The 264967-nt window shown below is 43.0% G+C and overlaps 2 protein-coding genes across 2 annotated transcripts; both read left to right on the plus strand.

The window, feature by feature from the left end:
- The first annotated feature begins 23775 nt into the window (after positions 1-23775).
- dnah10 (dynein axonemal heavy chain 10) lies at positions 23776-239320 on the plus strand. Its single transcript, XM_034187486.1, is given in 91 exon segments — positions 23776-24075; positions 28141-28250; positions 28355-28463; positions 28548-28663; positions 32448-32664; positions 37543-37700; positions 38206-38436; positions 43683-43873; positions 45310-45505; positions 74763-74957; positions 79557-79727; positions 87257-87433; positions 87536-87694; positions 87791-87954; positions 89716-89867; positions 89996-90160; positions 90235-90442; positions 90581-90737; positions 91956-92435; positions 92544-92702; positions 92787-92903; positions 92997-93099; positions 93177-93355; positions 98330-98541; positions 99696-99852; positions 100134-100367; positions 100446-100568; positions 100785-101018; positions 103594-103817; positions 103887-104156; positions 104276-104459; positions 104593-104727; positions 104973-105125; positions 105282-105470; positions 118357-118503; positions 121530-121721; positions 121858-121976; positions 122068-122226; positions 135236-135371; positions 135477-135599; positions 135686-135817; positions 136085-136301; positions 148635-148754; positions 148866-149011; positions 152653-152805; positions 154139-154348; positions 154350-154399; positions 154929-154947; positions 154949-154972; positions 154974-155090; positions 155092-155105; positions 155207-155234; positions 155236-155301; positions 155502-155634; positions 155637-155668; positions 155765-155947; positions 157964-157975; positions 160318-160371; positions 160373-160485; positions 184166-184233; positions 184236-184361; positions 184364-184416; positions 184418-184442; positions 186294-186491; positions 186637-186697; positions 186699-186801; positions 186912-187025; positions 187027-187053; positions 187055-187083; positions 189650-189831; positions 189947-190083; positions 190177-190394; positions 190804-191025; positions 204306-204450; positions 208152-208431; positions 208523-208752; positions 208861-209134; positions 210263-210367; positions 213738-213892; positions 213990-214144; positions 216270-216453; positions 216574-216774; positions 225509-225718; positions 225816-225911; positions 229111-229282; positions 230713-230844; positions 233308-233519; positions 233610-233777; positions 236316-236496; positions 236569-236714; positions 239070-239320. Coding segments are annotated over 91 exon segments (13707 nt in total). The 5' UTR covers positions 23776-23852; the 3' UTR covers positions 239217-239320.
- LOC117525593 (arpin-like) lies at positions 126497-127280 on the plus strand. The gene has a single exon (XM_034187483.1). The coding sequence runs from the start codon at positions 126512-126514 to the stop codon at positions 127190-127192; it is 681 nt and encodes a 226-aa protein (XP_034043374.1). The 5' UTR covers positions 126497-126511; the 3' UTR covers positions 127193-127280.
- Positions 239321-264967: the final 25647 nt, after the last annotated feature.

The following is a 264967-nucleotide window of genomic DNA, read 5'->3' on the forward strand; positions in this document are numbered from 1 at the left end:
AAAAGGCCTTTGAAAGCAGGGTGGAACAACGGGTTCGCCGTTTCTAGGCGAACCCACATTTCTAGCTGAAGTAACATGAAACCGACCTTTTTTTTGAGCCTGCAAGAGTGTGTTATCCAATGTTTACAATAATTTAATAGCAGCTGGAAACCCTCTTTTTGTTGTCATGTACATTGACAAAATAACAGCATTTTAAATGAGGCTTATCTTCATAATTAACTGGTTTATTTGATCAATCAATCAATCATCAATTTTTTTTATAGCGCCAAATCACAACAAACAGTTGCCCCAAGGCGCTTCATATTGTAAGGCAAGGCCATACAATAATTATGTAAACCCCAACGGTCAAAACGACCCCCTGTGAGCAAGCACTTGGCTACAGTGGGAAGGAGATGGAGAAATGAGATGGAGATGGAGAAAAAATCACATTCGATTTCATTAGCAATGCTAGTAACATTTCAGTTTAGATTTTCTTTTGACCCACAGATGAAGACCAAAAATTAGGATGAAAAAGGCAAATACTACATTATCAAATTTCTTTCATACCTAAAACTTTTGCAGATTAGTTAATGCTAAGTATTTACACATTTAGCCTAATGTTTACAAACATTAAGCTAAATATGTAGCTAAATGTTGAGGTAAACATGCACCCTAATAAAAGAACTAATTGTTCCTCCCTGAAAGACAGATTAATAAAGCATCTAATAACAGACATTTAGCATGTAAGGGCACATTTATACAAATCTACAATTCATGGATGTTTTATATAAGTTATATTGTAGCCTGTAGTCTTTTGGTGTCAATTTTCAATTGCAATTTTAGGGGCACTTCTAAAAATTAAGAAAAATAATAAAATAAAACAAATGGCTGTTCATGCAAAATTTTGCTTTTTGGGGGGTGGCAGGGGGAGTCTCGCCCGTGGTGTACTTCAGTAGAGGTGGGCAATACCGGGAATTTTGGTATTGATCCGATACCAAGTAAATACAGGCCCAGTATCGCCGAGAGATACTTTTGCATATTTAAGCTTCATAGATCCAAAGGATCCAAAAGACCTAGGATAGAATTTCGCCGAACATTGTACGTGACAACAAAATACTTGATTATCACAATCAACATTTTTTGTTTAAAAAAAATATCACTCAACACAACTTAAAACAAAATCTCCTGAGGTAGCGGGCTGACAAACCACAATACAAGGGTGTGCTGCTACGTGTTGTGTGACAGCGCAGCGCTGCTCTTACAGAGAGTAGACTTTGATGAATCTGCGTGCACAGCAGTCAGTGCGTGCAGGAAAAAAGCTTGAGTATCAATCTTTTTACACGAGGATCGTTCAATATCAATACCAGCGTTGGTATCGATATTAGGATCGATCCGCCCACCTCTATAATTCAGTATAGAGCCGCCACTGCCTTGAGTGCATAGGGTGACATCGTGCTGAGTTTGGTACCATACACAATCCAGATGGACTCTGTGCCTTTAACCATGCTGCCAACCCCCCGCTCTCCCCATACTCCAATGTTGAATATCGACGGCGACGCCAACTTCAGTGTGCCAACGTGTTTGAAGCAGCACGCTGTAGTAGAAAGTTGTGGAAACTGACGCGATTACAGGGAATAAAAAGAAACGCAAAAAATACCAGTTTTGGACTAATGCTTAACACATTGAAATAAAGAAACTGATAACGTGGGTTATAGTTTATGAAAATGAACGATTAATGAACAGCCGTGTGGGGTCGCTGGCGCAGCACATAACTGTTCAGTGAACGCATCACACGAGAGCTGCTAACTTTTGTCTTTTCTACCCTTTCCAAACACGTTTAGTCGGACTACATTTTGAGTTCAACCACACAGAAAAATAAACATCGAAATCACAGTTCAGCAAACAAATGATTAGGCAGGCACCAAGACCCGCCTCAAACGAGGTAAAATATAGCGACTTTTCTTTTTTGTCTCGTCCTAAAAGATAGATCTACCGTTAGCCGCATACTCCCGCCTGTAGCCTTACCTAATTAACAGGCCTTCGCCAGTAAACATGCAACGTAATAAAAATAAGTAAATACCCTGAATTGTCGAGAGCCGTCTCTTTCATTTCATAGCGGAAACCATCACAAGGAATGTGCACTCCGTTTTACAAGTGCGTCAAGCTCGCTGCAAACCGGCCCGAAACAGGACAGGAAGTGCGGCAGCTCAGAACCTTCTACGGCGTTTAACGACAGTCGCATCCTATTGTTGCATTGCTGCCACCTTCTGCATCAGTCCGTCACTGCAGTACTGAATCCTCTCGGTGACTCCACTGCCTTTCTCGGATTAAAAAAAAAAAAAACCTTCCCCCTCCCGGTGAACCTTTCTCTAAAATACTTCCTACAGAATCTTCTTTCAGGTCTGTTCTTCTAAATTGGGAGAGAAGCTCTTGCCTTCCTTTGGGGTATTTATTACAATACATGCTGCACTCAGAGGCGTCCAAACGGTTCCAGGAAAGAACCAAGAGGGTGCAGGTTTTTCTTTGCAACCACCCACTCCACCGGGTGATTTCACTGATTAACATCAGTTTGATCAGATGGCATCAATTAATTCAAAGAAAACCAAAGAAAACCCTCCCTCTCTCTGGCACTTTCTGAAACCAGTTTGACACCTACTGCCTCTGGTTGTTGACATTCCTAACATAATCCATCTGATGCTTTCCTATGAGGAAGAGAGTACTGTTCAAGAAAGTATGACCAATTCACCGTCTCGCAGTCCGTCGTGGCTCGTGCGAGAGGTCGGTTCAGCAGAGTTCCGGTAGGGCACAATGTAAACACCCTTTGATGTGTGGACAACAAGACAGCATCGGGGCACAACACAAGTCCATCACAGGTGCTACACCTCCTCTAGATAACTCTCTCAACTTGGAAGAAACATGCCAACATCATAATTGCTGGTGAACTCGCTGAATCAGTGCCATCCACAGCCTGGCCAGCCATGGCTTTAAAACGCCGGAACTCTGCTGGTGCTGCAGTGCATTGTGGGAAGCGCAGGGGGATTATGGGAACATTAAAGTACCCAATTCTCAGTCTAGCAATAATGAATTCATCCTTTTTTTTTCCCACCCTCTTCTTCAACAACTATTTACTCAATCTGTCACTCTTTATAACCTTTATTTAACCAGATAAAACCCATTGAGATCATGGCCTCTTTTACAGGGTGACCTCGCCACAAAAGACAGCACATGTCATAATAGACAACAAACAAACATCAGGATAACCATTAAAATATATAAAATACAAGCAATTAACTAATAAAACTCAATCATTTCAATCACGGTAACAACATTTAAGTTAAAAAAAGACAGTTTAAGATTTAAACACAGGCACTGTTTGTGCTGCTGGTTTAAGAGTGAAGTGAATGTTGGTTTGTGTTGCGCTGCTTGTCCAGCGGACTTGCCGTAGTTCATTCCCACTGAATAAAGTCTTGAAGCAAAACTGCTGCTTTTACTCCTCATTCTCTTCATTTTTCTACGGAGCCCACCTAGGGACATGGTGGTTAAATATTTTTGGGCCCAGATTATTGTGGTCCCTCGCAATAACTTTTGAGTTCATATTTCCAGCCTGGCGACACACAGGTTCATTGAATCGTTTGGATGGATGCACATCATGGATAACCAGAACTTGATTAAGTTTAACTTTAACCTGGGGCTCACATACAATAATATACTGGAGGCTTTGTCTGTGAGACACAATGTGATTATGTGCATGAAGACTCTGAAGTGTATTGTAAGAAAACCGGTCTATGATATTAGGTTATTGTGATGCCATTCTCTTGTGAATCCTGTTGCTGTATGCTAGAGGTGGGCGATACCGAGAATTTTGGTATTGATCCGATACCAAGTAAATACAGGCCCAGTATCGCAGATATCGATACCGATACTTTTTCATATTTAAGCTTCATAGATCCAAAGGATCCAAAAGACCTAGGATAGAATTTTGCCAAACATTGTATGTGACGACAAAATACTTTATTATCACAATCAACATTTTTGTTTAAAAAAATATCACTCAACACAACTTAAAACAAAATCTCCTGAGGTAGAGGGCTGACAAACCACAACACAAGGGTGCGCTGCTCCATGTTGTGTGATACAGTGCAGCACTGCTCTTACAGACAGACAGTAGACTTTGATGAATATGTATGTGAGGCAGTCAGTGCGTGGGGGAAAGAAAAAAGCTTCAGTATCGATCTTTTTACACGAGGACCGTTCAATATCAATACCAGCATTGGTATCGATCTTATCGATATTAGGATCGATCTCACCTCTACTGTATGCTCTGTGTGTGTGTGCGTGCGTGCTCGCATATGCGTTTAGTCTCCCCCCCACCTGATTCCACTCTGTGTGCTCTGATAGGCATGAGCTTCAATATGATATTAGGTTATTGGGAGGGAACGCAATAATCTGGTCCAAAAAAATTAACCACTATGTCCCTAGACGGGCTCCATATTTTTCCCTGCTAAACCCAAAAGAGCATATGTCTTTTCACAGTGATCCTCACAATAAACATCTCAAATTTACCCTGCTGACTCCTGGATGTTACTAATGGACTTGCTTAACTATCTTCTTAAACTATCAAGATAGAAAACTGCTGCATCCGGGTAAGTGCAGAATACTGTCCAAAAGATTTCAATTTTTTTTTTTTTTTTTAATAGAGCTCTACTAGCCGTTGAAAATAAATGTCTACCCTTTGTCTACTCCTCCCAGCATTTTTGACATTCTAAGCTAATTTCCCTCCAAACAATATAATTGCCTAATGCTTTGGAATGTTTGATAATGATGTCAATGTTTTCTTTTTTCACAGCTTTTTTGGCCAACCTATCCACCTTCTCACTTGGGATACCTACAGTGGGGAAAATAAGTATTTGAACACCCTGCGATTTTGCAAGTTCTCCCACTTAGAAACCATGGAGGGGTCTGAAATTTTAATCTTAGGTGCATGTCCACTGTGAGAGACATAATCTAAAAAAAAAAAAATCCAGAAATCACAATGTATGATTTTTTTAATAATTTATTTGTATGTTACTGCTGCAAATAAGTATTTCAGCACCTGTGAAAATCAATGCTAATATTTGGTACAGTAGCCTTTGTTTGCAATTTCAGAGGTCAAACATTTCCTGTAGTTCTTCACCAGGTTTGCACACACTGCAGCAGGGATTTTGGTCCACTCCTCCATACAGATCTTCTCCAAATCTTTCAGGTTTGGAGTTTCTGCTCCCTCCAAAGATTTTCTATTGAGTTCAGGTCTGGAGACTGGCCAGGCCACTCCAGGACCTTGAAATGCTTCTTACAGAGCCCCTCCTTAGTTGCCCTGGCTGTGTGTTTGGGGTCATTGTCATGCTGGAAGATCCAGCCATGACCCATCTTCAATGCTCTTACTGAGGGAAGGAGGTTGTTTACCAAAATCTCGCAATACATGACCCCATCTATCCTCCCTTCAATACGGTGCAGTCGTCCTGTCCCCTTTGCAAAAGAGCACCCCCAGAGTATGATGTTTCCACCCCTGTGCTTCACAGTTGGGATGGTTTTCTTGGGGTTGTTCTCATCATCTAAACATGGTAAGTGGAGTTGATTCCAAAAAGCTCTATTCTGGTCTCATCTGACCACATGACCTTCTCCCATGCCTCCTCTGGATCATCCAGATGGTCACTGGTGAACTTCAAACGGGCCAATCTGGTAATTCTCCTAGTCCAGATGGACTCAATGTGGTGTTTTTATAAAGAATTCCATGATATATTAATTGACCTTCTGTTGAACATGCTTAATGACTCCATAGCTAAAGGCACATTACCACAGTCCCTTAGAGAAGCAAATATTTCCTTAATTTTTAAAAAAGGCAAGATTCCTGAAGACTATGCATCATATAGACCCATCTCATTATTAAACCAGAAAATTCTGAAGTGTTAGCAGTTAGGTTGGAGAAAGTATTACCCGTCTTAATTAAAGAGGACCAAACTGGATTCATAAAAATTTGGAATTCTCATAATAGTATGTGTCATATACTAAATATAATTCGATACTTCCAACATCACTCTAAAAGCGGCCTTGTGCTTTCCCTAGATGCGGAGAAGGCATTTGACCACATAGAGTGGCCCTACTTGTTTAATACATTTTATCAAGTTTGGTGTGGGAACAGTCTTTATAAACTAGATTAAAATTCTGTATAAAAGGCCTCTCTCAGCAGTACTCACAAATGGATTGCCCTCACTCTAGTTTGCTGTATCTGGAGGAACAAGGCAGGGGCGCCCCCGTCACCCCTGCTTTTTTCCACTGCGCTAGAATCTTTGGCTCAGGTCATCAGAGAGAATGATAGCATTAGTGGTCTTCGAATTACGGATAGGGAACATAAAATCACACTTTATGCTGACAACGTTTTGATTGTTATGCCAGATCCAGAGACCTCTATTCCCTGCCTTATTGAGGCAGTCAATGTTTTCAGCAGTTTTTCGGGCTACAAGATAAACTTTACCAAGTCTGAGGCTATGCCTCTGGGCCTTTTTAACTTGCAACAAGCTTTTGTGAGATCTTTTCCCTTCAGATGTTCTCCTGACGGTTTTACTTACTTGGGAAGAGAAGTAACTCCTAGATTTGAGCAGATGTATAAAGCAAACTTTCCTCCTTTGTTTGACCGCATTCGGCTTGACTGAGAGAGATGGAATGCACTTCCTATTTCTTGGATGGGCCGAATTAGGTTATTAAAAATAAACTTTCTCCCCAGGTTACTCTACCCCAGTGATTTTCAACCTTTTTTGAGCCGCGGCATCCTTTTTATATTTACAAAATCCTGCAGCACACCACTATCACGTGTCACGTGTCACGCACCACTAACTCGACTGTCTCTACACGGTGCGTAAGCAACAGGTGCGGTACAGATATAACGTAACATTGTATACTATAGTCATGGAGCTGTATATAAGAACTAGAGAGCGCAATCCCAATGCTGCACACTAAACGAAAACGTCCCTTCATGGACAGCGACATGACGTCTCCTAACCAGGCAAAATATTGATGAAGTACCCGGATGTTAATGCATTTTCAATGGAGATTCGTGACTGAACACACTCAGAAAAATGCTCGCAAAATACGTGTTAAAATGCCATTTTGTCCTGGATATCGAGCCAGTAAAATTAAATTACATTAAATTATGTCAGGAAAGTATTAAACGTACTCTGACACACACACATTCACAAATATTAGTGTTGAAAGTTACACGGATCTGCGCTGATAAGCTGCGCTGCTCGGCTGAGCTGCTGCTGTTCAACGCAGCGCGGCTCCTAAAACCATTACAATACATTTATATATATTATATTTTTACATAATTATCCTTTATTGACCGAGTTTCATTCATGAAGTCAGCAGCACAGCGCGGGTCATTAAATCTCATTATTTTAAGGTGCAAAAAAAACAAAACTCCCCAGTCTTGTCGAACAATTTTTAGTCACTAACGACAAGAATTTTAACTAGACATTGGTCTAGCAGTGGAAAATATCAACTAGACATAAGTGAAATTAATGATCCGTGTCATCGGGCGACACAGGTACGGAGACATACAGCTGTTTATCATCCAAATATCACAGACAAAGTGACAACAATAACTAAAACCACTTACTTATGGAAGGAAATATTGTCTCCCTTGTTCCTCCGTTTGTGACTTTGCCAACATGCGCAGCTTTCCGGCATATTCCACCTGTTTCTTGACGAGACTAAGTGAACTTCTATGCACGCAAATCACTAACTTGCCCGGAATTAAAATGGCGATCACGCCTCCTTGTCGGCACACTGCTCAGCGCTACTGCGCGCTTTGCTGCCATCTACTGGAATAAAAGAGCATTACACCATCTGCCACACTATTACAGCACATACACCCGATAATGGTAATATTTGATAATTGCCCACGGCACCCCTGACGATCGATCACGGCACCCTAGGGTGCCGCGGCACCCCGGTTGAGAATCACTGCTCTACCCACTTCAAATGGTTCCGGTAATGTTGTCTCACAAAACAATTAAACAGTTAAAGAGTTGGTTTAGTTCCTAGACTCTAAAAGAAAGGCACGCCTCAAGATGGCCATGCTATGCCGCCCCGCAGTAGAGGGAGGATTAGATCTTCCAGACATTAAAAATTACCAGCTTCGCACACATTTACGAATCATAGCCGACTGGGTGCATAATAAACCTAACTCATTACGGATGGATATAGAAAGTTCCATGTCTGAATGTCCATTAGCAACCCTACTGTTTCTCAGAAAGATTCGATCCATAAGGCTCACTTGCTGTAATCCGATTACTCTTATACAGCTACAGCATGGCGGACGGTAAGAAGCCTAGAAGGCTACACAAATACAATGTCTATGTTCACACCACTATGGAATAATCCTAAATTTGCACCAGGCGTGACAGATAATAGATTTCAAAATTGGGCCTATAAAGGTTTATCTGTACTGAAGGACTTTTGTGAGGGACATGTTATTATGTCTTTTAATCAGTTAAAAGGAAAATTTGATATCCTGTGCATCAGGACATATTAGACACAGAGGCAAATCTTTTTAACCAAGTCACCTGGCTCCATTATAATTTTTTTTTCAATATCCTTAAAAAGATACTCTACAGTTAACATTTCAGAGTTCACATTTGAGGGAACTGTGGGAGAAGGAACTCAACTGTGTAATTTCCTAGGATGAGTAGAAAAATACTTGGAGCAATGGGAAAACTTTGTGCGTCTGTAATCGAGTTAGAGGAACTCAACTCATGATTCTCCACAGAGCCCACATCACTTCATATCTTTGCCACAAATACTGTATAAGCCTGATTCTTCCCCTGGTGCTCATAAGTACAACATTTCTGGCAGATGATCAGACAGGAACTGAACAAAATATTTTCAACCAATTTGAACTGCAACCCTTTGTTTTGTTGCTTGGATTAACTGACCCTATTGTCACCGACGAATTTCATAAGAAACTCTACCGAATGCTTGCTTTTTGTGCCACATTCCCAATAGGAAACAATGGCATAAGACTGTTTTCAATTATGTTTCCCTGGACTATCGTACCTGTCAGCTACACCTCAAGGATGATGTCTTTCATAAGACTTGGGAACTTTTCATAAAATACATGGGACTGGAAATTTCATCCATTGTTAAACGAGCATTTGTATTTTGAACTGAAAAAGGTCAGGGGCTACTGTTTGTTGGTTGGTTTGTTCATCACTGTACTTATTCTATTATTTCTGTTTATTGTCTCTTTGTATGACAGTGTGGATAAAATAAAAAATGCAATAAACACATTTTGGGGAAAAAAAAACACCACACAGGCAGAAACTGCAAAACAGAACATAATCACAACAAAAACTGAAAGTTACCAGATCACAAGGGGCGGGGTGTTGTGAAGGAACACGGACCCACAACAGGGGGCGTTAAATGAACGGACAATGGATAAGCCAAACAGTAACAATTTAATGTTGTGAAGTGCACAACGGAATACAGACAAACAGTTTTGGTACCACAGACAATTATATGTAGCGTGACGTGTGGGCAGGCTTGAGGATAGGAGACGTCCGTCCCGAACCGAGCCGGATCCCACACGGCCTTCACGCCAACGGATCTGAAGAACACTGGAGCCGCCAAGTCCTGGATCTCCAGGTGGCCACCGTCTCCAGCTGTCAGACCTGGTACTGCTGGCAGAGAACAGAAACAGTATTGATGAGTGTGAGTTCGCACCCTCAGTAATCCCACAGTCTGTGTTCTTTTGGGAGGGAGCACCTCCACCTCCAATCACACACTCATGCAGCTCCTGTCTAACCACTTATCTGGTTGGAGTGTGAAGCGAAGCCGTCGCTGATCACACCAAACGCCAATCCCTCAGATAAGGCACACCACAGGAAAATGGCTGCAAAGAAGTTCAGACTCTAAGTCAGAGTTAAGTGTAGCAGAGAAATTACCTCTCTAGTGGCTGATTTCTCGGCGGGGAGGTGGAGTTGTAGTCCGGCCTTTATGGTGGTGGTGATGAACTATGGATGAGTGACAGCTGGTGCTGATGATGAGTGACAGCTGTCACTCCCGGTTGTTCCGATGCCCTCTCGTGTTTGAAGCCCGCACTTCAAGCAGGGCGCCATCTGGTGGTGGTGGGCCAGCAGTACCTCCTCTTCAGCGGCCCACACAACACGGGGCCCACAGACACTGACAAGATGCCACGTGCAGCCGACAGGCGAAACCAAGATGACAGCGCTCGGCTGCAGATCAGGGGGACAAGACAATTGGGAAATACTCAAGCAAGCACACACCTACGCTCACACACACCCACAGACAACGGGGTGAGGAGCTCATCATGGACAGATGAAACACACACACACACACACACACACACACACACACACACACACACACACACACACACACACACACACACACACACACACACACACATATACATACAAGGACTCCATCCAGAGATGGGTGTGGTGTCTGGTTCTGAAACCCTCCATCCTGTGAACCAGCAACATTTCCTGAATATTCGTTTTGTGAATTGTTTTGTAATTTGTGTCGGTAGCATGGCCCAAGCAGAGGGTCACCCCTTTGACTCTGGTCTGCTTGATGTTTCTTCCTCAGAGGGAGTTTTTCCTTACCACTGTCACCTGTGTGCTTGCTCAGGGAGTTGGTAAGATTAGACCTTACTTCTTGAGGCAAGTTTGTTGTAATATGGCGCTATATAAATGAAAATAAATTGAAATAGAAACTCCACACACACACACACACACACACACACACACACACACACACACACACACACACACACACACACACACACACACACACACACACACACACACACACACGACAGAGGACACAGACAGGGGACAGAGGCTCAAACATGACAGATGACAGGACACACATAAAAACAAACACAGAGACACCTCAGACCCAAACCCCAACAATAATAAAGATAACCATGTCCCTCTTTTCTTACCATGTTTTAATTTCCTTCTCTTTGAGCATTTCACGTCTCTGATTCCATGCAGTGACTGACACAGTTTCCCTTTTGATATTTTCTCCATTAACTTTTCTTTGGTGATTCGACTCTTTTGAGTGCTTCTGCAGATAACATCTTCCACACTTGGCACATTTTTCTCACCCTTACGCACTTTTACCACATGGCCAAACATCTGTCACTTAAAGCACCTTATTGGCTTCTGTGCATACTCCCTTATCGTTTACAGTGCTGTCCAAAAGTATTCACAGTGCATCACTTTTTCCACATTTTATGTCACAGCCTTATTCCAAAATGGAGTACATTATTATTTTTCCCTCAAAATTCTACACACAACAACCTATAAAGACAAGATGAAAAAAGTTTTTTTTTTTTTTTTTTTTTTTTTGCAAATTTAGAAAAAAATAAAAACTAAGAAATCACGTGTAAATAAGTATTCACACCTTTTGCTTAATACTTTGTTGATGCACCGTTGGTAGCAATTACAGTTTCAGGTCTTCTTGAATATGAAGACCTGAATATGAAGACCAGTTTAACCCATTCCTCTTTGCAGCACCTCTCATGTTCCATCAGGTTGGATGGGGAGTGTTGGTGCACAGACATTTTCAGATCTCTCCAGAGATGTTCAATAGGATTCAGGTCTGGGCTCTTGACTGGGCAACCCAAGGACATTCAGGTGTTAAAAGACTTTATAAAAACAATGTAATTTCTTACTATAGTATGCTATATTAGGCTAATTGTTTTTGTGTTTCTTTTTTGTTTATTTGCACATCATATTATTGATCGCTCTGTTCAGCTACGTTATTTTTCTGATTGTTACCTTGTTTTGAGTGTATTTAAATGTGTATAGTAACTGGTGTAGGGGGTGGGCGTTTATAAGCTTTTGCTTCAGCCCATGCCCTTTCGGCAACACCCAATTGGGAAATCGTTTTAGTTATTGTTGTATTTTCTTCTGTTTTTTTACTTATTTTGTTAGTAAGAGACTTTTATGTTGGTATTTTGTTTATGTGTGTGCTGAATAAAACTTGTTCATTCATTCATTCATCCATTCATTCACAGAGTTGTCCTGAAGCTACTCCTCTGATATCTTGACTGTGTGCTTAGGGTCATTGTCCTGCTGAAAGTTGAACCGTCACCACAGTCTGAGGTTGAGAGTGCTCTGGAGCAGGTTTTCATCCAGAATGTCTGTGTACATTGCTGCATTCATCTTTCCCTCAATCCTGACTAGTCTCCCAGTTCCTGCCTCTGAAAAACATCCCCACAGTATGATGCTACCACCACTGTGTGTCACTGTAGGGATGGTGCCTGGTTTCCTCCAAACATGATGCCTGACATTCACACCAAAGAGTTCAATCTTTCTCTCATTAGACTTGAGAATTTTGTTTCTTAAGGTCTGAGAGTCCTTCAGGTGCCTGTTGGCAAACTCCAGGCAGGCTGACATTGTGCCTTTTACGAAGGAGTGGCTTCCGTCTGGTCACTCTACCATATAGGGCTGATTGGTGTATTTCTGCAGAGATGTTATCCTTCTGATATTCTCCTCTCACCACAGGACATATGGACATATCCCTGACTAACGAATTCTCCCCTGGTCACTCTGTTTAGTCAGACGGCCAGGTCAAAGAACAGTCCTGGTGGATCCGAACTTCTTCCACTTATGGATGATGGAGGCCACTGTGGTCATTGGGACCTTCAAAGCAGCACAAATGTTTCTGTACTGGAATTAACATAAAAAAAACTCCACAACAGAAGTCAGACTATGGCAGCCAGTAAACAACATGAGAGGCCGACCGATATGGGTTTTTGAGTGGCCCAGTAACAAATAATGAATGTTTATGAGTTCAATGGTACGAATATTGCATGAGGTGAAAGCTGGAACATACCATTCAATTTGGTTTGCTCCAGCATTTATATATATATATAAACCATATGGATTTGAATCACGTGTGATTACATCAGACATGCTTGAACCCTCGTGGGCATGCGAGAGTTTTTTCACGCCTGTCGGTTACGTCATTCGCCTGTGGGCAGGCTTTGAGTGAGGAGTCGTCCACCCGCTCGTCGATTTTTTTCATTGTTTAGGAATGGCTCAGAGACTGTTGCTTTGTTTGATAAAAAAAATTTCAAAACTGTAAGGCACAACTGAGTGGACACCATTCAATAAATTCAGCTGGTTTTCGGTAAAAATTTTAACGGCTGATGAGAGATTTTGGTCTGGTACTGTCGCTTTAAGGACGGTCCACGGCGCCTGACGGCGATCTGCGCTTCGAGGCGGCAGCTTCTCGCCGTTTCAAGTTGAAAACTTCCACATTTCAGGCTCTGTTGACGCAGTAAGTCGTCAGAGAACAGATAACTTTCAGAAGAAGTCGGCATGAGGAGTTTATTCGGACATTCCATTGTTAACGGTCATTTTGTAATGAAAGAACGTGCGGGCAGAGTCGCATGTCGGGCTGGACCCGACCGCGGGGGGTCGCGACAGGAAAAACACCTCCGTTGGAAATCTTAACGGGCAAGTTGGAACATGCCCAAGCTGTTAAACAATTTCTCAGTTACTCACTTGTTGAAAGCCATTAAAAGCCGCCTGAATTCTACAAATGGTTTTCAACACGGAGGTGTTTTTCCTGTCGCGGCGCACACAGATTTGCCGAGTCGTCACGGAAACGACTCGGCGAATTTGCGCGTACGTCTTTCATTAAAAAAATGTCCTTAAACAGTGGAATGTCCGCATAAATTCCTCATGCCGGCCTCTTCTGAATCTTCTCTGTTCTCTCACGATGTCCTGGGTGAATTAAGCCTTAAATTAGGATGTTTTCAGCTCGAAACAGGCCGACAACAGCGCCTGGAAGCGCTGCAGGACGTCCCGCTCCGTGGGAAGTCCTTACACCGACAGAAACACCCCATAATCTCGCATCAGCCGTTAAACTTTTCACAGAAAACCAGCTTAATTTCTCGAATAGTGTCCACTCGGATATTCCTCACAGGTCCAGAAAAATGTTTGATAAAGCAACGCGCGCCGTCTCGAGCAGCGTGTGAAACAAAGGAATTCAGCCGAGAGGGCGGGACCACATCTCACTCAAGGCCTGCCCACAGGGAAATGACGTCACCGACACGCGTGAAAAAACTCATGCATGCGCACGAGGGTTCAAGCATGATTGGTGTAATCGCATGTCATTCAAATCCATATAGTTAAAAAAAATAAAAGGGTCGGTTTATTATCTAAGAGACCTCGTGTATATATATATATATATATATATATATATATATATATATATATATATTAAACTAATTCACTTTTTCCTCAAAGTTCAACAGACAATACCCCATAATGTGAATGTGAAGGTTTTTTTTTTGTTTACATAATATATATATATATACGTATATATATATATATATATATATATATATATATATATATATATATATATATATATACACTCAACAAAAATATAAACGCAACACTTTTGGTTTTGCTCCCATTTTGTATGAGATGAACTCAAAGATCTAAAACTTCCACATACACAATATCACCATTTCCCTCAAATATTGTTCACAGACCAGTCTAAATCTGTGATAGTCAGCACTTCTCCTTTGCTGAGATAATCCATCCCACCTCACAGGTGTGCCATATCAAGATGCTGATTAGACACCATGATTAGTGCACAGGTGTGCCTTAGACTGCCCACAATAAAAGGCCACTCTGAAAGGTGCAGTTTTGTTTTATTGGGGGGGATACCAGTCAGTATCTGGTGTGACCACCATTTGCCTCATGCAGTGCAACACATCTCCTTCGCATAGAGTTGATCAGGTTGTAAATTGTGGCCTGTGGAATGTTGGTCCACTCCTCTTCAATGGCTGTGCGAAGTTGCTGGATATTGGCAGGAACTGGTACACGCTGTCCTATACGCCGGTCCAGAGCATCCCAAACATGCTCAATGGGTGACATGTCCGGTGAGTATGCCGGCCATTCAAGAACTGGGACATTTTCAGCTTCCAAGAATTGTGTACAGATCCTTGCAACATGGGGCCGTGCATTATCCTGCTGCAACATGAGGTGATGTTCTTGGATGTATGGCACAACAATGGGCCTCAGGATCTCGTCACGGTATCTCTGTGCATTCAAAATGCCATCAATAAATGCACCTGTGTTCTTCGTCCATAACAGACGCCTACCCATACCATAACCCCACCGCTACCATGGGCCACTCGATCCACAACATTGACATCAGAAAACCGCTCACCCACACGACGCCACACACGCTGTCTGCCATCTGCCCTGAACAGTGTGAACCGGGATTCGTCTGTGAAGAGAACACCTCTCCAACGTGCCAAACACCAGCGAATGTGAGCATTTGCCCACTCAAGTCGGTTACGACGACGAACTGGAGTCAGGTCGAGACCCCGATGAGGATGACGAGCATGCAGATGAGCTTCCCTGAGACGGTTTCTGACAGTTTGTGCAGAAATTCTTTGGTTATGCAAATCGATTGTTTCAGCAGCTGTCCGAGTGGCTGGTCTCAGACGATCTTGGAGGTGAACATGCTGGATGTGGAGGTCCTGGGCTGGTGTAGTTACACGTGGTCTGTGGTTGTGAGGCTGTTTGGATGTACTGCCAAATTCTCTGAAACGCCTTTGGAGACGGCTTATGGTAGAGACATGAACATTCAATACACGAGCAACAGCTCTGGTTGACATTCCTGCTGTCAGCATGCCAATTGCATGCTCCCTCAAATCTTGCAACATCTGTGGCATTGTGCTGTGTGATAAAACTGCACCTTTCAGAGTGGCCTTTTATTGTGGGCAGTCTAAGGCACACCTGTGCACTAATCATGGTGTCTAATCAGCATCTTGATATGGCACACCTGTGAGGTGGGATGGATTATCTCAGCAAAGGAGAAGTGCTCACTATCACAGATTTAGACTGGTTTGTGAACAATATTTGAGGGAAATGGTGATATTGTGTATGTGGAAAAAGTTTTAGATCTTTGAGTTCATCTCATACAAAATGAGAGCAAAACCAAAAGTGTTGCGTTTATATTTTTGTTGAGTGTATGTACTGTATGTGGCATGGTTTGTGTTCGGGGTGAACCGCCACAGAAATTAAGCAATCAACACCAAACTTGGTATGGTGACTGGGGGCATCAGGGGCGACGTTGCTGGGGCCCTGAGGTTGAAAGCACATGTGCATGAACACACACACACACGGTCAGCCTTATATATTAGATCAAGACCCGCTCACTGAAGCCCTTACTTTCACAGTGCACATGGTACTCAGGTCAGGTAGCAAGCATCACACTTTACTTACTACATAGTGTAGTGGCTGGTGAGGGTGAAATTTAATTAGAATCTGAATGGGCCAGTGCGCACTGCATGCGAGTTAAGGTGTGCTTTTTTTGACTTAAAATGTACCTGCTGTGTACAGCATGAAGACTGTCGATATGCCTCCCAAGAAGCAGGGGGCGTTAGGTTGTAAAACCCCAAGTGCTAAACGGATGAAATGTAATAGAGCTGGGAAACATCTGCAGAGACACTAAGAACATTATATATCCCACAGCGTTGTAGTGATATGACATGCTACTGCCTTTTTATCATCATTCACTTGAGTGTCATGAATGTCACAAATTGCTCCATGAAAATTAATGATGACAACATACACACAATGCAATGCAACTTACTATATATCTTAACTAAAGTTAGGAAATATACAATGACATAGCTAAAATTCTTCTCTATTAGAGAACGGGTAACTCAGCTAGTACAGTCACTTGCCCAGTTCCGGATCATTGCCAGTTCCGGATCACTGCTGTAGTTTTTGCGCCGCCGTTTCTCGTAATCAGCACGAATAAGCTAATACTTGGTACCAATGGAAAGATTGATGTTTTGTCTACAAACGACCACAAGCTCGACCGGATCCAGCCGTCCTTGTGATCAGCAGAGGAATCAAAACATCCCGGTGTCTGCGGTGTGCGCGCTTTTTCTGACTCACTCATTCCTGCAAGTTTTAAAGTAACGATCTCTAAAACGTAGCAAAGGTGAGTTAGCCGTTTGGTGTTTTTGGTTCTAGAGTGGGAAAATTCTTACTTACTTGGGCAGAAAATGTCAGTGTGTTATGTCTTGCTGTTTAATTGATGCGCGCATTTATCTCCGACGCGAAAATTTGCCAGTTGTGGATCACTGAAGCAGCAGCCTCGTGTCTGTAGTTGTAAGTCATGTGTACTTTGGGGATCATCTTAACATCACGAATGGGCATGAATGTGGGGGCTTTGATTTTTTAATTCGGGAGAAATCTCACCTCCACACTTAATTTTTTTACTCGTAAAAACGTATAACGGTGCTTTTCGAAACGAAGTAAATTCTCATTTAATAAGTATTATTTCTATCATTTTGTGTTCAAAACACATTCTCGGGCACAGTGTGTATCATTCTGCATTAGAAGGGCTCCAGCCAGATGCCAGGAATGACCCCAAAGTGACACAGAGTGTCGTGATCCGGAACTGGCAAAAGTGATCCATTTCTGGCAAATGTTTGCGCCACACATAATGTGGCTTCACACTTTAAGTAGAAGCGCTACTCTACCCAGACTTTTTCAGCTAAATAACATCCAAATACCCAATACAACAATACACAATAAAGGACATTCAGTTGCATTATGGCTCCGTATAGCGGGACTTTAAAAAAGGTGATCCGGAACTGGGCAACCGTAGGTATATTGTAATACAGTGAGACGATCTTGAAGCAGTTTTAACTTGGTCGAGTGAATCAGTTGTTTCCAAATTAAGGTGGGTTAAACAGTTCAATATGAAGTTTAACTTTTTCAGCTTCAACTAAAAATGTTGGGTAAAATCCTGTAAGTCCAAACTGTGGGCAAAAATTACCCAAACGTTTGTCTCAGCAGTTGCCATGGTAGTGTTGTACTCCGTATCCAATAGAAACGGGTAAATGAACCTTTATTAAACATTGTGTCGAAACCTGTGTCAGTGTCATTCATTGCGCTCGTGGTGGACGCCTGCTGTAGAATTAAATGACAAACACCAACAGATTCATATAAAGCGGACTTGGATGTGGACTGGTGTATTGCTGTGCACTTGAAGCTGTCTGATAAGGATTTGGTCATTTTAAATGTTTATACCCCTTTTGAAAGTCAGATAAATGAAGAGGACTATATGAATAGGTTAGCATTTATTAGCTCTTTTTTGTTAAATTAACATTTTACGTGTTTTTATTGTTGGAGATATGAATGCTGATATTTCAGATGGGAGTTCAGTGTTTGCTAACCATCTGAAACATCTATGTAGAGATAATAATTTGATTTTGTCCAGCAGGGAGTTGTTGCCTCCTGATAGTTATACATATATTAGTGAGGCCTGGTAAACCACATCCTGGTTGGATCACTGTCTCGCAACAGCTGATGCGCATTCATCTTTAGTGTATATGGACATTTTATATAACATATCAAATTCAGACCATATTCCTATTAAAATGGTTATTAGATTTGATAAAATACCTGACACCTTTGAATGTGTAAACAAAAACAAATCTAACCCAGATCGAGTGGACTGGTCCTTTATAGTGGAGGAGGATATTGACTCCTATTTTAATTCTAGTGATCTACTGCTGAGTAATATACAACTGCCCAGAGAGGCAATACTCTGCACAAACAGTAGCTGTTCTAATACAGATCATAAAGCTGATATCTCTGCAATGTATAATGATATTGTTACAGCTTTACTTAATGCTGGTGAGCCTCTTCTAAAGCTTAAAAATAAGAGGAGACGTAGACCTGGCTGGAACACACATGTGGCTGAACTCCATGCAGAAGCATGTACAGTTGCTAAATTATGGGCAATGTCTGGTAAACCCAGACGTGGACCTATTTTTGAACACAAGAAGCTTACAAATACAAAATATAAATACGCTATACGGTACATTAATAAAAATGAACAATGTCTCAGGGCTGATGCCATGGCCAATAATTTTTTAGGTAAAAACAACAAAGCCTTTTGGAAAGAGGTACACGTTATTAATAACTGCAAACCATCTTTGCCATGTACAGTAGATGGCGTCTCTGGTGTAAATGAAATTACTACACTTTGGCAACGACACTATGAAAGATTATTTAATTGTGTCCCGTCTGAGTCTTACCAAGTAAACTCTGTTGAAGGTGTGAATATAATAAAGACACATGAGGTGGTTCAAGCTATTAGAAATTTATCAGTTAATAAGTCTTCTGGCTTGGATTCCATCTCTGCTGAGCATCTTAAATTTGCTAGTTTAAGGTTGGCTCCTCTTCTTGCCCTATGTTTCACTGCCTTCATGGTCCATGGCTATCTTCCTGACTCCATGATGACAGTGTTGCTGGTTCCTGTTATCAAGGATAAAGCAGGGAAATTATGCAGCTCTGACAAATACAGACCTATTGCTCTTGCTAATGTACTGTCTAAAGTACTTGAGCAAATTCTTCTGGAGAGAGTTAATACTCTGATTATCTCCTCAGAATATCAATTTGGATTTAAAGCCATGCATAGTACTGATTTGTGTATATATGTTTTAAAAGAATTATTGAGCGATTATAAAGGGAAAAACTCATCAATATTCTTGTGCTTCATGGATGCTTCTAAGGCATTTGATCATGTGAACCATGGAAAACTGTTTAGAAAATTGAGTGATGCTGGTGTTCCCAAATCCATAGTGAGGCTATCAATCAATTCAATCAATTTTATTTATATAGCGCCAAATCACAACAAACAGTTGCCCCAAGGCGCTTTATATTGTAAGGCAAGGCCATACAATAATTACGCAAAAACCCCAACGGTCAAAACGACCCCCTGTGAGCAAGCACTTGGCGACAGTGGGAAGGAAAAACTCCCTTTTAACAGGAAGAAACCTCCAGCAGAACCAGGCTCAGGGAGGGGCAGTCTTCTGCTGGGACTGGTTGGGGCTGAGGGAGAGAACCAGGAAAAAGACATGCTGTGGAAGAGAGCAGAGATCAATCACTAATGATTAAATGCAGAGTGGTGCATACAGAGCAAAAGGAGAAAGAAACACTCAGTGCATCATGGGAACCCCCCAGCAGTCTAAGTCTATAGCAGCATAACTAAGGGATGGTTCAGGGTCACCTGATCCAGCCCTAACTATAAGCTTTAGCAAAAAGGAAAGTTTTAAGCCTAATCTTAAAAGTAGAGAGGGTGTCTGTCTCCCTGATCTGAATTGGGAGCTGGTTCCACAGGAGAGGAGCCTGAAAGCTGAAGGCTCTGCCTCTCATTCTACTCTTACAAACCCTAGGAACTACAAGTAAGCCTGCAGTCTGAGAGCGAAGCGCTCTATTGGGGTGATATGGTACTATGAGGTCCCTAAGATAAGATGGGACCTGATTATTCAAAACCTTATAAGTAAGAAGAAGAATTTTAAATTCTATTCTAGAATTAACAGGAAGCCAATGAAGAGAGGCCAATATGGGTGAGATATGCTCTCTCCTTCTAGTCCCCGTTAGTACTCTAGCTGCAGCATTTTGAATTAACTGAAGGCTTTTCAGGGAACTTTTAGGACAACCTGATAATAATGAATTACAGTAGTCCAGCCTAGAGGAAATAAATGCATGAATTAGTTTTTCAGCATCACTCTGAGACAAGACCTTTCTAATTTTAGAGATATTGCGTAAATGCAAAAAAGCAGTGCTACATATTTGTTTAATATGCGCATTGAATGACGTATCCTGATCAAAAATGACTCCAAGATTTCTCACAGTATTACTAGAGGTCAGGGTAATGCCATCCAGAGTAAGGATCTGGTTAGACACCATGTTTCTAAGATTTGTGGGGCCAAGTACAATAACTTCAGTTTTATCTGAGTTTAAAAGCAGGAAATTAGAGGTCATCCATGTCTTTATGTCTGTAAGACAATCCTGCAGTTTAGCTAATTGGTGTGTGTCTTCTGGCTTCATGGATAGATAAAGCTGGGTATCATCTGCGTAACAATGAAAATTTAAGCAATGCCGTCTAATAATACTGCCTAAAGGAAGCATGTATAAAGTGAATAAAATTGGTCCTAGCACAGAACCTTGTGGAACTCCATAATTAACCTTAGTCTGTGAAGAAGATTCCCCATTTACATGAACAAATTGTAATCTATTAGATAAATATGATTCAAACCACCGCAGCGCAGTGCCTTTAATACCTATGGCATGCTCTAATCTCTGTAATAAAAGTTTATGGTCAACAGTATCAAAAGCAGCACTGAGGTCTAACAGAACAAGCACAGAGATGAGTCCACTGTCTGAGGCCATAAGAAGATCATTTGTAACCTTCACTAATGCTGTTTCTGTACTATGATGAATTCTAAAACCTGACTGAAACTCTTCAAATAGACCATTCCTCTGCAGATGATCAGTTAGCTGTTTTACAACTACCCTTTCAAGAATTTTTGAGAGAAAAGGAAGGTTGGAGATTGGCCTATAATTAGCTAAGATAGCTGGGTCAAGTGATGGCTTTTTAAGTAATGGTTTAATTACTGCCACCTTAAAAGCCTGTGGTACATAGCCAACTAATAAAGATAGATTGATCATATTTAAGATCAAAGCATTAAATAATGGTAGGGCTTCCTTGAGCAGCCTGGTAGGAATGGGGTCCAATAGATATGTTGATGGTTTGGATGAAGTAACTAATGAAAATAACTCAGACAGAACAATCGGAGAGAAAGAGTCTAACCAAATACCGGCGTCACTGAAAGCAGCCAAAGATAACGATACGTCTTTGGGATGGTTATGAGTAATTTTTTCTCTAATAGTTAAAATTTTATTAGCAAAGAAAGTCTAGGTTACTAATGTATTGGTATGCACATCAAAAAATGCAGGTGAAATGGGGTAACTGTATATCCTCCCCTTTTCAGGTCAGCAATGGAGTCAGACAAGGGAGCATTTTGTCTCCAGTTTTATTTAATTTTTATATGAATGGTTTGTCTGAACAGCTGAATGGGTGTAGAACTGGTTGTGTGGTTGGGGATACAATGGTGAACCATTTGATGTATGCTGATGACAGTGTTTTGTTTAGTCCCAGTTCTGCTGGGCTACAGCAATTGTTGAATGTGTGTGTCATGTATGGAGAAAAACATGACGTAAAATATAATGATATGAAAAGTATGATCATGATTTCTAGAACAAATGATGACAAGCATTTGGTTTTTCCTGATTTTACTCTGGCAGGCCATGTACTGAATGTATGTAATCAGGTGAGATATCTTGGTCATGTGATCACTGATACGCTGAGTGATGATGAGGATATTTTTCGTCAGTGTCGTACGCCGTATGTCAGAGCAAACACATTAGTTCGAAAATTTGGCTACTGTTCCGACGAAGTGAAGTTGGCTTTGTTTAAAGCATTTTGTACACCTTTGTATACTGCACATTTGTGGATAAACTATAAGAAAGCGAGCCTTCAGAGACTACAAGTGGCTTATAATGACTCTGCAAATTTTACTAAAAAGGCCTCGATGGGCCAGTGCCACGGAAATGTTTGTGACGGCACGTGTGAACACTCTTCAAGCCATCTTAAGAACGATGATGTTTAGGTTCATCTTTCGTTTAAATAATTCTGACAATAACATTGTTTTTAAACTAATTAACATTTCTTACAGTGCCACACGGTATACGTCACAGATTTAGAAACACTGGTATAAGTGTCTTTTATTCAAGGGTGTTTAGTGTCCCTATTTTATTTATTTATTTATTTATATATTTTTCGTTGTTGTATGTATGGTGTTTTGTTTTGTTTTTTTTTTTATCTGGACCTTGTGTCTGTAATAAAGTATCTATCTATCTATCTATCTATCTATCTATCTATCTATCTATCTATCTATCTATCTATCTATCTATCTATCTATCTATCTATCTATCTATCTATCTATCTATCTATCTATCTATCTATCTATCTATCTATCTATCTATCTATCTATCTATCTATCTATCTATCTATCTATCTATCTATCTATCTATCTATCTATCTATCTATCTATCTATCTATCTATCTATCTATCTATCTATCTATCTATCTATCTATCTATCTATCTATCTATCTATCTATCTATCTATCTATCTATCTATCTATCTATCTATCTATCTATCTATCTATCTATCTATCTATCTATCTATCTATCTATCTATCTATCTATCTATCTATCTATCTATCTATCTATCTATCTATCTATCTATCTATCTATCTATCTATCTATCTATCTATCTATCTATCTATCTATCTATCTATCTATCTATCTATCTATCTATCTATCTATCTATCTATCTATCTATCTATCTATCTATCTATCTATCTATCTATCTATCTATCTATCTATCTATCTATCTATCTATCTATCTATCTATCTATCTATCTATCTATCTATCTATCTATCTATCTATCTATCTATCTATCTATCTATCTATCTATCTATCTATCTATCTATCTATCTATCTATCTATCTATCTATCTATCTATCTATCTATCTATCTATCTATCTATCTATCTATCTATCTATCTATCTATCTATCTATCTATCTATCTATCTATCTATCTATCTATCTATCTATCTATCTATCTATCTATCTAAAGCATCCGCAGGAGATCTTTATTTAAACACCCGTTAATGCTTTCAAAAATCTATTATTTTGATAAATTGACATCAAACTGGTTAAGACAACGTCACGTCATTCTGAGCGATGAACCAAGCTTCGATACGTTACGCCAGTGGAACAAGTTTCACACAAATTCAAGAACTCCGGTGTGAGACGCCGATATCCTGCTGAAGTACACAGAAAACCAGCTGATATGACCTTGTACGCGTTTTGTTAACTTAACGGTTATCTGAAAAGATGGCTCACGACGACTTGCGAGTGAAGTGGATTCGAGAGGTTGTTTCTGCTGGATTCAGTTCACTTGATCCAAAGTGCTTCAATGAACTGCTGAATCGCGGACAAGGCCAGAAAGAAACTATTCTCCGGTTTTTGGACACAGTTTCTGAAAATGACACCGGATTAATCTTAATGTTTTTCAAAAAAGTCATAGAAGAGGAAATTGAGGTTGAAATCCCAGTCGGTAGGCTATGTTGAATACGACTCATGATGCTGAGGGTTTTGTGATGCAAAAGTATTCTCAATTAAATATTACATTTAAAAAAAATGAAGTATTTGTTAAACTCAGCTTGGTGTTAGGAAATGTTAGTTATACCATAAAGAAAATGTTAGTTACACCATTTTAATTTAATATAAACATTAATAATATATGTATATGTCATGGAGATGAACAAGCGAAGCTCTTCAGCATCTCACCATGTCATTTAGTCCCTTCAGACGTTTTTTGAGTAAATGCTTCAGGGGAGCATTAGCATGGCTTAAACCTTTCAGCTTCTTTGCTACCCCAGACCACTCGCCTGTTTAAGCGTTTTTATTTGCCTCTCACATGCCTGGAAGCTTCCTCACCATCTAACCATGTCATTTAGGTCCTTCAGACTTTTTTTAGTAAAATGCTTCAGGGGAGCATTAGCATGGCTACAACCTTTCAGCTTCTGGGGGAGCGGAGCCCCCCAGTCTCCCACCTTTTTGAGCATTTTTCTTTACGAAGTGGCTAAGGATACGTACATCCATATCTTCTGTGGGACTGCTAAAGGTACAGACCGAGGAGAATAAGCGAAGTGCGCAACGCATCTGCGCATGCGTGAGTCAAATGGGGGCAAAAATTCCAACTACCAAACTCACACCGCTCCCATTGAATTTCGAATACAACAGCATTAGCAGACTGTGAAAGTTAAGGCTTACAGGGATTGTTTCAAAGGCTTTAAGCCTTAAGCGACGCATACAATAATGACAGGTGCGCACAGGTACAGACATATTTGCGCATTCTAATTGGTCGGTAAGACACGACGTCACCGGGGAATACCCTCTGTCCTCCGTCCTCCGACCCTGCAGTCTCTGCAGATACGGGTCCGTACCCGTAGCCACAGCCTTTTCTTTATTTACCTCTCACATGCTTAGAAGCTCCTCGCCATCAAACTGTGTCATTTACGTCTTTCAGACTTTTTTTTTTAGCAAATGCTTCAGGGGCGCATTAGCATGGCTAAAACCTGTCACCTTCTGAGGGGCTCCCCCCCACCAGACCTCTGACTTTTTAAGCATTTATCTTTATTTGCCTCTCACATGCCTAGAAGCTCCTCACCATCTAACCATGTCATTTAGGCTCTTCACACTTTTTTCAGTAAAATGGTTCTTGGGAGCATGAGCATAACTAAAACCTTACAGATTCTGAAAGACCCCCCGCCTTTTTAAGCATTTTCCTTTTTTTGCCTTTCAGCTGACTCCCCCTAATTACAGCCCTCTTAACCCCCTGCCACTTAAGCATTTATTTTTAATGTAGATGTAAATTAATATTCAAAGTTTTTAGCTAGTTGACAGTAGGGCTGTACAATATGGCCAAATTATTGTATCTCAGTATTGTCATATCAGTACGATATGACTATGATTTCGCACAAAGTGCAGCAACAGTGAAAATTAAACATTCTTAAACAAAACAGTAATAATACCACACTCATTAGGTTCAGATACAGTGCCCTCCAAAAGTATTGGAAAACAGTATTTCACATATTTTTATTTGTTTATGCCATTTCAAATACAAGAAATACAAAAAAATATAAAGAATAAAAACATTCAAAAATTATATTCCTCAAACTCAAACTGAAAACACATCTCTAAAACTTGATAATACCTGTAAATAATAATTTTATTGCATTTTCTTCAGACAAGTTAGGGGATGGAAACATGAACATTTCCAAGTCACTGAATATGTCTTGGACTTTATTTACATCAATTATGAAGAAATACAAACATTTCTTTGGCCAAAACATCAAATCTTGGCTTGCATCTCAGAAAGAATTCTGGCAAATTGTAGCTGAACTATTGGGTCTTCTTTTTAAGAAAATCCTCCCCTACACCACTTCATCAGGAAGCTGGATTTTATATTTTTAATTCATTTATATCAAGTTGTAGAGATTTGCTTTCAGTTTGAGTTTAAGGAAGATAATTTTAGAAGAAAAAAATGTATTTGAAATGGAATAAACAAATTAAAATGTGTTAAATACCAATTGTTCCAGTACTTTTGAGGGCAATTGAGAAACACTGAGGAGCAGCATCTTACATCTCATATATAGTGCAGCAGATAAGAGAATACTGAATCCTATCTATGGCTGATGCTGAGACCCTGATTCATGCATTTGTTTCTTCTGGATTGGACTACTGCAACGCTATATTTTCTGGTTTACCAGTCTAGCATTAGAGATTTCCAATTGGTTCAAAATGCTGCTGCCAAACTTTTGACAGGAAGCAGAAAGTGTGACCACATTACACCCATTTTGGCATCTCTTCACTGCACAGTAAAATCACCAGTGTAAAAATGACACTGGTGATTTTACTGTGTAGTCCAGCAGTTAAAGGATAGAATCGTGCACTTTTTTACAAAAGCGCCAAACTTTGTCCAGGGACTCTTTAGGTTATATTAAGTCATGTCAAAGTGGGAGACATTTGATTTTAGCCCTGTATCCTGCTTTTTTTAAAAGGGTGTTTGCATGGTTATAATAGTGTATATTTTGCTATTCATATGACAATACGATCATATGGTTATTATGTAGGGGGCCAGTGATCAAGATTGGACATTGTTAAGCTGTAGAGAATGGCTACTGCAACTAGCGCAAAGCTATACTGAGCTTATGTGATCATGTATCGTCCGTCGTCATACGTCGTCGTACATCCTTATACATTAGCAGGGTGGTATGTTTCAAAATGGAAAGAGGTACAGGACTCATTTCAGGCCTGTAGGGATCTTTAACAGGCCTCTACCTCTGAGACATAAAATTAGGTCACTGTGATCTCCCTAGCATGAACGCTGTAGAGAGTAGTTCATTAAAAATATTCATGAAACATTTGTGCATATCTAGGAAGTTTGCCAACCAGGTATTTACAATGTTTTCAGTTAAAAAATATGGTGATAATCGTCTTAATACCGATAACATAAAATAACAACAATAATAATAATGGTTATGGCCATAAAAACAAAATTGATTTCTTGTAATTAATAAAAAAGCATTTCTTTCCGTTCAAACACTTATTTTAGAGTGTAAATATGTTAGAGTGCATGAGTAGCATCTTTCCTTTGCCCTATGCTCGCAAACAGCTATATTGCATAGGTATATTGATATTCACAATGAGTTAGACAATATTTAGTCACTTTCCCTAGATTAACGCTTTTTCTAAGAGTGTAAGCACACTGAAGTACATTCGAAGCATCCCTACTTAGCCTTAATACATTTTTCGTAACCTTCAAGTTTATATTATGAACTTAAAAAGACATTTGGATAAGAGTTTGTCATGAATTATATGCTGTAGAAGGCTGAAAATGGTTATTCTCTTAAACCCAAGTTTTTAGAGTGTAGACATTTAAGGATTCAATGTCTCCCGAACTTACATACTTCAGGACACTATAAAGTACCTCTGTTAAAGTTTTGGCGCTTTTGTATAAAAGTGCATGATTCCCCTAAAATTTGTCCCTTAGCCGCCGGACTAGTGTGGCTTCCAGTCCCTGTGAGATCAGATTTTAAGGTTCTCTTACTAACCTATAAAATTATTCACGGACTGGCTTGAGACCAGAAGATCCTCTGTTCAAATCCCAGGCTGACCAGAAACTCACGCAAGGCCCTTAATCCCCTAGTTGCTCACGGTGTGTAGTAGTGAGTGCCTTGTATGGCAGCACCCTGACATCGGAGTGTATGTGAGGCATTATTGTAAAGCACTTTGAGCATCTGATGCAGATGGAAAAGCGCTATATAAATGCAGTCCATTTACACTATGCCTCTGGAAATGCAGCTTACTTTTCGAATAAATAAAAATTCAGTATTTGGTCATCATGAAATGGTCTGTTTTACATTAGACTTTTTAGGTCACACTGTGTAATTTGAGATGTAATTTTACATCTCCCTTGTGGTTCAGTATGAATCATGGTTTTATGGTCATGGTATGTTTCAAATCACACTACATTTCATGTCAACAGTGTCTTTGTTGCACTCCTAGTTATGTGTGTAGATAATTGACTGCATCCTCTGACTCTCTTTAAAATCAGAAAGTAGCAAAGACAAACACTCATCAAATCTGGACAGTGGCCCTGGAACCCAAGATGAAGCCAGGACAAAGCCATCCTCAGAGGAGAATCAAGCCACAGTTTTCAAACCCGTGAGCAAACAATTTAATGTGTGTCATTGTAATCTAAAATTTTAGCAATGTGAATTTTTGGAGATGAGAGTGCAATAAGGACAAACTGCTGTTTGTGTTTTCAGAAGACTGATGTCAAACTTGTTGCTGTTACCAAGCTTCATGTAGCAGTCAACAATGTCCCAGAGAGAATTCCGACGTATCCTGTCTTGTACTTCATCCGAAACACAAAGGGTGAGATTACAATATAGCGGATATCTTGCTTACACAGGTACACTTATAACAATTTAACCGAGTATTATTTTTGTTTTCTTGTAGAGATTATTGTAAAACCTGCTGACATGAATGAAGCACGTAATGAGATGCCCAGACTGATACAGTTTGGCAAATGGAATAAACATCCTCTTCAGGCGCTGAGGAATCAGGTTACCCATGTATGTAAAAAAAACATTACACATTCCAATAATAATCAGCATCACAGTGAGCCGAAATGAACAGTAAATTTTTGCATTTGTAAATGAACTGCAGCGATTGCCTACGGTACCATTCAAAACAGTGAGAAATCAATTCTGTCATAGTGTACATTGATTGCTGTTGATTAACTTTATTTAACACTCAGTAGGTCAGGCTGGGAGCATACATTGGTTCTGCACATCGCTGCAGCCGTCCACCAAAAACTGAACTGCCTTGGATCCTGAATAGCACCTACACAGGCAGAAAACCATTTCATCCAGAACTTTCAAACGTAACCATCTATCTGCAACAAAAATGTGAAATATGGTCATCTTTTTGGCTTTTTCCAGTTGCTGGGGTCTTCAACATTGGGGCATGTGTGTGCTGGATCATGCCCAGACACAGTCATGACATATAATTTCAATTTATTTAGTTTATACAGCCCCAGATCACAACAAAGCTGCCTCAAGGTGCTTCACAGAAGTAAGGTCTAACCTTACCAACCCCTAGAGCAAGCACACAGGTGACAGTGGTGAGGAAAAACTCCCTCTGATGATTTGAGGAAGAAACCTCAAGCAGACCAGACTCAAAGAGGTGACCCATTGCTCTGGCCATTCTACCAGAAAGGTTTACAATACAGAACCCATCATAACAATTGACAAGAGTCCATGCAGGCGTCCAGTGCACTGTCGGAGGGGGGTGGGGGTGGGGTGGCGGGGAGCCATTTGTTGGGTCTGTTCCTACAGCAGAGTCTGTCCCACATCCACCACAGAAATCATCCAGTCCAGCACGTGGATCCATCCACGTCTCAGACAGAGAGAAAGAGAAAACAGAATCAGTCGGCCAGAAAAAGTACACTTAATTTATAATTCATCAGCATTAAGCAACAGGAAAGCAGAAGAAATACTAAGGTGATTGTCAAGCTATGTATATTTTGATTTTTGGTTCCACTTCAAAGGATCGGGGGAGAAGCAGGACACGAGGCCAACTCAGTGTTTAACACTTTTATTGTTTTTAACCAGTGCAATATGCAGGTTGAGAACCTGAGAAAAAGAAAAGAAAAAGTAGAAAACGCAGAAAGAAAGAGCAAGAAAAGGGTAATCTAATCTATATTTACAAAATAAGGTTTCACTCCTAGTTAGTTATTGGCAATTATGAACTTAAACATCCTGTTTTAATTTACAAAGAGCTTTACAATTTTCCAAGTTCCAACTGCAATCTTTAATCTGTAATTTGACATTAGACTTTTTAATCCAGTATTCTAACCTTCAATTTTAACTTAGAGTTTTTGAATATATAAAATTTAATATACAAGATTTTTCTATTTTACAGTTCCACTATGAACTTTTTTGCAGACATTTCAGTGTTATTTTTAACTATGGATTTTAAATACAAATTAATGAAATAAACACTTTGAAGATAAAAGTACTCTTCATGTTTCCACTTAAGTTATGCAATAAAATGCCATTATATCCATTTATTTGTGAATAAATGGATATAATGGTCTTTACTTATGAATAAACCTAAATTAAAGTACAGTATTTGTCTAAATTGTCAAACAAACATTCTGTCCAACTGAACATTTCTCATGCTGAAGTATAGCTTACAAAAAAATTTATCCACCAAACGTTTGGTGAATAAATCCACCAGCTAACTCAGGTTTGGATCAGTCTTGAATCAGTTTTATCTAGAATCTTGCAGTAATACAAATATTGTGATCGTATTTCACAATTATAGTCGTTAAAGTAACTAAGAAACTAGAAATTTGGACTCAAACTCACCAACAATGTTCCTGGATGCTCCCACTGCACTGAATGGGTGTGTCATCACACCTGCTCACTGTTATCTATCAGTGCAGTGTGAACATTCCAGGCCAAACTCCTGTACAATGCTTCCATCTAGTGACCCTTTAGGGACACTACACTAAATAAAGAGGTGAAACAGAGGAACAGATGGAGATTAAAGAAAGAAGTTTTAGTTATTCTTTTCTTCTTCTTTGGTTTGGCCACAACAGTGATCACCGGCCACTCGCCCTAAGCTGCACTAACAAACCCAGACTTCAGATAAAGTTGAGGCCGTGACCCACTCTCTTTACTAATAATATAAATTTAAAGGGGTAGGAAGCATAGTAACATTCTATGCCAGTATGCTAGCTATACAAAAGGGAAAGTCTCTACAGAATCTGTTTTATTGACACAGTGAGATCATTCCACAAAATAGGGGCATGTTAAGAAAAGGCTCTGTGGCCCACAGACTTTTTATTCACCCTAGGGCACAAAGAATGCGACCTGAGAATGCAGAGCCCGGGCCGGTACGTAGGGCTTGACTAGGTCAGCTAAATAGGGAGGTGCTAGTCCATGAATAATTTTATAGGTTAATAGCAGAACCTTAAAATCTAATCTCACAGAGACAGGCAGGCAGCGAAGAGATGCCAAAATGGGTGTAATATGGTCAAACTTTCCCCTTCCTGTCAAGAGTCTGGCAGCAGCGTTTTGAACCAATTGGAGACCCCTAATGCTGGAGCGTGGTAAACCAGAAAATAGAACATTGCAGTAGTCCAATCTAGAAGAAACAAATGCATGGATCAGGGTCTCTGCGTCAGCCATAGACATAGCCATACTTCTTTCTCTCTCTTAAAGTCCTGTCTCACTTTGACAATTTAGCCTGTGTATGCCAACATATTAATAATACACTGCAGATGCTGGCGTACGAAAGAAGTCCCTCAGTGTTTTTCTGCTCCTGGTGCGCTTCTCAGCCTGAACCAGAGAACACCGGTACTTTGTGCTGCAACAAGAAAATTAACTTACTTTAAAAGGTGGAAGTCACAGTGCCTCATTCATTCACATCAGCATTTACCACATACAACAGTTGATTCTTCAGTATTCTGCACACAATGATAATAAATTGCATGATCCACCAAGACATCAATAACATAAAATAAAAAAATTAAATGAAAAAAATGTTAAATTACTCTGTTTGTCCTCCGTGTAGGAGACGAGGCCTAGTGAAAGTGTTTGCGCTCTCGATGACAGATATTCGCCCTCGTCTAACAGGGAATATCTGTCATTTTGGGTGACTGGGCATGGACGGAGGGGCTCAGAAAATGCATACCGCCCTCCAAAAGCATGTTACTGTATTATTATACTGAAGTCTTCTTGGGCAGCATGGTGGCTTAGTGGTTAGCTCTATTGCCTCACAGCAAGAAGGTCATGGGATCGATTCCCACCAGTGGTCTTTCTGTGTGGAGTTTGCATGTTTTCCCCGTGTCTATGTGGGTTCACTCCAGCATCCTTCCACATCCACGTGTGAATGTGTTTGTTTGTCTATATGTGGCTCTACGACAGACTGGCTTCTTGTCTAGGGTGTACCCCGCCTCACACCCTATGACTGCTGGGATAGCCCCCCTCATGACCCTTAATTGGAGTAAGCGGTTGAAGATGAAAGAGTGAGAGAAGTCTCCTGTAAATTGTAAAGATAGTATTTATTGTGATGCTGAAGGTCCCCTTAGAAATGTAGCTTGATTGTGATTCCTCAGTTGTAAGTCAATTTGTATAAAAGTGTCAGCTGAATAATGTAAATGAATATGACCTGTTTTAACTGAAATGTTTATATAGCAACTAAACAGCTTAAAGTAGCAACACTGATGTCAAAAAGCATTTTTGTTAAAAGTGTGGTGCTTCGTAAATGTGCACAGAAAATGTATGGACAATTTCAAATTGCCTTAATGATGTGAATACAAGATATTGTTGCTTTGTCTCCTGTCAGGTATACCTGCCATTGTTGAGTGCCCGTCAGATTGAGATGGCTAATGGATGTTATCAAAATGAGGCAGCTTCTTCCGTCCAGCAGAGTAGTGGAACAGACATTGACCTGGGGACATCAGCATCTTCAGGAAAACTCCTGCTCCCTGATGACCTGCTTGTTTCCACATTGAATTTTTTGGAAGTTATGAACACAACTATCAAACCACGTAAACCTCAAGGTATGTTTATGTTTGTTTTTCTCAATAAGTTGAAGGGTACATGGGCCTGTTTCAGGAAGCACGTTCAGCAGTGAGTGAAAACTTGAACTCTGCGTTCACTGAGCTGTCAAAGTCAGAGTTTTCAGTTTCAGAACAGGAGATAATTAGTCTGGTCAACTGCGGTGTAGGTTAACTGTGCAGTGACTCATGAGCAGGACATGCGCACTGTGCGAGGTGATGCACAGGTTTTCCCTGTGGTGGATACAGAGATGTGTTGTGAGAGGAATATTTCCCGCGTTTGATTAGTTCACGCGCACATGATGTGTCTGCACTTCGATTGGCAAGTGCACACAGAGACTTGAGACAGGAAATTGCACCCTGTGTGAAAGATGTTATTATATGGTGTTTATGTGAATAATAATAAAAAAACAGATATACATTTACTGAACAGATATGAAGATTTTATTTGCTCACTTGCATCATGTAAGCAACCACTTCACCTTTTTCAGTGACTTGGTTACATACGCTGCTAAAATATTAAAGCATTTACTTCATGCACATTAATTAATTAGATTGCGAAAATTAATTTTAAGTCAAATGTTGAATTATAAGATTTTGTCTGCAATACTTTTTATTTTCTGTTTTGCTGTTTTTACGGTGACTCCAATACGCAGTGGGCACCATGCACACCTTGAATGTCGAGCGCTTTCATCTAAAGTGTAGGTGACACGGTATGTAATGGTTTTTTTTGTATTTAAGACTAAAATTAAACAACAGTTTGACATTAATGCTTTCCTGGTGTGTGGTTACTGAAGAGATAAATATTCAGATTTTGAACTGTGCGCCACTAAAAACCAGGAACTTCTGGGCGAGTCACGACATTGGAAAAGAAGGAGGAAGTGATATCAGCTTGAGAACCATTTACGTAACAGCCCCATTTGTTTGGTTAGCGATCAGACGTATTTCTGTGTTAAAGTGTTTCATTTTTTCAGTTACACCCCCTGGATGACTTTGCTGCAAGTTTTTATGAAAACACTATTGCAGGTGGAGTCCGCTGGTTTCAGTTTCCTAACACTAACGTGCATTGGAATGAGTGGATTGTGGGGACTCTATTGTGGACCAGCTGCACTTTTTCTTTTTTTTTTACATGCTTTGCATACAGCAGATGAGGTGCTGCAAGTCTTTCAACTTGCAACAAAAAGCCGTCCGCGGTGGAAGAAGAGTTGTCAGAGTTGTTCAGAGTTAGACCTGGAAAGAACAACTACTCAGTTTACACACACAGAAATGATCACGCAAGAGACACTGAATTTCTTTGTCCTGTACAGGAGAGGACCAACGAGAAGCTCCTTCAGAAAGAACTGTCGTCCGTCCTAAAGGTCCCGCCCATTTGCCTCTCCTTTTATTGAATATCGTTACATACAGCATATAGGAGTGACAATATCACAAAACAATGGAAAGACACAAAGTCTGGTCTCACATTGATATGAAAACTGTTATGGCTTTTGAGCCCTCAGTCTCCTATGCTTTCCATAACAATGTCCAGATCTTGAACTGTGTTCCAGTTACAATGCTCTTCTTCAAGGCTGAACCATTAATTAAAAGTGCCCATCTGCGATTAGCCAAACATGACCCTAGCCAACCAGTCTGACATTCTGGAAAAACAATCTGCACATTGAATGGTCAAAAATCATCTGCTCACTTTTCTCGTTTGACAGTTTTAATGATCACTTGAACTATTCAGCGTATATGATTGCTTTTGAAACTAAGTAATTATTTAAAGGAATAATGGTACATGAACTTTCACACATGCATATACGTATATATGAAAAATAGAGAACAGAATCAAAGACATTATTACAGAGATTACATCAGAGTGAAGACATTATTATTTGATAATATATATATTGATTGATAACATATAGAAAATCCTGTCAAGAGTCCACAGCAAATACAACCCCATTTCCAATGAAGCTGGGACGTTGTGTAAAATGTAAATAAAACCAAAACACAATGATTTGCAAATCCTCTTCAACCTATATTCAATTGAATACACCACAAAGACAAGATATTTAATGTTCAAACTGATAAACTTTTTTGTTTTTGTGCAAATATTTGCTCATTTTGAAATGGATGCCTGCAACACATTTTTAAAAAAGCTGGGACAGTGGTATGTTTACCACTGTGTTACATCACCTTTCCTTCTAACAACACTCAATAATTGTTTGGGAACTGAGGACACTAATTGTTGAAGCTTTGTAGGTGGAATTCTTTCCCAATTCTTGCTTGATGTACGACTTCAGTTGTTCAACAGTCCGGGGTCTCAGTTGTCGTATTTTGTGCTTCATAATGCACCACACATTTTCAGTGGGTGGCAGGTCTGGACTGCAGGCAGGCCAGTCTAATACCCGGACTCTTTTACTATGACTGTTGTCACACGTGCAGAATGTGGTTTGACATTGTCTTGCTGAAATAATTCATCCCTGAAAAAGACGTTGCTTGGATATCAGCATGTGTTGCTCCAAAACCTGGATGTACCTTTCAGCATTGATGGTGCCATCACAGATGTGTAAGTTGCACATGCCATGGGCACTAACACACCCCCATACCATCACAGATGCTGGCTTTTGAACTTTGCGCTGGTAACAATCTGGATGGTCTTTTTGCTCTTTTGTCCGGAGGACACGACATCCATGATTTCTAAAAACAATTTGAAATGTGGACTCATCAGACCACAGCACACTTTTCCACTTTGCGTCTGTCCATTTCAAATGAGCTCGGGCCCAGAGAAGGCGGCGGCATTTCTGGAAGTTGTTGATGTATGGCTTTCGCTTTGCATGGTAGAGCTTTAACTTGCACTTGTAGCGACAAACTTTGTTAATTGACAATAGTTTTCTGAAGTGTTCCTGAGCCCACGCGGTAAGATCCTTTACACAATGATGTCAGTTTTTAATGCAGTGCCACCTGAGGGATCGAAGGTCACAGTCATTCAATATTGGTTTTCGACCTTGCCGCATATGTGTAGAAAGTTCTTCAGATTCTCTGAATCTTCTGATTATATTATGGACTGTAGATGATGGAATCGCCAAATTCCTTGTAATTGAACATTGAGAAGCACTGTTCTTAAACTGTTGGACTATTTTTTCATGCAGTTGTTCACAAAGTGGTGATCCTCACCCTATCTTTGCTTGTGAACGGCAGAGCCTTTTGGGGATGCTCCTTTTATACCCAATCATGACACTCACCTGTTTCCAATTAACCTGTTCACCTGTAGAATGTTCCAAACAGGTGTTCTTTCAGCATTCATCAACTTTCCCCAGTCTTTTGTTGCTCCTATCCCAGCTTTTTTGAAGCGTGTTGCAGGCATCCATTTCAAAATGAGCAAATATTTGCACAAAAACAGAAAAGTTTATCAGTTTGAACATTAAATATGTTGTCTTTGTGGTGTGTTCAATTGAATATAGGTTGAACAGGATTTTCAAATCGTATTCTCTTTTTATTTACATTTCACACAACATCCCAACTTCATTGGAATTGGGGTTCTACACTTAGATACAATCCAACCACTTGGAGCAGTGTGCAGCCACAGTCTGGCACCCAGGAACCAACTCCAACTCCAGGAACCAAATGAAGATACACTGATGGCGGGAGGATACCGGAGTACCTGGCAGAAACCCACACAGACACGTTGAGACCAAGCAAACTTCACACACAAAGGGCGGGAAGCGATCCCATGACCTTCTTGCTGTGTATATTGCTAACTACTAAGGCATTATGCTGCCTGCTGAATAACAATGCCTCAGGTTCAAGTGTGCATTGCTCTTAAAGAGACAATCTGATTGACCCAAAACACCCAAATTAGTTGACTAAAGACAATCCCTTTGCAACATGTCACGAATGCATTTGTGATACGTTTTAGGCCATGCAACATAAATTGCCAAGATAGGGCCGACTCACTTAATCACCTCTCTTGTTATGAGATAATAACTGCCAAATTTGAAAAAGTTTCATTTTGTGCTTTTTGTGTTTATTCTAAATACACTGTAATAAGCACTTGTTGTGGCGAACCCAGTATGCCATTTTATAAGTGATGTCATTACCATTTTAGACCAAAAATATGTATGTCAGCACTCCAAAAGGGCTGTGTGACATTCAAAAAAGAGCAAATTAACGTAGCATTGCTGCCACATGAAAACACTGAATTCACAGGGCAGACATGATTTAGTTGTTTATGTTGGACTTGCTGATGTCAAAAACACAAGTCACCACAACAAAATTATAATTTATTAGAAACAAGAAAAGTGTCACCTTTTGCAGTCAACAACACCAAAGAGCAGTACGACTGGTAGCAAGGAGTGGTGGCTGGTGACAAAACAGTCAGGTGAACAGTCCAACTATGAGTAATTTTAGTGCATTGTTGAATAAATGTGGCAGAAATAAGCCATGTGTTTGCATATGTATACACCTGGGAAGACCTGAGTTTGCTGGACAGAGGTGCTTGGCAATGCCAATATCTTTGCACGAGTACAAAGGTTAAAGTCCTGACGCTCCTTGTCTTCCTGTATTAGTGAGAGACTTAGACACTAACCAGTGACCTAAGGTTGGATTTCTTTGGTACCAAGTCTCTTTAAATGGGTCTTGAGCACTGCTGGAATACCTTGGAGTATCAGATAAGAAATATTATTTGCATTGTGAGGGATCATCAGCTATGACATTTTGACCATCTGCCTGGGTAGTTGCCATGCAGGAGATGCGTTTGTGGGGTGATGGATGGAATGATGTTTAGTACCATCACATGCTCCCAGATGTGACTTGAACAATAAAACATCAGGCTTTAAACATGATTTTCATGCATTCACTGTGAATTCATGTAAGAAATTCTGATAAGTGACTTCATTGCAGATGACGTCAAACTTCAGATCCCTCAGGTAGACTTGACTCCAGAGGTGGATGTCCTGCTGTCTAACCCAGTGTTGGTAGAGGAGTTGCAGCAGTGTGTGATGAACTGGCAGACACAGATTGCTATCGTTATCGAAGAGCAGCTAAACAAGAAACCAGAGGTAGGTACTGTGGAACTGCCTATGGTTTTGGGCTTCTAGACAGCTAAGCTTGACCACAGGTATACACATGCTACAACTTACAGAAATATCCCGAACTGTATTTCTCTTGAAAAGCTTAATCTTTATCTTCTTAAGTAAGAGTTATATGGATACCCATTGGCATAACTTTGTAGTAATAATGGTCAACGTGAATTATTAATTGAAGCAACCAAGAAGTGTTTTGATTTTGGGATGTTATCGGGTATTTCTTGAAAATCTTATGGTGGATTTTCAATGATAAAGAAATGCATTAAAAGGAAAACCTACATAGCTTACTGTGACAATGGAAAGTGTCACCAAATAGACAAAGAGGCTGGCAAACATTTTAACAGCCAGCCAGAAGTTATGAGCAGAGGTTATACATGTACCTAAGCCTGCCTTTGTTGGTCGAAGTAATTATGATGTAGAGATAAGTATGACATTAAAAATGGGTGCCATTAACAGTTCTATGTCTGTTTCACTGAAGGGGCCTGGTCCTTTGGATGAGATCCGTTTTTGGGAGGAGCGCACAATTGCCCTGTGTGCTCTGAATGAGCAGCTTAAAGAGTCAGTTGTAAGGAAGATTGTGGAGGCGATGACCAAAGCAGATAGAGCAGTTGTTGAAAGCCTTGGAGGAACTGTTGCTGAACTGACTCAATACATTGCAGAGTCACAGGATAATCTGAAATCACTTCGCTTAATGGAGAGATACTTCAAGGTAAGTCCCTTTCACAGACAACATTAGTAAATATACTTGATATGCAGGGTTTAGAATTCCCTGAATAATTAATCTGTTCAGATACAGGAATTACAAAACATGCCTGACATGAATTATCATTAAATTTTTACACAAAAACATTGCAGTGGAAATGGTATGATTGAGGACCTCTTACAGGTACCCAATCATGCCAAACTTTTATATGGGTAAATATGAAAAACAGTATTTGTTCTCAAATGAGATGCAAGCAGTGGTCCAGGTACACAGGAAAGACAGTCCCCAGGGCAGTCGTGTCTATGAAGAAACAGTCACACCGGCAATCCAGAGAAACAGGGAAATGGTCAGAGGCCTGTATATCATCATAAAAAAGCAACAATCCAAAAGGCATCAGGCTAAACTTAAGGAACACAATAGGCATTAAAATGGTTGGCAGTAGGAAAAGAAACACAAGGAAACAATTTGAGAGGGAGCTTCACAGTCTAACACTGAAGCGATGGAAGAACAAGGGCAAAATACTCCATTACACAATTAGTGGGGTAGCAAGTGCTAATGGGAAACTGGGGTGCAGATGAAGTAGAAGAAAGCCATAGAAATGAACAAAGATGAGAAGTATCAAAATAAAGGCACCAGTGCAGAACGTGATAATACCACAGAATAATCTTTATTTGTGCAGAACCACTGGTCTGTCTCATAAACAAATACTGGAAACTGAAACACCAAGGCAACTGTCAAAATGCCAAATTAGAATGGTTATGTTGTGTGGGCCGCCAGAAGAGGAGGTACTGCTGGCCCACCACCAGAGGGCGCCCTGCCTGAAGTGCGGGCTTCAGGCACGAGAGGGCGCTGCCGCCACGGACACAACCGGGACAGCTGTCAAGAGATAATGAGTGACAGCTGTCACCCATCTGCTCTACATCATCTCACTCCATAAAGACCGGACGTCATCTCCACCTGATTGCCGAGATATCATCTACCTGTGAAGGTAATATTTTCTGCTGTGTCAGAACTGTGACTTACGTGTGATCTGTTTGCAGCCGTTTTCCTGTGGAGCCTTGTCAGCTGATTGGTGGTTTATGAGAGTGCCGACGTCTTCGCCTCTCACTCCTTCCAGATAAGTGCTTTAACAGGAGCTGCACATGTGTGTGATTAGAGGTGGAGGTGACTTTCCACCTTCTGACTGTTTTTGTTACTGGGTGTGCACACACCCACATCTCACTGTTTGTGCTCCTCGCCAGCAGTACCAGATCCGACAGTCGGGGACGGTGATCACCTGGGAATTCGGGACTTGGCGGCTCCAGTATTCACCGGGTTCTGTGGCGGTGGAAATCGTGTGGTTCCGGCTCTTCTCAGGACAGACGTCTTCTATCCTCGAGCCTGCCCACACGTCACCTTTGTGAATTGACTATAATCAGATTCTGAGATTGTCTGTATATTCGTTGTGCACATTCACAACATTAAATTGTTACCTTTTGGCTCATCTATTGACCGTTCATTTGCGCCCCCTGTTGTGGGTCCGTGTCACTACACTTTCCCCAACAGGTTATATACTTTCTAGTGATATGAAATGTATTTATTTTCACAAATTCTGTTTGGGGATGCAAAGAGATACACAGATATCCAGATTTACAGCTAAACATTCATGTGTATTTATTGTGAAATGGCCACCGTGAGCTAGCTTGTTTGATTACTGTTGATCCAGACAGCACACTGACTGTGGTGCGAGATGTTTTACTACCGTGCTCTGGCTCAGTCAGTGTGAAGCAATGTCACAGAGGGATAGTAGCCTGGAAACTAGCCTTATTTTTTCCAAGTTTGTTTCAACATTTGCTATGGAGGCATAACCGATTCAGACTGTGAGCAGTCCAGGAGTTGTGACACAGCTGTCAAATTCAGGAGCAAATAAAAAATCCTCATGTTGCACGGGTTTGCAAATTGTGCGGAATAAATGTATTTTTTATTCAATAAACAATCAGTTTTCACTCTTTTTTTTTTACTTTGAAAACACTCCATGCAGATCAAGGAAACTTGGTTGGAACAAAGCCTTGCTTCAACAATAACGTTCTTTTTATAGCAGTTACAAACTCTGCCATCATTTGAGGTCTGGCCTCAAAACAGCAATTCTCGAAGTGACAACGACACAGGACGCTGTACTTATTCATCTGCAGTCTTTGAGTCCAATGTGCTGTTAACAGACAATGCTTTGGAAAATTGAACAAGGACACACCAACCCTGTGTGCTTTGCTATGATATACAGTGATACATTGCTTTCTGCCAGACCCAGTTATGATTGTATTCCACTCAGTTCACAATAACTTTACTATTGCATTTATCCACAGAGTGAAGAAGAGGTTAATTTTTTTAGATCATGCTCCCTCTTTGAAGGACTTAACCCTTATAAATATATATGCATGTTCCTATTTTCAAATGAAAAAAATATGTCACACAACACTAATAATGTAGACAGAATTTGTTGAGGAATGGCTATATTTTTATATATTTAATTTTGTAAAGCACACTTATGTGTGATTTGGATTTTAAACACTGAAGCAGACAAAAGTGGCAGTCTTTCCAGTAGCTCTGTTTGTCTCATGTCTTTTAAAACTTTTTTGTCCTTGTTTACATTTTGTTTTTTACAGTCATTGCACAGATCTCTTTCTAGCCTATGGATATAGTTATTGCTGAACTGCAACATGGTAGTTGGAACTCTGTTTAGACAAGGGACCAGCTGCTCACACTGTGGACAAGGAGCCATGTTGGCAAGGTTCACCCTATACTGGAGGAGCTGTTGCAATGCTCCCGTGGAAGCAGAGCTGGTACTAAGATTAAGGCTGAGTGCCTGGAGAAATGGTGGAGGTTCAGAACAGCTATTCCTTCGTGTGTGATGGGGAATGTGAACTCACTGGCCAACAAGATGGGTGAACTGGCTGCATTGGTTAAGTTATACAGGGAGTGCAGCTTACTGTACTTCACAGATACCTGGCTATCCAGCAACATTCCAAACTACAATGTGGAGCTTCCTGGCTTTGCAGTAGTGAGAGCAGACAGAAATCCAAGGCTAAATGGCAAATCTAAAGGTGGGGGTCTTGCACTTTTTGTTAACATCAAGTAGTGCAGCCCAGGACGTGACTGTAAAGGAAATTATCTGTTGCCCAGACATTGAACAGTTAGCAGTGAGTCTCAATCCATATTACATGCCCAGGGAGTTCTCACATGCCATTGTTGTTTGTGTTTACATCGATCCACAAAGTATGGCTGAGAACATGTGACATCACGAGGGCTTCATTGCAATTGTGGGAGACTTTAATCATGCCACATTGGACTTAAGTCTGCCTTCTTTTCATCAGTCTTGCCCCACAAGAAAGAACAGGACAATTGACCTTATGTTAACATATTAGGGATGCATACAAAGCCGCATATGCTAAGAAAATTCAGGGCCACTTCTCTTCCAACAACCCACACAACATGTGGCAGGGTATCAAGTGCATCACACACTACAACACAAGGAATGCACAGTGCTCCAGAGGACCCCTCTCTGCTGGAAGGCTTGGGCAGCTTCTACGCCCACTTCGAGGACCCAAGCATACCTGCTACCTCCAGATTGATGACACCACCAGGTGAAGTGCCCTTCAACTTGACCCCAGCGGCAGTGAGAAAGACCCCACAGGCGTTCAACCTCCACAAAGCTGCAGGCCTCTCAGTCACCTAGAGAACAAGCACTCCTATGTCAGTCGATTCTTTGTGGACTTCACATCTGCCTTCAATACAATAATACCACAGACCCTGGTGCATAAACTCAACACACTTGAATTGAGCACCTCCCTCTGCAACTGGTCCTGGACTTTCTAAGGGACAGACTGCAGTCTGTAAAGATCCACAAGATCTTCTCCTCCTCCATCACCCTCAGCACTGACTCCCCCCATGGCTGTGTGCTGAGCCCCCTCCTGTACACCCTGCTCACTTATGACTGTGCAGCAAACCACCCAGGCTGTGAAGTTTGCTGATGACACAGCAGTGATGGGATGCACCAGTAATAGTGATGAGTCTGGCTACAGGCAGGAGGTTGAACACTTTGAAGGCTGGTGCAAAGACAACATCTGCATAAATGTGAAGAAGATGAAAGAGATGATCGCAGACCTCAGGAGGAGCAGACACCTAACCTCTCCACTCTCACCCCTGAATACTGGAGGAGCAAATGTGGAATTAGTCAGCAGCTTCAGGCACCTGGGTGTAAACCTCCCCAAGGACTTCACCTGGAGCAACAACACCTCAGCCTTGGTCAAGAAGGCACACTAGCACTTGTATGTCCTCAGGAAGCTGTGCCACTCTGGATTCGACAGTTCTGTTCTGAGAGCCTTCTACAGGTGCATGGTGGAGAATATGTTCCTGCATCACTGTGTGGTACACCAGCAGCTCTGCAGTAACGAAGAAGGCTCTGCAGAGCAGCTGCTTCACCAGACCACATCCCCTTCCAGAATCTTCACTAACACCTGCGTCTTGTTACGCTAATTACATCACCTGTTATTTAAGTCCCTCACTCTGGTGCCAGTTCGTTGAGATCTAGTTATCCACTTTCCAGCCTTAGTTCCTTGTCCTGTTGCCTCTCTGTATTTTTGACCTTACTTTGTTTTTTTTTTGGATTTCGTCTTTGTCTTAGTCCTTGTACTTTGTCACGCTGTGTTTTGACCTCTGCTCAGCCTCTCGATTGTTTGTACCTCTGGCACTCTGCTTGACATATTGTGTACCGTATCCCTGCAACGTCTTCAGATAAAGCCTTTTATTATTCCAACGTCTGTGTTCTGGAGTCCTGCATTTGTGTCCAGCTACATTGCACCTGCATTCCCAACAAAAAACCTTTAATAAATTCACCTCACTTCCAAATAAAAAAATAGCCTTGTGTATGAAAACACAGACAGCTACTGGTGATCACTCAGTAACAAAATTTATTGTCAATATCTGATTAATATAGCCTGATTTTCTTTTTATTTGCAAGAGAACACTTAAAAGTAATTGAAATGTGGTTGATCATTTTACTTGGTTTGATTTATTTATGAGTGTTAAATATTTTGCAGAGTAACTGAACCTAAAACCTTTGTACAGTGTTGTATGTTACCAGTAGAATGTTTTAACGTACAACTATTTACTTTTCGATATCTTCAGACACTCTTTCCAACCTGGATATAGTGACTTCAGAAAGTGTTTGCTTGTTGCATTGTCACATCCATCACACATAATATAATCTTTTGCAGACCCTGACTACCGCAGCAAGCTTGGCTTTGATCCTGGAAACTATTCTTCCGATGATGCGCAGCCTACATGTTATGTGGCTAGTCGCCCAGCACTATAACACACCGGAGCGTATGGTCCGTCTAATGGAACGTATTGCATGGCAGCTGTGTGAACGTGTGATTCAAGCAGTTGAAGTCCACAAGTTGTTCATGTATGTCAACAAACTGTTTTGTTTTTTTTTTTTTTTACCTGCAATTACATTTTTCATCATTATACTACAATGTTTGTTTGTTCCATTATTCCTCTGAGGTGCTTGGGCCAATTTCCACTCAGTTTTCTGTGTGCACGGTCATGGTCACTGGGGTCAAAAGTCCAAATTTTAGTTTATCTGTTTCGCTACTCCTCCCAGGTCATTTGGTCAATTTCCACCAAAGTTGACATGTGGATGACAGTCTGCCCTACCACTGCCCAGAATGTGGTTGTTCTGGCAAAGGTCAAGTTCGTTGTGGTCAAAGGTTAAAAGTCTAATTTTTATTTTTATTTATTAATTTTTTTTCCCACTTCAGTGTCCACCAGAATTGGCAGTAGGTGGTTTCTAGAATTTCCCAGGCAACATCAGATTTACCAAAAGTCAGGGTCAAGGTCATTGGGTTAAAAGTCAGGTTTCCCCTATTATGTGCACCAAATGTGACACACAAACGGGGATGGGTTCGAGAATTACCCCACAAGATTAAATTTGTCAAACGTAATGTCTGTCTGCTTGTTGACCTCCTTCTCTCAGGTCCTTTTGCTGATTTTTATCAAACTTGGTATGTCACTGAAGGTTGATCCTAAAACTACCCCTAATGAATTAATTTTTTCAAGGTCAAGGAATTTGATATTCAATCTGAATTGAACCAAATGTGGCACACACTTAGATGGAATCCAGTATTTCCTTGGCAGAGTCAAACAGAAGATGTTGTTTTTGGGTGTAGGCCATTTGGGTCAAATGTTAGCTTGCCATAGGGCTTAATGTCTTCATTCGGAGTTGACAAGTAGTATGTAGTTGATATGATATGATATATGATATGAGATTTATTGTCATTGTTATTACACGAGTGCAGCAACGAAATTACGTTTACTCTCCAATTACCTCAGACAAGATACAGCAATTAATCCAAAATTATTACTTGTTTACTGTAATAATGGCACACATCAGAATTAAAGACAACACATATACATTTGACATTGTTTATGTGCACTAAACTTGAGGCAGTCTGTCATCCGAATTGAGGCAGAGTGGGTGAAGGCTGCAGCAGGAAGGGCCCGCGCTGCCCAGCTTGGGGGGTAGAAGGCTGCAGCAGTAAAAACAGCACTGCCTTTGAGGTGGCAGGGAGGAAGCCAGGGTGAGGGGAGTGGAGAGACACGGGGGGGTAATAGGGATGGAGGGAGGGAGATATGCTTCATGCGTAGATGAGTTAAGTTTCTGTCAGTTTCTGTCTGTGTGTGTGTAAAGTCTGACATTGCAAAGCAACAGCAGGCTGGGGGGTGAGTAGATAGATGAGAATTCATCATCTTACAAATCATATATTGTTTGAGTTATTTGAGAATCCATTATGTATTTAGACTGCTTTGTGCTTTTGTTCAACTGCACAATTTTCCTTGCAGTAATAAGAAGGTGGCCAAACTCAAGGTATGGGATGCGAAGCGGGTTCTAGATCAGTGGAAGTCATCCTACTTTGAGGTTCGTGCTGCAATTGAAGAAACAGGCAGAGATTCACGCTGGGAATTTGACCGTAAAAGTCTGTTTGAGAGGAGTGATTACATAGCATCAGTCTGTCAGGACCTGTACAACGTTTTGCAGGTCTGTGAAGACACACGTCATAATCAAACACCCAATTTGTATTCATATGCATCAAAGTCAAACAGAATTGTAATTCCTTTGAATTTGTGTTTTACAGATTTGGAGGAGTTCAATAACAGCTTTGGCCCAGAGTTAAAAGCTGTTACAGATGACCCAAACCACATTGATGATGTTCTGTGCAGGGTGGGGAGCCTTCTTAGGCCTTTTGAGGACATCAGCTTTGACCCTTTCAGCATCTCTGAGATGAGCCGTTGGAAAGTTATCATGCAAGAGTTCAATATTAAAGTGGAAGTGAGTTTTGTGCAAAGATTTTTAAAAACAATATCTCCACACAAAAGTTAAGCAATTAATGAGTGGTGGGCACAGCTATCCTAAAAGTTAGCTTTAATAACTGCTATTCCATTAATTGAAAGGTTTACTCTAATAACGCTAAGCTACCACTAACCACGACCATGTATATGGCCATAACTATGCATTACATATTTCTTATTACATACTACACATTACATATGTAATACAGCACATATTATATACTGTGTATTACATACTACATATTGCATTATACATCATATATTACACTACATATTATATATTACATAACATATTACATCCTTGAAATGTCCCCTGGTGGCAAATGTGTGAACGAATGTACAACCCCAATTCCTATGAAGTTGAGACCTTGTGTGAAATGCAAATAAAAACAGAATATAATGATTTGCAAATCCCCTTCAACCTATATTCCATTGAATACACCACAAAGACAAGATATTTAATGTTTAAACTGACAGACTTTTTTGTTTTGTGCAAATACAAGGTCTGTCAATAAAGTAACGGTCCTTTTTATTTTTTTTCAAAAACTACATGGATTTCATTCATATGTTTTTACGTCAGACATGCTTGAACCCTCATGCGCATCTGTGAGTTTTTCCACGCCTGTCGGTGACATCATTCGCCTGTGAGCACGCCTTGGGAAGGAGTGGTCCCGCCCCTCGTCGGATTTTCATTGTCTGGAAATGGCGGAATGAAAAGGACTTTTTTTTCATCAGAATTTTTTCAGAAGCTGTTAGAGACTGGCACCTGGAAACCATTCGAAAAATTTATCTGGCTTTCCGTGAAAATTTTATGGGCTTCACAGAGAATAAGGTCTGTTAGTACAGCTTTAAGGACCCCTTTAAGGACGCTCGGTGCGCCACGCTCCGAGCTGCGACGACGCGACAGAAGCCACCGGACCATTTCTAAACGGATGGCTCTGTGGATACGAGACCATCGTGTGCTCTTTCTCTGGTTATCACAAGAGCTGGACATCAGCCATTTTCCGGCAGATTTCACTTTTAACAAGAGATTTTGTCATGGAAAGCCACGTGGAGGCTTCGCGCATCACGACCGATTCGCTTTGGAAGCGAGACAAAGGAACACCTCCGTTTCGGCGTGTCAGAGGACAAGTTTGGACATGTCCAGCTCTCCACAATTTCACTGATACTTACTGGATTGGTAAGCATTGAAAGCCGAGATAGACATGTCCAAACTTGTTCTCTGACACGCCGAAACGAGCATACGACGGTCTCGTATCCACAGAGCCATCCGTTTAGAAATGGTCCGGTGGCTTGTGCCGCATCGTCGCAGCTCGGAGCGTGGCGCGCCGAGCGTCCTTAAAGGGGTCCTTAAAGCTGTACTAACAGACCTTATTCTCTGTGAAGCCCGTAAAATTTTCACGGAAAGCCAGATAAATTTTTCGAATGGTTTCCAGGTGCCAGTCTCTAACAGCTTCTGAAAAAATTCTGATGAAAAAAAAGTCCTTTTCATTCCGCCATTTCCAGACAATGAAAATCCGACGAGGGGGCGGGACCACTCCTTCCCAAGGCGTGCTCACAGGCGAATGACGTCACCGACAGGTGTGGAAAAACTCACGCATGCGCACGAGGGTTCAAGCATGTCTGATGTAAAAACATATGAATGAAATCCATATAGTTTTTGAAAAAAATAAAAAGGACCGTTACTTTATTGACAGACCTCGTATTTGCTCATTTTGAAATGGATGCCTGCAACACATTTCAAAAAAGCTGGGACAGGGGCAACAAAAGACTGGGAAAGTTGATGAATGCTCAAAGAACACCTGTTTGGAACATTCCACAGGTGAACAGGTTAATTGGAACAGGTGAGTGTCATGATTGGGTATAAAAGAGGCATCCCCAAAAGGCTCAGCTGTTCACAAGCAAAGATGGGGCGAGGATCACCACTTTGTGAACAACTGTGTGAAAAAATAGTCCAACAGTTTAAGAACAGTGTTCTCAACATTCAATTGCAAGGAATTTAGGAATTCCATCATCTACAGTCCATAATATATTCAGAAGATTCAGAGAATCTGGAGAACTTTCTACACGTAAGCGGCAAGGCCAAAATCCAACATTGAATGCCCGTGACCTTCAATACCTCAGGTGGCACTGCATTAAAAACTGACATCATTGTGTAAAGGATCTTATGGGCTCAGGAACACTTCAGAAAACATTGTCAGTTAACACAGTTTGTCGCTACATCTACAAGTGCAAGTTAAAACTCTACCCAAAAGCCATACATTAACAACATCCGGAAACGCCGCCGCTTTCTCTGGGCTGTGCTCATTTGAAATGGACAAACGCAAAGTGGAAAAGTGTGCTGTGGTCTGATGAGTCCACATTTCAAATTGTTTTTGGAAATCATGGGCGTCGTGTCCTCCGGACAAAAGAGGAAAAAGACCATCCAGACTGTTACCAGCACAAAGTTCAAAAGCCAGCATCTGTGATGGTATGGGGGTGTGTTAGTGCCCATGGCATGGGTAACTTACACATCTGTGATGGCACCATCAATGCTGAAAGGTACATCCAGGTTTTGGAGCAGCACATGCTGCCATCCAAGCAACGTCTTTTTCAGGGACGTCCCTGCTTATTTCAGCAAGACAATGCCAAGCCACATTCTGCAGGTGTTACAACAGCGTGGCTTCGTAGTAAAAGACTGCGGGTACTAGACTGACCTGCCTGTAGTCCAGACCTGTCGCCCATTGAAAATGTGTGGCGCATTATAAAGTGCAAAATACGACAATGGAGACCCCGGACTGTTGAATAACTGAAGTCGTACATCAAGCAAGAATGGGAAAGAATTCCACCTACAAAGCTTCAACAATTAGTGTCCTCAGTTCCCAAACACTTATTGAGTGTTGTTAGAAGGAAAGATGATGTAACACAGTGGTAAACACACCACTGTCCAGCTTTTTTGAAACAGTTGCAGGCATCCATTTCAAAATGAGCAAATATTTGCACAAAAACAATGAAGTTTATCAGTTTGAACATTAAATATCTTGTCTTTGTGGTGTATTCAATTAAATATAGTTTGAAGAGGATTTGCAAATCATTGTATTCTGTTTTTATTTACATTTTACACAACGTCCCAGCTTCATAGGAATTGGGGTTGTACATAATAAAGGTATTACACCTTTTCCGGATGATAATATTATGATGCCCCATTTGTTGGCCTGTGATGGACAATGTGGTTTTCAAAGGAAGTACATAGACAGCCACATACATGTGCCTTTACAGTACTAGTGCAGTGCCTGCAGAAAGTTCGTATTCCTCTAGAAAATTGGGAGCTTAAGTAGATTTCTCATAGATGGTCGTATGAGGCTGTGTTTGAAGGTGGGATGTAGAAAGAGGTGTACTTGCACATAGCTCTGAGTAGCTGAAAAACTCTGATCATTATGTACAATATTCCTCCTGCAGAAGGGGGAGGAGTTATGCAGTCTGATTGCCACAGGTAGGAAGGACGTCCTGTGGCGTTCTGTGGAGCACCTCGACAGCCTCAGTCTTTTGCTGGATGTGCTCTGACAGGACGTCAGTGTGGCATGCAGAGGGTGGGAGGTGAGCAGTTTTCTCAGCATCCTCCTCTGACACCTCCATCACAGACTCCAGCTCCACCCCCAGGACAGAGCCAGCTCTCCTGATGAGCTTGTTGAGTTTGTTCATGTCAGCTGCCTTCAGCCTGCTGCCCCAGCACACTACAGTGTAGAAGATGATGCTGGAGACCACTGAGTGATAAAACATTTGCTGCATATTTCTACAGACAATGAAAGATCTGAGCCTCCTGAGGAATATACATAGAATACATAGAATTATACATAGAATTATATGACAATAAAAGGATTCCTATTACTGTAAACAGGTTAATGGAAGAGAGTCAGACAAAATTAAACAGAACATTTAGAATATTTGAAACAGCAAATCAGTATCCCACCTCCTGAACACAGTTTATTTAAACTTGAACTCACGGCAAATATAAGATTTTATTCAGCTCATGTACTTAATGAAACTTTCTACAAATTGTGGGAAAATATACTATTGTATTCAGCTTATGTACTTACTGAAATGTACAAATAGTGAGAAATTTGTTTGTGTTATCAAAAAATGGATTTGAGCTACCGTTTCCTCAGTGTTGTCAAGTTAAACTCAGTTGCAAGGAACACTGACAGCATGCATGTCACAGTAAACAGGAACAAATGTATGATTTTAGTGTTAGTGGAACTAAATTTAGTGGAATCTAAGTGATCTGCTAATGGTTTTCAAAGTTAGCTGAAAAGTTAAACTGCTAACAAAAAGTTAGCTTCACTAATTAGCTGCTTTCTGATTAGCTGAATTACGCCCACCACTTTAATTAAGCTAAAGAGTCAACTGCAACTCAAATGCAGATAAACTGTATGTGTAAAAAATTTTAATGTTGTTGTGCTATACAGAACTCACTTCTTATTTTGCTTTAATCATTCACTCTTATTTGTCAGCAATACTAAAAGGTGGCTTTGATTCAGAATTTAAAAGTACCTGAGTCGTCAGGGACACTTACTAATTGTATACCATATGCTTACTTAGGCGATCGATGAAGAAGCCATCACCTTGCTTGACCATTCATTCACGAAACTGCGATCTTCAGCTGCTGCCATGGAAATGCTCCTGAAATTCAAACACATCCATTCCAGAGACAGCATCACCAACCGTCTGATGCATACATTTAATGACATCATGGCTCAGTATTGCAAAGAGGTAATTAGAATTTGAAAAAAAAAAAAAAAAAATCACTTTTCAGCCTGAAGTTGATTTAACCCCTTAACGCCATCGTCGCATATATGCTACAATCTCTGACTCAAATATGCAACTTACCAAATTGACCTGTATGCCCGTTGTCGCAAATTTGCAACATACCATCATTATTATTATAACATTATACACTAAAGTCATTACCAGAATACCCAATATTACTATCTAGTTTTCTGCAAAAGTGAAATTAATAATCTCAACATTATTTACCATCCTACTAAAGGCAAAAACACACACAAAACATTTTTTTATATACAGCTATATAATTCGGGCATTAAGGGGTTAAATGTACAATAACACCGGTTTTGTGGGAATTAGACTAACAGAGTTGCCATGCTTTTCAAGGACTTGATGAAGATGTAACTTCCATCAAGACATCGGTCCCTTCTTTGTTTTGCACCCTGAGTATATGTTTTATTTAATGTAGGTACTGTTCTTTAAGATTCAATAGTTACAAAAAAATCTTGCCCTTATTTTAGTTTTTAGTTTGGAGTAGCAATAGTCAAAGGGATGCAGGAGCTGAAGAGACACATACAGCAAAGGTCAGTAGATTGGGAAGCAAACTAGAGGACACAACAGTCGCAATCTTGTATGGTATAGCTGCACCTACTTAAGTCACTAGCCACCATTGTGCCTGGTCGTCATTGCTGAGTTTTTGAAAGTGTTGGACTGGTGATCATGCTTCTTTTTTTGGGGTCCATCCTGAGAATTCTCCTGTTCCGTAGATTTGTGTCCCATGCTTATTGGTCTGCTAAGGCACAGGAAATTAAGTGAATCCTGGCATGCATCAGATGTGTTCTGCCACCTACTCTTGTTCATTGTTTTTATGGACTGTGCGTTGCATAAGGTTGTCTTGCACAGTGACTTGTGTGCCTTTATGGTGATGAAAGGTTCACTGATCTTCCCCCTTCAGATGACGTTATGATCTTAGGGTCTTTGTTTCACCTAGCTGCGACAAGTGGATGAGTACTTTTGGGAGACTAGGATAGACTGGTTGTTTGCCTGTGTGACTACAGTATGAAAGGTGGGGTGGTTGTATAGGTTGTTTGATGTAGATGCTTCAGCATCATGTGTTTATAGATCTAGCCCGACCTCAAACTTGACATGCTGATAGTCAATTCTCATAGCGTGATAAATAATGCCACTAAATAGTACAAAAATGTATTATTTTTATGTCATAAAACAAAAATGTATACATTTTATTATTTATTAGTTTTATTTGTAGTTTATTCTGGAAGTGAAAGCTAAAATTCACACTCAGGATCTGCTTTTTTTTCATGTTAGACTCAATGAATTTGGATAAACTAATTTCAAACTGAAAATCATGATTTAGAAAACACAAGTCAACAAATCATAAGGATTTCCTTTATATTAAAAACAAAATACGGGTGCATTGGGAAAGTATTCAGAGCACTTTACTTTTTCCACATTTTTGTTGTTATAGCCTTATTTCAGAATGGAGTAAATTAATTTTTTCCCTAAAAATTCTACTCAGAACACCCCATAATGACAACATGAAAACAAGCTTTTTTAATTTGTGCAAATTTATTAAAAATACAAACTAAGAAATCACATGCAAATAAGTATTTACACTCTTTGTTCAATACTGATGCACCTTTTTCAGCAATTATACTCAAGTCTTCTTGAATATGATGCCACAAGCTTGGTGCACCTATCTTTGGGCAGTTTTGCCCATTCCTCTTTGCAGCACCTCTCAAGTTCCATCAGGTTGGATGGATAACGTTGGTGTACAGCCATTTTCAGATCTCCAGAGATGTTCAATCGGATTCTGGTCTGGGCTCTGGCTGGGTCACTCAAAGACATTCACAGAGTTGTCATGAAGCCACTCCTGTGATATCTTGATTGTGTGCTTAGGACCTTTGTCCTCCTGAAAAATGAACCGTCACCCTCTGAGGGCAAGAGCGCTCTGGAGCAGGTTTTTTCTGTACATTGCTGCTGCATTCATCTTTCCCTCAGTCCCGACTAGTCTTCCATTTCCTGCCGCTGAAAAGCATCTCCACAACATGATGCTGCCACCACCATGCTTCACTGTAGGGATGGTGCCTGGTTTCCTTCAAACATGAGGCCTGGCAGTCATCCCAACAAAGTCAGTCTTTGTCTCATCAGACCAGAGAATTTGTTTCTCATTGTCTGAGAGTCCTTCAGGTGCCTTTTGGTAAACTCCAGGCAGGCTGCCATGTGCCTTTTACTAAGGAGTGACTTCCGTCTGGCCACTCTACCATACAGGCTTGATTGGTGGATTGCTGCAGAGATGGTAGTCCTTCTGGAAGGTTCTCCTCTCTCCACAGAGGAATGCTGGAGCTCTGACAGAGTGAACATCAGGTTCTTGGTCACCTCCCTGAGTAAGTCCCTTCTCCCCTGATCGCTCAGTTTAGATGGGTGGCCAGCTCTAGGAAGAGTCCTGGTGGATCCAAACTTCTTCCATTTACGGATGATTGAGGTTGCTGTGCTCATTGGGTAAATGGTAAATGGACTGCATTTATATAACGCTTTTGCATCTCCATCAGATGTTCAAAGCGCTTTATACATCAATGCCTCACATTCATCCTGATGTCAGCCTGCTGGCATGCAAGGCACCCATTACGCACCGGGAGCAACTAGAGGATTAAGGACCTTGCCCAAGGGCCCTTAGTGGTTTTGGGATTTGAACTAAGGATCCCCTGGGACCTTTAAAGCAGCAGAAATGTTTCTGTACCTTTCCACAGATTTGTGCATGGAGACAATCCTGTCTCAGATGTCTACAGACAGTTCCTTTGACTTCATGTTTGGGTTGTGCTCTGTCAGCTTTGCAACCTTATATGTTGACAGTGTATGAGCTTTTTGATATCATGTCCAATGAGATGAATTTACCTCAGGTGGACTCCATTTAATCTGTAGAAACATCTCCTGATCAGTAGAAACAGGATGCACCTGAGCTCAATTCTGAGCTTCATGGCAAAGGCTGTGAATGCTTATGTACAAGTGATTTCTTGTTTTGTTTGTTTTTTTTAATAAATTTGCAAAAATCTAAAAAAACAATTTTTTTCACATTGCCATTATGGGGTATTGTGTGTAGAATCTTGAGAGAAAAGAAAAAAAAAAAGATTTTGACAAGTCTGAATTGTAATTTTCTTAAAAAAACAACAACAAATGAAATATCTTAAATGTTGCTAAATTTAATACTGAAGATTTAAATCTGTGTTTTACATTGTAAATCATATGGTAACTGCAGCAACATGCGACACCAGTGGATGCTTCCAAACCTGAACTGTTTGCTAGCTAGTAATCAATTTTGTGACATGGATGTCTAAAATAATGGATGTGGAGTGAAACAAATACAACATATGTCTACATGCTTACAACTAATTATTTGTAAAGATTTTAAATGAGGGAACATACCAGGTCACTTTATTGGAAAGTGCCCCGACACCCTTTCTGAGGCAATTACATAGTTAAAACAATTACGTAGTCTTTGCTAGGGCACTGTATGTAGCCCAATCAATGTTAGATGCAAGATACATATGTACTTACATGGATTGATACATACATTGATGCATACATACACTGTAAACCTGAGCAAGTTAGCAGAACTCAGTCAATTGCCACAACATTTTTGAGTTCATACACTTAAAAGTCAATTATTCCCAGAACTTAAAAGTTTTGTACCTCATGGTTACATTTAATTTAAAGTGTTCATTAAGTAAAAGTAAGACCCTTCGGCTGCTCCCTTCTTTTTTACTCAGGGTTGCCACAGCAGATCCGAGGTGGGTTGGCATGTTGAGCTGGCACAAGTTTGATGCTGGATGCCCGCTGAAGCAACTCCACATTACATGGAGAAATGTGGCAGGGGTAGGGTTTGAACCGGGAACCTTCTGCACCAAAACTAAGCATACTAACCACTAACCACCCCTGCCAAAGTGCTCATTAAGTCAATAATAATTATTACTATAATAATTATTACTTAATTCTTTTAAGTTGGCCTTAAGTTATGCTTTGAAGTTTTGTTTACCTAATATAGTTAAATGGATTGCAACTATATTTACTTAATATAGATCAAGTCAATCAAAAATTCTGAGTTTAATTTATTCTACTGAGAACGCAAGGACCATATTACACAAACTTGAATATTTAACTCAGTAGAACATTTTCTTAAAACTTTGAGTTTACACTACTTAATCTTTTTAATTAATTTGAACATTCGGGTTTACAGTGTACATATACATACATACATACATACTTATATATGGGGAGGTTGATAGCAAAATTACCCATATTGTAATGCTTAGTACTCAGGAACCATAATACAGACAGGCCCTCATCTGAAAGATAATCTTTTGCTGTGACTCCATTGTTCTGCTGGGTGACTTCAACACACACATGGGCAATGACAGAGACACCTGGGGAGGTGTGATTGGGAGGAATGGCCTCCCAGATCTAAACCCGAATGGGTCTTTGTTATTGGACTTCTGTGATAGTCATGGATTGTCCATAACAAACACCATGTTCGAACATAAGGATGCGCATAAGTGTACATCGTACCAGAGCACCCTATGCGGAAGGTCGATTTTGTGATCGTATCATCTGATCTGATGCAGCATGTTCTGGACACTCGGGTGAAGAGAGGGGCAGAGCTGTCAAATGATCACCATCTGGTGGTGAGTTGGATCAGAGAGTGGGGAGGACTTTGGACAGACCTGGTAAGCCCATAGGGATAGCGTGGGTGAACTGGGAACATCTGGAGGTGTCCATTGTCCGACAGATCTTCAACTCACACCCCCGTCAGAGCTTTTCTACAACCCTAAATCCATTGAAGTTGGGACGTTATGTAAAATGTAAATAAAAACTGAATACAATGATTTGTAAATCCTCTTCAACCTATTATTCAATTGAATACCACCACAAAGACAAGATATTTAATGTTCAAACTGATAAACTTTATTGTTTTTGTGCAAATATTTGCTCATTTTGAAATGGATGCCTGCAACACAATTCAAAAAAGCTGAGACAGTGGTACTGTGGGACTGTGTTACACCACCTTTCCTTCTAACAACACTCAATATAAAGTTGAGTGATGAGTGAGTATATACAACCCCTGGCAATAATTATGGAATCACCGGCCTCAGAGGATGTTCATTCAGTTGTTTAATTTTGTAGAAAAAATGCAGATCACAGACATGACACAAAACTAAAGTCATTTCAAATGGCAACTTTCTGGCTTTAAGAAACACTATAAGAAATCAGGAAAAAAAATTGTGGCAGTCAGTAACGGTTACTTTTTTAGACCAAGCAGAGGGAAAAAAATATGGAATCACTCAATTGTGAGGAATAAATTATGGAATCACCCTGTAAATTTTCATCCCCAAAACTAACACCTGCATCAAATCAGATCTGCTCGTTAGTCTGCATCTAAAAAGGAGTGATCACACCTTGGAGAGCTGTTGCACCAAGTGGACTGACATGAATCATGGCTCCAACACGAGAGATGTCAATTGAAACAAAGGAGAGGATTATCAAACTCTTAAAAGAGGGTAAATCATCACGCAATGTTGCAAAAGATGTTGGTTGTTCACAGTCAGCTGTGTCTAAACTCTGGACCAAATACAAACAACATGGGAAGGTTGTTAAAGGCAAACATACTGGTAGACCAAGGAAGACATCAAAGCGTCAAGACAGAAAACTTAAAGCAATATGTCTCAAAAATCGAAAAATGCACAACAAAACAAATGAGGAATGAATGGGAGGAAACTGGAGTCAACATCTGTGACCGAACTGTAAATAACCGCCTACAGGAAATGAGATACACATACAGAAAAGCTAAACGAAAGCCATCATTAACACCTAAACAGAAAAAAACAAGGTTACAATGGGCTAAGGAAAAGCAATCGTGGACTGTGGATGACTGGATGAAAGTCATATTCAGTGATGAATCTCGAATCTGCATTGGGCAAGGTGATGATGCTGAAACTTTTGTTTGGTGCCGTTCCAATGAGATTTATAAAGATGACTGCCTGAAGAGAACATGTAAATTTCCACAGTCATTGATGATATGGAGCTGCATGTCAGGTAAAGGCACTGGGGAGATGGCTGTCATTACATCATCAATAAATGCACAAGTTTACGTTGATATTTTGGACACTTTTCTTATCCCATCAATTGAAAGGATGTTTGGGGATGATGAAATCATTTTTTCAAGATGATAATGCATCTTGCCATAGAGCAAAAACTGTGAAAACATTCCTTGCAAAAATACACATAGGGTCAATGTCATGGCCCAACATCCCCAATATTCATGAAACATGCTTGTATGAGTCGGCCAACACCCACACACGTCCGCAATTATCCACAGAGGCATGTTTTTCCCTTACCAGGATTTTTGAGCTGCACAAATTTTGGCTGTGGATGTCATCCGCCTTATATACTCCATACATATTCAATACATACACAAACATACTCAATCTATGCGCTATATTTGCCGTCATCCGCTGATATCCACAACTGACAGGGATTTGCGGCTTGGCAGCAGACTGGGACAGTGTGTAAAACGGATATATTGCGTGCCCATCATGTCCACATCACAAATTAAAATAAGTTGTAGCGACTGCATACAGATTGGCCACGAATAAAGCGTTTTTATTACTTCTGCTTTGCATCTGATTTGCGGCGGATGCAAATCAGATGCAAATCGGATGCGCTGCAGCTGGGCTGTTCGCGCATTATTTGACTTGTTTACATTGTTAAGGCTTGATAAAACAGTTGCGTGTTTTTTCCTTCTTGTCTGCAGCTGTTACAGTATTTATTCCTATGTTTATAACAGATTTAACTTCTTGTTATAATCGTTCAGACGAGCTGCGCTCTGATGTTATCCGCTGACGTCACCACTCACCCTGTTCACTGCTTCTTTACTCCAATCAACTTGTCCAAGTCCAGCAAATGCTCCAGAGGCTGTATTGGTGATGTGAGTAGTGATGCCGACTGCCCCAGTGCACTTCTTTTATGACCGCAATGCAGATGCCGTGCACGCGCAACACGTGCGCGATGCATTCATAATACACCCGTAATACTGCGTGATAATTGCAATGCGTCGGATCCGTTTCCTCACTACATGCGTTATACAACCATGATTGTTCATCATGTATTTGCTGTATACATTATTATTAATATATCCGTAATTCATACTGGGACATTTGTCATTTTTGGCCATTTTTGTTGCGGACGACAACAAATGCCCGTAATTTGTGTACTCAATTCATTCGCAATTAATACTCTCCCCAGTGGGACCGGGCCCTAAGGAGGAGTTCTCCCCAAACTTCAGATTGTGCACAGTCCTGACCAGCTGGTGATATATAACATGATTTCAGTGCAGATTTGTGTGCCATCATTGGGCGACACTTTTGTCATGCACTGTAGTGAAACACACCTCTTATCTGAAGTTTGTCTCGCCTGACGTGCACGTTTTTGCTGTAGGTGTCCAGGATGAATGAAGTGTTCGAGGCAAATAAAGACAGTCCAGAGCTGAATAAGGGTGAGCCTGCTGTGGCAGGAGCCATCACCTGGGCACGATCTCTTGTTTATCGCATCAAACAGACCCTACTTCTTTTCCAGCAAGTGCCAGAGCTACTGGAGAGTGAGCAAAGCAAAGCGGTGGGTTATTTAACTGTTGCACAATTGTATAGGTCATTATAAATGATGTTTAGATGAATGTGATTGAAAGCAATTATTGTGTGTGATTTATTTTTGTTGCAGGGAATTTCCATGTATAAGGAATTTGCTTTACGGTTGAGGGACTATCAGGTTAAGAAGTATGAGTGCTGGCTAAATGAGACAAAAACACAGATACCAATACTAATGAAAAGAATGCTGTTGGTAATTGTTACCAATGGAAGCCAAGGCCAGGCCGAAATGGTATCTAATGGACCTGTTGTTGTTATAGAACACAACTGTAACTATTTACATGTTGTCCAAATGCTTCCAATGTTTCTTAATCTTCTGTTTTTGCAGATTCCAGCAACTGAATATAGTTTGGAGAGGAATAGTCGATACACAGTCAACTTTGTGCCAAAGCTTTCTGAAATATTTTCAGAAACAGTCTACCTTATGTCTATGGGATACCCCATACCTGATGAGTTTAAAAGCCTTGCTCTTCGGCGGAAAGATTTCTGCAGGTAATGATGGAATGGGTTATGAGTGTAAAGAAAGTTTTATGAATTTTGGCTGCAACTAAAAGGAACAAGGTAAAGTGACAGTGCCACAGAGCTATAGATGTAGCACTGGAGTGGGAAACATTCATTATTTTCTATACCAGCTTACTCCAATCAAGGGTTATGGTGGGGCTGGAGCTTATCCCATCAGTCATAGGGCGTAAGGCAGGATACACCCTGGACAGGACACCAGTCTATCACAGGGCCACATATAGACAAACATACACACTGGAGTGAGAAACACTCAACTACAAATCAAAAATCCTCCTGCCACCATCAGATTGGCAAATTCATTGCAGTAACAACTTTTAACGAGCTTGAAGCTGGGTAGTCGAAGACTGAGAAGGAAATAAGAACATCTCAGCACATGTAATGTTACACAGTTGGTGTTTAAGCAGTGGATCAAGGGCACTTCAGCTGCAAAAAAAGATAAAGCGGCACAGCACCACAGAGCTAGGGATGTACATTGAGAAACGCTCACATTGCAAAGCAGACATCCAGCAGTCGTAACACCTAAGCAACACCAGTTGGTAAAATGACAAATCACAGGCTCAGTGCTCCTGTAATGAGTGTTGGTGCTAAGCCAGTATGAGAATAAAGATGGTTATTTACTTGAAGGATGTCCAACAGTATTGTGATTCTCCTAGCAGAGACAAACACTGGAGGGCAAAAAATATATATTTTGAGGCTGCTAGTTTAACCTCTGCATTGTGTATGTACTCTCTTCACTCTATCACTCCACTCGGGGTGCAAGCTCATGATTTCCGCCATGGGAGGCAGGTGCTCAGAGCAGAAGGCTGAAACCAAGGCTCTGGCCTCTGTGGCCAGATAGTCTCTTAGCGGTACAGTGATGACCGAGAGTGAGGTTTACTGCCTACTACATACACAGGGACTCCTGCTGGCCTCCGTCACACTAGCATAGGTGTGTGAGGGCAATGAGATGAAAAGGAGATGCCTACTGGGTGTCAGGCCACATTATTAGGTTGCTTATGTCACAGAGGAACAGATGGAGATTAAAGAAAGAAGTTTTAGTTATTCTTTTCTTCTTCTTTGGTTTGGCCACAACAGTGATCACCGGCCACTCGCCCTAAGCTGCACTAACAAACCCAGACTTCAGATAAAGTTGAGGCCGTGACCCACTCTCTTTACTAATAATATAAATTTAAAGGGGTAGGAAGCATAGTAACATTCTATGCCAGTATGCTAGCTATACAAAAGGGAAAGTCTCTACAGAATCTGTTTTATTGACACAGTGAGATCATTCCACAAAATAGGGGCATGTTAAGAAAAGGCTCTGTGGCCCACAGACTTTTTATTCACCCTAGGGCACAAAGAATGCGACCTGAGAATGCAGAGCCCGGGCCGGTACGTAGGGCTTGATAGGTCAGCTAAATAGGGAGGTGCTAGTCCATGAATAATTTTATAGGTTAATAGCAGAACCTTAAAATCTAATCTCACAGAGACAGGCAGGCAGCGAAGAGATGCCAAAATGGGTGTAATATGGTCAAACTTTCCCCTTCCTGTCAAGAGTCTGGCAGCAGCGTTTTGAACCAATTGGAGACCCCTAATGCTGGAGCGTGGTAAACCAGAAAATAGAACATTGCAGTAGTCCAATCTAGAAGAAACAAATGCATGGATCAGGGTCTCTGCGTCAGCCATAGACATAGCCATACTTCTTTCTCTCTCTTAAAGTCCTGTCTCACTTTGACAATTTAGCCTGTGTATGCCAACATATTAATAATACACTGCAGATGCTGGCGTACGAAAGAAGTCCCTCAGTGTTTTTCTGCTCCTGGTGCGCTTCTCAGCCTGAACCAGAGAACACCGGTACTTTGTGCTGCAACAAGAAAATTAACTTACTTTAAAAGGTGGAAGTCACAGTGCCTCATTCATTCACATCAGCATTTACCACATACAACAGTTTTCTTCAGTATTCTGCACACAATGATAATAAATTGCATGATCCACCAAGACATCAATAACATAAAATAAAAAAATTAAATGAAAAAAAGTTAAATTACTCTGTTTGTCCTCCGTGTAGGAGACGAGGCCTAGTGAAAGTGTTTGCGCTCTCGATGACAGATATTCGCCCTCGTCTAACAGGGAATATCTGTCATTTTGGGTGACTGGGCATGGACGGAGGGGCTCAGAAAATGCATACCGCCCTCCAAAAGCATGTTACTGTATTATTATACTGAAGTCTTCTTGGGCAGCATGGTGGCTTAGTGGTTAGCTCTATTGCCTCACAGCAAGAAGGTCATGGGATCGATTCCCACCAGTGGTCTTTCTGTGTGGAGTTTGCATGTTTTCCCCGTGTCTATGTGGGTTCACTCCAGCATCCTTCCACATCCACGTGTGAATGTGTTTGTTTGTCTATATGTGGCTCTACGACAGACTGGCTTCTTGTCTAGGGTGTACCCCGCCTCACACCCTATGACTGCTGGGATAGCCCCCTCATGACCCTTAATTGGAGTAAGCGGTTGAAGATGAAAGAGTGAGAGAAGTCTCCTGTAAATTGTAAAGATAGTATTTATTGTGATGCTGAAGGTCCCCTTAGAAATGTAGCTTGATTGTGATTCCTCAGTTGTAAGTCAATTTGTATAAAAGTGTCAGCTGAATAATGTAAATGAATATGACCTGTTTTAACTGAAATGTTTATATAGCAACTAAACAGCTTAAAGTAGCAACACTGATGTCAAAAAGCATTTTTGTTAAAAGTGTGGTGCTTCGTAAATGTGCACAGAAAATGTATGGACAATTTCAAATTGCCTTAATGATGTGAATACAAGATATTGTTGCTTTGTCTCCTGTCAGGTATACCTGCCATTGTTGAGTGCCCGTCAGATTGAGATGGCTAATGGATGTTATCAAAATGAGGCAGCTTCTTCCGTCCAGCAGAGTAGTGGAACAGACATTGACCTGGGGACATCAGCATCTTCAGGAAAACTCCTGCTCCCTGATGACCTGCTTGTTTCCACATTGAATTTTTTGGAAGTTATGAACACAACTATCAAACCACGTAAACCTCAAGGTATGTTTATGTTTGTTTTTCTCAATAAGTTGAAGGGTACATGGGCCTGTTTCAGGAAGCACGTTCAGCAGTGAGTGAAAACTTGAACTCTGCGTTCACTGAGCTGTCAAAGTCAGAGTTTTCAGTTTCAGAACAGGAGATAATTAGTCTGGTCAACTGCGGTGTAGGTTAACTGTGCAGTGACTCATGAGCAGGACATGCGCACTGTGCGAGGTGATGCACAGGTTTTCCCTGTGGTGGATACAGAGATGTGTTGTGAGAGGAATATTTCCCGCGTTTGATTAGTTCACGCGCACATGATGTGTCTGCACTTCGATTGGCAAGTGCACACAGAGACTTGAGACAGGAAATTGCACCCTGTGTGAAAGATGTTATTATATGGTGTTTATGTGAATAATAATAAAAAAACAGATATACATTTACTGAACAGATATGAAGATTTTATTTGCTCACTTGCATCATGTAAGCAACCACTTCACCTTTTTCAGTGACTTGGTTACATACGCTGCTAAAATATTAAAGCATTTACTTCATGCACATTAATTAATTAGATTGCGAAAATTAATTTTAAGTCAAATGTTGAATTATAAGATTTTGTCTGCAATACTTTTTATTTTCTGTTTTGCTGTTTTTACGGTGACTCCAATACGCAGTGGGCACCATGCACACCTTGAATGTCGAGCGCTTTCATCTAAAGTGTAGGTGACACGGTATGTAATGTTTTTTTTTTGTATTTAAGACTAAAATTAAACAACAGTTTGACATTAATGCTTTCCTGGTGTGTGGTTACTGAAGAGATAAATATTCAGATTTTGAACTGTGCGCCACTAAAAACCAGGAACTTCTGGGCGAGTCACGACATTGGAAAAGAAGGAGGAAGTGATATCAGCTTGAGAACCATTTACGTAACAGCCCCATTTGTTTGGTTAGCGATCAGACGTATTTCTGTGTTAAAGTGTTTCATTTTTTCAGTTACACCCCCTGGATGACTTTGCTGCAAGTTTTTATGAAAACACTATTGCAGGTGGAGTCCGCTGGTTTCAGTTTCCTAACACTAACGTGCATTGGAATGAGTGGATTGTGGGGACTCTATTGGGACCAGCTGCACTTTTTCTTTTTTTTTTACATGCTTTGCATACAGCAGATGAGGTGCTGCAAGTCTTTCAACTTGCAACAAAAAGCCGTCCGCGGTGGAAGAAGAGTTGTCAGAGTTGTTCAGAGTTAGACCTGGAAAGAACAACTACTCAGTTTACACACACAGAAATGATCACGCAAGAGACACTGAATTTCTTTGTCCTGTACAGGAGAGGACCAACGAGAAGCTCCTTCAGAAAGAACTGTCGTCCGTCCTAAAGGTCCCGCCCATTTGCCTCTCCTTTTATTGAATATCGTTACATACAGCATATAGGAGTGACAATATCACAAAACAATGGAAAGACACAAAGTCTGGTCTCACATTGATATGAAAACTGTTATGGCTTTTGAGCCCTCAGTCTCCTATGCTTTCCATAACAATGTCCAGATCTTGAACTGTGTTCCAGTTACAATGCTCTTCTTCAAGGCTGAACCATTAATTAAAAGTGCCCATCTGCGATTAGCCAAACATGACCCTAGCCAACCAGTCTGACATTCTGGAAAAACAATCTGCACATTGAATGGTCAAAATCATCTGCTCACTTTTCTCGTTTGACAGTTTTAATGATCACTTGAACTATTCAGCGTATATGATTGCTTTTGAAACTAAGTAATTATTTAAAGGAATAATGGTACATGAACTTTCACACATGCATATACGTATATATGAAAAATAGAGAACAGAATCAAAGACATTATTACAGAGATTACATCAGAGTGAAGACATTATTATTTGATAATAATATATTGATTGATAACATATAGAAAATCCTGTCAAGAGTCCACAGCAAATACAACCCCATTTCCAATGAAGCTGGGACGTTGTGTAAAATGTAAATAAAACCAAAACACAATGATTTGCAAATCCTCTTCAACCTATATTCAATTGAATACACCACAAAGACAAGATATCGTATAATGTTCAAACTGATAAACTTTTTTGTTTTTGTGCAAATATTTGCTCATTTTGAAATGGATGCCTGCAACACATTTTAAAAAAAGCTGGGACAGTGGTATGTTTACCACTGTGTGACATCATCTTTCCTTCTAACAACACTCAATAATTGTTTGGGAACTGAGGACACTAATTGTTGAAGCTTTGTAGGTGGAATTCTTTCCCAATTCTTGCTTGATGTACGACTTCAGTTGTTCAACAGTCCGGGGTCTCAGTTGTCGTATTTTGTGCTTCATAATGCACCACACATTTTCAGTGGGTGGCAGGTCTGGACTGCAGGCAGGCCAGTCTAATACCCGGACTCTTTTACTATGACTGTTGTCACACGTGCAGAATGTGGTTTGACATTGTCTTGCTGAAATAATTCATCCCTGAAAAGACGTTGCTTGGATATCAGCATGTGTTGCTCCAAAACCTGGATGTACCTTTCAGCATTGATGGTGCCATCACAGATGTGTAAGTTGCACATGCCATGGGCACTAACACACCCATACCATCACAGATGCTGGCTTTTGAACTTTGCGCTGGTAACAATCTGGATGGTCTTTTTGCTCTTTTGTCCGGAGGACACGACATCCATGATTTCTAAAAACAATTTGAAATGTGGACTCATCAGACCACAGCACACTTTTCCACTTTGCGTCTGTCCATTTCAAATGAGCTCGGGCCCAGAGAAGGCGGCGGCATTTCTGGAAGTTGTTGATGTATGGCTTTCGCTTTGCATGGTAGAGCTTTAACTTGCACTTGTAGCGACAAACTTTGTTAATTGACAATAGTTTTCTGAAGTGTTCCTGAGCCCACGCGGTAAGATCCTTTACACAATGATGTCAGTTTTTAATGCAGTGCCACCTGAGGGATCGAAGGTCACAGTCATTCAATATTGGTTTTCGACCTTGCCGCATATGTGTAGAAGTTCTTCAGATTCTCTGAATCTTCTGATTATATTATGGACTGTAGATGATGGAATCGCCAAATTCCTTGTAATTGAACATTGAGAAGCACTGTTCTTAAACTGTTGGACTATTTTTTCATGCAGTTGTTCACAAAGTGGTGATCCTCACCCTATCTTTGCTTGTGAACGGCAGAGCCTTTTGGGGATGCTCCTTTTATACCCAATCATGACACTCACCTGTTTCCAATTAACCTGTTCACCTGTAGAATGTTCCAAACAGGTGTTCTTTCAGCATTCATCAACTTTCCCCAGTCTTTTGTTGCTCCTATCCCAGCTTTTTTGAAGCGTGTTGCAGGCATCCATTTCAAAATGAGCAAATATTTGCACAAAAACAGAAAAGTTTATCAGTTTGAACATTAAATATGTTGTCTTTGTGGTGTGTTCAATTGAATATAGGTTGAACAGGATTTTCAAATCGTATTCTCTTTTTATTTACATTTCACACAACATCCCAACTTCATTGGAATTGGGGTTCTACACTTAGATACAATCCAACCACTTGGAGCAGTGTGCAGCCACAGTCTGGCACCCAGGAACCAACTCCAACTCCAGGAACCAAATGAAGATACACTGATGGCGGGAGGATACCGGAGTACCTGGCAGAAACCCACACAGACACGTTGAGACCAAGCAAACTTCACACACAAAGGGCGGGAAGCGATCCCATGACCTTCTTGCTGTGTATATTGCTAACTACTAAGGCATTATGCTGCCTGCTGAATAACAATGCCTCAGGTTCAAGTGTGCATTGCTCTTAAAGAGACAATCTGATTGACCCAAAACACCCAAATTAGTTGACTAAAGACAATCCCTTTGCAACATGTCACGAATGCATTTGTGATACGTTTTAGGCCATGCAACATAAATTGCCAAGATAGGGCCGACTCACTTAATCACCTCTCTTGTTATGAGATAATAACTGCCAAATTTGAAAAAGTTTCATTTTGTGCTTTTTGTGTTTATTCTAAATACACTGTAATAAGCACTTGTTGTGGCGAACCCAGTATGCCATTTTATAAGTGATGTCATTACCATTTTAGACCAAAAATATGGTCAGCACTCCAAAAGGGCTGTGTGACATTCAAAAAGAGCAAATTAACGTAGCATTGCTGCCACATGAAAACACTGAATTCACAGGGCAGACATGATTTAGTTGTTTATGTTGGACTTGCTGATGTCAAAAACACAAGTCACCACAACAAAATTATAATTTATTAGAAACAAGAAAAGTGTCACCTTTTGCAGTCAACAACACCAAAGAGCAGTACGACTGGTAGCAAGGAGTGGTGGCTGGTGACAAAACAGTCAGGTGAACAGTCCAACTATGAGTAATTTTAGTGCATTGTTGAATAAATGTGCAGAAATAAGCCATGTGTTTGCATATGTATACACCTGGGAAGACCTGAGTTTGCTGGACAGAGGTGCTTGGCAATGCCAATATCTTTGCACGAGTACAAAGGTTAAAGTCCTGACGCTCCTTGTCTTCCTGTATTAGTGAGAGACTTAGACATAACCAGTGACCTAAGGTTGGATTTCTTTGGTACCAAGTCTCTTTAAATGGGTCTTGAGCACTGCTGGAATACCTTGGAGTATCAGATAAGAATATTATTTGCATTGTGAGGGATCATCAGCTATGACATTTTGACCATCTGCCTGGGTAGTTGCCATGCAGGAGATGCGTTTGTGGGGTGATGGATGGAATGATGTTTAGTACCATCACATGCTCCCAGATGTGACTTGAACAATAAAACATCAGGCTTTAAACATGATTTTCATGCATTCACTGTGAATTCATGTAAGAAATTCTGATAAGTGACTTCATTGCAGATGACGTCAAACTTCAGATCCCTCAGGTAGACTTGACTCCAGAGGTGGATGTCCTGCTGTCTAACCCAGTGTTGGTAGAGGAGTTGCAGCAGTGTGTGATGAACTGGCAGACACAGATTGCTATCGTTATCGAAGAGCAGCTAAACAAGAAACCAGAGGTAGGTACTGTGGAACTGCCTATGGTTTTGGGCTTCTAGACAGCTAAGCTTGACCACAGGTATACACATGCTACAACTTACAGAAATATCCCGAACTGTATTTCTCTTGAAAAGCTTAATCTTTATCTTCTTAAGTAAGAGTTATATGGATACCCATTGGCATAACTTTGTAGTAATAATGGTCAACGTGAATTATTATTGAAGCAACCAAGAAGTGTTTTGATTTTGGGATGTTATCGGGTATTTCTTGAAAATCTTATGGTGGATTTTCAATGATAAAGAAATGCATTAAAAGGAAAACCTACATAGCTTACTGTGACAATGGAAAGTGTCACCAATAGACAAAGAGGCTGGCAACATTTTAACAGCCAGCCAGAAGTTATGAGCAGAGGTTATACATGTACCTAAGCCTGCCTTTGTGGTCGAAGTAACTTATGATGTAGAGATAGTATGACATTAAAAATGGGTGCCATTACAGTTCTAGTATGTTTCACTGAAGGGGCCTGGTCCTTTGGATGAGATCCGTTTTTGGGAGGAGCGCACAATTGCCCTGTGTGCTCTGAATGAAGCAGCTTAAAGAGTCAGTTGTAAGGAAGATTGTGGAGGCGATGACCAAAGCAGATAGAGCAGTTGTTGAAAGCCTTGGAGGAACTGTTGCTGAACTGACTCAATACATTGCAGAGTCACAGGATAATCTGAAATCACTTCGCTTCTTAATGGAGAGATACTTCAAGGTAAGTCCTTTCACAGACAACATTAGTAAATATACTTGATAGGCAGGGTTTTAGAATTCCCTGAATAATTAATCTGTTCCAGATACAGGAATTACAAAACCTGCCTGACATGAATTATCATTAAATTTTACACAAAAAACATTGCAGTGGAATGGTTATGATTGAGGACCTCTTACAGGTACCCAATCATGCCAAACTTTTATATGGGTAAATATGAAAAACAGTATTTGTTCTCAAATGAGATGCAAGCAGTGGTCCAGGTACACAGGAAGACAGTCCCCAGGGCAGTCGTTGTCTATGAAGAAACAGTCACACCGGCAATCCAGAGAAACAGGGAAATGGTCAGAGGCCTGTATATCATCATAAAAAAGCAACAATCCAAAAGGCATCAGGCTAAACTTAAGGACCACATAGGCATTTAAAATGGTTGGCAGTAGGAAAAGAAACACAAGGAAACAATTTGAGAGGGAGCTTCACAGTTAACACTGAAGCGATGGAAGAACAAGGGCAAATACTCCATTACACAATTAGTGGGGTAGCAAGTGCTAATGGGAAACTGGGGTGCAGATGAAGTAGAAGAAAGCCATAGAAATGAACAAAGATGAGAAGTATCAAAATAAAGGCACCAGTGCAGAACGTGATAATACCACAGAATCTTTATTTGTGCAGAACCATGGTCTGTCTCATAAACAAATACTGGAAACTGAAACACCAAGGCAACTGTCAAAATGCCAAATTAGAATGGTTATGTTGTGTGGGCCGCCAGAAGAGGAGGTACTGCTGGCCCACCACCAGAGGGCGCCCTGCCTGAAGTGCGGGCTTCAGGCACGAGAGGGCGCTGCCGCCACGGACACAGCCGGGGGTGACAGCTGTCAAGAGATAATGAGTGACAGCTGTCACCCATCTGCTCTACATCATCTCACTCCATAAAGACCGGACGTCATCTCCCCTGATTGCCGAGATATCATCTACCTGTGAAGGTAATATTTTCTGCTGTGTCAGAACTGTGACTTACGTGTGATCTGTTTGCAGCCGTTTTCTGTGGAGCCTTGTCAGCTGATTGGTGGTTATGAGAGTGCCGACGTCTTCGCCTCTCACTCCTTCCAGATAAGTGCTTTAACAGGAGCTGCACATGTGTGTGATTAGAGGTGGAGGTGACTTTCCACCTTCTGACTGTTTTTGTTACTGGGGTGTGCACACACCACATCTCACTGTTTGTGCTCCTCGCCAGCAGTACCAGATCCGACAGTCGGGGACGGTGATCACCTGGAATTCGGGACTTGGGCGGATCCAGTATTTCACCGGTTCTGTGGCGGTGGAAATCGTGTGGTTCCGTGGCTCTTCCAGGACAGACGTCTTCTATCTCGAGCCTGCCCACACGTCACCTTTGTGAATTGACTATAATCAGATTCTGAGATTGTCTGTATATCGTTGTGCACATTCACAACATTAATTGTTACCTTTTGGCTCATCTATGACCGTTCATTTGCGCCCCGTTGTGGGTCCGTGTCACTACACTTTCCCCAACAGGTTATATACTTTCTAGTGATATGAAATGTATTTATTTCACAAATTCTGTTTGGGGATGCAAAGAGATACACAGATATCCAGATTTACAGCTAAACATTCATGTGTATTTATTGTGAAAGGCCACCGTGAGCTAGCTTGTTTGATTACTGTTGATCCAGGACAGCACATGACTGTGGTGCGAGATGTTTTACTACCGTGCTCTGGCTCAGTCAGTGTGAAGCAATGTCACAGAGGGATAGTAGCCTGGAAACTAGCCTTATTTTTTTCCAAGTTGTTTCAACATTTGCTATGGAGGCTATAACCGATTCAGACTGTGAGGCAGTCCAGGAGTTGTGCCACAGCTGTCAAATTCAGGAGCAAATAAAAAATCCTCATGTTGCACGGGTTTGCAAATTGTGCGGAATAAATGTATTTTTTATTCAATAAACAATCAGTTTTCACTCTTTTTTTTTTTACTTTGAAAACACTCCATGCAGATCAAGGAAACTTGGTTGGAACAAGCCTTGCTTCAACAATAACGTTCTTTTTATAGCAGTTACAAACTCTGCCATCATTTGAGGTTGGCCTCAAAACAGCAATTCTCGAAGTGACAACGACACAGGACGCTGTACTTATTCCATCTGCAGTCTTTGAGTCCAATGTGCTGTTAACAGACAATGCTTTGGAAAATTTGAACAAGGGACACACCAACCCTGTGTGCTTTGCTATGATATACAGTGATACATTGCTTTCTGCCAGACCCAGTTATGATTGTATTCCACTCAGTTCACAATAACTTTACTATTGCATTTATCCACAGAGTGAGAAGAGGTTAATTTTTTTAGATCATGCTCCCTCTTTGAAGGACTTAACCCTTATAACTATATATGCATGTTCCTATTTTCAAATGAACAAAATATGTCACACAACACTAATAATGTAGGACAGAATTTGTTGAGGAATGGCTATATTTTATATATTTAATTGTGTAAAGCACACTATGTGTGATTTGGATATTTTAAACACTGAAGCAGACAAAAGTGGCAGTCTTTCCAGTAGCTCTGTTTGTCTCATGTCTTTTAAACTTTTTGTCCTTTGTTTACATTTTGTTTTTTACAGTCCATTGCACAGATCTCTTTCTAGCCTATGGATATAGTTATTGCTGAACTGCAACATGGTAGTTGGAACTCTGTTTAGACAAGGGACCAGCTGCTCACACTGTGGACAAGGAGCCATGTGGCAAGGTTCACCCTATACTGGAGGAGCTGTTGCAATGCTCCCGTGGAAGCAGAGCTGGTACTAAGATTAAGGCTGAGTGCCTGGAGAAATGGTGGAGGTTCAGAACAGCTATTCCTTCGTGTGTGATGGGGAATGTGAACTCACTGGCCAACAAGATGGGTGAACTGGCTGCATTGGTTAAGTTATACAGGGAGTGCAGCTTACTGTACTTCACAGATACCTGGCTTCCAGCAACATTCCAAACTACAATGTGGAGCTTCCTGGCTTTGCAGTAGTGAGAGCAGACAGAAATCCAAGGCTAAAATGGCAAATCTAAAGGTGGGGGTCTGCACTTTTTGTTAACATCAAGTAGTGCAGCCCAGGACGTGACTGTAAAGGAATTATCTGTTGCCCAGACATTGAACAGTTAGCAGTGAGTCTCAATCCATATTACATGCCCAGGGAGTCTCACATGCCATTGTTGTTTGTGTTTACATCGATCCACAAAGTATGGATGAGAACATGTGACATCACGAGGGCTTCATTGCAATTGTGGGAGACTTAATCATGCCACATTGGACTTAAGTCTGCCTTCTTTTCATCAGTCTTGCCCCACAAGAAAGAACAGGACAATTGACCTTATGTTAACATATTAGGGATGCATACAAAGCCGCATATGCTAAGAAAATTCAGGGCCACTTCTCTTCCAACAACCCACACAACATGTGGCAGGGTATCAAGTGCATCACACACTACAACACAAGGAATGCACAGTGCTCCAGAGGACCCCTCTCTGCTGGAAGGCTTGGGCAGCTTCTACGCCCACTTCGAGGACCCAAGCATACCTGCTACCTCCAGATTGATGACACCACCAGGTGAAGTGCCCTTCAACTTGACCCCAGCGGCAGTGAGAAAGACCCCACAGGCGTTCAACCTCCACAAAGCTGCAGGCCTCTCAGTCACCTAGAGAACAAGCACTCCTATGTCAGTCGATTCTTTGTGGACTTCACATCTGCCTTCATACAATAATACCACAGACCCTGGTGCATAAACTCAACACACTTGAATTGAGCACCTCCCTCTGCAACTGGTCCTGGACTTTCTAAGGGACAGACTGCAGTCTGTAAAGATCCACAAGATCTTCTCCTCCTCCATCACCCTCAGCACTGACTCCCCCCATGGCTGTGTGCTGAGCCCCCTCCTGTACACCCTGCTCACTTATGACTGTGCAGCAAACCACCAGGCTGTGAAGTTTGCTGATGACACAGCAGTTGATGGGATGCACCAGTAATAGTGATGAGTCTGGCTACAGGCAGGAGGTTGAACACTTTGAAGGCTGGTGCAAAGACAACATCTGCATAAATGTGAAGAAGATGAAAGAGATTGATCGCAGACCTCAGGAGGAGCAGACACCTAACCTCTCCACTCTCACCCCTGAATACTGGAGGAGCAAATGTGGAATTAGTCAGCAGCTTCAGGCACCTGGGTGTAAACCTCCCCAAGGACTTCACTGGAGCAACAACACCTCAGCCTTGGTCAAGAAGGCACACTAGCACTTGTATGTCCTCAGGAAGCTGTGCCACTCTGGATTCGACAGTTCTGTTCTGAGAGCCTTCTACAGGTGCATGGTGGAGAATATGTTCCTGCATCACTGTGTGGTACACCAGCAGCTCTGCAGTAACGAAGAAGGCTCTGCAGAGCAGCTGCTTCACCAGACCACATCCCCTTCCAGAATCTTCACTAACACCTGCGTCTTGTTACGCTAATTACATCACCTGTTATTTAAGTCCCTCACTCTGGTGCCAGTTCGTTGAGATCTAGTTATCCACTTTCCAGCCTTAGTTCCTTGTCCTGTTGCCTCTCTGTATTTTTGACCTTACTTTGTTTTTTTTTTTGGATTTCGTCTTTGTCTTAGTCCTTGTACTTTGTCACGCTGTGTTTTGACCTCTGCTCAGCCTCTCGATTGTTTGTACCTCTGGCACTCTGCTTGACATATTGTGTACCGTATCCCTGCAACGTCTTCAGATAAAGCCTTTTATTATTCCAACGTCTGTGTTCTGGAGTCCTGCATTTGTGTCCAGCTACATTGCACCTGCATTCCCAACAAAAAACCTTTAATAAATTCACCTCACTTCCAAATAAAAAAATAGCCTTGTGTATGAAAACACAGACAGCTACTGGTGATCACTCAGTAACAAAATTTATTGTCAATATCTGATTAATATAGCCTGATTTTCTTTTTATTTGCAAGAGAACACTTAAAAGTAATTGAAATGTGGTTGATCATTTTACTTGGTTTGATTTATTTATGAGTGTTAAATATTTTGCAGAGTAACTGAACCTAAAACCTTTGTACAGTGTTGTATGTTACCAGTAGAATGTTTTAACGTACAACTATTTACTTTTCGATATCTTCAGACACTCTTTCCAACCTGGATATAGTGACTTCAGAAAGTGTTTGCTTGTTGCATTGTCACATCCATCACACATAATATAATCTTTTGCAGACCCTGACTACCGCAGCAAGCTTGGCTTTGATCCTGGAAACTATTCTTCCGATGATGCGCAGCCTACATGTTATGTGGCTAGTCGCCCAGCACTATAACACACCGGAGCGTATGGTCCGTCTAATGGAACGTATTGCATGGCAGCTGTGTGAACGTGTGATTCAAGCAGTTGAAGTCCACAAGTTGTTCATGTATGTCAACAAACTGTTTTGTTTTTTTTTTTTTTACCTGCAATTACATTTTTCATCATTATACTACAATGTTTGTTTGTTCCATTATTCCTCTGAGGTGCTTGGGCCAATTTCCACTCAGTTTTTCTGTGTGCACGGTCATGGTCACTGGGGTCAAAAGTCCAAATTTTAGTTTATCTGTTTCGCTACTCCTCCCAGGTCATTTGGTCAATTTCCACCAAAGTTGACATGTGGATGACAGTCTGCCCTACCACTGCCCAGAATGTGGTTGTTCTGGCAAGGTCAAGTTCGTTGTGGTCAAAGGTTAAAAGTCTAATTTTTATTTTTATTTATTAATTTTTTTTCCCACTTCAGTGTCCACCAGAATTGGCAGTAGGTGGTTTCTAGAATTTCCCAGGCAACATCAGATTTACCAAAAGTCAGGGTCAAGGTCATTGGGTTAAAAGTCAGGTTTCCCCTATTATGTGCACCAAATGTGACACACAAACGGGGATGGGTTCGAGAATTACCCCACAAGATTAAATTTGTCAAACGTAATGTCTGTCTGCTTGTTGACCTCCTTCTCTCAGGTCCTTTTGCTGATTTTTATCAAACTTGGTATGTCACTGAAGGTTGATCCTAAAACTACCCCTAATGAATTAATTTTTTCAAGGTCAAGGAATTTGATATTCAATCTGAATTGAACCAAATGTGGCACACACTTAGATGGAATCCAGTATTTCCTTGGCAGAGTCAAACAGAAGATGTTGTTTTTGGGTGTAGGCCATTTGGGTCAAATGTTAGCTTGCCATAGGGCTTAATGTCTTCATTCGGAGTTGACAAGTAGTATGTAGTTGATATGATATGATATATGATATGAGATTTATTGTCATTGTTATTACACGAGTGCAGCAACGAAATTACGTTTACCTCTCCAATTACCTCAGACAAGATACAGCAATTAATCCAAAATTATTACTTGTTTACTGTAATAATGGCACACATCAGAATTAAAGACAACACATATACATTTGACATTGTTTATGTGCACTAAACTTGAGGCAGTCTGTCATCCGAATTGAGGCAGAGTGGGTGAAGGCTGCAGCAGGAAGGGCCCGCGCTGCCCAGCTTGGGGGGTAGAAGGCTGCAGCAGTAAAAACAGCACTGCCTTTGAGGTGGCAGGGAGGAAGCCAGGGTGAGGGGAGTGGAGAGACACGGGGGGGTAATAGGGATGGAGGGAGGGAGATATGCTTCATGCGTAGATGAGTTAAGTTTCTGTCAGTTTCTGTCTGTGTGTGTGTAAAGTCTGACATTGCAAAGCAACAGCAGGCTGGGGGGTGAGTAGATAGATGAGAATTCATCATCTTACAAATCATATATTGTTTGAGTTATTTGAGAATCCATTATGTATTTAGACTGCTTTGTGCTTTTGTTCAACTGCACAATTTTCCTTGCAGTAATAAGAAGGTGGCCAAACTCAAGGTATGGGATGCGAAGCGGGTTCTAGATCAGTGGAAGTCATCCTACTTTGAGGTTCGTGCTGCAATTGAAGAAACAGGCAGAGATTCACGCTGGGAATTTGACCGTAAAAGTCTGTTTGAGAGGAGTGATTACATAGCATCAGTCTGTCAGGACCTGTACAACGTTTTGCAGGTCTGTGAAGACACACGTCATAATCAAACACCCAATTTGTATTCATATGCATCAAAGTCAAACAGAATTGTAATTCCTTTGAATTTGTGTTTTACAGATTTTGGAGGAGTTCAATAACAGCTTTGGCCCAGAGTTAAAAGCTGTGACAGATGACCCAAACCACATTGATGATGTTCTGTGCAGGGTGGGGAGCCTTCTTAGGCCTTTTGAGGACATCAGCTTTGACCCTTTCAGCATCTCTGAGATGAGCCGTTGGAAAGTTATCATGCAAGAGTTCAATATTAAAGTGGAAGTGAGTTTTGTGCAAAGATTTTTAAAAACAATATCTCCACACAAAAGTTAAGCAATTAATGAGTGGTGGGCACAGCTATCCTAAAAGTTAGCTTTAATAACTGCTATTCCATTAATTGAAAGGTTTACTCTAATAACGCTAAGCTACCACTAACCACGACCATGTATATGGCCATAACTATGCATTACATATTTCTTATTACATACTACACATTACATATGTAATACAGCACATATTATATACTGTGTATTACATACTACATATTGCATTATACATCATATATTACACTACATATTATATATTACATAACATATTACATCCTTGAAATGTCCCCTGGTGGCAAATGTGTGAACGAATGTACAACCCCAATTCCTATGAAGTTGAGACCTTGTGTGAAATGCAAATAAAAACAGAATATAATGATTTGCAAATCCCCTTCAACCTATATTCCATTGAATACACCACAAAGACAAGATATTTAATGTTTAAACTGACAGACTTTTTTGTTTTGTGCAAATACAAGGTCTGTCAATAAAGTAACGGTCCTTTTTATTTTTTTTCAAAAACTACATGGATTTCATTCATATGTTTTTACGTCAGACATGCTTGAACCCTCATGCGCATCTGTGAGTTTTTCCACGCCTGTCGGTGACATCATTCGCCTGTGAGCACGCCTTGGGAAGGAGTGGTCCCGCCCCCTCGTCGGATTTTCATTGTCTGGAAATGGCGGAATGAAAAGGACTTTTTTTTCATCAGAATTTTTTCAGAAGCTGTTAGAGACTGGCACCTGGAAACCATTCGAAAAATTTATCTGGCTTTCCGTGAAAATTTTATGGGCTTCACAGAGAATAAGGTCTGTTAGTACAGCTTTAAGGACCCCTTTAAGGACGCTCGGTGCGCCACGCTCCGAGCTGCGACGACGCGACAGAAGCCACCGGACCATTTCTAAACGGATGGCTCTGTGGATACGAGACCATCGTGTGCTCTTTCTCTGGTTATCACAAGAGCTGGACATCAGCCATTTTCCGGCAGATTTCACTTTTAACAAGAGATTTTGTCATGGAAAGCCACGTGGAGGCTTCGCGCATCACGACCGATTCGCTTTGGAAGCGAGACAAAGGAACACCTCCGTTTCGGCGTGTCAGAGGACAAGTTTGGACATGTCCAGCTCTCCACAATTTCACTGATACTTACTGGATTGGTAAGCATTGAAAGCCGAGATAGACATGTCCAAACTTGTTCTCTGACACGCCGAAACGAGCATACGACGGTCTCGTATCCACAGAGCCATCCGTTTAGAAATGGTCCGGTGGCTTGTGCCGCATCGTCGCAGCTCGGAGCGTGGCGCGCCGAGCGTCCTTAAAGGGGTCCTTAAAGCTGTACTAACAGACCTTATTCTCTGTGAAGCCCGTAAAATTTTCACGGAAAGCCAGATAAATTTTTCGAATGGTTTCCAGGTGCCAGTCTCTAACAGCTTCTGAAAAAATTCTGATGAAAAAAAAGTCCTTTTCATTCCGCCATTTCCAGACAATGAAAATCCGACGAGGGGGCGGGACCACTCCTTCCCAAGGCGTGCTCACAGGCGAATGACGTCACCGACAGGTGTGGAAAAACTCACGCATGCGCACGAGGGTTCAAGCATGTCTGATGTAAAAACATATGAATGAAATCCATATAGTTTTGAAAAAAATAAAAAGGACCGTTACTTTATTGACAGACCTCGTATTTGCTCATTTTGAAATGGATGCCTGCAACACATTTCAAAAAAGCTGGGACAGGGGCAACAAAAGACTGGGAAAGTTGATGAATGCTCAAAGAACACCTGTTTGGAACATTCCACAGGTGAACAGGTTAATTGGAAACAGGTGAGTGTCATGATTGGGTATAAAAGAGGCATCCCCAAAAGGCTCAGCTGTTCACAAGCAAAGATGGGGCGAGGATCACCACTTTGTGAACAACTGTGTGAAAAAATAGTCCAACAGTTTAAGAACAGTGTTTCTCAACATTCAATTGCAAGGAATTTAGGAATTCCATCATCTACAGTCCATAATATATTCAGAAGATTCAGAGAATCTGGAGAACTTTCTACACGTAAGCGGCAAGGCCAAAATCCAACATTGAATGCCCGTGACCTTCAATACCTCAGGTGGCACTGCATTAAAAACTGACATCATTGTGTAAAGGATCTTATGGGCTCAGGAACACTTCAGAAACATTGTCAGTTAACACAGTTTGTCGCTACATCTACAAGTGCAAGTTAAAACTCTACCCAAAAGCCATACATTAACAACATCCGGAAACGCCGCCGCTTTCTCTGGGCTGTGCTCATTTGAAATGGACAAACGCAAAGTGGAAAAGTGTGCTGTGGTCTGATGAGTCCACATTTCAAATTGTTTTTGGAAATCATGGGCGTCGTGTCCTCCGGACAAAAGAGGAAAAAGACCATCCAGACTGTTACCAGCACAAAGTTCAAAAGCCAGCATCTGTGATGGTATGGGGGTGTGTTAGTGCCCATGGCATGGGTAACTTACACATCTGTGATGGCACCATCAATGCTGAAAGGTACATCCAGGTTTTGGAGCAGCACATGCTGCCATCCAAGCAACGTCTTTTTCAGGGACGTCCCTGCTTATTTCAGCAAGACAATGCCAAGCCACATTCTGCAGGTGTTACAACAGCGTGGCTTCGTAGTAAAAGACTGCGGGTACTAGACTGACCTGCCTGTAGTCCAGACCTGTCGCCCATTGAAAATGTGGCGCATTATAAAGTGCAAAATACGACAATGGAGACCCCGGACTGTTGAATAACTGAAGTCGTACATCAAGCAAGAATGGGAAAGAATTCCACCTACAAAGCTTCAACAATTAGTGTCCTCAGTTCCCAAACACTTATTGAGTGTTGTTAGAAGGAAAGATGATGTAACACAGTGGTAAACACACCACTGTCCCAGCTTTTTTGAAACAGTTGCAGGCATCCATTTCAAAATGAGCAAATATTTGCACAAAAACAATGAAGTTTATCAGTTTGAACATTAAATATCTTGTCTTTGTGGTGTATTCAATTAAATATAGTTTGAAGAGGATTTGCAAATCATTGTATTCTGTTTTTATTTACATTTTACACAACGTCCCAGCTTCATAGGAATTGGGGTTGTACATAATAAAGGTATTACACCTTTTCCGGATGATAATATTATGATGCCCCATTTGTTGGCCTGTGATGGACAATGTGGTTTTTCAAAGGAAGTACATAGACAGCCACATACATGTGCCTTTACAGTACTAGTGCAGTGCCTGCAGAAAGTTCGTATTCCTCTAGAAAATTGGGAGCTTAAGTAGATTTCTCATAGATGGTCGTATGAGGCTGTGTTTGAAGGTGGGATGTAGAAAGAGGTGTACTTGCACATAGCTCTGAGTAGCTGAAAAACTCTGATCATTATGTACAATATTCCTCCTGCAGAAGGGGGAGGAGTTATGCAGTCTGATTGCCACAGGTAGGAAGGACGTCCTGTGGCGTTCTGTGGAGCACCTCGACAGCCTCAGTCTTTTGCTGGATGTGCTCTGACAGGACGTCAGTGTGGCATGCAGAGGGTGGGAGGTGAGCAGTTTTCTCAGCATCCTCCTCTGACACCTCCATCACAGACTCCAGCTCCACCCCCAGGACAGAGCCAGCTCTCCTGATGAGCTTGTTGAGTTTGTTCATGTCAGCTGCCTTCAGCCTGCTGCCCCAGCACACTACAGTGTAGAAGATGATGCTGGAGACCACTGAGTGATAAAACATTTGCTGCATATTTCTACAGACAATGAAAGATCTGAGCCTCCTGAGGAATATACATAGAATACATAGAATTATACATAGAATTATATGACAATAAAAGGATTCCTATTACTGTAAACAGGTTAATGGAAGAGAGTCAGACAAAATTAAACAGAACATTTAGAATATTTGAAACAGCAAATCAGTATCCCACCTCCTGAACACAGTTTATTTAAACTTGAACTCACGGCAAATATAAGATTTTATTCAGCTCATGTACTTAATGAAACTTTCTACAAATTGTGGGAAAATATACTATTGTATTCAGCTTATGTACTTACTGAAATGTACAAATAGTGAGAAATTTGTTTGTGTTATCAAAAAATGGATTTGAGCTACCGTTTCCTCAGTGTTGTCAAGTTAAACTCAGTTGCAAGGAACACTGACAGCATGCATGTCACAGTAAACAGGAACAAATGTATGATTTTAGTGTTAGTGGAACTAAATTTAGTGGAATCTAAGTGATCTGCTAATGGTTTTCAAAGTTAGCTGAAAAGTTAAACTGCTAACAAAAAGTTAGCTTCACTAATTAGCTGCTTTCTGATTAGCTGAATTACGCCCACCACTTTAATTAAGCTAAGAGTCAACTGCAACTCAAATGCAGATAAACTGTATGTGTAAAAAATTTTAATGTTGTTGTGCTATACAGAACTCACTTCTTATTTTGCTTTAATCATTCACTCTTATTTGTCAGCAATACTAAAAGTGTGCTTTGATTCAAGAATTTAAAAGTACCTGAGTCGTCAGGGACACTTACTAATTGTATACCATATGCTTACTTAGGCGATCGATGAAGAAGCCATCACCTTGCTTGACCATTCATTCACGAAACTGCGATCTTCAGCTGCTGCCATGGAAATGCTCCTGAAATTCAAACACATCCATTCCAGAGACAGCATCACCAACCGTCTGATGCATACATTTAATGACATCATGGCTCAGTATTGCAAAGAGGTAATTAGAATTTGAAAAAAAAAAAAAAAAATCACTTTTCAGCCTGAAGTTTGATTTAACCCCTTAACGCCCATCGTCGCATATATGCTACAATCTCTGACTCAAATATGCAACTTACCAAATTGACCTGTATGCCCGTTGTCGCAAATTTGCAACATACCATCATTATTATTATAACATTATAACATAAAGTCATTACCAGAATACCCAATATTACTATCTAGTTTTCTGCAAAAGTGAAATTAATAATCTCAACATTATTTACCACCTACTTAAAGGCAAAAACACACACAAAACATTTTTTTATATACAGCTATATAAATTCGGGCATTAAGGGGTTAAATGTACAATAACACCGGTTTTGTGGGAATTAGACTAACAGAGTTGCCATGCTTTTCAAGGACTTTGATGAAGATGTAACTTCACATCAAGACATCGGTCCCTTCTTTGTTTTGCACCCTGAGTATATGTTTTATTTAATGTAGGTACTGTTCTTTAAGATTCAATAGTTACAAAAAAATCTTGCCCTTATTTTAGTTTTTAGTTTGGTAGCAATAGTCAAAGGGATGCAGGAGCTGAAGAGACACATACAGCAAAGGTCACGTAGATTGGGAAGCAAACTAGAGGACACAACAGTCCGCAATCTGTATGGTATAGCTGCACCTACTTAAGTCACTAGCCACCATTGTGCCTGGTCTGTCATTGCTGAGTTTTTTGTAAAGTGTTTGACTTGGTTGATCATGCTTCTTTTTGGGTCATCCTGAGAATTCTCCTGTTCCGTAGATTTGTGTCCCATGCTTATTGGTCTGCTAAGGCACAGGAAATTAAGTGAATCCTGGCATGCATCAGATGTGTTCTGCCACCTACTCTGTTCATTGTTTTTATGGACTGTGCGTTGCATAAGGTTGTCTTGCACAGTGACTTGTGTGCCTTTATTGGTGATGAAAGGTTCACTGATCTTCCCCCTTCAGATGACGTTATGATCTTTAGGGTCTTTGTTTCACCTAGCTGCGACAAGTGGATGAGTACTTTTGGGAGACTAGGATAGACTGGTTGTTTGCCTGTGTGACTACAGTATGAAAGGTGGGGTGGTTGTATAGGTTGTTTGATGTAGATGCTTCAGCATCATGTGTTTATAGATCTAGCCCGACCTCAAACTTGACATGCTGATTGTCAATTCTCATAGCGTGATAAATAATGCCACTAAATAGTACAAAAATGTATTATTTTTATGTCATAAAACAAAAATGTATACATTTTATTATTTATTATTTTTATTTGTAGTTTATTCTGGAAGTTAAAGCTAAAATCACACTCAGGATCTGCTTTTTTCAATGTTAGACTCAAATGAATTTGGATAAACTAATTTCAAACTGAAAATCATGATTTAGAAAACACAAGTCAACAAATCATAAGGATTTCCTTTTATATTAAAAACAAAATACGGTGCATTGGGAAAGTATTCAGAGCACTTTACTTTTTCCACATTTTGTTGTTATAGCCTTATTTCAGAATGGAGTAAATTAATTTTTCCCTAAAAATTCTACTCAGAACACCCCATAATGACAACATGAAACAAGCTTTTTTATTTGTGCAAATTTATTAAAAATACAAAGCTAAGAAATCACATGCAAATAAGTATTTACACTCTTTGTTCAATACTGATGCACCTTTTTCAGCAATTATACTCAAGTCTTCTTGAATATGATGCCACAAGCTTGGTGCACCTATCTTTGGGCAGTTTTGCCCATTCCTCTTTGCAGCACCTCTCAAGTTCCATCAGGTTGGATGGATAACGTTGGTGTACAGCCATTTTCAGATCTCCAGAGATGTTCAATCGGATTCTGGTCTGGGCTCTGGCTGGGTCACTCAAAGACATTCACAGAGTTGTCATGAAGCCACTCCTGTGATATCTTGATTGTGTGCTTAGGACCTTTGTCCTCCTGAAAAATGAACCGTCACCCCAGTCTGAGGGCAAGAGCGCTCTGGAGCAGGTTTTTTCTGTACATTGCTGCATTCATCTTTCCCTCAGTCCCGACTAGTCTTCCATTTCCTGCCGCTGAAAAGCATCTCCACAACATGATGCTGCCACCACCATGCTTCACTGTAGGGATGGTGCCTGGTTTCCTTCAAACATGAGGCCTGGCAGTCATCCCAACAAAGTCAGTCTTTGTCTCATCAGACCAGAGAATTTGTTTCTCATTGTCTGAGAGTCCTTCAGGTGCCTTTTGGTAAACTCCAGGCAGGCTGCCATGTGCCTTTTACTAAGGAGTGACTTCCGTCTGGCCACTCTACCATACAGGCTTGATTGGTGGATTGCTGCAGAGATGGTAGTCCTTCTGGAAGGTTCTCCTCTCTCCACAGAGGAATGCTGGAGCTCTGACAGAGTGAACATCAGGTTCTTGGTCACCTCCCTGAGTAAGTCCCTTCTCCCCTGATCGCTCAGTTTAGATGGGTGGCCAGCTCTAGGAAGAGTCCTGGTGGATCCAAACTTCTTCCATTTACGGATGATTGAGGTTGCTGTGCTCATTGGGTAAATGGTAAATGGACTGCATTTATATAACGCTTTTGCATCTCCATCAGATGTTCAAAGCGCTTTATACATCAATGCCTCACATTCATCCTGATGTCAGCCTGCTGGCATGCAAGGCACCCATTACGCACCGGGAGCAACTAGAGGATTAAGGACCTTGCCCAAGGGCCCTTAGTGGTTTTGGGATTTGAACTAAGGATCCCCTGGGACCTTTAAAGCAGCAGAAATGTTTCTGTACCTTTCCACAGATTTGTGCATGGAGACAATCCTGTCTCAGATGTCTACAGACAGTTCCTTTGACTTCATGTTTGGGTTGTGCTCTGTCAGCTTTGCAACCTTATATGTTGACAGTGTATGAGCTTTTTGATATCATGTCCAATGAGATGAATTTACCTCAGGTGGACTCCATTTAATCTGTAGAAACATCTCCTGATCAGTAGAAACAGGATGCACCTGAGCTCAATTCTGAGCTTCATGGCAAAGGCTGTGAATGCTTATGTACAAGTGATTTCTTGTTTTGTTTGTTTTTTTTAATAAATTTGCAAAAATCTAAAAAAACAATTTTTTTCACATTGCCATTATGGGGTATTGTGTGTAGAATCTTGAGAGAAAAGAAAAAAAAAAAAGATTTTGACAAGTCTGAATTGTAATTTTCTTAAAAAAACAACAACAAATGAAATATATCTTAAATGTTGCTAAATTTAATACTGAAGATTTAAATCTGTGTTTTACATTGTAAATCATATGGTAACTGCAGCAACATGCGACACCAGTGGATGCTTCCAAACCTGAACTGTTTGCTAGCTAGTAATCAATTTTGTGACATGGATGCCTAAAATAATGGATGTGGAGTGAAACAAATACAACATATGTCTACATGCTTACAACTAATTATTTGTAAAGATTTTAAATGAGGGAACATACCAGGTCACTTTATTGGAAAGTGCCCCGACACCCTTTCTGAGGCAATTACATAGTTAAAACAATTACGTAGTCTTTGCTAGGGCACTGTATGTAGCCCAATCAATGTTAGATGCAAGATACATATGTACTTACATGGATTGATACATACATTGATGCATACATACACTGTAAACCTGAGCAAGTTAGCAGAACTCAGTCAATTGCCACAACATTTTTGAGTTCATACACTTAAAAGTCAATTATTCCCAGAACTTAAAAGTTTTGTACCTCATGGTTACATTTAATTTAAAGTGTTCATTAAGTAAAAGTAAGACCCTTCGGCTGCTCCCTTCTTTTTTACTCAGGGTTGCCACAGCAGATCCGAGGTGGGTTGGCATGTTGAGCTGGCACAAGTTTGATGCTGGATGCCCGCTGAAGCAACTCCACATTACATGGAGAAATGTGGCAGGGGTAGGGTTTGAACCGGGAACCTTCTGCACCAAAACTAAGCATACTAACCACTAACCACCCCTGCCAAAGTGCTCATTAAGTCAATAATAATTATTACTATAATAATTATTACTTAATTCTTTTAAGTTGGCCTTAAGTTATGCTTTGAAGTTTTGTTTACCTAATATAGTTAAATGGATTGCAACTATATTTACTTAATATAGATCAAGTCAATCAAAATTCTGAGTTTAATTTATTCTACTGAGAACGCAAGGACCATATTACACAAACTTGAATATTTAACTCAGTAGAACATTTCTTAAAACTTTGAGTTTACACTACTTAATCTTTTTAATTAATTTGAACATTCGGGTTTACAGTGTACATATACATACATACATACATACATACTTATATATGGGGGAGGTTGATAGCAAAATTACCCATATTGTAATGCTTAGTACTCAGGAACCATAATACAGACAGGCCCTCATCTGAAAGATAATCTTTTGCTGTGACTCCATTGTTCTGCTGGGTGACTTCAACACACACATGGGCAATGACAGAGACACCTGGGGAGGTGTGATTGGGAGGAATGGCCTCCCAGATCTAAACCCGAATGGGTCTTTGTTATTGGACTTCTGTGATAGTCATGGATTGTCCATAACAAACACCATGTTCGAACATAAGGATGCGCATAAGTGTACATCGTACCAGAGCACCCTATGCGGAAGGTCGATTTTGTGATCGTATCATCTGATCTGATGCAGCATGTTCTGGACACTCGGGTGAAGAGAGGGGCAGAGCTGTCAAATGATCACCATCTGGTGGTGAGTTGGATCAGAGAGTGGGGGAGGACTTTGGACAGACCTGGTAAGCCCATAGGGATAGCGTGGGTGAACTGGGAACATCTGGAGGTGTCCATTGTCCGACAGATCTTCAACTCACACCCCCGTCAGAGCTTTTCTACAACCCTAAATCCATTGAAGTTGGGACGTTATGTAAAATGTAAATAAAAACTGAATACAATGATTTGTAAATCCTCTTCAACCTATTATTCAATTGAATACCACCACAAAGACAAGATATTTAATGTTCAAACTGATAAACTTTATTGTTTTTGTGCAAATATTTGCTCATTTTGAAATGGATGCCTGCAACACAATTCAAAAAAGCTGGGACAGTGGTACTGTGGGACTGTGTTACACCACCTTTCCTTCTAACAACACTCAATATAAAGTTGAGTGATGAGTGAGTATATACAACCCCTGGCAATAATTATGGAATCACCGGCCTCAGAGGATGTTCATTCAGTTGTTTAATTTTGTAGAAAAAATGCAGATCACAGACATGACACAAAACTAAAGTCATTTCAAATGGCAACTTTCTGGCTTTAAGAAACACTATAAGAAATCAGGAAAAAAAATTGTGGCAGTCAGTAACGGTTACTTTTTTAGACCAAGCAGAGGGAAAAAAATATGGAATCACTCAATTGTGAGGAATAAATTATGGAATCACCCTGTAAATTTTCATCCCCAAAACTAACACCTGCATCAAATCAGATCTGCTCGTTAGTCTGCATCTAAAAAGGAGTGATCACACCTTGGAGAGCTGTTGCACCAAGTGGACTGACATGAATCATGGCTCCAACACGAGAGATGTCAATTGAAACAAAGGAGAGGATTATCAAACTCTTAAAAGAGGGTAAATCATCACGCAATGTTGCAAAAGATGTTGGTTGTTCACAGTCAGCTGTGTCTAAACTCTGGACCAAATACAAACAACATGGGAAGGTTGTTAAAGGCAAACATACTGGTAGACCAAGGAAGACATCAAAGCGTCAAGACAGAAAACTTAAAGCAATATGTCTCAAAAATCGAAAAATGCACAACAAAACAAATGAGGAATGAATGGGAGGAAACTGGAGTCAACATCTGTGACCGAACTGTAAATAACCGCCTACAGGAAATGAGATACACATACAGAAAAGCTAAACGAAAGCCATCATTAACACCTAAACAGAAAAAAACAAGGTTACAATGGGCTAAGGAAAAGCAATCGTGGACTGTGGATGACTGGATGAAAGTCATATTCAGTGATGAATCTCGAATCTGCATTGGGCAAGGTGATGATGCTGAAACTTTTGTTTGGTGCCGTTCCAATGAGATTTATAAAGATGACTGCCTGAAGAGAACATGTAAATTTCCACAGTCATTGATGATATGGAGCTGCATGTCAGGTAAAGGCACTGGGGAGATGGCTGTCATTACATCATCAATAAATGCACAAGTTTACGTTGATATTTTGGACACTTTTCTTATCCCATCAATTGAAAGGATGTTTGGGGATGATGAAATCATTTTTTCAAGATGATAATGCATCTTGCCATAGAGCAAAAACTGTGAAAACATTCCTTGCAAAAATACACATAGGGTCAATGTCATGGCCCAACATCCCCAATATTCGTGAAACATGCTTGTATGAGTCGGCCAACACCCACACACGTCCGCAATTATCCACAGAGGCATGTTTTTCCCTTACCAGGATTTTTGAGCTGCACAAAATTTTGGCTGTGGATGTCATCCGCCTTATATACTCCATACATATTCAATACATACACAAACATACTCAATCTATGCGCTATATATTTGCCGTCATCCGCTGATATCCACAACTGACAGGGATTTGCGGCTTGGCAGCAGACTGGGACAGTGTGTAAAACGGATATATTGCGTGCCCATCATGTCCACATCACAAATTAAAATAAGTTGTAGCGACTGCATACAGATTGGCCACGAATAAAGCGTTTTTATTACTTCTGCTTTGCATCTGATTTGCGGCGGATGCAAATCAGATGCAAATCGGATGCGCTGCAGCTGGGCTGTTCGCGCATTATTTGACTTGTTTACATTGTTAAGGCTTGATAAAACAGTTGCGTGTTTTTTCCTTCTTGTCTGCAGCTGTTACAGTATTTATTCCTATGTTTATAACAGATTTAACTTCTGTTATAATCGTTCAGACGAGCTGCGCTCTGATGTTATCCGCTGACGTCACCACTCACCCTGTTCACTGCTTCTTTACTCCAATCAACTTGTCCAAGTCCAGCAAATGCTCCAGAGGCTGTATTGGTGATGTGAGTAGTGATGCCGACTGCCCCAGTGCACTTCTTTTATGACCGCAATGCAGATGCCGTGCACGCGCAACACGTGCGCGATGCATTCATAATACACCCGTAATACTGCGTGATAATTGCAATGCGTCGGATCCGTTTCCTCACTACATGCGTTATACAACCATGATTGTTCATCATGTATTTGCTGTATACATTATTATTAATATATCCGTAATTCATACTGGGACATTTGTCATTTTTGGCCATTTTTGTTGCGGACGACAACAAATGCCCGTAATTTGTGTACTCAATTCATTCGCAATTAATACTCTCCCCAGTGGGACCGGGCCCTAAGGAGGAGTTCTCCCCAAACTTCAGATTGTGCACAGTCCTGACCAGCTGGTGATATATAACATGATTTCAGTGCAGATTTGTGTGCCATCATTGGGCGACACTTTTTGTCATGCACTGTAGTGAAACACACCTCTTATCTGAAGTTTGTCTCGCCTGACGTGCACGTTTTTGCTGTAGGTGTCCAGGATGAATGAAGTGTTCGAGGCAAATAAAGACAGTCCAGAGCTGAATAAGGGTGAGCCTGCTGTGGCAGGAGCCATCGCCTGGGCACGATCTCTTGTTTATCGCATCAAACAGACCCTACTTCTTTTCCAGCAAGTGCCAGAGCTACTGGAGAGTGAGCAAAGCAAAGCGGTGGGTTATTTAACTGTTGCACAATTGTATAGGTCATTATAAATGATGTTTAGATGAATGTGATTGAAAGCAATTATTGTGTGTGATTTATTTTTGTTGCAGGGAATTTCCATGTATAAGGAATTTGTTTTACGGTTGAGGGACTATCAGGTTAAGAAGTATGAGTGCTGGCTAAATGAGACAAAAACACAGATACCAATACTAATGAAAAGAATGCTGTTGGTAATTGTTACCAATGGAAGCCAAGGCCAGGCCGAAATGGTATCTAATGGACCTGTTGTTGTTATAGAACACAACTGTAACTATTTACATGTTGTCCAAATGCTTCCAATGTTTCTTAATCTTCTGTTTTTGCAGATTCCAGCAACTGAATATAGTTTGGAGAGGAATAGTCGATACACAGTCAACTTTGTGCCAAAGCTTTCTGAAATATTTTCAGAAACAGTCTACCTTATGTCTATGGGATACCCCATACCTGATGAGTTTAAAAGCCTTGCTCTTCGGCGGAAAGATTTCTGCAGGTAATGATGGAATGGGTTATGAGTGTAAAGAAAGTTTTATGAATTTTGGCTGCAACTAAAAGGAACAAGGTAAAGTGACAGTGCCACAGAGCTATAGATGTAGCACTGGAGTGGGAAACATTCATTTATTTTCTATACCAGCTTACTCCAATCAAGGGTTATGGTGGGGCTGGAGCTTATCCCATCAGTCATAGGGCGTAAGGCAGGATACACCCTGGACAGGACACCAGTCTATCACAGGGCCACATATAGACAAACATACACACTGGAGTGAGAAACACTCAACTACAAATCAAAAATCCTCCTGCCACCATCAGATTGGCAAATTCATTGCAGTAACAACTTTTAACGAGCTTGAAGCTGGGTAGTCGAAGACTGAGAAGGAAATAAGAACATCTCAGCACATGTAATGTTACACAGTTGGTGTTTAAGCAGTGGATCAAGGGCACTTCAGCTGCAAAAAAAGATAAAGCGGCACAGCACCACAGAGCTAGGGATGTACATTGAGAAACGCTCACATTGCAAAGCAGACATCCAGCAGTCGTAACACCTAAGCAACACCAGTTGGTAAAATGACAAATCACAGGCTCAGTGCTCCTGTAATGAGTGTTGGTGCTAAGCCAGTATGAGAATAAAGATGGTTATTACTTGAAGGATGTCCAACAGTATTGTGATTCTCCTAGCAGAGACAAACACTGGAGGGCAAAAAAATATATATTTTGAGGCTGCTAGTTTAACCTCTGCATTGTGTATGTACTCTCTTCACTCTATCACTCCACTCGGGGTGCAAGCTCATGATTTCCGCCATGGGAGGCAGGTGCTCAGAGCAGAAGGCTGAAACCAAGGCTCTGGCCTCTGTGGCCAGATAGTCTCTTAGCGGTACAGTGATGACCGAGAGTGAGGTTTACTGCCTACTACATACACAGGGACTCCTGCTGGCCTCCGTCACACTAGCATAGGTGTGTGAGGGCAATGAGATGAAAAGGAGATGCCTACTGGGTGTCAGGCCACATTATTAGGTTGCTTATGTCACCCAGGTCACGTGTGTGACTTTGTTGGTATTATGTCTCGAACTCTGCACATACGTAAAATGCCTATCAGGTATTAACATAGAGATGAATAAAAATTCTAATAAATGTTTCCCCCATAGACTGAATGTGGCAGAATACGTTACAGTTTAGCTCTTTGCTTGAGATTGATAAGTGTTACTTAAAATATACTGCATGTATTTGTTGTCGTTTAGTTTCAAAAGACTACATTAGAAGATTCAGTGAGATTTTTGATGACCTTTTGCCAGTATTCAGCACTTACCCTCCTTCATAATAACATAATTCTCTCCTCTCACAGACACACTGTGACTGATAACTGACATGAGGTCAACCAGCTTCTGTTGATCTTCGGTAGAAAATATGTATTTTTTTCACATATAAATCACATATTAAATAACAACACTTTTTAGACAGGATATCCCTTCCCAAACATTTCTGCTGATTCTGTGGGGTACGCAGCGAGCACGTTGCTTTGTTTACATTGTGGAATGCCATTTAATCCCTGGGCCAAGATAGTGGTGTGAGTTACTCAATACTGGCTGCTTTCATGAGTGACAATGTTCACTCTAATGTTTATGTACCTCTATGGGTATTCTGTACCATATCTGTCAGTCAGAAAGAATGAAGAAGAAATCCAGTGTATATCCTTTAGGGGGAAAAAAACTGTACAATGATTTGTACGTGTGGTCTTACTTGTCCATGTTGCTTTTAGGTACGTTTTAAATCTGAAGAAGCTTGTGAACCGTTACCACTCTGTACTGGACAGTCTCAGTGAGATCAAGTTCAATATGCTGGCTAAACACATAAAAGAAGTGAAGACAGAGTTACAGAGAGGCTGTGAAGTACTCAACTGGAAATCTTTGGGTATGTCGCACACATAATGGAGATATCTGGTGTGATTACTGTCACTACTACAGTACTATTACTGTACGGTGACATGAATTCATTTTAGGTTTTTCCTGTTAAAGTGATTGATTTGTTTTTCATTCTAGGTATTGATGATTTCATCAAGCAAGGCACTCAGGCTGTCTCTAAATTTGAGTCAGTTGTCAATGAGATTCTGAAGATTGAGGGTGTAATTGATTCCAAACTACACAACCTGATGACAGCCAATTTACTGAAATGTCAAACACCAGACAAACTAAACGGCTTACCAGGTATAAAAATTAGAAGGATACTTACAATGCTTTTAAATAATTCTTTTATACTTTAGTTTGCTGATTGTTTTAAGGTTTAAAAGAGTTCATTGAACATATTGAGCACGAGCAGTCGGGAAAGGTGGCCTTGCTGAGTCGGGAGTACTCAGACATTGGGCCCCTCATTACTATGATGGAGCACGTGATCATACAAACCAGAAGCAGCAAAGCCAAATGTATGATTCAGTATTACCTCTACTGGGAACGCAAGGTTCATGATGCCCTGCTAACGATGGTGCTAAGGTAATTCTAGAAAACGTGCAAATAAAAATTGTCTTCTTTGTGATTAATTTTAGCTGTTGGTGTGATTTACAGTACATTTTCTGTCTCTGTCTTTCTAATATTGTGGTTTACTGAATTGTTGCTGAATTTGTCATTCAGGAGCTTTCAGGCCTTCAACAAGGATCTTATGGGTAACACTCTTCTTTTCAAAATTGAAGCCATCCTCTCTGCCCCCAAAATTGTTATTCTACCTCAAAAGAGTGACATCTATTGGTTGATCAAGCAGTGTCTGAAGGACTGTGTAGAAAGCACAAAGGTGGGGTTATCATCTCTTCAGTTATTTATCATTGACTCATTCTATAATTTGAGAAACATTTGCTTGTTTGTTCCATTTCTCCTATGAGAAGCTTGGGTCAGTTTCCAACAGAGTTCATATGTGCATGTAGGTTGATCCCAGAATTGTCTTTAAGAGGTTTGCTTTGGCAAAGGTCAAAGTCAGTTGGGTCAAAGGTCAAAATTATTCTTTGTAGTATTACTAGTATACCCTAACCCTAACACTACTATAGTAGTAGTAGTGTTAGTATTATTAAATTTCAGTCCGATGTCCAATCCGGGCAGTTATATGTAGGTGGGTTCTGGAATTGCCCAGGCAAGATCAAATTTCCGAAAGGTCAATCATTGGAGTCATATTAATTGAGGCAAAAGGTCAAAATACAGGTTTGTCACTCCTGTTTGCACTAAACCTTTTCCAGAATTGCTCAGCAAGGTCGTATTTGTCAGCGGTCAATCAACGGGTCCAAGCTCATGTCTGCCTGCCTGATTGTTGGCCTCATCTTTTTGCTGATTTCTCCATGACTGCCATTGCATAGTCATACTAATTCAGGAAATATTTGTTTGTGTGTTTGTTTTTTCCATTGCTCTTCATGCTTTGTGCATGTAGGTTGATCCCAGAATTGTCTTTGAGAGGTTTGTTTTGGTAAAGATCAAGGTCACTGAGGTCAAATGTCAAGGTTTTGACTTTATTCTTATTCCTATTTCAATGTTCCGCTCAGGTCCAATTTCCACCAAACTGGGTATGTGGATGGTAGTCCATCCCACAAATAAACTTAATGGGTTTGTTTTTGGCAAAAGTCAAGGTAATTGGTAACAAAGGTCAAAATTATTTATCTTTATTTTATTTAACCTTTATTTAACCAGGTTAGTCCCATTGAGATCGAGACCTCGTTTGCAAGGGAGGCCTGGACATTTATAAAGTTTCCAGTTCACCTAACCTGCATGTGTTTAAATTATGATTTTTTTTTTTTACTATGATGTCCACCAAACCTGGAACACATATGTAGGTGGAATCCAGAATTGCCCTGGCAAGGTTAGCCGGAGGTCAGTCATTTTGGTGAAGGTCGAGGTCATGGGGGTAAAAATGTCAGATTGCTGTATAGCTGTTATTGTCTTCATGCCCACAGGTATTGCTACATAATTTTAAAAAATATCCAATTTCTAAAGACTAAAAGGATTCTGTCCTTATCGCTTGCTTCAGCAATTTGTGCGGTGGATGCACGGAACCTGCATCGAGTGTCCTCCACAACATGTGAATGAGGAGGAGGAGTTGGTAACAGTCAGCTTCTACAATGACCTGTACCAGAATCCTCAGATAAAAGAAGGTGCCAACATCGTGTCCAAGAACATCCAGCAGCTGCTCTTTACTGTGGAACGCAGCCTTAATCACTGGAAATGTTATCAGCACCTTTGGGAAAGGAACATAGCCACTGTCAATGAAAAATTTGCTTCAAAAAATCCTTCTTTTGTTCTGTACGATGAGAAGCTACAGTTCTTTGCTGGCATTAAACAGGAAGTCATGATGGAGCCTCTATTTAAGAATGAGCGCAGCATACATTTAAACCTTCAGCCTCTGGTTTACACTGCACAGGAGGTTGCTCAGGCCTGGATGGACTCTCTTGGTAATCTGCTCAACCAGTCTGCCAGAGGTGATCTATTCGACGTGAGAGATCAACTGATGGTACTCAACATGCTTCTATGCAAAATATTAACTATTTTATATATAGCTGTCATGTTTTTCGAAGTAAATTTTTTTTGACAGTGATTATTTATCCATGTGATACAACAGCAACTGTCTAAGAACTTGAAGCAGAGCCCCAACACTTTGGAGGATCTAAAGTGCATCCTTGGTACCATCTCAGAGATCAGGGACATGTCCGTAGATGTGGAGATGAGGCTAATTGATACCAAGGAAAGATACAGAACACTGGTTATGCACAAGTTAGAGGTACCATTGCTTACTCATGAGTTTGTCTAATGTTAAACTGATGCTTCCTTTGCTGAACTGCTTGTGCACTATTTCAATGTGTAGGTCGCACCAGAGGAGCTGGAGCTGGTTGCCAGTATTGACCAGATGTGGAGTGACTTGTGTGCCAAATCTAAAGCTGTAAATCAAAGTCTGGAAAACATCAAGACAACATTTGTTGAGGTCAGATATTGCAAAACGTTATCCCACATGCCATCTAAAAATACAAACTGAAACCTTTGGCTTTGTGGGTTCTATCTTTCATGACACTCAAAGATTGTAAAGGAGCAGACTGACGAGTTTCAACAAGATTTATCTATTTTTGCTGAGAGCTTCAGCATGCATGGTCCTGGAGCTGTAGGAGATGACTTGGAAAGAGGTACTGTTGAACCCTGCCTCATCTGTACCGTCCCACACGGTAATAAAAGATCACACTCACTCGTATGTTCTTTGCAGGAATAGCCATTGTGGGAAAATATGAGGAAGAACTCACCCAGATAGATGCAAAACGGCAGGAGCTAGCTAACGCTGAGAAGCTACTGGACCTCCCAATCACCAGTTACCCAGAGGTTGCCAGTATGCAGAAGGAAATGAAGGGCTTGATGCAGATCTATGATGTCTATAATGCTCAGAAGGTTAGACCTATTCATCCATTCATTCATTCATTCACTCATTTCCTGCCACTTATCTGGGTCCAGGTCACAGTGTCAGTAGATCATGCAGCTCGTTCCACCCTTCCCTATCTTGCGTCAAGTCCTATAACTCTTTCTGAGGGATCCCACGGTGTTTCCAGCTGCCTCCTTTCAAAGAAATGGTGGCTCTACTCCAGGTTCCTCCTGGATATTTGAGCTTCTCACCCTGTTTCTGTGTGTTAGCCCAGATACCCGACGAATGAATCTCATTTTCCCACTTGTGTCCACAAAATTGTTTATTCCGTCATTTCCCAAATCTCATAACCATAGTTGAGAATAGGAGGGTAAATCGACTGCTAAATCAAGAGTTTCGCCTTCTGTCTCAGCCCTTTCTTCAGTACGATAGTCCTGTACAGCATCCACAGGACCTCAGGTACAGTGCCAATCCATCTGTTGATTTCACTCTCTATATTACCCCCACTTGTGAACAAGCTACTTGAACTCTTCCATGAAGGGCAATAATTCTTCCCTAACCTAGAAGGGACAATCCAACCTTGAGGACCATGGTCACACACTCAGCCTCAAACTTGCCCAGTGCACAGTGGAAGTCACTGTCTCCTGAAGACAACAGAACCATGTCATCTGCAAAACGCAGAGATGTAATTCTGAAGTTACCAAACTGGATGCCTTCCAATCCCAGACTGCTTCTTGAAATCCTGTCCATGAAATGGATTAATGACAAGGGGCATCCCTGGCAGAGTCCAACTCCCACCGGGAACAGGTCTGATGTCATTTGGATTGAAAATAAAAAGCAAAAGCACTGGCCAGTAGATGGCAGTGTTCATTCCAGCGTGTTCATTGCTGCCACACATTCGGTAAAAGTGCGGAATCCACTTAACAAACCAAATTTTCAGTTTTCAAATTGCCTTTTTTTAACAAATGAAAGTAATGACATATTTACAAATACAGATTTATTTGTAAAACCCACCACACGTTTCAGTAAATTGTGTGTTACCGACCAACCAACCACTCCTCAGGAAACTAATTTACCCATAATACGAGGTCTGTTAGAAAACTGTCCGACCTTTTTATTTTTTGCAAAAACTATATGGATTTGAATCATGTGCGCTTGCATCAGCCAAGCTTGAACCTTCCTGTGCATGCGTGAGTTTTTTCATGCCTGTTGGTTGCGTCATTCGCGTGTGAGCATGCTTTGAGTGAGCAGTGGTCCAGCCCCCTCGTCGGATTTTCATTGTGAGAAAATTTCTCAGATAGTCACACGATTGAAAAGCCACTGAAAGCCCTCTGAATCTTCCGAATGGTGCAAGAGCTGGGCATGTTACAACATGTCCTGTGAGACCAGCACGGAGGTGCTTTTGTCCCGCGCCATTAGCAGCTCCGTGACGAATTCAGACATTTTCCTCGCAATGAAAATCCGATGAGGGGGGTGGACCACTGCTCACTCAAAGCGTGCTCACAGGTGAATGACGCAACCGACAGGCGTGAAAAAAACGCATGCGCAGGAAGGTTCAAGCTTGGCTGATGCAAGCACACATGATTCAAATCCATATAGTTTTTGCAAAAAATAAAAGGGTTGGATATCGCGGCATGTGTGTCCTAAGTGCTAAACCTCAGAATTAGTGCATTACTTTAAAACTAAAACATACAGTGGATATTTTCACTTTGTAAAATGACAGACATGACATTAATTTAAATAACTTGCCCGGAATTAATTTGTTTAAAATTTGAACCATAAATCAAAAATGTCTGCCTGTGCATGACTTGTGTGATATGCTGGCAAGTCTGTATGGTGTGAAGAGAAATGATCTTTTTTCCCCCTTCGTCTTTCTTTGTCTGGTAGTCAGCTCTCCTCTGCCTGCAGAGGATACAGCTGTACCACTCATAGCTGTCTGTCTGCTACAAAACATGTAACAGGTAGGCACTATAATCTCTGATTTTAGACTTCACAAATCTTTTTAACTGTTAAGCTTTATTCACTATCACTATGCCCACAAAAACATGTTAGTGGCCTAAAAATTATCAGAACTAAATTTATTGGAAGCTAATTGGTCCGCTGATGGTTTTCAAAGTTATCTGAAAACCTGGCCCACCACTGTATATAAGTCACACCTGAGTAAAAGTTGCACCTTTTTTCTATATTAGCAGCTCTTTAATTTTGTATTTTTGTGCATTGTTGTGTAGTCATTGTTATTGGCATTGATTATTTGGTTATTGGAGTGTATTTTGTTTTGTGCTTTCATTTTTGGACAAGTCCTATATATATAGTCAGAATTGTTATTATTAATAAAGAATGTGTGATTTTTTGGAATAGAAGTTGCAAGAGCATCTAAACTAGCACAAAATAAGCAAGTTATACTCTGAAAAATACGGGTATGTCATGAAAAGTGCAACGTGAAAACAAACTATGCAGCATGAACTTTGGTTCAGACCTTGTTCCAGACTTGCAGGTGTAAAAATGTCCTCAACAACAACAAATGCTATCAATTTATAACTCCACATATTAAAAGAGCACATAATTAGTTGGTGGTTAACTTTGATACACTAAATCAAAGAAGCAACTTTGTTTTGCTATATATCCCATATACATGTCTGCTACCTGCTGGATGATTACTGGATGATTGAGGAAGTATACAAAATTAGAAACAACTGTCCATCTTCACATCAGCTAGTAAGCTAGGAACCACTGGGAGAAACATGATACCCATTACATGAGTAAATACAAGACAAAAATAAACAGAGCGAGAAAGTTCTTTGTCTTTCAGCTGTCCTTGGTTGTTCATGGTCATCACAGTAGACCCAGTACAGGTTTGCAATGGGATTTGTCACGTTTTACACTAATTGTCCTTCTTGAAGCAACTCCATTTCTACATGGAGACGCACACACAGGTCCTGGTCTTCCCAAGATATTTCCCAGACAGGTCCTAATTAGGACCCACTCTACTTCTTTTTTTTTTTTTTTGATCTGATGGGATCAGGTGCACAGAGAGCAGACTGAACAAGAAAGTAAACCTGAAATTTAAGAATGGATAGAATGTGTAGCTGGGGTTGATACCAAAATGATTTGTTACCTGAAATTACTGACGGGAAGCTTGAAGCACTGTTTGGAACGTTTCGAAACATTTGCAACACCTGTGTTTCTAAACATTGTTCCGGAGTCCTTATAAAAGGAAGACATCGTATACTGCACTTACATGGGGCCTTGTTACGTTGCCAGCTGTTTGGAAACATTGATTTGATAGTCACTTGTTTTGTTAGTTTTACAACCCTGCATAAAGTGCCAAGACCACTGTATGAACTAGGATCACACTGTATTAGTTCATAAACAGTACTAAGTAACAATGAAAAAGTAAAAGTTGCCTTTTTAATGGGAAGGTCTACAGGCAGCACATGGTCTGTATGTGCATCGGCATGTGTTGCCTGTGGACACAAATATAAATATTCATAACACATTTTGTTCTGCCAGGATAGATCATAGCTCAGTGGTGTTGTGGTTCTTGTCTTACTGAATAAGCATCAGTTCCCCTGACTTGATTTCATTTGATTTATTTCTCTCAAAAGAACACCCCTATTGAGGTATGAGAGAAACAACATCTCAATACATATATATTTTTTTTACCATGTTTCAACCTATACCAAAGTTCTACATTCAGTTATCGATAACCTGTCTGAGATTATAGGTGATAGGTGATGTTAGCTGATTAAAGATCTCAGGATGTATATTAACAGGCAGATCAAGCTTAATTGCTTTATCTAATAAGATAAAATAGCACACCATGCTTGCATTATTTGCTTTGCTTTGTTTTGTTAAATTTATTGTTAATATTGCACATGCGACCCAAGTATACTTTGATTTCAAAATCTAAAATTAGGAAGATTCCTCACTTTACCTTTGGTAAAAAAAAAATTGCAGCTGTGGTCTTACCTACTAGGGCTGCACAGTGGCTTAGTGGTTAGCACTGTTGTCTCACAGCGAGAAGGTCATTGGTTCGAATTCCACCTGTGGCCTTTCTATGTGGAGTTTGCGTGTTCTCCCCGTGTTTGCGTGGGTTCTCTCCGGGTGCTTCGGCTTCCTCCCACATTCAAAAGACACGCAGGTTAGGTGGATTAGAAACTTTAAATTGTCCATAGGTGTGCGTGTGGGTGTGAATGTCTTTGTTTGTCTACATGTGGCCTTGTGACAGACTGGTGTCCAGTCCGGGGTGTACCCCACCTTGTGCTCTATGACTGCTGGGATAGGCTCCAGCTCACGTGACCCTTAATTGGACTAAGTGAGTGTGTGTGTGTGTGTGGTCTTATTAGTACTAAATGGTAAATGCCAAGCATTATAGCAATCATAAATCATAAACTCAGTTCATTACTACACTCTAAAAAATGAACCGCTGTCTCAATGAGAAAAAGTGATGTAACAATTTGCATAGATTTTTTTTAAAGTTATTTCAATTTAACTAAAGTTATTTCAACTGAACTAGAGAAGTGTTGTGGCATTAATTCAGTTTGTTGATGCAACAATTCAAATTGTTGCATCAATTTTTCTTGTTGAGACAGCAGTTTTTTTTTAGAGTATACTTTCAGCCATGACTGAGAAAAACGCTGAATCCCACATTGCTTTGTTTTTTGTACATAAGGCATTAATCTTCACCGAAGTCTGCAGGTGGACCCTAGCTTTATAAAATATCCCAAAGGTGGAAACTAGTGTGAAGGTGCCATCCGTGTAGCGATGGTGCAACACACAACAGGAAGTGCGCACTCCTTAATCAATGCATTTTTCCAATAAGAAAGTTGCAGATGTGCCCTCCTTTCCATCACTTGAGGGAACTGTATTTTTTTTGGGGGGGGGGGGGGGGGGGGGGGGGGGGGAATTGGTGGAAAAAGGACTTTTTTCAGTAGAAAATTATTTCAACTGTTTTGAAATAGCACTGAAATTTTTTTTAAACTGTTTGCCCTTATGTCTTTCAGGCCGCAATGACCGAGTGGTCTCAGACTTTGTGGGGAGATTTGAATATCCAGGTGTTACAGGATGGAGTTGAGGCATTCATTAAAAGATTGAGGAAGCTCCCTAAAGATGTGCGGGGAATGCCTGTGGCTTTTTTCCTGGAAAGACACATGAAAGAGTTTAAAGAGTCTCTGCCTCTTATGATGGATTTGAAGAATGAGGCTCTCAGAGACAGGTCAGTCTGCAGAACTACACACCAGCTGTTAGTAGTATGGAATCTTAAAAATAAAAGCTAGGCTGTAATCCGGTGCAAATCCTATATACACCGGATTACATAGGCCCTGAAGTCTTTTGGTGCCGACACTTATCTCCGGATTCCTTTGTGTGAAGCGGATGAGTCTACAACTGTCACTGGACGGGATGTTAGTATGATACAGGTTCCGCAGCCAGTGCTGGCATCCATTTACAGCTGAGTGGACTGAGACAACGCAGATAAAGTGTCTTGCCCAAGGACATAGGTAGCATGAGAAGGATTCAAACCCAGGTCTACATATTGACAGACCAGCTAAGTATCCACTGAGATACCTGTTTTACTCCATGACAGTCTGGCAAGAATAAATAAAAACTCTGCAAATATAACATGAAAGGTTTGGGGCCCCTATATTTGACCCCCGTCAAATCATCAGACAGTGTCGTTGCTGGTTTTCACCTGATGCAGTTAGTAATTTAACACCCAATGCCCGTATCCTCTAAATCATGACATAGTTTACACTCCTGCAGATGTGTTTGCCTAAAAGTAAGGTGTGGTTGTGTGCAAACATCTAATATCCAGTGCTGTATAGTGCTGCTTAAAGAGGGCAACAGTCAGATGCACCTTACATCAGCAGATTAACAACGTACAATCACTATGTATCTTTACTACTCACTAGCAAAGGTGTTTTAGGATGACCGTGTATTATGGCCACTGTGTTATTATAACATCATTACATCATTACATTACTATACATCACGAAAGTGAATTGAAAATAATAATTTGATGAATTGATAGTAAACATTCCTGGAAACATACCAAATCTGACCGTGCTGCTGCACTGCTTCACCTCAGGGAGCACTGGTGGCCGCTGTCCACCGCTGTCCACTGTCCACTCTGACAGGTTGGCCATAATCTGTTCATCTGCCAGAAAACCTTTCACTTGTGTTTGCTTCCACAGTAGCACAATGCTGTGCACCTAGTGTCCTCCGGCTTAAAGAGACGGACAGGCATTACTCTGATTCGCTGATATTACTTCTGACTACAACACACTCATGCCTAATAAACATGGTAAAGCCAATTCTTGTGTGCACTTAACAGTGTTGTTTAATTATGTTTTTGAAAATCTTGGGCCACAGACACTGGAAGGAACTGATGGAAAGGACTGGAACTAGCTTTGAGATTAAACAGGACAGTTTCACTCTTGAAAATATGTTTGCAATGGAGCTGCACAAATACGGAGACATCATAAATGACATTGTAACCTCTGCTGTTAAAGAGCTTGGTATAGAGAGGGTAAGCTTCCTCTTATGAATTTCTCATTTTGTTTTAAAAGTTCACTTTTGCCAAATTAAGTTCCATATTTTCCAGTATGTAAATAAGTTATTTTTCCTAGTTTGCGAGGTCCTGCAACTTATACACTAGTTAAATTTTTTTTTTCTCTTCAAGAGGAATTTTTTTGACAGATGTAACATATACTCTGGAAAATATGATAAATATTTAGTATCTGCATGTACATAACATATATATAATAAATGTGCACATGTGTGTTTGTTTGTTTGTGGATGCATTTCCAGGGAGTGAAAGAAGTAGTCCAGACATGGGACAACATGAAGTTCACGCTGCAACCCTATTTAAAAGGAACACAAGCATGTGGATCTGTCTTGGTTGCAGTGGAAGAGATCATACTTAATCTGGACAACGATGCTATGAATTTGCAGAGCATGGCAGGCAGTAGCTTCATTGGACCTTTTCTTGACATTATACAGCAATGGGAGAAAGACTTGTCGCTAATTAGCGAGGTCATAGAGGTGAGTCAGAGCGAGTAAATGTCGTTGTCACTACAAAGCTGATCTGTGAACTGTCTGCTCAAAAATATTCCTGTACAGGTATGGATGGCAGTGCAGCGAAAATGGATGTATCTTGGAAGCATATTTATTGGTGGAGATATCCGCTCACAGCTACCAGAGGAAGCCAAGAAATTTGATAACATTGACAAAGCTTTTAAAGAGGTGAGTGTTGTTTTGCAATAATATCTACAGTTTCCTTCAAAAGTATGCAAATGCCAAAGCAGTTCTTTTCTTTGTGTTATATCCTGAAGGCATTAGATAGTTTAGAATGCCAGTTTTTTTTTCCAGGCAATAAATTTGCATTATGATTCCAATCATTTCTAAGGGGCTGCTCTTTGCTTTTGGGAATCGAAGTAATATATCTTCTTTTTTGTACAGATAATGACTGATACAGGAAAGGGCCCAAATATTAAGCGGTGTTGTCTGGTTCCTAACCGGCTAGCACAGCTGCAAGACCTGAGTGACAGTCTGGAAAAGTGTCAGAAAAGTCTCAATGACTACCTTGACTCTAAACGGAATGCTTTTCCTCGCTTCTTCTTCATATCTGACGATGAGCTGCTCAGCATTCTGGGGAGTAGTGACCCGACGTGTGTCCAGGAGCACATGATCAAGGTACAAAGAATGGGCAATATAGATTTAAAGGGATATTGTGATATTTCATATGACCATTATACAAATAATGAATGTTTATGAGTGCAATGGTAAGAAACGAACTGAGGATCACAGTACAGCTATGCAGCACCAGAAGTGGCCATGGTATAGTTCTACCTTAGAACTGGGATATATTATAGAAGACATACCTTATTGAATTTTCATTTAGGAAAAAACAAACAAAAGAAAAGCCTGCCAATAAAATGTAATCTTTGCCATGCTATATGTGTGGAATGAGGGAGGTGATGGTCAAATGTTAAAGTGGTGTGCTTGTGACCAGAGGGTCCTCAGTTCAAATCTTTGTCAATTCAGAAAATCAGTCAAGGCCCTTGGGCAAGGTCCTTAATCCCCAAGTTGTTCTCAGTATGTATTGACATAGCATGGCAGCACCCTGACATCACTGCATGAGTGTGTGTGAATGGGTGAATGTGAGGCATCACTGTAAATTGCTTTATGAAAAGTGCTATATGAATACATTCCATTTAATCCATTCCCACAGTTTGATTTGAGTTTATATATTTGAGCCCATAATAAAAATTTTTTGTCAGTGCATACATCCAAAGCATTTATTCACCCGCATGTCCACATCTCTCTGGCGTTCCTCTAAAAATTTGTGACTCCAGGATTTCAACAATTATTTCAACAAAAAATACAACCAATAGAGAGAGAGATTTGTCTTGATCAGTTTCTCCCTCAATGAATTCTACTTTTTTATACAATGATCAATCTCCAAATCAACGTTACCGGTACGTGTAATTTCCCTCCATGAACTGGTTGTCATTTGAGCATCTTTGTAGTTTTTTGACTCTGTGTTGTAAGGTTGGTCATATTTGTGGACTTTTCTGCCAATCTTGATCCATGACCAAAATGTAATAGTTTTTGCACGCTGAAAAAACTATAAATAGGATGAGAGATGGATGAGTGAAACCGTGGTCTCCGTTGTTAAAGCAGGTGCGCATCAGGCTATGGGGAGGGTTTGCAGCCACGCAGAGGGCTTTGATCTAAAGCAGTTTGGTTCGTAACACCCAGGGATATTACAGTGCGGGCACAGCAGCATTTTGTTAATAATTGCCAGGCCTGCCTCGTTTAGGCATCGGTGTCGCTGACCGAACGGTCCCCCCTAAAAATCAGTCCGCCCTGCCTTCACTGCACATGCGTCATAAGCCGCGGTTCACGGATTATCACCTCGTGTGTGCTTAAAACTGCACTCCAGTCATCATCTGTCTCAGCAACAGATATCTGAAGCTTTTGTACAACAATCATTTCCACATAAATTCAGCATTATTTCATCATAACAGACGGAGGAAGTGATCAGAGCGCCGCAGCTACATGAGCTGCTAAGCTGATGTGTTCACTACCATCGGTCATTTCAAAGCGTCACCAAGTATGACCTCATTTCTGCTTAAAACAGCCTTGTTTCTGCTTAAAACTGACTTTAGAATGATTTAAGAGGTTCTACCTTGTCATCTGATGGTTAACTCATTGAGTGCCAGCCATTTTCAAAGTTCAGAACATCCCAGTGCCAGGATTTTTCAGCATTTGAGTGTTTTTTCAAGACCCATAGAAAATTGAGTTCTATGTCCATGTCAACAACAAACATACCAAAAGAAACTTCAGACTTTCCTTTATCATCAGAAAAAAAACTTTGTTTGTACCTCTTTCCATTCTTTAGTAATTGTCTGCAGAACATGGGTGGGTATCACTAAAATTGCTGATTTCTGACAAAAAATTGAGAAAATTGGCTTTTTGTGACAAGGAGAAAATGTCTTTGATTATAATTGCTTGTAAGCAGCCTTTGTGTGAGGTGTGTGTCGTGCGCTCGGCGTTTTTTCATTCCAAGGAAAAAGAGTGAACGACTGGAGCAGCGCGACTGCATCACAGTTTGACAGACAGCCAGGTGGAAACCAGTCGGATTAGGAGCGGTACAACCGTAAGACGTCCGCACAACGGTGGAGAGCGAGCCGCACTCCGATCCACACTCACACTGCTACCACCCACAGAATGGGTTCCCTTGTGATTACAACTCTAATTTTTTTACACAAGCTAGATCAGCTGATTACCCCCCCCCCCCCCCCCATAAAAAAGTGTAATTGGCGCGATAATGCGTCTTTGGCGCTGAGCGTTACTATCTGAAAAGACGCGTTTAAGCGTCAATGGCACTCAATGAGTTAATAATCCCATAACTCCATTTGATCGCTTTGGGTAAAGAGACTCTGTCTCAGAGCTCTGAAATGACACATGCGCAGTGGAGGCAGGGCGGACCAATTTTTAGGGGCGGACTGGTCGGTCTGCGACACCGGGTCTGATCACACTTTGAAAAATAAACACCCGGGCTTTTAATCAAGGAAACACAGTACACAAATATCAGTGTATTGATAACGGTACAATATGACTCATCCCTACAAGATACCCCACTTCTGCAGAGTGAATGAGTGGAAGCAGCAACACAACATGCATTCCTTCAAAATAGAGATGATCACTGCTGTATATTGGTGAGACTGTGTGAAACAGCGCCTTCTGTATGTTGTCCTGCCAGATGTATGACAATATAGCATCTCTGAGGTTTGAAACTGAAAGCAGTGGAGACACAGCAGTTCAAGCACTCATCTCTGCCGAAGGCGAGGTCATGGAGCTGAAGAAGCCTGTTCCAGTGGAAGGCAAAGTGGAGGAGTGGATGTCAGGAGTGTTGCTGGAAATGAAGAGGACCAACAGACTTATCACAAAGGAAGCAATATTCCGTTACTGTGAAGACAGGAGCAGGTTTGTATAAACACATGGGTGTGTTGGTGAGCCAGAGTAAATTTTTCATGCTATCCCCATGTTTTTCAGGGTCAACTGGATGCTTTTGTACCAGGGCATGGTAGTGTTGGCTGCAAATCAAGTGTGGTGGACCTGGGAAGTAGAGAACATCTTTGAACGTGTGAAAAAAGGAGAAAATAATGCGCTGAGGGATTATGCCAAGAAAATGCATGAGCAGATTGACGAGTTGGTAACATGCATTCAGCAAGACTTGAAGAAGAATGACAGGAAAAAGATCAACACTGTCCTTATCATTGATGTGCATGCAAGAGACATTGTTGACAACTTTCTCATGAAAAGGTAGCCTTTATGTTTTTAATTGCTTTTGATTGGAATGACAAAATATCCCATTGATATATATTTGACATATATAATAGCCTCTGTTGCAGCAGGTGAACTTCTCTTAATTCTCTTACCAGTATTATGGATGCAAGGGAATTTGAGTGGGAAAGCCAACTTAGATTCTACTGGGTCTGGGAATCTGATGATCTGTTTGTGCGCCAGTGCAGTGCCTCATTCGCTTATGGCTACGAATACATGGGGTTGAATGGGCGACTGGTTATAACCCCACTGACAGACCGCATCTACCTCACCCTCACACAGGTCTGAGTAACCTTAGTGTCAAGAAGATCTGTGCAAATTGGTACCAACTAAGTAAATGACACAATCAAGTAACTTTTAACATTGAATTCTGATAGGTTGGTTTTGACCTGCTGTTTGGCAATTTGTGATACAGGCCCTCTCCATGTACCTGGGTGGAGCTCCTGCTGGACCGGCTGGTACAGGAAAGACAGAGTCCACCAAAGATCTGGCAAAGGCTTTGGGTTTGCTCTGTGTGGTGACAAACTGTGGTGAGGGCATGGACTACAAGGTGAGACTACAACAGTCACGGAACCAGCAGCTTTTGAAAAGCATTGTGCAGTGAGTTGTCAGAAATGTTTGATCCCCTTATTAATAGAGTGCACAAGCAGTTTTACTTAGATTTTCTACATCACAGATGCATTTATTTTTTTCTACTGGTCTTTTAAGGATTTTCACAACTAACATACTGTAGCCTTAGGCTAATTCAGAATTTAAATTGCCATTTATTTGAATTCATTTCTTGTGTGTTTCCAGGCTGTAGGGAAAATCCTCTCTGGTCTCGCACAGTGTGGAGCCTGGGGCTGTTTTGATGAGTTTAACCGAATTGATGCATCAGTGCTTTCTGTCATCTCTTCACAAATCCAGACAATATGCAGCGCTCTAATGTCACACCTTAAAACATTTGAGGTAAGTCAAATGTCAAGTAAAAGCGTCAATTAATATATCTCAGTGCTCTCACTTTGATGAATGATATTTCATTTCCAGGTCAAAAGTTGTTACATAGCCTACACATTTTAAAATATTTGACTTTTTTCCCCCTCTCAACCTTGACATTCTCTTCAGTTTGAAGGCCAGGACATCAGTTTGGACAATCGCATAGGAATTTTCATCACTATGAACCCAGGTTATGCAGGCCGCACAGAACTGCCAGAATCAGTTAAAGCCCTCTTTCGGCCTGTGGTAGTCATTGTGCCTGACCTGCAACAGATTTGTGAGATCATGCTTTTCTCTGAAGGCTTCCTGATGGCCAAGGTAAGGGAGACACAATTTCATTAACATTTGGATGATGGGCAACACACAATGAACTGAACACATATAATATAGATATGGATATGGGCCTAGGGCCCGGCTTCGTAAAGCAGTCTAATCTTCTTTAGTCGAATAAACTCACTTAGTTGGCTAATTTTTTGACGTTAGTCATTGCACAAAGCACTTATTCAGCTAAAGTTTTGTGTTACCCGACTAAAGTTTTTAGCCTGGTACAGAGGAGGCTAATCTTATTTTAGTCAAAACATGTGTCTTAGCTCAAAAATGATGGCTATGGCTGAGTTGCATATATTTCCTACTGAAACATGGCATATACCAAAACCCAGAAACTGGCTCAAGGTGTGTGCGTATCAAAGTGTGCTTACGCATGGATCCATGCACGTTCCATTTGTACAGCCCACTAAACATGGAATTGAGCACACGTGCATATGCACCAAACTTCTCCCTGGCCATGCCCCTATTTAAATATGCAATTCCATGTAAATAGGCCCTTTGAGCAGGGATTCTCCACGCTGTCCCATCAGACAAGATGAACACAGACAAGAAATTATACTACAGATGATTGGAAATTACGTAGAGAAATACTGGGATACTTTATTTAGTGCCCTGTTTAACGGATTTAATGTGAGACTGGAAAAATGTTCGTGGGAGTGACGGAGCGTGAGTGTGTGAGGCTGTAAACGCTGTTGGCTCAGAGCAGTGTGCACATGCTGAAATAAAGAAATGGTCAAACGCAGGATTTCAAAAGAGGGGACAGAGTGGAGGAATTCACCTCCTTTGACAAAAAAGTGACCGTGATGGGTGACACAGCTCTCACTGGAGTGGTGGAAACCTGGGGGCATGGATCATCCCATGCTGAACTCATAAATGTTGTCATTATACTGGTCATACTGTTGTGTGGGCCGCTGAAGAGGAGGTACTGCTGGCCCACCACCACCAGATGGCGCCCTGCTTGGAGTGCGGGCTTCAAGCACGAGAGGGCGCCGGAGCCACTGGGAGTGACAGCTGTCACTCTTCATCAGCACCAGCTGTCACTCAGCCAACTCATCACCATCTCCATAAAGGCCGGACTGCGACTCCACCTCCTCGCCGAGAAATCAACTACCAATCAGGTAATTTTCTCTGCTGACTCAAAACATTGAGTAATAATCTGAACTTCTTTGCAGCCGTTTTCCTGTGGTGTGTCTTTATCTGTGGGATTGGCGTTTGGTGTGATCAGCGACGGCTTCGCTTCACACCCCAACCAGATAAGTGGTTAGACAGGAGCTGCACGAGTGTGTGATTGGAGGTGGAGGTGCTCCCTCCTTACTGAATACAGACTGTGGGATTACTGAGTGTGCGACCTCACACTCATCAGGACTGTCTCTGTTCTCTGCCAGCAGTACCGGGTCTGACTGCTGAAGACAGCGGCCACCTAGGGCGCAGGGCTTGGCGGCTCCGGTGTTCTTCAGCTCCGTTGGCAGTGGAAGCTGTGTGGATCTGGCTCTTCTCTCGCCAGGCGTCTTCTATCGTCAAGCCTGCCCACACGTCACCTGGTGTATGATTGACAGTCACTATATTGTTATTGTCTGTACGTCGTTGTGTGATTCACAACATTAAATTGTTACTTTTGGCTTATCCATTGTCCGTTCATTTACGCCCCCTGTTGTGGGTCCGTGTCACGACACTTTCACAACAGGATTTCTCGGCCAGCGTCATGGATCCTGAGGGGCGTCAACCATCGCTTGAACAGCCATTGGAAGAGCGAGGTGCACAGGCGCCAGCAGGAGGCGTGTTGGGTGAGCTGCAGCACATCTTAACCGCCTTTACCGCTCGGTTGGACTTAGTTACCGAGCAGAGCAGTGTTCTCAATCGTAGGATGGAGGCTCTCACCGCCCAGGTGGAAGCGCGTGCTCAGGGCACTGCTGCAGCACCTCCTCCTGCTGACTGTGTGCCAGAAACAGACATTCCGCTGGTCGTTCAACGAACCCCCCCACCTTCCCCTGAAGCATACATAAGCCCTCCGGAGCCGTACGGAGGCTGTGTGGAGACGTGCGCGGACTTCTTGATGCAGTGCTCGCTCGTCTTTTCACAGCATCCCGTCATGTACGCAGCAGACGCCAGCCGGGTGGCTTATGTGATCAATTTGCTTCGAGGAGAGGCACGCGCCTGGGCTACGGCGCTTTGGGAGCAGAATTCACGGCTCCTAATGGTTTATACTGAGTTTGTGAGGGAGTTCCGACAGGTGTTCGACCACCCTCATAGAGGCGAGACCGCTTCAAGTGTGCTGCTGTCGATACGGCAGGGGCGTCGGAGCGCAGCAAAGTATGCAGTCGACTTCCGCATCGCGGCAGCGTGAGCCGGCTGGAATGCTGTTGCGCTCCGCGCCGCCTTTGTAAATGGACTGTCTCTGGTCCTTAAGGAGCACCTGGTGGCGAAGGACGAGCCGTGGGATTTAGATGGGCTTATCGACCTGGTTATACGGTTAGACAACCGATTAACGGAACACCGACGGGAGCGAGACGAGGGGCGTGGTCAGGCACAAGCCGTCCCTCTTCCTCCCGGGACCGAAAAGAAGCCGACTTCCCCACGCTCCACTGCCAGGGCTCTCCATGTGACAACAGCTCCCCCTGCTGAAGTTGCTATGGAAACGAGCAGGGCCAAAAAACAATCAGATCAGAGACAAAGGAGGCTGATCCGTGGAGAGTGTTTTCTCTGCAGCTCTACCGAGCACACACAGAGAGAATGCCCCAAACGGTCAAAACAGCTGCACTCGTCCTTAGAGACTGGGCTAAGGGTGGGTCACAACACCCACGTGGGGAACCCCCGACGATCTGCACGAATCCCAGTCACGATCCTGAGTGGGGATCTAACCCTTCATGCTCCAGCACTGGTGGACACGGGGTCGGAGGGGAATCTGCTGGATAGCAGATGGGCAAAGGAGGTTGGGCTCCCTCTAGTGGCCTTACCGTCACCATTGTCGGTGCGGGCGCTAGATGGCACCCTTCTTCCAATAATCACACACCAGACACAGCCAGTGACATTGGTGGTGTCTGGGAATCACAGGGAGGAGATTGTGTTTTATGTAACACCTTCTACCTCCCGAGTAATTTTGGGTTTTCCATGGGTGTTAAAACACAATCCCCGGATTGATTGGCCGTCTGGGGCTGTGGTTCAGTGGAGCGAAACCTGCCACCGGGAGTGTTTAGGATCCTCGGTTCCACCCTGGTGTGACAGCTAAGGAGGAGGTTTTAGTCCCCCCCAATCTGGCGGCGGTGCCAGCCGAATACCATGACCTTGCTGACGTCTTCAGCAAGGATCTGGCACTCACGCTGCCCCCGCACCGTCCGTACGATTGTGCCATTGATTTGATACCGGGCGCTGAGTACCCATCCAGCAGGCTGTACAACCTCTCACGTCCGGAACGCGAATCAATGGAGACCTACATCCGGGACTCGTTAGCTGCCGGGTTGATCCGAAACTCCACCTCCCCGATGGGTGCTGGTTTCTTTTTTGTGGGCAAGAAGGACGGCGGACTCCGTCCATGCATTGATTACAGAGGGCTGAACGAGATCACGGTTCGCAACCGATACCCGTTACCTCTGTTGGATTCAGTGTTCACGCCCCTGCATGGAGCCCAAATTTTCACGAAATTGGATCTTAGGAATGCTTATCACCTGGTTCGGATCCGGGAGGGAGACGAGTGGAAGACGGCATTCAACACCCCGTTCGGTCACTTTGAGTACCTGGTCATGCCGTTCGGCCTCACCAGTGCGCCCGCGACGTTCCAAGCATTGGTTAATGACGTCTTGCGGGACTTCCTGCATCGGTTTGTCTGCGTATATCTAGACGATATACTCATCTTTTCTCCGGATCCTGAGACCCATGTCAAGCATGTACATCAGGTCCTACAGCGGTTGTTGGAGAACCGGCTGTTTGTGAAGGGCGAGAAGTGTGAGTTCCACTGCACTTCTTTGTCTTTCCTGGGGTTCATAATCTCCTCCAACTCCGTCGCCCCTGATCCGGCCAAGGTTGCGGCTTTGAGAGATTGGCCCCAACCAACGAACCGTAGGAAACTACAACAGTTCCTCGGTTTTGCAAATTTCTACCGGAGGTTCATCAAGGACTACAGTCAGGTAGTTAGCCCCCTGACAGCCCTGACCTCCACAAAAGTCCCCTGATCCTGGTCGGATCGGTGCGAAGCCGCGTTTAGGGAGTTGAAACGCCGGTTCTCAACTGCACCGGTTCTGGTGCAGCCCGATCCCAAGCGCCAGTTTGTTGTTGAAGTGGATGCCTCTGACTCAGGGATAGGAGCCGTGCTGTCCCAGAGCGGGGAGTCCGACAAGGTTCTCCATCCATGTGCCTACTTTTCCCGCAGGTTGACCCCAGCTGAACGGAACTATGACGTCGGCAATCGGGAACTTCTTGCGGTGAAGGAGGCTCTTGAGGAGTGGAGACACCTGTTGGAGGGAGCATCGGTACCATTTACGGTTTTCACGGACCATCGGAACCTGGAGTACATCCGGACCGCGAAGCGTCTGAACCCCAGGCAAGCCCGCTGGTCACTGTTCTTCGGGCGTTTTGACTTCCAGATCACCTACCGCCCCGGGACAAAGAACCAACGGTCTGACGCCCTGTCCCGGGTGCATGAAGAGGAGGTCAAGACCAAGCCGTCAGACCCCCCTGACACCATCATCCCCGAGTCCACTGTCGTGGCCACCCTCACCTGGGACGTGGAGAAGACTGTCCGGGAGGCCCTGACACGGAGCCCGGACCCGGGGACAGGTCCGAAGGACAAGCTGTACGTCCCACCAGAGACCAGGGCTGCGGTCCTTGACTTCTGTCACGGTTCCAAGCTCTCCTGTCATCCAGGGGTGCAAAGGACCGTGGCAGTGGTCCGGCAGCGCTTCTGGTGGGTGTCTATGGAAGCCGACGTCTGGGAATATGTCCAGGCCTGCACCACCTGTGCCAGGGGCAAAGCCAACCACCACAAGGCCCAAGGCCTCCTCCAGCCTCTGCCCGTGCCTCGTCGCCCCTGGTCTCATATTGGCCTGGACTTTGTCACGGGCCTCCCGCCGTCCCAGGGCAACACCACCATCTTAACGATAGTGGACCGGTTCTCCAAGGCGGCCCACTTCGTGGCCCTCCCGAAGCTCCCGACGGCCCAGGAGACTGCAGACCTCCTGGTCCACCACGTCGTGCGTCTGCATGGGATTCCAGCAGACATTGTCTCGGATCGTGGTCCTCAGTTCTCCTCCCAGGTCTGGAGGAGTTTCTGCAGGGAACTGGGGGCCACCGTCAGTCTCTCATCTGGGTACCACCCCCAGACGAACGGGCAGGCAGAGCGGACGAACCAGGAACTGGAGCAGGCCCTCCGCTGCGTGACCTCCGCGCACCCGACGGCCTGGAGTGACCATCTGGCCTGGATCGAGTACGCTCATAATAGCCAAGTTTCATCTGCCACCGGCCTCTCCCCATTTGAGGTGTGTTTTGGGTACCAGCCCCCATTGTTTCCGCTAGTGGAGGGAGAGGTCGGGGTGCCCTCGGTCCATGCCCATCTGAGGAAGTGCCGTCGGGTGTGGCGTACCGCCCGCTCTGCCCTGCTCAGAGCCCGGACGAGGGCTAAAGCCCATGCAGACCGCCGGCGTTCCCCGGCCCCTGCATACCAGCCCAGGCAGGAGGTTTGGCTATCCACAAAGGACATCCCCCTGCAGGTGGAATCCCAGAAGCTCAAGGACAGGTACATAGGACCTTTTGCCATAACCAAAGTCCTCAGTCCGGATTCATCCAGTGTTCCATACCTCAAGGATCAAACCCTACCACACGTTGACTCTCTGCACCCCCGTACCAGCGCCGCCTCCTGCGCGGATCATAGATGGAGAGCCTGCCTGGACCGTGCGCAGACTCCTGGATGTCCGTCGAAAGGGCCGGGGGTTCCAGTATCTGGTGGACTGGGAGGGGTATGGACCCGAAGAACGCTCCTGGGTGAAGAGGAGCTTCATCCTGGACTCGGCCCTCCTGGCCGACTTCTACCGGCGGCACCCGGACAAGCCTGGTCGGGCGCCAGGAGGCGCCCGTTGAGGGGGGGGTCCTGTTGTGTGGGCCGCTGAAGAGGAGGTACTGCTGGCCCACCACCACCAGATGGCGCCCTGCTTGGAGTGCGGGCTTCAAGCACGAGAGGGCGCCGGAGCCACTGGGAGTGACAGCTGTCACTCTTCATCAGCACCAGCTGTCACTCAGCCAACTCATCACCATCTCCATAAAGGCCGGACTGCGACTCCACCTCCTCGCCGAGAAATCAACTACCAATCAGGTAATTTTCTCTGCTGACTCAAAACATTGAGTAATAATCTGAACTTCTTTGCAGCCGTTTTCCTGTGGTGTGTCCTTATCTGTGGGATTGGCATTTGGTGTGATCAGCGACGGCTTCGCTTCACACCCCAACCAGATAAGTGGTTAGACAGGAGCTGCACGAGTGTGTGATTGGAGGTGGAGGTGCTCCCTCCTTACTGAATACAGACTGTGGGATTACTGAGTGTGCGACCTCACACTCATCAGGACTGTCTCTGTTCTCTGCCAGCAGTACCGGTTCTGACTGCTGAAGACAGCGGCCACCTAGGGCGCAGGGCTTGGCGGCTCCGGTGTTCTTCAGCTCTGTTGGCAGTGGAAGCTGTGTGGATCTGGCTCTTCTCTCGGCAGGCGTCTTCTATCGTCGAGCCTGCCCACACGTCACCTGGTGTATGATTGACAGTCACTATATTGTTATTGTCTGTACGTCGTTGTGTGATTCACAACATTAAATTGTTAATTTTGGCTTATCCATTGTCCGTTCATTTACGCCCCCTGTTGTGGGTCCGTGTCACAACACTTTCACAACACATACAATAGGCTGCTCACAGTACACATAGCTGTGAAGTTTCGCCGGCGAAGTTTCACCCAAGGTGAAGTTTAACCAGCAGGGCCAGTGACACGTGCCCACACTGGTTTTCATTCAGGACATTTAAACAAATTGCGCACCATGCACAATATGTATGGAGTCAGTAGTTTGACTACATTAGGAAAACCGGCTCTTGCTGCAAAGTGCACTTTAATGTTGGAATGTGATATACCTGGATGACATTCAGATGATTGCGTTCCACACAGTTGGCATGGCTCGGCGCGCAAGGTTGACAGGCACACTCCTGACCTATTGGTGAGCTCCCGAATGTCCCTGTTGCCGGGAAGTGCAAAGTGCCCCTGGCTCCTTGGTGTATTGCACTCTGGGCCGGTCGCAGTTCTGTGCGCAACTCCAGAAACAGTGGCCTTGGTTCACGTTCCCTGAATACATGCTCACGTTGGATTGAACCCTTTACAAAGTCCTCTAGCAATGCTAATGTAGCCATTGTTAATACCATTTTATGCATCACTTTGCGCATGCTTTTATGTCCACCCATATAATTGCAAACATGTGGGTGTGTTAATTGTTCATAAATGTTTCTCTGGTGTGCACATCACTCTGATGGCTTCTTGTTTTCGCACTATTAACAGTTCCCAACATCACCTCTACATCACCTCTGTCGCCAGAGGAACAATAGCTGTAGAAGTGTCCGTACACCAGTCAGGATTTTTGTGTTAGGCACTGCACATTTCCACAATCATTTCACTTTTGATACATCTGAGAAGGATATATGCCACATTTTTGTGCATATACATGCTTTGTACGCAAGGCCCCTGGACTGTATTAAGAAATGTGTAATTGTGAAAATAATTTAATGCCATGATGATGAAACTTAGCAAAATTAAATGAATTGTTACACAGCTTGAATATGTATGTATGTACCTCATTCACATGCCGATAATCTATATATTAAAACCGTGTGTGCATGCGTGAGTTTATTTAGTGAGTTCAATGTAAGTACATAATATAATTGCAAATATGTTACAAATACATGCATGACACAAGAAAACACTTATTCCTATTGTGGTCCATTTAAAAATCAAATGACAAAATAGAAGTAATAATAAAATAAAATAACAGTATTAATAATACTGACAATAGTAATAACGATGATAATGATAATAATAGTGTGTATATGTTGACAAGAACTTAAATAATTTATAAATACATTAAGACAGTAAATTATAATAAAAACATTATGTAATTAACAGGAAAAAATGGGTTGAGTTCTCCTAAAACCTGTTGAGGTCTAAGATTCTAAAAACATTCTGGACTCACACACCATTCCAACTTTGCATAATTTATTACTACCTGTGAAAAATGTCAGCTACCTATTTTATCAACACTACCCAATCTAGAGTTGGTGGATCCTCACGGGCAACGCGCTAGTTACATTGATTAGCTTATTGTTATGTCTCCTCTACATGCTGGTAGTTGCGTACAAGCAGGAAGTGTGAGACGCGCTGGTACATGCTATAATCCAAAGCAAAAGCAGAGATTGCAGCACACAAGCAGTTTTTTTTTTTTCACACAGGTGAGTTTAGGCTATGGCTGGTGACATCGCTTACTTTGATATTAACAATTGTATGAATGTTATAGAGTTTAGAATAGAATAGAATGCCCCATATTGTCATATTACAAAATGTACAGTGACATTGGAGAGAGCTTCTCTTATGTCAATGCAAACAGATAAAGTAAAAAAAATAATCAAAAGGTATAAATAGTTATAAGCATAAAATCCTACAGGACACTGCAATGAAAATCTCTATGTACAAGTATAAGATAAGAATATACACTCACTCATCTTCAACCGCTTTTCCGGGTTCGGTTGCAGGGGCAACAGCTCCAGCAGGGGACCCAGACTTCCCTTTCCCATGCTACATTGACCACCTCTGACTGGGGGATCCTGAGGCGTTCCGAGGCCAGCGTGGAGATATAATCTCTCCACCTAGTCCTGGGTCTTCCCCGAGATCTTCTCCCAGATGGACGTGCCTGGAACACCTCCCTAGAGAGGCGCTCACTAGGCATCCTTACCAGATGCCCGAACAACCTCAGCTGGCTCCTTTCAACACAAAGGAGCAGCGACTCTACTTCGAGTTCCCCACGGATGACCGAACTTCTCATCCTATCTCTAAGGGAGACACCAGCCACTCTCCTGAGGAAACCCATTTCAGCCGCTTGTACCCATGATCTAGTTCTTTCAGTCATGACCCAACTCTCATGACCATAGGGGTGAGAGTAGGAACAAAGATTGACCAGTAATGACCTTCATCTCAGGTGTTATTACTTTACTACACTGGGTGGGAAAAGTAAGCTCATTCATAATAAGGTCAACCACAAACATTATCCTTGCACCATCAAGCCGGTAGCGTGTTACTGAATGGGGTGGGATCTCCTGCAATGTGGATGGCCTTGCGGGTGAGGCGGGTACAATACGAGGTCTATTAGAAAAGTATCCGACCTTATTATTTTTTCAAAAACCATATGGATTTGAATCACGTGTTATTGCGTCAGCCAAGCTTGAACCTTCGTGCGCATGCGTGAGTTTTTTCACGCCTGTCGGTTGCGTCATTCACCTGTGAGCAGGCTTTGAGTGAGGAGTGGTCCACCCCTCTCGTCGTTTTTTTCATTGTTTAGGAATGGCTCAGAAACTGCCGCTTTGCCTGATCAAAATTTTTTCAGAAACTGTGAGGGACATCAAAGTGGACACCATTCGAGAAATTCAGATGGTTTTTGGTGAAAATTTTATGGGCTTCAAAGAGATTACGGAGTGTTACTGTCGCTTTAAGGACGGCCCAGAGCGACTGGTGGTGCGCCGCGCTCCGAAGCCGCCATCGACAGGCTGAGCGACCATTTCATTTCTAAATGGATGGCTGTATGGATCCGTGACCATCGTGTGCAATTTCTCTGCTTATCGCAAGAGCTGGACATCAACCATTTTCTGGCAGATTTCACTTTTAACAAGAGATTTTGTCATGGAAAGCCGAGCGGAGGCTTCGCGCGTCATGATGGATTCGCTACTGGAGCGAGACAAAACCACCGCCGTTTTGGTCTCACAGGACGGCTTTGAGATGGTGTTCAGACAGCTGTCGGTGGTTTTTCCATCGAGTGATTATCCGAGAAATTGTGGATGTGCCTGCACATGCCAGAACATGTCCTGTGAGGCTTCATCACGGAGTTGCTGTGCGCCATGTGGCACTGCCGCGAAGCCTCCGCTCCTCTTTCCATGACAAAAACTCCTGTAACAGTGGAATGTGCCGTTCATTTCCAAACTGGACGCTGTGTTTTATCCGGGATGTCATCTGGTTAGCACAGGAATTGTGAAAAGACGTGGACATCAGCACTTTTTCGGCACATTGAGACAGACATGCGGAGGAATTTTGCGCGTCGCGGTGGTGTCGCATGGTGCAAAGCAACGCCATGATGAAGCCTCACAGGACATGTTCTGGCATGTCCAGGTACATCCACAATTTCTCGGATAATCACTCGATGGAAAAACCACCGACAGCTGTCTGAACGCCATCTCAAAGCCGTCCTGTGAGACCAAAACGGAGGTGGTTTTGTCTCGCTCCAGTAGCGAATCCATCGTGACGCGCGAAGCCTCCGCTCGGCTTTCCATGACAAAATCTCTTGTTAAAAGTGAAATCTGCCAGAAAATGGTTGATGTCCAGCTCTTGTGATAACCAGAGAAATTGCACACGATGGTCACGGATCCATACGTCCATCCGTTTAGAAATGAAATGGTCACTCAGCCTGTCGATGGCGGCTTCGGAGCGTGGCGCACCACCAGTCGCTCTGGGCCGTCCTTAAAGCGATAGTAACCCTCCGTAATCTCTTTGAAGCCCATAAAATTTTCACCAAAAACCATCTGAATTTCTCGAATGGTGTCCACTTTGATGTCCCTCACAGTTTCTGAAAAAATTTTGATCAAGCAAAGCGGCAGTCTCTGAGCCATTCCTAAACAATGAAAAGAATGACGAGAGGGGTGGACCACTCCTCACTCAAAGCCTGCTCACAGGCGAATGACGCAACCGACAGGCGTGAAAAAACTCACGCATGCGCACGAAGGTTCAAGCTTCGCTGACGCAATCACACGTGATTCAAATCCATATGGTTTTTGAAAAAAATAATAAGGTCGGATACTTTTCTAATAGACCTCGTATATGCCTTGGAGGGGAGGGGGGTGGTGCCTGTGATCTTCTCAGTTGATGACAGATGATTTCAGAATGCAGACACTCTTGAAACTGCCAGTGTCTAGGTTTGTTAATCAAGGGCCATACCTCTGCCAAAATTTGTCAATCTTATACAATATTACAATATGCGTATTACCAACTTATAAATTGTACCAAGTTTCCTAAAATTCCTACTAAAAAATGTGAGAATTGTTGATTTCAGAATGCAGGCACCCACTCATGAACCTGACGGGAGTGTAGATTTGTTAATCAAGGGCTATAACTCTGGTAAAATGGCCCAACTCAAACAATATGATAATATGCGTATTACCAACCTATAACAAGGATTTGTATGACGTTTTCACAAAATTTCTCCTAAAAGTGTGAGAGGAGTTGATTTCAGAATGCTGGCACCCACTCATGAACCTGAGTAGATTTGTTAATCAAGGGCCATAACATTTTTGCATTTATGTAGGACCTGCAATACATTGGGACTGGGGCAATTTAGAGATAGTAATGAGCTTAAAAATTTAAATAATGGCATTATTTAAAACAGGCAATGCCAACAAGTGATTGTGATCTTGATTGGGTGCCGAAGCAGTATCCCCCAAAGGCAGAGTCTTTGAGGAGCAATGACGGGCAGAGGATGTCCAGTTTATCAACATATGCATGAGAACATTATTGAAATGTTTACAAGCAGTGTTCCTCAAAGAAAGATGGGAAGGGATTTGCATATTGCTCCCTCTACAGTGCATAATTTTATTAAATGTTTGACTTTGACAATCTACAATGTGAAGTTACATTTGCAAATGCCACTGAAAACTTTACTTTGCAAAAGGAAGCCTTATGTTGACCTTGACCGGAAGTGGCTTTGACTTTTCTGTGCTTGGAGGCACAGAAAAGTTGGGTTGGTCCATCACATAATGGAAACTTATATTTCAGATCTTTTTTTGGAAGAAATGGACATTGTGTGCTCTGCATCAAAGACAAAAAGAGCCATTCAGACTGTTATTACCAACAAATCCAAAAGCCAGGATCTGCCACGATACGCTGTTATTTTAGTGCCCTTGGCATTAAGGCAGAAAAGCACATTGACATTTTAGAGCAACACATGCTGCCTTCAAGTTGACATCTTTTCCATGGCTGTCCATTAATTTTTCAATAAGATAATGTAAAACCACATCCTGCACACATTACAAAGGAATGGCTGTGAAAGAAGAAGGTATGGGTGCTGGACTGGCCTGCCTGTGGTCCTGACCTGTACCAATTAGAGAATGTATGGGCAATTTTGAAATGAAAAAAAAAATGCAACAATAACCCCATGCTGTGACACACCTTAAAACATGTTTACAGGAACAATGGAACAAAATAACACCTGAAATGCTTCATTGCTTGGTATCCTCAATGCCAAAACATCTTAAGTGTTGCCAGAAGGAATGCCAGCATTACGAAGTGGTAAATGCTTTTGCATCCCAACTTGTTTGCAGTGTGTTGCAACAGCTTTAAAACCAGAAATGGATGTGTATTAACAAGTGACATGAAGTTGTCCACACAAAACATACAATATCGTGGGTTCATACTTTCTGCAATGAAATAAAAGTCAAACTAAATGTAAGGATCACTGTGTTTCTGCTTTATTTATATTATTTTCCATTCGGTTCTATCTTTTTTTAAAATTTAGGGTTGTATTTTTGTGACCCAGTGTTATGAGGGTTATGCAGTAATCAAAACCTCTGTTAATATTAATTTTTGGGGTTTTTCTCGACACTCGTATTCAATTCAGGTGCTGGCAAAGAAGATGACAGTGTTGTACAAGCTAGCCCGTGAGCAGCTGTCCAAGCAGTCTCATTATGACTTTGGCCTTCGAGCTTTGAAATCTGTCCTGGTGATGGCAGGAGACTTGAAGAGACGTTCACAAAATCTCAATGAGGTAGAGACCAAGGGACCTTTTTGGATGTTTGTACAACTCCATTCCAGTCATTTAGTAGAAATGTATAATTTATCTATCTATCTATCTATCTATCTATCTATCTATCTATCTATCTATCTATCTATCTATCTATCTATCTGTCTGTCTGTCTGTCTGTCTGTCTGTCTGTCTGTCTGTCTGTCTGTCTGTCTGTCTGTCCGTCCGTCCGTCCGTCCGTCCGTCCGTCCGTCCGTCCGTCCGTCCGTCCGTCCGTAACATGCATTGAGGGCTGGATCAGACAGAATCATCATCACAATCTTTGAAATATGCAAAGATTTACATGAATTAAAGGGTGTATTTAATAAAGGTGAATTAGAATTGAATTTATTGCCAAGTAAGTTCCTCCATACAAGGAATCTGATCTGGTGTCATTGGTGCATCAACAACAATAAAAGAAAATACTTCTGTAAGAATTAAAAGAGTCAAATAGGCAAATGGGCAAAGCTAGATTTATTGTCTAATAGATATAGTGGAATGGGGCTGTGCAGGCATGCAGATGAACAGTACAGGAATGGTCAATCTGTACTATGTGGGAGTGGGGGGGGGGGGGGGCAGGGTAAATGGAGGTCTCTGGCATTATAGCTGCAGATGGAAAGAAGCTGTTTTGTGTCTTGAAGTTTTAGTCCTGATGGACCTCAGCCGTCTGCCAGAGGAGAGGGTAGCAAAAACGTTGTGTCATGGGTGCGAAGGGTTGGCCACTATATCTTCCTAGCTCGCCTCAGGGCCCTGGGGGGTGTACAGGTCCTGAAGGGATGGAAGATTGCAGTTGATCACCTTCTCTGTTGTGTGGACGATGCAGTCTGCCCCTGTCCTTAGCAGCAGCAGCAGCGTACCAGATGGTGATGGAGGAAGAAATGATGGGCTTGATGGCAGTGTATAAGTTCACCATTATTATTTTTTGCAGGTTGAACTTTGTTAGCTGCCGCAGAAAGTACATCCTCTGTTGTGCTCTTTTGGTGAGAGAGCTGGCGTTCAGCTCGTATTTGAGGTCCTGGATGATGGTGATCTCCAGGTAGCGGAAGGACTCTACAATAGTAACTGGGGAGTCATACGGGGTGATGGGGTTGGCTGGGAGTGGGTTCTTTCTGAAGTCAACAACCATCTCCACTGTCTTGAGGGCATTGAGCTCCAGATTGTTCTGTTTGCACCAGGACACTAGGTGATCGATCTCCCGTCTGTATGCAGACTTGTGCCCATCAGAGATGAGTCAAATAAGGGTTGTATTGTCCGTGAACTTCAGGAGCTTTACAGACTGGTGGCTAGAGGTGCAGCTGTTGGTGTACAGGGAGAAGAGTAGAGGGGAAAGAATGCAGCCTTGGGAGGATCTGGTACTGATGAACCGTGTGTTGGAGACATGCTCCCCAGCTTCAGGTGTTGCCTTCTGTTAAGCAGGAAGTCAGTGGTCCACCTGCCTTTTCTCTGCCAACTGTTGATAAGCTGAACAAACCTAACTTAGCTGATCTGCTTTGATTTGAAATGTACTGTATGTAAATGTTCAGTACTTTGGGTCCCAAGGACCAGGATTGGGAAACACTGGTGTACAGCACTGTTATGGCTAACCCAATAAGTGATTTGGACCCAAAAATCCTCGAACAGAATGTGAAAGCAAGAACAGATTATTGTACAAACAAACAGACAGAATATTGCAATGAATTTGCAGAGAAGGCACCAGAGCAGGGAGGCCAGGTGCCACGAAGCTGAGCTGAGTTTCTGGTGTCTGTGCAGTGGCAGAACTGGAGTTTAAATACTGAAGCAGGTAATTACAGACAGGTGTGCCAAATCAGCTCTGTGACACGACACCTGGAGGAACAGGATGGCAGGGGGAAGAAAGCAGACTAAGGCAACACAACAAGTATTGTCCAAAAGTTTTAGACATCCCAGAATTATAATAAAAGTAGCATTTGATGCCACTTCCTGACCCTCTTTTTTATTGACATGTCAACACAAATCGCTTCCAGCTAAAGTGAATACATGAGGTATATTTTTTTAATTCCATAATAATAATGATAATAAATTTGTTCATTCACTAAAACCCACTTACTCCAATTAAGGGTCACGGGGTGGGGTTGGGGGGGGGTGCCTATCCTATCAGTCATAGGGTCCAAGGCAAGGTACACCATTGCCAGGACACCAGTTTATCGCAGGGCCACAGATAGACAGACAAACACATTCACACCCACACGCACACCTACGGTAAATAAAATGGTAAATGGACTGCATTTATAGAGCGCTTTTCCATCTGCATCAGACGCTCAACGCGCTTTACACATCAATGCCTCACATTCACCCCGATGTGAGGCTGCTGCCATGCAGTCACCCACTACGCACTGGGAGCAACTAAGGACCTTGCCCAAGGGCCCTTAGTGATTTTCCGGTCAGGCTGGCATTTGAACCGAGGATCCTCTGGTCTCAAGCCCAACGCTTTAACCACTAGACCATCACCTCCCCTATGGTCAATTTAAAGTTTCCAGTCCACCTAACCTCTATGTCTTTGGATGTGGGAAGAAGCCAGAGCACCTGGAGAGAATCCATGTAAACACGGGGAGAGCATGCAAACTCCACACAAAAAGGCCCCAGGTGGGATCCCACAACCTTCTTGCTGTAAGGCAGCAATGCTAGCCACTAAGGCCACTGGTAGCATTACTGTTTTTGGCAATAAATTCCACCTTTGCAGGTGTGATAGGAAAGTGTTGTAATGAGGAAAAAAAGTCTGACGTATTATTTATGTCAGCCTTTGTTGCTGTAGTAAATGATGACAACAGTAGGCATGGGAGCAGTAAAATATACCTTACAAATACTTGTACAGTATAGTTTATTAAAAAATAGTTGGATGAAGGAACTTAAAAGCAAAAACCTAGTAACAATTTGAGCACAGTTAAATAATTTAATATAGATCTTAATTCATCTCATTAACATATTTATTCATGAGACTATAGCAAATCATTGTGATCTTTTGCCACTGTTAATTTCATGCTTGTTCTTCACAGGATGTGGTGTTGATGCGTGCACTCAGGGATATGAACCTGCCAAAGTTTGTGTTTGAAGATGTACCTCTGTTCCTTGGGCTAATATCAGATCTCTTCCCTGGACTTGACTGCCCTCGTGTTTGTTATCCCAGCTTCAGTGATGCTGTTGAACAGGTCTTGCAAGAGAACAAATATGTCGTAATACCTACCCAGGTATCTCTTTGTGTATTGAGTTTTCATCTTTGAGATACAGAATTATTGGTGTGCAATGATTGAGTTTTTGCACCAGTAATTTCATGACCGCATTCGAGTTTTTGATGATAATGTCTTACACTGATTGTGCTTTCAGGTGGATAAAGTCATACAGATATATGAGACAATGATGACCAGGCACACTACAGTGGTGGTGGGCCCAACAGGTGGAGGGAAATCACTTGTAATCAGCACTTTATGTCAAGCTCAGACCAAGTCGGTGGCCTTTCACATCACCAAATGTCACAATAGCTTATTAATCTTTTGAAGATGCATTATAATAACTGTTATTTTATGTTATCATCAGATCAGGATTGCATACCAAAATATATCCAATAAACCCCAAAGCTGTGAGTGTCATTGAACTCTATGGGGTTCTCAATCCTGACACACGAGACTGGACTGATGGGATCTTGTCCAATATCTTCCGTGACATCAACAAGCCCACTGACAAACAGGAGCGGAGGTATTTAGAAACACCGAGTTAATTCAGTCCGGAAAGTTTTGATGTTCAAAAATTTGTTATGCTGGGACACGTCATGATCTAAAAGAAAGTGAATAATTGGATGCAATTTGTGCAGATAGGGGCAATATGCATATTTGCTTCAATTTAAATACGGCTTTGATTTTTATTTCAGAAATGCATATTGAAATAAATTGTTTCTGTCTGAATGTTGATTTGGCTGCAAAGTTATTTTGATGCCACGTTACAATTAAAGGCTAAAATTGAAATACAAGGCAGATTGTTTTCTGTTTTGGAGCAGAGGGGTTTCATTGACTGGAGCGGGCAGTAGAGTGCAGCAGTCATTCAATGTGTGTGCAGGGTGGTGTGTTCAAGGTCTCACTGTTCATTGACTTCTTTAAATCTCCTTTGGAAATAAAATATGCATCTGTAATTCCATGAAAGGCATGCTGCAGTCTTTAGCAAAACACAGTTTTCAGTTAAGAGATACCTTTTGGCTTTGTAGTAATATGTTGTTATAACCCCAGACATTAGCACATAGACTGCACACAGTACCATTGTGAACATGCCTGGTAGCTCCTGCATCATGGGGCTGCATTCACTGTTACTTGTAATTGGCACTAACCTGGTGTACAGGACATCTGGAAAGTTCTCACAGTACTTCATTTTTTTTCCACATTATATGTTACAGCCCAACTCCAAAATGGAGTAAATTAATTTTTCCTTTACTCAGGTCAACCCATAATGGCAACATGAAAAAAGTTTTTTTTTATTTTTTTTATTTTTGCAAATTTATTAAAATTAGAAAACTGTCTGTGCATTTTGTTCATGGTTTGTGTTCTTTCTTGTATTGTACGGGTAGTGTGTTATGGTCTGTTGCTGCATCCCCTTTGGTTTTACGTGTATGTGTGTGTCCTCACTTGCCTGTCATTTGTGTCGTCTTTGTGCCTTATGGGTGTGTGTTGTAATCTGTCCCCTGCCCGTGTCAGTCTTTGTGATCAGTCCCCAGTTAGTGTCTCTGGGTCTTGTCATTTGCGTTCCACTTTGCTTTTCTTCTTGAGTTCTGGATTTAGGTTTTAGTTATTGTCACGTTGTCATCTCACCATGTCATTTAGGTCCTTCAAACTTTATTTTGAATAAATGCTTCAGGGGAGCATTAGCATGGCAAAAACCTTTTAGCATCTGGGGGGGCGGAGCACCGCCTTTTAAAGCATTTTTCTTTATTTGCCTCTCACATGCCTGGAAAAGCTCCTCGCCATCTAACCATTTCCTTTAGGTCCCTCAGACTTTTTCAGTAGAATGGTTCTTGGGAGCATGAGCATGACCTAAACCATTTCAGCTTCTAGGGGGTGCTCCGCCCCCCAGACCCCCTGCCTTTTTAAGCATTTTCCTTATTTTGCCTTTCAGCTTCTGGAGGGGCTCTGCCCCATACTCCACACCATTTTAAGTATTTTTCTTTTTTTGCTTTTTAGCTGACCCCCCAAATTACAGCCCTCTTAACCCCCTGTCACTTTAAGCATTTTTTTTTATGTAGATGTAAATTAATATTCAAAGTTTTCAGCTAGTTGACAGTAGGGCTGTACAATATGGCCAGATTATCGTATTTCAATGTTGTCATATAAATTGTCATGTAAATGTCACTTATATACATGCTATCCATATTCTTGAGCCGCTTAGGTGGCTAGGGAGAGTTCCCAAGGGATAAAAAAGCTTTTGAACCTACCATCCCTGGTTCTCAAGACCAGGCACCTAAGTGGCTCTACTCTCTCTTTTTTTTTAAAAAAAAAAGAAGATATTTAGGTGTACCTTAGTAATACTAGTAGAGTTCCACCTTAGATTTGGAACTGAGACAAATCTAAGGTGGAGATACAACACCGAGTCATACTGTGTATGACTATGATTTGACACAAAGTGCAGCAACAGTGAAAATTAAACATTCTTTAACAAAAAGGTAATAACACCACACTCATCATAAGGTTAGGATACTGTGCCCTCCAAAAGTATTGGAACACTTGGAATTTCACACATTTTAATTTGTTTATGCCATTTTAAATACAAGAAATACAAAAATAAATAAATAAAGAATAAAAATTTCTAAAATTATCTTCCTCAAACTTAAACTGAAACCAAATCTCTAAAACTTAATAAAACCTGTAAACAATAATCAGTTTTATTGCCAGTTTTCTTTAGACAAGTCAGGGGATGGAAACATGAACATTTCCAAGTCAATGAACATGTCTTGGACTTTATTTACATCAATTATGAAGAAATAAAAAATTTCTTTCACCAAAACATCAAATCTAGGCTTTCATCTCAAATGTACCGTCTGTCAAATTGTTGCTGAAGTTTCAGGTCTTCTTTTTAAGAAAATCCTCCTCCACACCACTTCATCGGGTAGCTGGATTTTATATTTTTAATTAATTTATATCAAGTTGTAGAGATTTGCTTTCAGTTTGAGTTAAGGAAGTGACTACTTTCCGGATGCACTGTATATACTATGATACACAACTTTAGATTGCTGTTGTAGACAATCTCATTTTTGGTGTGCATATTAAGAAAAGAATATTATACAAATTGAGTCACTTCCACTGCCACTCCATAACTACTACATCACTTCGTGCTGACCTGGCTAATTTCACCTGTAAAATATAGTAAGCTGCTCAGGTTACAGTCTGTGTCTCAGTGGGCCTTTTTAAAGGTGGTGGACTTGGCAAACCATTAGCATTAATGCCTGAAATGGGACAAATTGGGATTCTTAAAAAAAAAAAGAAAAGCTTAAGTTTTTTTTTTTCCCCAAAAAGATTTGGGGCCCTTCAAAAGGATGGAAATATGGTACAGTCCCAGGAAAACTGAGATGCCTGGTCACCTGAAATACACAGTCCCATTTTCAAGTTTGGCTCAGATGAAAATGAACTAACTGTTGTGTGGGCTGCTGAAGAGGAGGTACTGCTGGCCCACGACCACCAGATGGCGCCCTGCTTGGAGTGCGGGCTTCAAGCACGAGACAGCGTCGGAACTACTGGAGTGACAGCTGTCACACATCATCAACACCAGCTGTCACTCATCAACTTCATCCTCCATAAAAGCTGGACTGCAACTCCACCTCCCCGCCGAGAAATCAGCTACCATTCAGGTAATTTTCTCTGCTGTGATTATTCATTGTTTAAAACAGTGGTCTGTGTGCAGCCGTGTTCCTGCGGGGTCTATTGAAGGCTGGATTGGCGGACAGTGAGAGGACGACGGTCTTCGTCTCTCACTCCATCCAGGAAGGAGACCTACAGGAGCTGCACGGGTGATTCTGTATCTGGAGGTGGAGGTTTTTCCTCCTGGAGGACTAAGCACTGTAAGATTGCTGGGTGTGTATTCACACACCAACCACTAACTGTTTCTGTTTCTGCCAGCAGTACCGGGTCTGACTGCTGAAGACAGTGGCCACCTGGGGCGCAGGGCTTGGTGGCTCCGGTGTTCTTCAGATCCGTTGGTGGTGGAAGCTGTGTGGGATCCGGCTCTTCTCTCGCCAGACGTCTTCTATCTTCGAGCCTGCCCACACGTCACCTTGTGTATAATTGACAATCCACAGTATTGTTATTGTCTGTATTTCGTTGTGCGATTCACAACATTAAATTGTTACTTTTGGCTTATCCATTGTCCGTTCATTAACGCCCCCTGTTGTGGGTCCGTGTCACGACACCTTCCCAACAGGATTTCTCGGCCAGCGTCATGGATCCCGAGGGGCGTCAACCATCGCTTGAACAGCCAATGGCAGAGCGAGGTGAACAGGCGTCAGCAGGAGGCGTGTTAGGTGAGCTGCAGCAAATCTTGACCGCTTTCATTGCTCGGTTGGACTTAGTCACCGAGCGGAATGTGATTCTCAATCGGAGGATGGAGGCTCTCACCGCCCGGGTGGAAGCGCAGGCTCAGTGCGTTGCTGCAGCACCTCCCCCTGCTGACCGGAGGCCTGAAACAGACATTCCGCTGGTCGTTCAACGAACCCCCCCCACCGTCCCCTGAAGCATACATAAGCCCTCCGGAGCCGTACGGAGGCTGTGTCGAGACATGCGCGGACTTCTTAATGCAGTGCTCGCTCGTCTTTTCACAGCGTCCCGTCATGTACGCGTCAGACGCTAACCGGGTGGCTTACGTTATAAATTTGCTTCAAGGAGAGGCACGCGCCTGGGCTACGGCACTCTGGGAGCAGAATTCACGGCTCCTAACGTCATAAGCTGGGTTTGTGAGGGAGTTCAGACAAGTGTTCGACCACCCTTCGACCACTTTTTTTCTGGAGAAAATGAGCCGAATTTATTACAACACGTCTTTACAAAACAAACCTGTACATAACGTGAAAACTGACTGCGTGTGGTCTCCGTCCTCATATGAGAGTGGCGATGGTGTTCTTGTCGAAGGAAAACTGGTGGATGTTTCCAGACATGCCATCAGTGATGTCAGCAGTCAGAAGGCTCGTTTCTATGTGCTCTACGTCAAACCCAGCCGCATCCATCGGCGGAAGTTTGATGCCAGCGGAAAAGAGATCGAACCGAATTTCAGTGACACCAAAAAGGTCAACACCGGTCACCTCATGTCCTCCTATAAAACGGAGGCTAAAGGAGAATCTGACCGTCTGTCTGAGGAGCAGCTAGCGACAACTGTCAACAAAACAGAGCTGATTCAGATGACTGATGAGTACCGACCAAACGGGACCATCGCCTTTTGGTACCCGGAATCAGAAATGGACAAAACGGAGCTCGATGTAGGCCAGGACGTTCGGCTGAAGACTCGGGGAAACGGCCCTTTTATCTTCACCTTGGCTAAAGTGGACAGAGGCATGGTCACCAAGTGTAACTTTGCTGGAGATGAAAATGCTGGAGCATCGTGGACGGAGAAGGTTCTGGCCAACAAGGCGGAACCAGGCAGCACTCGGCATCCCGGAGGAGAAGGAGAGGGAGCAGAGGACGATGAATGGGATGACTGAGGAAAGACCAAACTGTCTCTTGGCCCTCTTCCAGTCTCCAGGTTGAACAGCTTGAACTTCAATTCCTGGCTCTGTCTTTGGATTGATCTCTACATTTCACTGCGATACTCATTGCGTGTGTTGCTTTGGGACAGTCAGCCTTGTGCCATCTCTCGGGGACTGGAATCTTTCATCTCTATAGAAATGTATCTGGCCATGTGCTTTTTATGCAGACTGCATCCTTTTCTTGTATACGTTGGAACAGATCCCAGAACTTAACAACTGGGACTGGAGTTCAAGTTCTTTCCATATTCAGGCCTCTTTGTCTTTCCAAAGAAAGTGGAGGAAAAACACTTTTTTTTTCTTTTTTTTTAAGAACATTTACATATTTTTTTTCTGATCTTGTGCTTTATGGTGTTCAGTATTTTGCTTTTTAGAACTCAAGGTTATTATTATTGCTTATGTAAGCCATTATTTTGTTTTATATTTTCTCATGTATTCTACATTTTTCCCAGTTTTACATAAAATCCATCAAAAGAGGACAAGGTGTGTAGTGGGTGCCTTGCATGGCTGCAGCCTGACATCAGGGTGAATGTGAGGCATTGATGTGTAAAGCGCTTTGAGCATCTGATGCAGATGAAAAGCGCTATATAAATGCAGTCCATTTACCATTTTACCCTCATAGAGGCGAGACCGCTTCAAGCATGCTGCTGTCGATAAGACAGGGGTGCCGGAGCGCAGCTAAGTATGCAGTCGACTTCCGCATCGCGGCAGCGCGAGCCAGCTGGAATGCTGTTGCGCTCCATGCCGCCTTTGTAAACGGACTGTCTCTGGTCCTTAAGGAGCACCTGGTGGCGAAGGACGAGCCACCGGATTTAGATGGGCTTATCGACCTGGTTATACGGTTGGACAACCGATTAACAGAACACCGACGGGAGCGAGACGAAGGGCGTGGTCAGGCACAAGCCGTCCCTCTTCCTCCCGAGTCCAAAAGGGAGCCGTCTTCCCCACGCTCCACAGCCAGGGCACTCCACGTGACGACAGCTCCCCCTGCTGCCGTTGCTATGGAGACGAGCAGGGCCAAAAGGCGATCAGATCAGAGACAGAGGAGGCTGGTCCGTGGGGAGTGTTTTCTCTGCAGCTCAACTGAGTACACGCAGAGAAACGGCCCCAAACGGTCAAAACAGCAGCACCCGTCCTTAGAGACTGGGCGAAGGGTGGGTCACAATACCCACACGGGGAAATCCCGTAAATCTGCACGAATCCCAGTCACGATCCTAAGTGAGGATTTAACCCTTCACGCCCCAGCACTAGTAGACACGGGGTCGGAAGGGAATCTGCTGGACAGCAGATGGGCAAAGGACGTAGGGCTCCCTCTGGTGGCTCTGCCTTCACCTTTGAAGGTACGGGCACTAGATGGCACCCTTCTTCCATTAATCACACACCAGACACAGCCCGTGACATTGGTTGTGTCTGGGAATCACAGGGAAGAGATCGTGTTTTACCTACCTCCCGAGTGATTTTAGGGTTTCCATGGATGGTGAAGCACAATCCCCGGATTGACTGGCCGTCTGGGGTTGTGACGCAGTGGAGCGAAACCTGCCACCGGGAATGTTTAGGATCCTCGGTTCCACCCGGTGTGACAGCTAATGAGGAGGTCAAAGTCCCCCCCAATCTGACGGCGGTGCCGGAGGAGTACCATGATCTTGCTGATGTCTTCAGCAAAGATCTGGCTCTCACTCTTCCCCCGCACCGACCGTACGATTGCGCCATCGATTTGATCCCGGGCGCTGAGTACCCGTCCAGCAGGCTGTACAACCTCTCACGTCTGGAACGAGAATCAATGGAGACCTACATCCGGGACTCCTTAGCTGCCGGGTTGATCCGGAACTCCACCTCCCCGATGGGTGCAGGTTTCTTTTTTGTGGGTAAGAAGGACGGCGGACTCCGTCCATGCATCGATAACAGAGGGCTGAACGAGATTACGGTTCGTAATCGATACCCATTACCTCTGTTGGATTCGGTGTTCACGCCCCTGCATGGAGCCCAAGTATTCACCAAACTCGATCTTAGGAATGCGTACCACCTGGTTCGGATCCGGAAGGGAGATGAGTGGAATTCGGCATTTAACACCCCCTTAGGTCACTTTGAGTACCTGGTCATGCCGTTCGGCCTCACTAACGGCCCCGCGACGTTCCAAGCATTGGTTAATGACGTCTTGCGGGACTTCCTGCACCGGTTTATCTTCGTATATCTAAACGATATACTGATCTTTTCTCCGGACCCTGAGACTCATGTCCAGCATGTACGTCAGGTCCTGCAGCGGTTATTGGAGAACCGGCTGTTTGTGAAGGGCGAGAAGTGCAAGTTCCACCGTACTTCTTTGTCCTTCCTGGGGTTCATCATCTCCTCCAACTCCGTCGTTCCTGATCCGGCCAAGGTTGCGGCGGTGAGAGATTGGCCCCAACCAACAAGCCGTAGGAAGCTGCAACAGTTCCTCCGTTTTGCAAATTTCTACAGGAGGTTCATTAAGGGTTACAGTCAGGTAGCGAGCCCCCTGACTGCCCTGACCTCCACTAAAGTCCCCTTCACCTGGTCGGATCGGTGCGAGGCCGCGTTTAGGGAGTTGAAACGCCGGTTCTCATCTGCACCAGTTCTGGTGCAGCCTGATCCTAATCGCCAGTTCATAGTTGAAGTGGATGCCTCTGACTCAGGGATAGGAGCCGTGCTGTCCCAGAGCAGGGAGTCCGATAAGGTTCTCCACCCTTGTGCCTATTTTTCCCGCAGGTTGACCCCGGCTGAGAGGAATTATGACGTCGGCAATCGGGAACTCCTGGCAGTGAAGGAGGCTCTTGAAGAGTGGAGACACCTGTTGGAGGGAGCGACGGTGCCCTTCACGGTTTTCACGGACCATCGGAACCTGGAGTACATCCGGACCGCCAAGCGGCTGAACCCCAGGCAAGCCCGCTGGTCACTGTTCTTCGGGCGCTTTGACTGCCCCGGAACCAAGAACCAAGGATCGGATGCCCTGTCCCGGGTGCACGAAGAGGAAGCCAAGGCCGAGTTGTCGGACCCAACAGAGACCATCATCCCCGAGTCCACTGTCGTGGCCACCCTCAACTGGGACGTGGAGAAGACCGTCCGGGAGGCCCTGACACGGAACCCGGACCCGGGGACCAGTCCGAGGAACAAACTGTATGTCCCACCAGAGGCCAGAGCTGCGGTTTTGGACTTCTGTCATGGTTCCAAGCTCTCCTGTCATCCTGGGGTGCGCAGAACCATGGCAGTGGTCCAGCAGCGCTTCTGGTGGGCGTCTATGGAGGCCAGGCCTGTACCACCTGTGCCAGGGGCAAGGCCGACCACAAGAGGACTTCGGGACTCCTCCAGCCCCTACCGGTGCCTCACCGCCCCTGGTCCCACATCGGCCTGGACTTTATCATGGGCCTCCCGCCGTCCCAGGGCAACACCACCATCCTCACGATAGTGGACCGGTTCTCCTAGGCGGCCCACTTCGTTCTCTTCCCAAGTCTGGAGGAGTTTCTGCAGGGAACTGGGGGCCACCGTGAGTCTCTCGTCCGGGTATCACCCTCAGACAAATGGACAGGCAGAGTGGGCTAACCAGGAGCTGGAGCAGGCCCTCCGCTGCGTGACCTCCGCGCACCCGACGGCCTGGCGCAACCATCTGGCCTGGATCGAGTATGCCCACAACAGCCAAGTGTCGTCTGCCACCGGCCTCTCACCGTTTGAGGTGTGTTTGGGGTACCAGCCCCCATTGTTCCCACTCGTGGAGGGGGAGGTCGGTGTGCCCTCGGTCCAGGCCCACCTCAGGAGGTGCCGCCGGGTCTGCCCGTTCTGCCCAGTTGAAGGCCCGGACGAGGGCCAAGGCCCATGCAGACCGCCGGCGTTCCCCGGCCCCTGCATACCAGCCCGGGCAGGAGGTGTGGTTATCGACCAAGGACATCCCGCTGCAAGTGGAGTCACAAAAACTCAAGGACCAGTTTATCGGACCATTTCCCATCCTCAAGGTCCTCAGTCCGGCCACAGTGAAGCTAAAGCTGCCAGCTTCACTGCGTATCCACCCGGTTTTTCACGTGTCACGTCTCAAACCCCATCACACCGCACCACTCTGCACCCCTGGACCTGCACCGCCTCCTGCCCGGATCATCGACGCGGAGCCGGCATGGACCGTGCGTCGGCTCCTGGACGTCCGTGTCGGGGGTTCCAGTATCTGGTGGACTGGGAGGGGTATGGACCCGAAGAATGCTCCTGGGTGAAGAGGACTTCATCCTGGACCCGGCCCTCCTGGCCGATTTCTACAACCGTCACCCGGACAAGCCAGGAGGCGCCCGTTGACGGGGGGGGTCCTGTTGTGTGGGCCGCTGAAGAGGAGGTACTGCTGGCCCACCACCACCAGATGGCGCCCTGCTTGGAGTGCGGGCTTCAAGCACAAGAGGGCGTCAGAACTACTGGAGTGACAGCTGTAACACATCATCAACACCAGCTGTCTCTCATCAACTTCATCCTCCATAAAAACCGGACTGCAACTCCACCTCCCCGCCGAGAAATCAGCTACCATTCAGGTAATTTTCTCTGCTGTGATTATTCATTGTTGTAAACAGTGGTCTGTGTGCAGCCATGTTCCTGCGGGGTCTATTGAAGGCTGGATTGGCGGACAGTGAGAGGACGATGGTCTTCGTCTCTCACTCCATCCAGGAAGGAGACCTACAGGAGCTGCACGGGTGATTCTGTATCTGGAGGTGGAGGTTTTCCCTCCTGGAGGACTAAGCACTGTAAGATTGCTGAGTGTGTATTCACACACCCACCACTAACTGTTTCTGTTTCTGCCAGCAGTACCGGGTCTGACTGCTGAAGACAGTGGCCACCTGGGGTGCAGGGCTTGGCGGCTCCGGTGTTCTTCAGATCTGTTGGTGGTTGAAGCTGTGTGGGATTCTAATGGGCATGCTAGTCGGCTCTTCTCTCGCCAGACGTCTTCTATCTTCGAGCCTGCCCACATGTCACCTTGTGTATAATTGACAATCCACAGTATTGTTATTGTCTGTATTTCGTTGTGCGATTCACAACATTAAATTGTTACTTTCGGCTTATCCATTGTCCGTTCATTAACGCCCCCTGTTGTGGGTCCGTGTCACGACACCTTCCCAACACTAACATTGGTTAGGAAGAAAATAAAAATGTCTTCATAGGACCTGCATTTTTAGATAATGTCTGTTCGATTTGTTCTTGAATTTTGTTGAGAAAATACTACTTTTGAGAGTTACAATTAATGTCAGATCTGTTCTTTGATGTCATAGACTCAAACTTGCACATGATTTTCATAATGTTAACAGCTTTTTAGTTATGGACAGACTTTCCCCTTAAATTTAAACTTTACCTTTATCCTTGTTGGAAATAGTTGAATAGAAAAAGGTTGTTGAAGAGAATTTGTTAATATTGTTATTTGTTCATGTTCTATGCACACTAATTCCAATCAAGGTTTGTGGGTAGACTGTAGCCTATTCCAGGGGTAGGGTACACTGTGGGTAGGCCACCAGTCTCTCACAGGGCCACACATAGTTTGTCAAACACATAAACATTTACGGTCAGTTTAGAGCATGGAGCTGTATATAAGAACTAGAGAGCGCAGTCCCAATGCTGCACACTAAACGAAAACATCCCTTCATGGACAGTGACATGACGTCTCCTAACTGGTTCAGAATATTGATGAAGTACCCGGATGTTAATGCATTTTCAATGGAGATTTGCGACTGAACACACCCAGAAAAATGCTCGCAAAATACGTGTTAAAATGCCATTTTGACCTAGCTATTGAGCCAGTAAAATTAAATTACTTTAAATTATGTCAGGAAAGTATTAAACTTACTCTGACACTCACACATTCCCAAATATTAGTGTTAAAAGTTACACGGATCTGCGCTGTTAGCTACGCTGCTAGGCTGAGCTGCTGCTGTGTTCAACGCAGCGCGGCTCCTAACACCATTACAATACATTTATATATATTATATTTTTACACAATTATCCTTTATTGACCGAGTTTCAGTCATGAAGTCAGGGGTGTGTGTACACATCTCTATGTGTGGGTGTGACTGTGAGCAGCACAGCGCGGGTCATTATAATCTCATGATTTTAAGGTGCAAATTTAAAAAAAAAATCCCCAGTCTTGTCGAACAATTTTAATCACTAACGACAAGTATTTTAACTAGACATTGGTCTAGCAGTGGAAAATATCAACTAGACATAAGTGAAGAGTTAATGGTCTGTGTCATTGGGCGACACAGGTACGGCAGGAGACATACAGCTGTTTATCATCCAAATATCATGGACAAAGAGACAAGAATAACCAAAAACACTTACTTATGGAAGGACAATATTGTCTCCCTTGTTCCTCCGTTTGTGGCTTTGCCAACATGCGCAGCTTTCCCGCATATTCCACCTGTTTCTTGACGACACTAAGTGAACTTCTATGCAAGCAAATCACTAATTTGCCTGGAATTAAAATGGTGATCACGCCTCCTTGTCAGCACATGGCTCAGCGCTACTGCGCTCTCGAGTTCTTATATACAGCTCCATGGTAGTCACTGATTAACCAAACCTGCATGTCTTTGATAATGTGAGAAAGCTTAAACAGGAGGAAACCCACACAAACACAGAGAGAACATGTAATCTCCAAGCAGAAAGGACCAGGGGTCTCATGTAGAAAGACGTATGTGGATTTCCTACGGCAAAACCCAGTAACTGGCGTAAGCACAAAAATATCCAGATGTATCAAAGTGTGCGAAAGCATGGATCCATGCACGTTCCGTTTGTACATCCCACTGAACGTGAAACTGAATGCACATGCACACACACCAAACTCCACCCTGGCCATGTCCCTATATAAATATGCAAATCCATGTAAATAGGCCCTGTAGCTGGGATTCTCCACGCTGTCACATCAGACAACATGAACACAGAAAAGAATTTAAACCGAGTGTGTGCTACACGCAGGGATAGTTTATTTGATACCATGTTAAATTGAATATTCATGAAACTGGAAAAATGCTCATGGGAGCATGTGTGTGTAAGGCTGTAAACACTGTCATCTCAGAACAGCACACACACTGAAGTAAAAAATGTGAGGTGCGCCGACACTGACAGTGTGTGATAATCACAACTTTACACATGCGCTTACTGACAAATACTGAACACAGGGAGACAATTGTTTAAGAAGCTCCCCTGCTCCAGTCTCACCATCAAGAAAAAGAAAACACATTGATAATAAAAAACAACATTTTTGAGTGCGCACATGCCCAAATGTGCCCGCGATGGTTTTCGTTCGGAACGATTACACGAATACTCTATTTACACAACAAGCAGCCACCCATTGCGCACCGTGCCAGTCTCCAGTCTGATGTGCATTGGCGCATCACATATGATGGAAGCACAGATGGAATGAAATGTTTCATATTAACAAAAACAAATTCATCATGATGGCGCCTTTATGTGTGCAGTCAGTAGCTCTGATTACATTAGGGCAGGGGTTCTCAGTCTGGTCCTGAAGGACCCCTGAATCTGCAAATTTTCCATTTCTCCCTGCTCTGCCACAAGCTGATTTGCTAAATTCAGGTGCACAGCCAATAAACTCCTAAAATACACCTGAATAAAGACACCTTGTAACACTTTTTCAAGTGTTACAAGAAAAAGTCTTGTAACACTTGTTTTTGCAGTCTAACATCATTCTCCCTAAATATTTATCTTTTCAGAAATGTGTTCTCATATGCGATGCTGGTTTCTGTATTTACTGAGGCTGTTCTCTCCAACAAATTTACAATATCAAAAACAGACAGTATGTTGGATTATATTACGGACACAAACAACATTAGGAATTTAATTCAAGGCTCTGAGTGAAATCTACCGGTGATATCATTCATTCTACAAGTGCTCCTGATACCAGTAGTAGTTTTGTTCTGGACTACAATTATTCTTACCACCTTCATCTACAAATTGTGCAAGAGCCACAAAGAATTCTATGAAAGTCTGCATGAAAATATGAACTTTGGCTTGCAGGTACATCCTGTTTGATGGAGATGTAGATGCTCTGTGGGTGGAGAATATGAATTCAGTGATGGATGACAACAAGCTCCTCACTCTGGCAAATGGAGAACGGATTCGTTTGCAGGCTCACTGTGCCCTGCTGTTTGAGGTACGCCTGAGTTTTATTATTACAACACTTGCTGGATGTTTTCTTGTGTTTCACTTCAAATTTCTAAATATCAGTCTTGTAAGGCAGCATTACACTGTACTGCAGGTTGGAGATCTGCAGTATGCTTCCCCCGCTACTGTTTCCAGGTGTGGAATGGTTTTTGTTGACCCCAAAAACCTGCGGTATGCCCCCTACTGGCAGAGATGGGTGAATAGCAGGCCTGCCAAGGTGAGACTAATAACAAATACAGTATCTATTACGTGGTTATTGTATGATTACAATTATATCTCAGTGCTGATGTTGTTTTTGTTCAGGAAAAAGAAATTCTGAACAGATTGTTTGGAAAATATGTGCCCAGCTCTATTGATATGATTGTGGATGGTATTGTTGATGGCAAACAAGGACAGAAACTGAAAACCGTCATTCCCCAGACAGACCTGAACATGGTGACTTAATCTCAGCCTTTATGGGTGTACTCCAGTAAATGTATTGTTTTGTTTTGTAAAAAAAAAAAAAAAATAGATCAAACATAAGCTGTTTAATGAAATTGAACATTAAGGCACACACATACTTTGTAAAATGCAGTGAGCTTAAAGATCGATAGATAGCTGGATGAGGCTACCGCTGCTTGTGATATGTGCTGTGGATTGCACCATACATACAGGTGTATATGTGGTGTGCTTGCATTAATTGTGTGTGCTGGTGGTGCTTAGGTGACTCAACTGTGTTTGATGTTGGATGCCTTGCTCGACACTGAGAACAAGAGTGCTGAAGTCCTGGAGTGTTATTTCCTGGAAGCTCTGTACTGCTCCCTAGGAGCCACTTTGGTGGACAGTAGCAGGTTCAAGTTTGATGAGTTCATTAAAAAACTATCCTGCTTGACCATAGCGCATGATGAGAACACTTTGGTTGGATCTGGTGAGATACCAGGTAAGACCAATAGAATTAAATGCTATACAAATAATGAATGTTTATGAGTGCAATGGTAAGAATCTTTCACCGAATGAAATATTTTTTCCATTGCACCACTGAAAAACATTTATTTGTTTTCTATAATGCCAAAAATAGATCCTTGTCATTTGATATTTTATTAATTTCTAAACAAGAGAAAAGGGGCTTACATTTTGGTGGTGTGTCAATGGTGCTTTGAAGTCAACGAACTTTACATAGGAATCCAATCCAAAATTGTTCTCAGTCAACTTACAAAAACAGTCATATAGTTAAAAACAATCCATTCCAATATTATTTGTGTACAGACTGCGTCTGCTTTCTGCTTTAGAAGACATCCCAGCGATTACTGCAAATGCCTCCAGATGGCTTACGGTGTACTGGATTTGTTTTCTTATGTTACAAGAATGAGCACCGTCTATGAGCTCGTACAAATCATCTTCTGTCACCAAAACAAACTCCACCATGTTTATTTTTAAACTAAGCGCCGTCATCGTGTTTTTACATTAAGGTGGTCGCGGCGTGCAGTGGTACAAAATGTATGGAACCAAAATTGCACAGTAAATGGAACAAAATGGTAAATGGGATGAATACTCAATATCACTTGAAATACAAACCACCATTCAAATGACAAGGCTCTATTTAGCTGTTGTATAAAATTAATCTATTGTTGAAGAAGTGCAAATTTTATGTGATAAATGCACTGGGATGCAATTATACGATATGACAGATACAAAGGATATTATGTCTCTTTGCTTAAGGTATTTAATACTGTATGTTTTTCCACTCTGATCACTAAACACATTTTCTTAGAACCACAATAACCTACAACTCTGAGACAAGTTGGTGTTTTTGTGTCACTGGAATGTGCTTTAACTAGTAATGACTTCATGACTTTCTTTGCTAATAAAATTTTAACTATTACAGAAAAAATTACTCATAACCATCCCAAAGATGTATCGTTATCTTTGGCTGCTTTCAGTGATGCCGGTATTTGGTTTCATTAGTTACTTCATCCAAACCATCAACATGTCTATTAGACCCCATTCCTACCAGGCTGCTCAAGGAAGCCCTACCATTATTTAATGCTTCAATCTTAAATATGATCAATCTATCTTTATTAGTTGGTTATGTACCACAGGCTTTTAAGGTGGCAGTAATTAAACCATTACTTAAAAAGCCATCACTTGACCCAGCTATCTTAGCTAATTATAGGCCAATCTCCAACCTTCCTTTTCTCTCAAAAATTCTTGAAAGGGTAGTTGTAAAACAGCTAACTGATCATCTGCAGAGGAATGGTCTATTTGAAGAGTTTCAGTCAGGTTTTAGAATTCATCATAGTACAGAAACAGCATTAGTGAAGGTTACAAATGATCTTCTTATGGCCTCAGACAGTGGACTCATCTCTGTGCTTGTTCTGTTAGACCTCAGTGCTGCTTTTGATACTGTTGAACATAAAATTTTATTACAGAGATTAGAGCATGCCATAGGTATTAAAGGCACTGCGCTGCGGTGGTTTGAATCATATTTATCTAATAGATTACAATTTGTTCATGTAAATGGGGATGTTGGGAAAGTGTAGTGACACGGACCCACAACAGGGGGCGTAAATGAACAGACAATGGAAGGAGTCAAATTATAACACTTTACTGTTGTGAATGACACAACCAAACACAGCAGATTACAGAATGTGCACAAGTCAATCAATAAATGTGTCGTGTGGGCAGGCTCGACGATAGGAGACGCCCGTCTGGAAACGAACCGGAACCACACGATTTCCACTGCCACCGAATCCGAGGAATACTGGAGCCGCCAAGTCCCGAAGTCCCCAGGTGGCCACCGTCACGGCGTGTCGGATCTGGTACTGCTGGCAGAAAGCAAAGACAGTCAAGGGTGGGTGTGTGAACACCCAGTAACAATCCTGGTGGGAATTCCACCTCCACCTCTCACTCAATATGTTGCAGCGATCCCTCAGAGGAAAAAAAGTGCCGTCTTGCACAGCCTCCAAAAACTAAGGACCGGTACTCCTGCAAACACTCACAATAAACAGATTTAGAAAATACCACAAAAGGCTGAGGATATTACCTCTGGTAGAAGATGATATCTCGGCAATGTGGTGGAGGTGTCTTCCTGCTTTTATTCCAGATGTGGATTGGATGATCAGTGACAGCTGTCATGGATGATGGGTGACAGCTGTCACCACGGCTTGTTCCTGAGGCGGCAGCGCCCTCTCGTGCCTGAAGCCCGCACTTCAGGCAGGGCGCCCTCTGGTGGTGGGCCAGCAGTACCTCCTCTTCTGACGGCCCACACAACAGGACCCCCCCCCTCAACGGGTGCCTCCTGGCGCCCGACCAGGCTTGTTCGGGTGGCGACGATAGAAATCGGCCAGGAGGGCCGGGTCCAGGATGAAGCTCCTCTTCACCCAGGAGCGTTCTTCGGGTCCATACCCCTCCCAGTCCACCAAATACTGAAAGCCCCGGCCCATTCGACGGACGTCCAAGAGCCGGCGTACTGTCCAAGCCGGCTCCCCGTCGATAATACGGGCAGGAGGCGGCGCCGGACCGGGTGCACAGAGGGGTGAGGTGTGATGCGGTTTGATTCTGGAGACATGGAAGACCGGATGGATCCGCAGTGAGGCCGGGAGTTGGAGCCTCACTGCGATAGGACTGAGGACCTTGAGGATGGTAAAGGGTCCAATGAAGCGGTCTTTCAGTTTGGGAGACTCGACCTGTAGTGGAATGTCCTTGGTGGAAAGCCATACCTCCTGCCCGGGCTGGTATGCGGGGGCCGGGGACCGTCGACGGTCTGCATGGGCTTTAGCCCTCGTCCGGGCCCTCAACAAGGCTGAACGGGCGGTGCGCCACACCTGACGGCATCTCCGCAGGTGGGTCTGGACCGAGGGCACACCGACCTCTCCCTCCACCAAAGGAAACAAAGGGGGTTGGTACCCCAGACACACCTCGAACGGGGAGAGGCCGGTGGCAGAGGACACTTGGCTGTTATGAGCGTACTCGATCCAGGCCAGATGTTCACTCCAAGCCATCGGGTGTGCGGAGGTCGTGCACCTAAGGGCCTGCTCCAACTCTTGGTTGGCCCTTTCGGCCTGTCCGTTAGTCTGTGGGTGATACCCAGACGAGAGGCTTACGGTGGCCCCCAGTTCCCGGCAGAAACTTCTCCACACCTGCGAGGAGAACTGGGGACCGCGATCCGAAACGATGTCTGTAGGTATCCCATGCAGCCGGACGACATGGTGGACCAGGAGATCCGCCGTCTCCTGGGCCGACGGGAGCTTCGGGAGGGCCACGAAGTGGGCCGCCTTGGAGAATTGGTCCACTATCGTGAGAATGGTGGTGTGTCCCCGGGACGGCGGGAGGCCCGTGACAAAATCCAGACCGATGTGGGACCAGGGGCGGTGAGGCACAGGAAGTGGCTGTAGGAGTCCCTGTGCCTTCTGGTGGTCCGCCTTGCCCCTGGCGCAGGTGGTGCAGGCCTGGATGTAAGCCCGGACATCAGTCTCCAGGGACGCCCACCAGAAGCGCTGCCGGACCACTGCCACGGTCCTACGCACCCCTGGGTGGCAGGAGAGCTTGGACCCGTGACAGAAGTCCAGAACGGCAGCTCTGGCCTCTGGTGGGACGTAAAATCTGTCATTCGGTCCTGTTCCGGGATCCGGGCTCCATGCCAGGGCCTCCCGGACGGTCTTCTCCACGTCCCAGGTGAGGGTAGCCACGATAGTGGACTCCGGTAGAATGGGTTCCGGTGGATCCGACAGCTCGGTCTTGACTTCCCGTTCGTGCACCCGGGACAGGGCATCCGATCTTTGGTTCTTGGTCCCGGGGCGGTAGGTGATCCGGAAGTCAAAACGGCCGAAAAACAATGACCAGCGGGCTTGCCTGGGATTCAGTCGCTTGGTGGTCCTGACATACTCCAGGTTCCGGTGGTCAGTGAAAACCGTGAAAGGCACTGACGCTCCCTCCAGCAGGTGTCTCCACTCCTCAAGAGCCTCTTTCACCGCAAGGAGCTCTCAATTGCCCACGTCATAGTTCCGCTCTGCTGGGGTCAACCTGCGGGAAAAATAGGCACACGGGTGAAGAACCTTATCGGTTTCTCCGCTCTGGGATAGCACGGCTCCTATCCCTGAGTCAGAGGCGTCCACTTCAACCACAAACTGGCGACTAGGATCGGGATGCACCAAGACAGGTGCAGTCGAGAAGCGCTGTTTCAACTCCCTGAACGCGGCATCGCACCGATCCGACCAGGTGAAGGGAACTTTTGGTGAGGTCAGGGCTGTCAGGGGGCTAACTACCTGACTATACCCCTTAATGAACCTCCTGTAAAAATTGGCGAAGCCGAGGAACTGTTGCAGCTTCCTACGGCTAGTAGGTTGGGGCCAGTCTCTCACCGCTGCGACCTTGGCCGGATCCGGGGCGACGGAGTTGGAGGAGATGATAAACCCCAGGAAGGACAAAGAAGTGCGGTGAAACTCACACTTCTCGCCCTTCACAAACAGCCGGTTCTCCAACAACTGCTGCAGGACCTGACGTACATGCCGTACATGGGTCTCAGGGTCCGGAGAAAAGATGAGTATATCATCCAGGTATACGAAGATGAATCGGTGCAGGAAGTCCCGCAAGACGTCATTAACCAAAGCTTGGAACGTCGCGGGGGCGTTAGTGAGGCCGAACGGCATGACCAGGTACTCAAAATGACCTAACGGGGTGTTGAATGCCGTCTTCCATTCGTCTCCCTTCCGGATCCGAACTAGGTGGTATGCGTTCCTAAGATCCAACTTTGTGAAGATTTTGGCTCCATGCAGGGGGGTGAACACCGAATTCAACAAAGGCAACGGGTATCGGTTGCGAACCGTGATCTCGTTCAGCCCCCGGTAATCAATGCATGGACGAAGACCGCCATCTTTTTTGCTCACAAAAAAGAAACCTGCTCCCATCGGAGAGGTGGAGTTACGGATCAGCCCGGCAGCTAAGGAGTCCCGGATGTAGGTCTCCATTGATTCGCGCTCAGGTCGGGAGAGGTTGTACAGCCTGCTGGACGGGAACTCCACACCTGGCAACAAATCGATGGCACAATCGTACGGACGGTGCGGGGGAAGGGTGAGTGCCCGATCCTTGCTAAAAACGTCAGCAAGATCGTGGTACTCAACCGGCACCGCCGACAGATTGGGGGGAACTTTGACCTGCTCCTTAGCCTGGGAACCGGGAGGAACCGAGGATCCCAAACACATCCGATGGCAGGTCTCACTCCACTGTACCACCACCCCGGACGGCCAATCAATCCGGGGATTGTGTTTCAACATCCAGGGGAACCCCAGAATCACACAGGAGGTAGAAGGAGTCACAAAAAACTCAATCTCCTCGCTATGATTCCCTGACACTACCAGAGTTACTGGTGGTGTCCTGTGTGTGATTAAAGGGAGTAGGGTGCCATCTAGTGCTCGCACCTGCAATGGTGTAGGTAGCGCCACCAGAGGGAGCCCTACCTCCCTGGCTCATCTGCTGTCTAGCAGATTCCCTTCTGACCCTGTGTCTACCAGTGCTGGGGCCTGAAGGGTTAAATCCCCACTAAGGATTGTAACTGGGAGCCGTGTGGCAATCTGTGTGTGTCCCACGTGAATTTCTTGGCCCACCCTAAGCCCAGTTTCTAGGGGCGGGCGTTGGTGTTTAACCGTTCGGGGCAATTGCAAAATTGATGCTCCATTGAGCCACAAACAAAACACGCCCAGCGAGGAAGCCTACTCTGTCTATTAGGTGGTCTAAATGTGGCCCTGCTCATGTCCATAGCTTCGTCAGCAGGGGGAGCTGTCGCCCCACGGGACGTAGAGGCCAGGGAGCGTGGGAAGGGCGGACCTTTCTCGGACCTGGAAGGAAGAGGGACGGCTCGCGCCCGGCCACGTCCTTCGTCTCGTTCCCGACGGCGTTCCTCCAACCGATTGTCTAACCGTATAACGAGATCAATAAGCCCATCTAATTCCCGCGGTTCATCCTTGGCCACTAGGTGCTCCTTCAGGACTGACGACAGTCCGTTTACGAAGGTGGCGCGGAGCGCAGCGTTATTCCAGCCGGACCTCGCAGCCGCGATGCGGAAGTCGACTGCATAAGCAGCTGCGCTTTGGCGTCCCTGTCTCATTGACAGCAGCACAGTTGAAGCGGTCTCTCCCCTGTTAGGGTGATCAAACACAGTTCTGAACTCCCTCACAAACCCAGTGTACGTGTGAAGGAGCCGTGAATTTTGCTCTCAAAGCGCCGTAGCCCAAGCGCGTGCCTCTCCCCGAAGCAGAGTGATCACATAAGCTATTTTGCTTGCGTCTGACGCGTACATGACGGGACGTTGTGCGAAGACGAGCGAACACTGCATAAGAAAGTCCGCGCACGTCTCCACACAACCTCCGTACGGCTCAGGAGGGCTTATGTATGCTTCAGGGGATGGTGGGAGGGGTTGTTGAACCACCACTGGAACATTTATATCCTGCACAGGGTCGGCAGGAGGAGGAGCTGCAGCAGCGCCCTGAGCGCTCGCCGCCACTTGCGCGGAGAGAGCCTCCACCCTGCGGTTCAGGAGGATGTTTTGCTCGGCTATTTGATCCATCCGAGCCGTAAAGGCGGTGAGAATATGCTGTAGCTCACCAATCACGCCTCCTGCAGACGCCTGCGCTCCCTGCTCTCCCATTGGTCGTTCAACAGCCTGGTGACGCCCCTCGGAGTCCATGACGCTGGCCGAGATATCCTGTTGGGAAAGTGTAGTGACACGGACCCACAACAGGGGGCGTAAATGAACAGACAATGGAAGGAGTCAAAGTAGAAAAATTTACTGTTGTGAATGACACAACCAAACACAGCAGATTACAGAATGTGCACAAGTCAATCAATAAAGGTGTCGTGTGGGCAGGCTCGACGATAGGAGACGCCCGTCTGGAAACGAACCGGAACCACACGATTTCCACTGCCATCGAACCCGAGGAATACTGGAGCCGCCAAGTCCCGAAGTCCCCAGGTGGCCACCGTCACGGCGTGTCAGATCTGGTACTGCTGGCAGAAAGCAAAGACAGTCGAGGGTGGGTATGTGAACACCCAGTAACAATCCTGGTGGGAATTCCACCTCCACCTCTCACTCAATATGTTGCAGCTATCCCTCAGAGGAAAAAAAGTGCCGTCTTGCACAGCCTCCAAAAACTAAGGACCGGTACTCCTGCAAACACTCACAATAAACAGATTTAGAAAATACCACAAAAGGCTGAGGATATTACCTCTGGTAGAAGATGATATCTCGGCAATGTGGTGGAGGTGTCTTCCTGCTTTTATTCCAGATGTGGATTGGATGATCAGTGACAGCTGTCATGGATGATGGGTGACAGCTGTCACCACGGCTTGTTCCTGAGGCGGCAGCACCCTCTCGTGCCTGAAGCCCGCACTTCAGGCAGGGCGCCCTCTGGTGGTGGGCCAGCAGTACCTCCTCTTGTGGCGGCCCACACAACAGGGGAATCTTCTTCACAGACTAAGGTTAATTATGGAGTTCCACAAGGTTCTGTGCTAGGACCAATTTTATTCACTTTATACATGCTTCCCTTAGGCAGTATTATTAGACGGCATTGCTTAAATTTTCATTGTTACGCAAATGATACCCAGCTTTACCTATCCATGAAGCCAGAGGACACACACCAATTAGCTAAACTGCAGGATTGTCTTACAGACATAAAGACATGGATGACCTCTAATTTCCTGCTTTTAAACTCAGATAAAACTGAAGTTATTGTACTTGGCCCCACAAATCTTAGAAACATGGTGTCTAACCAGATTCTTACTCTGGATGGCATTACCCTGACCTCTAGTAATACTGTGAGAAATCTTGGAGTCATTTTTGATCAGGATATGTCATTCAAAGCGCATATTAAACAAATATGTAGGACTGCTTTTTTGCATTTACGCAATATCTCTAAAATTAGAAAGGTCTTGTCTCAGAGTGATGCTGAAAAACTAATTCATGCATTTATTTCCTCTAGGCTGGACTATTGTAATTCATTATTATCAGGTTGTCCTAAAAGTTCCCTGAAAAGCCTTCAGTTAATTCAAAATGCTGCAGCTAGAGTACTAACGGGGACTAGAAGGAGAGAGCATATCTCACCCATATTGGCCTCTCTTCATTGGCTTCCTGTTAATTCTAGAATAGAATTTAAAATTCTTCTTCTTACTTATAAGGTTTTGAATAATCAGGTCCCATCTTATCTTAGGGACCTCATAGTACCATATCACCCCAATAGGGCACTTCGCTCTCAGACTGCAGGCTTACTTGTAGTTCCTAGGGTTTGTAAGAGTAGAATGGGAGGCAGAGCCTTCAGCTTTCAGGCTCCTCTCCTGTGGAACCAGCTCCCAATTCAGATCAGGGAGACAGACACCCTCTCTACTTTTAAGATTAGGCTTAAAACTTTCCTTTTTGCTAAAGCTTATAGTTAGGGCTGGATCAGGTGACCCTGAACCATCCCTTAGTTATGCTGCTATAGACTTAGACTGCTGGGGGGTTCCCATGATGCACTGTTTCTTTCTCTTTTTGCTCTGTATGCACCATTCTGCATTTAATCATTAGTGATCGATCTCTGCTCCCCTCCACAGCATGTCTTTTTCTTGGTTCTCTCCCTCAGCCCCAACCAGTCCCAGCAGAAGACTGCCCCTCCCTGAGCCTGGTTCTGCTGGAGGTTTCTTCCTGTTAAAAGGGAGTTTTTCCTTCCCACTGTCGCCAAGTGCTTGCTCACAGGGGGTCGTTTTGACCGTTGGGGTTTTTACGTAATTATTGTATGGCCTTGCCTTACAATATAAAGCGCCTTGGGGCAACTGTTTGTTGTTATTTGGCGCTATATAAATAAATAAAATTGAATTGAATTGCTTTGTTCATCTTTTTGGTGCCAGCACAAATCATGTTATAAAAAAGTGGCACAGGATTGTGGGACTTCATTCAAATTAAACCGTGTTTGATTTTCGTTTTTGCTCATTTATTTTAAATTATTTGTAAAAATAGACTGTTTATAAACCCAATTTACCCATGTAAAGTCTATAATGATAAAATAGTGACTCAATCATCACGCCTTCAACTCAGTGTTATAACTGATCAGTGTATTGTGACCACCTGCCTAAAACTTTATAGGTCCCCCTTTTGTGACCAAAACAGCCTTGACCTGTAGACGCACCAGACTTGTATCAGTACCAACATTAACTTTTTCACTACAGCAGCTCTCTGCTTGATTGGATTACATGGACCTACAGACATTAATGAGCCTTCCTGCACATTGTTGTTGTTTTACCGGTTTTCTTTCCTTAGCCCACTTTTGTTATGTACTGGTCACCTCAGACCAGGAATATCCCACAAGAGCTGCAGTTTTGGAGATGCTCTGGCTCAGTCATATACCCATCACAGTTTGGTCCTAGTCAAAGTCACTCAAATCTTTATATTCATTTTTTTTTGCTTCCAGTTTGTCAACTGCCGAATATATCGCACCCGCTGACAGGTGCTACTGATACAAGATAATCAGTGTTCTTTATTTCACTTATCAGTCGTCACGATGTTATGGCTGATTAGCATACTTTTATGTAAAAATTGCAAAATTATGCAGACAAAATTAATAATCTAATCAATGGAAACATTTATGTGAAGATCAAAGTAGGAGTTTAATATTATTGTAAAGGGAAGTTCAGTGAAGGGGCCTGTTAAGAGAGTAGTGTAGGGGAGTAGTAGTGGGACCTGGGCACCACCGTGCAGTGGTCCACACCCTCTAGAGGCAAGACCCTTGTTGCTCTCCTGTGGTTTCTTTTTGTCCAGAGATGAAGCTGAAGACAGTTTTCTCTGTCCTCTTCATAGCACACTGTCCTTCGATGGAATGCAGCTGCAGTTATTCCCCTTTTTTTTTAATCTGTGGGCTGGAGGATCATCTACAGCAGGGGTGTCCAACCTTTACTGAACCGAGATCTACTTTGAAAGTTGACAGTGTATTGAGATCTACCAAGCCATATCGAACGCCATAGCATAGCCACGATTTATTGTGCACCAACATAATAACACCATTCTCTGACAAAAAGATACAGTTTTAACAATAATGCATTACTGAAGTAAATGTGCATGGTGAAAAGAATAAGCACAAATAGGCCTAGGACTGGCCTCAAGTTGGAAAAGTTGTTCCCTACCTTATTGGGACTTGCCACTTCGGACGTTATACAATCCACATCTTTATTTTTCCCAAATGGAAAACAGAGAAAACTGACAACGGGTTAATTGGATGTAAAGTTAGTAAAGCACCTTTCAAATTCAAATTCAAACAAGATTCTCCGCACTTGATCATCATAATGTGCACTCTCAAGCTCTGCCCAGTTTTTGTCCAGGTGCTTAAGTTCTGTGTCCAAGTGTGGAAAGTTCCGCAGGTCACACTGTTGCAACCTGCTTGATAGATGTAACTTGCTTTCAAATCCAAAAGCTCTGCATATTCTGCATGGTTTGAATGTTTCAGAAATTCTTTAATTTCAGGCAGCAATTCAGAAAACTGTTCCAGAAATTTACCTCTGCTGAGCCACCTATCATCTGACTGCAGCAGATGTGTGTTCTGCACGTCTCTTCCAGCTGCGCACAGAATAAATGCGTCCTCAGACTTCTGGCCCGAATAGAACACGCAGTCTTAGCCACATTCATCACTCTTCCATATTAATGGACCATTGTGCTGCTAGCTGACCTTTCTATTCTTGGACTTTTCTGGTGTGCATTTAGTGGGGACATTAGCATTGTAGCGCTTGTGAATCATCTTGAAATGCTGCACCAAATTCAGTAAAGCCACATTTACATTGCAGATAAGACAGATGGATTTGCCATTCGAATAAATGAAAAAATAATCCTCATCCCACTCAGAATGAAAATTATAATTTTTTTTGTTTTCTTCTCCTCCACCATAGAAGAAGAGCTCTTCTTCTGTGGTGTTTAATGGCATCCAGCATCCTTATTGGTGTATTGCTGCCACCTTCGGCATCAGTCTGTTATAGCAGCACTAAATCCTCTTGAGTCCAATGACAGATTTTTTTTTTTCATGCGATCGACTGGTTGGGCATGCCAGATCTTCAGTCTGTGGATACAGAATAGCATCATGCCCAAGACTCACACACACATAAAAATAAACTATAACATAGAAATTATACAAAAAAAAAAAAATGCATAAAAACATGATAGCTGTTGATTCAGAAGGAGATCTGTTTAGACACCGACTAATTGTCCATGTGGTAGGTTGTTTTGGGATCATTGTTGACCTGAACTTGACATTGAGGACTGTAGGACTGGTGAAGGGCAAGGGAATGCCCACATTTCACCTGGCTGTGGCAGACAGATGGTAGGATGGATAAGATGTCTTCGAAGGGCTGTTGCCATCTAAGACCTGAGGCTTTTTTTATGGTATGGTGACTGCAGTGACGCCTAGCAAAAGCTCATGCTTCCAAACTTTGATGGTTTAAAGTCAATGGAAAAAAAATAATATTACACTCAGGCAAAGGAAGTACCACTGATCATTTAAATACCAGCCCACTCAAAAATAATAACATTATTGCACATACCTCTGCACATATTTGACAGATTGGATGTACTTCGTAACATTTTAGTCATGTAGCTCATCGTATCCTTTACAAGCTATCTGAAAAAGTATGTTTCTTGTTATATTTTTAATGCAACAGAATATGATAAATACATTAGCAGAAAACACAAAGATGTTTGTGATTTCAGGAGCCATACAAACGTACTGTTTGACAGCCAAATCTGTGTTAAATTGCAGATTTAGGATGTCTGTTCACTGCCACTTTGCACCATCCTGTCAGTACTATTTTGTGTATGACCATCTGCGCACTTGGTAAAAAAAAAAGAGTCACTCTCCACATTGATTGACAGACATTTAACATGCACGAGCTAGTACTGTGATTGGCTGAGATGATTATGATTATGTAACATGTCCTCAGATTAACATTTCAGCTCTGCCAATCTTTTTGAGAAAAGCGACATTTGAACTGAAATTGCATGTGGGTTGGTTTTCTTGTGCTGAACATAGTCCTTGTGTTACTAAAATAGCTCTGGCAAATGTAACAGGTTATTAAGCCAATAAGTATCACCACCACATGTGTGTATCCTACACAGTTTTTACTCACAATATGAGAAAATAATGCAGCTAATACTCCTACATCATGTTGTGAACATACGGCCACTTAAGTCTCCACACAAATACATTTGTTATTTACGTCAGAGAGTTAGTGATGCCACATTTTCTGATAACAAAATTCTGCATTCATACAGGATACATGTCATCTCTGTATGATTTCCATTTTGACGGAACACAGGAAAAATGGGTTCCCTGGCAATCCCTAGTCAACCCTTACATCCATGACCCTAAAAGGAAGTTTGCTGACATTCTAGGTAAACACCAATTTATATATAATTGGGGTGGAGTATTGCATAGACACATACATACATACAGTATTTAGGTCTTAAAAAATGCCTCCTCTAGTGTTGTGTTCTATGTTGTAGTCTCAACTGTTGATACGACAAGATCGAGCTGGATCCTGGAGCAGATGTTGAAGATAAAGAGGCCAGTGCTTCTGGTTGGAGAGTCTGGCACTTCTAAGACTGCCACCATTCTTAACTTCCTGAAGAAAGTTGATGCAAATACAAATGTGAGTTTATTGTTGAGCCATGTACATATATAAAGTACAACTCAGTTCAGTCCAGTTTATTTACGAGGTCTGTGATAAAAAAAAGCGGTCCTTTTTTATTTTTTTCAAAAAATAAATGGATTTGATTCATATGTTTTTAATGTCAGACAAGCTTGAACCCTCGTGCGAATGCGTGAGTTTTGTCATGCCTGTCGGTGACGTCATTCGCCTGTGGGCAGGCTTTGAGTGAGGTGTGGACTCCCCCTTCCGTCGGAATCTCTTTGTCTGAGAAGCTGCAGGGAGACGGCGCGCGTTGCTTTATCAGTTTTTTTCAGGACCGGTGAGGGATATCCGTGTGGACACTATTCGAGAAATTCAGCTGGTTTTTGGTGTAAAGTTTAACAGCTGATGAGAGATTGTGGAGTTTCTTTCGCTTTAAGCACAGCCCACAAAGTGGATCGGTGCGGCGCGGTCGGAGGTGGCGTCCGTCTGGCTGTTTCGAGCTGAAAACATCCTAATTTAAAGCTCTGTTCACCCAGGACGTCGTCAGAGAACAGAGAAGTTTCAGAAGAAGCCGGCATCAGGAGTTTACCCGGACATTCCACTGTTAAAGGAGATTTTGTAATGAAAGAACGTGCGGACGAATTAGCCGAGTCGGATCCGTGACGACGTGGCAAATCCGTCTGCGCCGCGACATGAAAAACACCTCCGTGTTGAAAACCATTTGTAAAATTCAGGTGGCTTTTGATGGCTTTCAACAAGTGAGTATCTGAGAAATTGTTTAACAGCTTGGGCATGTTCCAACTTGTCTGTTAAGGTTTCCAACGGAGGTGTTTTTCCTGTGGCGACCCCCCGTGGTCGGGTCCGGCCCGACATGCGAATCTGCCCGCACGTTCTTTCATTACAAAATCTCCTTTAACAGTGGAATGTCTGGATAAACTCCTGATCCCAAATTTTTCTGAAAGTTCTCTGTTATCTCACGACGTCTTGGGTCCACAGAGCCTGAAATTAGGAAGTTTTCAGCTTGAAACAGCAAGACGACGCCGCCTCGAAGTGCAGATCGCTGTCAGGCGCTGTGGGCCGTCCTTAAAGCGACACTTACAGACCAAAATTTCTCATCAGCCGTTAAAATTTTTACCGAAAACCAGCTGAATTTATCGAATGGTGTCCACTCAGTTGTGCCTTACAGGTTTTGAAAAAATTTTTATCAAACAAAGCAGCAGTCTCTGAGCCATTCCTAAACAATGAAAAAATCGACGAGAGGGTGGGCCACTCCTCACTCAAAGACTGCCCACAGGCCAATGACGTAACCGACAGGTGTGAAAAAACTCTCGCATGCCCACGAGGGTTCAAGCATGTCTGATGTAATCACACGTGATTCAAATCCATATAGTTTTTGAAAAAAATAATAAGGTCCGTTACTTTTCTCACAGACCTCGTATATAGTGCCAAATCACAACATAAGTCACCCCATGGCACTTCCCAAGGGTAAGAACTAACCTTACCAACCCCCCTGAGCAAGCATGTAGACAACAATGATAGGGAAAAAAGTATTTTGATTGTAATTTGAGGAAGAAACCTGAAGCAGACCTGACTCAGAGGGGCGACCCACGGCTTAGGCCATACTAGCAAAAGCAAAGATCAAATAAAGTACAACAATGAATTTTCAAACATGCAAAACAACAACAGAAAGGTTATAGTCCTCAGTTTACAGTCATGTTATAATCCTTCAGCAGTTTATATCAAAGAATCTTCCTCAGATGGGCTACAACATCAAATGGGACTGCTAAAAGGGTGCTTCTGTCCATTGCAACAACCACAAAAGGTGTCAGACAATCAAACCTCAAACAGAAAGAGAGCAGAATCAGTCACCCAGAACTAACAAGTGTCAGAACACTGTGTCTCAGCAGTAAAATAACAATCACAGACAGGGTACTAATGTGGTCGCCAGCAGTTAGTCCAAAATTAGAATGGAGGGGAAAAACAGTTGCAAGGTAAGAGAAAGCTCCATGGCCTGCTGACGTCTTTTTAACCTTTGGAATACACAGTAATCATGTCTCCTTACAAAATTTCTTCTCCCATTTAAAACTCTACCAGCAGCAGCAGCATTCCAAACCAACTGGAGACCTCTGATGCTGGACTGCAGTTAGCAAGAAAATAGGACATTACAGAACAGGTCAAATCCTTGGAATATTAGGGAAGTGATAGAAAACACTGCGATTGCTAGAGAGTACCTGGACATACAAATTTGCAACAAAACACATGAATTAGCGACACTTTTACAGTTGGACTCTCACTGAATTGGTACGACATATTAACGTATGTTGCTGAAATGTGGGCCAAATGTCGCATGGACAGGTGGTGAAAATAGGGCCAAAATCACAGGTAGTCTGCATACATAGTGCGCAAGTGCTGCACAACACTCTCTTGAATGTCAAGCGGCACCCATGTGGCATTCACAGGTGCAAGTACTTGAGCGCAAATGTCGTGCGGCACTTTTAGATGTCAAGCACCACTTGTGCAGCTGAAATGATGACATGTTTGCGAACAAAGTGCACTGCTATTGTGCTGCTATTATGTGAAAAGAGGCTGTGGAAGCCCTGTAAATAATAATAAAATAAATTCTAAAATAATAATAAATAATAATTACAGAAATGCCTAGCGTGGCTCCAGTGAGGATGAAAAATAGAAAGAAAAGTGTGATCAGTGCACTCACTGACGTGCAGACTGATGTCCAATATTATTATCTCTGCTGGATCCATTGTCTGCTCCTCTGGTCCTGGGAATGACCAGTATACAATCCTCCACTTATATGATCCTCCTCTCCTCGGGCTGTAAGATGCTCTAGAAGTGCTGCTTGATGAACACAGGCTCTGGGATCCTCTGGAAGAGCTCCTTGATGTGCTGGACTGGCCACCTCATTGTGAATTCCCGAGGGTAACACAATGAAGAATTAAACTTAGTTCTATTGTGGTCCACAAAAAAAATTGAATAAATAAATAAATAAATAGATAAAAATAATAATTCTGGATTGCACGCTTCATCCTCCTCACAGGTGCTGTCCATCCCAAAGCCCCTGCGTGCATGACAGGCCATAGCCGGTCCGGCAGCCTGAAAGTTGTTTCCATTGTGGACCTCAAGAGCAAAAAAAAATCCTGAATAAATCTGGATTGCGCGCCTCCTCGGCCACCAGAAAAGACTCGTTCAGTCCACGTTTCCTGTCTGGACGGTGGGTCGTAGCGGGGTGGCAGCATTAAGAATAAATTTGTATCGCATACCTCCTCCACCACCGGACAAGTCTCCTACAGCCCGCTGACCCTGCCTGCTGCATGGCTGCTTCCAGAAGGGCTGTTCCTCTTCAATCACATAAACGTAATAGTGTTTCGTCAAGCCCTCACAAGTTGTCTCTCATGTTGCGTGTCGACACAAGAGTGTCACTCTGTGACTCACCCGAGGAGAATGCAAACCCCTCCACACACATTTTGTGAAATTTTGCGAATTCCCCTTCGAATGCCATTGCACTTTGTTGCAGCCCAGTGAGATATGTGCCTTACTTCTCTAATGTGTAGGTCAAAGGATAGAGTTAAATTAGTTGATCTAGTAGCCAATTAGTAACCAGTCCCCCCCACCCCTCCCCTCACCCTCTTTTTTTTTTTTTACAGATAACTCTTACCATCAACTTCTCATCCAGGACAACTTCAATGGACCTGCAGAGGAACCTGGAGGCCAATGTGGAGAAGAGGACCAAAGAGACCTACGGCCCTCCCATTGGAAAGGGGTTGCTGGTGTTTATCGATGACATGAATATGCCAAAGGTGAGCTCTCAAACTATTTCATCATTACACTTCCACAAACAAAAACTTGGGTATATAGCAGTCACCCTGTCTGTCTATCTGACTGTCCATGAATCTTGCAATTGAACATCTTCAAGGGGAGATAATTGGAGTTTCATGTTGAACTGGTACATTCATATGATCATGACTTTATAAGTAGATGGTGGATTTCAATGAAAAATGTCTAATTAAGTAAAATTAATACATAACAAATGACTCAAGTAAAAGTGAAAATTTATTTTTGAGTAACCTACTTGAGTAAAAGTAAAAAAGTACAGAGTGAATAAGTGACTCATAGTACAAGCATCCTGTTCTTTGTTTTCTATAATTGTGTATGCATCATTGTCGAAAACAAGTGGCGATTCTTTTTAATCCATGCACTGCATCTTCGCATTTGCCGATCTTCTCTGCGTGCTTTCTATCTCTAATTTAGAGATTGTAGGTTGTTACCAAGGCATTATGGCAAATAACTCACAAAGTTCCTTGGTTTCATTTGGAATACAATTTTAAAAAATAATATGAAATGTGCTAGCTCCTCTTAAACTTTTTACTTGTGCGTGTGACAACTGGAGCACAACCGTGGATCCCCTTCGCAGAGTAAACACAGGTGTATGGTATAAAAGGTATAAAATGCTCTTTAATCAGAATTTTAAGCCATGCACAGTTACAAACAAAGGACAAACTGATAGCAGCCAAGTCCGTGAAGGGCTAAGCAGAAGAAAGGTTGGTTACCAGCACAGGATCAGGGCACACAGGAGAGTCAAACATTCTGGCAAGGTCAGAGGGAGCAGGCTATAGGACAAAGTCAAGTTCAGGCAGCAAAAGGTCAGCAACACAAAGGCAAGAAAACACAAGGAATCCTGGAAGGCTTGGTTAGGCAACACAAGGCAGTCTGCCAGAGGAAGAGATGGGAGATGTGTGTGTGTGTGTATATATATATATATATATATATATATAATATATATATATATATATATATAATATATATATATATATATATATATATATATATATATATATACACACCACACACACCGGAACTAATTAGGAAATTAGAGACAGATGGGCAAAACACACAGGGAAGAAAGCAAGCAAACTACACCAGGAAAATGTGATCACCAAAATAAAACAGGAATTGCACAATCACAAATGAATTACTACCATTGATACACATAATACATGCAAGCAAAAGCAAGTGGTGTACACAGTGAGGGTATCATTTGTGAGCTTGATCACAGATCAATAATTACCTTTTCTGTGGTCAGCAACTATTCTTAAATGATTATTACTATTAAATGCACTGTTTACTTTTCAGGTGGATACTTATGGTACACAGCAGCCTATTGCACTTTTGAAGCTGTTACTGAACCGAGGAGGCATGTATGACAGAGGGAAGGAGCTTAATTACAAACTCCTCAAGGATTTGGGCTTTATTGCTGCAATGGGGAAGGCAGGAGGTGGGAGGAACAAGGTAGATCCACGCTTCATCTCACTCTTCAGTGTCTTCAGCATCCCCTTTCCTGCAAGTGGAGTCCCTACATCTTATCTATGCTTCCATTCTCAAGGCCACACTGAAGTAAGAGAACTTTCCTCCAACACACATCAATGAAGATCAATGTATATAATGTCTGAATGAAAAACTTTGAACTACAAGTGTAATTAATACACCTTTCTGATTGTTATGTGCATTCACATGTTGGGGCGGTAAACAGGCGGTAAACCAGATGTTTTGTGGTTTTCAGTGAAGGACAATGAAAAAATTTGGCTATTGCTGAATGTGAGAACAGCACATACATAATGTGCTGATGTAGACGAAAATCAAAAGTTTTTAAATTTTTTTCTGCTTGTTGCAGCGGCAAGGACAAACCAGGTGTTGATTTACATTAAATGATGGCAAGAGATGGGAGCGTGGGAGAGGATTTGTGTTAGTGCAGAAACATCTGGATCTATATTAGATAAACAGGAATAACTTACATGATACTTCAGACAAATTAGTGTTTGTCTGATTACGGCTTCACGATGACCAAATCTCATATCACCTCTACACCATTTATCAACTTGTGAATGCAGCATTTATTACAATACGAACCAAACATATGTTTTAGGGCATTTGATGAAGCCATAACGAAAGGTTTGTGACAAAATCACCTTTCTGCACACTGGAACTGTACAACCAAATCATCAAAGATCTGCCACCAACTCCCTCAAAGTTCCATTACATTTTAAACCTGAGGGACCTGTCAAGAATCTACAGTGGATTGACCCTCAACCGATCCTGAACGGTCTGCTCTAACACATTCCTTGTTTTGTTACTGGAATTTGCTTAACAGTTAGCAGTCCTGTGTGTTTGAAAGTGTTTGCTTAACTAATTTCCCTTTTAAAGGTTTTTGACCATCACTCAATTTGTACTGTGTTTGGAGGAATGAGGGCCTCAGAATATTCCATGATAGACTCATCGATAAAGCTGACAAAGCATTGGTACTACTAACTACTACTACTACTACGACTATGATGATAGTACGATAATGATGATAATGTCAATAGGCACAGTAGGGTTACACTTTTGCATTACAAAGTGTTCATCTGACTGTAATTATGAAAGTCTTCTTAAAATCTAAAATATATTAAATTAAAGATTTTGCAGGACCATTTGAATATTTTTATTTTTTGTCCATCAGGTTCAAAGCCACATAAAGAACTTGATTGATGAGCACTTTAAATCAGAACTCGAAGAAGTGATGAGGGACCCGATTCTTTTTGGAGATTACAAGACCACCCTTAGTGAGTCTGAACTGAGGGTCTATGAGGACATTATGACTATGATACTGCAAAAGCTCTGTTTCAGGTATTGTCCATTGTGGAACTTTGCGGGCATTCCAATCATTTCTCATGTTTTGTTTTTGAAATATGTTGAAAGATTACTGTATCTTTGCATCATTAGGAGATTCTGGAAGAGTACAATGAGAACAAGTCACAGATGAACCTTGTACTGTTTGATGATGCACTGGAACATCTGACCCGGGTGCACCGAATCATCCGTATTGATCGTGGCCATGCCCTGCTTGTAGGTGTTGGAGGCTCTGGGCAAGCTGTCTCCACAAAGCTTGCAGCTTTCACTGTGGCTGTGAGGTTAGTTTAGAAATAATGATGTGATCTCATGAAGGCCCTTGTCCATGTCGTGTTTTTTTTTTGAGTTACAGCATTTGAAATGTTCCAATGAGAACAGAGCACATGCAGCTGCCAAGAGAAAAGGCTCTGCTGTTTTTGTGCAGCCACTTCAAATACTTCAAGTTGAAAATCTCTGAACTTTTCTGAAAGGTGCTGGTATCATTGCTGTAGCTCCTTTAAAATCAAATCAAATCAAATCAATTTTATTTATATAGCTCCAAATCACAACAAACAGTTGCTCCAAGGCTCTTTATATTGTAAGGCAAAGCCATACAGTAATTACAGAAAAACCCCAACGGTCAAAAACGACCCCCTATGAGCAAGCACTTGGCGACAGTGGGAAGGAAAAAACTCCCTTTTAACAGGAAGAAACCTCCAGCAGAACCAGGCTCAGGGAGGGGCAGTCTTCTGCTGGGACGGTTGGGCTGAGGGGAGAGAATCAGGAAAAAGACATGCTGTGGAAGAGAGCAGAGATCAATCACCAATGATAAATGCAGAGTGGTGCATACAGAGCAAAAGAGAAAGAAACACTGCCAGTGCATCATGGGAACCCCCCAGCAGTCTAAGTCTATAGCAGCATAACTAAGGAATGGTTCAGGGTCCCTGATCCAGCCTAACTATACGTTTTAGCAAAAAGGAAAGTTTTAAGCTTAATCTTAAAAGTAAAGAGGGTGTCTGTCTCCCTAATCCGAAATTGGGAGCTGGTCCACAGGAGAGGAGCCTGAAAGCTGAAGGCTCTGCCTCCCATTCTACTCTTAAAAAACCCTAGGAACTACAAGTAAGCCTGCAGTCTGAGAGTGAAGGGCTCTATTGGGGTGATATGGTACTATGAAGTCCCTAAGATAAGATGGGACCTGATTATTCAAAACCTTATAAGTAAGAAGAAGAATTTTAAATTCTATTCTGGAATTAACAGGGAGCCAATGAAGAGAAGCCAATATGGGTGAGATATGCTCTCTCCTTCTAGTCCCTGTCAGTACTTTAGCTGCAGAATTTTGAATTAACTGAAGGCTTTTCAGGGAACTTTTACGACAACCTGATAATAATGAATTACAATAGTCCAGCCTAGAAGAAATAAATGCATGAATTAGCTTTTCAGCATCACTCTGAGACAAGACCTTCTAATTTTAGAGATATTGCGCAAATGCAAAAAAGCAGTCCTACATATTTGCTTAATATGCGCATTGAAGGACATATCCTGATCAAAAATGACTCCCAGATTTCTCACTAGTATTACTGGAGGTCAGGGTAATGCCATCAGAGTAAGGATCCTGGTTAGACACCATATTTCTAAGATTTGTGGGGCCAGGTACACAAATCTGAATTTAAAAGCAGGAAATTAGAGGTCATCCATGTCTTTATGTCTGAAAGACATTCCTGCAGTTTAACTAATTGGTGTGTGTCCTCTGGCTTCATGGATAGATAAAGCTGGGTATCATCTGCGTAACAATGAAAATTTAAGCAATGCTTTCTAATAATACTGCCAAAGGGAAGCATGTATAAAGTGAATAAAATTGGTCCAAGCACAGAACCTTGTGGAACTCCATAATTAACATAATTAACCTTAGTCCATGAAGAAGATGTTGTGTGGGCCGCCAAAAGAGGAGGTACTGCTGGCCCACCACCAGAGGGCGCCCTGCCTGAAGTGCGGGCTTCAGGCACGAGAGGGCGCTGCCGCCACGGACACAGCCGGGGGTGACAGCTGTCACTCATTATCTCTTGACAGCTGTCACCCATTCATGCTTCATCATCTCACTCCATAAAACCCGGACGTCATCTCCACCTCATTGCCGAGATATCGTCGAACCGTTCAGGTACTATTCTCAGCCTTAAAGTAAACTGTGTGTCTGAACTCTTTTTTGCAGCCGCTTACCTGTGGTGATCCTTATCTGAGAGACCGGCGTTTGGTGTGAACAGCGACAGCTTCGCTTCACACCACTACCAGATAAGTGGTAGACAGGAGCTGCACGAGTGTGTGTTCGAGGTGGAGGTGGAATTCCCACCGTTGTTGTTACTGGGTGTGCACACACCCATATCTTATTGTCTCTGCTCCCTGCCAGCAGTACCAGATCCGACCTTCGAAGGCGGTGGCCACCTGGGGACTCGGGACTTGGCGGCTCCAGTATTCTCCGGGTTCGGTGGCGGAGGAAATCGTGTGGTTCCGGTTCATCTCAGGACAAACATCTTCTATCCTCGAGCCTGCCCACACGTCACCCTTGTGATTGACTGTCTGCAAAATTTCACATTCCTCTGTGTTGTGCTCTTTCACAACAGTAAAGTGTTTATATTCGACTCTTTCATTGTCCATTCATTTACGCCCCCTGTTGTGAGTCCGTGTCACTACACTTTCACAACAGAGGACTCCCCATTTACATAAACAAATTGTAATCTATTAGATAAATATGATTCAAACCACTGCAGCACAGTGCCTTTAATACCTATGGCATGCTCTAATCTCTGTAATAAAATTTTATGGTCAACAGTATCAAAAGCTGCACTGAGGTCTAACAGGACGAGCACAGAGATGAGTCTTTAAAGAGGACTTTAAAGAGGACTAATCAGATGGGGTAAAATATATCGCCTTGACACCCAAGAAAATGGGGTAGCCATCTCCAAAGGCATTTCAGAGAATTTGGCAGTACATCCAACTGGCCTCACAAACACAGACCATGTGTAACCACACAAGCCCAGGACCTCCACATCCAGCATGTTCACCTCCAAGATCGTCTGAGATCAACCACCTCAACAGCTGCTTCAACAATCGCTTTGCAAAACCAAAGAATTTATGCACAAACTGACAGAAACCATCTCAGGGAAGTTCATCTGCATGCTCTTCATCCTCAACGGGGTCTCAACCTGACTACAGTTTGTTGCCGTAACCGACTTGAGTGAGCAAATGCTCACATTCAATGGCGTCTCGCTGCTGATCAACTCTATGCGAAGGAGATGTGTTGCACTGTATGAGGCAAATGTTGGCCACACCAGATACTGACTGGTTTTCTGACACCCCCCCCAGACCCACCCAATAAAGCAAAACTACACAGTTCAGGGTGGCCTTTTATTGTGGCCAGCCTAAGGCACACCTGTCCAATAATCATGCTATCTAATCAGCATCTTGATAAGCCACACCTGTCACGTGGGATTGGATTATCTCAGCAAAGGAGAATTGCTCACTAACACAAATTTGGACAGATTTGTGAACAATATTTGAAAGAAATAGGTCTTTTGTGTTTTTAGAAAATGTTTTAGCGCTCTGAGTTCAGCTCATGAAAAACTGTAGCAAAAACAAAAGTATTGTGTGTTAAGTGTATATACGAGGTCTGTCCAAAAAGTATCAGACCTTTTTATTTTTTTCAAAAACCTTATGGATTTGAATCACGTGTGCTTGCATGAGCCAACCTTGAACCTTCGTGCGCATGCGTGATTTTTTTCACGCCTGTTGGTTGCGTCATTCGCCTGTGAGCAGGCTTTGAGTGAGCACTGGTCCTCCCCCCTCGTTGGATTTTCATTGCGAGGAAAATGTCTGAACGATTGGAGCAGCGCTGAATCAAATTTTTCCAGAAACTGTGAGAGACAGCCAGGTGGAAACCATTCGGAAGATTCAGGCGGCTTTCGGTGGCTTTTCAGTCGAGTGAGTATCTGAGGAATTGTGTAAGAGCTGGACATGTCACAACATGTCCTGTGAGACTTCCAACTTCCGCATGTCTTTCATTACAAAATCTCCTGTAACAGTGGAATGTGCCCAAAAAAGTGCTGATGTCCACCTCTTCTGCAATTCTCTGGTAGTCAAGACGACGTCCCGGATCAACACAGCGTCACTTTTGAAAATGACTGGTCGTTTCAGCCTGTGGCCGCTCAGAGCGTGGCGCACCCTCTGCCATGTGCGCCGTCTTTAAACCGGTTGTAACACTCCTAATCTGTGTGATGCCCCATAGGATCGTCACCGAAAGCCGTCTGAATCTTCCAAATGGTTTCCACCTGGCTGTCTCTCATAGTTTCTGGAAAAATTTGATGCAGCAAAGCTCCAAATCGTTCAGACATTTCCTTGCAATGAAAATCCAACGAGGGGGGAGGACCAGTGCTCACACAAAGCATGCTCACAGGTGAATGATGCAACCGACGGGCATGAAAAAAAATCACGCATGCGCATGAAGATTCAAGGTTGGCTCATGCAAGCACACATGATTCAAATCCATATGGTTTTTGAAAAATAAAAGGTCTGATACTTTTTGGACAGACCTCGTATGCAGAGGCCTTATATAGAAATTATAGTAATGGGCTCACACAGCATGTAATAAATGAATCTGCTTTTTTTCAGGTATTGAGATAACGCTAAGTCGAGGCTACAATGAATCAAACTTCCGAGATGATCTGAAAAAACCTATATGTGAAGCTAGGCATTGAAAATAAGAAGATGGTATTCTCTTCAATGATGGCCATTTGCTGAAGAGGCTTCTTGGAACTCATTAACAACATGCTCACCTCAGGTTTGACATTTTTTTTTACTTCCTCTTAAATGTCATGTTGTGTTACTCTTGAGTTTACCACCCTCACAAAGTAAGTGGTTTATCAATTTTCTTTATCCCCTGCCGGCCAAAGGCTTGGAGTAGGACTATGTCATGATTTCCATCTGTCTGCCCTTCTGTCCATCACAAAAAAGGGTATAAGCATTCTGAAATTAACTCCTTTCGCATTTTTAGGAGGAATTGCGTGTATTGACCGTTGATTAACAAATCTAGACACCGTACCTGCATTCTGAAATCAACTCCTCTTACATTTTTTAGTAGAAATTTTGGGAATCTTGCACAAATCCTTGTTATAGGTTGATAATATACATATTGTAATATTGTACAAGATTGGCACATTTTGGCAGAGTTGTGGCTCTTGATTAACAAACCTAGACACTGCCAGTTTCATGAGTTGGTGTCTGCATTTTGAAATCAAATATCACATACCTTGAAATGTTATCTGAATGTAGCAAGCACTTGTATCAACGCAGCATTTGCCAGTGGGGGATATTGTGCTCTTTTTTTTTTTAATTTAAAATTAGACTCTGATCAGTGTTAAAAATTCTTGGTGCAAAGACTTTCTTGGTGGGAATAAAAGATCTAGCAGCTGATTTGATTTGTATAACTGAGATTTTGGTCAACAGAGTGCAACAGAACTGTGTTGTCAATAGAACGCTTCGCTCTCAATAGAGCGCTTCGCTCTCAGACTGCAGGCTTACTTGTAGTTCCTAGGGTTTGTAAGAGTAGAATGGGAGGCAGAGCCTTCAGCTTTCAGGCTCCTCTCCTGTGGAACCAGCTCCCAATTCGGATTAGGGAGACAGACACCCTCTCTACTTTTAAGATTAAGCTTAAAACTTTCCTTTTTGAAAAAGCTTATAGTTAGGGCTGGATCAGGTGACCCTGAACCATCCCTTAGTTATGCTGCTATAGACTTAGACTGCTGGGGGGTTTCCCATGATGCACCCAGTGTTTCTTTTATTCACCTTTTTTGCTCTGTATGCACCACTCTGCTTTAATCATTGGTGATTGATCTCTGCTCTCTTCCACAGCATGTCTTTTTCCTGATTCTCTCCCCTCAGCCCCAACCAGTCCCAGCAGAAGACTGCCCCTCCCTGAGCCTGGTTCTGCTAGAGGTTTCTTCCTGTTAAAAGGGAGTTTTCCTTCCCACTGTCGCCAAGTGCTTGCTCATAGGGGGTTGTTTTGACCGTTGGGGTTTTTCTGTAATTATTGTATGGCTTTTGCCTTACAATATAAAGCGCCTTGGGGCGACTGTTGTGATTTGGCGCTATATAAATAAAATTGATTTGATTTGTAGTCACATGGGTCACTGATAAAGCTCCCATGCTCCATCAGAATAGAGCAGGTATCTCAGTGGATACGGAGTTGGACGAGGAGTTTCTGGGTACCTGGGTTAGTTTACTGGTCACGCTATCTGTCTGTGTTCTTTCACATAACATTTAATGAACTGACTCCACCCATCTGAAAAAGAGTAAGGGGCCAGGCTTGAGAAGTAACCCGAGGGGGACTGCTGTCCCATCCAGGGGAGTTGTAGACATTTATCAACTTCACTCTACAGAATCTGGTCAAAAGCACGGGTACCAACAGCCCTCAAGGTAAATATAGGACATAGTCTACATCAGAGGAGGGATACTGTGACAAATATCACCCCATTTGAAGCTTTAAATGTAGAGTAGGTAGCTTTGTGTATAAGGAGCTGGCCTAATATGTACACCTGAGTTTGAATCCAGCTCCTGCTACATGTCTGTGTCCTTGGAAAGACAGTCTCCATTGTCTCAGTCAACCACCTGTAAATGGGCACTGGCCTTGCCTTAAAAGTAACAAACCAGTGTGTTTGGTTAAGTACTACTAGACTAAGACTGGGCCCTGATACGCAAGTAGCAAACACTGGGAGTTAGGTTGCAAAGAAGAGGTTTTATTTTTTCCTGGTGACAATGAATGACCAACAGCCCAAAGTGACCTCCAAATCCAAAATTCCCCAACAGTCCAAAGTGAACAAAAACAATGTGAACGGAACCAAATTCTTCAAAAGAAAGTAATAAACAATTTGAACACCAAACTCAATTGTCAAAACTTGATAGAAGAAGACTAACAAACAGGACAACCAAGGTGACAAGGGACAGCATGCAAGCGACCGGCGATGGAAAAAACCACAGGATGGGTTTAAATAACCTAACTGATTAACAACAGGTGTACTGATGAGCCATCTGGATGTGCAGGCTGAAGATATAAAGGTGCTGACAGGAAAAGAACCTAAGGAGGCAGCAAACAAACATCTGACAGAATGTGGAAAAGACTACAGTGAACATGACAAGTGACATTATCCAAAAAAAAACACACATGAAAAGAACAGCCTAAATAACTAAGGACCAGAGAACAGTGGGCAGGAACTACAGTAAGACAGAAACATAGATGGGTGACAAGATACACTCACATGACCACCTGAGGGAAGACAAGATAGAGATAAACGGGTATATAAAGGGGACAAGAACGCAAAAAAACCCCTAACCAGAACCAAACCCAGAGCTGTCTGTCCCTGACAGCCCCAAAACACCCCCCCATCCGAAAAATGACACGACCAAACTAACCAAACTAGAAGAAACAAAACAATGGACAAGGAACCACAGACCGGGACCCCAAACAAAGACTCAAGAAAAATCTCAGACCCCCAAAAATCCACCACCGGGTGGGAGGCGGGGCAGCGTTGTGGTGGGCATGCCCCCAAACCAGGGCAAACCACCCAGAAGACCACAATTCAACAGTGAAGGTGGATACAGAGACAATTTGAGATATACAAACTGAAAGTTCAGCCTCCGCCAAAAGTGGAGGCTGGTGGCAGCTTGATCCAGTGAGTCTTCCTGTTGGCCAGCAGGAGTCCAGAGCAGAACCATGAGTCCAGCCGTTGGGCCGGCAGGAGTCCAAAGAAGAACAGGGAGTCCAGCCCATTGGCTGGCAGGAGTCCACAACAGAGGCTGTAGCGTGACAGTGCGGCCCCCTGGAGTTCATTGCTGTTGTCGGGGCGAGGGCGTCCAGCCCGTCCCGTTGATGTCTTCATGCCCAAGGATGACCAACCCTGCCGTTTTGACATCGTCGGACATGGAGACTGACGTCTCCTTGAGGACATCTTGGCAGCAGCTGGATCAGTGTCAGTAACCCAGGTGTAGTGGCTGACTACTCCCCAGGGATGCTGTTTGCTGCGTTGCCAGAGATGTGAGTCGGATCAGAGGCGACTGCTCTTTCACAACATTGTCAGGGCCGGAAAAAGTAACCCCTCGGAGAAGCATCCTGGAGCAAAGTCGTGCTGCTCCGCCTCCACTGGTACATTGTCAAATTGCTCACCATACTGAAAGATAAGGTACATTCATTAATTACTTCCGCCCCATCCTGGAGCCCAGAGGCTGCTCTGATGAGGGACCCAGTGGCTCCTTTGAAACATCATCAGGGAGAAACATCGATGTCCCCCTTGTTGCCGTCTTCCGGAGAGGAGGCAGGTGGCTCCTCTGTGATTTCAGCAGCACCTGGCAAGGGAATCCACTTGGAGATGTCGGTAAAATGGGAGCAGGTCTCCTTCACCTCCATCCCTGACTCGCCTATGGACCTGCAGAACTTGACACAGTCATTAGAAAACCCCACCCCCTCCCCCAAGCTCAGAGGCAGGCTCCTTCGAGACATCTTTGGGGGCATAGCCAAGGAATTCCTCCGTGATGTCTTCAGGGGTGGAGACGAGGACTCCTTTTGCGCGTCTCCAGGGGCAGAGACAGGGAAACCCCTTTGTGACGTCTTTGGATGCGGGGGTACTCCTCCCCCCCTCTGTCTGTGAGTTGCCGGACTCTCACTCGACCTGCAAGAGGAATAACAGCTGTATTATCCTCCCTCCCCAGGAAGGGCACGTATACAAAAGCCTGAGTTTCTCACAAAAATCCTTTAAAAGTGGGAAGGTCAGGGGAGCTGCTCGTGGGGTCCATTCTGGCCGGTCACTTCTGTTATGGCTAAGTACCACTAGACTAAGACTGGACCTCGATACGCAAGCAGCAAACACTGGGGGTTAGGTGCAAAGAAGAGGTTTTATTTTTCCTGGTGACAGTGAATGAGCAACAGCCCAAAGACCTCCAAATCCAAAATTTCCCAACAGTCCAAAGTGAACAAATAAACAATGTGAACAGACCCAAATCCTTCAAAAAAACAAAGTGAATAAATAACCAATGTGAACAGAACCAATCCTTCAAAAAACAAAGTGAACAAATAAAGAGTGTGAACACAACCAAATTTTCAAAAGACATAATGAACAAATAATGTGAACAGAACCAAATTCTTCAAAAGACAAAGTGAACAATAAACAATGTGAACAGAATCTAATTCTTCAAAGACCAAGTAACAAATAAACAATGTGAACACCAAACTCAACTATGTTAGAAGAAGACTTTACAAACACGAGAAACCAAAGGTGACAAGGGACAGCACGCAAGTGACCAGCAACAGAAAAACCACAGGAGTGGTTTAAATAACCTAACTGATTAACCACAGGTGTGCTGATGAGCCAACTGGATGAGCAGGCTGAAGATGGATAGGTGCTGACAGGAAAAGAACACAAGTAGGCAGCAAACAAACATCTGACAGAATGTGGAAAAAACTACAGTGAACATGACAAGTGACATTATAAAAAAAACAAACAAACACACACACATGAAAAGAACAGCCTGAATAACTAAGGACCAGAGGACAGTGGGCAGTAACTACAATAGACAGAACAGAGATGGGTGACAACACACACTCACATGACTGAGGGAAGACAAGAGGTAAACAGGTATACATAAGGGACATGGGAACAAGAACCCAAAAAACCCCCAGACCAGAACCAAACCCCAACTCAGTGTTTGGTAGAGTTGGGAAACCATTGACTTAGGTGCTTTTGTGGGAGTAACGGTTTACTGACCTGACTTTGCAGATGATGCTGTGACTCTGCAGAATCAGTGATTGCGGTCTGCTTGAGAAGCTGAGTGATGAATCAGTCTTTAGGTCCTGGTGCTGCCTGTCTTACTGTTGGCTGTGAGACTTTGTCACTGTGTGCTGAAGATACCAGTCGCTGGAGAGGCCAAGGGGATTCCTCAGTCCACCTGGCTGCAGCAGATAGTAATTATTTTAGAGTTGGTACGAATGGAGGCAGTTGTCTGCCTGCGTAGTAGACCCAAGGTGGTCCTGACTCCCAGACTTGGGCTTAGACTTGACGGAATTATAACAATAACAATATATAACAATAATTATAATAACTAACGTGGACAATAAAACCAGAGGAACAAATAATGCGGAATCCATTCTAAACACCAAAACTTGTCCCTTAAGCGGTAAGGCATTGGAGTAGAATGTTTTCGTGCTTTACTTCGATACGCCGATAAATGTCTGTTATGGGTTTCACTGGACTTCCACATTTTGTGTGTGTTGTGTGTGTGCACCTGCCTGTATTTTTTGTCATTTGTGGTGTTGTTTGCTGTGGGTGGGGGGAGGGGCAGCACGGTGGATTAGTGGTTAGCACTGTTGCCTCACAGCAAGAAGGTCTGGGTTCAATTCCCGTGGGCCTTCCTGTGTGGAGTTTGCATGTTTCCCCGTGTATGTGTGGGTTTCCTCCAAGTGCTTGGTTTCCTCCCACATCCTTCTGCCTCTACTGGTGGTTGGCTTCTCACTGCGGTATTGTATCACTTCCTGTTCCGGAGCACAGCTGTGTTTTGCTGTAATCTGTTAGCTGTTAATCTGCGCAGTTAGATTGATCTAGTTAACTAGATAACGATTTGTTTCACAAGTGTAATCTTCACGTGCCTTAACTAAAGCACTCCCCTCTGCTGCACTCACCTCTAAAGTATTTACACATTATTCACTGTGTGTTTTTAGGAATCCGCTAGCTTAGCGCAGCTACTAGCTCTTAGCCGGTTTAGCATGGGGCTTCTCCTGTCTCTCCCGCACTTTTCTGCTCTGGGTGTGAAATGTTTAGTTATTCCTTGGCCTCCTTTAGCAATAATGGTACTTGTAATAAGTGTAGCTTATTCGTAGCTTTGGAGGCCAGGCTGGGCGAATTGGAGACTCGGCTCCGCACCTTGGAAAATCCTACAGCTAGCCAGGCCCCTGTAGTCGGTGGGGACCAAGGTAGCTTAGCTGCCGTTAGTTCCCCTCCAGCAGATCCCGAGCAGCTGGGAAAGCAGGCCGGCTGGGTGACTGTGAGGAGGAAGCCTAGTCCTAAACAGAAGCCCTGTGTACATCGCCAACCCATTCACATTTCTAACCGTTTTTCCCCACTCGGCGACACACCCGCCGAGGATCAAACTCTGGTTATTGGCGACTCTGTTTTGAGAAATGTGAAGTTAGCGACACCAGCAACCATAGTCAGTTGTCTTCTGGGGGCCAGAGCAGGCGACATTGAAGGAAATTTGAAACTGCTGGCTAAGGCTAAGCGTAAATTTGGTAAGATTGTAATTCACGTTGGCAGTAATGACACCCGGTTACGCCAATCGGAGGTCACTAAAATTAACATTGAATCGGTGTGTAACTTTGCAAAAACAATGTCGGACTCTGTAGTTTTCTCTGGGCCCCTCCCCAATTGGACCGGGAGTGACATGTTTAGCCGCATGTTCTCCTTGAATTGCTGGTTGTCTGAGTGGTGTCCAAAAATGAGGTGGGCTTCATAGATAATTGGCAAAGCTTCTGGGGAAAACCTGGTCTTGTTAGGAGAGACGGCATCCATCCCACTTTGGATGGAGCAGCTCTCATTTCTAGAAATCTGGCCAATTTTATTAAATCCTCCAAACCGTGACTACCCAGGGTTGGGACCAGGAAGCAGAGTTGTAGTCTTACACACCTCTCTGCAGCTTCTCTCCCTCTGCCATCCCCCCAATACCCCATCCCCATAGAGACGGTGCCTGCTCCCAGACCACCAATAACCAGCAAAAGCATAAAGCAAAAGCATAAAAATTCAAAAAGAAAAAATAATATATCACCTTCAACTGCACCACAGACTAAAACAGTTAAATGTGGTCTATTAAACATTAGATCTCTCTCTTCTAAGTCCCTGTTAGTAAATGATATAATAATTGATCAACGTATTGATTTATTCTGCCTTACAGAAACCTGGTTACAGCAGGATGAATATGTTAATTTAAATGAGTCAACACCCCCGAGTCACACTAACTGCCAGAACGCTCGTAGCATGGGCCGAGGCGGAGGATTAGCAGCAATCTTGTTGGGGAAAGTGTAGTGACACGGACCTACAACAGGGGGCGCAAATGAACGGTCAGTAGATGAGCCAAAAGGTAACACTTTAATGTGAATGTGCACAATGATGATACAGACAATCACAGAATCTGACAGCAGTCAATACACCAAGGTGACGTGTGGGCAGGCTTGAGGATAGAAGACGTCTGTCCTGATAAGAGCCGGAACCACACGATTTCCACCGCCACAGAACCCGGAGAATACTGGAGCCGCCAAGTCCCAAATTCCCAGGTGATCACCGTCCCCGACTGTCGGATCTGGTACTGCTGGTGAGGAGCACAAACAGTGAGATGTGGGTGTGTGCACACCCAGTAACAAAAACAGTCAGAAGGTGGAAAGTCACCTCCACCTCTAATCACACACTCGTGCAGCTCCTGTTAAACCACTTATCTGGATTGGGTGTGAAGCGTAGCCGTCGCTGTTCACACCGAACGCCAATCCAGCTGATAAGGCACACCACAGGAAAACGGCTGCAAAAGAGTTCAGACTATTATTTAAGTTTTTGTTGAGCAGAGAAAATTACCTTCACAGGTAGATGATATCTCGGCAGCGAGGTGGAGATGACATCCGGCTTTTATGGAGTGATGAAATGATGGGTGACAGCTGTCATGAGTTGATGTGTGACAGCTGTCACTCCCGGTTGTGTCCGTGGCGGCAGCGCCCTCTCGTGCCTGAAGCCCGCACTTCAGGCCGGGCGCCCTCTGGTGGTGGGCCAGCAGTACCTCCTCTTCTGGCGGCCCACACAACAGGACCCCCCCTCAACGGGCACCTCCTGGTGCCCGACCAGGCTTGTCCGGGTGACGTCGGTAGAAGTCGGCCAGGAGGTCCGGGTCCAGGATGATGCTCCTCTTCACCCAGGAGCATTCTTCAGGTCCATACCCCTCCCAGTCCACCAGATACTGAAACCCCCGGCCCTTCCGACTGACGTCCAGCAGCCTGCGAACCGTCCATGCAGGCTCCCCATCGATGATCCGGGCAGGAGGCGGCGCCGGTCCGGGAGCACAGAGGGGTGAGGTGTGGTGTGGCTTGATCCGGGAAACATGAAAAACTGGGTGGACCCGCAGTGAAGCTGGGAGCTGGAGCTTCACTGCGGCCGGACTGAGGACTTTGAGGATCTTGAATGGACCAATATACCTGTCCTTGAGTTTGGGTGAGTCCACTTGGAGGGGGATGTCCTTCGTTGAAAGCCACACCTCCTCCACACCTCCTGCCGGGGAACGCTGGCGGTCTGCATGGGCCTTAGTCCTCGTCCGGGCCTTCAACAAGGCAGAACGGGCAGTGCACCACACCCGACGGCATCTTCGCAGGTGGGCCTGGACCGAGGGCACACCGACCTCTCCCTCCACCACGGGGATCAATGGGGGCTGGTACCTGGCTGTTATGGGCGTACTCGATCCAGGCCAGATGGTGACTCCAGGCCGACGGGTGCGCGGATGTAACACAGTGGAGGGCCTGTTCAAGTTCTTGGTTGGCCCGCTCTGCCTGTCCATTCGTCTGAGGGTGATACCCGGACGAGAGGCTCACGTTGGCCCCCAGTTCTCTGCAGAAACTCCTCCAAACCTGTGAGGAGAAACTGAGGGACCACGGCCGAGACAATGTCAGTTGGTATCCCATGCAGACGTACGACGTGGTGGACCAGGAGGTCTGTTGTCTCCTGGGCCGTAGGGAGCTTCGGGAGGGCCACGAAGTGGGCCGCCTTGGAGAACCGGTCCACTATCGTGACGATGGTCGTCATGCCCTGGGACGGCGGGAGGCCCGTGACAAAGTCCAGGCCAATGTGAAACCAGGGGCGACAAGGCACCGGAAGCGGTTGCAGAAGTCCTTGTGTCTTGGAGTGGTCTGCCTTGCCCCTGGCACAGGTGGTGCAGGCCTGGACATACTCCCGGACGTTGGCCTCCATGGACGCCCACCAGAAGCGCTGCCGGACAACTGCCACGGTCCTACGCACCCCTGGATGACAGGAGAGCTTGGACCCGTGGCAGAAGTCCAAGACTGCAGCTCTGGCCTCTGGTGGGATGTATAAACGGCTCTTTGGTCCAGTTCCGGGGTCCGGGCTCCGTGCCAGGGCCTCCCGGACGGTCTTCTCCACGTCCCGGGTGAGGGTGGCCACCGATAGTGACTCCGGAATGATGGGCTCCGGTGGATCCGACCGCTCAGTCTTGACTCATCTTCATGCACCCGGGACAAGGCATCCGATCTCTGGTTCTTTGGTCCCGGGTGGTAGGTGATTCTGAAGTCAAAACGCCCCGAAGAACAGTGACCAGCGGGCTTGCCTGGGGTTCAGCCGCTTGCGGTCCTGAAATACTCCAGTTTCCGATGGTCAGTGAAAACCGTGAACGGCACAGACGCTCCCTCCAACAGGTGTCTCCACTCCTCAAGAGCCTCTTTCACCGCAAGGAGTTCTCGATTGCCGACGTCATAGTTCCGTTCAGCCTGGGGTCAACCTACGAGAAAAGTAGGCACACGGGTGAAGAACCTTATTGGTCTCTCCGCTCTGGGATAGCACGGCTCCTATCCCTGAGTCAGAGGCGTCCACTTCAACCACAACCTGGCGGCTAGGGTCGGAACCGGCGTTTCAACTCCCTTGAACGCGGCTTCGCACCGATCCGACCAGGTGAAGGGGACTTTTGGAGAGGTCAGGGCTGTCAGGGGGCTAACTACCTGACTGAGCCCTTAATGAACCTCCTGTAGAAATTTGCGAAGCCGAGGAACTGTTGCAGCTTCCTACGCTTGTTGGTTGGGGCCAATCTCTCACCGCCGCAACCTGGGCCGGGATCAGGGGCGATGGAGTTGGAGGAGATGATGAAACCCCAGGAAGGACAAAGAGGTGCGGTGAAACTCACACTTCTCCCCTTCACAAACAGCAGGTCTCCAACAACCGCTGCAGGACCTGGACGTACATGCTGGACATAAGTCTCAGGGTCCGGGAAAAAGATGAGTATGTCATCCAGATATACGAAGACGAATCGGTGCAGGAAGGTCCCGCAAGACGTCATTAACCAAAGCTTGGAACGTCGCGGTGGGCGTTAGTGAGGCCGAACGGCATGACCAGGTACTCAAATGCCCTAATGGGGTGTTGAATGCCGTCTTCCATTCGCTCCCCTTCCGGATCCGAACCAGGTGGTACGCATTCCTGAGGTCCAGTTTGGTGAAAATTTGGGCTCCATGCAGGGCGTGAACACTGAATCCAACAGGGGTAAAGGGTATCGATTACAGACCGTTAGTGTCGTTCAGCCCCCTGTAATCAATGCATGGACGGAGTCCGCCATCTTTCTTGCCCACAAAAAAGAAACCTGCACCCATCGGGAGGTGGAATTCCGGATCAACCCGGCAGCTAATGAGTCCCGGATGTAGGTCTCCATTGATTCGCGCTCGGGACGTGAGAGATTGGTACAGCCTGCTGGACGGGAACTCAACGCCCGGGACCAAATCAATGGCACAATCGTACGGACGGTGCGGGGGAAGGGTGAGCGCCAGATCCTTGCTGAAGACATCAGCAAGATTGTGGTACTCAGCCGGCACCGCCGTCAGATTGGGAGGGACTTTAACCTCCTCATTAGCGTTTACACCGGGAGGAACCGAGGATCCTAAACAATTCCGGTGGCAGGTTTCGCTCCACTGAGCCACAACCCCAGACGGCCAATCAATCCGGGGATTGTGTTTAATCATCCATGGGAAGCCCAAAATCACGCGGGAGGTAGAAGGAGTTACAAAAAACTCAATCTCCTCCCGGTGGTTCCCAGACACTACCAGGTTTACAGGTAGTGTCTTGTGTGTGATAAAGGGAGAAGAGTGCCATCTAGTGCTCGCACCTTCACTGGCAAAGAAAGCGCCACCAGAGGGAGCCCTACCTCCCTTGCCCATCTGCTATCCAGCAGATTCCCTTCTGACCCCGTGTCCACCAGTGCTGGGGCTTGAAGGGTTAAATCCCCGCTCAGGATTGTAACTGGGAGTCATGTTGAAAGAGTGTTATGACCCACGTGAATGTGTTTGACCCCTCCTCAGCCCAGTCTCTAAGGGCGGGGCATTTGTGTTTTGACCGTTTGGGGCAGACCTCCTGCTGATGCTCACTCGAGCCGCAGACAAAGCACGCCCCGCGGATCAGCCTCCTCTGTCTGAATGTGGCCCTGCTCGTGTCCCTAGCATCGTCAGCAGGGGGAGCTGTAGCCACACGGAGCGCTGTGGCTGTGGAGCGTGGGGAAGACGGCTCTCTTTCGGACCCGGGAGGAAGAGGGACGGCTTGTGCCTGACCACGCCCTTCGCCTCGCTCCCGTCGGCGTTCTTCTAACCGATTGTCCAATCGTATAACCAAATCGATAAGCTCAGCCAAATCCCGTGGTTCCTCCTTAGCCACCAGGTGCTCCTTCAGGACCGACGATAGTCTGTTTATGAAGGCGGCGCGGAGCACAGTCATATTCCGTGATGCGGAAGTCGACTGCATATTCGGCTGCGCTCCGGCGCCCCTGTCTCATTGACAGCAGCACGGTAGACGCGGTTTCGCCTCTGTTAGGTTGATCAAAAACAGTTCTGAGCTCCCTCACAAACCCAGTATAAGAGGCAAGGAGCCGTGAACCTTGTTCCCAAAGCGCTGTAGCCCAAGCGCGTGCCTTACCTCGAAGCAAATTAATCACGTAAGCCACCTTACTGGCGTCAGACGCATACATCACGGGACGCTGTGCAAAGACGAGCGAACACTGCATAAGAAAGTCCGCGCATGTCTCCACACAACCTCCGTACGGCTCTGGGGGGCTTATGTATGCTTCAGGGGATGGTGGCGGGGGTCGTTGAATGACCAGTGGAATGTCTGTATTCGGCTCCGGGTCGGCAGGAGGAGGAGCTGCAGCAGCGCCCTGAGCGCGCGCTTCCACCTGCGCTGTGAGAGCCTCCATCCTGCGATTAAGGATGATGTTTTGCTCGGTCATCAGGTCCATCCGAGCGGTAAAGGCGGTGAGGATGTGCTGCAACTCACCATTCACGCCTCCAGCCGACGCCTGTGCACCCTGCTCTTCCATTGGCTGTCCAACAGATGGTTGACGCCCCTCGGGATCCATGACGTTGGCCGAGATATCCTGTTGGGGAAAGTGTAGTGACACGGACCCACAACAGGGGGCGCAAATGAACGGTCAATAGATGAGCCAAAAGGTAACACTTTAATGTGAATGTGCACAATGATGATACAGACAATCACAGAATCTGACAGCAGTCAATACACCAAGGTGACGTGTGGGCAGGCTCGAGGATAGAAGACGTTTGTCCTGATAAGAGCCGGAACCACACGATTTCCACCGCCACAGAACCCGGATATACTGGAGCCACCAAGTCCCGATTCCCAGGTGATCACCGTCCCGACTGTCGGATCTGGTACTGCTGGCGAGGAGCACAAACAGTGAGATGTGGGTGTGTGCACACCCAGTAACAAAAACAGTCAGAAGGTGGAAAGTCACCTCCACCTCTAATCACACACTCGTGCAGCTCCTGTTAAACCACTTATCTGGATTGGGTGTGAAGCGTAGCTGTCGCTGTTCACACCGAACGTCAATCTAGCTGATAAGGCACACCACAGGAAAACGGCTGCAAAAGAGTTCAGACTATTATTTAAGTTTTTGTTCAGCAGAGAAAATTACCTTCACAGGTAGATGATATCTCGGCAGCGAGGTGGAGATGACATCCGGCTTTTATGGAGTGATGAAATGATGGGTGACAGCTGTCATGAGTTGATGTGTGACAGCTGTCACTCCCAGTTGTGTCCGTGGCGGCAGCGCCCTCTCGTGCCTGAAGCCTGCACTTCAGGCAGGGTGCCCTCTGGTGGTGGGCCAGCAGTACCTCCTCTTCTGGCGGCCCACACAACAAATCTTCCACTCCAGCTTATTAATTAATCCAAAACCCAGACAGAGCTTTAATTCATTTGAAAGCTTGACTCTTAGTCTTGTCCATCCAAATTGGAAGTCCCAAAAACCAGTTTTATTTGTTGTTATCTATCGTCCACCTGGTCGTTACTGTGAGTTTCTCTGTGAATTTTCAGACCTTTTGTCTGACTTAGTGCTTAGCTCAGATAAGATAATTATAGTGGGCGATTTTAACATCCACACAGATGCTGAGAATGACAGTCTCAACACTGCATTTAATCTATTGTTAGACTCGATTGGCTTTGCTCAAAATGTAAATGAGTCCACCCACCACTTTAATCATACCTTAGATCTTGTTCTGACTTATGGTATGGAAATTGAAGACTTAACAGTATTCCCTGAAAACCCCCTTCTGTCTGATCATTTTTTAAAATAACATTTACATTTACTCTGATGGACTACCCAGCAGTGGGGAATAAGTTTCATTACAGTAGAAGTCTTTCAGAAAGCGCTGTAACTAGGTTTAAGGATATGATTCCTTCTTTATGTTCTCCAATGCCATATACCAACACAGGGCAGAGTAGCTACCTAAACTCTGTGAGTGAGATAGATTATCTCGTCAATAGTTTTACATCCTCATTGAAGACAACTTTGGATGCTGTAGCTCCTCTGAAAAAGAGAGCCTTAAATCAGAAGTGCCTGACTCCGTGGTATAACTCACAAACTCGCAACTTAAAGCAGATAACCCGTAAGTTGGAGAGGAAATGGCGTCTCACTAATTTAGAAGATCTTCACTTAGCCTGGAAAAAGAGTCTGTTGCTCTATAAAAAAGCCCTGCGTAAAGCTAGGACATCTTACTACTCATCACTTATTGAAGAAAATAAGAACAACCCCAGGTTTCTTTTCAGCACTGTAGTCAGGCTGACAAAGAGTCAGAGCTCTATTGAGCCGAGTATTCCTTTAACTTTAAATAGTAATGACTTCATGACTTTCTTTGCTAATAAAATTTTAACTATTAGAGAAAAAATTACTCATAACCATCCCAAAGACATATCGTTATCTTTGGCTGCTTTCAGTGATGCCGGTATTTGATTAGACTCTTTCTCTCCAATTGTTCTGTCTGAGTTATTTTCATTAGTTACTTCCTCCAAACCATCAACATGTCTATTAGACCCCATTCCTACCAGGTTGCTCAAGGAAGCCCTACCATTAATTAATGCTTCGATCTTAAATATGATCAATCTATCTTTATTAGTTGGCTATGTACCACAGGCTTTTAAGGTGGCAGTAATTAAACCATTACTTAAAAAGCCATCACTTGACCCAGCTATCTTAGCTAATTATAGGCCAATCTCCAACCTTCCTTTTCTCTCAAAAATTCTTGAAAGGGTAGTTGTAAAACAGCTAACTGATCATCTTCAGAGGAATGGTCTATTTGAAGAGTTTCAGTCAGGTTTTAGAATTCATCATAGTACAGAAACAGCATTAGTGAAGGTTACAAATGATCTTCTTTTGGCCTCAGACAGTGGACTCATCTCTGTGCTTGTCCTGTTAGACCTCAGTGCTGCTTTTGATACTGTTGACCATAAAATTTTATTACAGAGATTAGAGCATGCCATAGGTATTAAAGGCACTGCGCTGCTAATAGATTACAATTTGTTCATGTACACTCAACAAAAATATAAACGCAACACTTTTGGTTTTGCTCCCATTTTGTATGAGATGAACTCAAAGATCTAAAACTTTTTCCACATACACAATATCACCATTTCCCTCAAATATTGTTCACAAACCAGTCTAAATCTGTGATAGTGAGCACTTCTCCTTTGCTGAGATAATCCATCCCACCTCACAGGTGTGCCATATCAAGATGCTGATTAGACACCATGATTAGTGCACAGGTGTGCCTTAGACTGCCCACAATAAAAGGCCACTCTGAAAGGTGCAGTTTTATCACACAGCACAATGCCACAGATGTCGCAAGATTTGAGGGAGCGTGCAATTGGCATGCTGACAGCAGGAATGTGAACCAGAGCTGTTGCTCGTGTATTGATTGTTCATTTCTCTACCATAAGCCGTCTCCAAAGGCGTTTCAGAGAATTTGGCAGTACATCCAACCAGCCTCACAACTGCAGACCATGTGTAACCACACCAGCCCAGGACCTCCACATCCAGCATGTTCACCTCCAACATCGTCTGAGACCAGCCACTCGGACAGCTGCTGAAACAATTTGTTTGCATAACCAAAGAATTTCTGCACAAACTGTCAGAAACCGTCTCAGGGAAGCTCATCTGTATGCTCGTCATCCTCATCGGGGTCTCGACCTGACTCCAGTTTGTCGTCACAACTTCGCACAGCCATTGAAGAGGAGTGGACCAACATTCCACAGGCCACAATTGACAACCTGATCAACTCTATGCGAAGGAGATGTGTTGCACTGCATGAGGCAAATGGTGGTCACACCAGATACTGACTGGTATCCCCCCAATAAAACAAAACTGCACCTTTCAGAGTGGCCTTTTATTGTGGGCAGTCTAAGGCACACCTGTGCACTAATCATGGTGTCTAATCAGCATCTTGATATGGCACACCTGTGAGGTGGGATGGATTATCTCAGCAAAGGAGAAGTGCTCACTATCACAGATTTAGACTGGTTTGTGAACAATATTTGAGGGAAATGGTGATATTGTGTATGTGGAAAAAGTTTTAGATCTTTGAGTTCATCTCATACAAAATGGGAGCAAAACCAAAAGTGTTGCGTTTATATTTTTGTTGAGTATAAATGGGGAATCTTCTTCACAGACTAAGGTTAATTATGGAGTTCCACAAGGTTCTGTGCTAGGACCAATTGTATTCACTTTATACATGCTTCCCTTAGGCATATTATTAGACAGCATTGCTTAAATTGTCATTGTTACGCAGATGATACCCAGCTTTATCTATCCATGAAGCCAGAGGACACACACCAATTAGCTAAACTGCAGGATTGTCTTACAGACATAAAGACATGGATGACCTCTAATTTCCTGCTTTTAAACTCAGAAAAAACTGAAGTTATTGTACTTGGCCCCACAAATCTTAGAAACATGGTGTCTAACCAGATCCTTACTTTGGATGGCATTACCCTGACCTCTAGTAATACTGTGAGAAATCTTGGAGTCATTTTTTATCAGGATATGTCCTTCAATGCGCATATTAAGCAAATATGTAGGACTGCTTTTTTGCATTTGCGCAATATCTCTAAAATTACAAAGGCCTTGTCTCAGAGTGATGCTGAAAAACTAATTCATGCATTTATTTCCTCTAGGCTGGACTATTGTAATTCATTATTATCAGGTTGTCCTAAAAGTTCCCTGAAAAGCCTTCAGTTAATTCAAAATGCTGCAGCTAGAGTACTGACGGGGACTAGAAGGAGAGAGCATATTTCACCCATATTGGCCTCTCTTCATTGGCTTCCTGTTAATTCTAGAATAGAATTTAAAATTCTTCTTCTTACTTATAAGGTTTTGAATAATCAGGTCCCATCTTATCTTAGGGACCTCTTAGTACCATATCACCCCAATAGAGCGCTTCGCTCTCAGACTGCAGGCTTACTTGTAGTTCCTAGGGTTTGTAAGAGTAGAATGGGAGGCAGAGCCTTCAGCTTTCAGGCTCCTCTCCTGTGGAACCAGCTCCAATTCGGATCAGGGAGACAGACAACCCTCTCTACTTTTAAGATTAGGCTTAAAACTTCCTTTTTGCTAAAGCTTATAGTTAGGGCTGGATCAGGTGACCCTGAACCATCCCTTAGTTATGCTGCTATAGACTTAGACTGCTGAGGGGTTCCCATGATGCACCGAGTGTTTCTTACTGTTTTTTGCTCTGTATGCACCACTCTGCATTTAATCATTAGTGATTGATCTCTGCTCCCCTCCACAGCAGGTCTTTGTCCTGGTTCTCTCCCTCAGCCCCAACCAGTCCCAGCAGAAGACTGCCCCTCCCTGAGCCTGGTTCTGCTGGAGGTTTCTTCCTGTTAAAAGGGAGTTTTTTCCTTCCCACTGTCGCCAAGTGCTTTGCTCACGGGGGGTTGTTTTGACCGTTGGGGTTTTTCCGTAATTATTGTATGGGCTTTGCCTTAACAATATAGAGCGCCTTGGGGCAACTGTTGTTGTGATTTGGCGCTATATAAATAAAATGATTTGATTTGATTTGATCCAAAGACATGCGGGTTAGGTGATTGGAATCTTTAAATTGTCCGTAGGTGTGTGTGTTTGTTTGTCTGTTTGTGGCCCTGCGACAGACTGGCGTCCTGTCCTGGGTATACCCCGCCTTGTGCTCTATGACTGCTGGGATAGGCTCCAGTCCCCCGCGACCCATAACTGGACTAAGCGGTAGAAGATGAATGAATGAATGTTTGCTGTGGGGTTTTTTTTGGTTTGTTTGTTTGCTGGTATTTGTGTTGATTGTTTTGTATGTGTATGTTTTTTCTGGACTTGATCTATTACCCATTCTATCAGTCTGAAGAGTCTTAGAAGGATACATCTTGTATTCTTCAGGGTGCTGCGGAGTCATTAAGCAATTGTCCTCCAAATCCACAATCACGCTTTCTATTCTGTGGACCTAAGTTTGTAGCATTTCTACTGAGTAGGACAGAACAAACAGGGATATCTTGGAGTTTTTGTTAAGGATTGTTTCAAATAAGAACCCAAATTGCAGACAGTGACAATGCAGGTTGTACAAAAGAAGGTGATTTATTTTACCTGACAAGGACGTCCAGTCCAACAAACAGGGAGGAGTCTGATATGCACAGCAGACAGAGAAGTAGAGTCTACAAGCTAACAACCTAAACACATTTAGGATGAGCAGACATGGTAGCACAGGAGCCATAAGGAGGAATCACAAGGCAGGAATCAACAAATAGTAATCAAACAGAAGAAGTCAATAAATAATCTGGCAAAACTCAAAGGGGAACAGTGCAGTAATAAATAGTGACTGAGACAAATAGATGAGTGACAGGTGCTGTGATTGGGGATGTGAAATGTGTGTGAGGGAGAACCAGAGACTGGGACACTCCCACAAACACAAATAGGAACTGACAGAGTTACTATAAACCACAAAGAGCACTGGGGTGAGCAGAACCTAAAACACAATAACAAGAGCAATCTGAAATTTCTGACATCCGCCAGTCCAGATCACCTCCAATATTCAGTGGAGTCTTCCATGCTCTAATATCTATCTGTGGTGCAAATTTGGTGAGAATCCGTTAAGTATCAATTAATCATTCAATCAATTTTATTTATATAGCACCAAATCACAACAAACAGTTGCCCCAAGGCGCTTTATATTGTAAGGCAAGGCCATACAATAATTACGTAAAAACCCCAACGGTCAAAACGACCCCCTGTGAGCAAGCACTTGGCGACAGTGGGAAGGAAAAACTCCCTTTTAACAGGAAGAAACCTCCAGCAGAACCAGGCTCAGGGAGGGGCAGTCTTCTGCTGGGACTGGTTGGGACTGAGGGAGAGAACCAGGAAAAAGACATGCTGTGGAGGGGAGCAGAGATCAAGTCACTAATGATTTAAATGCAGAGTGGTGCATACAGAGCAAAAAGAGAAAGAAACACTCAGTGCATCATGGGAACCCCCCAGCCGTCTAAGTCTATAGCACCATAACTAAGGGATGGTCAGGGTCACCTGATCCAGCCCTAACTATAAGCTTTAGCAAAAAGGAAAGTTTTAAGCCTAATCTTAAAAGTAGAGAGGGTGTCTGTCTCCCTGATCTGAATTGGGAGCTGGTTCCACAGGAGAGGAGCCTGAAAGCTGAAGGCTCTGCCTCCCATTCTACTCTTACAAACCCTAGGAACTACAAGTAAGCCTGCAGTCTGAGAGCGAAGCGCTCTATTGGGGTGATATGGTACTATGAGGTCCCTAAGATAAGATGGGACCTGATTATTCAAAACCTTATAAGTAAGAAGAAGAATTTTAAATTCTATTCTAGAATTAACAGGAAGCCAATGAAGAGAGGCAATATGGGTGAGATATGCTCTCTCCTTCTAGTCCCCGTTAGTACTCTAGCTGCAGCATTTTGAATTAACTGAAGGCTTTTCAGGGAACTTTTAGGACAACCTGATATAATGAATTACAATAGTCCAGCCTAGAGGAATAAATGCATGAATTAGTTTTTTCAGCATCACTCTGAGACAAGACCTTCTAATTTTAGAGATACTGCATAAATACAAAAAAGCAGTCCTACATATTTGTTTAATATGCGCTTTGAATGACATATCCTGATCAAAATGACTCCAAGATTTCTCACAGTATTACTAGAGGTCAGGGTAATGCCATCCAGAGTAAGGATCTGGTTAGACACCATGTTTCTAAGATTTGTGGGGCCAAGTACAATAACTTCAGTTTTATCTGAGTTTAAAAGCAGGAAATTAGAGGTCATCCATGTCTTTATGTCTGTAAGACAATCCTGCAGTTTAGCTAATTGGTGTGTGTCCTCTGGCTTCATGGATAAATAAAGCTGGGTATCATCTGCGTAACAATGAAATTTAAGCAATGCCGTCTAATAATACTGCCTAAGGGAAGCATGTATAAAGTGAATAAAATTGGTCCTAGCACAGAACCTTGTGGAACTCCATAATTAAACTTAGTCTGTGAAGAAGATTCCCCATTTACATGAACAAATTGTAATCTATTAGATAAATATGATTCAAGCCACCGCAGCGCGTGCCTTTAATACCTATGGCATGCTCTAATCTCTGTAATAAAATTTTATGGTCAACAGTATCAAAAGCAGCACTGAGGTCTAACAGAACAAGCACAGAGATGAGTCCACTGTCTGAGGCCATAAGAAGATCATTTGTAACCTTCACTAATGCTGTTCTGTACTATGATGAATTCTAAAACCTGACTGAAACTCTTCAAATAGACAATTCCTCTGCAGATGATCAGTTAGCTGTTTTACAACTACCCTTTCAAGAATTTTTGAGAGAAAAGGAAGGTTTGGAGATTGGCCTATAATTAGCTAAGATAGCTGGGTCAAGTGATGGCTTTTTAAGTAATGGTTTAATTACTCCACCTTAAAAGCCTGTGGTACATAGCCAACTAATAAAGATAGATTGATCATATTTAAGATCGAAGCATTAATTAATGGTAGGGCTTCCTTGAGCAGCTCCTGGTAGGAATGGGGTCTAATAGACATGTTGATGGTTTGGAGGAAGTAACTAATGAAAATAACTCAGACAGAACAATTGGAGAGAAAGAGTCTAACCAAATACCGGCATCACTGAAAGCAGCCAAAGATAACGATACATCTTTGGGATGGTTATGAGTAATTTTTTCTCTAATAGTTAAAATTTTATTAGCAAAGAAAGTCATGAAGTCATTACTAGTTAAAGTTAAAGGAATACTCGGCTCAATAGAGCTCTGACTCTTTGTCAGCCTGGCTACAGTGCTGAAAAGAAACCTGGGGTTGTTCTTATTTTCTTCAATTAGTGATGAGTAGTAAGATGTCCTAGCTTTACGGAGGGCTTTTTTATAGAGCAACAGACTCTTTTTCCAGGCTAAGTAAAGATCTTCTAAATTAGTGAGACGCCATTTCCTCTCCAACTTACGGGTTATCTGCTTTAAGCTGCGAGTTTGTGAGTTATACCACGGAGTCAGGCACTTCTGATTTAAAGCTCTCTTTTTCAGAGGAGCTACAGCATCCAAAGTTGTCTTCAATGAGGATGTAAAACTATTGACGAGATACTCTGTCTCACTTACAGAGTTAGGTAGCTACTCTGCACTGTGTTGGTATATGGCATTAGAGAACATAAAGAAAGAATCATATCCTTAAACCTAGTTACAGCGCTTTCTGAAAGACTTCTAGTGTAATGAAACTTATTCCCCACTGCTGGGTAGTCCATCAGAGTAAATGTAAATGTTATTTTAAAAAATGATCAGACAGAAGGGGGTTTTCAGGGAATACTGTTAAGTCTTCAATTTCCATACCATAAGTCAGAACAAGATCTAAGGTATGATTAAAGTGGTGGGTGGACTCATTTACATTTTGAGCAAAGCCAATGAGTCTAATAAGATTAAATGCAGTGTGAGGCTGTCATTCTCAGCATCTGTGTGGATGTTAAAATTGCCCACTATAATTATCTTATCTGAGCTAAGCACTAAGTCAGACAAAAGGTCTGAAAATTCACAGAGAAACTCACAGTAACGACCAGGTGGACGATAGATAATAACAAATAAAACTGGTTTTTGGGACTATCCATTTGGATGGACAGACTAAGAGTCAAGCTTTCAAATGAATTAAAGCTCTGTCTGGGTTTTTGATTAATTAATAAGCTGGAATGGAAGATTGCTGCTAATCCTCCGCCTCAGCCCGTGCTACGAGCATTCTGGCAGTTAGTGTGACTTCGGGGGAGTTGACTCATTTAAACTAACATATTCATCTGCTGTAACCAGGTTTCTGTAAGGCAGAATAATCAATATGTTGATCAATTATTATATCATTTACTAACAGGGACTTAGAAGAGAGAGACCTAATATTTAATAGAACACATTTAACTGTTTTAGTCTGTGGTGCAGTTGAAGGTGCTATGTTATTTTTTCTTTTTGAATTTTTATGTTTAAATAGATTTTTGCTGGTTATTGGTGGTCTGGGAGCAGGCACCGTCTCTACGGGGATGGGGTAATGAGGGGATGGCGGGGGAGAGAAGCTGCAGAGAGGTGTGTAAGACTACAACTCTGCTTCCTGGTCCCAACCCTGGATAGTCACGGTTTGGAGGATTTAAGAAAATTGGCCAGATTTCTAGAAATGAGAGCTGCTCCATCCAAAGTGGGATGGATGCCGTCTCTCCTAACAAGACCAGGTTTTCCCCAGAAGCTTTGCCAATTATCTATGAAGCCCACCTCATATTTTGGACACCACTCAGACAGCCAGCAATTCAAGGAGAACATGCGGCTAAACATGTCACTCCCGGTCCGATTGGGGAGGGGCCCAGATAAAACTACAGAGTCCGACATTGTTTTTGTAAAGTTACACACCGATTTAATGTTATTACTTATTACAAGTACCATTACTGCTAAAGGAGGCCGAGGAGTAACTAAACATTTCACACCCAGAGCAGAAAAGTGCGGGAGAGACAGGAGAAGCCCCATGCTAAACCAGCTAAGAGCTAGTAGCTGTGCTAAGTTAGCGAATTCCTAAAAACACACAAAGTAAATAATGTGTAAATAATTTAGAGGTGATTCAGCAGAGGGAGTGCTTAGTTAGGCACGTGAAGATTACACTGTGAAACAAACGTCATCTAGGGTAACTAGATCAATCTAACTGCGCAGATTAAACTGTTAACAGATACAGCAAAACACAGCTGTGCTCCGGAACAGGAAGTGATACAATACCGCAGTGAGAGCCAACCACCAGTAGAGGCTTAAGTAGTTTTGACGTAATCCTTCATAGCCTATATAAAGTGAAATCTTGATCCAAAAATGCACATTTAATCGAGTCTTCCATTGACTTATATCTATCTGTGGTGAAAATTTTATCAAACTCTGTGCAATAGTTTTCACATAATCCTGCTAACAGACAGACAAGTAAATAAATAAAATCTGATAATTTTATTACGTCCTAATAATAATCCGCTAAAAAAAAAAAGCACAATATAACAAAGTATAAACCAAGGAAGAAAAGGCAGAAACCTAAAGTAGAACTCAAGATGCAAAAGAGTGAAAAACAGGAAAACACACGACTAACAGATACGGTCAACGCACTGAAACACAGTGACTACTAACATAAGGACACAGACCTAATGATTACTAACATATGTACATAAGACATAGACAGGGGACAGACCAACAGTTTTAGCAAGTCCCTGGTCCTAATAACATGCTGCCTGGTCAATCACATATTTGCCAGTAAATTGCCAAATGGTAATTTATGAGTGGTTGAGGTGTAGCAGCAGCATCTTGCCAAATTTTTTTTGGATTGATTTTGGAAGATGTTTCCCCATTGTTAGAGCCAGTGCCGCAGCAGTTCCTCTTTCCACTCAGGACATTATTATAACACATGCGTGTTCAATTAATGTTTCATGCCCATAAGAATCTACTCTAAACTGATTAATCTCATGAAAGTAAACCCACCATCCAATACTATGACTTCATTCTTATGATACACACATAATGGAGTTTGAAACTTTCAACGTATCTTAACGTAGCTAATTATTTCATGTCACTATATTTTAAACTGCAAAATAGCTTATCTCATTTTATTATGATATATAGATTTCATTTATATGTCATATGTCATAATCAAACCTATCACTTGTGTCTTAGTAGATTTTTTTTAGCTGTCAATACATTGATTTTACTTATGCTTGTTTACTATTTTACCTCTTTAAGGGTCATTTTTAAGTCCTGGAGTCTTGGTGACCACCTTGAGCTTAAATAAGTACTGCCACCCTTTTTTTTCTCGGGTAGGCTGAGATCTGGAAGGAATAACATCATATCACCTTTCCAGGTCTTTCAAGAAGTTCTCACAGTGTGCTGTGTCTTGATTTACAGGAATTGTTCTGCATTGTTCCCTGATGATGAAAAGGATTCACTTATCAACCAGCTTCGTGATGAGGCTATGAAGGCGAAGCAGGCACTTCCAAAGAAAATATTTGGGCAGTATTTGTCAACAAGAGTGCCAACAACCTGCATGTAGTTTTAGGCATGTCTCCAGTTGGAGACACCCTGAGAACACGCTGCAGGAACTTCCCAGGGTTATGAACAACACTGTGATTGACTGGTTCCTGCCATGGCCCCCACAGGCTTTACCTTGTATTTGCTGAGTCTTTCCTTGGTATGTATGTAATTACACTGTTTATTTTCTGAGTCATGTTGTTTCAATATCCTTAAAAATGTCAACATTTTTTAACTGAGACATCTGAGAATTTCTTATATTTAACTGAGGAGTCTGACAGGTTTGACTCATCCTATCACTGCTGCACGTGGGGCGGAAAATGCAATAGTTGAACATATTAGTGCAAACAAGCATAGTAATGTCCTGTTTTACAAATGAATACAAACTGAAACAACAATCCTTCTCTTTAACTGAGCACACAGGAGAGATTAAAAAAAGTATTACATGTCACTGTCCCACCTATTTAGTGAAAACGATCAGTCATGGGGAGCGGTTTGTGGTTCAGATTTTCTTTGCCTCTGGGAACTCACATTGATGCCACTCACACTTCCAGCAGGTTTTGGCGCTGCTGTTCACACCTTCGGTAGGATCTGATTGTAATCCTGAATAGTGCACTCCTTGCTCAGCAAAATCACTGACAGCAGCAACGTTATCCGGACATGCTGTGAAGACTGGAATGATGGGTCATCCTCCCACTCTGAGGGTTCTTTGATGAGGAAGTCAGTGTTGACATTCAGTGCCTTAAAATGCGACCTTCATACATGGTTGACATGGTTCAAGATCTACACCTGCTGCAACTGGCCAGCAAGGACAATAACTGCCAATAAGAAGAACAACTAGCACTGGGGAGATTGTACATTCTGGGGGTACGTGGGTATCCCAACTTCCAGATCCCACTATTTGGTTGTGCAAGATGGGGTTGTGAAACACATCCTGAATCACCGTGTAGTACCCCTCTAGGATTCTCTAACATTTCCTGGTACAGAGAAAGAAATCCTTTACATCTTGATGAGAAGTCAACCCTTAATACAAGAGAGAGTAGATTTCTCTTCAAACACTTGCAGGTTGGTTCTGATCTCACCCTTCATGTTCAGCTCTCAGACTTGTTAAGGTTCTCATCCACACCTTCCCAGACCTGCTTGTCAAGAGACCTGCCATGGGACTTGGCCTTCCTAACAGAGCAGGTATTGAGTGGTAAGGAGCTGGCCTGCCAATATGTAGACTTGGGTTCCAATTCCTGCCCATGCTGCATGCCTGTGTCCTTTGACAAGACACTTAGTCTACATTGTTTCAGTCCACCCTGCTGTAAAATGTGTACCAGTTGGATTGTGTCCATTGTCAAGGAGAGTTGTAGATTCTGATCCACTTCATGCTACATAACCTGGGGATAAGCACCGACACCAATGGGCCTCAGAGCATATATAGGATTTACTCCTTCCTAAAAGATTATAGCTTATCCTCGGCATGGTGGCCACCAGCACTGTGGTTATAACCAGGCTTTTATCCTCCTCTGAATGCCTTGGATGAACTACTGTATGACCACCCTATTGAAAATTTGTGGACTATCGGTTAAAAGCCAGCTCCGTGCCAGGAAACCAAACAATTTAAATGAACCTTGCCAGTTCTACCAAGAACAATGGTCAAATATCCAGCCAGAATTATGCCAGAAGCTTGTTGATGGCTACCAAAAGTGGCTGTTCAAGGTGTAGCTTGCTAAGGGACATTTAACCAAATATTAGTGAGCTTGCATGTATAGCTATGTTTGAGCCCGTATGTATAATATTGACCTTATGTGGATTAGAGAAGATGTAAAATAAATTTAAACTTATGTACCCAATTCTTGTTTCTTAAAGCCATTAATGAGTATGCGTATAATCATTCCACCCTGGCAAAAGAACAGTTCAAAATTACCATGAGATTCATGCCCATGATGAATGTTAGATCACAACTGGATATATAAAGACAGTGGTTTATTTTAAATCATTTTCAGCATGATATTTAATTTTACAGGTGGAAGTTCAATGATTCCTGAGGCTCACATTGCATCAGTCGTAGACCATGTACACATGGTCCATATCTCTGTTGGGGAGTACAGTGAGCTGTTCCAGCAGCAACTCAGACGTTACAACTACGTTACTCCAAAGAACTACCTTGACTTCCTTAACACTTATTTAAATCTTTTGAAGGAAAAGCATGAAAACATCCTGGGTGAGTGGACACATCATGTGATAAAATTAGTGACTGATGTGGAATGAGTTATGCTGATACCACAGAGTACTGTTGTACTGTGTATTGGTATGGCTTTGTATGAAAGAATAAAGCTTATTGTTTTGAGAGTATTGTTGCATTCCAGCTCAGTGCAATCGTCTTGAGGGTGGTTTGCTTAAGCTAAAGGAAGCCAGTGAGCAGCTGCTGAGTTAAATGTAAGCTGGCAGAGCAAAAAGTTGTCCTCGCAGAAAAGTCCACAGCCTGTGAGGCTCTGCTAAATGATGTCTGCAAAAAACACCTCTGTAGGTCAGTGAGCATCGATTTATCAAGGCTCACAAAAAAACACAATGCTCTGGAGGTTATTAAAATTTACTATGGCTGTTACAAAGTGGTTATCAATACTTTTTCCTGTAGCTGAAGAACGAAAGGCTCTGGCTTGAAGACAAAGCCATAGAATAGAAGAACAGAACAAAAATGATAGCAGTTGAGAAGGAAGAAGCTGAAAGTGCCCTGAACAAAGCTTTGCCAGAATTGGGAGGCCGCTCGTGCTGCTCTGCAGAACCTTGGAAAAAGCTGATGTCACAGAGATCCGGTGAGCCTCTTCTTAAGACTGACAGCATGCTTTAATTCAAAGCTATCGACGATGCCCCAATTTATCAGACTGAATACTGACTAAATAAGCATTTATAGCAGGGGTATTGAACTACAGTCCTCGAGGGCCGGTGTCCTGCAACTTCTAGATGTCTCTGCTTCAACACACCTGAGTCAATTAATGAGGTCATTAGCAGCACTCTAGAAAACTTGACTGCATACAGAGGAGGTAATTCAGCCATTTGATTCAGGTGTGTTAGACCAGAGACACATCTAAAAGGTGCAGGACACCGGCCCTCGAAGACTGGAGTTGAATACCCCTGATTTATAGAGTGCTTTTCCATCAGCAATCCCAAAAACACAAATGTTTGCTCAGTTGAGAAAATGCTTCAGAAACATGCTTTATAAAATCCGTTCACACACTTGTATATTGATGACACCTCACTGATATGTCTCTTATTACCTGAGGCTATCAAATATGACCATTGGGTATTGGGAAGACATTTCGTCCATCCGTCTGTTTATCCAGTCCTGTTACTGCCAGTGTCTTCAGAGTCACAGGGAACATTATTAGGACACAGACCTTGGACAAGTTCAAAGATGGCTAACCTTGACCTATTTTAAGAAGTATTTTAAGAGGTTAAAATATCACCGGCCTGGTTGGCTCAGTCGGTTGAGCAGAGGTCTCACACTCGTTCCAGAAAGGGCAGAGGGGGTGCAGGTTTTCTTTGCAACCACCCACTCCACCAGGTGATTTCACTGCCTAACATCACTTTGAGCAAGTGAGCAGTGAAATCACCTGGTGGAGTGGGTGGTTGCAAGAAAGCCTGCACCCTCTCGGCCCTTCCTGGAACGAGTTTGCAAGGACTTTGGTAGAGCATGAGACTTAATCCAGGGACATGGATTCGAGCCCCATGTAGGGCGAGTGCAATTTTTGGCAGCACACGGTGGCTTAGTGTTTAGCACTGTTGTTTCACAGCAAGAAGGTCATGAGATCGATTACCACCTGTGGCTTTCTGTGTGGAGTTTGCATATTCTCCCCATGTTTGCGTGGGTTTCCTCTCACATTTGAAGACATGCAGGTTAGGTGAATTGTAACTTTATAATTGCCCAGGTCTCCTTTGCAAAGAGTTCTCGATTTCAATGGAACTAACCTGTTAAATAATAATAATAAAAAAAACAACAACATCAAAAAAAAGTTCTGTTTCAGTCTGTTCCTTTTTTTTTTTTTTTTTTTGGGGTGGGGTGGCGGAATGACAGCCAATCACAGTAGAGCTGCACCGTGGCTGGTGCCACCAAAACTGCTTCATTTTATGTTTCTCATACTGTGTAAGTGAGAAATAAAGGCTTCTAAAACTGAAAATGCTGTTTTTGTAACCTAATAACACCTCTGGAGTGATTTATAAGGACATTTTGTGAACATTAGCATGCATGCTAACTCAAAGCTAACTTCATATGGAGTTAAATTTGTCTCATTAGTACCTGCAATGCACAGAGGGTGATCCACAAATATTCTTGATTTGCACAACTTCTACTCTTGTTAAAAGCTCATGTACATGCACACGCAAGGCCTCCTGCAGATGCCGTTAAAACGTAAATATTGTTTTTGATTGATTGATTGATAGAGGAGCTTTATTGGACATGTACAAATTGTACGTAAGATAATAGGATCTTAATAATTAATTAAACAACTGCAAATTATAATGAACACATTGCTCATACTGCTAAGGGTATTTTAGAATTGCATTATATTTTTTAAATTTGAATGATGAAAATATACAGCGCTCTACAATAGGTCCTATACATCCCCTGATACAGTTGTCATTTTTACACCCAGTTTTCACACCCTATAAATCAAAATAGCACAATTGCGCTCATGTGAAAGTGTTAGTATGAAATCTTGTCAAAGCAGAGCTGGCATGTTCATTTAGTCTTACATAAGAAAATTTTTGCATGCTAGGACAGCAAAAACCAAGATCTAAAGTCTTGTTGCGCATTCCTTCATTTAAAGAGCTCAACTCTCATACCCGCTTTGAATAAGTGGGTTCACGATGTGTGTACACCCTGCTTGCCTGCATGCATCTTTATCATTTACCTGTAATTTGGGTACCATTAGAACATGCATTAGTATAATGGAGTTTAATGGCTGCTGTACCCAAATCGTTTTCAATCACAGTTGAAACAGAAATGAGGTCCATGCCTTCCAGGCACCCCTGACTGAGTTTTGGGTTTTCAAAAAGTATTTTTAAAAGCATAAAAACACAAAAGTATATACCATTTCAAACATACGCTGAATTGCTTCTTTAATTACTTAAAAAAAACTCTGACCCATTAATACTGTATGAGTTGGTCAAGCACATTTTTAAGAATCACTTGTGTGATACCCAAAGTGGCTGAGTGTCAAAGTGTCACTGAGCACCAATCGTACCTTTAGGTACATTGCACTATAGTATATCAAGCCCAGTTGAACATGGAAAAAAAAAAGTAAAGAATAATAATATGTTGATTTGAAATTCATCTTTCTGCCAGTCATCTGTTTCTTGTTGATGTCTTTGTCTGTTGTCCAGATCCTTTGCCAAGCCACCCAAAGAAGTGCAAGTGGTCTGTGAGTGCATCTTGGTGTTGCGTGGTTCCAAAGAGATTAATTGGCAGTCAGCGAAGGGGATGATGTCAGAAGGGAATTTTCTTCGCTCACTGATGGAGCTGGATTGTGATTCCATAAGTAACAACCAGCTGAAGACGGTCAGAGGTATGTTTGTTTCATCAACATGGAAACCTCTGAACTTTTACCATAGACATTACAAATAATGGCACCCTTTTTCATAATGTTGATATTTACTTTGCCCTGATTTTCTCCTGACTAGCATTTCTGAAAAATCCCAACATTAAATTAGACGAGATGGAAAATATCAGTCGGGCTGGTTTTGGAATGCTTAAATTTGTCAAAGCTGTTACTGGTTACTGTGAGGTCGCCAGGGAGATAAAGCCTAAACGAGACAGGGTAACAAAACATATGGAATTCCAATTACATCATGTTTTGTTTAAAAAAAAAGTTTACAGAAGGAATAACTGCATATGAAATTATTTTTTTTAGCTGGCACAGCTGCAGAAAAACTTCTTAAAGAGTAAGCGAGAGCTGGAGCAAATTCAGAATGAGCTTAGTGAACTCCAGAAAGAGTTACATGCACTGAGAGAGAAGTACAGTGCTGCCATAATGGAGAAACAGAACCTACAGGAAGAGGCTGAGCTCATGGAAAAGAGGCTGGTAGCTGCTGACAAGCTCATCTCTGGCCTCAGCTCTGAGAACCAACGGTAAGGCTGAAATCCATAAGCCCTCTAGGACTTATTTGAGCAGTATGAGCAGCACAATGTTTAAGGTCTGGTCTCTGAGGGTGTGTATTGCTATACTCAAAGTGCTGATTGAGGCAGAATATATTTTTAATAACAGTCTCTCTTATTAAATAATTATCATTTCATAATTACATTTTGGCATTTGGAATTTTGATTTAAGTGACAGAAAAATACCAATTAGCCGTGGCACCGTTTGCCCACTGTTTGTGTCGAGACGAAAAACAACACTTGACATCAACTATCACAATACAACACACCTCAAGAGCTCAACCAGACTAACCCGCAAAGGTTTGCAGGTTGCTTTACTTCATACAATCCATTCTCAAATGTGTCTCCTTTTACTCATCCTTCCTATTATTCCCATGCTCAGCTGGAAACAAGAACTGGAAGAGTTGAATGAGCGACGTGTTCGACTGCTGGGTGACTGTCTGATCTCTGCTGGTTTCCTGAGCTATGAGGGGGCATTCAGCTGGGACTTCAGGAATAAAATGGTGTATGAAATGTGGGTAAAGGATGTACAAGACAAAGGCATACCCATGAGCCAGCCTTTCAAAGTGGAAAACCTGCTGACTGATGAGGTGGAAATCAGCAGGTGAGATCAGAACCATACAATTTAAAGGAGATTTCAGGTAAATTACAACCTAAGCTGTCATTTTCAATATTGTGGGGTCACCTCTTCAAATGAATTTAATCGACACATTATTTGTTTATGGGGCAAATGCCAGAAGCAGAAGCTAAATGGCAGAAGCTAATCACCTAATTAATGTTATTGCTATCCGTTTTGCAACAGCATTCTGGAACAGCAGTCTGTCAAGTGCAATTAGTTACATCAAGATTTCAACCTCCCAAAATCCAGACTCTGTGAGCATGTACTAAATTTCAATCAACATTTGTTTCTTTAGCCCTTTACAGCAGGCAGACGGTGTCCAAAGTGCTTTACAGTAACATCAAGTTACTGAGTTCATTGAGTTACTTTATATCACTGTTCCTGACCACGTATTTTGCCTTGCCCTCATCTGTACCTTTACTACGTGGCCTGCCTTTCTGTGTACCGGACCCTGGACTGTCTCCCGAGGTGTCAGCGCACATCCACCGGCGCGGCTCCACCTGAAGCCCGAGGCGTCAGCGCAGTTCCACCGGCGCGGCTTTACCGAGGCCCGAGGCGCCAGCGCGGAGTTATCTGACCATGGGTCCGAAGAAGGCACTGACGGCGGAGGAGGGAGACGATATCAAGAAGTCCCTGGACTTTTTGTCTGAGGAAATCTCTGTGGTTAAAATGCAGCAGAAATCCATTATGGAGCTGGTGGAAGAAGTGAAGGCTCTCCGGATCCAGAATGCCGAGAAAGACCGGCGGCTGGTGTACCTGGAGAACCGTGTTGCGGAGTTGGAACAGTACACAAGGATGAACGACGTTATTATTACAGGAATTCATATTAAACCTCGATCCTACGCACGGGCGGTGTCAGAAGACAGCGGAGGGGAGGCCAACGAGCAGGAGGCCAGCTCAGTGGAACAACAGGTGGCTGACTTCCTGCAATCTAAAGGTATTCAAATGGACTGTAATAACATTGAAGCATGCCACCCCCTGCCCAGGAGAGAGGATGGAGACAAGCGAGCAGTTATAATGAGGTTTGTCAACAGAAAACATAAAATGGCATTGTTAAAACAGGGACGGAAACTCAAAGGAACAAACGTATTCATCAATGAACATCTGACCAAAAGAAACGCAGACATCGCCAGGAAAGCTCGTTTCTTAAAAAAGCAGGGAAAAATTCAACAGACATGGACATCCAACTGCAAAACATTTATCAAATTGAATGGAACACCAGAACAAGCGAAGGTATGGTAATCAGGAACATCGAGGATCTGGACAAATATGACCAATAAGGTATGAGGACACAAACACATCACAACACCATGACACAGACCAGAGGAACCTATTCATCTACTACCTATTCATCTACATCTGGAGACAAGAAGGATATAACTCAAAGGATTGCTGATCATGGAAAAGTAGAACTGAGAACATTTAAATACACAGACCACAATGTACTGGACTTGGAGCACGATATAGACCCGGACAATAATTTCTTCTCAAATATCAATGACAGTTGTTGCTATTATACAGATGAACAGTTTAATCGGATCATTAGAACGGATAACAAATTATCAATAATCCATTTCAACAGCAGAAGTCTATATGCAAACTTTAACAACATTAAAGAATATTTAAGACAGTTTAAAAAAATATTTAACATAATTGCTATATCAGAAACATGGGTCAATGAAGATAAAGGAATGGATTTTGAACTGGATGGATATGAATTTAATTGTGTAAACAGAAAGAATAAGAGTGGAGGAGGAGTGGCTGTGTATGTGGATAAGAACATGGATTATAAAATAGTAGACAATATGACAACTGTGATTGATAACTTATTAGAATGTATAACTATTGAAATATGTGAAGAAAAAAGCAAAAATGTATTAGTCAGCTGTATATATAGAGCACCAGGATCTTGTATTGAAACATTCTGTTATGTGTCGACGCAGATTGAGGAGCGAACCTGCGTCAGACAGGACCCAGCACTAAAAATAACCAGAAAGCGGTTCCTTCAACAAAAAACAATTTATTTTTCAACTGTGCCTAAATAAATTATACAAAAAACCCCAACCCAATGTCCTTCAAGAGGAGTGACTGCTGGCACGCTCTCCAGTGTTCATGGGGAGAGAAGGCCGGTGCTCCTGGACTCACTACCATCAACAGACACCCCCCAGGTGGACACGACAAACTGACTCTCTGTTGAAGCACAGAAGATGTGAGGTACGTTAGCAGTTATAGAAATTTCTTTCACAAAACACATGCTATCAGCAACACATCAAGGTCTGTACTTTTTATCTTTATGCACATGAGCAGCTTCTCACAATAAGTGGAGGATCACTTATCCTGCACGCCACAGCAGTGAGAAGCAAGCCACACCATTCTCATCACAATTTCACGTATACTATGTAGCAAAACATCAAGTTACTATCTACAATTAGTCCAACAGTTAATTACCTTTACTGTGTGCTGACAGCATGTGTCCTCACCCTTCCTTGCGTCACAGGCTTAATGTGTCAAACCCAGGTGCGGTCCTCAGCGTCTCACAAACGAACATCACAAGGTCGAGTTCCCGGCAGTTCTGCTTGATTCACACATGCCTTAAAAGCAGAACGCCATCCAATTATCCGCTACAGCTGAAAGTCTTTAGGGCTGCACGTGAGCACCAGTCCCAGGTGCCTCACATGATATTGACGAGGGTGAGGATCTTCAGCCAGCACCTTTTTTCCACAGACAAATCAGCTTCCATGCCACCTGAGGAGCAAAGAAAAGAAAACAACACCAAAACCTCCAGCCACACCCCCCAACACACAACAGTACCCCCCCATCAACGGGAAGCCCCCCGGTGACCGACCAGACCAGGACCGAGAACAGCACCTCTCTCCGGGGTCCATACCAGGAAGCAGACAGCACCACGCTCCCGAGGTCCACCACAGACAACAGGACAGGCACCGCAGCTGGAAGGCCGGCTGGAGTCAACAAAAGCCCCAAAACAAACCCCAACAATCCAACACACAAAAAAAACACAAAACCCACCCAACAACCTCCCCAGGGGACCGTCCCATCAAACCCCGGGAAGAAAAAAAAATCATCCCAAATACCAAAACCCAACATAGTCCCACAAACACAATATAAACAGAAATACACGAAAGAAAAATAACAAACAACCCTCCCAGAATGACCTGCAAAGACCAACCCCCCCCCAGAAGGCCTTCATCGCCTGTTCCAGGAGGAACAGCCAAAACCAAGATCCCACACAGGTCCCCAGGTGTACATAGAGTAAAACGGCGCCCCCCAGGGGACCGTACCATCAACCCCAGGAGGCGCCCCCCCCACAACCCCGGAACCCCAGACCCAGGCACACTCGGCCAGTTAGCCCCAAGCCAATTCCCCCCCAGAGGACCGTCCCATCAACCCTGGAGGCGGAACCCGGAAGGAAACAAAACAAAAGCAAAAATCAACCCCCGGAGGACTACCAAAAACAACCCCGGGGGATGGCAAAACGACTCTAAACCCCGTTACCCTCCCCGGCACCCCGAAAGACCCTAGGTCCCACCCAGAGCCCTTCGGCGGCTCAATAGCAGCGAACCGCTTGCAATACTAAGCCGGAGAAGGGAACAGGAAAAAACTAGCCCGGCTCCAACCCCAAGGCGCAGCGGAGAACCGGAAAAACGTCCGGTGCCTCAACTCGACCATACCCCAGCCCCTCGGGAGGGGTGGAACCACCGAAATGGCAAACGGCAACAGATCGGGCCACCCCTCCGACTGAGGTAAGTCCCCGCAGCACCATACCCCGGCAACACCAATGACAAACGGTACAAAGGCACGCCGAGGCTGGAGTGGAACCGGGCCCTAACCAAAACAAAAAAAACGCCACTAACACCCCCCCCCTAGGTGCAGAGGTCTTCTGAGAATACTCAGTGACCAACCTGCACCACCCCACCACCCACAAGACAAACAGTCTTGGGGCAAGTGAGGCCGGGGTTAGGAATGTAGAGAAATAAAAAACAACAAAAGAAAACGACCCCAACAAGCCCAAACAGAAAATACCTAAAAACACATAAAAAAAGCAATAAGGACAAGAGTCCAGGCGGACATCCAACCGCCGAACAGCCACTCCTCCCCCTCCAGACAAACCTACAAATCACCAACCAAAAATAGAAAAAAAAAAGAGAGAAGAAGAAAAAAAAAAAACAATTACCCGTGCTGGTTTTTTTTTTTCTTTTTTGTATATATGTGTATTATATTGCCGGTCCCAGAACACTTGGAGTCACGTCACCATTATTCTTTTTGACGTCTAATAGTCGGGGCAATACAGAAATCTCTGCTCGACCGAGCTGCATGGGCTCGTCGACAGGAGGAGCCAGAGGTCCCGTCGGGGGAGCCTCAGTGGGGCGAAGAAGAGGCGGCCCAGACCTGTGTCGGGGAAAGCCCCGAGACGAAAAACCCCGCTCTGATGGGCATCCTCTCTCGCGTCCACGCTCCCTCATCCGATCATCCTGACGAATTACCAACGATATTAGCTCATCTAAATCGTTTGGTTCGTCACGGACCGCCAGCTCGTCCTTTAATGACTCATTTAACCCGTCCACAAACACGCCCCGCAAAGCTGCGGCATTCCAACCTGACCGGGCAGAAAAAATCCGAAAGTCCACGGAATACTCCGCCGCACTCCGCCTCCCCTGCCTAAGATTCAGTAACCGTTGAGCAACGGTTTTCGTTTTCACCGGATGATCAAAAACCAGTCGGAACTCCCGGGAGAAACCCTTAAAGGACCCTAACAATGGCGAGTCGTTACTCCACAACGCTGTGACCCAAGCTAAGGCGTCACCTCGGAGCAAATTTGTCACATATGAAACACGGCTCCCATCAGAAGAGAAGGAAGCCGGTTGCTGAGCAAAAACCAGAGAACATTGCATCAAAAACGAAGCACAAGCCTCGACATCTCCCGCATAAGGCTCCGGATGACAGATAATCGGTTCGAACACCGAATCCCTGGGTGACGGAGTTATCTGCCCCGGTATCGCTGATGCCACAGCTGACGCAGCAAGAAGCGGAACGACTTGCGCTGCAAGCTCCGTAACACGGGCGTCTGTTTGTTTAATTTGATTTGCGAGATGCTGTAATTGCTCCCATATTTTCTCCAAGTGTTCTTGGACTTTCTCGGCAAAAGGAACCGCCTCTGCCGCTGGGTCCATTATGGAATGGCCGGGAACTACTGTTATGTGTCGACGCAGATTGAGGAGCGAACCTGCGTCAGACAGGACCCAGCACTAAAAATAACCAGAAAGCGGTTCCTTCAACAAAAAACAATTTATTTTTCAACTGTGCCTAAATAAATTATACAAAAAACCCCAACCCAATGTCCTTCAAGAGGAGTGACTGCTGGCACGCTCTCCAGTGTTCATGGGGAGAGAAGGCCGGTGCTCCTGGACTCACTACCATCAAACAGACACCCCCCAGGTGGACACGACAAACTGACTCTCTGTTGAAGCACAGAAGATGTGAGGTACGTTAGCAGTTATAGAAATTTCTTTCACAAAACACATGCTATCAGCAACACATCAAGGTCTGTACTTTTTATCTTTATGCACATGAGCAGCTTCTCACAATAAGTGGAGGATCACTTATCCTGCACGCCACAGCAGTGAGAAGCAAGCCACACCATTCTCATCACAATTTCACGTATACTATGTAGCAAAACATCAAGTTACTATCTACAATTAGTCCAACAGTTAATTACCTTTACTGTGTGCTGACAGCATGTGTCCTCACCCTTCCTTGCTTCACAGGCTTAATGTGTCAAACCCAGGTGCGGTCCTCAGCGTCTCACAAACGAACATCACAAGGTCGAGTTCCCGGCAGTTCTGCTTGATTCACACATGCCTTAAAAGCAGAACGCCATCCAATTATCCGCTACAGCTGAAAGTCTTTAGGGCTGCACGTGAGCACCAGTCCCAGGTGCCTCACATGATATTGACGAGGGTGAGGATTCTTCAGCCAGCACCTTTTTTCCACAGACAAATCAGCTTCCATGCCACCTGAGGAGCAAAGAAAAGAAAACAACACCAAAACCTCCAGCCACACCCCCCAACACACAACACATTCACTGACTGTATGGGAAAAATGTTCTCAAAAACTAATCAAAAAACTGTGTTCATTTGTAGTGACTTAAATATTGATCTGCTCAATCCAAATAAGCATAAAATAACAGATGAATTTATCAGTATAATGTACAGTATGAGTTTATATCCAAAAATCACCAGGCCAAGCAGAATTACATCCCATAGTGCTACCTTAATTGATAATATATTCAGCAATGATATTGAGAATAACACTGTGAGTGGATTATTAATCAATGACATTAGTGATCATCTACCAGTTTTCATCGTTTATAATAGAAACCATCGGCGGAATCAGCCAGAGGAGAAAATAAAATACAGGCGAGTGCGGACAGAGGAAAACATGAACACATTAAAGAAGGATTTACAGGAGCAAAACTGTGAAAATGTATACAGTGAAAGTGATGTTGATAGTGCATATGAAACTTTTTTACAAATATTTACATCATTATATGATAAAAATTGTTCAATTAAACAAGACTACAGAAAACAAAAAATCCAAGCTCGACCATGGATGACGAAAGGGTTACGAAATGCATGTAATAAGAAAAATACACTGTATAGAGAATTCATAAAACTAAAGACTAAAGAGGCAGAAAATAGATATAAGAAATACAAAAAATAGATTAACTAATATTATACGGGTATGTAGGAAGGAATATTATAGTAACATATTATATAATAACAAAAACAATATTAAAGGAATATGGGATATATTAAATAGCATTATCAAAAATGGTAATAAAAAACAGAGTTACCCTCAGTATTTCATTGATAATAATGTCAAGAAGGAAAATAAGGATGAGGTAGTCAACGGTTTTAATAATTTTTTTGTAAATATTGGACCAAGCTTGGCAGAAAAAATTCCCGATTCCCAACCTGAGGATTGGGATAATAATCTCATAGAAAGAAATCCCTGTTCAATGTTCCTCACAGCAGTGGATGGAAAAGAAATTATAGACATTGTGAATAATTGTAAATATAAAACATCTACCGATTTAAATGAAATTGATATGGTTGTGGTAAAACAGGTCATTGAATGGATTGTAGAACCATTAACATACATCTGTAACTTATCATTTCAAACCGGTAAATTTCCCAATCAAATGAAAATAGCTAAGGTTGTGCCGCTGTATAAGACTGGGGATAGACACCACTTCACAAATTATAGACCTGTTTCTTTGCTTCCACAATTTTCCAAATTATTAGAAAAGTTATTCAATAATAGATTAGACAAATTCATAAATAAACATAAATTACTTACTGATAGTCAATATGGATTCAGAGCACATAGTTCAACATCACTTGCATTAATAGAATCAGTTGAGGAGATTACAAACGCCATAGACCACAAATTACATTCAGTTGGAATATTTATAGACCTTAAAAAGGCTTTTGATACAATCAATCATGACATATTAATCAATAAACTTGAACAGTATGGGATTAGGGGGTTGGTGTTGCACTGGGTGAGAAGCTACTTAAGTAACAGAAAACAGTTTGTGAAGTTGGGGGAATATACATCATCATGCTTGGACAATGCTTGTGGCGTCCCACAGGGGTCAGTATTGGGTCCAAAACTGTTTCTAATTTATATAAATGATATTGTCAATGTTTCCAAAATATTAAAATTAGTATTATTTGCAGATGACACAAGCATTTTTTGTTCAGGGGGGGATTTGCAGGAGTTACTGAGGAGGATCAGTATAGAAATGGGAAAATTGAAAATATGGTTTGACAGAAACAAATTATCATTAAACTTAAGTAAAACAAAATACATGTTATTTGGCTATTGTAATACAGACATACAGGTTCAGTTACAAGTCGAGGGGGTAGATATTGAAAGGGTACATGAAAATAAGTTTCTGGGGGTGATAATAGATGATAAGATAAACTGGAAGACTCATATAAAACATATACAAAGTAAACTGTCAAGAAGCATTTCAGTTCTAAACAAAGCGAAACATATTCTGGACCACAACTCACTCCGCATTCTTTACTGCTCACTGGTTTTACCATATTTACAGTACTGTGCAGAGGTATGGGGTAATACTTATAAAGGTACAACACAATCACTATCAGTAATGCAGAAAAGAGCTATAAGAATTATTCCTAATACTGGCTATAGAGATCATACAAATCCACTATTTTTACAATCCAAATTCTTAAAATTCACAGACTTGGTTCATTTTCAAACAGTACAAATTGTGTATAAAGCAATAAACAATTTACTTCCAGCAAATATTAAAAATATGTTTTTTAACAGATCAGGGGATTACAGTCTGAGGGGGAAATTTAATTTAAAGCATCAGTGGGCACGAACAACATTAAAAGGTTTCTGTATTTCTGTCTGTGGGGTGAGGATGTGGAACAGATTGGGAGTGGGGCTCAAGCAATGTCCAAGCATGAACCAGTTCAAACAGCGGTACAAAAATATGTTTTTTTCTAGGTATAGGGAGGAGGAAGGGTAGTGAGGGTTAGGGTGTTTTTGTTTTTTGCTTTGGCTTGTAAATATATAGTATTTTGTATGTAAGTAGGTATGTATAGGTGTATATTTATGTTTGTGTATATATATGTGTATATATATGTATATATGTATATGTGTATATATGTGTATGTATATGTGTATGTATGTTGATGTGTGTATGTATATATATATGTGTATACATATATATATATATATATATATATATTGATATCGGTTTAGGTGTGTAGGAATCTATGTGTATATGTGGCAAAGGGTATTACTGGTTGTGGGGAAGAAGGGGTAGGGATAAATAAGCTGATGCTTCACCCTACCCCTTTTCGGCCATGTTGGGTACACAGTAGGAACTTTTTTGTTGTTGTCTTTACTGATCTATCTTGTAATTGTTGTTGTATCAAATGTTCGAAATAAACAGTTTTCATTCATTCATTCATTCATCAAGGATCAAGAATTCACATAAATAAAGCAAACATGCAATAGAGTTAGAACAGCACATTAAAACAAAACATGTCAGTTATTAAAAGCCTTTCTAAATAAGTAAGTCTTGAGGTTTGATTTAAAATGTGCTGGGTCAGAAATAGTGAGTAAATCAGGTGGTAAGTTGTTCCAAGTCTGGGTTCAGCTACCGCAAAAGCACAATCACCCCAGAGTTTGTATATTGACCTCAGAACATCCAAATAATGCCTTTAATATCCTACTATAAGTGCGGAAAGTTAAAATTTCAGGCAAGTAGGAAGGTGCAAGGCCATTAATAGCTTTAAAAACAAACATTAAAATCTTAAAATCAATTTCAAAATGAACTGGAAGCCAGTGGAGTGAGTAGAGTACAGGCGTAATATACTCACTTTTGGAAGTGTTCCTTAAAAGACGAACAGCAGGATTTTGCACAAGTTGGAGGTGGGCAAGAGAAGATTGGTTAACACCAGCATAAAGTTCATTACAGTAATCAAGTCTGGAGATGATGAAAGCATGAATGGCTGTCTCAAGGTCATGTCTACTGAGAAAGGGCTTTACTTTAGCCAGAAACTGGAAAAAACTTGCTTTGACAACAGAGTTTATCTGTTGATTGAAACTCAAACAGCTATCAAATATCACTCCCAAATTCTTGACAGCTGGTTTTAAATAATTAGCCAGAACACCAAAGGTTGACGGGACAACATTCAGCATGCTAGAATGTCCAAACAAAATGGTTTCTGTTTTGCCATCATTCAGGTAAAGGAAATTTTGGGACAGCCACTGCTTTACATCATGAATACGCAACACTTTTGGTTTTGCTCCCATTTTGTATGAGATGAACTCAAAGATCTAAAACTTTTTCCACATACACAATATCACCATTTCCCTCAAATATTGTTCACAAACCAGTCTAAATCTGTGATAGTGAGCACTTCTCCTTTGCTGAGATAATCCATCCCACCTCACAGGTGTGCCATACCAAGATGCTGATTAGACACCATGATTAGTGCACAGGTGTGCCTTAGACTGTCCACAATAAAGGCCACTCTGAAAGGTGCAGTTTTGTTTTATTGGGGGGATACCAGTCAGTATCTGGTGTGACCACCATTTGCCTCATGCAGGGCAACACATCTCCTTCGCATAGAGTTGATCAGGTTGTCAATTGTGGCCTGTGGAATGTTGGTCCACTCCTCTTCAATGGCTGTGCGAAGTTGCTGGATATTGGCAGGAACTGGTACACGCTGTCGTATATGCCGGTCCAGAGCATCCCAAACATGCTCAGTGGGTGACATGTCCAGTGAGTATGCCGGCCATGCAAGAACTGGGACATTTTCAGCTTCCAAGAATTGTGTACAGATCCTTGCAACATGGGGCCGTGCATTATCCTGCTGCAACATGAGGTGATGTTCTTGGATGTATGGCACAACAATGGGCCTCAGGATCTCGTCACGGTATCTCTGTGCATTCAAAATGCCATCAATAAAATGCACCTGTGTTCTTCATCCATAACAGACGCCTGCCCATACCATAACCCCACCGCCACCATGGGCCACTCGAGCCACAACACTGACATCAGAAAACCGCTCACCCACACGACGCCACACATGCTGTCTGCCATCTGCCCTGAACAGTGTGAACCGGGATTCATCCGTGAAGAGAACACCTCTCCAACGTGCCAAACGGCAGCGAATGTGAGCATTTGCCCACTCAAGTCGGTTACGACGAACTGGAGTCAGGTCGAGACCCCGATGAGGACGACGAGCATGCAGATGAGCTTCCCTGAGACGGTTTCTGACAGTTTGTGCAGAAATTCTTTGGTTATGCAAACCGATTGTTTCAGCAGCTGTCCGAGTGGCTGGTCTCAGACGATCTTGGAGGTGAACATGCTGGATGTGGAGGTCCTGGGCTGGTGTAGTTACACGTGGTCTGCGGTTGTGAGGCTGGTTGGATGTATTGCCAAATTCTCTGAAACGCCTTTGGAGACGGCTTATGGTAGAGAAATGAACATTCAGTACACGAGCAACAGCTCTGGTTGACATTCCTGCTGTCAGCATGCCAATTGCACGCTCCCTCAAATCTTGCGACATCTGTGGCATTGTGCTGTGTGATAAAACTGTGGGCAGTCTAAGGCACACCTGTGCACTAATCATGGTGTCTAATCAGCATCTTGATATGGTACACCTGTGAGGTGGGATGGATTATCTCAGCAAAGGAGAAGTGCTCACTGTCACAGATTTAGACTGGTTTGTGAACAATATTTGAGGGAAATGGTGATATTGTGTATGTGGAAAAAGTTTTAGATCTTTGAGTTCATCTAATACAAAATGGGAGCAAAACCAAAAGTGTTGCGTTTATATTTTTGTTGAGTGTAAATAATGACAACAAAGCATCACTTCCTTTAATCCTTATAGGCAGAGAGATTTGCAGATTATCTGCATAACAATGAAAGGACAGGTTGTGCTCGGCTATAATTGACCCCAACGGCAACATGTACAATGAAAATAGAACAGGGCCAAGAATAGAACTCTGGCAGTCCACAAGAAAGAGGAGCAGTTGATGAGGAGAGGCCACTAATCATAATGGTAAAACTCCTCAAAGCCAAATACAATTTAAATCACTTAAGTACAGTACCATGAATGCCAACAAACTGTTCTAACTGGGAAACAAGTACTGTGTGATCCACAGTTCCAGAGGCTGCTGACCTTTTGACCTTGACAGTGTTGCCTGTGCAAACCTCACCTATTTACATTTTTGCTCCCACAAGTATGCACTCTTGGGTGGACAGACTCCACAATATAATAGTATAAGCTTTTTTTCGTATGTGACAAGCACAATCCTTGTTGTAGGGGAGCACGGTGGCTTAGTGGTTAGCACTGTTGCTTCCAGCAAGATAGTCATGGGATTAGGGATGTTCTCGCCGTGTTTGCATTTATTCCCTCCATGTGCTCCAGCTTCCTCCCACATCCAAAGACATGCAGGTTAGGTGAATTGGAAACTTTAAGTTGACTGTAGGTTCGCATGTGAATGCATTTATGTGTCTATATTTCACCCTGCGATAGACTGGCGTCCTGTCTAGGGTGTACCCCACCTCTCACCCTATGACTGCTGGGATAGGTTCCAGCCCCCAGTGACCCTAGATTGGAGTAAGCGGGTATAGAAAATGAATGAAGACTCATTGTGCACTGTTAGCAAATCAACATGTAGGGTATTTGTGAGTGCAGTAGTGTTTGTGTATGTTTTTACATATGTGAATTCATCCTTAAATGCATATAAACTTTTTAAAACAACGATTGTACAGTTTGCCTGAACTTAGCCTTTTTGCCTATCTGGCAGAGCTCTCCACTGAGTGAATACAAGTCGAGTGACAAGGATGTCATTCTCCACTGAACAAATATATAAACGCAACACTTTTGTTTTTGCTGCCATTTTTCATGAGCTGAACTCAAAGATCTAAAACATTTTCTGTATACACCTATTTCTCTCAAATATTCACAAATCTGTCTAAATATGTGTTAGTGAGCTCTTCTCCTTTGCTGAGATAATCCATCCCACCTCACAGGTGTGGCATGTCACGATGCTGATTAGACAGCATGATTATTGCACAGGTGTGCCTTAGGCTGGCCATAATAGAAGGCCACTCTGAAATCTGCAGTTTTATCACACAGCACAATGCCACAGATGTCGCAAGTTTTGAGGGAGTGTACAATTAGCATGCTGACTGCAGGAATGTCCACCACAGCTGTTACCTGTGAATTGAATGTTCATTTCTCTACCATAAGCCATCTCCAAAAGCGTTTCAGAACCAAAGAATTTCTGCAAAAACTGTCAGAAACCATCTCAGGGAAGCTCATCTGCATGCTCGCCATCCTCATCAGGGTCTTGACCTGACTGCAGTTCGTTGTCGTAGCCAACTTGCGTAGGCAAATGTTCACATTCTATGATGTCTGGCACATTGGAGAGCTGTTCTCTTCATGGATGAATTGTGGTTTTCACTATTCAGTGTATGACCAACAGCCCCTCCTCATCACTCACTTTGTAGCTCCACACTGAAGCGGAGCCACATGTTCCAAATTTGTGAGTTATACCCACTGAGAAAATCTGCCATTGTTTTTGGCCTGTGTTGTTGTTTTTTTTTTAATTCTCACTGCACTTATGAATGACACTAGAAAGACTTGATAAGGTTTTTCATGAACTTTTCTTTTTTTTTGCAGATGGGGGTCAGATGGTTTGCCTCCAGATGAGCTGTCAGTGCAGAATGGAATCCTCACAACCAAATGCAGTCGTTTTCCTTTGTGTATTGACCCTCAACAACAAGCCCTCAATTGGATTAAGAAGAAAGAAGAAAATAATCTCAAAGTACAAAATGTTTCATGTTCCCACTTGTTTCTTTTTTTTTCCTAATCTCAACAGTGAAATCAAAAATCCCTCTCACAGGTATTCAACATACATGCTCTAATTTCTATTGCAAAGATTTACTTGTAAACCTTCAACAACATCAACACACAATTCCTGCGTTCAGTCACTATGAACATTGTGACTGGTTCACAAATACAATTTCTCAAATATTTACAGAATCAAATCCAAAACCAGAATGAGGAAACACTGAGCATACTGACTTGTTATTCAGTGCCCTGTAAGTTACAGCTGCAGTGTGTAGCATTTTGTGTCATCTGTTGGTGAGGTTGACGATTGAATAATGCCGTCGCTGGTCATGATTTTGTTCCCCTGTATGTTTTTATTTCTTTGGTGACAGGGATGCTTGGTCCCTTTTCTTCTCTTTTAATAACCAATATGTACCACCTGCCATTTCACAAAAATGAAGGTTCTCAAACATTTTAGTTTGCACAAGCAACCAAAAGGCAGTGCGTGGGGTTGTAACCACTGATTCCTCTTTCAGTCTACCGTCCACGCTGCCAAATGTGAAAGCAGATTAGTATGTCCCTTTTGGGCTACTGTGATACCGTGTTGGTGCAACATGGCAGCCTCTGTGAGGGCCTGTTCCCATGTAGATGCTGTATGTATGACTCATTATCAGCCTATCAAAACAAATTGATTCATTGTTGCAGGTTAATACACTAATGAACAGATGGTTATGAACACCATATTGCATTTCTGCAAAAACCAAAAACACCCCTAAATCCTACACACTGTAACTTTAAATGCTATTTTATTGTCTGAGGAACTCTGGCTTGGTACAAGAAATGAAGCTCACCTAGTGGCACAAAAGCAGAACAATAGAATATTGTAATAAAACTACAAAATTAAAAGTATGATATAACTCTTCCTTAAGAATTTATGCTCTGATTTGAACTGGAACCAAATGTGTAAATGTGTTATTACGAGACAACGTTCCAGCTTTCAGGCACCAAGGTCAGTTATTCAGCAAGTAACTTCATATATTTGCTGTTCCAGTGTGGTTGATTTTGTACCATATCAAGTTCATCACTACACTATATTTCCCTAGAACAGCTGTTTGGAAAATGTGGCAGAAATTTTGAAAACATTGAGTTAATTTATTTTATTTTACACATCTGGTGCTTTTTATACCCTAAACATGTTCTCAGACAATTTGTGTAAATCAGTCTCAAAGTCTTTCTAGCCAGTTATATTTTCTTTTACTTTCTATCCTTACTTGGGAACATTTTGGAAATAAAATATTGAAGAATGCCATGAATGGCTTTAATTTGTGCCAACAAGTTGTGATCAAATTTTTTAATTTGCATTTTTTAATACAGTTGAGCACATAATAATACAGTTGAGTACAGAAACAGCATTAGTGAAGGTTACAAATGATCTTCTTATGGCCTCGGACAGTGGACTCGTCTCTGTGCTTGTTCTGTTGGACCTCAGTGCTGCTTTTGATACTGTTGACCATAAAATTTTATTACAGAGATTAGAGCATGCCATAGGTATTAAAGGCACTGCGCTGCGGTGGTTTGAATCATATTTGTCTAATAGATTACAATTTGTTCATGTAAATGGGGAATCTTCTTCGCAGACTAAAGTTAATTATGGAGTTCCACAAGGTTCTGTGCTAGGACCAATTTTATTCACTTTATACATGCTTCCCTTAGGCAGTATTATTAGACGGTATTGCTTAAATTTTCATTTTTACGCAGATGATACCCAGCTTTATCTATCCATGAAGCCAGAGGACACACACCAATTAGCTAAACTGCAGGATTGTCTTACAGACATAAAGACATGGATGACCTCTAATTTCCTGCTTTTAAACTCAGATAAAACTGAAGTTATTGTACTTGGCCCCACAAATCTTAGAAACATGGTGTCTAACCAGATCCTTACTCTGGATGGCATTACCCTGACCTCTAGTAATACTGTGAGAAATCTTGGAGTCATTTTTGATCAGGATATGTCATTCAAAGCGCATATTAAACAAATATGTAGGACTGCTTTTTTGCATTTACGCAATATCTCTAAAATCAGAAAGGTCTTGTCTCAGAGTGATGCTGAAAAACTAATTCATGCATTTATTTCCTCTAGGCTGGACTATTGTAATTCATTATTATCAGGTTGTTCTAAAAGTTCCCTAAAAGCCTTCAGTTAATTCAAAATGCTGCAGCTAGAGTACTGACGGGGACTAGAAGGAGAGAGCATATCTCACCCATATTGGCCTCTCTTCATTGGCTTCCTGTTAATTCTAGAATAGAATTTAAAATTCTTCTTCTTACTTATAAGGTTTTGAATAATCAGGTCCCATCTTATCTTAGGGACCTCGTAGTACCATATCACCCCAATAGAGCGCTTCGCTCTCAGACTGCAGGCTTACTTGTAGTTCCTAGGGTTTGTAAGAGTAGAATGGGAGGCAGAGCCTTCAGCTTTCAGGCTCCTCTCCTGTGGAACCAGCTCCCAATTCAGATCAGGGAGACAGACACCCTCTCTACTTTTAAGATTAGGCTTAAAACTTTCCTTTTTGCTAAAGCTTATAGTTAGGGCTGGATCAGGTGACCCTGAACCATCCCTTAGTTATGCTGCTATAGACGTAGACTGCTGGGGGGTTCCCATGATGCACTGTTTCTTTCTCTTTTTGCTCTGTATGCACCACTCTGCATTTAATCATTAGGGATCGATCTCTGCTCCCCTCCACAGCATGTCTTTTTCCTGGTTCTCTCCCTCAGCCCCAACCAGTCCCAGCAGAAGACTGCCCCTCCCTGAGCCTGGTTCTGCTGGAGGTTTCTTTCTGTTAAAAGGGAGTTTTCCCTTCCCACTGTAGCCAAGTGCTTGCTCACAGGGGGTCGTTTTGACTGTTGGGGTTTTACATAATTATTGTATGGCCTTGCCTTACAATATAAAGCGCCTTGGGGCAACTGTTTGTTGTGATTTGGTGCTATATAAAAAAAATTGATTGATTGATTGATTGATAATGACAATAATCACAACTTTACCTCTCCACCACCACAATGGAGTTGAAATGAAACAAAATGTCATTGTTGTGTACACTGTTAGATTTAAATCAGTGGGTTTAAGAAAACCATCACTTTACCCACTTTGGAATTTCAGCCATTTCTATATGCAGTCCCTCCATTTTCAGAGGCCACATGTAATTGGACTAATCTAAATGTAAGAATTATTGTTAAAAAAAAAATCATCTTTTTTACAGACAGTTTTTGTTAGAAAAGCAGGAGATGGGGACATGACAGTTTCCAAGTCACTGAATTTGTCTCGGAATTAATTTACTTCACAGAGCAGGTGGTTTTGTTGGATAGGAGTTAGACTACCAATATATAGACGAGGATTCCATTCCAGGTGTGTGCCTCAGGCTACCTGACTGTGTCCTTGGACTTAAAGCACAACTTAAATGTATTACTTCAGATCAATGGTGGTGCTGTGCAAAGACAAGATTACAAACATTGTGTCACTGTCCATATACTTGTGTGCCAGATTGGAAGTTGATGTCCATATTGTGTGATTATGAAACCTGTGTTGCAGTCTGGTGGCAGACATGAGCCTGATAAACTGTTTTGGACTGGTCCCTCACTGCTGTCGACCCCACACCGACAAACACACTTTCAGTTTTATCGTTCTTCTTTTTTCAGGTCTCATCTTTTAATGAACCAGACTTCCTGAAACAGCTGGAGATTGCCATCAAATATGGCTTCCCTTTCCTTTTCCAAGATGTGGATGAGTACATTGACCCTGTGATTAATAATGTCCTGGAGAAGAATATAAAAGGAGCAGAGGGCAGGGAAGTAATCATGTTGGGTGACAAAGAAGTAGATTACGATCCAAACTTTAAACTTTACCTGAACACTAAACTGGCAAATCCAAAATATTCTCCATCTGTGTTCGTTAAGGCCAACGTTATCAACTATACTGGTAAGTTTTTGTTGTTTGGAATCTTTTGCCTGTTAGAGCTGAACTGTGTGTATTTGAAGCTTTATTTGTATGTTGTCGATGATATGTGCAGTGACCCTTAAGGGTCTGGAGGATCAGCTGCTGAGTGTTATCATGGGCTTTGAGAAGAAGGAGCTGGAAGAGCAGCATGAGCATTTGATCCAAGAGACGAGTGACAATAAAACGCTGCTGAAGAACCTTGGGGACTCGCTGCTCAGAGAGCTGGCCACATTAACAGGCAACATGTTGGACAACACAGAACTCATCTACACGCTGGAGGAAACAAAAACCAAAGCAAGTGAGGTCAGTCCGGAATGACTCTATGAATTACTTCCCTTGACTTAAATCATGTGCAAATGATTAATTCCTTAAATCGAATTGTATCTCATTGTTTATGCATGTAATCACCAGGTGTCTGAGAAGATCCAGCTGGCGGAGAAAACTGCAGTGGATATCAATGAACTCAGAGATGGCTACCGCCCTGCTGCCAAGCGTGGTGCAGTCCTGTTCTTTGTGCTGACAGAAATGGCTCTGGTGAACAGCATGTACCAGTACTCTCTTGCCTCCTACCTGGAAGTGTTTGACTTTTCACTGCGCAGAGCCAGGCCCGACCCTGCTCTCCCAAAAAGACTAGAGAACATTGTGAACACGCTGACGTACAATGTTTATAATTATGGCTGCACCGGTAAGGACATGCACACTCTAAAATCAAGAGTAAATGGACAGAAAATGAAATGTTGATTTCTTATACGGAAACTTTGGAATATTTAAAATCTATTCACTAAGGGTTTTTTTTTAACATTTATATTTGTTTTTATATTAAGATGTTTTTTTAATTCATCTTTTGACTGAACAAAAACAATAATAATTTGTCCACTATTGAGTTAGAATGCTAACATGTCACAAACAAGATGTCTATACAGTGTCAGGTTATGGAGCAAGCAAAAAGCCTAACAGAAAATTTATTGTTATTGGTTAATAGACAAAAATGTCACTGAAAGTGTTTGGTAGCATGTAGGCCATGGGTCAGCATGATTCCACATGCACCCCCTCCCCAATCAGCCTACAGTATAAATTTGATGCCATTATAAAGCTTAGGATGTCTATATTACCAAAATAACTGGTAACAGTAAAAAAAAAAAAAAAACTGGGACTCACTCTGACATATGGGCAGCACGGTGAATTAGTGGTTAGCACTGTTGCCTCACAGCAAGAAGGTCATGGCATTGATTTCCACCTGTGGCCTTTCTCTGTGGAGTTTGCATGTTCTCCCCATGTTTGCATGGGTTCCCTACATGTGTTCTGGCTTCCAATTTAAATATAACATTAGATTACCACCCTGTCATTAACCACCCTGTTACGGAATACAAAACTGTCAAAGAATGTCTGCGAGTAGCAGAGGAAGCCACACATGAAATAGGTCAAGAGTATGTCATTGCAACCTTCGACATGGATGCCTTCATAGGGCTCTTCTCCATACTATGAGGCACTTCAGTTTCAGTTCAGTTTCGGTGTATTTATATAGCACCAAATCACAACACAAGTCACCACAAGGCACTTCACAAGGGTAAAGTTTAACCTAGCCCACCTTAGTTTAACCTAGCCCACCTTAGTCTTTGACAATGTTAGCATTCTCAGTTAATACTGGACTGATTGTCATTGTTTTTGTCCCGAATGAAAAGTTGAACTCAAAAAGATCCCTGAAAAAAGGACCTAGTTTGAAAAAATCCCACAGTTCCCCTTTAAGATGCAGCGTTGTAGCTTCTGATGATTATGTTGACATTTTCTCATTGATATCTTTGCATATATGTAGGTCTGTTTGAGAGACACAAACTGCTGTTTTCATTTAACATCACCGTCAAAATTGAGCAGGCAGAAGGAAGAGCATCTCAAGAGCAGCTGGAATTCTTCATAAAGGGTGAGCTTTCCAAGGTCAGGTAAAATCTCCTCAGGGGTGTATTCAACTAAAAATCATTTGAGTATGCTCAATATTTTCCATGCATTTTTCTTTGTATTTCTCCACAACATAGTAAAATATGTTATTTTCCTTTGTGTTATCATCTCCTCCCAGCTTTGTCACTTTGACACAAGTAGCACATTGAGCAAATTATTGGCAAAGCCAAAGTTGTTTGGACCATACTGTACATATGAACTGCATAAAAATGAACTCACGAAAATAAGTACAAACATGATGCTGCAGGAGTGGGTAACAGGTTAATAGGGTTTTCAAATCCATTTTATTCCAAAGTACAAAGCTTTCAGTACAGTTACAAAAAAAAAAGGTCCTTATTCACCTAGGTAATCCCGGTGTGTAGTGAGTTCCTTGTATTGCTGCACCCTCACATCAGGGTGAATGTGAGGCATTATAGTAAACAGTGATATGCCGGTAACGCGTTACTCTAATCTGACCACTTTTTTTAGTAACGAGTAATCTAACATGTTAATCTTTCCAAATCAGTAATCAGATTAAAGTTACTTCTCCAAGTCACTGTGCGTTACTATTATTTTTGCATTGTGGGTCGATAGCAGCATTAAACTTGGTCCGTGGGCAGGAGGTCGGGGTTCGACTGAGCAGCCCACTTTAAGCGAGCTGTGAGCTTTTCATCCGTGGTTTTCTGCAGCATCTCGGCTTGTCCTCACCTCTTAAAGCACGGTGACAACTGCACACCTGCACTGAGCTTTTTTCTCCTTTATTTAGAATTCTGAGTTGAGCCGCTCCGCATCTGCTGCTAAAAACAGCTGATCCTCCGTGATGCGTCAACAACTAACACTATTTTCCACTCAAATGCACGTAAACTCTCTTTCTGAAGACCACATGATGTGAAAATGCAATAAAACTTTACCTGTAAATCTGGTCATGTTTTCTGCATAAATAAATGTTATAAATTCTTTGTGTTCAAACGCCAAAGCAGGGGTGAATCCAGATGGAATGGGGGCATGGGGCAGGGATGCAGGCAAAGGAGAACTGGTCACACAAAAAAACTAATTTCTTTTAACCACATACTAATATGACAGCAATATCACCCAAGTCATCCAGAGGCATACATTTTTAATTTATGGTTCAAATTTTAACCAACCTAATTTCGGACAAGTTATTTAAATTAATGTCACTTCTGAAGTTTTATAAAGTGAAAATATCAGATATATATTTTAGTTTTAAAGTAATGCGCTAATTTTTAAAGTTTTAGTGTGGACATCCTGTGTCCAGGTGCATTATGGGTATAGGATAATCTCAGTACGTTCACGACATGAAAAATGCATTTGAGACACTCTGATCAGGCTCCACAGATAACAGCATTAAACTCTAGTGCCTAAAACTCTTGTGAATATATTCTCTGGGTTTATAGATGTTATTATGTTTGCGTTTATTAAATTCCACTCATTGTAAACGTAGCAGAGTAGCAGCAGACACAGATTATTTGGAATTTTGTTTTGGCAAGTCTCTACTGCCATCTACTGGCCAGTAGTGTTCATGGCAGTATTCAAACTGAAGCTGGGCTGATATTTTCAATCACTGTATTCGGTTCCAGCTCAAACTGTACCACACAACCGCATGGTGTAAAAGTTGAGAGTGCCCGATTTATGTTCTCACACATCGGACTCGTGTTTCCAGAAGCAAAACATAAACTGAAGCTTTTTTTCAAACTTAATTTACAAAAACACTCAATGGGAGACATCAAAGTTAAAAACAAAACAAAACAAAAAAACTTTACAAGACAGGTCTACGGTGTTTGCACAGGCACAGTGCGAGAGGTGGTCGTGAGATGTTAAACGCAGCTCGTTACTCCATGTATACTAAACAATGCAGGACGCGTGATTAACCTGAAACTTGGTGCAATCCAAAAAATTCTCGCACCAATGAAAAATCAACTGAAAAAGGGCCAAAATTCACACTGGCACCAGTAGATCATGGCAGTGTTCTGTTTATTTTGACAGCGGTTATATCAGACGGTTATCTAATTACAACTTGGCTTTTTTTTTTAAATGCCTTTTTTTTGGCATATTTTACAAAAGCACATTTATGTGTAAACACCAACACATGACACACCTCACATTAATGTGTTGGTTTACATAATCAGTCAGTGTTAGCGGAGGCACATTTTACCCATAATGCCATCTGTCTGTGTTTGTTACAAAACTTCAGAATTAGTGCATTATTCAACATTAAATATATGTATATATATATATATATATATATATATATATATAATATCTTAACTTTGCACAAATGACAGAATTGACATTAATGGACTTATTCTATCAGTATTCATTTTATTTACACCAAACCATAAGTCAGCATTGTTTTTTTTCAAGACCTCCGCCTGAAGGCAGCGTTGTAATTGAGTAGAGAGTTGAGGTTTGTGGCTCCTCTCAGCTGTGTTTGCGCTGGAAGCCATGTAGTAAACTGGAGCTTCCAGCAGGGGACAGGACATTCAAAGACAGAAGTGCTGACTCATTGTTTGGGTCTGTGGTCGCCTTTGATGCTTTCAGAAGTGATCGTGGTGTTAAATTCAAAATCTGCTTGTTAGTAGTTGCAAGTGTACTGGAGACAATACTAGAATTTATCGGTTATCTGTAACTTCCGATACATTTTTGGGTGGTTCATCATTTTAACTTTATCAAAGATAACTTTTCAGTTATCTGATTATCTGTTATCAAAGTTAATTTTTTGGTTATCTGTGCCCACCACTGGAGACAACCATGTTTACCAATTATCATCTTCATATACAAAGTCTTTCTCAAAGTGTCACGTATGTAGTGTTTCCATGAATCTGCCCCCTGGTGGCCATAATTGAACCTTGCCCAACGTTGAATTTGTCTGAGGTCATAGTCAGGTGACCTTATGCACCAAGGTTTACATTAATACATGAAGTTTTGCTTTGGGATTATATGCACAGGTTTCAGAGACTGTGGCCTCTGGTGGCCACAGTTAGAACTTAAGCGTGCCAAGTGTTGGAACATGTCCAAGGTCTTAGTGAGGTGACGTTTTTAACCAAGTTTCACTTTAAAACCAAAAGTCTTTGTCATCACTTACACACAGACAGTTAGGCGTACACATGGAGTCAAGCAGTTCCTAGTTTTGTTCTGCCTTTGACAACACAAGTAAAAGTGGCAGGGAGTGCTGTTTCCAATTTTCTAATTTGTTTGCATGCTTTCTGTGATTACTATGGGATTTAACAGCGTCAGGCATTTGGAGTCCACTGCTCCTGCCAGGAAGTACACCACAAAAACACTGTTTCAAAGCTTTTCGTTACCCCCTCCTTTGTCTTTCTTTCTACTGTCCAAAGGTAATTTATCACTAGAAAAGAGCAGTCGTCAAAAGCCTTGTGACTGGCTTCCAGACCAGGGCTGGGAGGACATCATGAAACTTGCAGAGATCTTTCCTGAGCAGTTTGGTTCGCTGCCCGATGATGTGGAGAAACATTCCAGTGTCTGGAAGTCTGTAAGCAATCACAGTGACAGGAATTCTTCTTGTCTGTGCTTGTGTCATGTTTTTGGTTGAACTTTATTTATTCTTTTTTTTTTTTTTTTGTCCACAGTGGTATGACTTGGATGGACCGGAAAAGGCTCCGCTTCCCATGGAATATGACAACATCCTGACACCTTATGAGAAGCTGCTGTTGCTGCGCTGCTTCCGTGTCGACAGAGTGTACAGTGGGGTTACAGATTATGTCGCAGTCACTATGGGCGAGAAGTGAGATATTGTATTTGTTATGCTGTGCAAACATACGTAGTAGCTAAACTGCCCAGACAGATTATACGGGTTGGTTAAGTTGTATAATTTGAATATTTGATGAAACTGACAAAGGATAAACTTTAATATATCCCCTAAAACCAAACATTTAGGGGGTATATAGGAATCACCCTGTGCATCTGTCCATTATGCTTATATGTGCTACTCCGCCTTAAGGCTTGTTCTCACTTTCATGGATATGAGTCCAAGAATGTCGTGGTCTATAACTGTGAAAAATCAGCGAGTGAAAATCACGATTGCCCAAAAATGTGATCTAGTGCACAGTTTGATGACATAATATGCCAGGCTTGTACCATACGATCTGTGCAAGAACTGCAGCATAACTGTAGGCACCATAGCACACCTGTAGTATGACTATAGCAAAACTATGCTTCTGCAAATCCTCTCAGTGATATTACAGCATGCACAACGTTACATTTGCCACAGAAATGCAGGGGATTGCCAAAGCATATCAAAGGTGCTTGGCTTGGTGACCAAGCAGTTTGCTTGCTTCCAAAACAGAAGGTTCCTGACCACCCAAATGCATAAGGAAGACCGGGGGTGTTAGTGTTGTACTCTTTAATCGTGATCATTACTGAGTTTTTAAAATGCTCATCGCAAAGCGTTCTCTTTTTTTACGACGTTGTGCAAGTTTCATAAGTCCGCGGACACTGATCTGTGTGTTACAGATACAAATCAGTTTCCTCGGATCCGCAGAGTTTTGAGGAGGAAAAATGCCACTCAAAGCGTAGCTATTATGACAGTTGTTACAACTGGTTGTTGCTGCGACGACACTCTGTGGCTCCTGTGCAACGTTTAGCTAAATGTAGCATGTGGACATAGCAAACTTTAGAGCTTTCCAGTTTATAAAATAAGATTTGTGCAGCATGTCTTTGTCACGGACCGACGTCGGACAGAGAAAACATGGCAAGAAAGACGGTTTGAAAAAGTCTTATAAGGACAAGAATCTGTGGAATTGTCGCTGGCTTCATCAACACACCTGAAAGATAAAAGAAACGGGAAAAGTGAACTGTGCACTCTCAGGAAAACATGGTAAGAATTTTTCTCTCCCTGGAAAATAAACATTCTTCTGTTCAAACAGGATTTTAGACAAGATTATGTGACTTTTTTTCACTAATCTAGACTTTCTTTCATTGTAAAAAAGACATTGTGGCTTTGAATGGATTTAGGCTACATGAATTTAGAGTAGAATATAATTAGATATAGAAGAATATAGAAGAATATAACTGACTTTTTACTATAAGGTATGTTGTTGATATTTTACCATGATTTTCCAAATATTCTACAAGCTTTAGCTGTGGTTTTTGAAATGGTTTAACGGTCTTTTCAGTCTTCATGAATTTCATGTAGTTCATCTGTTCTGAGTTAATGCGTAATTTGGTTTACAATTAAAAGGAAAATCATTCCAGGTCCAACTTCCATGTCATATTCTGTTATTTCATTATCATTGACAGGTCAAATAAAAGGTTGAATATAGGATCATTTAAATATCCACTAATTTTAAGATTTGTTCTTCCAGGAGATGCTGAAAAAGTATCATTAGATAAAAATTTAATTCTGGGGCCCCACAGGGCCCTAGACCCCGGCTCCTGGGGGACTGTGCTCCCCCAGACCCCCTGCAAATTTTCCTCAGATTTCACAATTTTCATGTCACAGCACTGAGTTAAAACAAAACCACAGCACAATGAGGAAAGATCACGATTCACCCTGAACACCTTTTTTGGCGTTTAAAGCTTTACTAAAATAAAGGTGGGGTTTCAAACTGAGAGCTTCTGGGGTGCATATCCATGAGAAGTGAGAAGGTGGGTTTCAGTGAAGCTTCACACAGTGGTACCACACCATGTGTCTGATGTCAGATTTGTCCGTTACACATCAGCAGACCTGTTCAGTATGAAGGTTGATAAGATTATTAATTCAGGTAATCTGTTGCAAACATTTAAATGCTACTGATCTATAATACATGCAAGCAGCTAGTGTGGCAAAGAGGTGGGTGTGATTCTTTTCACTTGCTCATAGCGCTTTAGTCGAACCGGAGATTTTGATGTTTTTTTGTATTTCTGCTCAGGTACGTGCAGCCTCCTGTGATCACCTTTGATGCCATTTATAAACAGAGCACACCTTACTCCCCTATTGTTTTCATCCTGAGCCCTGGTTCGGACCCAACCAGTGACCTCATGAAACTAGCAGAGAAGATGGGCTTTGGAGGCAGTCACTTCAAATTCCTTGCTATGGGTCAAGGCCAAGAGAAGGTATCACTTACCTTTTTTAGTTCACAGCTGTAAAGTTTTTATTGGGGTCCACTGTCAATGCTAGTATGTGTGCTAAAATAACAATAAAACTAAATGCTCATTGTGTTATGTCTGTTAAAGGTTGCGCTGCAGTTGCTGGAGAAGGCTGTCTCGCGTGGTCAGTGGTTGATGCTGCAAAACTGCCACCTGCTGGTGAAGTGGCTGAAGGAGCTGGAGAAGTCCTTAGAGATAATCACCAAACGCCACTCCAACTTCCGCTTATGGATCACAACCAATCCCATTCCAGACTTCCCCATTGGCATCCTACAAAAGTCTCTAAAGGTGAAAGTGAATTTCTCTTTACTTTCACCAGATTGTGTAGAATTGTTTGAACATGGTGTCATCAAAGCAACAATCCCTTTTTGCAAAATCAGAACAAATATTTCACTTTTCTTCTATGAGATTCTTTCTGAAAACATGTTGTGATGAACAATACGTGACATTTTCTGAAAAACTGATCTGAGTCTTTGCTTTTAGTTCTTGTAACTAGCATCTGATTGGTCAGTGAATCAGAGACTGCTGTTATGTGTCGGACGCAGCTCGGAGAACCGACCAGCGTTTGAAGGACCCAGTATAAAATAAGCAGAGCACGGTACAAAGGCTAACTGAATTTAATACATAACAGTGATCATAATATAACAAAAAGGTGCGGTCTGGCGTGGTGCGCTCCCAGCAGCGCTAATGGTCCGGAGCCAGAAGCTGTTTCGGACCCAAGGACCCCGCCGACACCCCCCAGGTGGCCGCAACAACCGAGTCTGTGAAAGAAGGAACCATTATGTGAGTCCACACTCTACACACAGAACACTTAAAGGTGTACAAACAGCAAACACTTCCTGGCTTGATTACTGATCAGCTTCCAACCTGCAGGCATGGAACATCTCGTTCACAAATCACCACAGCAGTGGAAGCTGATACATGACTAACATACAGCTCAATACAATAAGGTGTGAGGGACACCACATTTACTGACTGTATAACTGTTAGTCACAAAATCCAACGTACCTCAGGAAGTGTGCTGACGAGCGTGAGACCTCACCCTCTCCTCTTTCACAGACCGTGCATCAAACCTGGACGTTTCTCAGCGTCCGCTGCTGATGAGATGGCTCCCAAGACGACGATCTCACCCGTCTGGTCACAAGGTCGAGTCTCTGGCAAATGCACACTGTGCACTTCAGTCTTAAATGCCAACATACTCCAATCCCTCCAGATGCACCTCAGCTGTGAGTCCTGACGAGTCGCAGGTGATCAGGGTGAAGTCCTAACAGCCTCAGCAACACAGCCACTCAGTCCCAAATGCATGCCACCTGGGAGGAAACACAAAAGGCAAACAAACTGGCAGCCAGGCCCCCCCAGCCATACAACAACTGCTCTCGCATTCTACTTCTGTGATTTACTGAAATCATGTAAGAAGGCATACAGCTCGACACCTGCACGCTGCACCTTAAAAATTTCAAATTTCAAATCCATTGAAGGATACAAGGATGTTGTATTTTTATATTTAGATCACTATATAATGCTGTGCAGGGTATTTCCTACATACAGTAAATAGATGATGAATTTTCTCTATGTTTGCACAGAGCTATGGGCAATTGCCACCTGCAGTAGTGACAAACAATAAATGAAAAGACCCTTAGAAATAGTCACTTAAATTTTTTTTAATCAAAAGTACAGAAATATCTTCAGTTCAACAAGTTATGTTGTGTAACACTGACAACCTAAAAAATTGTTTATTGAAACAACTTGCTACTGGAGTTCTAACTAACAGTAGGAAATGTAACCATATCACTTCAACACCCACTTCATCGACTCCTTTTACATGTGAGATCAGACTTCAAGGTTTTATTGTTGACATACAAAATGTTCAATGGCTGTATCTCATAGATCGTGTGGACCCTTATGTACCATCTCAGGTGTTGCATTTTCAAGATGCATGCTTATTTTATGCTCCAAGGGTGAGAAAGAACAATGCAGGCTATAGGATCTTTTCTTATTGTTCTGCTCTTCTATGGAATATTTTGCCTGCTGAAATCACACAGGTTCTGATTAGTCTTTTAAAATTCAAACTTAAAACATCTGTTTTTGTTTGCTTACACAACCCCAAATCAGAAAATGTTGGGGATCATATGGAAAATGCAAATTAAAGAAAAGCACCACAGTGATCCTTATGTTCAAAACTCTCCGGGCGCGGTCGAGATGGGACACCTATCCGACAGAGGTCCATGTGCAATCTGACGACCATCTGACCACAATTTACATATTCCGATGGTGGCAAAATGGGATCCGAAACAATTTGAGGGCATACAAGGGAACCGCGAGATAGATCTGGCACCGCAAAGCCTGCCGGTGTCGCCGACCGAACAGTACCCCCCAAAAAATCGGTCCGCCTTTTACATCTGTACATGTGTCATTAGCCGCTGTTCACGGATTAAAACCTTGTTTTACTAGTCTCCTTCCATGACTCGTGGAAAGCCAAAATTGTGCTTGACAAGCATTGGCTTAATTCTTAATTTGTCCCCCCTCTCTTAAAAACAATAAGGTGTTGATTCGTCAAGTATGCCTTTAAATACAGCTAAATGCCCAAATTATCCTGCAACCATAGCAAGTACTTACTCAGAAGCTTTTAAAAGTAACTTAAACATGACCCTGGTGTTGTGTGGGCCGCCAGAAGAGGAGGTACTGCTAGCCCACCACCAGAGGGCGCCCTGCCTGAAGTGCGGGCTTCAGGCACGAGAGGGTGCTGCCGCCATGGACACAGCCGGGGGTGACAGCTGTCACTCATTATCTCTTGACAGCTGTCACCCATCTACACTACATCATCTCACTCCATAAAACCCGGACGTCATCTCCACCTCATTGCCGAGATATCGTCGACCTGTAAAGGTAATACTCTCAGCCGTATCACTGACTGTGTTTAGTAAACTCGTTTTTGCAGCTGTTTTCCTGCGGAGTGCTCTATCTGGAGATTGGCATGACCGGCGACAGCTTTGCTTTACACCCCCACCAGATAAGTGTTTGAGACAGGAGCTGCACGAGTGTGTGTTAGAGGTGGAGGTGGAATCTCCATCATTGTTGTTACTGGGTGTGCACACACCCACATCTTATTGTCTCTGCTCCTTGCCAGCAGTACCAGATCCGACATTCGGAGACGGTGGCCACCTGGGGACTCGGGACTTGGCGGCTCCAGTATTCTCCGGGTTCGGTGGCGGAGGAAATCGTGTGGTTCCGGTTCTTCTCAGGACAGACGTCTTCTATCCTTGAGCCTGCCCACACATCACCCTTGTGATTGACTGTTTGCAAAATTTCACATTCCTCTGTATTGTGGTTGTGCTCATTCACAACAGTAAAGTGTTCATATTCGACTCTTTCATTGTCCGTTCATTTACGCCCCCTGTTGTGGGTCTGTGTCACTACACTTTCCCAACAGGATATCTCGGCCAACGTCATGGATCCCGAGGGGCGTCACCCATCTGTTGAACAGTCAATGGAAGAGCAGGGTGCACAGGAGTCTGCAGGAGGCGTGATCGGTGAGTTGCAGCAAATCCTCACCGCCTTTACCGCTCGGCTGGATCTGATGACCGAGCAAAACGTCATCCTTAATCGCAGGATGGAGGCTCTCACCGCACAGGTGGAAGCGCGCGCTCAGGGCGCTGCTGCGGCTCCTCCTCCTGCCGACCCTGTGCAGGATATAAACGTTCCACTGGTCGTTCAACGAACCCCCCCACCATCCCCTGAAGCATACATAAGTCCCCCAGAGCCATACGGGGGTTGTGTGGAGACGTGCGTGGACTTTCTTATGCAGTGTTCGCTCGTCTTTGCACAACGTCCCGTAATGTACGCGTCTGACGCCAGTAAGGTGGCTTATGTAATTAACTTGCTTCGTGGTGAGGCACGCGCTTGGGCTACAGCGCTTTGGGAGCAAAATTCACGGCTCCTTACCACTTATACTGGGTTTGTGAGGGAGTTCAGAACAGTGTTTGATCACCCTAACAGAGGAGAGACTGCTTCAACAGTGCTGCCGTCACTGAGACAGGGGTGCCGGAGCGCAGCCGAGTATGCAGTTGACTTCCGCATCACGGCTGCGAGGTCCGGCTGGAATAACGTTGCGCTCCGCGCCGCCTTCATAAACGGACGGTCGTCGGTCCTGAAGGAGCACCTGGTAGCGAAGGAAGAACCGCGGGATTTAGATGGGCTTGTCGATCTCGTTATACGGTTAGACAGTCGGTTGGAGGAACGCCGTCGGGAGCGAGACAAAGGACGTGGCCGGGCACGCGCTGTCCCTCTCCCTTCCAGGTCCGAAAAGGTTCCGCCCTCCCCACGCTCCACAGCCTCTACGTTCCGTGTGGCTACAGCTCCCCCTGCTGACGTTGCTAGGGAAACGTGAATGAGGCTGGTCCGTGGGGAGTGTTTTCTCTGCAGCTCAAAAGAGCACATACAGAAAAACTGCCCCAAACGGCCAAAACGACAACACTCGCCCTTAGAGACTGGGCTAAGGGGGGGTCATAACATTCACGTGGGACACACACATATTGCCACACGACTCCCTGTTACAATGCTGAGCGGGGATTTAACCCTTCAAGCCCCAGCACTGGTGGACACGGGGTCAGAAGGGAATCTGCTAGACAGCAGATGGGCTAGGGAGGTAGGGCTCCCTCTGGTGGCGCTCCCTTCGCCATTGCAGGTGCGGGCACTAGATGGCACCCTTCTCTCTTTAATTACGCACAAGACACAACCAGTAACTCTGGTGGTGTCTGGAAATCATCGGGAGGAGATCGAGTTTTTTGTGACTCCTTCTACCTCCCGCGTGATTTTGGGCTTCCCGTGGATGCTGAAGCACAATCCCCGGATTGATTGGCCGTCTGGGGTGGTGGTTCAGTGGAGCGAAACCTGCCATTGGGTGTGTTTAGGATCCTCGGTTCCTCCCGGTTTACAGGCTAAGGAGGAGGTCAAAGTCCCTCCCAATCTGACAGCGGTGCCGGTTGAGTACCACGATCTCGCTGACGTCTTCAGCAAGGATCTGGCACTCGCCCTTCCCCCGCACCGTCCGTACGATTGTGCCATTGATTTGATTCCAGGCGTGGAGTTTCCGTCCAGCAGGCTGTACAACCTCTCACGACCTCAGCGCGAATCAGTGGAGACCTACATCCGGGACTCATTAGCTGCCGGGCTGATTCGGAATTCCACCTCCCCGATGGGTGCAGGTTTCTTTTTTGTGGGCAAGAAAGATGGCGGACTCCGTCCATGCAACGATTACAGGGGGCTGAATGAGATTACGGTTCGCAACCGATACCCGTTGCCGTTAGATTCCGTGTTCACCCCCCTGCATGGAGCCAAAATCTTTACAAAGTTGGATCTTAGGAATGCGTATCACCTGGTTCGGGTCCGGAAGGGAGACGAGTGGAAGACGGCATTTAACACCCCATTAGGTCATTTTGAGTACCTGGTCATGCCGTTTGGCCTCACTAACGCCCCCGCGACGTTCCAAGCTTTGGTTAATGACGTCTTGCGGGACTTCCTGCACCGATTCGTCTTTGTATATCTGGACGATATACTCATCTTTTCTCCGGACCCTGAGACTCATGTCCAGCATGTACGTCAGGTCCTGCAGCGGTTGTTGGAGAACCGGCTGTTTGTGAAGGGCGAGAAGTGCGAGTTCCACCACGCTTCTTTGTCCTTCCTGGGGTTTATCATCTCCTCCAACTCCGTCGCCCCTGATCCGGCCAAGGTTGCGGCGGTGAGAGATTGGCCCCAACCAACAAGCCGTAGGAAGCTGCAACAGTTCCTCGGCTTTGCAAATTTCTACAGGAGGTTCATTAAGGGCTACAGTCAGGTAGCTAGCCTCCTGACAGCCCTGACCTCTCCAAAAGTCCCCTTCACCTGGTCGGATCGGTGCGAAGCCACGTTCAAGGAGTTGAAACGACGGTTCTCTACTGCACCAGTTCTGGTGCAGCCCGACCCTAGCCGCCAGTTTGTGGTTGAAGTGGACGCCTCTGACTCAGGGATAGGAGCCGTGCTATCCCAGAGCGGAGAGACCGATAAGGTTCTTCACCCGTGTGCCTACTTTTCTCGCAGGTTGACCCCGGCTGAACGGAACTATGACGTCGGCAACTGAGAACTCCTTGCGGTGAAAGAGGCTCTTGAGGAGTGGAGACACCTGTTGGAGGGAGCGTCTGTGCCGTTCACGGTTTTCACTGACCATCGGAACCTGGAGTATATCAGGACCGCCAAGCGGCTGAACCCCAGGCAAGCCCGCTGGCCACTGTTCTTCGGACGTTTTGACTTCCGGATCACCTATCGCCCCGGGACCAAGAACCAGAGATCGGATGCCTTGTCCCGGGTACACGAAGACGAAGTCAAAACTGTGCTGTTGGATCCACCGGAGCCCATCATTCCGGAGTCCACTATCGTGGCCACCCTCACCTTGGACGTGGAGAAGACCGTCCGGGAGGCCCTGACACGGAGCCTGGACCCGGGGACAGGTCTGAAGGACAGATTGTACGTCCCACCAGAGGCCAGGGCTGCAGTCTTAGACTTCTGTCACGGTTCCAAGCTCTCCTGTCATCCAGGGGTGCGAAGGACCGTGGCAGTTGTCCGGCAGCGCTTCTGGTGGGCGTCTATGGAGGCCGACGTCCGGGAGTACATCCAGGCCTGCACCACCTGTGCCAGGGGCAAGGCAGACCACAAAGAAGTCCCAAGGACTGCTCCAACTGCTTCCTGTGCCACATCGCCCCTGGTCCCACATCGGCCTGGATTTCGTCACGGGCCTCCTACCGTCCCAGGGCAACACCACCATCCTCACGATAGTGGACCGATTCTCCAAGGCGGCCCACTTTGTGGCCCTCCCGAAGCTACCTACGGCCCAGGAGACAGCGGACCTCCTGGTCCACCACGTCGTCCGTCTGCAGAGAACTGGGGGGCCACCGTGAGCCTCTCGTCCGGGTACCACCCACAGACGAACGGACAGGCAGAACGGGCCAACCAAGAGTTGGAACAGACCCTCCGCTGTGTGACATCCGCGCACCCGACGGCCTGGAGTAACCACCTGGCCTGGATCGAGTATGCACATAACAGCCAGGTGTCTTCTGCCACCGGCCTCTCCCCATTTGAGGTGTGTCTGGGGTACCAGCCCCCATTGTTTCCCTTGGTGGAGGGAGAGGTCGGTGTGCCCTCGGTCCGGGCCCACCTTCGGAGGTGCCGTCGGGTGTGGCGCAGCGCCCGTTCTGCCTTGTTAAAGGCCCGGACGAGGGCTAAGGCCCATGCAGACCGCCGGCGGTCCCCGGCCCCTGCATACCAGGCCGGGCAGGAGGTGTGGTTGTCGACGAAGGACATCCCCCTCCAGATGGACTCCCCTAAGCTGATGGACAGGTTCATCGGACCATTCAAGATCCTCAAGATCCTCAGCCCTTCCGCAGTGAAGCTCCAACTCCCAGCTTCACTGCGGATCCACCCGGTTTTTCATGTGTCGAGAATCAGACCTCACCACACCTCACCCCTCTGTGCTCCCGGTCCGGCGCTGCCTCCTGCCCGGATCATTGACGGGGAGCCGGCCTGGACAGTGCGCCGGCTCCTGGACGTCCGTCGAATGGGCCGGGGGTTCCAATATTTGGTGAACTGGGAGGGGTATGGACCCGAAGAACGCTCCTGGGTGAAGAGGAGCTTCATCCTGGATCCGGCCCTCCTGGCCGATTTCTACTGCCGACACCCCGATAAACCTGGTCGGGCGCCAGGAGGCGCCCGTTGAGGGGGGGGTCCTGTTGTGTGGGCCGCCAGAAGAGGAGGTACTGCTGGCCCACCACCAGAGGGCGCCCTGCCTGAAGTGCGGGCTTCAGGCACGAGAGGGCGCTGCTGCCACGGACACAGCCGGGGGTGACAGCTGTCACTCATTATCGCTTGACAGCTGTCACCCATCTACACTACATCATCTCACTCCATAAAACCCGGACGTCATCTCCACCTCATTGCCGAGATATCGTCGACCTGTAAAGGTAATACTCTCAGCCGTATCACTGACTGTGTTTAGTAAACTCGTTTTTGCAGCTGTTTTCCTGCGGAGTGCTCTATCTGGAGATTGGCGTGACCGGCGACAGCTTCGCTTTACACCCCCACCAGATAAGTGTTTGAGACAGGAGCTGCACGAGTGTGTGTTAGAGGTGGAGGTGGAATCTCCATCATTGTTGTTACTGGGTGTGCACACACCCACATCTTATTGTCTCTGCTCCTTGCCAGTAATACCAGATCCGACATTCGGAGACGGTGGCCACCTGGGGACTGGGGACTTGGCGGCTCCAGTATTCTCCGGGTTCGGTGGCGGAGGAAATCGTGTGGTTTCGGTTCTTCTCAGGACAGACGTCTTCTATCCTCGAGCCTGCCCACACGTCACCCTTGTGATTGACTGTTTGCAAAATTTCACATTCCTCTGTATTGTGGTTGTGCTCATTCACAACAGTAAAGTGTTCATATTCGACTCTTTCATTGTCCGTTCATTTACGCCCCCTGTTGTGGGTCCGTGTCACTACACTTTCCCAACACCTGGAATATAATTTAAAAGCCAAAAAACAAGAAAGGCATTCAGTTGCACCTGCATTCAAGGTAAATGTCCACCAGGTGGAGATACTGCTCCATTTCAGAAGGAGAAATAATAATGATGCAGATGAATTGGTTACTGTAAAATGACTGTATAGGTGTGAGTGAGAGTGTGAATGTGTTTGTCTGTTTATATGTGTTGCCCCTGTGATAGACTGGTGGTCTGAGTGAACCCTTCCTCACTACCACTGACAACTGGCACAGGCTCCAGCCCCCGTGACCATTAATTGGAATAGGCAGATATAGAAAATGAATGAAAGAATGATTTTTATTAAAGCTGAGTAGCGGATTCCTTTTTCCTCAAGTTCTTACCCTGTTTGTTTGTTTTTTTAATATATATTGATATCTCATTGTGAGACCATATCATATGTTAAGGCAGGGTTAATAAAGGCAAACGTGGAAAAATGTGAAAAGTGTACTTTATTGGTTTGTGCAGGTTGTGACAGAACCTCCCAATGGCCTCAAGCTGAATATGAGAGCCACATACGCTAAAATCTCAGCTGAGAGTTTCAATGCATGCCCACATCCTGCTTTTCCCAGCCTGGTGTATGTGCTGGCCTTCTTCCACGCTGTTGTGCAAGAGAGACGCAAGTATGGCAAAATTGGCTGGAATGTCCCATATGACTTTAATGAGTCTGACTTCTTGGTAAGCGGCACAAGAGTCATGTTCATTGTAGTGACTTTTTAAAGGTATACTCTCATTCACGTTTCAGTGCTTTGTACAATATCTCTGTGTTCAACAGGTGTGTATGGAGATTTTGAACACATACCTGACCAAAGCTCACAACCAAGGAGAACGTGAGATTCCATGGGAAAGCCTTAAATATCTTGTTGGGGAGGTAAGGCTAAATTTATAGCATTTTAATACAGTTGCAGTCATTACTTTACATACACCTTGGCTAATTTAAGCTTCAAACCTGGTTTTCACCAACTGTACATGATCTGTTTTGTCAATACTATATAATGCTGCGTTTACACAGAGGCAGGATGCGTTACAAATGTCATATTTGCGTCATTCTTGGCACATTCCTGACATTCTTAATGTGACTTAACGCATCTGAATAGGTTTCTTAATAGTGCATGTTGGTGTGTGATATTTGTGATTTTTGTGGAGCATGTTTTTGGCTGTCAAAAAAATCTCCCACAAATGTCACGCACCACCCTCATTTCGCCTCATGTCATGGAGGTCGCAACTGAGCGTGTTGATCCGTCTTGAAAAGTGGTGATCCTTAACAGAGCGTGACAGCGTTCTTCTCTGACATGCGCACAATTAAACCCTACTGCACCGCATTCAGCTTCATTGCTGCAGTATGCTGAAGAAGGACAGTGACGCCAAGTCAGCTAAAAACCTTGTTCCAGTGCTCATCAGTTGCAGGTGTTCCACCTGCTGCTGTGCCTGATGTTTGGGAAAACGTACGAGACGAGAGCCGTGTGGAGCCACACATCTGGCTCACTCCGTCTCCTCCTCCTTTCTGCACAACACCATGGCACAGAGCCCAACTAAGCATGCAGTCACAAAGTTCTTCTGCAGTGGATTTTGAGGAGCAAACTGGAGCGATCTGAATTGTCCAGCAGCTGATGGATGATTATGGGTGTGTGTGTGTGTGTGTAGAGACAATGTGTGTAAACGCAGCATAGGATGCTTTGGGACCAGAGAGATTTTACATCACAAAGTTAACTAGAAGCACTCGGAGAGCACAAACCTCCGCCAAGGCCATAGGGTCACTGACGTCACATGGAATACCCTTTGGCAAAGAGACTTATTCCACATCGTTTCACGCATCTACAGTCATGTTTCAGATTCAGTGGTTAACCCTCTGGGGTCCGAGGGCATTTTTTGGACAGTTCAACTCACCTGGCATAAATGTTTTATTATTGCTGTTAACAGCTTTCCCTGCATCCCACAATCAAGTTTTATGTCTCTTTTTTCAGGACAACCTGTACTTTCAAAATATATATGCTATAGTTGTGTTTTATAAGTGTAATAAAGGTTTACAATCAGAAATAAGAAAGGAAAAAGTAAAGCGGAAAATAATTTTACACACACATTTATTCAAAACACACAGCAAACTATAATAAACTAGTAACACATCACTCCTAAAAACAATCTTTGGTGTGTCACGTGAGGTGAATCTGCCCTACGAATGGATTTTGGAAAACCATGTGATGGTGAACCAATCCAATTGGACACTCACATTGCTCACGTCATCACACAGCTTCTATGAGGAGTACAAAGTTGGTGAACGGTGGCTCGAAAGTCTGCGGAGTTAACGTTTCAGCAAAAAAAAGTAAGATCATTAAAAAATTATTTATAATTTAGTAAAGCTTGGTCTCTGAAGTCGGACACAACAGCTTCGGCCCAAGATGGTTAAACCCTTAGATCTTCAGCAAATGTATTTATAAAGAGAAACTGCATGAACTACACAAGTTTATTTATTTTCTAATAACAAGTTTAGTCAATGAGGAGAAACAAATGCTAAATTATTGTTGTGTCGTAACTTAATTTTTGTTCAGCCTTTGTGACCCGTCTTCATGAAGTTAGATGCAAAAATGTTGAAACTTGCCCTATCCTGCAATGATAAAGAATCCTTAAAAAAATTACTGGATCCGGATTGTGTTCCGGATCATTACCAAAATTTAATGACTTCTAAGTTAGGCCAAGATACACCCCTGGTAAAAGTTTTATTGAAATCCGTTGTGGATTTTTTGAGTAATCCTGCTAACAATCCAAACAACCAAACAACCAACAAACAAACGGACGCGACCGAAAACATAACCTCCTTGGCGGAGGTAAAAAAATGGCCCAAATTAACACCCAAAAAATATGAATGTAGGCACTTTGCCATGGCCTATCAACCAAATAACGATCACCTGTGAAATTTTTATGACAATTTTTGGTCCATGGCTTCTTCCTTGGTCCTTGGCCTTTTAGGGTTTGGGTGATAAATTGCTCTCTTAAACGTGGATGTGACACCTTTCTTTGTGATGCATCAAAGACCTTCATCAGTACCTTCTTTATACGTAATTCTGAGGTTCTGTTGTATATTTGGGAATGTTAGTTCATTCCTCAATGTTAATTTGGGCTTCCATTCTTGATGATGTAGTGTTATTGCAAGCTTCTTATATATTTTTGTAACAAACTGTACAGTTGCATATGGTACTGTAAATCTTTGAGATGGCTTCACAAGAGATACATGACTTGTGAGTCCAAAATTGTGCTTGACAAATCTTAGCTTAATTCTTAATTTTTTTCCGCACTGCTCTTAAAACCAAAAAAGCACTGTTTCTTCAATAGGCCCTTAAATACAGATAAATGTACTGATAATGATACCAATTGTTTATTAAGATGCTTTTAAAATTAATTACAACATTTTCTGGAATGTTCTTGAATTTGCCATGCTGTTGAAAGAGGCAGTCATTATGGTGTATGTATGCAAACTGGTGATCCACAAAAATCTGCCTTATTGAATTATGAACTAATATAAATTAGTCTTCTATCTATTAATTGTAAATAGCTTAATATAAAAATATACCTGATTTTCTAACTAAATTAACATGCATATTGTTTTATAAAATGGAATACCTTTTTCAGAGAATAAGTTGCACCTGTCAAAAATGCCTCTTGAAGATTAAAAAAAATAATAAATAGAAGTCACACTTGAGTATAAGTTGCACATGCTTTCTTGTCAGCTCTTTAATGTGGGATTTTTGTACATTGTTGTAGTGTACTTTTTCTTCTTCTTAATAATAATAATAATAATAATGATAATAGTAATAATGAAAGAATGATATTTCATATATAAGTTGCATAACAGTATAAGTTACAGGACCTCCCAAACTACTAAAAATAAATAAATAAATATGCGACTTATGCTCAGAAAATACAGTATTTGCATTTGGGGAAATTTGAGTTCCAACATTTTGAACCAAGGTGTATCCAGATATCTCTCTGTAACTGAAAAATTATTGTCAAAGTTCTTATTGCACACCACAGTCCTACCTTAATCGCCATTATAAATGTACTATTATTTGTTGTAGGTGATGTACGGTGGGCGAGCCATTGACAGCTTTGACCGCAGGATCTTGACTGTGTACATGGATGAGTACCTGGGAGACTTCCTCTTTTATACTTCTCCACACTTTTACTTTTTCCACAACAAAGATGTAGCTTACAAAATCCCTCCAAGTGGGTCCAAGGAAACATATGTTGGTCAGTCTTCATTTTTGTTCTCTGACGTTAAAGTGGATATGACACCTAAAGACAACATAGTCTTATTACATGTAACAAAGGTTATATAATTCGGTCAACCTAAGCGTTTTGGGAAAATGGACGTGGTTCTCCCATTATATACAACATTTGAACGTCCCGCCACTGAAAAATATGCACGCCCTGTGACCAGCTTCCCGCTGAGCACCAAACCTGAAATACGTCACTGCGTGTAGACTGTATTGGTTTGCGCGCCTGGTGGCCGTTGTTTACAATTTATTTTAGCGGCAGAAACTTTGATTAAACACAGCTCTCAGGGACTTGTTTGTCGATATGCCTGACCAGTGTGTCGCAGCATATTGCACAAACACAAGGGCGAAAGGTTTTAGCCTTTTCAAGTCCAGGCAGATTGATTGAAAGCCGCAGTGTTGTGTGATGCATGAAATGTCAGGCTGCCGCTTGCTCCGCTCGCACATCTGCATTTGCTCCCGACAGCAGACACTTTCCTCTACCGTCTCCATGTTCTCACCTCACAGGAACACCTAAAATGTCAACCCCAAATAATATGTTCACAATAATCTTGAAATGGTCAAGGAACTTGTAAAAATATCAATGCAATACGTAGTAAACACGGCGGCGGCATGTTCACTGTTGTTTTCGGCGATCTTTTTTTAAACTTTCTTCATTTATTTCCTATTCTTTCGTGAAAATAACGTAACTAAACACGGATGAATGCAATGCCAGGCACTCGAAAAGGCAAAAACCCGAAGGTAATGACGGTGGTCTACAAGTAGTAGCTACATTATCGCGGCTCCAGAAAAATAACAAAGGCAGTAAACAGACGCTAGAATCGAAAATGCTATAATTATAGTATTATAAACAGCAGCAACAAAAATCAATGCCTTCCTTACCATTCCATATTCTGCAGCCTTTCAAAATCCATCGGAATTGACACGTCTCTTGCCTCTGCTTCAGCTCCGCCATAAGCACCATCGGCATTGTTTTCGCTGCCAAAATGCTCCTGGTTTGAATGTTCGTCCGAAAGATACGGCTCCAATCTGTAGGGTCTAATCACTGCTGCAACACCCTCAGGATCCGAGTCAGTCTCGATTTCCTCACAGAAATAATCCACATTTGACGAGTCAGAAAAGTTCTCGATCTCGTCACTGTCCATGCTGAGGTCTATCTGTTCCTGTTGTCAATCTAACAGACAAAGACGGGACTCTACACGCTGTGATGTCACGGCATCACGTGACCGCTGATGGAACGCTGCCAGCGCGCTTTCCAAGAAACACCCTTTTGAGAAGCTGTACAAACTTTTTTTGATATTTATATCAGTTTTACCTAATTTTTTAGGTGTCATATCCACTTTAAGGAACTTTTAATTTTTCTTTCATCACTCACAGCATTGACTACCCTGTTATCTTCCACAGACGAGGTTGAGTCTTTGCCACTGGCAAACACACCAGAAGTAATGGGTCTTCATTCCAATGCAGAGATTGGATACTACATGCAGGCGACCAAAGACATGTGGAGTCATCTAATTCACCTCCAGCCTCAAACAGGTTGATTCAATATCTCCTCAATCAATGACAAAACAAGACATTCCACATTTATTTTCTAAACCTCCACACGTGTAGAGGTGGGTAATCCCAGCTTTAATATGCAAACATCCTGCCACATATTTTTTCTATCCTCCCACTAAAGTAGTTAATTCTAATTAGTTCAATTTTTTAGGCAGAATAGGTGAAATCACCTGTTTTAGGTGTGCAGGTAGAAACAATACATGATAAGACTTTTACTCACTGAAGCCAGGTTTGCCCACCTTTAAATGAGTCATTAGCTACAGCACGTTTACATGCAGTGCTAACACATAGAACAGCTACCAATACACCTTATTTCAGGGGGAGCAAGCTGTTGTATGGCTGGGGGGCCTGGCTGCCTTTTTGTTTCTGTCTTTTGTTTTTCCTTCCAGGTGGTTTGCATTTGGAACTGAGTGGCTGTGTTGCTGAGTCTATCAGGACCTCACCCTGATCACCTGAGGCTGATCACCTGCGGCTCATCAGGACTCACAGCTGTGGTGCATCTGCATGGATTGGAACATGGTGGCATTTAAGACTGGAGTGCACAGTGTGTATTTGCCAGAGACTCGACCTTGTGACCAGACGGGTGAGATCGTCGTCTCGGAAGCCATCTCATCATCAGTGGATGCAGAGAACGTCCAGGCTTGATGCACGGTCTGTGAAAGAGGAGGGGGTGAGGTCTCACGCTCGTCAGCACACTTCCTGAGGTACGTTAGATTTTGTGACTAACATTTATACAGTCAGTAAATGTGGTGTCCCTCACACCTTTTTATATTGAGCTGTATGTTAGTCATGTATCGACTTCCACTGCAGTGGAGTTTTGTGAACTGGATGTTCCATGCCTGCAGGTTGGGAAGTTGATTAGCAATCAAGCCAGGAAGTGTTTGCTGTTTGTACACCTTTAAGTGTTCTCTCTGTGTGTAGAGTGTGGACTCACATAATGGTTCCTTCTTTCACAGACTCGGTTTGTTGCGGCCACCTGGGGGGTGTCAGCGGGGTCCTTGAGTCCGAACAGCTTCTGGCTCCGGACCGTTAGTGCTGCTGGGAGCGCACCACGCCAGACCGCACTTTCTTTTGTATTTTTATGTATCACTGTTATGTATTAAATTCAGTTAGCCTTTGTACCGTGCTCTGCTTATTTCATACTGGGTCCTTCAAACGCTGGTTGGTTCTCCGAGCTGCGTCCGACACATAACACAAGCAGGAGCAATATTTACAATTTTTGTTGGCCTATCTGTCCGTGGTTTGGTTCCAAAAGAATCCCTCATTTTCCACTTCTTAATTAAAGTTTGAATACTGCTTGATTGGCATTCTCAGTCCCTTGAATATCTTTTTTATATCCCTTTTCTGTTTTATACAGTTCAGTTACCTTTTCTTTGACAATTGTTTTGCTTTCCTTATGACTCAGATACCAGAAACATCAGTGCAGCACTGGATGAAAGATGCAAGGGTCTGTCAGGAGCCCAGAAACTCACTGACCTTTTATATACACACACAGTGATTACAAGGAAACAGCTCACAGGTGACGATGGTTACCTTTAGTAGCCATTCAAACCCGTTTGTGTCAACTTGTATGCATATTATCAGGCCAAAATCACCAGGGTATGTAAACTTTTGATCAGGGTCATTTGGGTAGTTTCTGCTGTCATTATGATTTAAAAAGAGTAAACACAGTTGTTTAACAATAAACACAACCACTAACCATAAGTGAAAAAAAAAAAGTTTTGTGTTATCATTCATATTCTCTGAAAATGGGCAAAAACATCTAAAATTCTGCAAGGGTATGAACACTTTTGAGCGCAAGTGTATCTATGCTGATTGAATTTTGTAGAACACAACACAAACATACCTAATCATTTTATTGCACTGATGTAAATGATACATTCAGATTCAGTGTTTAGAATGACTTAATTCCAATTGGAATAAAAAAAATTCTTTATGGAACACAGCTATTGTCAGCTAAAGAATATCATTGAGCTGATATTCACTTCCTTATGAAAGGATGTAGAGCTTGATTTGTGTCAGGAGAAGGGCACCATGCATAAAACATGTGCTGAATCACTTTCTAGCTCAAAAACCACTGTGGTAACCTCGAGCAACCTGGAGAAGTTGCGAACCCCCCCCCCCCCCCCCAAAAAAAAACAAAACAAAACAAAACAAAACAAAGAACAAAGAATGACAAGGACATGTGAGATCAGTGGAATAAGGAGTTGATCTACAAATATGTAGGCCTGAGTTTGTTTCCTGGTTATTCTGTCTATCTGTGTCCTCCACTTCACGCTAGGATAAGTAATGGCACCAGTGTTGTCTAAGGGCCTGCATAGGACTGACTTCTTCCTCTACCAAAGGATAAGTGAACTGATCCAGTGTGGTGTTGTTTGAACTCGTACAGATGATACAGAACTATTAGTTTTCTTTTTTCTTGGTCACTGTCTTATGCCTCAGGGGAATGTGGTGGAAGCATCAGTAGAGATGAGTACATCAGCCAGGTGGCACAGGACATTCAGAGCAAGCTTCCCACTTTATTTGACTTGGATGTCCTCCATAAAAAGTTTGGCCTGGACATCTCACCAACCTCGGTCGTTTTACTTCAAGAGCTGGAGCGATTCAACAAACTGCTATCCTGCATGCAACGCTCTCTGGTTGAGCTCCAGAGGGTGAGAATCAGGCAGACACCAAGAAATTTTGGAAAATTTGTCTGTCACACAGATTTTGATTTGTTGTCATTCTCTTTCAATGTCCTGTAGGCCTTGGCTGGTGAGGTGGGCATGAGCAGTGAGTTGGAAGAAGTTGCTCGTGCTGTTTTTAACGGGCACATCCCTGCCATTTGGAAGAAGTTGGCTCCTGACACTCTTAAATCCCTGGGCACCTGGATGAGTCATTTCAATAAGCGCTATGATCAGTACACCCTTTGGGTGAGGAAAGACACACACTCTCAACACTCACCTATAAATAATAAAGATGATTGACACATCCCCACTCCCTCAGCTGTGCAAAAATGAGAATTGCGATTACGTGCACTGCTTTTGACATAATGTGAACGGCAATTCTGTCCAGAAAATATGTGTCTGTGAATAGATCATGAATGTCTGCAGCAGAACATACAACACGGTTTCATTATCTTTGTCACTTGACAGAGGAGTCTGAGGTTATGGGATTTAAATATTGGTCATGAAGTATATCTGTCTCAAAGTGTTTCCTTTGTTATTCTATTTTTTCAGCTTTTAAAAAAACTAAATTATCATATCATATTGGCATGTGGTTGATTAGGCGATATAAAGTTAATGTATTTTGACCCTTGTCCTTAAACTTGTGTACTTCCACCCCTTCTTGGTTTGGTCCGGACCTTTGGGCTTTTTTGCATGATGTGAAAGCTGTCTCGGATCAGAAACCAAAAGACCAAAATTTGGTTTGATCAAATATGGTGGTCGTGGTCCAGATCTAACTGACCCATGGTCTGGTTGGTTTGCAGTGTAAAAACATTTTTGGATAGTTTAGGGGAGGTGATGGTCTAGTGGTTAAGGCGTTGGGCCTGAGACCAGAAGATCCTCGGTTCAAATCCCAGCCTGACTGGAAAATCACTAAGGGCCCTTGGGCAAGGTCTTTAAAGCTAGGGTAGGTAACTCTGTTCAGAAACACTTTTTGTTATATTGGGTAAAATGGTCCGTCTATCCTAACAGTAGTCCATACATTATGTATTCAGAAAAAGGAACGAAAAAAATCAGATGTCTGTAGCAGCTGTAGGATCGACAAAACTCCGACCAATACAGTATAAGCCCCGCGGTCCGCTCTTAAAAAAACAATCAGATGCCTTCAAGTCTAGTTCTTACTGCTTGCGTCACCAGGCTCAACGCCCCCCTCTGTCCCTCCCTCCTCTGTGCGTGCACAGTCATCTCGTTTCACCGAAGAAGTTTTCTACAATGGCAGAGGGAATACAGCTGAAACTACCACTTCCATCAGATTGTGCCATGTCGGATTAATAATTTTCTCTGCAAGTTGGCCATTGAAAACAGCTGGAATCACTTTCTAAATCACACAGGACCGCTCCAGCTTCAGCCGTTCTCGTGCGCACGCGTGTGCCTAACAAGTTACAGAAAGCATTTTGAGCCGTACAAAAAGGTAATTATTTGTCATGTTTACATTATCATGGTTTGTGTGTTATTTCCTTCTTGTGTGCTGCTGTTAAAGTATGTTTATAACAGATTTAACTTCTTGTGATAATCGTTCAGATGAGCTGCACTCTGATGCGATCTGCTGATGTCACCATTCACTCTGTTCACTTCTTTACTCCAAGCTGACAAGCTGAAATGCTAAAAAAAATCTTTCATGCATAAATGTCGTGCTACATGGTGTGATCTAATCGCCAACACGATGTCCAGCCCCTTTCACACCGGGCCTGCTTCGAGTTGCTTCATGCAGCATCATGACGACGCAGGAATGTCTGCATCAGGTGCGCGCAGCGGGGGGGGTGAAGATGCAGAAGAGGATCTGCAGACAGTCTGGATTCTGATTTCTCTTCTAGTTTATATTTATTCTTGTGCAGCGCTGCAAGTCTGCGCTCTGATTTCTGTTATAGTTTATCTTTTTTCCTTTGACCACTTCTGTGAGTAAATGTGGAGATGTCTGGAGTTATACTTGATGTGGACATGTCCTGTCTCTGGCAATCAGACTGTGAGCAGGACTTATGTCCTTTTTTGTCCTTTATTTAACACAATTATGACAGAGTTTGAAGGGAGAGCAAGGAACTGCCTGCAGCCCCACAGTCAGATGTGCGTTCAAGTTTGTGGGGGCGTGGCTTTGGACGGAGCACTGATGGGGTGTGGGGGGTGGAACCTAGAGGAGGTGCTACTTTCAAATCTTCCTCCTTGTGTGTAGTGAGTGCCTTGTATGGCAGCACCCTCACATCGGGGTGAATGTGAGGCATTATTTGTAAAGAGGTTTGAGCGTCTGATGCAGATGGAAAATCGCTATATAAAGGCAGTCTATGTACCTTTTTTTTTCAGACTTTTGGACCAATTAAATGAACTGGAGACAGGTTATCGTCACCAATTACACAGTAGAAGAAGGAAGGAAATGGCGATAGTAAAAATATATTAGATTAGATAGTAGAAGAAAGGAGAGCAGTAAAAATGAGCCATGAGAGCACCAGGGGTTGATAAGATGCATAAAATGTTCTCCATTCAAATGGAAGTCCCTGCCAAATTAAAACAAGCCTACATCTGATACACATGTCTGCAAACAAATCGGTGTCAAGTACAAGGAGGCTCAACCTCCATAATTACATCGTGGAAGGTTACTGATTGCAAATGCAAAACTGCAGTGTGAAGCCACCAGACAGATGGACCAGTTGTGGTTGCCTTCCACGACCCAAAGCGGTTCAGTAGTGTGATAGATGTGGCAATACGTAGTACCATTACCTGACCGAGTGGTTTGTTTCTTCTGTTCTGTATCAGGTGAATGAGGGTGAGCCAAAGGTCATGTGGCTGTCAGGACTCCATATTCCTGAGTCTTACTTGACAGCCCTGGTCCAAGCCACATGTAGGAGGAACGGTTGGCCTCTAGATTGTTCTACACTCTACACCCAAGTGACACAGTACCAAAGTGAGGATGAAATCGACAAGGGACCTGAACAGGGTAATGAAAACGAGTGTTACTCATGCAAATACCTTCTGTGAAGGCTCAGTATTTAATCATTTTATCTGGCAGGCTGCTTTATATCTGGCCTCTATCTGGAGGGAGCAGAATGGGACATGAAGAAGGGCTGCCTTGTGAGGAGTAAACCTAAAGTCCTTGTTGCAGAACTACCCATTGTTCAAGTGATCCCCATAGAGACTCGTCACCTCAGGTTAAAGGTATAAACCACAGGCACTATAGGCCTCTATGCTATTGATAGTTTTCATTGACGTCATCAACGGCAATCCAGCTGTCATGATATGGGTCAAATGGGATGAAGGACTACGTAATGAAGCATACAGTATGTGTAACAATAGCTTCTAAAATCAGAGCTTAATTGCGTTTCAGGCTTTGAATGACAATGCTTCCGGAAAGTCTCCACAGCGCTTCACTTTTTCAACATTTTTTTTATCTTATAGCCTTATTCCAAAATGGATGAAGTTTTTTTTGCAAATTTATTAAAAATAAAAAAAACCTAATAAATCACTTGTACATAATTATGCACAGTGTTTGCCATGAAGCTCAAAATTGATGCTCAAAATTGAGCATCCTGTTTCCACTGATCATCCTTGACATGTTTCTAGAGCTTAACTGGAGTCCACCTGGGGTAATTTCAGTTGATTGGACATGATTTGAAAAGGCACACACCTGCCTACATATAAGGTCCCACAGTTGACAGTGCATGTCAGAGCACAAACCAAGCATGAAGTCAAAGGAAATGTCTGTAGACCTCTGAGACAGGATTGTCTCAAGGCAAAAAAATCTGATGAAAGGTACAGAAATATTTCTGCTGCTTTGAAGGTCCCAATGAGCACAGTGGCCTCCATCATCCATAAATGAAAGAACTTAGGATCCACCAAGACTCTTCCTAGAGCTGGCCATCCGTCTAAACAGCAGTCAGGGGAGAAGGGCCTTAGTCAGGGACGTGACCAAGAACCTGATGGTCACTCTGTCAGAGCTCCAGCATTTCTCTGTGGAGAGAGGAGAACCTTCCAGAAGGACAACCATCTCTGCAGCAATCCACCAATCAGGCCTGTATGGTAGAGTGGCCAGACAGAAGTCACTCCTTAGTAAAAGGCACATGGCAGCCTGCCTGGAGTTTGCATAAAGGCACCTGAAGGACTCTCAGACCACAAGAAACAAAATTCTCTGGTCTGATGAGACAAAGGTTGAACTCTTTGGTGTGAATGCCAGGCATCATGTTTGGAGGAAACCAGGTACCATCCCGACAGTGAAGCATGGTGATGGTAACATCATGCTGTGGGGATGTTTCAGCAATGTACAGAGACATCCTGGGTGAAAACTTCCTTCAGAGTGCCCTTGACCTCAGACTGGGGAGATGGTTCATCTTTCAAAAGGACAATGACCCAAAGCGCACAGCCAAGATATCAAAGGAGTGGCCTCAGGACAACTCTGTGAATGTCCTTGAGTGGCCCAGCCAGAGCCCAGACCTGAATCTGATTGAACATCTCTGGAGAGATCTGAAAATATCTGTGCACCAACGCTCCCCATCCAACCTGATGGAGCTTGAGAGGTGCTGCAAAGAGGAATGGACAAAACTGCCCAAAGCAGCATATTCAAGAAGACTTGAGGCTGTAATTGCTGCCAAAGGTGCATCAACAAAGTATTGAGCAAAGAGTGTGAATACTTATGTACATGTGATTTTTTTTATTTTTTTTTATAAATTTGCAAAATAAAAAAATTAAAACTTTTTTCATTGTTGTCATTATGGGGTGTTGTGAATGGAATTTTGAGGGCAAAATGAAATTCTTCCACTTTGAAATAAGGGTTTAACATAACAAAATGTGGAAAAAATGAAGTGGTGTGAATACTTTCCAGATGCACTGGAAAGTATTCACACCAGTTCATCTTTAGCTCCACTGAGCTAAAGATTCCAGGTGAAGCAGCAGGCTGATCATCCAGAAAGACCTTCAGTGCCCTGCGTCCTGGCAAAGCAGAGCATTGTTTTCACTGGCTTGTGTGTGTTTTGTGTCTGTGGACTAGATAACTCAAAAACAGCTGGACTGGTATAATAAAAACTTGATGAGAATATTACTTGGATAGATATGTGGAGGTAACTAAATTTTGGAGTAGTCTGGCCAAAGGTCAGGGTCAAGGAAAAGATAAAAAACAAGAAAAAGAAAAAACACTCTGTGTACAGTATATATATATATATATATATATATATATATATATATATATATATATATATATATATATATATATATATATATATATATATGAGATCTAAAACAGTGTTTCCTATTCGTGGTCCTCGGGACCCAAAGTACTGCACATTTTCTATTCGTCCGTGATGTAATCAGAACAGATCAGCTCACTCAGCTGTTGATTGGCTGAACACATCTGACTGAGCTGATCTGCTCTGTTTTTACAACAACATGGCAGCCATACAGTGAATCATAGGAACTGGTGACGGCAAGTGAAAATGATTTGTTCTACAAATAAATCTCCTATAAATCAATCTTTGGTGGATTTGCCTAACTTTTTCATACTTTTACATTTTCTTACTACAGAATACTTTGCGGACGCCAGTATATACCACATCCATGCGGAGGAATGCCATGGGTGTGGGGTTGGTGTTTGAGGCTGACCTGTTCACCACCATGCACATGTCCCACTGGGTCCTCATGGGTGTCTCCTTATGTCTCAATGCTGACTAAAAATTTGTGGCCAGCATTTGTAACACTGATGGCTGGACTGGAGATAAATAAAATGAAGCCAAATATGGAAATTCGTTGAATGCATTCTGTTTATTGTTCATCAATAAAATTATTTTGTTGTCACCGTGTTGTAGTATTATTGGTTTATTGTGGCAAATTGTGTGCTGTTTCAGGTCAGTCATGTCAGGTGTATTTTCTGCCCTACAATGTCTGCCACCTGATGGCTGCGGTCACCTGCCTTGACGTGACCTTCAGCTATCAAAAGCAATCGCAGGGAGAAACATGAAGCCCACTAAGACCAAATATATAAGGTAATGAGAAAGAACACATTAAAGAGAAACACATCACTGCACACAAGTGGTTAAATAGAGTGGTATCACTGCAGGGTGGTGGTGTCTGAGTTGCAGCCCCCAGAAATACTGTTGCTTTTTTATAACAGCTGCATTGCAGAGCTGTTTTCCTTAAAACCACAGTGTAGGAAGTTAGGAACTGTCACCATCGCAATTTCACCTGAAGAAAAACAAGTGTTGGGGAAAAACAAAGTTCTGTTCAGGATAGAATGTGGACGACAGAACAGTAATGAGACAGGAGACAGCTGCATTAGACTGATGCTGTGGTTTTCTTTGAGAGGCTAAATGGGATGGGGGGGGGGACATCGCTGGTTCACAGAGTGGGTGTGTGTGTATGTGTGTGAGAGAGAGAGAAACTGACGCAGTAGGACGTGTACAGAGACTGAAATGCACTTACTGTATCTTCTGCTGCTCCTCTTGCACCCTGAGATATCACACAAACACTGTTGTGGATTAGTGTGTGTGTTTGTGTGTTTGTGTGTGTGTAGTGAGCGTGCATGAATGGTGTTCTGTGTAAAGTCTGTTTTCTGACGTTTCGCTGCAGGACTGCATTCCCTTGCACACAAACATTACTCATTAAGAACACCTCATGCTCCTGCAAAAATAAAAATAAAGGACAACTGCAGACTGTAGCATACAAATAATGAATATTTCTGAGTTCAATGGTATGAATATTTCATAAGGTGAAAGATGGAATGTTCCATCTTTCATCTCATGAAATTTTGTTTTCATAGAATGAATGAAAAAACATTCATTATTTGTTTTATATTACAGCTAAAATAGATCCTTGTCATTTGACATTTTATTAATTTCTAAACAACAGCAAAGGGACTTACATTTTGGTGTCCATCACTGGTCCTTTGACATCACCAGGTTTCAAACAGTCCAACAGAAACTTTAAATAGGAGTCCAATCCCAAATTGTTCTCAGTCAACTTGCAAAAACAGTCAAATAGTTCAAAAAACAATCATGACGATGTAGTCCACAGCTGATGCCATGCACTGACTTCATGTACAGACTGCCGTCTGCTTTCCTCAATCCAGTGAAAGATCACTTTAGAAATGTGTTGGGCTCTTCATCTGACAGCGGTTCCACTTCACCTAGAGACATATCAGTGAAGACTGCAAATGCCTCCAGATGGCTTACGGTGTACTGGATTTGTTTTTTGTGTTAGAAGAATGAGCAGCATCAATAAACTCCCACCATGGTTTTTTTTTTTTAAGCACCATCACTGCTGGTGTGAGCGTGCGCAGTGGTTGGGGGCGCACAATAGCACGAATTGTATCGTACCAAAACTGCACAGTAAATAGCACTATTGCACGGTAAATGGAACACAATGGAAAATGGTATGAATTATCCATGTCACGTGACATACAACCCACCAATCCAAAAAAAAAAATATATATATATATATATATATATATATATATATATATATATATATATATATATAGAGCGGGTCAGCAGTGATTGCCAAACATTGTCCATTTGCCCCTGGATTCCCACAACTGCTACAGCCACCACTGGGCAGCCACCAGCCTGCCATCCTTTGTCCTTACACTCTGGGACCAGGTCTTGTTATTTACGGCTCTTCCTCTTCACGGCCTATTCACATCAATCTTCCCACGGGACCGTCATTTCAGTTAGGATGATATTTTGTACTTGCTGATGTCAGTCCTTAGGGCCCCTTCACACATAGCGCGAATAAGTAGGAAAACATTGAGCCGACGTCAGGAGGGACACAGTCGGGTCGGAACCACATCGCGCAGCTGCTGTGGAAAAAAAAATTACATGCCACCAGTGGGAAAAAGAGAAATTAGAGAAATTAGATTTATAGATGGCGAAAAAAGGGCTGGAATTGCCCCTGTTGTGGAGAAAAGGAAAAAAAAACAGCTTGCTGCACCACATCGCGCCTCTGCTGTGGAGAAAACAAAATAAAACCACACAACATAGTACAAGTATGAACTGTGTGTTCCTCTGTAGATGAGCCATTGTCACAGACGTACAGTCATGACATGACATGAATGAAGCAGTGTGCTCTTATCACGTCCACATCCGCTGGCCCAGCGTGTCCAGCTGGCCTATGTGCATGTCTGGCCCAACATACGTGTCCTGTGAACGGCACACCGCAGGACAGACACCGCATCATGTGGAACAGGGCTCATGTGGGTGACGTGACATTCAGATCACGTCACGATCACGTATGATCTGATGGTCCGTTTCACCTGGGGCAGCCTGTCAATGTGCGCACTGTGCGCTCCCTTGCTGCAGTTGGTCGCAAGAGCGATATATGTTTTTATGTATGTCCACGTGAGGACAACAAACAGAAACATGGGCGTCACAGTGGACATGTCCGTCAAAACATGGTACGTGTCCTCCAGCCATGATGTCCAGAACAAGAGATTTCAACAGCTGCTGCTGTCGGCGGCCACGCCCACTGTCAGTTCAGTGCACAGACCACATGTTCAAGTTTAAGTTTATTCAGTTCAAGGAAAGATCTTTGCAACACAAAATAAAACAAAACAAAATAAAACATGTCACTCTCTTCTGTGTTATGTAAACTTTTTTTAGTTATTTGTTCTGTAATTGTGTATGTACAGTGGGAAAAATAAGTATTTGATCCCCTGTCAGTTTTGCAGGTTTTCCCACCTACAAAGAATGGAGAGGTCTGGAATTTTTATCGTAGGTACACTTCAACTGTGAGAGACAGAATCTAAAAAAAAAAAAATCCAGAAAATCACATTGTATGATTTTTAAATAATTACATTGTATTGCATGAAATAAGTATTTGATCCACTAGAAAAACAGAGCTTAACAATTGGTACAGAAACATTTGTCTGCCATTACAGGGTTCAGACGTTTCCTGTAGTTCTTGACCAAGTTTTCACACACTGCAACAGGGACCTTGAAATGCTTCTTACAGAGCCCCTCCTTAGTTGCCCTGGCTGTGTGTTTTGGGTCATTGTCATGCTGGAAGACCCAGCCATGACCCATCTTCAATGCTCTTACTGAGGGAAGGAGGTTATTTGCCAAAATCTCGACCCCATGACCCCATCCACCCTCCCTTCACTACAGTGCAGTCCTCCTGTCCCCTTTGCAGAAGAACACCCCCCATGATGTTTGATGTTTCAAATGATGTTTCCACCCTCATGCTTCACGGTTGGGATGGTTTTCTTGGGGTTGTTCTCATCCTCTAAACACGGTAAGTGGAGTTCAATCAATCAATCAATCAATCAATTTTTTTATATAGCGCCAAATCACAACAAACAGTTGCCCCAAGGCGCTTTATATTGTAAGGCAAGGCCATACAATAATTATGTAAAACCCCAACGGTCAAAACGACCCCCTGTGAGCAAGCACTTGGCTACAGTGGGAAGGAAAAACTCCCTTTTAACAGGAAGAAACCTCCAGCAGAACCAGGCTCAGGGAGGGGCAGTCTTCTGCTGGGACTGGTTGGGGCTGAGGGAGAGAACCAGGAAAAAGACATGCTGTGGAGGGGAGCAGAGATCGATCACTAATGATTAAATGCAGAGTGGTGCATACAGAGCAAAAAGACAAAGAAACAGTGCATCATGGCAACCCCCCAGCAGTCTACGTCTATAGCAGCATAACTAAGGGATGGTTCAGGGTCACCTGATCCAGCCATAACTATAAGCTTTAGCAAAAAGGAAAGTTTTAAGCCTAATCTTAAAAGTAGAGAGGGTGTCTGTCTCCCTGATCTGAATTGGGAGCTGGTTCCACAGGAGAGGAGCCCGAAAGCTGAAGGCTCTGCCTCCCATTCTACTCTTACAAACCCTAGGAACTACAAGTAAGCCTACAGTCTGAGAGCGAAGCGCTCTATTGGGGTGATATGGTACTACGAGGTCCCTAAGATAAGATGGGACCTGATTATTCAAAACCTTATAAGTAAGAAGAAGAATTTTAAATTCTATTCTAGAATTAACAGGAAGCCAATGAAGAGAGGCCATATGGGTGAGATATGCTCTCTCCTTCTAGTCCCCGTCAGTACTCTAGCTGCAGCATTTTGAATTAACTGAAGGCTTTTTAGGGAACTTTTAGGACAACCTGATAATAATGAATTACAATAGTCCAGCCTAGAGGAAATAAATGCATGAATTAGTTTTTCAGCATCACTCTGAGACAAGACCTTTCTGATTTTAGAGATATTGCGTAAATGCAAAAAAGCAGTCCTACATATTTGTTTAATATGCGCTTTGAATGACATATCCTGATCAAAAATGACTCCAAGATTTCTCACAGTATTACTAGAGGTCAGGGTAATGCCATCCAGAGTAAGGATCTGGTTAGACACCACGTTTCTAAGATTTGTGGGGCCAAGTACAATAACTTCAGTTTTATCTGAGTTTAAAAGCAGGAAATTAGAGGTCATCCATGTCTTTATGTCTGTAAGACAATCCTGCAGTTTAGCTAATTGGTGTGTGTCCTCTGGCTTCATGGATAGATAAAGCTGGGTATCATCTACGTAACAATGAAAATTTAAGCAATACCGTCTAATAATACTGCCTAAGGGAAGCATGTATAAAGTTAATAAAATTGGTCCTAGCACAGAACCTTGTGGAACTCCATAATTAACTTTAGTCTGTGAAGAAGATTCCCCATTTACATGAACAAATTGTAATCTATTAGACAAATATGATTCAAACCACCGCAGCGCAGTGCCTTTAATACCTATGGCATGCTCTAATCTCTGTAATAAAATTTTATGGTCAACAGTATCAAAAGCAGCACTGAGGTCTAACAGAACAAGCACAGAGATGAGTCCACTGTCCAAGGCCATAAGATCATTTGTAACCTTCACTAATGCTGTTTCTGTACTATGATGAATTCTAAAACCTGACTGAAACTCTTCAAATAGACCATTTCTCTGCAGATGATCAGTTAGCTGTTTTACAACTACCCTTTCAAGAATTTTTGAGAGAAAAGGAAGGTTGGAGATTGGCCTATAATTAGCTAAGATAGCTGGGTCAAGTGATGGCTTTTTAAGTAATGGTTTAATTACTGCCACCTTAAAAGCCTGTGGTACATAGCCAACTAAGAAAGATAGATTGATCATATTTAAGATCGAAGCATTAAATAATGGTAGGGCTTCCTTGAGCAGCCTGGTAGGAATGGGGTCTAATAAACATGTTGATGGTTTGGATGAAGTAACTAATGAAAATAACTCAGACAGAACAATCGGAGAGAAAGAGTCTAACCAAATACCGGCATCACTGAAAGCAGCCAAAGATAACGATACGTCTTTGGGATGGTTATGAGTAATTTTTTCTCTAATAGTTAAAATTTTGTTAGCAAAGAAAGTCATGAAGTCATTACTAGTTAAAGTTAATGGAATACTCAGCTCAATAGAGCTCTGACTCTTTGTCAGCCTGGCTACAGTGCTGAAAAGAAACCTGGGGTTGTTCTTATTTTCTTCAATTAGTGATGAGTAGAAAGATGTCCTAGCTTTATGGAGGGCTTTTTTATAGAGCAACAGACTCTTTTTCCAGGCTAAGTGAAGATCTTCTAAATTAGTGAGACGCCATTTCCTCTCCAACTTACGGGTTATCTGCTTTAAGCTACGAGTTTGTGAGATATACCACGGAGTCAGACACTTCTGATTTAAAGCTCTCTTTTTCAGAGGAGCTACAGCATCCAAAGTTGTCTTCAATGAGGATGTAAAACTATTGACGAGATACTCTATCTCCCTTACAGAGTTTAGGTAGCTATTCTGCACTGTGTTGGTATATGGCATTAGAGAACATAAAGAAGGAATCATATCCTTAAACCTAGTTACAGCGCTTTCTGAAAGACTTCTAGTGTAATGAAACTTATTCCCCACTGCTGGGTAGTCCATCAGAGTAAATGTAAATGTTATTAAGAAATGATCAGACAGAAGGGAGTTTTCAGGGAATACTGTTAAGTCTTCTATTTCCATACCAAAAGTCAGAACAAGATCTAAGATATGATTAAAGTGGTGGGTGGACTCATTTACTTTTTGAGCAAAGCCAATAGAGTCTAATAATAGATTAAATGCAGTGTTGAGGCTGTCATTCTCAGCATCTGTGTGGATGTTAAAATCGCCCACTATAATTATCTTATCTGAGCTAAGCACTAAGTCAGACAAAAGGTCTGAAAATTCACAGAGAAACTCACAGTAACGACCAGGTGGACGATAGATAATAACAAATAAAACTGGTTTTTGGGACTTCCAATTTGGATGGACAAGACTAAGAGACAAGCTTTCAAATGAATTAAAGCTCTGTCTGGGTTTTTGATTAATTAATAAGCTGGGATGGAAGATTGCTGCTAATCCTCCGCCCCGGCCCGTGCTACGAGCATTCTGACAGTTAGTGTGACTCGGGGGGTGTTGACTCATTTAAACTAACATATTCATCCTGTTAGTTGAGTTGATTCCAAAAAGCTCTTTTCTGGTCTCATCTGACCACATGACCTCCCATGCCTCCTCTGGATCATCCAGATGGTCACTGGTGAACTTCAAATGGGCCTGGACATGTGCTGGCTTAAGCAGGGGGACCTTGCTGCCCTGCAGGATTTTAAACCATGACAGCATCATGTTACTAATGTAATCTTTGTGACTGTGGTCCCAGCTCTCTTCAGCTCATTGACCAGGTCCTCCTGTGTAGTTCTGAGCTTTCTCTGAATCATCCTTACCCCACAAAGTGAGATCTTGCATGGAATCCCAGACCGAGGGAGACTGACAGTCATCTTGTGTTTCTTCCACTTTCTAATAAATAATCATAACAGTTGTTGTCTTCTACCAAGTTGCTTGCCTGTTGTCCTGTAGTCCATCCCATCCTTGTGCAGGTCTACAGTTTTGTCCCTGGTGTCCTTAGACAGCTCTTTGGTCTTGGCTATGGTGGACAGGTTGGAGTGTGATTGATTGAGTGTGTGAACAGGTGTCTTTTATACAGGTAACAAGTTCAGACAGGTGCAGTTAATACAGGTAGAGAGTGCAGAATAAGAGGGCTTCTTAAAGAAAAATTAACAGGTCTGTGTGAGCCAGAATTCTTGCTGGTTGGTAGGGGATCAAATACTTATTTCATTCAATAAAATGCAAATTAATTATTTAAAAATCATACAATGTGATTTTCTGGATTTTTTTTTTTAGATTCTGTATCTCACAGTTGAAATGTACCTACGATAAAAATGACAGACCTCTCCATTCTTTGTAGGTGGGAAAACCTGTGAAACTGACAGGGGATCAAATACTTATTTTCCCCACTGTAGGTAGTGTGGTACTTATTAATATACCTGTCCTGGCTGTGGTCTCTGTGTTTTTAATGTGACACGTTGTGTGCACTGAGGCAGTCATTTGTAGCAGTCAGTGAGTCTCTGGTCAGCAGCTGACAGGCCCCGCTCTGTGCTGTGTGCACTCAGACCTGGCTGTCCGGTCCCCATGTGATCATGTCGGTACATAGATATCAGCATTTTATGCAAGTGTGCTCCCCTTGCCCCCCCCGACACGCCACATGTGTTGGTGGGAGCGGGGGTGGGTGCACCAAACACACGTACACGTGTTTCAGGGGGAGGGGGGAGGGGGCATGACACACATGCACACCTGCGATACACATGCATGCCACATGTGTGTTGCTTTTTGCAACGCCACACTCGTGGGGGCACTTACACAAATTTCACATCCAGCTCAAAAGTGATCATCTGCTTACTATTTTCATGCTGACAGCGCAAATGACCAACGCATTTTCTAAGCGCCAATTGAGCGGTGTTAGATGTTTGTGTGTGTCACCTGGAATTTGGCCGACACCTGCCACGAGAGGGATTGAATGGGCTCTCACAGGGCACTCTCTGTCTTTTGGCCACTGGTGTGCGCAAATAATTGTAGCGACAGGTGTACGAGGCATTGGAGGCAGCTCCAATTTTTCACAGATGGCATTCAATTCCTCCTTCGTGTGCTCATCGGCTTCAGTCATGTTGTGTGTGAAGGGGCCCTTAGGGATGATTAGACAACCTGGGGGAAGTGGAGCTTTGTTCCCACCTCCATCCACATCTCACACAGCTGAAGTGCCTGCAGGAGATCTTGGTTGGGTTGGAGGGGAGTAGGTTCTCCTCCTTCCTGATGAACTGAATGGATGGAACTGGTTTTCTCATGGGTCTGATGCTTTTTGTGTCTCTCCTGCTCCAAGATGTCACAAAGTAGTCTCAGGACCTTATCATGACAACAAATTTACAGTAACACCCCTGGCTAAGTGCAATCTTACACCCAGCCAGTATGTGTGCCACTGTGCCGCTCTCATCATATGTAGGGTTGTCCAAAAAAAAAAAAAAAAACAACAAAAAAAATACACAGACACACGTCTTCAACTGCTTCCTCCAATTAAGGGTCACAGGGACTTAGATACTAATTGATATTAAAAATTAACATCAGAGAGATTAGATACTCATTTGCAACAGTATCAATACCAAGTCTTTGGTTCCCCCAGTTACCATGCAGCTTTAGTACAGTTCCAAACAGGCAGGCAGACAGGCCCTCCTCAACAATACAGATGCCCATGGCAACTTTTTTTTTTTTTTAGCTTTGTTGGCTTCACAAGGAAGACGCAAATTTATTATTCATTAGATGTTTGGGGAGATTTGTTGCATGACCTCATGCATCCAAAAAACATGGTCCTTTTTTGTTTTTGATTTTCTGCAATACTTATACTTCTCTCTCTACACACACACGCACACACCCACACACACCCACACACACACAAATCAGACTATTCCCAGCTTTCCTGCATTTTTCCACTGTGACCACTATAGGGCAATAGTGTGCGCAGAGTGCTAGTTTAACAGCCATAATGATGACTGCAACGAAATCTGAGGTTCTGTCAAGGGCACACACACACACATCACATCTGCAAAGTCAGTAAAAGCAGTGATAGTCTGGTTTAGACAAAGCTATTAATTTAATTCCAATCTGGTACAAGTAATATCTTCAGCTTGTGTCAGAAATGTTCACAGGATTTGTTGCCGTGTTTGCTATTTTTCCCCTAAGCGTGATTCTCTGCAAATGGAACAAAGACATGAATCTTATGCAGCTTCTGATTAAAGTCTGAGAGCAGTTGTGATGCCGCGAAGATTGTTTTGTGACAGCATGAGGCTGAGTGGTGTCATCACTCTGCCCTGCCTTATGTTTTTATCAAATATACATGAGTGCATAATATATTCATACAGTCCAACTGCACCCACAAAGCTCAGGAGGGTGTGTGAGTGTGTGTGAGAGAGAAACATAAAGCAAACATGGTCAAAGCCAGAGGGCATGGGTGGCACATTTCTGTGAGAAATACACAAATATAATCCTTAATGCAACTTTGATCAAACTTGGCAGGTACATCGAGCCTTTTAGGGTCAGAAGTCAAAATACATTTTCCAACTCCTGCTAATATTACAGGAAAATGGACAGTTTTGTAGAAATGAGCTCAGATATTTTACTGTTAGTGAAACTGAATGTTTAAAAGTCCATGGAACATTTTCTCTACGTACCTGATACTTTTAAATTTTGATCTTGCTTTTAAAAGGTGCTATGAATTGCATTTTAAACACTAATGTAGCAGCTAACACCTCGTTTATATATAAAGACATAGTTGCGTAGCAGCGCCCTGCAAAGAGAGTGAAGCAACGCTCCCTTTGGGTGTGTTGTAATCTGAGCATTTCTGTTCCTTGTTTTTGATGTCCATACACACCCCATGTGAGTCACATCCCATGAAGCCATTGCCCTCCCTCTAATTATAAAGAGGCCATAGTGAGTGACTCCTTCCCCACATAGCCGTGTATTGCTTGGGACTCTGTAGCTCAGGACACTCCCTCTTTGCACAGGCAACATTAAGTATGTAGGTCTTAATATTCCCCCTCAGGCTGTCAGAGCTCTGTACCCTCAATTACACTCCCCTCCTCAGAAAAATAGAATATGACTATACATGGTGGACCAAACTCCCACTCACACCTATTGGTTAAAATGAAGACCTTACCCCAGATTAACTACCTTTTCTCCATGATCCCCACCACCTCTATAGACAAATGCTTCAAAACACTTTTATTTTATTGGAAAAACAAAAAAACCTAGAATTTCACTTTCAGGACAAAAAAAAAAAAAAAAAAACCTTACAAATTTCCATCATTATTTCTTTGCAAATCAATTGCAATACTTAGTCAAATGGATGCACAAAATAACCACAATTACCCCTGGCTAGAATTGGAACAAAATCAATGTCAAAATATCTGAATTGCAGACCTCCCATTTCTCCCACAGTTGATCAATAAATCTAACATCTGTACACTTCACACTATCTCCACCACTCTGACAGCCTGATGGAAAACCAGTCTAATCACCAAATCATCAGAAGCTCAGAATAATTTCACCCCACTCTGGCGCAATCAAACGTTTACATTACAAAACAAACTGCTATATTTTTACACATAGGAACAAAAGGGAATCACACACCTTCACCACTTATTTGAGAACAATCAATTCATGTTATTTAGCAAACTTCAGCAGAAATATGACGTTAGGAGACACCAGTTTCTTCAATATTAACAACTGAAATCAACAATCAAAGCAAAAAATACATACACATACAACCATCTCAGCTAAATGAAAAACTTACCAAAATCAACAACGCAATAAAACTATTCTCTAAACTATTTACACTTATCTCCAACTTAAATAAAACAATACTTCTAACAACCAAGTGGGAAGATGAGCTGGACCTCTCTCCCAACACGGACTTCTGGGAAGGAATCTGTAAAAACACCTTCTCCATGGCCACGAACACCAACTTGCAGCTTTTACAATATACGAGGTCTGTCAATAAAGTATAGGTCCTTTTTATTTTTTTCAAAAACTATATGGATTTCATTCATATGTTTTTACGTCAGACATGCTTGAACCCTCGTGCGCATGCGTGCGTTTTTCCACGCCTGTCGGTGATGTCATTCGCCTGTGAGCACTCCTTGTGGGAGGAGTCGTCCAGCCCCTCGTCGGAATTCCTTTGTCTGAGAAGTTGCTGAGAGACTGGCGCTTTGTTTGATCAAAATTTTTTCTAAACCTGTGAGGCACATCGAAGTGGACACGGTTCGAAAAATTAAGCTGGTTTTCGGTGAAAATTTTAACGGCTGATGAGAGATTTTGAGGTGATACTGTCGCTTTAAGGACTTCCCACAGAGCGGGACGTCGCGCAGTGGTCCCAGGCGCCGTCATCAGCCTGTTTCAAGCTGAAAACCTCCACATTTCAGGCTCTATTGATCCAGGACGTCGTGAGAGAACAGAGAAGTTTCAGAAGAAGTTGGTTTCAGCATTTTATCCGGATATTCCACTGTTAAAGTGCGGGCGGATTGCAGCGTCGGCTTGCAGCCGCTGCGACGCTCCGCCACAGGAAAAACACCTCTGTTGGAAGCCTTAAGGACAAGTTGGAACATGTCCAGCTGTTAAACAATTTCTCATATACTCACTCCACTGAAAGCCATCAAAAGCCGCCTGGATTTTACAAATGGTTATCAACACGGAGGTGTTTTTCCTGTGGCGCCGCACCGCGCCGGCTGCGTCCCGACGTGCGGACCCGTCCGCACGTCTTTCATTAAAAAAATCTCCTTTAACAGTGGAATATCCGGATAAAATGCTGAAACCGACTTCTTCTGAAACTTCTCTGTTCTCTCACGACGTCCTGGATCAATAGAGCCTGAAATGTGGAGGTTTTCAGCTTGAAACAGGCTGACGACGGCGCCTGGGACCGCTGCGCGACGTCCCGCTCTGTGGGAAGTCCTTAAAGCGACAGTATCACCTCAAAATCTCTCATCAGCCGTTAAAATTTTTATCGAAAACCAGCTTAATTTTTCGAACCGTGTCCACTTCGATGTGCCTCACAGGTTTAGAAAAAATTTTGATCAAACAAAGCGCCAGTCTCTCAGCAACTTCTCAGACAAAGGAATTCCGACGAGGGGCTGGACGACTCCTCCCACAAGGAGTGCTCACAGGCGAATGACGTCACTGACAGGCGTGGAAAAACTCACATACGCACGAGGGTTCAAGCATGTCTGACGTAAAAACATATGAATGAAATCCATATAGTTTTTGAAAAAAATAAAAAGGACCTATACTTTATTGACAGCCCTTGTAAAGTCATGCACAGAGCCCACATCACTCAAAGCAGAATGTTTAAAATGGGACTGACCAACACAGATATCTGTTCACTGTGCACTTTAGGTAGCACAGACAACTGACTTTATGCAGTCTGTTGCCGTCATCCAGTTCACGCTCTGTGGTTTACAATGTATTTAGTCACTGACACACTCGCTACCATTCTGAGCTGCAGAGTCTCAGCATCTGCACCTCTCTGTCTCCTTGGCGATAAAGAACACCTCCGATTTGGAGTGTCAGAGGACAAGTTGGGACATGCCTATCTCGGCTTTCAGTGGCTTACCAGTCGAGTGAGTATAAGAGAAATTGTGGAGAGCTGTGGAGAGGTGTTCTTTGTCTCGCTCCATCAGCGAATCCGTCGTGACGCGCGAAGCCTCCGCGCAGCTTTCCATGACAAAATCTCTTGTTAAAAGTGAAATCTGCCGGAAAATGGCTGATGTCCAGCTCTTGTGATAACCAGAGAAGGACAGCTTTCTTCCTGTTAAAAGGGAGTTTTTCCTTCCCACTGTCGCCAAGTGCTTGCTCACAGGGGGTCGTTTTGACCTTTGGGGTTTTTACGTAATTATTGTATGGCCTTGCCTTACAATATAAAGCGCCTTGGGGCAACTGTTTGTTGTGATTTGGCGCTATATAAATAAAATTGAATTGAATTGAAAAATTGAATTGCACACGATGGTCCCGGAGCCATACAGCCATCCGTTTAGAAATGAAATGTTCGTTTCTGCCTGTCGATCACGGTTCGGAGCGCGGCGCACCATGCGCCATTGTGGGCTGTCCTTAAAGCGGTAGTAACACTCCTTAATCACTGTGAAGCCCAAAACATTTTCACCGAAAGCCAAATGAATTTTCCGAATTGTTTCCAGCTGCCTGTCTCTAACAGTTTCTGAAAAAATTCTGATGGAGCAAAGCCCAAATCATTCCGCCATTTCCCTGACAATAAAAATCCGACGAAGGGGGTGGACCAGTGCTCACTCAAAGCCTGCCCACAGGCGAATGACGCAACCGACAGGCGTGAAAAAACTCATGCATGCGCACGAAGGTTCAAGCTTGGCTGACGTAAAAACTTATGAATCAAATCCATATATTTTTTGCATAAAATAAAAAGCTCCATTACTTTTCTAACAGACCTCGTATGTGATAAGTACATGCTATAGCATCTCTGCTCTCTAGTTTATCTGACTGACTGTATGAGGAGAAATGGCCAAAGGGAAACTGGTGTTTTGGTCTGAGATGCTGGTGTTGGAGTGACATCTAGTGGCACTAAATGGTCTACAGCAGCTTTCAATAAATTAACAACACAAGAGCAAACAGAGATTTCTGACATCCGCCAATCCAGATCTGGATCACTTCCAAAATTCAATGCAGTCTTCCATGCCCTAATATCTATCTGTGGTGCAAATTTGGTGAGAATCTGTGAAGTAGTTTTAACGTAATCCTTCAAAGCCTATATAAAGAGAAATCTTGATCCAGAATCCAGATCTGGATCACATCCAAAATTTAATGGAGTCTTCCATGGCCTAATATCTATGTGGTGAAAATTTTGTCAAAATCTGTGCAGCAGCAACGTAATCCTTAAAAAGCCTCTAAAGTGAAATCCTAAACCAGAATCTGGATCTGGATCTGCATCACCTCCAAAATTCAGTGGGGTTTTCCATTGACCTAATATCTACCTGTGGTGGAAATTTGGTGAGAATCCATGAAGTTGTTTTGACATAATCCTTCAAAGCCTAAAGTGAAATCTTGATCCAGAATCTGGAGCCGGATCCAGATCACCTCCAAAATTTAATGGTGTCTTCTGTTGGCCTAATATCTATCTGTGGTGAAAATATTTGTCAAAATCTGTGCGGTAGTTTTGATGTAATCCTGCTAACAGGCAGACAGACAGACAGACAGACAGACAAATAAATAAATAAATTCCAATGATTTTATTACGTCCTTGGCAGACGTAACAATGGTTTTCTCCTCACTTAGCCAAAGGTGGACAAGTAATACTCTGGTGCAATACAAAGTGGTGAGTTTTAAAGGAAAAGTCAGTTACAAATGTAACAGCAGCGTGAACAACGGCATGAAGAGGCTTTATGTTTACTGATAACTATCAACACCTCAGCAGCATGTTGTTTTCTGACAGAGAGAGACAGACCAAAGTAAAATATGTCCATTGATCGCTCACTATCTCTCGCCCACACACACACACACACACACACACACACACACACACACACACACACACACACACACACACACACACACACACACACACACACACACACACACACACACACACACACACATACAGTAACCCTTCATCACTTTGGTGATGCACATTGATCTGACAGTACACAGCCCACATGCACACTGAGGGTGTGTCCTTCTGTGTGGGTGTGTACGTGTGTTTGCAGAGGCTGCAGCTCATAAAATGACCACGTATGATTTGCGGTGGCGTATCGACCGCTGGCATGTCTTTTAATCAGCAGCTGCACCCGATATCCCCGCATGCTGATGGATGCCTTCAGCACTAAAACAGCACGGATAGAGGGAAGAAGTAAGTCCTATATACGTCCTGAAACCCATCGGTGGCCGTGTTGCTTATCTCCAGATTCTGTAGGGTGAAACGGACACGAGTCTACGACCAGTGCTGCCAAAGTAACTTTTAAAAGTTACTTCATTAGTTACTTTATACAGTTATATTTTACAGTTACTTTATACACTTACTTCATTCAGCAGCTGTGGACAACCTGTCTGCAGCTGCTGAATGTAATTAATAAAGTAACTCATAATCTAACTTGGTTATTTTTAAGATTTAGTACTCAGAAAAGTAACTATTAGTTACTTTGTTGATTAGTTACTTCGCTGATTGCTCAATCTTAAGAGTAACCAAGTTAGATTACTAGTTACCTCATTAGTTACATACTTATTAGTTGCAAGCTGGATATTCTTCTGCATGAACTAATTTATTGGAACCTTTTCTTCTCCTAAATATTCTGTAATGTAAAGCGCGCTGCAGAATTCATTATGCCCAGTAAGGACATAATAAAACTGTCTGCGTTTATTTATTTATTCATTTGTCTGTCTGTGTTAGCAGGATTATGTCAAAACTACTGCACAGGTTTTGACGAAATTTTCACCACAGATAGATATTAGGATGTGGAAGACTCCATTAAATTTTGGAGGTGACCCAGTTCCAGATCTGGATTTTGGCTCAGGATTTCACATTGTAGGCTTTTAAGCAGAGGTGGGACAAAGTCACCGGCAAGTCACTCTCAAGTCATCAATCTGCAAGTCAAGTGTCAAGTCAGCTTGCAAACAATTGGCGGTCATTATGACTTGGGACTTGACTTGAGACTTGCAGATTGATGACTTGAGAGTGACTTGCCGGTGACTTTGTCCCACCTCTGCTTTTAAGGATTACCTTAAAACTACTGCACAGATTTTGATGAAATTTTCACCACAGACAGATATTAGAGCATGAAAGGCTCCATTAACTTTTTGAGATGATCCAGATATGGATACAGATTATATAGGCTTTGAAGGATTATGTCAAAACTACCTCACAGATTTTCACCACATTCACACCACAGACAGATATTAGGACATGGAAGACTCCATTGAATTTTGGAGGTGATCCGGATCCAGATTCTGGTTCAGAATTTCACTTTATAGGCTTTTAAGGATTATGTTAAAACTACTTCACAGATTTTCACTACATTCACACCGCGGATCGGACATTTGGAGATGATCCAGGTCCGGATTGGCAGATGTCAGAAATCTATGTTTGCTCTTGTTACATTATGAGTTTGAGTCTCAGGAAAAAGAGTGATAATCTGTTCATGTTACTCTGCCAAGTTGGACAAGATCTGATTTTCTAATTTAAGGAACGTTACTTTCAGCCAAATGCTCTCAGCTGTTAATGTGGGTGAACAGTCAGCACACAGAAGTACATTTTACCTCATTTCTTTGAACATTTCCACTTTGCTGGCTGTCTCTTTGATGCTGCAGAAACACAAATTCTCGTAGACACAAGCGCGCACACACACAAACACACACTTTAAGACCTGGTGAGAGTGAGTCTCATGCTCCCCACTCCTCACCATAGTTTTATCATTATCTGAATCAAACGTTCCTGCAGCTCTGCAGTCAGCCTGGTTTAAAAATATCTGCCATATATTAAACAATTGAGGTTTTTAAGACACAAACACAAAATCCTTCCTGATATGGGTGCATGAACAACCAGAAGGGCAGTAGAGCACATTTAAATTTAAATTAAGTCCCAAATCATACGAGGTCTGTCAATAAAGTAACGGTCCTTTTTATTTTTTTCAAAAACTATATGGATTTCATTCATATGTTTTTATGTCAGACATGCTTGAATCCTTGTGTGCATGCGTGAGTTTTTCCACGCCTGTTGGTTACGTCATTCGCCTGTGAGCACGCCTTTGGAAGGAATGGTCCCGCCCCCTCATCGGATTTTCATAGTCTGGAAATGGCGGAATGAAAAGGACTTTTTTCCAACAGACTTTCGGTGAAAATTTTATGGGCTTCACAGAGAATAAGGACTGTTACTACAGCTTTAAGGACTGCTTTAAGGACGGTCGGCGCACCGCGCTCCGAGCTGCGACGACGAGGCACAAACCACCGGATCATTTCTAAACAGATGGCTCTGTGGATAAGAGACCGTTGTGTGCTCTTTCTCTGGTTATCACAAGAGCTGGACATCAGCCATTTTCCGGCAGATTTCACTTTTAACAAGAGATTTTGTCATGGAAAACCGCGCGGAGGCTTCGTGCATCACGACCGATTCGCTGTGGAAGCGAGACAAAGGAACACCTCCGTTTCGGCGTGTCAGAGGACAAGTTTGGACATGCCCAGCTCACCACAATTTCCAGAGAAACCAGATGGAAAAAAAGTCCTTTTCATTCCGCCATTTCCAGACAATGAAAATCCGACGAGGGGGCGGGACCACTCCTTCCCAAGGCATGCTCACAGGCGAATGACGTAACCGACAGGCGTGGAAAAACTCACGCATGCGCACGAGGGTTCAAGCATGTCTGACGTAAAAACATATGAATGAAATCCATATAGTTTTTGAAAAAAAATAAAAAGGACCGTTACTTTATTGACAGACCTCGTATTCCAATCCTCACTCCAGTCTACTGGAACACATGTCTGAAAATACATTTTTGTCTGGATCCTGAACATATATTTTCCAGGGAAAAAGTCACACATTTTTCTCTGTATTATTAGCACTTTAATTTGACTAAATCTGACCAAATGCCTGGGAATAATGGGGCATTAATCTCAGCACCAAGCTCAAGGTGCACCTGCCAGTATTCATCACTACACTCCAGTTCACCTGAAGCAGACATCCCAGGCAGCTGAGGAAAATAAGGTGGCAGGATTACACTCCAACACAAAGAAAGCTCATGCCCAGTGTCCACACCCTTTTTGAGAAGGCACAAGCAAGATGGCCAGGACATGTCAGACACATGCATATAGGTTCTGCTGTATGGAGAACTAGCAGAAGGCAAGAGGCCTGTTGGACAACCAAAGCTGCACTTCAAAGACAACCTTAAGGTGACCCTCAAGAGCTTAGACATCCCAGTAGAAAGCTGGGAAAATGCTTCTGATTGGCCTTCTTGTGGCAGACTGATCAGCTGAGGTGTCAAGTCTGTTGAAACACCTCAGCAGACACTAAGTCGATGGAACGCAAAGCAAGAGATGCCAACCGCTCTGCTCAGCCACCAACAGGACCCAAGTGTGCAGCCTGTGACAGGCACTTCTAAAACTGAAAATGCTGTTTTTATAACCTGATAACACCTCTGGAGGCATTTACAAGACATTTTGCGGACATTAACTTGCACGCTAACTTTTGTTAACTCAAAGCTAACTCCCTACGGAGTTAAATTTGTCTCATTAATAACTGAAAATGCACAGCGGGTGATCGACAAATATTCCTGGATTTGTACAACATGAACAAATGATAATTTGATTTGAACATGTACAAATTCTACATAAGGCAAAACGATCTTAATAATTAATTAAACAACTGCAAATTATAATGAACACAATGCTCATATGGCCGAGGGTATTTTAGCACTGCCTTATAATTTAATGTTTCTGCTAATATTGCATTTTCGACTGAAGGGCCGCTGCCTCAGTAATCTGTATGTGCTGAATACAAATGCTGCGCTGTGACCTTGATCAAACTAGGGAAGCTTACGAATTAAGAGCATATTTCAGAACTTAAGATACGTCTTTAAGTTGTCCAGAGACATCCACCTGACCTGCTTACAGAGTGCGAGTGGCTGTGCTGTCACACTCTGCTCTGCACTGCTTCGTGACAGCTCTGCTGTACATGTACGAGCTTTTTAGGGCACAACGCATTACAGCCTGGAGGTTCTCCAAGTGTTGGGATTGGGGGGGGGGGGGTGTAGCAGTGTCCTGCAGTATGTTACATCAGACAGGTACAGAGGAGAATCCAGGCTCACACAGTGCAGCTGAAGCACACGGACGCTTTCCCACCAGGACAACACATTGATGAGACAAGTCAATACTCGCTGTACTCTAATCATTGTCAGTATCTCTCACACACACACACACACACACACACACACACACACACACACACACACACACACACACACACACACACACACACACACACACACACACACACACTCATTCTCTATCTTTAAAGCATCAACAACCTCCCGCACTGGATTGTTTCCATTTTTCCCACTGAGCCGCTTCCTTCACTGATCCGTCACACTTCCACCCGGACCTCAGGGGGGGAATGAACTCTTGACATCACAATATGTTGAGAAAGCTTCTGTATCATGTTTGAAACAAATCTCATGACTCTAGTTTTGGTGGTTACTGTATTTATTCTGAAGGATAAGGTTATACTGTCCTCAGTATAACCTTATCCTCTGCTCGTTTTCACCACAGAATGCCAAATATGGATCTACAAATTCAAAAATTCAAATTTATTAATTTATATAGCACCAATTCACGATGAAATCGTCTCAAGGGGCTTCACACAACATAATAAAAATAGAAAAAAAATGAATTAAAAATATAAAAACACAATAAAAAGACAAAACTATAAAAGAATACAAGAATAAAAACACATCATACGACTAATGATAAAATAAGGGAAACAAATAAGTCTTTAAACGTGACTTAAAAGTCTCCACAGTATCCGACTGCCGTATGTGTGCCGGGGCATGGTTGGAGAAAGCTGTGACCGGCAGACTTTTTTTTTTTTATTCACCCTGTGAACGCAGGGTCCGAGCTGGTACATAGGGGCTTACCAGGTCAGCCAGATAGAGAGGTGCAAGTCCATGAACAATCTTATAAACTAATAACAGTACCTTAAAATCCTTAAATATCTGCATGTTGATTTGTCACAAGTTTTACAATGGATGCTCCACATTACATAAAGAATGGGTGTTGGTGATTTTAAACCAGGAGCCTTATATTTGGGAAGCAAATGCACTAGGCACTCGCACTCCACTGCTAGTGAGACAATAAAGTCTGGAATAAAATCTACAGACCTTGGACCATGTTTGTTTGTTTGTTTGTTTTTTTAACTGAGAGAATAAACTCAGAATAAAATTCTTTCACATGGTCATATTTGGAAGATAAGGGTTTTCCACATGAGAGCTCATTTCTATATCTTATTTTTTCTTGCCGAGAAGTGTTGAGAGAGGGCAGACAAATGGTTAATCCCAGCTGTTTCAGCATTTTCAGTGGAAGAAAAAGCCTGCCGGTGGAATTTGTTTCTATGACAACAATAAACAGCTAATGACAAGGTTATAATGTACAACAATAAAAAGCACTCACCCTCAGCAAGAACCAAGTGTCTGTTCAATCTGCTATTACAGATGAGAGTTTTTGTGTGTCTCTCTTGTACAGATTTGAGTAAAAATAAACTTCTCCTCCCGGTTGCCTGAACAGGTGCTGCATTGATTTTACAGTGTCTTTCTGAAAGGTTCAGGGATTTTCAACTTTAAAGTACTCAAACAAGCTGTCAAGCTGTGCCATATTTCTGAGATCTGTTTCTATGCTCATAAATCCATGCAACTTTGCTGAAGCAGCTTTGCAGAACTCTGAGTAATGTCTTAAAATGTCTCTTGTGTCTTCTGATCAAAAATACACTCGCTTTGAAGTCATACTATCATAACGGCATATCAAAACATGCTCCCCATATTCTAACAGTACACATGGAGTGAGCGGAAATGTAGAATAAAGTGTGTATTTACAACCTGGTCTCACAGCAAGTCGTGATTCAGTAGCACAAAATATACATTAATCTACTGGTTTGTGATATTGTGATGAAAAGTGCTTCATTTTCGTCACAGCAGCATGAATTCATTCTAATTCATTCCATGTTGGCTGCACAAAATTAAAAGAGAAGGCGGGGGTCGGGGTGGTTATGGTTAGGGTTGGGGGTAGGAGTAGGGTTAGTAATAGAGAGTTAAAAAAAAAAACCCCTGTCACGAAAATTTGACTCATTTCATGACGGGAGGACGAAAAAAAAATGGAAGACTGGGCTGGTATTTATTGGGTGCCTTATCTGGTAGGAGCTATAGGTTCATGAAAATACATTCCTTTTTGAAATCATATATAAAATTATGAGTATGAAAACATGCTCTGTGACCGTACACATGCAGTGCACTTGTAATTTAAAACAAATTGTCATTTAAATAAATAAACTCATAATACATTTTGTATTAACGTTTTATGAGATATGGGCTACAAAACTAGAAATAATACTCATAATTACAGCTTAAATTTTTTTTGACAGAGTTCTATGAATTGATGGACTCCACTAATGACTGGTGCTAAGGCAGCACTTTTTGATTGAGCAGCACAATTTACCAGAACAGCGGCTGTATGCAGCCGTATATATTTTATTCTCATTTAGAGCAAATGAAAAAAGGCACTGGCACCTACAAAAAAAAAAAAAAAAAAAAAAATGCTATATGGACATAGACTCTGCACATGCATGCTTCCTCTCTCTCTCGACAGAGATGATTCACTCCGTTCATTTGTGTCTTACATATTGCATGTTAGATATTTTTCTTTAATAACGCCAAACATGCAAATGTAGTAAATGTTTTTACCATGTACAGATTGTTTTGGAACCAAACTAAAAGCGAAAAATGTGCTAAAAATGTTGGTATTATACAGTGGCTAAGAAAGACAACAATACCTCCAAATAAAGACAATACTAGCAAATGTATAACATCCTTACACACAAAAACCCACCTGCATCACTTCAACATATTGTGCACAGCACAGCCCCGAACAGCCCCCTGCCTTCAACCTCTTAAATCATTCTAAAGTCAGTTTGAAGCAGAAACAAGGCCATTTAAAGTATAAACGAGGCGATGATCACCTCATTTCGGTACTGACGCACTGAAATGATATAGGCGCAGCTGCACGTCAAATGTGTGTCGTGCTGCTGTGGCACTCTGATCGTCTTTTATTACAAAATAATGCTCAATTTATGTGGAAATGATTGTAGTACAAAGGATTCATATATCTGTCGCTGAGATAGATGATGACTGTAGTACAGTTTTAAGCAGAAAGGAGGTGATTATTGGTGAATTGCAGCTGACACTCTGAAATGACACATGCGCAGTGAAGGCAGAGCGGACCGATTTTTAGGGGGGGGGCCGGGCTACTATTTTAAAACATCAACACTACCAGCTGGTAGCCCAGCGGATCTGTCAGTGTCATCTCTGTTCATTGTTGCTACCTGGTACAGATACAGAGATGCAGATTCTGTTGTGTGTGGGCCGCTGAAGAGGAGGTACTGCTGGCCCATCACCACCAGAGGGCGCCCTGCCTGGAGTGCGGGCTCCAGGCACCAGAGGGCGCAGCCGCCTGATGAGAGCAGCCAGGGTGACAGCTGTCACCCATTACTGGACACAGCTGACTTCACTCAGTACGGAGGTATATCAGCAGGACAGCGTCTCCACCTCAGTGCCGAGATATCACCTTGAGTTTAAGGTAATCACCTCTGCAACATATATCTGTGTGACGATACTTTATAAACTTTTCAGGACAGCGGAAGGCCAAGTGTTCAGATAAGTACTCACCTTTCCTGCTTCAGTGTGACAAGAGGTGGAGGCGGCTTTGCCCCTCTCATCTACCGGGTGCGGTCGCATCCCAACCTGTGTGTTTGTGTTCTTTCCCGCCAGCAGTACCGGATCCGACGAGCGGAGGCAGTGGCCACCTGGGAATTCGGGACTTGGCGGTTCCAGTACTTCTGGGTTTCGGTGGCAGAGGAGATCTGGGTGGTTCCGGTTCAACTAGGACGGACGTCTCCTACCTTCGGGCCTGCCCACAAGACACCAGCAGATTTCGGCTTACACCTCCAAATTGCTAATTGTTGTATCAGTTGTGCTATTTTCACAACAGTAAAACTTGTTCTTACTTTTCTCCATTGTCCGTTCATTGCGCCCCCTGTTGTGGGTCCGTGTACCTACACTTTCACAACAGATTCTTTATTGTCATTATAACAAGTACAACAAAAGGTAAGTTGCAAGCCATTCAGTGCAAATATAAACCATGAATAAACAACATGCAGACTTGAAAGGTTTGGAGAGGAAAATAAAAATAAAATTTAACCGAATGAAAGAGGTATGTACAGAGCACAAATTCAAAAAAAAAAAGAGACAAAATTAGAGGTATGTAGTACCAAAAAAGCCATTACAGATAAATAAGGAGAAAAGTATGTACAAAACTGGATATTTCAGTGGCAGTAGATTTGCACGTTAACAAATATTGCACTCATTTCAAGTGTGGCATGTGACATGGTTATTTGGTTCCATTGGCATTCGTAGCACTAACAGCAGTTGGGTAGAAACTGTTTTTCAGTCTGTTTGTTCTTGTTTTAACGGCCCTGTACCGTCTGCCTGATGGGTGTAGCTCAAACAGAGAGTGGTCAGGGTGGAATGAGACCTTTAGGATGATGTTGGCTCTCCTGAGACAGTAAGAGCGATCAAGTTCCTCCAGTGTGATTAGAGGGCACCCAATGATCTTCTCTGCCATTTTGGTAATCCTCTGGAGCTCTTTCCTGTTTGCCACCGTGCAGCTGGTAACCCATGTACAGAGGCAGTATGTTATGATGCTCTCCATGGTAGAGCGGTAAAAAGACATGAGCAAGCTCTGGTTTATGTTATTTTTCCTGAGGATTCTCAGAAAGTGGAGTCTTTGCTGTGCCTTTTTTTTTACCAAGTGTGTGGTGTTCAGGTCCCAGGTCAGTTTCTCATCTATGTGGACTCCAAGAAAACTGAAGTCCCTGACCTTTTCCACACAGGTCCCTCCAGTGATAATGGGCTGAAAGTGTGTTTTGTGTCTCCTGAAGTCTATGATAATTGCCTTGGTTTTGGATGTGTTCAGGAGCAGGTTATTTTCTCTACACCACACATCAGCTGCTCCACCTCCTCCTGGTAGGCGGACTCATCTCCTCCAGTGATGCGGCCTACCACTGTGGTGTCATCTGCATACTTAATGAAGGTGTTGCCGGTGTGGATGGGGTGCAGTCAGAGCTGTAGAGGGTGAAGGGCAGTAGGTTCAGCACGAAGCTTTGAGGGGACCCAGTGCTGAGTGTGAGAGCTGTGGAGATGTGGATGCCAATCCTGACTCTATAAGCGATCTGACAGAAAACCCTTAGTCCAAAGACATGTGGAATGAGATAGGCCGAGGTTCAGCAGTTTCCTCACAAGGTCATTGTGTTGAATGCTGAACTAGAATCCACAAAGAGAAGACGGGTAACAGTGTAACTACGCCCGTCGTTGCTCCAAGTGGGTCAGCGTGGTGTGGAGGGCAGCAGTCACGGCGTCCTCTGTTGATCTGTTGGCTTTGTAAGCGAATTGGTATGGGTATGAAGTGGAGGTCATGAATGACATGATGTGACTTGTAAGCAGTTTTTCAAAACACTTCATCACCACCAGTGTGTGTGCAACAGGCATTGAGGCTGGCCATGGGGGATTTCTTGGGTAGGGGGACTACAGTGGAGGTCTTCAGTCATGATGGAACAGCAGACTGTGTCAGGGACCAGTTGAAGATTTTGGCGAAAATCCCAGCAAGCTGCTCTGCACCGTCTTTCAGCACCCATTGTCAGGATTTGCCCCTGCTCAGTCCTCACCCGCTATGTTTTGCTGTCAGTCTGTCTTTATTGATTTCTTTTTGTCTGCTTTTTTGATCATCTGTTTATTTTGCTTTTCTCAGAGCTTGTTTTCTGTTCATCACACTTCAGCCACATGTTGAGTTCCATTCTGTTTTAGTTTAGTTTCTATCCACTGTTTTTGATTGTTGTTTCATGATTGCTTATGTCACTACTTTGATTTGTCACATTTACCACATTAGTCTGTGCTTGTATTAGTCATGTCAGTTCTGTTCTAGTTTCAGCCTTTGATTTTCTTGTTGCCTTCTTTTTTATTTATGGTTTAGTATTAATCTTTTCTTGTCAAGATTCCATGCATCCTTTGTTCATTAGTTCTTCTCGGCCTATTAGTTTATGGTTATTCGTCATGTCCATGTTGTCACTGCACTCTCTTGTCTACATTCCTCCTCTCTGTACTCTTGTATTCACACCCAGTTCCATTTGTATCACCGTCTTCCTCTGATCACTGCACCCTCTTGTCCTGCACCTGCACCTGCACTTCCTCATCTCTGTTGGCCACACCCCGTTTTGTCTGTCATCTCCTTACCCACTTGTCACTGCACTCTCTTGCTTCACACAGTGTCTCTCATCTTTGTTTGTCCACGCCCTCCTCCTGCCAGCTCACCACACCTGTTTCACATCACTGCCTAATTATCCTCTGTGTATTTAAGCCCTTTGAGTTTTGTGTCCTTCGCTTGTTCGTTGATGTTCTCTGTTCCTTCTGTCTCGCTCATCATAGTCTTCTATACTCACCGTGCTCGACATTGCCTTTTTTCTGGACCTTGTTTTTTGTCTCTGTCCATATAACCCTGTTTGCTGTGTTTTTGAACTCCGCCTGCTTTTGACGACGCCTTTGCCAAACCCCTGCTTGTACCTCTGTCACGCTGACTGCCAATCTGTGTACCGTACCCTCTGCCTGAATTACCGATGAAGTCTTCTTATTCATTATCAGTTTATGAGTCTGCATTGTGCATCCTACCCCCTGCTGTGCCAGCTCCTTTGATTCTTGACACCCATCTGGATATGCCGTTAGGGCCTGTTGCTTTGCGTGGGTTGACACCCCTCAGCC

The sequence above is a fragment of the Thalassophryne amazonica genome, chromosome 15, assembly GCF_902500255.1.
Source record: "Thalassophryne amazonica chromosome 15, fThaAma1.1, whole genome shotgun sequence".
NCBI classification, from domain to species: domain Eukaryota; kingdom Metazoa; phylum Chordata; class Actinopteri; order Batrachoidiformes; family Batrachoididae; genus Thalassophryne; species Thalassophryne amazonica.

Excerpts from the sequence above, each read along its gene's own strand:
- LOC117525593 (XM_034187483.1), top strand. The coding sequence starts at position 126,512 with ATGAGCCGAATTTATTACAACACGTCTTTACAAAACAAACCTGTACAT.